Source organism: Tiliqua scincoides, chromosome 1, assembly GCF_035046505.1.
Source record: "Tiliqua scincoides isolate rTilSci1 chromosome 1, rTilSci1.hap2, whole genome shotgun sequence".
Lineage (NCBI taxonomy): Eukaryota > Metazoa > Chordata > Lepidosauria > Squamata > Scincidae > Tiliqua > Tiliqua scincoides.
Genome location: NC_089821.1, coordinates 194686931 through 194900288, shown reverse-complemented (window position 1 = coordinate 194900288; position 213358 = coordinate 194686931). Strand labels below are relative to the sequence as shown.

General features: G+C 43.2%; 1 protein-coding gene across 1 annotated transcript; it reads right to left on the bottom strand.

Annotated features, from left to right (window-relative positions):
* Positions 1-76247: 76247 nt before the first annotated feature.
* On the bottom strand, positions 76248-201731 carry FOXO3 (forkhead box O3). The gene is made up of 4 exons (XM_066613212.1): positions 199797-201731; positions 92707-94142; positions 84087-84119; positions 76248-81588 (listed from the first exon to the last, which is right to left on the bottom strand). Exons 1-2 carry the CDS (start codon positions 200352-200354, stop codon positions 92742-92744), a joined length of 1959 nt encoding a protein of 652 aa, XP_066469309.1. The 5' UTR covers positions 200355-201731; the 3' UTR covers positions 76248-81588; positions 84087-84119; positions 92707-92741.
* Between the last annotated feature and the right edge of the window lie 11627 nt (positions 201732-213358).

The following is a 213358-nucleotide window of genomic DNA, read 5'->3' as shown; positions in this document are numbered from 1 at the left end:
TGTCCTTTCCACTCATACTTGTACATAAAAACATAGAGACACCTTGTATCTCACTTTTCTAAATGAAAAACATTTTAAAAAAACTATAGAAGTGAAATAAATACAGCATGCTCAGGTGGTCCCACTAAAATAATTAGGTCTGCTTTGTATCCTATTTGTGTAAAATAAGACTTGTATAGGTCAAGGATTGGGTTTCATTGGGTGAAACCAGGGCTGGCCAATCCATGAGGCTGACTGAGGTGGTAACTGAGATGTGACCACCTCCATTGCTTACCCCAATTGCTTGCCTTCACACACTTGCCACTACTGCTGCTCCTCTTCTTCCCACTCCAGGATTGGAAGAGGAAGATGGGCATTAAGCAGAAGAGGAAGTGTGGAGGAGAGTGATGGGCTCATCAATACTAGTCCACCACTCTCCCCACCACCACACTTCATTTCCATTCCATCCATTTCCAATCCTAGGAGTGGGAGGAAGACATGGCCAGCATATCACCAGGTTGAGGGGAGAGCATCTGGCGCACTGTCTCAGGTGCCAGAAGGTCTTGGGCTGAAGGTCCTTGGTAAAGGAGCAATGTTTAGGCTGCCAAAGCAGTTCTCACCTTAGCCTTTATTGTGGTTATACCCTTACTGCAATTATGTATTAAAACAGCCATTCTCAATGGGGGATTGTGGCCCCCCTAAAAGCCCTGGCACTTTTGAAAGGTGCCACAGAATGATAACTGTGAGAAAGATTTTATGTTTCTCTGCTTGTGTTGTATCCTTGTTTGACAGGGGGGCCTGGAACCCGAGAGAAAAGAGTTTTTGGTCAGTCACTGAAGGAGCATCGTTGATAACAACGATATCAAAAACATGATATAATAATAAAATAAAACAAAGGTGACAGATAATATAAGAATTCTTTCTTTACAAAGCTAGGACTTCCACCACAAAATCTTCTCTTCTGGTTATCATCAAACTATATTTAAAGAGAGACTATATGGTAACCAGCTAACTGATGAATCCAGTCCACTCATTTATCTCCATGTATTTTCCAAACGCAGTGAAAAATGTGGATACCAACAACTGAAATAGCATGAGAGGTGTTACTTCTAGCAGCCACTTTTGAGTGTAATGGACAAATCCAAGTAAGTAATCTGCCACAACATGTTTTAAGATGAAAATTTTCTTTAAGCATCAAAAGTAGTGACAACAGTCCAAGGACGGGAGGGATGGGTTCTCTGCCTTTCCTACATCACCCTCACTTGTTGAGAGGCAAAAACGATGGGGTAATTCCCAAACCATACTTTAGTGCTTGTTCATGGAAGATCACAAAGTTGATCTTCCCGTCAAATATGGTGCAACACAAATAGACACCGCTATGTGGGAGACCTAAAAATAGCCTAGTCCAAAATCAAATCAAATGTATTCCATTTAGAAAGGAAAGGTGCAGGGTGAAAGAGAATGTTACTTGCAATTTGATAAAACCAATAAAATCAAATGACATTATTTGTTAATGTGTTTTAATATGTTTTTATTTGCGGTTAAATTATGTTTTAATATGTTGTAAGCCGCCCTGGGTCCCTTCGGGGAGAAGGGCGGGATATAAATAAAGTTGTTTATTATTATTATTATTATTATTATTATTATTATTATTATTATTATCTTCCACTTGAATGTTCAAATTCATAACATTATGTTGCTTTCTGCATATTACATTTTTAAAGACATCAGTGGGAAATGTACGGTATAAAGGCGCCCCATTGTATTGGTAGTAACAGTTATCACAGATGGTTAATCACAGTGTTCTTATTTCTTTTTAATAAAACCCAAACTCATTTTCAAAGACAACCACTACTCACTCTGAGATGAAACAAAGATGTTTACAAGACTGATCTAAGGCAGCGTACCAAATGCTGCCTCCTCTGAGGCTGCAATGCTATTACACTTTCCTGGGAGTAAGCCCCACTGAACACAATGGAAGTTACTTCGTAGGATTGGACTATTAGGTACTGACACCAAGTTGCTGGGGCCTCTGGGGTAAAGTCCTGCATTGGGCCCCTCATGGTACCTCTGCCCACTTATCCTCTGCTAATGCACTGGTAGGCCCATGCCAAACTTTCAAGCTTCTGACATCAGGCCTGGAGGGCTGCTTCCAGTATACAAAGCATGCCCTATCCACACACACACCACCACCACCACCCCCGAGTATTTTCCCTTTCTTTTCAAATGGCAGCCCACAGATCAGGAAATGAAAGCAGGGAATTTTCCCTGCTTTATTTTTCCTGACAGGGAACAGTGGCAGCCCCCAAGGAGAGTCTGCTATTCCCCATGTGTCACCCCATCCCCACACACACACATTGGGACTCACTGGTGAGCTGGTCCTGCGCATTGGGCAGTACCCCTACACTGGTACTGAGAGTTCCAGGGTCAGCCTGTGCAACACAGAACCTTCAGTAGGACCCTTTAGTGAACCCTCAACCAGTGCCTGACCTGGCCAACCCTGATGCCAAGCTGTGGGCCTCTAATTTTTTTCTGAAAAAAGTGCCCTTCAGCTATCAGAAGTTTGGGAGATGCTATCCTAGCTAAACTTGGACAACTGAGTAAAAACAGCAGAATAATACCATATGAACAAATAACCTTCTAGCTAATAGTTCCATGGCTTGCTATGAAAAAGGCTTTTATTTCTTTCTTCATCCATTTTCAAGACAAAGAATACAACTCAAATAATAACCTGTGCACCACAGTTTTAACTAAAAGCATCTTCTTTCAGCCCCCTACAGAGATTATTTATTCATGGCATGGCATAATAGGTAAGAGGAAAAAATAGTTGTGGTGCCCTTTTGACTTCAGTCTCTTTTTTCCTTCTTAAATTAAATTGCATTTAAAAATAACTACTCTGACATTTAGTTTAGCTAAATACTTTACCCTTCCCTGGAACCAGTCCTTCAATTTAACTGAAGCATATGCTCATTCCATTTACATTATCTCTCCATCAATACAGTTCACATCTTCTTGTTCAGAAATTATACAAACCACAGAGGCATTTGAAAAGTCTACTTCTGCCACAACTCACAGACTTTAATATTTTTCTACTTCGTTTGCTACCCCTCTCCATCCATCTGTTTGTCTCTGTCTATATTTATTTATTTATTTATTTATTTATTTATTTATTGTGCGTGCGAGTCATTTAGGGCGCAATCCTAACTTGCACTGGAACAGGCAAACCAGGAGGCTTGCGCTGTATCCATCGCAGGATTGTGGGCAGCAGCAGCTTAGCCAGAGGCAAGGGGAAACTTTCCCCCTTACTCCTGGGTAAGGGCTGGGGGCCCCAATGGGTCTCCTCAGACTTGCGCACCTCTGGAGGTGGCACAAGTCTGAGGAGAGCGTAGTGGCTTGAAGCCGCTCTGTCCTCCCTGGGAACGGGGGTTGGAACCCGGCATAACTGTTGGATCCCAGCCCTGCCTCCCGCTCCCCGCCCGCCTGCCCGCCCCCAGGGCCACCCATTGCCCACCCTCTCCCTGCCCAGGAATGCCTCCCTCCCTCCTCCTCCACGCCCTCCCATACCTACCTTTTCCGCTTGTGTCGGTGCAGGCGGGCCAACACAAGCAGCTGAGGGAAACCGGCACAGAGGCTTATGTCAGGCTCCGAGAAGCGCCGGCATGGCTTCCCCTTGAGGAGGCGCAAACGTGCTTTATGGCATGTTTGCGACCCTCCCAGGCCGGCCCAAGTCCCTAAAGGCCACAAATGTATCTACAGGTTTGGATTGCGACTTTAACTACTGTGTCACAGACAAGTACCCATGCTGGTGACAATAATTATGGAAGTATGGTTTGGGTTGTGCCTTTTCAGGTAAAAATGCTTTTCTGTTTCACAGTGTCATGTACTTCTTCTGCCATCAAGCACGGATTCTACTTTGAATAATAAAGGGAAGAATCTATTTCATACAGTGGTAGGTTACAGCATATCAGTGTTACTAAACTTTCATGAGCCAGTAGCATAAAGATGACAGGTGGCCATTCAAAATGTGAGAAGGATATCTCCCAACACCCAGGGCCAGCCCATCCAAGAGGCAGACTGAAGGCCAAATCCTATCCAATTTTCCAGTGCTGGTGCAGCCATGCCAATGGGGCATGCACTGCATCCTGCAGTGGGGAGCAATCATGGAGGCCTCCTCCAGATAAGGGAACGTTTGTTTCCTTTCCTCAAGGCTGCATTGCAGCTGCACCAATACTGGAGAGTTGGATAGGATTGAGCTCTAACACTCCAAAAGGTTTATTTTTAAGAGTATGAAAAGTCCAAGCAACACATCGTGTTAAACGTGTAATTATCCCTGAGAGTTTTTTCTTTTAGCAACAGCAGTCAGAAAGGCCTATGGTGTTGGGGATAGGGTGGGTGGAAGAGGGGCATTAACCCTTTGCCCAGGCAATGACCCTGACATGGATTGGACCACGTGTGACTGCTATTTGCTTCAGATAGAATGCTCCTATCCTCCTGCACATCTGTTGGTGGTGGTTTTTTTTTTTAACAAAGCCAGGTGCAATCTACAAGTTGTGTTCTGTCAAAGCTATCAAAGAACGAACAGGCTCAGCTTTTTCTAACTAAGGTCCTAACAAAGTGAAGCAGGTCTGATAGCAATTACTGCAATTCATTTGTACTGAGTAGCTTTATAAACAAATTGAATGTTCCCTTGATAAAGATTGAAACTGAAATGTATTGGAAACGCCAATCCTAGCAGCTGCCCTGCATGCACTATCTTCCAGACAGCCCCAAAACTACCATGTCAAGTCATACTGACACTGAATAAGTGGAATTTCACAAATAAGAGTGATATACCTGTACTACTAGTCCAATACCAATACCAATACCAATACCAATACCAATACCAATACCAATACCAATACCAATACCAATACCAATACCAATACTGTAGTCCAATACCAATACTGTAGTCCAATACTACAGTCCAATAGGTCTGTCCCAGTGAGCGCAACCTGCAGGTCCTCCGAACTGCTCGCAGCAAAGTCCAACAGACTGCCAGGAGATGTGCTAACGACTACTGGCTCCAGCTCTGTTCCGAGATACAGATAGCAGCTGACACGGGCAACATCAAGGGGATGTATGATGGTATCAAGCAGGCCCTAGGTCCAACACAGAGGAAAATTGCCCCTCTGAAGTCTGCCACAGGCGAGGTCATCCAGGATCGGGCGCAGCAGATGGAACGCTGGGTGCAGCACTACTCTGAGCTATATTCCAGAGAAAATGTAGTCACCGAAGAAGCACTGAACAACATTGAGTGCCTGCCTGTACTGGAAGAGCTTGACAGCGAACCAACCCTAGAAGAACTTCACGTGGCCCTGGACTCCCTTGCCTTTGGCAAGGCACCTGGAAAAGACAGCATCCCTGCTGAAGTCCTAAAATGCTGCAAAGAGATCATTGTCACTGAGCTGCATGAAATCCTCTGTCTCTGCTGGAGAGAAGGTGGAGTACCTCAAGACATGAGGGATGCAAACATCATCACGCTGTACAAGAACAAAGGTGACAGGGGTGACTGCAACAACTACCGCGGCATCTCTCTCCTTAGCGTTGTAGGAAAGCTGTTTGCCCGAGTTGTACTAAAGAGGCTCCAGGTACTTGCAGAGAGCGTCTATCCAGAATCGCAGTGTGGATTCCGAGCCAACAGGTCCACCACTGATATGGTATTCTCCCTTAGACAACTGCAGGAGAAATGCAGGGAACAACGACAGCCACTCTTTATAGCCTTCATAGATCTCACAAAGGCTTTCGACCTGGTCAGCAGAGACGGCCTCTTCAAGATTCTCCCCAAGATTGGATGTCCACCCAGGCTCCTCAGCATCATCAGATCCTTCCACAAGGACATGAAGGGCACTGTTGTCTTCGATGGCTCCACATCAGACCCTTTTGACATCCGAAGCGGAGTGAAGCAGGGCTGTGTTCTTGCACCAACCTTGTTTGGGATTTTCTTCGCTGTCCTGCTGAAGCAGGCCTTTGGAACTGCAACAGAAGGCATCTATCTCCGGACCAGATCAGACGGAAAGCTCTTCAACCTCTCCAGACTGAGAGCAAAATCCAAAGTCCAGCTGAAATGTCTGCGTGACTTCCTCTTTGCCGACGATGCAGCTGTCACTACCCACTCTGCCAAAGATCTCCAGCAGCTCATGGATCGTTTTAGCAAGGCCTGCCAAGATTTTGGACTGACAATCAGCCTGAAGAAAACACAGGTCATGGTTCAGGATGTGGACTCACCTCCCTGCATTACAATCTCTGAGCATGAACTGGAGGTTGTCCATGACTTTGTGTACCTTGGCTCAACGATCTCCGACACTCATTCTCTCGATGCCGAGCTAAACAGGCGCATCGGTAAAGCAGCTACCACGTTTTCCAGACTCACAAAGAGAGTCTGGTCCAACAAGAAGCTGACGGAACATACCAAGATCCAGGTCTACAGAGCTTGCGTCCTGAGTACACTTCTGTACTGCAGCGAGTCATGGACTCTTCGCCCACAACAGGAGAGGAAACTGAGCGCTTTCCACATGCGCTGCCTCCGACGCATCCTCAGCATCACCTGGCAGGACAAAGTTCCAAACAACACAGTCCTGGAACGTGCTGGAATCCCTAGCATGTATTCACTGCTGAAACAGAGACGCCTGCGTTGGCTTGGTCATGTCGTGAGAATGGATGATGGCCGGATCCCAAAGGATCTCCTCTATGGAGAACTCGTGCAAGGAAAGCGCCCTACAGGTAGACCACAGCTGCGATACAAGGACATCTGCAAGAGGGATCTGAAGGCCTTAGGGATGGACCTCAACAAGTGGGAAACCCTGGCCTCTGAGCGGCCCGCTTGGAGGCAGGCTGTGCAGCATGGCCTTTCCCAGTTTGAAGAGACACTTTGCCAACAGTCTGAGGCTAAGAGGCAAAGAAGGAAGGCCCATAGCCAGGGAGACAGACCAGGGACAGACTGCACCTGCTCCCGGTGTGGAAGGGATTGTCACTCCCGGATTGGCCTTTTCAGCCACACTAGACGCTGTGCCAGAACCACCTTTCAGAGCGCGATACCATAGTCTTTCGAGACTGAAGGTTGCCAATACTAGTCCAATACCATTGTCTGCCAAATGCATATAAATATGTGATGAAAATGGAGCTACTTACAGAAAAATAAAGGTTGCAAACTGAAGAGACAGCCATCAGGCTTATTGTGTTTACAGTGTGATTTTAAGTGCTGAAGAAATTGCCTAGTCCTGCCATATAACTGTTATTTATTTTCAAAGCCTGGAACCAAAACCTCATTCTCACTTTTCTTCTAAAATGTTCAGATCCTGCATCTCTCACAAATTAAATATAGCCTATTGCAAAATAAATCTACATTGACATGGGCTAGTTTAGAGCACCCTTTTAGAAACATTGGTGAAGTTCTTGATACATGTTACACTGAGGTGTGTGCAGCAAAATATGTTGCAAGGCAATTCCTTATGCTACACATTGCAAAGATAACATCAGGGCTATTTGCAATCTTGGATTACTGGCACTTCCACAGCAGCAAAGCTCTGCTAAAAAGAAAGCATCAATACAGCACCAAGTCTTAACAATGTAGCAACAAGCATAAGAGAGAGATTAAAAGATACAGCAGTTAGTTACAGCAGAAACAAAGTGAGGGTAAGGCAGTCACTTCCTTGGCATGTCCAGCATGTGGCGACAGGACTGAGTGTGCTGATGATTGCATTGCACTTCAGTTTTTAGATCCAGCTAGAGAGGTTAAACTTCCATTAGTGATTTCAGAAGACAGATGGAGCGGTGTTGAAATTTCTCTGAGAGTTTCATGATAGGAAAGCTTTTGTTGTGGTGTTGTCCACTAAATAAGATGGCATTTAAGGAAGAGTAGACAACTTCCATGTTACTAGTTCTGTCAAAGGTATTACTCGTCATGATAACTAAACTGAACGTCCATCCCCAGTGACAGAATACCAGGTGCTAGGGACACATAACAGGGAAGGGCTGATGTCTTTAGGTTCTGCTTGTCAGCTTCCTTAAAGCATGCAGCTGACTACTGTACTGGTAGACACATAATTCTGTATACTATAGAACTTGGTTCAGTTCAAAAGGGCTTCTGTGTTCATAGGTATGTGGGAAGCTACCTTCTAGAATCAGGGTGTCCAAACCCCAGCCCCGGGGGCCATTTGCAGCTCTCGGGGACCTTCAATTTGGCCTGCAGGGAGATCCTAGTCTCCAATGAATCTCCGATCCTCCAGAGACTTGTTGCAACTGTTGCGACTACTCTCAGCATGAGGGCCAACTGTTTGACCTCTTGCATGAGCTGCGGGCCGAGGGCTTCCTGCACTGCTTACTGTTTCACATCTGTGAAGCAGCAGTAGCAGCAAAGGAAAGGCCAGCCTTGCTTTGTTCAAGGTCTTTTATAGGCCTTAAGCTATCACGAGATCTTCATTCATTTATATAAGTTCCATGTCTAATAAATTCATTTATGTAAATTCACTCAAATCTTAAATATAAATTAATTATTTTTTCCCCAGCCCCTGACACAGCATCAGAGAGATTATGTGGATCTTCTGCCAAAAAGTTTGGACATCCCTGATCTAGATAACTATTACCTAAACAGGCTGTCAGCAGCTCCCACGGTTTCTGACAGAAGCCCCTCCCAGTCCTATCTGGCAACACCAGGAATTGAAAATGTGACCTTTTGCATTGCAAAGTATCTGCTTTATTACTGAGCTACAATCCCTCCCAAACATATTCTATGCTTATATCTTACCTCTGATAACTACAATCAGTTAACTGGTGTGTAACGTTGTGTGAGTAACAAGCAGGGATGGGAACTCTAGTCAGGTGACTTGGACTCAAGTTGTGAAAATGTGCATTTTTTGGTGACTTGTTGACTCCTGAGTTGCATGCATGGAAGACTTGGAAAAACACTCTAGTCTAGGGCCTCCTGACTCAGCACTCATCTCCACGCGTGCTGACTCAAATCTGTCTGTGCCTGGGTATGCTTGCTCCTGTTTTTGTGGTGTGAGAAACCTCATGCAGACATCATTCAGTCTGGACAAGCAGCAGGGAAGTTCTAGCCGGGAGGCAGAGAAAGGGATGTTTTGCAATGAATGGGGGGGGGGGGGTCAGGAGCAGGTTTTTTGCCCATCTATGATAGGAAGGAAGGAAGGAAGGAAGGATCACTGGATGCAGGAGGAGCACAAGAGGGGTTCTTGCCTTATGATTGACTGCAGAACCCTAGGGAGGAAAAGAAAGGAGGCAGGGAAGTTGGGGAAAGGAAGGCAGTTTGTAGTAATCACATTTTCCTCCTCATGGTTGTTACTTGGGCAGAGGAAGCCTCAGTGCAGCTGAGTTGCAAAACCAGCTGCAGTTGGATACTTCTGCATACTGCTGCCAAGGATTAGGTCATCCTGGTAAGCCTCACAGCTGCTGCGTGTGACCCTCCTCCCTCTTGCCACTTCTGTCCTTGCTCTCTCACAGGCCCTCCCACCCCTCCTGCCCTCTTTACATATGGGATGGGGCACCAGGGGAGTCTTTAAAGTGAACTCCCCCCACACACACAGAGCCGGGCAGCAGCCCCAATTTTTGCATGACAGGCTTTTTAAAGGGGGGGGGCAACTCGAGTCCTTTAGAGTCACGAAAGGGTGATTCAAAGACTTGGAAAGTGACACTTGGAAAGTGACTCCATTATGACTCTTTTGGAGTCGAGTCACAGGGGGTGGTGACTCTAGACTTGACTCGAGTCAGGCCCTGCTGGATTTTCCCATCCTGGTAACAAGGATTGGAAAGTCTCTCCTCCCAACAATACTGGATCCCAAAAAGGATTGCCCATTTTTACATTTCTATAAAGACACTCTTATTTGCATTTCAAGCCATTTCTCACTGGCTTTCCAAAATCTTGTCCATCACATGTTTCTCAATGTCCTTTTTATTTAAAGAATAGTACAGTAGTGGATAGCCACCTAGTTCTTAAGCAAGTTAGGGCCCAATCCTATTAAATTTTTCAGTGCCAGTGCAGCCGTGCCAATGGGGCATGCACTACATCCTGTGGTGGGGGGACAGTCACAGAGGCTTTCACAAGGTATGGGAACATTTGTTCCCTTATCTCAGGGCTGCATTGTGGTTGCATCGGTGTTGGAAAGTTGGATAGGATTGGGCCCTTACTGTTTCTTAAAAAGAAGCTTAGCATACTTTTTTTTAATTTTAAAGATGAATGCAAGATATGATTTACTAGTTCAATTTTTGTCATTTATTGACCCATTTCTCTTTTATGGTACACAATTTCTTGTATAGTCACATATCTAGAAATATAAAAATCTTGAGATATTTACATCTAGCATGTCTGAAGTAGTTTCCATTATAAAGCTGTCACTCTGGATAATGGATGGTAGTGCAGGATTATTATAAGTTGATCACTTTACCTGTATATTTAAAAAATGAACTCTAACTTGAGTTTCACCATTTTTCTCCTATGATTTAAGAGTCTAGGATAAATGTATCATGCAATTTCTTTTGCAATGAATGGCAAAAGGGTTCAACATGCTTTTGTACCTCTGAGAATAAACTCTGATACAATTTTTTGCTATTTTTCAAAACAAGCTGCCTCTTGAAGATGCCATAGATTATATATTGGAGGGGGAAAAGTCACAATTAAATATTTGAACATTTTTATTCTGAAACCTTTCTTTCAAAGTTCAAGTCATGGAAGAAAAAAAATTACCAAGTTATGCTTAAATTGAGAAAATGAAATTTTGGGGAAAGGACACAAAACTTAATAAAAGGCCAAAGCAAATAGAAACATCTTGACTGCTTGCTGAAGGAGGGACAGTATTGAAGCTAACTTGATCTCTCAAGGGAGAGAATTCTAGCTGGAGTGCTGCTGCTGAGAAAGTCCTGTCCTGTATCCCAATCCAGTTAACCTCTGTTGGCAATGGGGCACAGAGCCAAACCATCTTCAGGGGCTGCCCCAAGTGGAGTACATCACAGTAGTCTAAACAAGATGTCACAGGCATTGATTACTGTAACCAATCTGTTCAGGAAAGGCTGCAGCTGGCACACCAGCCAAAACAGCAGAGAAGTATTCCTTGCCTGTCTCTACTGGAGGAAAACCAGGTCCAAGAATACTCCAAAACTGCAAATCTGATCCTTCACGGGGAGTGCAGATTGTAAACCTAATCCAGAGTCAGTTTTCCTTCTGACTAACAATACCTCTGTCTTTCCTGGATTACTTCAATTTATTAACACACATCTAGTCTTTACAGCTGTCAAACACCAGCTGAGAACATCCACTGCTAGTTGATGGAAAGAGGGGGTCTAGGAGTCTGTGTTAAAAAGCAGACCCTTTTTCCTGAATAAACCCACTAATCCCTGCTAGATTGCTGCTGAGAATAAAACAGGAGCAGAGGCAGAAAAAAGGTTAAAAAAACCAAAACATTTTAGTCACAGTTCACAAGCATGTACATCTTTGTTGGCCATACAGTTTCTAAACTTTGGAACAGGGAATCCTAGAACTATTCTCTTTGCATGGGTGTGTGAGACCTCAGGGTATGATTGGAGTCCATGTGTCTAATCTGAGCTCCTGGAAAGAGGTTGCATATTTGCAGGATTAGGAGAGAGAAGAAAAAGGTCAGATAGATATACCTCCATAAGTCCAACAGGGACACAGGAAAGGTCTGGAACATGTATTTAGTCCTCTGGACCAGTGTTTCTCAAACTATGGGTCTGGTCCCACTAGGTGGGTCATGAGCCAATTTCAGGTGGGTTCCCATTCATTTCAATATTTTATTTTTAATATATTAGACTTGATGCTGCCATGGTATGTGACTGAATTTGGGGAAATGTTACAGATCTGTACTTTTAACAGGCTACTATGTATATGCTTTTAACAATGCTAATCAATGGGGCTTACCCCTGGGTAAGTGTGGGTAGGATTACAGCCAAGGATTGTTAAAAAATTTTCCTGCTTGATGATGTCACTTCTGGTCATGACATCACTTCCAGTGGGTCATGACAGATTCTCATTCTAAAAAGTGGGTCCTGGTGCTAAAAGTGTGGGAACCACTGTGTTGGACAGTATACTGCCCCCAATGTCCTATAGGTGGCATTGTGCCTATTTTCCAACATTAGTTACCAATACATTTCTAGTTATATTAATCCTATTAGTAGAAAAAACATATTTACTATTTCATTTGTTAAGTTTATGGGAAGTGATTTGTTATAATCCAGCATTTTTATAAATGAAGATGCTTTATAGCACAATATAGCACGTACTAGCCAAACCAATAGTTCCTAAAACTGCGGAACACCTTTTCTGACCTGAAGGGGCAACAATATACATAAAATTGCATTAAAGACACATTAACCTGTGCTTGAAAAAGTCACCTTTTTGATAACATAGGTACAAATGAGTATTATGCAAGAGGGGAAGAAATCTAAATTGCATCACACCAGTTGCATCATGAAACAGACAAGATTGTATACTTGGATTTGTGTGATAATTTGTAATTTTGTGTGCCTGTTTACTAAAGTCAAGATGTTCAGAGACTGAACAAGTAGAAAATTAGGAGTACAGGTGTTTCTGAATGTGTGTACAATTAGAACAGTTTTCTGAAAACCATCCCTCAATTCTCTCTAAGGTAATAAAGGGACATACATAGGGGCAGTGATTTCCAGGAACAGATATTAGAAAATAGGAAATGTCTTTTAAGAATAAGGGGTGCAATCCTGAGTTTCATTTAGGCCGGCTCAAGTCCCTTGCAATGTGCCATAAAGAACGTTTTCACCTCCTCGGGAGTTGGCTGAGCCAGCGCAGGGAAGTGCACTGGCCTGCAGAGGCTGTATCCAGCCCCTGCTCTGACTAGGGGAGGGAGAGTTGTGTTGGCCAAGCTCGGCCGACACAGGGGTCTGGGGTGGGCGGGCAGGAGGTGGGCGGGAAGGAGGTGGGGAGGTGGTGGGATGGAAGCATTCCAGGGTGGGGGGAGGGCAGGGGGAGGGTGTTCTGGAAGCTGGTGGGAGCAGGAGATGAGTCTAGGACCTAGCTGTTATGCTGGATCCCAACCCTGTTCCCCAAGCAGCGCAGAGCAGCTTGAAGCCGCTCCATTCTTCTTGGACTTATGCCACCTCCGGAGGTGGCGCTGGTCCAAGGAGAACCATTGGGGCCCTGGTGGCTTATCCAGGGGTAATCCAGGGGTAATCCAGGGGTAATCCAGGGGTAATCCAGCCTAAGAGAACAGAACTAGGAGGGAAAGGACCTAGGAAGGGCCAATTCCCAACCCATTAAGAGCCCCATTAGGCTAATCCAAGCAGTCCATTCAGGAGCCTGCAGAGTAGGTCATGCCCATCAGCAGCCATTTGCCTTCCTGAGCTTTTGTAAACTCACCTGGGAAGGCCAGCCCCCTTTCAATCAGGAAGGAAGGAGGGGGGAGGAGCCAGCCAGGAGTATAAAGCTAGGCAGGCCATCGCGTGAGGCTCTCTGCAGACGCGTGTGGCCTCTGGGAACCCAGTGCCTCTGGGAACTAAGTGCCGGGTAAGGCACAAGAGTTTAGCATCTGGGCGAGTTCAGCAGCAGGGCGAGGAGGCCAGGGCCCCATACACTGCCCTTCCTCTTACCTTGAGAAAAGGGCTGCTATCCAGTGTACGGTTTTTAAAAGGACCCCTAAATAAAACAACAACAACAACAAAAAAGCTATGCAGTCAGACAGCCAGCAGCAGGGTGGGGGCTATCCAGTGTTCTGCATCGAGTGCCACATGTATGATTATATGCCTCTGGGGCATAAGTCATGGGTGTGTCCTCGGTGCAAGGAGCTCCAGGCTCTCAGGGAACGCGTCCGCTCCCTTGAAGCCTTGGTGGCCGACCTGGAGAAGCGCAGGCAGCCAGAGGAGGACCGTGGGGAGACTTCTGGGGACGATCAGGCTTCGTCCCAACCTCAGGCGTGCAGCTCCTCGGCTGCCCGGGTGGGAAGTCTCGGGACTGGAGGACGTCATCCTGGAGAGGAGGGAAACAATCCCCTAGGGGGGATCCCTTCTCCAGGGGATGGGCCCGTATCCGAGCGCACTCGGGATACTCCTCAGCGGGAGGGGGGTCGGGGGCTTCTTGTAGTGGGGGATTCGATTATTAGAAACATAGAGAGGGGGGTTTGCGACGGATGTGAGGACCGCATGGTGACTTGCCTGCCTGGTGCGAAGGTTGCGGACATCACTTCTCGTCTAGACAGGCTAGTAGACAGTGCTGGGGGAGAGGTAGCGGCTGTGGTGCATGTCGGCACCAACGACGTGGGCAAGTGTAGCTGGGAGGTCCTGGAGGCCAAATTTAGGCTTTTAGGCAGGAAGCTGAAAGCCAGGACCTCAAAGGTAGCGTTCTCTGAAGTGCTACCTGTTCCACGCACAGGGCCAGCTAGGCAGGCGGAGATCAGGGGTCTCAATGCGTGGATGAGACGGTGGTGTAGGGAGGAGGGGTTTAGATTCGTTAGGCGCTGGGGAACGTTTTGGGACAAGCGGGGCCTGTACAAGAGGGACGGGCTCCATTTGAACCAGAACGGAACCAGACTGCTGGCGCATAACATTAAAAAGGTGGCAGAGCAGCTTTTAAACTGATCCCTGGGGGAAGGCCGACAGGAGCCGAGGGGCATCCGGTTCGGGACACCTCATCCCTATGGGATGAGGATGGGGAGGTTAGAGAACAACAAGACAAAGGCAGGGTAGGAGAAGAAATTGGGAAAGGTAGGGAGATGGGATGTGATAGACAGTTTGGCACAATGAGAGGATGCGGGGACAAAGGAGCGAATAAGCAGCCCGTCCTGGGGCATTCCGTGTATAAATGCTTTTATGCGAATGCCCGAAGTCTACGAGCAAAGGTGGGAGAACTGGAATGTCTGGTGACAAGGGAAAATATTGACATAGTGGGCATAACGGAAACCTGGTGGAATGCGGAGAATCAGTGGGATACCGCAATCCCAGGCTATAAACTCTACAGGAGGGACAGGCAGGGGCGTGTTGGAGGTGGGGTGGCCCTTTATGTTAAGGAAGGGATAGAATCCAGCAAAGTAGAGATTGAAGGTGGGTCCGACTCACCGAAAAAAAGGCATGTGGATGCAGGAGAACCCGTGGACATTATATATCTGGACTTTCAGAAGGCGTTTGACATGGTCCCTCACCAAAGGCTACTGAAAAACTCCACAGTCAGGGAATTAGAGGGCAGTTCCTCTACTGGATTGAGACCTGATTGAAGACCTGATTGAAGACCTGATTGAAGACCTGATTGAAGACCAGGAAACAGAGAGTGGGTGTCAATGGGCAATTTTCACAATGGAGAGAAGTGAAAAGCGGTGTGCCCCAAGGATCTGTCCTCGGAACGGTGCTTTTCATCCTCTTCATAAATGACCTGGAGACAGGGTTGAGCAGTGAGGTGGCTAAGTTTGCAGACGACACCAAACTTCACCAAACTGGCAGAATGTGCAGCAAAATGGCAGATGTGTTTCAATGTAAGTAAGTGTAAGGTCATGCACATTGGGGCAAAAAATCAAAACTTTACATATAGGCTGATGGGTTCTGAGCTGTCTGTGACAGATCAGGAGAGAGATCTTGGGGTGGTGGACAGGTTGATGAAAGTGTCGACCCAATGTGCGGCGGCGGTAAAGAAGGCCAATTCTATGCTTGGGATATTGAGAACAAAACGGCTAATATTATAATGCCGTTGTACAAATCAATAGTAAGGCCACACCTGGAGTACTGTGTCCAGTTCTGGTTGCCACATCTCAAAAAGGACATAGTGGAAATGGAAAAGGTGCAAAAGAGAGCGACTAAGATGATTACTGGGCTGGGGTACCTTCCTTATGAGGAAAGGCTACGGCGTTTGGGCCTCTTCAGCCTAGACAAGAGACGCCTGGGGGGGGACACATGATTGAGACATACAAAATTATGCATGGGAAGGATAAAGTGGATAGAGAGATGCTCTTTACACTCTCACATTAGCACCAGAACCAGGGGACATCCATTAAAAGTGAGTGTTGGGAGAGTTAGGGCAGACAAAAGAAAATATTTCTTTACTCCGCATGTGGTTGGTCTGTGGAACTCCTTGCCACAGGATTTGGTGATAGTGTCTGGCCTGGACGCCTTTAAGAGGGGATTGGACAAGTTTCTGGAGGAAAAATCCATTACAGGTTACAAGCCATGACGTGTATGTGCAACCTCCTGATTTTAGAAATGGGCTATGTCAGAATGCCAGATGCAAGGGAGTGCACCAGGATGCAGGTTTCTTGTTATCTGGTGTGCTCCCTGGGGCATTTGGTAGGCTGCTGTGAGATATAGGAAGCTGAACTTGATGGACCTACGGCCTGATCCAGTGGGGCTGTTCTTATGTTCTTATCCTTTTTGTGTGAGCTCTGATGCCACTAATTCTGACTTTAACATTGAAAAAACAAACCAGTTGTGTAGTTTGGAGCTTTGTCTTTGTCCTTCCTCTCTACTGGGTGAGGAGAACCAAAATGACTATCATTTGAATTACCTTCTTTCAATGCATCCAGGATTACCAAATACATTGTGGTGATCCTTAGGACCATTGTAATTAATTCTACAAGAGGCTGATGAAATATGTAAGTCAATACTGATGCCTAAGGTCAGTGCCTTGAGAGGAATTTTATCAGGGGTACAAATTTTCTTTTGGGTCCCTTCTGAAAGGGGGTGGGTGGCAGTGGCAGAATGAAGGCAAAACAGGCAGGGCAAAAGTGGCAACAGTCAGAATAGTCTTTGGAGCCCAGGTCTACCAGTCTTCCCAATGCAGATCAGGCAGGTCTATCTGCCTGCCTGGCATTGGCAGCTAGATACAGAAAACCAAACACACTCCTAAGTCTCTCTGAAATCTTTCAAATATAGAAAGTCATTGCAGGAGATTAGTACCATCGTATTTAGGCTCGTACTGGAATGGAAAGTGTCCTGTGTGCACCAAAATTGACTTCTGCAGCAGCAGCAGTTCCACAACTGGGGTTCCTAAGCTCCATTACACTCCTTCATGGTTAGCAGATCCACAAGCCAAAGAGCTACTGTGGCAGGTCAGTTTCCCTCCCAGAAGTGACACAGTTCAGGAATGTATGCATTCCTGGTCTGGTGTGTATGACTTATGGCAGCAGTCGCAGACATGTGCCCACTGTAATGCCCCCAGTATTCCACATGGGCAGTGAGTTTGGGTGAGATTGGAAAATGTAAGTTCTCAGGAAATTTCTGGGCCCCCCTTCTTTGGCTCCTGGGCCCCCTTTCTGACCCTGGGCCAGGGTACAAATTACCCCCTTTACACCCCTCTCCTAGGCCCTGCCTAAGGTACCTGATAATTATTTTTCTGTGCAAAACACATTTGAAAAATGGAAGTGCTTTCCCCTCCATGCATAGAATATTTTTAAAACTTCTTAAAACAAGAGACTGGAAAGTGTCCTCAGCTTAAAGTTTGAAGCCATAAAAGTAGATCTGAATGGAACGAGGGAGAGAATGAAAGGGGAACAAAGAGATTTTAGAAGACTTGACACCATACCAATATGACCCATCCATGAGGCCAACTGAGGGGATCATCTCAGGCAGCAGATTGGTGAGGAGTGCCCACTTCTGCCCATCTACTCGCCTTCACCATTCCTTGTCTTCCTCCCACCCTAAGGTTTGGAAAAGGGAACAAAACAAACGAGGAAATGTGAAGAAAAGGAAAGTGATGTTAGAAACTGGTATATCACCAGGAAGGGGTGATGGTGGTAGAATTTAGCACATTCTCTTAGGTGCCAGGAGATCTTGGGCTGGTCCTGCCCAATGATAATACCAATGACCACATAGAATGTCAAATGCAGTGTCTGGTTTGCACATGTCGCTTAACTCTGCTTTTCCATTTTCCCTTGGAGTTTGGGGTGTAGTGAAGCAGCTGGGTAATGAGTCACAGCTCAGTCTCACTACCACACTCAACCCATTTTTGGTACCTAAGAGGTAACTGCATAAACCCACTTAATCTAACTGTCAGCATATCAATTTTTTCATTATAATAGAGCAGCAGAGAGCTGCTTTTGCAGAACCACATGAAGATTAAGGGCCCAATCCTATCCAACAGAATGAATGTGAGGCTCCTCCTCTGAGGAGCCGCCAGTGGATGCCCAGCATGCTCAGGATGCAGCAATCACTGCTGCTCTTCTGGGCACTGGGCAGCTCAGCATTGGGCTGTAAATCTCCCAGAACAAGGCTGCTGGAATGGGCCACTAATTTTGAGAAAATTAGTCTTTTTAGGGCACAATCCTAACCCCTTATGTCAGTGCTTTCCAGCACTGACTTGAGGGCAATGCAGCTCTGAGGGAAGGGAACAAACATTCCCTTGTTTTGAGGAGGCCTCCGTGACTGAGACCCAACTGCAGGATGCAGCACACGTCCCATTGGCACTGCTATGCCAGTGCTGAAAGTACTAACATAAGGGGTTAGGATTGCGCCCTTACTCTTAGTAGCTGAGGACCTACTGGCTCTCATGGAAGCTGTGGTGAGGCTGTTTTCAAAGAAGACTTCATTGAATCCTTGTGATTCATCAGACCTACCATTGTTGAGTAACATAATGGTGAATCAAGTACCAGATTTCTTTTGGGACTGAATCTTCCTTAGTAACCCAAGTGGATGACCTGCACAGTGAAAAGGACAGGGAGAGTATAATCCTGTTAATTCTCTTGGACCTCTCAGAATCTTTCAACAACATGAGCCAAGATGTCCTACTGGACCACCCAGCTGAAGTAGGGCATGGTATTGGAGTTGTTCTGGTAGTTCTGGAGCATAGGTCCAAGCAGGTGTTTCCAAATGACTACTGCCCCATCTCAAGGCTTCTGGCATATCGTTACTGCAGGGTTCCATCTGTGACATCAGGGAATCTCCGGAATTGTTTTCTTCCCTATAAACCTGTCAAATAACTTTGCTATACTGTGAGACTTTTCTGTCTGTCATTGGGTTTGACGGGTGGAATGAAAGATTGGTTGTGGTGCCCTTAGGAGCTGCCCAATTCAAAACATTTTTGCACACCCAGCCACTCACCAGGATAAGTGGTAGTGGTGAGGTACCTAGCAGCAGTGCTACCACCAACTGCTTCTGGGTAGGTTGATTTCAAGCCAGTCTGACCCAGGGGCAGGAGGGAGGGATGGAGAGCCATCCAGTGGATGGCTCTCATCCATGGATAGCCATTCCATGCTGGAGCATCAACTACAGAGTGAGGTGCCAGCTGCAGGCACTCCTCTCACCACCCCAGTAAGTGAGAGTAAGTAATTGGCCAGGCACAGGGCCAATTTAGGCTGCAATCCTAACCACACTTTCCTGAGAGTAAGCCCCATTGAACAAAATAGGACTTACTTCTGAGTAGACCTGGTTAGGGTTGTGCCCTTAGTCACATTGTTCTAAGGCTAGCCCTAGAGGTGCCTGTCTTGTGGAATGTCCTTATGTACATCTCATCCCTTCATTGACCATTTTTATAAGAACACCAAAAGCTATGCTTTCTGTGGGCATTCAAGGTAAGATCTCTCACTGTGCTTTTAACACTGCTTTGAAACTGCTGTTTCTAATACTTTTTTCATTTTCCACTTGAAAATCTTTGTTAGTCTGCAATAAGGATCTTTTTTTAAAAAGTATTATTAGCTCAGTGTTTGGGCATCCTTTACTGTGGCCCCAAACACAGACTTCATCTGCTGCGAAACCAGTTCATGGCATAATCTGCCACAAAACCCCAGCACATTGCAGATGATTTGGGGGCATATCTGAGGGTCCACACTCTTTACACAGGGTTCTGGCCATACCTTTTGGGTTTCACTGCTGATCTGCATGTAAATGCAACCTAAAAACACATCCAACATTTTTCTTTGGCTGCATGTTACAAGACAAGATCAGCAGTGGAAGACAAACTTGTTTTTCCACCATCCATCCATCCTTGCTTATCTTCTCACTGAAGAACCTACTAATAGGCTTTCTAAGAATCCCATTTTCACCCAAAACACAGTTTAGAAAAAGCATTCCCCAGCTCAGTAGTGACTCATGTTATAATGTTATTATTTGGGTTCATTAAATGCATGCATGTATTTAGGTATTAAAATATTAATCTCTTACAGAGCACAGGGAACAAATTTACCATGCCTTATTGTTATGAGGTGGGATGAAGAGGACCAAAGGAGGCTCTCTCTCTCTCTCTCTCTCTCTCTCTCTCTCTCTCATTCTGACTCATTCAACGCAGGAAGAGACAGAAATGGGTCAAGTGAGTGAGGTGCTCCAATAGAGCCCCCATGACCTTTAATCCACTGTTCCACAGTGTTGCTCCAGAACAAGACACTTTCCTCTAGTCTAAAGGGATACCCTCAAAATAAAGGATTTCCAGTAACGCTACAAGTAAAATGTAACCCTACAGCAATGGCACAAAACTACATTTTTAAACATCAGTTTTAATGGAGAAGTAGATCATGGATTCCTTATTTTAAAAAAAGTTTTTTTAAAAAGTCATATTGGAAATACATTTGAGAGGACGCCTCCTGAACGCTAATCCTAGTGTTTAATGTTAAAGATTTATGCCAGGAAGAGTCCCTGCACCTCTCCATCACCTTAGCATTCGGGACAGAGGGTGCATATATTGTGCACATTTGTGGAAAATCGTCTACAAAAGCAGGGACATGGAACATTTTGGTACAGTGTGCAGGTGTGGTGGGTCACTTGCATTGGTCTCCAGTTGGATTTGGCTCCTGTACTGTAAATAATTCAGCTAGACAAGATTTTCCTTTCAGTTTGCCTTATTACTAACCTCTTTTTCTATCTGCACTTCCCCCCCACTCCTCCCCCCCTTTTCTTTTTAAAACAACAACCACCCCCTCCCCTCCAGTTACATCACTGTAGTAGGATTTAAATAGCTATACATGCCATGTTTCTCCTGGAAACAAAACACCTGATTGGCCATTCCCGTAGCCAGCCTCTACCTACCAACAGGGATAAGCCTGATCTTTGCAGCCTATAGCAGGACTGCTTCTGCTGTGGCTCGAAACCAATGAAACGCCTGTCACTAAGGGAGGGAAATACATAGAGGTCTGTCATGTGTATTATAATATTTTCATGCCATGCCAGTGCTTTTTATTTTCAGATCTTTTAAAGTGTAGATTAAAGACAGGATTGCCGGATTCTTGTGCATGCATGGGATCTTATTCTGCATCCAGTTAAGGGGACTCAGTAGTAGCCCTTTGAGGTTGTAGTAGTACTATCAGGTTGTAAGGGGTGGAGGGAGGTGGAGATTTGCAGGAGGGTGGTTGTAAGTACAGCTGTCTGCCTTGTTTTGAAAGGATCTTTGGGGCAGTGAAATCTCGCATAAATATCAAGCTGATTGCAACTCCACTGTGCTTTTCTTTTTCCTCCTCTCTGATTTTCTTGGAGGGCTTTTAACAAACCAACCAACCACTAATGATGGCTGGTGGATTAGCAGGCTGCTGAGATTTCATAGTGTCACACAGTGAATTTTATGCCAAGAAGAAGAACAAGGTAAAGAAAGCATTTACATGGATACCTGGATATGTGTGTCTGTGTGTGTTTCTTTGTGTGTTGAGAAAAAACAGGGGGGTGGGAGAAAGGAGGCAGAGGGGGATTAGATGTATATCCTATCAAATCTTTGGATTTATCATAAAATAAGTAAGGGAAGTGGGTACTGATGGCTTATTCAGAGATGTGGAACGAGACCCAGCTGCTACTGCTGCTGCTTGAAAATCTCTGACAGTATTTTGAACATAAGGAGAGCTTATGTACCTGCAGGAAGCCCATGTGAAACAATTCCTTAATCCCCAAAAACGTTATTTTGGATTTTAATTCGGCACAACCCAGATGAATGCACGTTACTCTGAGTCCAAACAGATCTATAAGGTAGCAGCTGCAGCTCAAGCCAATGATATCATAGGCAAAAGCCTCTTTTACAGATGCTTCATCTAAACTGAACATAGTGTGAAAATTATACGGAAAGCACAAACCAGCAGAAAGAAATTGGGGGTGTTGGGGAAAGGACTTAGAGCCCAGAGAGGCAGAATGCATATATAGCATTGCAATCAAATCTAGACTGAGGATGTAATGCAGATTTAATTTCAGAGGGAAGTTTTTGCTTATCTTTGTTTTGGGGTCTAGTGCCCACTTCAGATTCAGGGCCTGACCTGAAAATGAGACAGAACAATTCACCCCATCCCAAAATATGGTGTTGTATTTCTTTAAGAGCTGTACTCTAAATTATGGATAGATACTGTATCCATGAACAGCTAACATAACATTTAGTTGTCCAGTGCAATGCCAAAAATCAAGTGACTGTTTCAGAGCTGTGGTGCTCATTCTGGGAGGTTTTATAGAGTTTGTGCTTGCTGAAATATGGGTTTTACGTTAGGTTCGGTGGAGCAGGTATGCTCTGGACAAAAACAGCCTTTTAGAGTAAGGGATGTCCCTTAAAAAGAGGCAGGTGGCAACTGCTGCGGAGACAATCTAACTCGCTTCAATTGCTGACCAAGATATATTTCCAGATGTGATAAAAAATGGCATTTGGCAGTAAAGGAAAATTATATTGTTTAGAGCCATTTTCATGTCATTATTATTTTCCACCTACATATTTCTTGCTCTTGGATTGCTTTTCTAAATAGACTGTTTTGACAAAAAATGTTTTTCCCCTCTTAATATGACTTTCCCCCCAGGATTTTTGACAGGAGAAAAGGTAGTTGGAGTCTCTCCCATCGACACAATTTTTCTCAAATTATAAATCTGGACACCGTCAATGTTGGATTATCACATAAACTCAAAACCTGATAGAGCAACCAGGTGATTCAGAGGTCCAAAGAGATAATCTGGGTTGCAGTAGTGGTCCTTTAATCTTTCCCCTGACTTCAGGGAGGGCTGGCTCAAGGTCACAGCAACAGTCTCCCTATAAACCCAGATCTAGATTATGCCCTCATTCCCTCATTAAGACATTCTCTCAGTGAAACAAACATTTAAAACAAACAAATCAATGTCAATAATGATGATTCAAGAATTCCTGTGGTACCAGAAATAGAAGGATTTGTGTGCTTTCAGTTTAGGACTTTGTGCAGAGATGGAAAACCGTCCCTCAGAAAGAGAGTTAGGCCACAATTATGAAGAAGTTTCATTAAACTCTGGAGGACTGACTTTTGCACAAGTGTGCTTGGAATCAAATGGACAGGCTTCCTTCCAAGGAATTTTTTTTTTTAATTTTGAAAATACTACAACCACTGGCAGCATTTAAGACCTCCTGGTCAACTGTTAAGCATCCTGGTCATTGGTAGGAAGCTGGTTAGAGAGCCATTATCCTGTTTTCCTTCCCTTCTGTGACTTTATGCCTGGTGTTTTGGGGAGAAGGACAACCCAGCCTGGTGCATGGCGTCAGCTGGGCCCAACTAATTACTTATGGTACTTATTTGCTTACTTACCTAATTTTTTTTTAGTTCACTCTCAAAGACCATGTGAATAACAATACATTAACATTAAGACATGTAGGTCCTCCATTATTGGCCTGGAGTCTCCAGAAATAAACATCGATCTCCAGGAGACTAATGAAAGTAATTGTGGAGATTTTAACAGGCCTCTTTCGCGTAATGACATTGTGTCAGGTGGAAAAAAATCCCCAGGAATTACTTCAGTCAGATTGGCAATCCTCATTGCACAGCCAAATGAAATCAAAGTAATTATAAATAGTAAACCCCTTACCATAACCTCTGCTAAAAAAAAAAAAAAGCCCACTGAAAATTTTAAAAAGTTCTAACAAGCTTCCTAAAGCTGTTATCAAACAAGCAGGATATCCGTGTAAGAGACCTCACTTCAGCTAACTTTGTAAACGATGGCTTTGCAGATGTGACACAATTTGACACAAGGCTAGCCCAAGACTTCCAGTGCCTGAGGCAGTGTGCAAAATGATGATTCTCCCCCTTTACGGCCCAATCCTATCCAACTTTCCAGCACCGGTGCAGCTGCAATGTAGCCCCAAGGTCAGGAAGCACATGTTCCCATATCTTGAGGAGGTCTCAGTGACTGCTGCTCCACCACAAGATGCAGCGTATACCTCCTTAGCACAGCTGCACCAGTTCTGGAAAATTGGATAGGATTGGGCCCTTAGCTGGCAGTACACCAGCAGTAACCTCTACTGCTGCTCTTCTTCCTACACTCTGGATTCAGAAAGGAAGAGGAGAATAGCAGAAGAGGAAGTGTAGAGGAGAAGAGAGTGGTGGGCGACAGCATTGAACCTTCTGCTTCTTTCCCCTCTATTTTTTTGAATCCAGGAAGTAGGAGGAGGAGTGGTGGAGAGGCTGATCACAAGTGGGTGACAATTTGCTGCCTAAGACAATCGCCTCAGTTGATGTTATAGATAGATTGGCCATGACTACACAAGAGACTGATGCACTTGCTTGGCCTCTTTTGATCAGATTAAAACAGGACATGGGAGGAAATGGTTTTTTAATATTTAGGACTCAAGTCATTAAAGTAAGGAGGGGATGGATGGGGATGAGACATACTGTCCAACAGGAGGCAGGTTGACATGAAATGTGCCAGTGTCATGCATTTCTCTGGGTATACTGTAGTGGTATACTCTAGAACAGGGGTGTCCAAAGTTTTTGGCAGGAGGGCCACATCGTCTCTCTGACACTGTGTCAGGGGCCGGGGGGGAAAAAAGAATTAACTTACATTTAAAATTTGAATAAATTTACATAAATGAATATATTAAAGATGAACTTATATGAATGAATGAAGGTCTTGCAATAGCTCAAGGCCTACAAAAGGCCTTGCACAAAGCAAGGCTGGCCTTTCCTTTGCTGCCTCTGCTGCATCACAGACATGAAACAGCAAGCAGTGGAGGGAACCCTCATCCCACAGCTCATGTGAGTGGTCAAACAGTCGCCCTCATGCTGAGAGCAGTTGCGTCGGGCCAGTGTGGGCTCCAACAAATCTCTGGAGGGCCAGAGGCTCATTGGAGACTGGGGGCTCCCTGAGGGCCGCATTGAGAAGCCTCGAGGGCCGCAAGTGGTCCCAGGGCCGGGGTTTGGGCACCCCTGCTCTAGAACAGTGGTTCTCATGCATTTAGCACCGGGACCCACTTTTTAGAATGAGAATCTGTTGGGACCCAATGGAAGTGATGTTATGACTGGAAGTTGACATCATCAAGCAGGAAAATTTTAACAATCATAGGCTGTAATCCTAGCCACACCTACCCAGGAGTAAGTCCCATTGACTATAATTGTTAAAAGATTATACATAGTAGCTTGTTAAAAATCTGTAACATTTCCCCAAATGCAGTCACTTACCACGGTAGCATCAGGTCTAATATATTAAAAATAAAATATTGAAATGAATGGGGACCCACCTGAAATTGGCTCGTGACCCACCTGGAGGGTCCCGACCCACAGTTTGAGAAACATTGCTCTAGAACTGTGTGAACAACTCACTTGCTTTTACTGTTGTTTTGTTGTCTCAGGCAAATTGGCCTATGTTGTGTTTTAACAACCCACAAAGTATGACCAATATTATCCTGTAGTCTAACTTCAGCTTGGATGTCTTCTCAGTGCAAATGAAAGAAAACAGCAATCCTGTTTGTGTTTAGTTAATATTAACTATGTAGAATCTAAAAATCACAAACTGAATCCAGCTGTGGGTAGCACAAATCCCTAATAAATGACAATACAAGTGCATAGGCCTTGAAATGTGGTCTAAATCGAGGAATCGAAGTACTGGGGTTGCCAGAGAAGTATTCTTGCTTTTTTTCCTTCTCTCGCTCCATCATTTGTGGAAAAAACTTTGCCATCCCGCCAGACCAGATTTCTTTACGCTGACCTTCAATGCTATGAAATGACCATTTAAAAACATTCATCAATTTAGTTATAATCTATACAAATAAATAGTAGCAGTAATATTTTCTTTCCTGTGTTCTAGAAAGTGGTTCTTAGATTTTATTCTTGTATAAGGTTTTTTAATTCGTCATTTGGGTTATATCATGAAAGACGTATTGATGTTTTCTTGTTCAGAGGTACTGAAGAGATGTTCACAGTCTTCTTGAAAGTTGCACCATGTACTTACAAGATGAAACACACGTTTCATTCATGTGCTATAAAAATACAAATTAAAAACCTCCTACAAAGAATAAGACAATGAAGAACCATTATTTAATGAGCTGCTATTCCTCCTGTATGCTACAAGTAGACATTGCTCTCAATATATTCTGGGCCCAAACCAAACCAGTGATGCTCCGTTCATGTCAGTTATGGTCCTGTCTACCCATTAATGGGAGGAGGGGGAGAGAAGTGATGTTCTTTTTCAACATAATTTTATTCTGACCCTTTGTTTTTTGTTAGGTTTAAAATGCCCTTGTATGATCCATTCTTCAGTGTTTGAAGGTAATCATATGCGTTTTCTGAAATACATGTCCTTAGAAATGAGTCAGTGACTTGTTGGTCATGCTCCTTTTTTTCTACAAAATCTCTGGCCTACTTGAACTTGGAAAAAAGGCAAGGAATAGATTATAAAGATTAATTAAATTATGATCCCAAATTTGCAGATAACAGTCATTCTCATAACGAAGCAGCTTTTTGTATGTTCTGTTATTCCTCTTCTTTGAGATTATTGAGGCTCTTCTGCTGAATCTGGACAATGGAACAAAATGTAAATGAGAAAAACAAATTCAAGGCAGTGGATATAGCAGAAAAGTCCAGGACAGATAACCGTAATATAGGCAGCAGTCATACAAGCCAGTTAATATGATTCTGTCTGTCAATGTCTGCCTTTTAGGTGCAAAAAAATATATATCATAATGGCTCTGATTTCATGGACCAAGTATACCATTTCAACACTTACCATTTCCATGGTCCAAACATACAGAAGTCTCCAACACAACCTGGTTGATTTGTTGACTTACTTTAAAATGTTGTGTGCCATCTTTCTTTTTTAAAGTATCAAGGTATCAAAGTAATCTTACAAAAATAAGATACGATAAATCACTTATCATCATGACAATCACTAAGCATCATGACAATAAGATAATCAAAAGCAACTAAAAGTAGCAGTAAAATAACAAGCAATATCATAAAATCAAGTAAATGTTGGCCGTAACAGTTAAAAATAAGCAAAGCTAAAAGCTGTCAGAAAAGTAAAAAGTCTACCTTTGATATCTGAAGCTAGAAAGAGTTCCAAGACCAGTGCCACCACTGACAAGACCCTATTCTGAGCATTCCCTGATATAGCAGTCACACACCTAGAGCCTCTCAAGTAGATATTAAAAGACTGAAGACACAATCCTAACCTGGTCTACTCAGAAGTAAGTCCTATTTTGTTCAATGGGGCTTACTCTCAGGAAAGTGTGGTTAGGATTGCAACCTGGGAGTCTTGTATGGAACAAGCTAAGCTTCCCCATTCCAATTCATATAGAGTAGGGATTGGTGCCAAATGAGTAGAACTGTTTGGTATGCCTGCTTGGTTTCCTGAAGTGAGAACAGAGGCATACCAATGGAAAAGACATCACTCTTTCCCTTGAACACAATGTACATACAACACTCCCAGTTGTATGTTGTGGCACACAGATGAGAAAATTGGGAACTGTGGACTGGACATAGGAGAAGCACATTTGCCCCTTTTCAGATCAGCACTGTTTGCACCAATGATAGTACAGAGCAATACTGCACCAAAAATGATTTCCAGATAGCAGAGTAGATGATGTAGATCAGCTGTACATGATAGGCACTGCAAGCCGGCTCTGATGCAAGTGCAAATATTAGTGCAGATGAGCAGTGCCATTGATTCTCTCCATTTGAAGAACTATTTCCATTAATGCTACCAAGTTTAAAAAACTGCTGCCCCCTTCCAAGCAAAGTTCCATTTTCTGTTTATTATAATTTCAACATCAGCTTCCTTCTGTAGCTCTGATGTTAAAAAGGAATTTTTTGAAACGTGTTTCAGGCTTCTGTTATAAGGCATAAAGAGAGAAGGAAAGCAAAGCATATCCTTCTATCTTTTCCCTGTCAGTTTATCTTCATTATAAATGTTTTAGGCTGCTAATATCGGGCATAAACATTTTCTGGGGGAATATGTATGATTATATAATGACGAATGGCGTCCTTTTAGGGCACTGCGTCAACCTTGATACAGCATCTCCTTTCCTCTTTATCCACCTTACATAATTGCTAAAAGACTGACTTGGCTTTGCTAGTGGATCTTCAGTTGAACTTCGTAATCCATAAATTTATCAACTAAACAAGGGCATTTTGTTCTCTGTATTAATAAAATCAGACCTAGTTTTTGTTGGCCAGCATCGATCCGTATATCTCGACCTTATCTTAGATTCACCCATTAGAAAAGCTCATATTAAATGTAATATTTATGGTAATTGTTGAACATACTCTTTATAGGTGTATAACTTACAGAGTCTAGCAATTAAGATCATGCTTAAATGGAAAGCTAACTTATGCTTGTAAGTTAGAGAGCCTAGTACAAGCATAACATAACCTTCCATTTAAGCATTAAGATCTATCTATCTATCTATCTATCTATCTATCTATCTATCTATCTATCTATCTATCTATCTATCTATCTATCTATCTATCTATCTATCTATCTATCTATCTATCTAATGGCATCAAGTTTAGAATTGGGATCCTCTTAAGTGTCTCTGGTCTCCAACTCTGTTGATACACAGTAGACAAGCCATGATTTATATGATGCAACTAACTTCCTTCCTGGCTATCTTTGTCAAATTCTCTGTTAAATTCCCTATAGTTTGCTTTGTATCTGAACAAATAAAACACCAGAGACTTTATTATTTTCAAATGCGTCTGTCACTCCACCCCCATCTTATATAACAGATCCATCAGACCCATCCATGATGTAATTTCCCTTGCAAAAATTTTTTTTAAATGAAATTAAGACTCCTCCTGAACAAGATAAAATAAGTCAAATGTTAAGCTCAAATTGAGCATTTACGAGTTGCTACTTCAATAGGGTGTTTTACTGTGCTGATAGTTCCAATGAACAAGAAGCATAACATAGATGTTTGCCCAAAGAGTTCTATGGGACTTGAAAGCTTTAAAAACTCTTGGCCCAGTAAAAGATGTTACCCTATCTAGTCGATCGCAATCAGACATTAATTTAGAAGTGCAAACGTCACTGTACAAGTATTTCAGGAAAGACTTATGCTTTATCTTAAGATACTTGAATCTCCTTGTATATCATAAAACAGAGTTTATCTTCCTAGGATTTTATCCGCACTCTTGTTCTTCACGTTTCACATTAACAGCCTGATTGTAGACTGTGAGCAGAATTGTGCACAAAAATGCCTTGCAAATGCGATTTCCAAATTTGGTAAAAAGGAGGACATTGTTCTTATCTCCTCATTTAGAAGATGAAATTGACATAAGAAAGGAGAGGCAATTGGAAAAGTTACTTCCTATTTCCTTTAAAAATCTTTCATGCGCAATGAGAATTCATACCACAGATATCTTCCTAGTAACTGCTGCACAAATTTTAAGTGTTCCGCTCCCCTTGTTTTGCCTGATACTTCAACTAGACTCCAGAACTGAGACTCTGAGATTAGATTTTTTAATTATATAACATGGAAACATAATGCCAAATTTTCTGGTCTCTCTCCCACTTTCTCTCTATACTAAATACAAGAGTTTCTTCATTAAAATGCAATATAGCAGAGCATAATGTTGGTGTCATTCTTTCCAGTAGATTTAAGTACCATAATACCTTTTTACTTTTCATTTAAACTAACATTTTGGGGGACTTTGAAAAGAAAAGATTAATTAAAATTGACTCTATTACATTTTACCTGGGATGTGACCTGGCATATGACAAAAGTATGTATTGTTTTCTGTTTTGTGGAAGCATTGTAGAGAGTGGTAGCAACACACCAAGAATGCCATATACTGTACAGACGTAAGAACAAATATAATCCATAATCACTGAGGCTGTTCTTTCATAATATTTGGTTACTTCTTTTTTGAAGTTCACAGAACAGTAAATGGTATTGATTTCTAATGTGAAATCTTCTGTCCAAACAGACAAGGTGGTGGGCCAGAGCCAAACAGAAGTTATGAGCCAAGTGAAATTTGTTTTCAAATTCATGTACTGAATGTGATTTAGTGGAAAATGTTGCTCAAATTATAACTCAAATGCACCTCCCATTAAGAGCAACTATGAAGTTGAGAATGGAATGGTTTTAAACCAGAGGAGAAACCCAGCTAAAATGGAGAGTGTCATAGCAGAGCCCAATACTATCCAATTTTCCAGCACCGGTGCAGTCGCAATGCAGCACCAAGGTAAAGGGACAAATGTTCCCATACCTTAAGGAGGCCTCTGTGACTGCTGCCCCACCACAAGATGCAGTGCATGCCCCATTGGCACAGCTACACCAGCACTGGAAAATTGGATAGGATTGGGCCCACAGCCCTGTACTGTGCCCTTATTTCACACAAGATGTCAAAATTCTGCAGTACACTTTGGATACACACTACAGCACATTATAATACAACACGTACCTTATAATACTGCGATGTAGATCATATATACATTATGCAGGTGAACAGATATATACACACACACGCTGGGAAATTCATCAATATGTCTAGATATGTGCTTCCCTGACAAACTTCAGTATGGAACTGAGAAGGCAGAACAAATAAAGAATCCAGTGGCTGTGGTTATTTGCGATGAGATGTTTTAAATGAACAGCTGAAAATTTATTAAAGCTGAAATTTCTTTCAGTTTTCTGTTCTGAAAAAATACTTCCTCATCAGTATTCCCTAAGTAATGCTTATCCTAAAAAAGATTCAATAATAATGCTTATAATTAATTCTTGCTCAATGCATCAAAATTTATGCTTCCTGGAAATAAAAAACAAGTGCAAATGCCGTGTCATGGCTTTTATAGCCAGTGTTGCTATTTGATTTAATTTTTGGAAACTCTCCAGTGACGTCCATGTTAATGGAGCATATAACATAGATTAGCTCAGTGGCTGTACAGTATTTTTTTGAAAACATTTCTACTAGGTTTTACTGTACCACAATCAATCAATTGTGGTACAATCATTCAATCAATCAGTCATTGAGAACAGAATCCTATATGCTTTTACTCAGGAGTAAGTCTCACTGAGTTCAGTTGGGCTGCCTCCCAGTTATATATAGGATTTCAATTCTTGAAATATTTTGATCTGCAAACTTATACACCTGGAATCATGTCCATTTTCATTTGCAGAGTACAGTACATACTAATTAGGCTAACTGTATGATACTCAAATCTTACATAATCAACTTGCAATATGCACCACTAGTATCTCCACTGACCCTTAGATTCTATTTAAAATAAAAGAAATATAGCCACATCATTCATTCTCTCTCAGTCTCACACACACAATGTGAACATTTGTCAGATTTCATGGAAGCATTACTGCATAACTAAAATTATGGTTATATAAGTGCCAAACTAAGCAATAAAATACTCAGATAGGTTTGCTTTCAAGTAATGTTCCACCCAATGGGAAAAAACTATTAAAATAATAGAGTATGTATTACTGACATCTTCCCTACATACTGAAACTAAAATATTTTGCTTCTGACAGTAAACATATAACAGTTCAGTTAACCTTCCATTTTGCAGAGGAAAATAATTTCTTACAGGATTTAAATTGTAGTGGATGTAAGAGCAAGCTGATATATATGAAATTATAATTATAGATATGTATATATTGAAATCATGTCCTAAGTATAATTATTAGAAGTTGAATTCATCATTATAGTGCAATATAATGGGCCTTATAAAGGCCCATTGCCCAAGACAAGCCAGTTTGCTAAGACTAACTTCCACCTATAGGTGGCAGTCTCACTATAGGGATGGCAGACTTCTTGTTCATAGTGTCTAGAACTTGTGTGTGGGAATTATTATATTGGTTATGTGGGTGCATTTTATGCTTACGAAATTTACAAGGACATTCACGTGGGTTAGTAACGGTTTACAGATCTCCAAATGAGTGAAGATGAAATTTGGCTTAATAAAACTTTTTGTGTGGTTCTTATTGTTCAGTTGCTAATCAGGAACAAATTAGTAAATGGAAGTACTCCAACAGTTTTTCAAAATGACATGTCAATATTTGGAACACTGAGCACGAGTGCCTACAGTTTTATAACTGAACTTATTATAGCTGAAAGGGTATTCTGGGATGCTGTCATCCAAACCTCAGTAATCTGGCACCCTCATCACCTGCATCAGTACTGGGTTCCTGCCATGAAAAGGCCGACGTACTACCAAATTTAATGCTGCTTTGCTGACATGGTATTGGCCCATCCTGTTCTAAACATTTATTTGTCTTAGCAGTAAACTATAGGGCCATGCCCATTTATTATTCCAGTTTCCTGGGGGCATGGGTTTGCTTTGGGTCCCTTTGGGGAGAAAGGTGGGATAAAAATACTGTGAATGAATGAATGATAAACTGAGACTTTACATGGAGGAAAGGTAGTGCAGTAACATGAGGGAGGTCACTGGGAAGCTGCACTGGGAAGGATAGTCTTTTCTTGCCAGGATGATTGTGTTGATACCTCAGATAGTCAACAAATGCTGTTGTGAATTTCCAATTCTACACTCACAGACCAATCCTAATCTCCCCCCCCCCTCATTGCTTGTGTAGCCTCACCAAAAAGGTGTGTGCTGTATCCATTGGGAGACGGATCAGTAGACTTTGGAAGGGAAAGGGGATTTAAGCTTTCCACTTCGCAATGGGTCTCCTCAGACTTATGCCAGTGATTTTGCTGGTGCCAGTCTGAGGAAAGAAAGGGGTGGGGAAGGCTGCTGTTATAGGGGATAGGATTTGGCACATGCCATTGCTGCTGGATACTCTCCCTCCCACCGTCTCCCCACCATTCCTCTCCTGTCCCCACCTGGTTCCACCCCTTCCTGGCCCCTGTTCTGCTCTCCCCCGCACCCTCTCGCCTCCCTTGCTGGCTTACGTGCTCCAGGAAGTGGCCAGCAATTCAGACACACGCGTGGGAAGGCACTGGCCTTTCTACCATATCTCTGGCAGGCCGCTATTCTGTACAGTACTAGAGTGCGCTTGACAGCTGCTTTGCAGCAGTCTGTGCTGGTGGAATGCACAGATTAGTGCTCCCATTTATGTTATGAAAGAGCAGTTCCCTTTGACTATGTTGATGTGGTGGATGCCCCACACAAACACCAGTATGTAAGGGTCAATGATTATGTGATTGGTGTTTTTCTCCTATCTTCCCGCTGAAGGTGAAGAACTATCTGAATCAATTATTCAAGCATAGACCTCTTTTATGTTGAGCGCCTGCTATGTGGAGCGCCTGCTCACACAGGACATTATGTGCATGTTAGAGGGAAGTGTTGCCTCTCTACCACATGAATTGGTGCGCCGTTCTGGTGTGTACATTGCAACATGGTTTACTGAGGTCCATATCAATGTAACCATAAGTTGCAAAATATTCCTATAAATTTAAATCAGTTTATCAAAAATGGTTAACTAAATATTTTGATGGTATCCTAATTGCTGGTGGTGGTGGTAATACTATGGTCTCTACTATTTAACTTTTATTTGGTTTCTTCAGCATGCTAAGTGCCCTGCAAAATATAACAGTCACACTACCCATCAAGAAGACTAAGAGCCAATCCTAAGCTCTTTAGTGCTAGCAATACGGCTTTACCGCCAGCATAGGGTATTGCAAACTTGCTATAATGCACACCCTGACACCCTGCACTGAATCAGCGCTGGTGCTGGCCAGACACTGCCCAGAAATATGCAGTGTCCAGGCGGTGGTGAGGTCTCAGGGGCGAGGAGAGGTGTTCTGGGGTGGGGAGGCTGGGCAGAGAGAGGAACTGGGGCAGGAGGGTGTGGGACCACCAGAACTCTGCTGGATCCTGAACTCCGTGTTGAACTGGAAGGCCTCTCACGTGTTGACACAGTGCCTCTCAAATCTGAGCTGGCAAAATAGCCAGTGTAGACTTGAGAAGCCCCATTGCGGGGCTTGGGGCTTCCCCTGAGGAGACTTCCGGTGGCTGCCATGGGGCCACAGGATCAGCGGACGCCACTTTGGCATTGCTGCACCTGCTGGTGTTGCCGCCTTTAGGATTGGGCTGTAAGAGCCAATCCTAACTCCACCAGCACTGATGCACCCATGCTAATGGAGTGCATGGTGCATTCTGCAGTGTGGGGGGCAGTCATGGGGGCCTCCTCAAGGTAAGGGGGTAAGTTCTGCTTCCCCAATGGATCTCTTCAGGTCGATGCAAGCTATTTTGCTGGCATCAGTCCAAGGAGGGCAAGGGAGAGGGAATGGGAGAAAGGATGGGGATAGGATCCCACCACAAGTTGCTGCGACCAGAATCTAACCCCCTCCCTCTCCCTCTCCACATCCCACCCTCCTACTCTCTCCAGTGGCTTTACTAGGATTCATGTCACCTGGTGTGGGAGGCCTCCATGCAGTGGGTGGGGCAACACCCCAGGTGGTGGGCGTGGTGATGTGCCATCGCCCCACCCCCACTGGTTTTTTGGCTGTACCTTTTGATAGAACGCAGATCTTTCAATGTGGTTTGTTTCATTGAATTCTGCATGAAATTATGCATTGATTGATATATAACAATGATGGTCTTATTCCTCCAGACTCTGATTTTAGTGATTTTGAAAACTTGTAGGGTCACACACACACACACACACACAAACCTGTGTCAACTTACTAACACCTTATTGCAGCAGTTCTCATGATTTTATCACCTGAACCCACTTTTTTAGAATGACAATCTGTTCAGTACCCACTGGAAGTGATGTTATGGCCAGAAGTGACATCATCAAGCAAATTAAAATAAATAATTATAAATAGTTAAATTAAAATAAAAGAAATAATTAAATAAGGAGGAGCCAGCCCTGTTCCACCAAGTGAGTTTTCTCTGTAGTCTGCCTGCAATGAACCCCTCCCCCCAAGAATCAGTGAGATTTCCAACCCTCCCCAGAGCCCAGTGTAAAGTCCTTCTATTTCAAGCACATCAATACAAAGACCCACCTGGCTTTTATAAGTCTGAGAGCCCAATCCTATGCCTGTCTACTCAGAAGTAAGTCCCATTACAGTCAATGGGGCTTACTCCCAGGAAAGTGGGGATAGGAGTCCAGCCTCAGAGCCCAATTCTATGCATGTCTACTCAGAAGTAAGTCCCATTAGAGTCAGTTGGGCTTACTCCAACTGTGGGTAGGATTGGACTGTGAGGGAAACTGCAAGTGCAAAATAGAAAACATTCCCCTGACTAGTTCAAGCCTCTTTGTTGGTCCTTTCTAGTGTGGATGGAGGCTGCCTTCTGGGGCTTTTGTTGTGCTCCAGTTCCATCGGATTGGGACCGTTCTGGTGTCTTCACATTCCCCTTTGCCTGGCCTGGCCACCAGCCTAGGCACATCTGCCTACTCGTAAGTAAACGCTATGTGAGGCTGCTTCGCTTCCCATAGGGCTCCATACACTTGCAGCTGGGGGGAGGGACTTCCTCCTTGGGTGTTTTAGGGGGCTGCATTATTGGATCAGGACCATTCTGAGTTGGAGTCCTCTCAGCCTGCCCTTTTTGACAGAGCAAGGCAAGGTCGCCTACTCATGAGTAAACACGGCCACATGGCTTCCTTTCCCTTCCCATAGAGCTGAACACACTTGCAGCTGGGAGGGGGAACCTCCTTCTCCGGTGTTTTTGGGGGCCTGCACTCATTGGATCAGGACCATTCTGATGTCCTTGGACCCCTCTCAGCCTGTCCTTTCCAATGGACTAAGGCAAGTGCACCTACTTGCGAGCAAACGTGGCCACGTGGTTTCACTTGCTTTCCATAGGGCTGAATAGGAACCTACTTCTTGGGTGTTTTGGGGGGGCTGCATTTACTGGATTGGGACCATTCAGGTGTTGTTGGATTCCTCTCAGCCTGCCCTTTCCGATGCACTAAGGCATGTTTGCCTACCTGCAAGTAAACGTGCAATATGGCTCACTTTCACTTTCCATAGGGCTCCATGCATTTTTTCCTTCTGCACCCCCCGCACCCCCCTAGCGACGCCACTCACTCCTTCTCCAGTCATTTCTTCCTTCTCCCCACCCTGTTCTGCTCACTGCTAGCCCCTGTACTGACTTACCTGTGTTCCTATGGGAAACCACCTGCAGCAGTGAGCCACCCACACCACCACAATTTGTGATAGTGACTGCAAAATGGCTGCCAGCGGTGCACTGCATGCACTGCCATATAGCCATTTATGAGAGTGAAACCTCTGTTCTGCTGTTATAAATATTAGTTAGGGTTGGGCTGTAAGTTAGGACAGTGGTAAATAGGGAATTTAAGAATAGTAGAAAGTATAATTGTTGTATTGGTGATAGAAAGCAGAGAAGAAGTAACAGTCCAGTGGTTCCACGAAGATCTGTAGAAGAGGCAGGTTTTGAGAAGTGTGACTGAGAGAGTTGGAGGAAGAGATGTGACAGGAAGACCATATCAGGTTTCAGAGACAGGGTAGAAGAAGAAGGCATGAAATGAAGGTGGAATGAAATGGAGGTAGTGGAATGAAGGGTTCAGTTATGTATGGAGTGTGCAGAGAGAGAGAGAGTGAGAGAGTTGGTTCGTACTGCTAGAAAAAGGAATGGCATATGATAAAAAAAAAAACAAAGCAGTAGAGCACCTTAAAGCAAAAAATGAACTTGTTACAGAAAGTGACAGGGGTCCCTTAAAGAGGTTTATGTTTATGGGGAAAGGAGATTGACCATCCTGCTAGGAAACATTTTAGCTGTGGCATTCAAAATTAGTCATACTATACGTGACTCCATTACATGTGAATTTCCAGCATAAAATTTAAGGACATGTGTAGAAATCAAAGATTGTGGTGTTAGTCTTAAAAATTTGAATGCAAAATTGCAATTCTGATATTAATGATTATTAAAACTCAGGTTGTCAATTATTATTGTTCTGATGAACTGACGAGCTTTTAGTTTAAATGCCGGAAACTAGCAATGCTGTGTGAAGTGGATCATATTTCTGTTTTAATATTCCTAGCACCCATGAATAACATTAACTGAGCAAATATTGCAGTGAAAATCCTTTGGAGTGGTCCCGTAAGTCCCATTAGAGACATATAGAAAGAGAACGTCTTTGGGGCCAACATTTCCTTGTTACTTATGCAGTGAAAAATAATGTTGTTCGGAGATTCTATAATCCCTGGACTGAATGTCTTTTAGTATCTACGGCAAAGCTGTATACTATGAAAAGAGAGCAGTTGGCAGTAATGGGAAGGGGCATTCAAATTTGCCTTTAGTTTATTCTTGAGTTTCTATAGGTTTCTTTTATTAAATGGGAATTTCTTTTTTGCAACATAAGTAAAGAAGCAGTTGGAAGTGCCACCAAAACTAAATGGAAGGGAAAGAAGTGTTTAGTCAGATGCAGTCAATACACCTGAATCCTTATCCACCTCTTGCTATGGGCACAGAGACTTTAGTGAGAGATAATTAAATCTTGAAGGTAATGTTTAACTGTACTGTATACATCATCTCACTACTCACTACTGCAGATGTGCTGGGTGTATCTGCAGGCAGAGGGGAAAGCTTAAAATCAATGCCCAGAGCCGGGCAGTTGCCTCTGTACAACCATATCATTGATGATACTGAGTCAGTAATATGTGCGATAGGGGTTTTAAAGAGAAATTACAAGATGTACAGTTTGTTCCTTTTCCCCCCCTCCATCAGCATATCTCCCAAAATCTCTGAATACAAGCAGAACAATGAAATATTAAAGCATTAGCATAATTTTTTGCTACAGTTCCCCCTTCCAATCTTTAACTTGTACAGGCGGATACGATTCAGAGCATGCAAATCAAGAGATCTAGATTAATACTATAATCAATGTAATCAATGCAGTAACCTTGGCCTTATACAGTACTGCTTAACACCACTTTTCATTTTTTTCAGAGAAGAATGACATTTTTGACAATTGAAGAGAACTTTTTTTTAACAAACTGTAACTGTACTCTTATCAAGCATAATTGTTTATACAACAGGTTCTCACAGGTGTCATCTGGAGTCAACTGTAGTCGCAGGTGTAGTCATCTACCTCTCTGTTTTGTTCACCTTAGGGTCCAATCCTGAAAACATTTACAGTAGCAGGAATTAAGTCCCACTGAACTAGAGTTTGACATCTGGGTAAATATGCACACTTCTGAATACAATTAATTATATGAATTATATAAATAGACGAATGACAAAATTCCTGCCTGTGGTTTGCAGTCTAATAATTACATCAGTTACATTTATGACCAATATCATATTGGATTTACACCTACTTTGGTAAGTTTCACCTAAATATAATGGAACATGTTCCGGTTAACTGCTGCAGAATTTTGCAGTGTGTATTTGTACAGAACTCTTCCTGTGTTCACACAGTGCCAGTGGACAGTGATTTGGTTGTTGCGTTTTTCTTTCATTTTATGGATGTTTTAGGCCAAAGGTGTGAAAGCTAAATTTTGCTTATTCAAGGAGCTACTCTATCAACTGGATTGGAGAGATCATTCTAAACACTTGCAATGAAGAAGTGATTTAAATAGTTTGTCTTCTACTAACCAAACCTTTTGCTTTGTGCTCCCTGACATTATTTCCCAATTCTTCCAATGTAAAAGAAGCATTTTTGACAGTTGAAGACTGATTTGTTCTTTTGAACGTAGCTGTGGAAAGCAGACAATGTATCCCTGCATAGCCATCACTGAATTTTCGGATGGTTATACAACATCAATAGCCTCACAGTGCAAGATAGCATTACAGAGAAGGGTCTGAAGTAGCTTGATGTAAAATCCCATTGAAATGAAATTATTTCAAGTGTGGCTTCTCTGGTTTTGAAATGAACCCTCCCCCTTTTTTGGTCAAACACTTACCTTGTTTTCATGAATTAACTGGTTTATATACCAGTTAAAATTTAAAAAAGACAGTATCTTTAAAAAGCTTAGGTTTTGAATTTTTAGATATTAGCTTTTTTCACTATACAGGATAATTTATTGCTTGAGAAACCGAACTTGTCAGAATTATGAGATGTTCATAGACTCTCTTAACATGTTCCTGTTGCAACTAGATAAAAATCCAAATCTGTGATTAATGAATGAATCAGTTCCTCATACTGATTCATTCTTTATGCAACTGTTTTGAAGATTCCTTTGAAGGTAAGGTTTTTTTTTGTTTTTTTAAAAAGAAACTATAAGCTATTTTTTAATTACTGGTATGGTATAATCTATGCTTATTACATTACGGCTGCAATCCTAACTGCACTTTCCTGAGAGTAAGCCCCATTGAACAAAATAGGACTTACTTCTGAGTAGACCTGGTTAGGATTGTGCCCTACGTAATTTTGTAAGTATTAAATTGTTGCATGGAAAATACGAAGCTCTTAATAGAATCATTCCATCTATCACTCTGTCTGTCTTGCTAGCTACATAAGCATAACACTGTGCAGATCCTGTTTGAAACACAGTAGAAAGAGATGTCTACAAATACTAATTGCAGGAAAAATGAAGAATCTGATGAAGAAATATCAGGAGCCATACAAATCCATTAAAATCATGGCTGCTTTGTCCCTATTTAAAATGGAATGTGGATTACACTTTTCAGTAATAACTGTTTACAGGGGAAATCATGAAAGCAGGCTAGAAATATGCTTATAGTTAGTATAAAATAGAACAAATTGCAGTATTAGTTTAATTTGTTGTTTTAAGAATGTTTGATTTGTTTCAGAAAAAAAGGACAACAGCAGTGTAAAACAGCTAAAATAAAAGTTTCTGGAGCAGCAAAAGCAGGAAAATGGTGCTTAAAGTATTGATCTTTTTCTTTTGAAGTGCTTTTAAAATATTCTTTTACTGACGTCTCCCCAAGCTGAATCACGTGTCATCGGATATATATAGAAAAACCGCCTTTTTGCCCACTAGAAAGTTGAAGTAAGGACAAGGCTACATAAATATTGTGTAATTTAAAGTTGCCAGATGTCTCTCACTTTAAATGACTTGCCTTATTTTAAAAGATTGATTCCAGTTCACCACAGCTTCATAAACACAATGAGCAAAACCGCCCCCCCCTTTTAGAATATTCCACCTCCATAGAGTTCTTACAGACATTGCTGCTTGGTAGTCTACTATGCTTTTGAAATTGTATATATGAAAACCTAATTGCAACAATACTTTTTAAAAAGACACAGTTGTATCCCATCATGTCTCTGTGCGTGCTTTAATCAGTTCCCTGCCCTCATCTACTACAGTGGCTAGCTAACTCCACACTTATATAATGTTGTTCTAGTTTTTTCCCCTCCACATGTTTAGGTGGTGCTTCCTGTCAGTTTTCTTTAATTAAATCATCTTAAAATAATTTTTTAAATAATATATCTATTTCCTGACGACTCTAGGAATCCATTTTCAGGAGCACTACTTCATATACTAGCAGCATTTAAGTAGTATTCCCTATATAAGCAGTGCATTATAATCCTTGTTCCAATCCTTTTTCCTCTCTGCATTCCCAGCTGTAGTTCTCTCTTAGGCATGTTAACCAAGCTATAGTGCAGGGGTGGCAGAACATTCTTAATCTAAGAGCCACAGTTTGGCCACCCCTGCTATAGTGTATCAAGCAATTGTAGCTACACCAATGGGCAAGCTAGTAATTAGATAAGCAATTTTCAACCTTTTTCTACTCACAGTACACTGACAAAGCACTAAAATTTTCAGGGCTTACCCTCGGTTTTTTGACCATCAGCAAGGCACACCACACTGCCAGTGTGGGGCTCACATCCCCCAAAGCCCTACAAATAAATGACCCTCCCCTAACCTCCCGTGGCACACCTGCAGACCATTCATGCCACACCAATGTGTTACAGCACACTGGTTGAAAACTGTTGAATTAGATCAAGGGTGTCCAAAGTTTTTGGCGGGAGGGCCACATCATCTCTCCGACAGTGTGTCGGGGGCCGGGAAAAAAGAATTAATTTACACTTAAAATTTGAATAAATTTACATAAGTTTACATAAATGAATATATTAAAGATGAAATTATATGAATGAATGAAGGTCTTGCAATAGCTCAAGGCCTATAAAAGGCCTTGCACAAAGCAAGGCTGGCCTTTTCTTTGCTGCCGCTGCTGCATCACAGACATGAAACAACAAGCAGTGGAGGAAGCCCTCATCCCACAACTCACGTGAGAGGTCAAGCAGTCGCCCTCACACTGAGAGCAGTTGCTTTGGGCCAGTGTGGGCTCCAACAAATCTCTGGAGGGCCAGAGGCTCATTGGAGACTGGGGGCTCCCTGAGGGCTGCATTGAGAGGCCTTGAGGGCCGCAAGTGGTCCCAGGGCCGGGGTTTGGGCATTCCTGAATTAGATTATAGAGCAACAGGATAGTGGTAAAGCGCTATCTGAGATGAGCCCATGGTCTTAAATATTTGCCCAGTCACACCTTTGCCTTTGGACACCAGGCGTTCATGTCTTATCATAAACAACCTTTGAAACTTTTGTTATTTTTAAAAGAGATCAGTCATGTGGCAGTGGGAGCTGCTGTTCCCACAAAGAGCACAAGTCCAAAGTCCCCATATGTGAGCAGAACAAGTTTTGCAATATGACATTGCCCCCAAAGAATGTCATCTTTGGATCCCAGCCCGAGTTATTGGCATAGTAATTTCTTAGGTTCTTCACAATATCTTCTGTTGCAGCTTGCCTTAAACTGCAGATTCTTTGGGGGCAATGTCATATTTTATTCGGTCAACTGCAATAGCTATTGGGTGGCAGAAGCAATTTGATCAATTCATTGATCTGTTGTTTTTTTTAAATTGGGGTGCATCTTAGGTGAAGCTCACATTGCTTCTCTATGCAGAATTCTACCAATATTTATCTTCCTGCCATCATACATAAAGCAAATGGAGATCCTTCAAAGAGATTATAATTGGCATACTAGATGCAGTATATTTTTTTTATCTCTTGGAAATATACAGTATTCAATCAGAACACAAAGTCTCATGTTTCTTCTAGTATTTCCAACTTTAAGTGGGTGTGTAATATGTAGAGTGGTGGTTTCTCAGCCATCTTTACTCTTTTTATCCACTTTCAACTTCTCTTCTTTTTTAACACTCTCAGTTCTAACTGATGGACAGTTTGAGATAGCCTGTAAGCTATGGTCACCCAGAGATGTAGAAATTGTCATACTAATGACACATCAAATTGAAGACAAGAGCAGTAATACATTTCTAATGATGACACTGAAATACCATTGTCTCACAATTGTCCATAGAGTTTGAGGAAGTGGCAAAGAAAAGCAGTAGCAAGAATTTTGGCCTCAAATAAACCCTGTAATTCTTTAACATGCAGTTTACAGAAATCTTGAGGTGTGAACAGCAAATTCTAAAATCTGCCTTGGCTAAATGCAAAAACTAATTGAAATACTAGAACCAGCATTGCAACATGCAGGCAACTGATTGGTTAGACAAACGCTCTCTTCTAGGGGCTGCACTTAACAATGTGTGGAGGTTACAAATGACAACTAAGGGTGCAATCCCACTGTGTGCTGGAACAGACAAGCCAAGAGACTTGCACTATATCCAGCGCAGGATAGGTACCCAAAGCAGCTCAGCCAGAAGTAAGGGGAAACTTTTCCCCTTATCTCCAGGTAAGTCACCGTTGCACCTATGGGTGTCCTTGGACATGTGCTACCTCCTGAGGTGATGCAAGTCCTAGGAGAGTGGAGCTTGAAGCCGCTCCAAATTCCCCGGGAACCGGAGTTGGGATCTGGCATAACTGCCAGATCCCAGCCCTGCCTCCTGCTCCCTGCCCACCTGTCCCTGGGGCTGCCCACTGCCTGTCCTCCCCTGCCCCGGAACACCTTCCTCCTCGCCCACCCCAGATTCTTGTGTCAGCTCAGCTCACAAGAATGCAAGACTCGGAGCCTCCATTGGCGTGGAAGCTCATTCCAGCCTCTGCAGGCTGACACACCTTCAAGTGCCGGCCTAACTGACTCATGAGGAGAGACTTGCACCGGCCCAAGTGCAGCTCAGGATTGCGCTGCATGAGATGGCTTATAGTAACAACATCCTAGGGTTCTCAGGGGCTTCCAGACATAATTCACAGCCCAATACTATGTGTGTGTATTCAGAAATAAGTCCCATTACAGTCAATGGTACTTGCTCCCAGGTAAGTGTGGATTGGATTACAGATTCAAAGTGCTGTATTAATGTGTGTGTGTGTGTGTTTGAAATTAATTTCTTAGCATGTTGTGTTCATTCCTTGCCAGCTGCATCACCTTCTCCGTGCTGTTCACAGTCAGAAACCTGCTAAGGTATGATGGGCTACTGCAAGTTGCAAGAGTCTGAGTCAATAAGACATGTCTTGATATCTTTTGGATATTGTATAGGATATGTAATACATATTTGTTCTTTCTCATTATCCATCAGGTTTATTCTCAGGACACCTACTTCAAAAGTGTTTCTCATTGCACATAGCATATTTATTCATTTAACAGAATTTGTTGTGCTCAGAGTATTTGGTTCAGTGAGCTTCGTGGTGCTTTTCTTAAAAGGATGGGGCTAGTCAGATATGAAAAGCTGTAAGAGAAATCATCTGGTATTGGGTAAACACCTTGGCAGGTGATTATGCCTTGTCTATTGTGTTTCTTGTCAAGCATATTGGCACACATATTTTAGCATCTTAACTGATAAGGCAGAGAATAATATTTTTTTCTTCCTTAGCGTGTCAGAGTTCTTTCGGAGGTTCCAGGCAGGACTGAAAGATCCATAGGCTAATTCTTCAGATGTATTTTACTTATTTTAGAAGATTTTGATTCCACCATTCTTAACTATCATGGGAAGCCAAAGGTGATTTCCTGCTATAATGAATCAATACAAAATAAAATACCGTTAAATTAAATCAATCCGACCAAGCAACAAAACAAAGAATTTAGATTAGCAAAAGCACCCATCAACAAATGGTAGCACCATGCCCTGACTACTGTGTTGCTTATTATTCTGTTTTTATAATTTTGATCATGCTTAATCATGTAATTTTTGCTATTTTAAAACACAGAACGAGGCTTCACCCAAAGGTTTGTAATTTAAAAAACAAAACAAAAATAGGAGTAAAAACAAGGGAGGGAGGAATACAGAAATTTTTGATGCAATCCTAAGCACATTTTATTTATTATATTTGAAAAATTTATTTCCTGCCTTTCCCGTGCCACAGCAAATGCCCAAGGTGGCTTACAAAGCTCTGTAATAAAATGTACAGTGTATAACAACCATAAGTAAGAGAACTAAAATCAATTAGAACAAAAAAAAAAAAAAAAAAAAAAGCATACCAAAGAGCCATTAGGAGAGGGTAACAATTTGGTCCAGAAGGAAGCAGTCAAGCCACAGCTCTTTTGCAGAGGCACAGAGGGCAAACAACTACCCATCAATCAAGTGCCAGACAAAGTAGGTATGTTTTGAGCCATCATCGAAAAGCCATGAGGGAGGGAGTAGTTCTTAATTCCCCTTGAAGAGAAGTCTATAACTGTAGTGCCACTGCAGAGAAGGCTTATCCCTGTGCCACCATCCCTCTAACTTGAGAAAGAGGCAGAACTTGAAGAAGTGCCCCTCAGATGATCTAAGTAGGTGGGCTGGAATGTATGGGAGAAGGCAGTTTTTTAGGTAGCCTGGACCCAAATTGTGAAGAGCATTAAAGGTCAATTGGGGCTGGAAATGAATGGGCATGCAGTATAGCTGCTGAAGAAGTGACCCACCAAACAGTCTAGCCCCCATAATCACCTGGGCTGCTGCATTCTGCACTAATTGCAGGGTCTGCACTGTCTTCGCAGATAGCCCCATATAGAGCATGTTATATTAGTCCAGTCTTGGTCTTGATTTTCTGAGAGTAAGACCCACTCAACACAACTTCTGAGTTAGAGTGTACTGCTTGTACCAAACTGTATTTTTAAATGCCTTACAGTCCAATCCTGAGCTACCCAGGGCGTGCGGCTGCAGCGGCGCTGAGAACGGCTGCCGCTGCATCCTACACACCTCAGCCTACCGCAGGTGGCACTTTCGTCCCCTTCTCCCAGGTAAGGGAAGCAGCCCCACAATGGGGCTACTCACTTTACCGCCGACCAAAAGTAAAGGCGTTCATGTAGGGCACCGAGCCCTGCACGAACAGACAGGATCTGGACAACGGAGCTCCACTGGACCGCTTCCTGCCTCCCCACTCCCTCCCCCCGGCACGCCTCCAGGCTGCCCTCTCTCCTGCCCCCGCCTCCCCATCACTCCGCCTGCCCGCCCTCTCTCCACCCTCCCATGCCTCCCCCCTCCCCGGAACGCCTCCTCCCCACCCCCCTCCCCACCTCCGCTTGCTGTGGCACAGCTCGGTGGTCCGTGGCCAGCACTGGGCTAGCATGGGCGCTGGCCCAGTGGTAAGCCTCACAATGTGCCTTACGGCACGTTTGCAACAGTGTGCTCCAGCGGAAAGCCAGAGCACTGAGCTCAGGATTGGGCTCTTAGGGTGGAATCCTAACCCCTTATGTCAGTGCTTTCCAATATTGGCATAGCAGTGCCAATGGGACATGTGCTGCATCCTGCAGTTGGGTGTCACTCACAGAGGCCTCCTCAAAGTCAGGGAATGTTTGTTTCCTTGCCTCAGAGCTGCATTGCCCTTATGTCAGTGCTGGAAAGCACTGACATAAGGGGTTAGGATTGCACCCTTAATAATTTATGTAGAAAGGTCAAACATCAAAAGATTTATGAAAATGACCATCCCTGTAGAATCCCATTTTGGTTTGGAGGATCTTCTTTCTAAACATTCACTGTGTACCACAGTTTTGGCCTTTTGTGCCATTGTCATCCTGGGTTCTCTTTTCCAGTGATGACATGGGGATCAGTGGGGAGTTCCGCTCCAATGTTTGGAATCTCCATTGTGGTTTGGAGTACTTTAAATATCCGCATTAAAGACTAATAAAATTCCAACTGACCAGGATTAGCCAGGAAAACAAAATAAAAGAAAGGATTATTTGCTTTGTGTCCAGAAATATATCTGGACATCTGTGTGTCTTTGAGTCACATACCAAGTATATTTTCCCCCTTTCCAACTGGAAAGAAAGAAGTCTTATATTAATAACTTCATGAATAAGTGTTGCAAGACTTAGGCTAAACAGTAGGAGAGCAATCTTCTTAGAAGTCACCTTTCGAAAGCCATCACTAACGAGTTTTGTTGCTATGACATTGATCGAAAGAGGCAGAATGAATGACAAGAGGGGAAATGGTGATATTGAGGTACTTCATTTGAAACTGCAGTTCATGTGGAAGTCTGCCTCAAATGTTCCGTGCTCTCGTCTGCATATTCGGTTTGACAAATGTTTCAGCTTTCTTTCAGTTCTCTAAAATAAGAAATATCACATTTCCAGTTACTTTGGAAAGCCCACATGGGAAAAATATTATTTATGTGCTTAGGAATGGGTGAAATTTCTGTGATTGGGAAAGCTGTGTAAGGGTGCAGTGACCCCCTTCAGCTACGGAATCTGACCATGCACATCAGTCAAGGGAGGGACTCTGAAAGAAGATTGGAAGGGAACCCAAATAGGAGGTATTAGGCAGTAATGAACAGAAGGATCCTTGAAAGGACATTACTCCCCTTTTAAATCTGGTGCACATGTTAAAGTTTCCCTGAGGCAGCCCGTGCATGACTTCTATTTATTCAGCAGATAACCTAAACTGACAGTAACCTTGGCACCAATACATGGGCAATATTTACAAAAGGATGAACTATTTCTGAACAAATGTCTCTCTAATGTATTGAGTACAGACAGGCTTTTCTTGATCATCAGGCATGCATGTCATCTTGGTCCAGCAATTTTGTTCATGTACAAATGTAGTCATTGTGGGCTGTGCAAAGAAAAATGCCCCTCTCCATTTAGGCTTGCCTTTCCCTTTATCACTCCTCCTGTGTCCCAAGGCAGTGATTCAGAGAACCCTGCTTTGTTTCAGGCTTTTACTTCATCTCTGTGCATATGTGTGTGCATGCGTGCATTCTTCTTGGTTTAATCCTTTCACCAGCACACGAGAGCTAAGAGATTTGCGCACCAGTTTGTGTTTATTCTCCTTTGCTCTTTTCCTTCAGAGTAACGATTCTTGTTTTTGCCTTTTGGCCCATGACTCAAAAGTAAACCATTTTCTTGGCAGCAGAGGATGAAGCAGCAGTAGCTCCTCTGAGCTGGGTAAGTGGATGCACCTGGCACATCGTCTTGAATAGATGGGAATTCTCCCACACTTGATGCATGAAACCAGCCATTTCATAAGCAACCCCCACACTTGACAAAGGCGCCCTCTGTTCTCCAGCTCCTCAGAAACAGGCAAAAGGGGTGAATGGAAGATTCAGAAAGAAGACCTCTGCCACCGTGAAGAATTCAACAACCGCAGAGACGAGAGTGGTAATTTAGTGACATGCAAAGGGGAAAAGATGATCCCACACCAAAGAGATAGTTGATGCCATGTGGATCGTACCTTCCCAAAATGTTCCACAAATACATCCTACCACAGCTCTTTAAGAATTCACATGTCTTTTAGTAAGGTATCATAATTTTGCATTCAGACTATGTGTACTAACTGAAGACTTAATGCAGATTGCACTTCTTTGCCAGGGTACATAGATTCTCGTTAAGTGGGTGCTGCGCTTTGAACACATTGGGAGATTGTGCCTTGGTCAGCTCATGGAAAACTGATTTTCTGGAGTGCATTTACAATATATGACTGACCAATAACTCCCAGTTCTAGATCATGGCAACCAAAGAGGACAACATCTGTTTACAATGAACAAATGACAGATTGCACTGTGAAGAGGCCCCTGCATTGCTAAGGTCCTAACTATTGTCCAAGAGCAGATCTGTACTACAACTATATATTTTTGTTTTTCATTAATTTAGCTGCCATGACTTCTAGGATCAAACCACACACATTTTGAGGAATGCATAATGTGGCCCTAGGTTTTTGGGTTTTTTTAGTATATAGCACGGGAGGGGGGCCACAAAACAGGTGGAAGCTGTGGGTGGAGAAGGCTTTACTATGGGTGCAATCCTGAGGCGCCCTTCAGCCAGTGCAAGACCCTTGTGCTGGCCAAGGAGGGTCACAAATGTGTGTAAGGGACGTTTGCACCTCCTCATGAGTCGGTTAGGCTGGAGCACAGGGCCTCCGCACCGATGGAGGGACTGAGCCCTGCATCAACCGAGCTTGGCTGACGCAAGGCTCTGGGGTGGGCAGGGAGGAGGCAGGAGGGAAGTGTTCCTGGGTGGGGGGAGGGCAGGCAGTGGGCGGCCCTGGCATTGGCTGGGTGGGGAGTGGGAAGTGGGGCTGGGATCCAGCAGTTATGCTTGATCCCAACCCTGTTCTCCAAGCAGCATGGAGCAGCTTCAAGCTGCTCCACTCTCCTTGAACTTGTGCTACCTCAGGAGGTGGTGCAAGTCCAAGGAAATCCATAGGGGCTGCAGTGGCTTACCCAGGGGTCAGGGGAAGAGTTTACCCTTACCTTCAGTTGAGCTACTATGTTGCCTTGTCTCGCGCTGGATACAGCGCAAACCTACTGGCTTGCCTATTTCAGCACAAGATAGGATTGTGCCCTATGTTGCCCCCATGGTTTTAAAAGGATGCCCCCCCATTAGAAATAGCACATAGGAGGGCTGTGATTTGGATCTGAACTGCAGTGGAGACAAAGTATACTCATGGTCTGATCCTATCTTTGGGCTTTACTGCCAGAACTCGTGTTCTGACAGCGCAGCCCAACAAAGGTTGTTGCAAAACATTACACGCTGTTGCACCAGCCTGATCACTGCCAGAAAAGGCAAGTGGCACAGGTCATGCAGCAGTGGCCCTCCCAGATCCACCCCTCCATGCCCGTAAATCAGTGGTGGGGTGAGCTGTGGACAGGGAGGGTGAGGAATGGGTCACTTGGGGGGAGGGACTGGGGTCGGGAGGGGGAGGAAATGGTGAATCCAGAAGCAATGGCACATGCAAGGCCCTTTTTTAAAAACCTCCCCACTTCTCTCTTTGAATATATGCCACCAAAATGGGTGGTGAATGTCCAAGGAGAGTCATTGGCAGCCTTAGGGTCAATATGGAGGAAAGTAAAAATGTTCTTTACTTACGTCCTGTTTGCCTTCAAGTCACCCCTACCTCCACCATGTCATGCAGCACGTGCCTTTTTGGCAAGGCTGCATACTATATCATGACAGAGGGTAGAATTGGGCTTTTAGACTTCTGTTCAGAAGTAAGTCCCATTGTAGTCAATGGGGCTTATTCCCAGGTAAGTGTGGATAGGATTGCAGCCTCAATCTCCTTATTTACACCATGTTTTGTCCTGTTTCCCTCCCCCATGCACCTCAGCCATACTATGTGTTCCTTATAATGTATACTTTGGCCCGTAGGCTCATAAAATCTATTTTGAGGCTGTCTTTATAACCCTGAGAGGAAAAAATCCTAGTGTACAATAAGTTTTTTTTTTTTTAAATTGTGAGCACATTTTGTCAAGTAAACCCATATTTTTCTAACCTCTAATCAAAATACCAGCAAAGAACTTTCAAATATATATCACAAAGCTTATTTGTTTGCTGCACCACCAAAGCTGTGGATGGAAGAATTGCATGGCAATCATTCAAAGGCATTTTCATCTATACAGATTTCCTGTGTACTGGAGCTGAGCCCCATACATTGAAAGTAGGTTTGGGGCTCTAATTTTGTATTGGGTTAAGAAGCTTTGGATGTTGTATGGAAGCTTCTGGTTGTACAGCACTTAAAAGATCCTCTATAGGCAATTCTGGGAGATACTACAGTATTGTCCATATCACAGAATAACAAATTGAAAACTATACTTTGTACAAAAAAATCCCTTAAAATTACCAGAATTGAAGCTTTAATGTGTATCTCCAGGGACAAATCACCTAACATGAAAATAAGTAGCACAATATCACTTAGCAAACCAGAATTTAAAGAGTTTAACTGTTGCCATGTAAGAAAGATAATTTGACATCTACATGGAGAGCCAGAGCCCAATCCTGAGCTTGGCGGAGCAGCTTTGTGCTGCTACGCACTGTCGCAAACTGTCGCAAACTTCTGCGACACCGCCAGGCAAGCCCAGCGCCAGCCGACGCTGGGCTAGTGCCAGGCTAGTGTGGGGCGGGCACCCAGTCTCCATGGCTCGGCGGTCTCATGGACTGCCAAGACGAGGTATGGTAAGTGGGGGCAGGGAGGGGGTGGGGAGGAGGCGTCCCAGGGAGGGTTGGGGAGGGCGAAAGAGGGCAGGCAGGAGGCGTGCCGGGGGAGGGAACGGGAAGGCAGGGGGTGGGTCTGGTGGAGCTCCCCTTCACTGGATCCTGACTGTTTGTGTAGGGCTCAGCGCCCTACACAGGCGTCTTTACCTTGCCACCGACCTTTTGGTTGGCAGTAAAGTGAGTAGCCCCATTGTGGGGCTGCTTCCCTTACCCGGGGGAAGGGGATGAAAGTCCCTTTCTCCAGAGGTGCCGCCTGCGGCAGGCTGAGATGTGTAGGATGCAGTGGCAGCCTTCTCAGCGCTGCTGCAGCCGCACACCCCAGGCGGCTCAGGATTGGGCTGCCAATTAGTAATGTAGAGTGTTTGGACCCCATTGATCATGGCAATTAAAGTTCTTTCCTAATGAAGTCAGGAATCAAAAGTCCCAATGTCCCATTTTCTTTAGAATATAAGATGTCTTTCTGGGTTGGTTTGCTGAATTGGGACTTAGAGGCCTTGCTTTGCAATGGTTCTGGTCCTTTCTGTCTGATAGATCTCAGAAGGTGTTGCTGGTCCTTTTTGACATCGTGACCTTTGGCATGTGGAACTCCACATGTTCCAGTATATCCGCCATACTGTTTAACATCTACATGAAATATTTTGGAGAGATCATCCAGAGTTTTGGGATTGTCACCAATATGCAGGTGAAACCCATCTCTCTCTCTCACACACACACACACACCCCCTTAATACCAGGAAGGGTGTTGAAATCCTGAAGGTGGTTGGGAACTAGATAAGCACCAACCAGTTGAAATTAAATCTGAACAAAAGGGAGGTCCTCCTGGTTTGGAATACTGTGACTCCCATGTTGGATTGTCTACCTGCCCTGAATGGGGTTGCACTCCTTCTACAACAGTAGGTTCATTGCTTGGGGGCCCTCCTGGATTCTCTGATGCTCCTGGATCACCAAATGCTACTGCTCCATTTTATGCTTCTTTAATGTGTGGGGTTTAAAAAAAAATTATATTTGCATTTTTTTTACTCTTTTTCCTTTGTATTTTACTGTATTCTAATTAACATTGTAAGCCACCCTGAGTGTCTCATTATTAGGGGTGAAGGGTGGGTAGAAACCTTTTAAATAAACCAATAAATACTATCTAACTCAGGTGGAAAAAATTATTCAAGCTTGAAAACTGGAAGGTAGAAAGGTTGATACCTGAGCAGGTCAGGTCAAATAGCAAACTCCCATAGTCCCGCTCAGTTGACCCTCAACGTTTATGTGCAAATGTGTACCTGTGTGCTGAACAGACACTTGAGTAGGCTAAGAAATGTGAGGTTGTACATCAGGTTTTGGCTTGGACCATTTCCTAGCATGAGTCACAGCTTAATACATAGTGTTGCAAATAGTACTTATAGCAAATGGGAGTAGGTCAACATTCCTTCCACTTAAATAGGAACAGTACTAAAAGGGCAGATTGGTTCACTTGCTCATTTTCCTCCTGAGTAAATAAATCATTACCACCACCACTCCCAAAACGATAATGTCGACAGAAAGCAGGTTACCACTGCCATCTGAACAGCTTTTGTACCACCTTCTTGCATGCCAGCCTGAACAAACTCAACTAGAAAATGCCAGGGATTTGTGGTGTCCTTTAATGTTCTGTTTGTTGCAGATGTACAACAACTGAGGGGGGTATGGAAATAGAAGCACACACATTCCAGGCTTGCAACCCAAAACTTTTATGGTTAGGAAACCTAGGGTTATGCAGGATATGGGTGGTGGGTGAATCAATGCAAAATTGTCAGAACCCAAATATAGGCGTATAATATATTTACAGCTCTTTAACAGTGCAATTCAATGCATCATTACCCATTTACTCCCAGGTAAAGGTATATAGGACTGCAGTCCATGTGTATTCAATATTACATTAAAAATAGTTGCCTAGGACTTCTCAGTAATCCTAGTCCCTTTGCTCTCATTGGCCAGAACACTGGAGGCGGGAGCAGGTCTGAACTGAGCAGAATCATGCCTCCAGGCTTTCCTTTATATCCCCAAAAGCAAGGAGCAGGAGTCTGAAGTTTTTGATTGATTAAAATTGGAAGAAGGAACCAAGCTTCACACTTGAAATCTCAAAAACTACTTTTGCCATCCAGGAACCTCTTAACAACATTTGTTATCCACAGCTTCAAAGTTATGGAACCAGTCTGGCCATGGCTGACTTCCTTTTATGAGCCAGGAGTGTCTTTGGGACAAGAGTGCATACCTTTCCTGACATGACCTGTAGTCTGCGCAGGGAACTACTCACCCAACATGTTCTGAAGCAATTTGAACCAAGTGAGGCCCCTCCCATTTCCATGTGTGGCTGCCAGTGCAACCACTACTGCTCTCAAGCAAGGCAACAGGGAGGTAGAGATAAGAAATTATCAGGGGAGGCACTTGGCCCTCCCCCACTTCACAACACTGCCTATGTTAGGGCTGTAGCTGCATAGGGATGTGCCTGGTATCAGTATGCAAAACATCCCAGAAATAAGGAGTGCAAAAACTGATAGCGCTATCCAATGCTTTTTTTGTGTAAAAAAAAAAAAAAAAAAAGGTGCAGGAACTCACAACTTGTTAATCTTTTATTTTATTTATTTATTTATTTATTTATTTATTTATATATAAACCATTATTTATAGGCGAAATAAAATATTTTTTATGTGCTTCCCCCCTAAAAATGAACTTACTTCTGAGTATACATGCATAGGATTGGGCTCTCAGGCTGCAAGTTTATACACCCTTTCCCAGGAGCAAGCCCCATTGAGCACAATGAGACTTACTTCTGAGTAGACATGCATAGGCTAGGGCTCTCAGGCTGCAAGGCTATGCACCCTTTCCCAGGACCAAGCCCCATTGAGCACAATGAGACTTACTTCTGAGTAGACATGCCTAGGCTGTCTCAGGTGCAGGGGCTGCACCAGCCAGCTTCCTTCCCCCCCTCCTCTGCCAAGCCAGTACCTGGGTGCTGCAGCCCGTTTCCCTGGCTGGCTGGCTGTCCCTTGTCATCATCGCCCTCCTCCTCCTCCTCCTCCTCAGCACATGTCCCCGCGCCCTCCACCGGCTTAGAAGCTGCGCGGGAAGCAGAGTGCGGGGAGAGGAAAGGCGGGCTGGGCTCAGGCGAGAGCTGTGAGTGCGGTGAGGCAGGGGCAGTGCTTTTTTTGTAAAAAAAAAAAAAAAAGGTGCAGGAGCTCACTTACAAGAACAAGTTTAAGATTAACAAGTGTAATCTTTTATTTATTTATTTACCTCCCCACCTAAAAAAAAGAAGAAAAAGAATTATTCCTTATGGGATTTGAACCCCCAACCTCTGGCTCCACAGACCAGCACTTTAGCAATTGAGCCATAGGAAGTCTTAGGCTCAAAGTGTTTGGAACTAATACTTGAGGCATTGATGGCCACCAGCTGGGCTCAAGACCTTATATATTAGTTCTGAACACTTTAACTATAGGCTTTCCTATAGCCCAATAGAGAGAGTGCTGGGCTGTAGAGCATAAGAACATAAGAACATAAGAACATAAGAACAGCCCCACTGGATCAGGCCATAGGCCCATCTAGTCCAGCTTCCTGTATCTCACAGCGGCCCACCAAATGCCCCAGGGAGCACACCAGATAACAACAGGTAAAGACCTCATCCTGGTGCTCTCCCCTACATCTGGCATTCTGACTTAACCCATTCCTAAAATCAGGAGGTTGCGCATACACATCATGGCTTGTACCCCATAATGGATTTTTCCTCCAGAAACTCGTCCAATCCCCTTTTAAAGGCGTCTAGGCTAGACACCAGCACCACATCCTGTGGCAAGGAGTTCCACAGACCGACCACGCGCTGAGTAAAGAAATATTTTCTTTTGTCTGTCCTAACCCGCCCAACACTCAATTTTAGTGGATGTCCCCTGGTTCTGGTATTATGTGAGAGTGTAAAGAGCATCTCCCTATCCACTCTGTCCATCCCCTGCATAATTTTGTATGTCTCAATCATGTCCCCCCTCAAGCGTCTCTTTTCTAGGCTGAAGAGGCCCAAACGCCGTAGCCTTTCCTCATAAGGAAGGTGCCCCAGCCCCGTAATCATCTTAGTCGCTCTCTTTTGCACCTTTTCCATTTCCACAATGTCTTTTTTGAGATGCGGCGACCAGAACTGGACACAATACTCCAGGTGTGGCCTTACCATCGATTTGTACAACTGCATTATAATACTAACCGTTTTGTTCTCAATACCCTTCCTAATGATCCCAAGCATAGAATTGGCCTTCTTCACTGCCGCCGCACATTGGGTTGACACTTTCATCGACCTGTCCACCACCACCCCAAGATCTCTCTCCTGATCTGTCACAGACAGCTCAGAACCCATCAGCCTATATCTAAAGTTTTGATTTTTTGCCCCAATGTGCATGACTTTACACTTACTGACATTGAAGCGCATCTGCCATTTTGCTGCCCATTCTGCCAGTCTGGAGAGATCCTTCTGGAGCTCCTCACAATCACTTCTGGTCTTTACCACTCGGAAAAGTTTGGTGTCATCTGCAAACTTAGCCACTTCACTGCTCAACCCTGTCTCCAGGTCATTTATGAAGAGGTTGAAAAGCACCGGTCCCAGGACAGATCCTTGGGGCACACCGCTTTTCACCTCTCTCCATTGTGAAAATTGCCCATTGACACCCACTCTCTGCTTCCTGGCCTCCAACCAGTTCTCAATCCACGAGAGGACCTGTCCTCTAATTCCCTGACTGTGGAGTTTTTTCAGTAGCCTTTGGTGAGGGACCGTGTCAAACGCCTTCTGAAAGTCCAGATATATAATGTCCACAGGTTCTCCCGCATCCACATGCCTGTTGACCTTTTCAAAGAATTCTATAAGGTTCGTGAGGCAAGACTTACCCTTACAGAAGCCATGCTGACTCTCCCTCAGCAAGGCCTGTTCGTCTATGTGTTTTGAGCACAACATTGGAGGTTCGAATCCCTCCCTAGCCAGCAGTGCGGGGCGGTGCAGGAAGGGAAAAAAGTTGGGGGCGGGGAGGAGGGATGGAAAAAAGGTGCCAGAATGCCATTCCTGTGCGTTCCATTACAAAAAAAGCCCTGGTGCTATCACATAGAGATGCCAACCCTATTAGCTGATGGAGCAGAAGAACAGTGTGGTGAAGCCATCCATGCACCTGTCTAAGATGAACAACAGTGTTTTAAAATATGATAGGAAGCCTGGAGACAGGAAGCAGAGCAACAACAGCACGGGTGACACTGGCAGTAGTAGGAAGAATTAGTAGAGGAACAAAAGAAAGGGAAGGTGTTCTGGAGGAGTACAGCCCTAAGCTGTTAGGATGGGGAACACAGGGAGTACAAGAGAACAGGGAGAGAACAAGAGTACAGGGAGAACAAGGTGCGTTTCAACGTCAGTAAGTGTAAAGTCATGCACATTGGGGCAAAAAATCAAAACTTCACATATAGGCTGATGGGTTCTGAGCTGTCTGTGACAGATCAGGAGAGAGATCTTGGGGTGGTGGTGGACAGGTCGATGAAAGTGTCGACCCAATGTGCGGCGGCAGTGAAGAAGGCCAATTCTATGCTTGTGATCATTAGAAAAGGGATTGAGAACAAAATGGCTAATATTATAATGCCGTTGTACAAATCAATAGTAAGGCCACACCTGGAGTATTGTGTCCAGTTCTGGTCGCCGCATCTCAAAAAGGATATAGTGGAAATGGGAAAGGTGCAAAAGAGGGCGACTAAGATGATTGCTGGACTGGGGCACCTTCCTTATGAGGAAAGGCTATGGTGTTTGGGCCTCTTCAGCCTAGAAAAGAGACACCTGAGGGGGGGACATGATTGAGACATACAAAATTATGCAGGGGATGGACAGAGAGATGCTCTTTATACTCTCACATAACACCAGAACCAGGGGACATCCACTAAAATTGAGTGTTGGGAGAGTTAGAACAGACAAAAGAAAATATTTCTTTACTCAGCATGTGGTTGGTCTGTGGAACTCCTTGTCACAGGATGTGGTGATGGTGTCTGTCCTGGATGCCTTTAAGAGGGGATTGGACAAGTTTCTGAAGGAAAAATCCATTATGGGTTACAAGCCATGATGTGTATGTGCAACCTCCTGATTTTAGAAATGGGCTATGTCAGAATGCCAGATGCAAGGGAGGGCACCAGGATGCTGGTCTCTTGTTATCAGGTGTGCTCCCTGGGGCATTTGGTGGGGCCGCTGTGAGATACAGGAAGCTGGACTACATGGGCCTATGGCCTGATCCAGTGAGGCTGTTCTTATGTTCTTGTGTTCTTAATATGTGGATGATCTACCAAATCTGAAAGACAAAACTTCCATTTTGCAGTGTTTAAATCCTTGACACAGTTACTATTTTGTACAGGAAACCCCCACAAAATGCCAATTGTGACTTTTTTGGAGGAGAGAGGACATTGATCATGTTGTCAGTCAAGGCAAGATGAGTACAGTAGGAGGATATAAAATGTGAGCTTGTGTCGCAAGGTTAATAAAAAACAGCTCAATTTAAACAATAGATCATTCCTATGGACAATGCATATTATGAGCCTTGGAAAAATGAATTCTGCACTAATATTAATCCTTATTTACATTTACATTTGCTCTAAGTTCTGGGTTTACACTGAAAAAAATTATTTGAAGGTGCTTGCCTACAATATTTTCTTATTAGAGGCTTTAAATGGTGGAATACGTGTGATCTTTCACACAGAGATCTCAAAAGAATGACTGCTAAAAAGAAATATCATTTATTTCTATACTTTAGGGGAATGAGCGTAAGACTTCATGCACCCTTGCTTAGAGAGGGGTCCAGGGAGCCAACCACGGACCAAGTAATCCAATCTCCAGTTTTAATAGCATCCTAACACCCTTCAGGTCTCGGAAGTAAAGTTCAATTTCTCACAGGCTGAAAATAGGCTGGTTCTAAATGGAATTAATTTTCAAGATTCACTAACTAGAAGTATAAAAATGACAGTTTGCTGTCTCACATTTTGTGAGATGCAAACTCGGGTAACACTTTCAATATGAAAAAGGTGCCAGCAAGCAAATTTAAAAATGTGCTCCCTCACCTAATTCATATTGAACAGCTATTGCCCAGATGTAAAATATCTCTGTTCATTTCTGAAGTTCCCACACCTGTACTGATAGGAAAGTATTAAAAATGGGACCACCCAGAAGGCAGTTTTCTGGGTACAAAACTTCATTTTTTAAGGCAACTAGAAGGGCAAAAAAGCCCCCAAATGCTCTGATTCCAGGGTAGCTCAGGGTTGAAGAAAAAGAGAAAATTTGAATTCCTAGAGAGACTTGAAATTGCCTGCCAAGCAGACAGGAAAGGATTTCATTTACAAAGTTATTTCAGCAAAATTTAGCTGCCTTAGGGCACAATCCTAACCAGGTCTGCTCAGAAGTAAGTCCTATTTTGTTCAATGGGGCTTACTCTCAGGCAAGTGTGGTTAGAATTGCAGCCTTAAGCACTCAATAGTCTAAGGGGAAAGGCGGGTTATAAATCTTATGAATTCTACAAACATAAATATTTGGAACTGCATTTCAAGCCTGAAAGAAAGACAGCATAGAGGGCTTAGAGACATATAAAGAGAGAAATAAAAATGGGGAGAAGATTTAAAACATGCAGCTAGGGAGGGAGGGAAGTAAGGCTGCATCTTCAGTACTGAATACTGCAGCCAAGTCCCTTCAACCTACCATGTAATCCAGTGCATGCTTATACTTCAGTAAATCCAGTAGACCATCTTCATAGAAAGATGTGCATCACACAACATTTTGTTATAGGCATTCTCTTGTCTGTGCATATTGTACAGTCTTAAAATGTAAAGATAGTAGCTGAGCAACAAGCGCAAAGCTGATTGATACAACTCAGGCTTTGCCCAAGTGCTGTGGCAGCTCCCTTTGTGACTTGTCCCAGTCCCTACTCAGCAAAACGGCTCCTTCAAACTGGTGGATGTCCCCAAAGGGACTCAAACCCTTGCCATCAAGAGACTTGGGTGCCTATTTGACATGGTTGCCCTCTTCTGATGGAGTTAATTTTCTACACTTGCTGTTCTCTAAAAGGTATTTCCTGGGATGTGTGTGTGGGATATGGGGACTTGAACCCTGGTCACAAGGATTCATTTTAGTTCTTTGGTTTTGACCCTTTGCTGCTGATACTACAATAATCCCTTTAGGGACTAGGAGTAGTTTGGCATCCTTGCATTGCATGTGTGTGTGTGGTGTTTGGCCACTCCCCTTGGTAGGTGGGGGTGACTGTTGCTGTGATGCTGATTCCTAGGGGCAGGTGCAGAGTGGTGGCTGCTTATTTGTCCTGCATTTTCCATCACCCCCTGCTCAGTTCACCTTGATGGCGCTTCTCTGGCTACTGGCATTGGGCCTTGGGTGAGTACAGTGATTGGCTCCTTGGATGTCACACTGATGATGTGTTGACATCAAGATGCTGCTTCATGGATGACAGGATGTGTCAGAGTTTCCATGGACCCTATCAGCATTCATGGAAGGACTGCACCACAGTTACCGGGAGGGCTGTGTCAGTATGACATTTTGTGGATGGACTTTTGATATGGTGGTTGTTGTGCTGGTGTTTGTGCACGTTATTATATGACCCTAATGGCCTGAGAACCAAGAAGACTTATCACCTCCACTTGGAGAAGCACAAATGTAAAAGAAACCATGTTTACTTTCAGTATGAGTATATATACGTATATATACGTATACGCTTATTTGTCCTGCATTTTCCATCACCCCCTGCTCAGTTCACCTTGATGGCGCTTCTCTGGCTACTGGCATTGGGCCTTGGGTGAGTACAGTGATTGGCTCCTTGGATGTCACACTGATGATGTGTTGACATCAAGATGCTGCTTCATGGATGACAGGATGTGTCAGAGTTTCCATGGACCCTATCAGCATTCATGGAAGGACTGCACCACAGTTACCGGGAGGGCTGTGTCAGTATGACATTTTGTGGATGGACTTTTGATATGGTGGTTGTTGTGCTGGTGTTTGTGCACGTTATTATATGACCCTAATGGCCTGAGAACCAAGAAGACTTATCACCTCCACTTGGAGAAGCACAAATGTAAAAGAAACCATGTTTACTTTCAGTATGAGTATATATACGTATGCTCAGAAGGAAAGCCACAAAGTTCAATATAACTTGCTCCCAAGTAAGTATATATAAGATTGCAGCTTTTGCTTCTCTTCAAAAATTTTTCTTCTGTGAAAGAAAAGCACAATATAAATGCTCAAACAAATGAACATTTTAAATTAGGTTGAAATAGAGATGCATAAAGTAGGAAAAACTATGTGGGGAGATTGGGGAAATGGATTTATAAATTGTGGGTACTGCTGAAATGGCCAGAATTAGCAGTCATAGTGCTAAGAGAAGACAGGCCAAAGAGAAACACTTCATATTTAATTATTTATTAAAGACATTTATACCTTGCCTTTTCCCTCAAAATGGGGCGCCCACGGTAAATAACAACATCACAGATAACAATATAAATATCATAAAACAATAAACAAATTAATAACAGTACAAAAGTCACCAAGGGTGAATAAAGTTGGATATTTTTTATATTGATATATTTTAATCAATATATTTTATAAGGAAGAATCAACACATCACATCACAGTTAGCTGAAAAAAAATTCATTCGTAAAATTATTAAAGATCCATTTCGCAACTATAATGAGCAGTATTCAAATTGTTTTTGAAAAATTGGGTGGGTGTCATGGTTCAATAGAACAATTGTTTAAATTGTGATAATGGTACACTTCCTGTGTGTGTGTTTGTGTATGTATGTGTGTTTGTGTTTACTTCTAACTGTGAACAGATAACACAGGCCAACACACATTTTGCTTCCTTAAACGTTACACCAATTCCTGGGTATATTTGCTGATTCAAAAAATGGCATCCGTTTTGCTCTATCACATCTGGTTTTGGAGACATGGCATAGCCTCTTTAGTGAATGGTTCAAGCAGCTTCCTCATGAGGAAGCATACACCATTCACTAATGAGGTTATACTGTATCTCCAAAACTAGACATTAGGCCAAATCAGATGCCATTTTTTGAATCAGCACCCCAAATTTGTATCAAACCACCATAAATTTTGGGAAAAACTTTTCTGACCCTCAATTTTGTAGGCCTGTGTAATTGAAGAATGTGTGAAAGCAAAACACATTGTTTACCTACTTGTCGTATATAAGTATGGCCTCGCTGTACAGATGCTGGATGAACTGTAGAGAATCACTATTAGCAATAAAACATTAAAAACAATTCAATGCCTGGTGTTTTCTTTTCTTAAGAGATTCTCTGTATTTTCACGCCAGCTTGCTTATTATCGTCAACATCCCGCCCTTCTTTCAAGGACCTCAGCCTGGCAAACAGGGTTCTTCCAGCCTTTTTATTCATACAGTACCCTTTGCAATAGGTTAGACTGAGTTAGGGCTGCTAGATCAAATGCATCCAACACCCTAAGATTTGGAGGTGGAGCCCAGTGATGTCACAAGGTGGGGGCCTAGTGATGTCACAAGATGACCAACCCTTGAAAAACAGGCGCTGTGGCATTGCTAAGTAGTCAAGTGATGAAATCCAGCACAGCCTTAAAATTGCCTGAGATTTATCTTTGTCACTTATCCACCTGATACAAAAGCAAATGCTGGACAAAACAGGATCATTGTGGGGTAACTGGCAACCTTAGGCTGTGAGAGTAGCTGGTGGAGCGCCACCTATCGATTGAACTTTGTTAATTGAATTTGAATACAGTACTTATTCTACAGGACTGATTCTGTACTTATTTTAGAGAGCTGTTCTTATCACTAGGCAAACAGAGAACAATCTGGGGCCCAATCCTGAACTTCCTCAGCGCCAGTGCAGGGTGTCACAAATGTGCTGTAAGGCACATCTGCAGCACCCAGAGAGGAGGGGCTACCAGCACTGGGCCAGTGCCAGTTGGCACTAAGTCTCCGCGCTGCATGGAGGGCCAGCTGGCACTCCAGCAGCGCTGGCCAGTGGTAAGTAGTTTTGGATGTGAGAGGCAGGAAGTGGGTGGAACAGGGCAGGGGGAGGGCGGGGGAGGGGGAGGAACTAGGGTGGGAGGGAGGACCCAGAGACTCTCAAGTCTGCGCTGGCAAACTAGTCAGCACACACTTGAGAAACTCCATTGCAGGGCTTGGAGCTTTCCCTGGGTGAAGGGGACAAAAGTTCCCCTCCCCCAAGGAGATCACTAGCGGCCTCGGCAGTGCTACTGGATGCAGCTGTAGCCATTTTGTTGCCACCGTACCCGGCAGAGCCACCTCCTTCAGGACTGGACAGTACTTTGCTAGAACACAACACTTCTGCTGCTCTAAGACACAGATGGAAGGGTCTTTTCTTTTATGTAGCAGTCTAATAGGTGTTCTTATATTGCTCAGGAATAGCAGCGAGTGACAGAGAAGGATTATGGCCCACCACAGTCAAACAGAAGGGTAACTTCCAAGCAAGAAAATCCATCTCCAAACAAATTTCCAGTGGTTTGTCCCTTCAGTGAACTATTTGGTAATCATTGCACCAATTAGGACTAATCAAGTGTTATTGGCATAAAGACTGGTGGCTGTTAAAGATATTACATTTCCTTGCGCACAATTGCGGGCACAGTCAGCCTTGAAAATGGCATGAAATTGTAGGCTTTTTGTGCGCAGAAAGAAGGGGCAAAGATGAGATAAAAGGTTGTTCCATCCTATAAATATAGAAAATATGATTGAATTTCTACTTGTGCACCACCAGAGGTACAGGTTGATAAAGTTTCCTAAGATTAAAGAAAAGTGAGTTTGCCATCTTTATCCCCTCCTTTTCTTATACTGTCTATGTATGTTGTGGTGTGTGCATATCAGAAAATCACTCTTCAAATTGCTTCATTGGACAGACTTGTTAGGAAACACTCTGAACTAGAATTAAAAGGGTTTTTACAGACATAGTGTATCGGCAGTCCATTTGCACAGGAACATGACCTGTTTTTGCTGCCGTGAAAGCCAAGGTATCCAGGTGAGGCTTCATTTTTTCTTCATGAGCACGAAATTCATATTCTAAAATTAATATATCTCAAAGCAAAACAGTGTGAAGTGAATCGTTTCTTAAAACATGGCTTTTTTGGTTTATGTTATGCTAACCAAGGTACTTAGAGCATGGCAAAGGATTCAGGAGCAAACCACATTACATTAAATACATAGCTCAAAGGTTTTTAATTGAGTTTTAAGTTCAATAGCAGTGATAGGAATTCAATCACAATATAGACTGTGGTGTACAGGGAGGATTTAACCTTTTCCCCGTCACTTCTGTTGCCGTACCAAAAATCACAACACTGAGAGCCCAATCCTGAGCTCGGTGCACCCGCTTTCCGCTGGCGCGCACTGTCGCAAATGTGCCATAAGACACTGGTAGCCCAGCACTGGGTGGGCGCCCGAGCTCCACTGCTCAGTGGTTGCACAGACCACCAAGCAGGGGAGAGGTAGGTGGAGGCTGGGGAGGAGGTGGGGAGGAGGCGTTCTGGGGAGGGGGGAGGTGGGCGGAGGGTGGGGAAAGGGCAGGGAGGCAGCGTGATGGGGGAGGGAGTGGGGAGGGAGGGAGGGAGGCAGGACCGGTGCAGCAAAGCTCCACTGGATCCAAAGCCTCCACATCGGGCTTATGGAGGCACTGGATTCACCACCCACCTTTTTGTTAGCAGTCCCATTGCAGGACTACTCCATTTACCCAGGGGGACAAAAGTCCCCTTCTCCCGAGGAGCCCCCGGCAGCTGCCTGGGGTACGAAGGATGCAGCAGCAGCTATTTTTGGCACCGCTGCAGCCCTGCACCCGGGGCAGTTCAGGATTGGGCTGTGAAGCCACTATTAACCCCAGAAGAGAACATTCACTCCAGACAAACAAGGGCCATTTCCCCTTACTTACCAGTACACCACAGCTATCACTCTCCTGAAATCCTCTATGGCTCTGCAAACATCCATTACAGAGAAAAGAAGACACTGGAGACCTGGCCAACAGGCTGAAGGTGCGCTCACTATGAACAAAACTATATTGCAGTCCAAGCTGAAATGAACTGCTAAAAGGATCGTGTGAGCAGGTTAATGGTTATGTGTCTTGCATTAGTTGGCTTCTTCTAGGTCAAAAGCTCCTAACAAAAGCCTTCAACTCTGCAAACTGCAGTCCATTGCAAGTAGCATGAAAAGGTGTCACTTCTGAGATCTCTTACCCAACAGGCTTGAAAATCGTAGACTTTTTACTGGCTGCAGAATGAAGTCTGGAAGCCTGTTGCAGACCATGCCATTTATTCCACATGTATTTGCCTGGTCCCATTTGGGAACATACACTGAAAAATGCTCCAAAGCCATCTGAAATGGGGAATCTGCTTTGCCTGGGATCTTGGTCTTAACAACATCACTGCTGCATTTTGGCACCAGACAAGCTTCTTCTGGCAGACTTGTGATAGACCTGTGGATGGATCTAATGTTGAAAGAAGTACTTAAATATTGCATGTATTGCACTTGTATGTATTGCACTAGCCGTTAATCAAAACATGGGCTGCTTTAAAATCTGGCAGTGCTGTGTTGGAACTGTACCTCTCCATGCTGAACCTTTCCCACATTTTCACAACCTCTTTGGCTCTGTGACCCATCCATTTCTCTAGTCCCTAGTTTCTGTTGAGTGGAAGATGAAAGTTATTGCATAACATGAAATAATCACACCTTATTAATTACAGCCTTTCAACTGCTAAAATAGCTTTGTGCGAAAAATCTTATCTTGACATCTGAATTAAAAGGATTTTTTAGAAATTGCGACACACACGAACAATAATATTGATGATTATTCTTGATGGTATGTAGTCAGAAAATCATATCTTCTCACACACACATGTATTTGTTTAAAAATGTATGCCCAATTAATAAAATTACTAAAAAAAACAACCAATAAAAATGATAGGAGCATATAGCACAAAAGGACGGAAAAGCCCAGCACTAGCAACAAAAGGGAAAATGCTAAATGAGAAAAGGTTTCAGCCTCTGCTGGAAAGTCAACAGGGAAGAGAGAGTTCTTGGCTCAACGGCCACAGAGAAGCCTCACCTCTTTGTGGTTAATGGCAACAACATAGAAGAGTTCCCCAGAGGAATGGGTTGTTTAAACCTTGAGGAATGGGCTGTTTAAAGCTGGGCAAATAGGTTATCCAAGAGCAGCAAGGAATCCAGGAGGAGATCTAAACAGTGAGAGAGAGAGAGAGAGAGAGAGAGAGAGAGCGCCACCCATTCAGAACAGGCTGATAATCAAATATTTATCTGTATCACAGTTCTCCCAATCAAGAAGACCTCTGTTTTGTCTGGACTTGTTCAACTTGTTAATCCTCACCCAGTCCTCCATTGCCTCCAAGCAATGCCCTTGGGAATCTATAACCTCCATGGTATTAGATAACACAGAGAGATAGAGTTGGATGTCATCTGAAAATTGGTGACACCCAACTCCCAAACCCTGGATGATCTTCCCCAGCAGTTTCATGTAGATGTTATATTGGTTTTCTGGACTTTCCTTTGGGTAGCCACCACATATGCATGCATTTGAATCAAACTGTCTTAAGTATTATGCATATTTCAAGAATTTAAAGTATCCAATACAGTGGGGCCTCTTCATCCGCAGACATCCACGGATTTGACTTCCTGTTACGTCCGGGAGACCTTCTGAGACACGGGGAGGTTGCTTACGGCCTCTCCATGTTTCAGAAGACCTCCTGGAAGGTTCCGAAAAGCACTTTCAGTTGCTGGCTCAGCCCCCACCCCATGGATTTCACTATTCACTGTATTCCGTATCTGCAAAGGTCCTGGAACAGATCCCCCATGGATACCATGGGCCTACTGTATTTTGTTCACTGCTCTATTTATGCCTGCTTATTTCAATACAAACAAGCACTTATGGATATTATTATTATTAACAGTATTTATATACTGCTTTTCAATGAAAAGTTCACAAAGCGGTTAACAGAAAAAATCAAATAACTAATGGCAATTAGTTCAAACATAAGTTATGGACAACTTAAATGTGCATTTGCACCAGCTTTCTCAAGTCCTATTTTGCATTCTGCTGAGTTTAGCAATACTCTGATCCTAATTTAACTCAACGGGCAGCCCAATCCTGAGCTGCTCGGGGCGCCCAGCCTCGGCGGCACCGAGAATGGTTGCTGCAGGATCCTATGTGCCCTGGACTACCATGGGTAGCACCTCGGGAGAAGGGGACTTTCATCCCCTTCTCCCGGGTAAGGTAAGCAGACCCGCAGTGGGGCTACTCACTTTACCGCCGACCAAAAGGTCAGAGGGAAAGTAAAGGCGTTTGTGTAGGGCGCCGAGTCCTGCACGAACGCCTTGGATCCAGTGGAGCAGAGCTCCACAGACCTGCCTCCCTCCCTGCCCCGGCATGCCTCCCACCCCCCCTCCCTGCCCCCTGCCTTCCCCGCCCTCTCTCTAGGTTTGGGCTCTAACTTAAAAAAGCCCACAAATGTTAATTTATAAAATATTGGCAATATTACCCATGACTAAAAGTTCAGGCAAATTAGATGCCTTTGGGTGTTCATAAACATGCTATACAGCAATAACCCTGTCCTTTGACTCCAGCATCTGGTAGTCACATATAATGCCAGCTGGAACGTGCACAATATGTTAACAGATGCATCATGTATGTATTTCTTTAATCATTTGGAAGTCTAAGCTGGTAGACCCAGTAGATTCTTGTGGCAATGAATTCTAAATTATGTGTTGCATGACGAAATACCTTTTGCTATTTACTCTATAATCAATATTACTTTTTTGTAAATGTTTCTGTTGAAAAACAGTTTATAAATATTAATCACCATCATTTCATTTGGTAAGGTCCCATTTTGGTATTCAGAGATAATTATTTCTTGACAGCCATTCATGTTTCATCTTTCCAGGGGTGTAGCTGGCCCCTCTGGCAACCGGGGCTTGTGACTTGCAATGTCACCCCCCCCAGGTGCCTAACCCAGAAGTAATTGCAGTGACTTGATGATGCCACCGCCAATTACTTCCGGGGTATGGCAGCACTTGGAGCTGTTGCAGCCTGCTCTGACTGGTCAGTCACTTTTTTCGCCTTTCTTCCCCCACTTCTCAAGGGGAAAAAAAGGTCCAAGAAGTGGCTGACCACTCAGAGTGGCTTGCAAAGTTCCCAATGCATGAGGGGGAGGGTGCATGAGAAGGAACTGCGGTCATAAAGGGGCCTCAGGAACACATGGACAGAGTGGTTGTGAGCTGTTCTGAGTGGCTGATCACTTTTCTGCCATTTTTTTCCTTGACAAGTGGGGGGGGGGGGAAAAGGTAAAAAAAAAAAGAGCTATCAGTCACTGAGAGTAACACAAAACCACTACGAGTGACCCCGGTTTGACACCCCCTCAGGTGTAGTACCTGGGGCCATGTACTGCCTGGCCCTGCCTTAGCTACGCTATTGCACCTTCCCTAATTTTATAAACTTCCCCATCATTAAAAGCCTTTAAAAACATAAAACCTTAACAAGCCTTTTCTCCTATGGAAGGGTTTCATTGCCTTAATCATCGTCTTCTCCTTTTCCTGGACCTCCTCCAGGTTCAATAATACCTTTTCAATACAGAGTGACCAAACAACCCTTTTCACAAAGATACAAGAATGTGGATCTGATCATCTGCCCATGACTTTTATTGTTTGGCAACATCCTCACTTGTTTATTTTTCATTTCTGCCTCACCTTTCAAACTGGCCATTTGCAAATTAGCACCTTGATCAGACCAGCAACTGGCTGCTGCACTGTGTGGTCCATTTGTCACCATCATCCATGGTGATTCCTAGCACTACGTACTTAAACAAAGTATGAAGGCCAGGTATGGCTTCACTGTATGGGTCAATGACTGCAGGAGCACCAAGGATAACCATCAGCAACAGTAAGGATGGCAGATGGAATCACATTTACCCCGTGTAGAAAAATGTCATGTATTATTCAAACAGTGCATAAATAATGCCACTCCCACCACTTCCTATCCCATCATGCCACCCCAACGTTTGGGGGAAAGTGCCCTGTGCATGTGCTGTATTCTGGTTTTGCCTGTTCATTGTTTGTTCTGGGCAATCATCCTACTCCACAAGCATTCCATAGGTTTCTTCTTCCACTTGGCCATACAGTGCTGAGGCCAGGTGTCCATATGGCAGTGGATCCAGAGACCTGGACCATCTTATTGCTAGTGATTTTTTTCCTCATTAGTAGATCATGCTGGGTAGGAGGAAGAAGCTGATAGCATCTGAGGTCATCAGTTTTGAACAGGCTGCAGTTAGGAAGATAGTTGAAGGGAAGTATGTCACATGATATAGCAACCACACCCAGACAAAGGATGGGCTGTATTGTCAGGTAGCACACGTACACCCACACATTTTTCATAGATGTACAGGAATGTGGATCTGATCTAGTCACATAACCATTGGGGGGGGGAAGCAAACAAAAGCACAAGTCAGACCTTTTAAGGGATTTTTCTACTTACTGTGTTGGTTTAATTTCTCTGGGAGCTTTTAATCAATTGCCATGTAAATGAGTCAGAGTTGTCCAGACATAAGTGAATTCTCTTTCTCTCACACACACCAGTTCAAAAGAAGAAAAAAGGCACCTTTCCACCTTTTATTGGATTGGCTGCTGCTGGTAAGTGCCAGCCTTTGAGCGATACAACACTCTTCATCGGGGAGGAATGGATTCGGAAACCCTTCAAAGCCGACACACTCCGACTGCAAAATTTGATCCAAACTTTGGGTTACAGTCTCATGTCTTTTGAGTCTTTCATTGTCTAGAATCAAATAGGAAAGAGAGAAGGAAGGAAGGAAGGAAGGAAGGGAAATTGTTATTCTCCATACAGGATAATTGCTTCCTTAATAGGCTTTTATTGGGGAGAGGAAGAATGATAGGTCACTTCTTGAATTACTGGAAAAACATCATTAGCAGTAAACGATTCTTTCCTAAGGAGGAGCAATGAACAAACAGGCTTATTCAAAACAGGTGTGTCACCAGACAAATCTCGATGAAGCATGTAGCCAGAATGTGCAGTTTTTAATTCTGTACTTTCATCCACTTGGACAAGCCCATTTCATAATCATGAAGAGATAGATAGAGGTGGAAGCAGGTCTTCTCATTAGTGCCATCTCCCAAGGGTACCTAAGGATAGCGACAGGAAAGGGCTGGTGAAACAGCAGGAACACCAATAATTACATTTCAGTGTTTCACAAAGGTATGGGCTGCCTTCAAGGTGACAGGCAGCCAAATTAGGATTAGGGTTTTTTTTAATTTAAGTCATTTCATCTTGGATGGAATCCTGCTCCATTATAATGAATGAGATTGTCGCCATCGGCTTTGCGCAAGCCGAGATGGCTGCACAAAAGAAGTCTTTGCTCTTGCTCTTTACATTACAAACCCAGGCTACATCCTTGCAAGTCTTTTTTTTTTTTTTTTTGAGAATCTGATCTGCTGATTCAGCAGAATTCAAATTATGCTGAATGAGAGAGAGCAACGAGGCTTTAAAAATTGAGAATTTCTAGAGAACTCTGGAATGAATCAAACTATCCAAGCCAGCCAATTTTTGCCTTATTTGCTCTAATATACTACTAATTGTGTAATCTACAACTATTTCAGTATCCTGCCTTTATTTGACTATGTACTGGAATTTGGAATACTGAAACTTGTACTTCTCAAAAGAGGAATTCATCTGACAGTCCCTAGAAAAGTCAGTAGTGCAGTAGTTGAGAGTTTTTGACAAGGACTGGGGAGACTTGGCCATAGAGTTGGCCACGGAGCTGTGTGTGTGTGTGTGTGTGTGTGTGTGTGTGTGTGTGTGTGTGTGTGTGTGTGTGTGCGTGCATAACCCACCTCACAGGGCTGTTGTGAAGATAACAAAGGGGGCAGTAAGCATTGCCCTAAGTACATAAAAATGTAATAGACATTCCTAATTCTTCCCCGTTTTTCAGGATTCTTTTCATTTTTTAAAAAATGCTGAGTGCTCATATCCATTGCTTCACAAACTGTCACTATCAAAGACTTCATTTCACATTTGTGTCCTTTTGTCTGTGTTTTTCTCCCATATACCTGACCATTTTGCAATCTCTTACTTTTCGTTTCTTTTACGGTTATATTCTTTCACACCCACTCTGCCTCTTTTTCAGATTTTGCATATATCAGCAAATTGAGCAGTATGTGAAAGAAACATATGCCTGGTTGTATGCAAACTTGCTATCATGTATGCATTTTCAAAGCCTGCTCTCAAAAGAGAAAAACAAAAATTGAATAATGTCCCATTATTATGGAAGAAGGAAGTTAGTAGGGCTTCAAAACAGAATATAGGGGCAAGGAGAAATCATACCATATAGGCACAATGAGGAATCAAGCATTAAGAAACAAAATGCAAGTGTCTCAACACAGCCTTACAGTAAAACCATGGGGGAGAAAGAGGTGGAGTCATTGGAACCTACCTTATAGTTGGCAGGTCTATCTCGCTCTGTAGTTTCCTAGCTGGTAGCAGCTCTCCAGGGCTTCAAACAGGAATTCTTCTCTATCTAGAGATTGAACCCGGGGCCTTCTCCTGGCACACATGCACTTTAGCAAAAGCCAAGCTACAGTTCCCTCCTATAGGTTGTTGTTGGGGGGATGTGGGCCTCAGGCAGAATCTTGTGCTTTGTCTCTCAGAGAATCATGCTGCCCCTCAAGCTGGTTTTTGTATTCTGTGTTCCAGAAGAAATGTTTATTGCAGTCACTATTTGTTGCAGTCAGATAAGCACATTTCTTTACTGTAGGGCAGACCACAACTAAGCTAGCAACTACAAAACAGAAAAGTCTAAGGGTGGAGTCCAGCTCCATCTCAGAAGTTCTGAGTGTTGTTAATTGCTTAGTGGCCATGCTACTACAGTGGTACTGCAGGTACTGTAATTGAGAGCCCCAGAAAACAAACCTACTCACTTCCTTCCCCTCTACCCCGTCCCCTCCAGTCACAAATGAAAATGGAAATCATATTCACAGCACATCACTGGTGGTATGGAAATTGGGGTATACTGCACATTCTTTAAACAGACTGATAGACTTGGGAAGAGAAGGAAGTGTCCTTTGTTGCCTAGCCCAGTGGTTCTCAAGCGTTTAGCATCGGGACCCACTTTTTAGAATGAAAATCTGTCAGGACCCACCGGAAGTAATGTCATGACTGGAAGTGACATCATCAAGCAGGAAAATTTTTAATAATTCTAGGCTGGAATCCTACCCACACTTACCCAGGAGTGACTATCATTATTAAAAAGCATATACTACAAAGTAGCCTGTTATAAGTACAGATCTGTAACATTTCCCCAAATGCAGTTACATACCAGTCTAATATATTAAAAATAAAATATTGAAATGAATGGGGACCCACCTGAAATTGGCTTACGGCCCACCTAGTGGGTCCAGATCCACAGTTTGAGAAACAATGGCCTAGACAACACAGGGACATGCTTCCTCCCCCTGTCTTCCTCCCAACCCAATGAGCAAACTTTGTCCATCTTTGAAGGCTTCCCAGAAGTAGTTGAAAAAGCCCATAGATGAGGCTTAGGAATTAGGGCTTTGATGAATGCTTTGTGTTAGAGGGCCTGCATCCTGCCCTGAGCCATGCCAATGGAACACAACAAATGGTGATAATTTGAGCCCTGACCGCTTCATCTTCCTGCCTCTCTGTAGTTATTGGTGGCATAACATTAAGCCAAGTATTTGTGTGAGTACGTGCATGGAGCAAGGTCTGCTTGGAGGATATCCAAGTGGCTACTGGCAGTCAACCCAATGAACATGAGGGAGGTGTGACTGGATAGGATGAAGGGCTCTAGGTGAAATTACAGTCAACCTGGGGCATAAACGAAACAAGCAATTAACTGAATAGGGCTATTAACCCACACGCTATTAGGTAACTCCCATTGATTATGGCACTGCAGTGCCATAACACTGCCAAGGCATTGCACTGCAGTGCCCCAAGAATGCCTGTATGATTAACCCTTCCCTGCCTCTTCTACTGGGGGACTGCATCCATTAAATCTGGAACCTCCTATGTATATAGCTCAACTCCTCATTTTCAACTCCATACAGAATTCCCTCAAACGGGAGTGTATGGCTGGATCCATGTGGGGTTGTGGGGGGCAGACCTGGTGGATATGTCATGGTGGGAGTTTCAGAATGGCCTTTTTATGCTTGTTCCTGTGGTTTGTGGGATGTATAAGTTCTAGTATTACTGTCTTTATATTTTTCATCCTAAATTATTTTTTGCTAACACCTACCCCCCCCCCCCCACATATGTCTCAGAAGGACTGGAAGGTCATGGTGGTGACCCAAGATGGTTCTCAAGCTCTGCCCCTGTCTCCCATTCCAAAGGTCCTGGTCACTGACTTACCTTGCATACTTACCAGATACTGCTGTCTGTGAATTGCTGTTGTAGTCTCCTTTCTTCTCCATGTAGCCCTCTCTCTTGTAAAATGCTTGTTTCCCTCACAAAGAGGCTGATACATACCTGACTGACCCTGGCGAAGGAGCAGTTGTGTTATCTGCTACTGCAGGAGATTTAAGCCCCATAAACCTGGAGCTTATGGATGGGTGTCTGTATCACCATGGGGCTAACATAGGGGCAGTGTCATGGTTTCTTCGCAACTGCCTGCTTGTGTGTTACATGTGGGAAGGTTGTGTGTTGGATCCTGTGGTATTATGGAGACATTCTACCTTTGCCCTGTTTCAACTGATTGCGATTCAGGAATTGGCATTACATAAAACAATACACTCTTAATAAACCACAAACATACTAAACCCCCAGCACTTCAGTAAGTTGGCACCAACAAACTCAGTCAGGATTGGCAAGATTGTGCAATTGCACTATGTCTTCACAGAATTAAACGAAGATATTTCTGACCTGGCATGTATGTGCCTCGTCCTTCCCTGATAAAGATGTCACAGCACAGAGATGTCTGCCCCACAAAGGGAGGGAAGGAGTGGGCTAAGCAACTGCCTGTGTAGATCATCATACAAGGTGCAGCTTAATAGCATATGAGAAAGGGATTCAATATCCAAGGAGTTGCACCCACACACTCTTGCCTGCACATCCAGACCGTTGTATCTGCTCAACATAAGATTGGACAGAAGAATGTTACACCACACCAAGGTAAAAGCTCTCTGTTCCCGCAGATTAACCAGAGAATATAAATAACCAGGCCGTTTATCTAAGACTGGCTAAAGCAACAGCTGAAAAGGAGAGCAGGTCGTACACCCAGCTGCATGGGGCTCCTGCCGCTCGATATCTTCTATCCTGGTCTTCAGAATTTTAAAGAAGGGGAAGGGCTCCCAGCAAATCTGCCAAAGACCCATAGCCTGCACCTTCTTTTAAGAACAGTAACAGGTATGGAGAGAAGGTTGAATTGATTAGTATTCCTAGTATTCCCAGAACATACTGCTCAGAAGCATAACAGATTCTCAGCTAAAATTTACGGAAGCTTGACCAAGCCATTGTTTCCAGTTTATGTTGACCCACACCCAGGTACATTACAGCCACGGGCAAATCCAGTGTTTGTGTTTGGCGGGGGGGGGGGGCATGAGCACTATGTTGAGCCCAGGCCAACCAGGCAGGTAGACCTGGGCTCCCGGTTAAACTTAATGGCCTCCATGGCTGTTTGCTGGGCTGGTAGACCTGAGCTCCTGTCTGGACTTGGAGCCCAGATCTACCTGCTGGGTAGACCTGGACTCATGGTAGAACTTACAGCCTCTGTGGCTGAGTTTTGCTGGGCAGGTAGACCTGGGCTTCTGCCCAGACTTGGAGCTCTACCTGTTGGGTAGACCAGTTGAACTTGTGGTCTCCTTGGCCGAGGTTTGCTGGGTAGGTAGACCTGGGCTCCTGCCTGGGCTTGAATCCCAGATCTACCTGCTGGGTAGAGCAGGGCTCCCAGTTGAACTGGCCTCTCTGGCCATTTGCTGGGCAGGTAGACCTGGGCTCCCATCAAGACTGGGAGCCCAGGTCTAGCTGCTGGGTAGACCAGGACTCCCATTCTGACTCAGCTTGTTGGGCATCCCACCCAGTGGGTGTTCCCCTTTCACCCAACTTTGCTCTCCATTCCAGCAGGTGTCCTTCTCCACTAGCGTGACAGTTGGGGTGGGGTCATAGCTTGGATCTGCCCCTGATTACAACATATGAAATGCAACAGGGCAAGGCAAATATTTTATGTAGAAACCCCACGTGAATCCTCTCTACATCTGCACCAAATGCAGACATCCAGATGGGGATTCCATACAGAATTTGGGACTTGACCTTGACATTAAAAATTTTGCAAAGCAGGTGGGATATATGAAGTACCCCATGCATAAAAAGAAAAATGCCCCGTGAGGACAATTTGGCAACGTGAATCCTTGCCTGATGGTGTGGATTCCATGTGAGCCTATAGTGGAATAGGATCGCCAGATAATTAAATTCCTTGAGAGATTACCATTAAAGGATCAAGGTTGGGGCCTCCAAGATCAGGGCCTCTAATTTCTTCCAAATACAATAATTTTGGACTTATCAAAACTTAGTTGGAGTTAGTTCTGACTGTGCTACACTGGTGTATCCCAAACTGCTGGCACAATAGATTAAGGGCACAATCATAACCAGGTCTACTCAGAAGTAAACCATTTTGTTCAATGGGGCTTACTTTCAGGAAAGTGTGGTTAGGATTGCCGCCTTGGGCTATTAATGACATAAACAAGAAGAAAAGGTTCAAAGATGGATGCTTTGCACCTGCAATTCTAGCAATTGAACCATGGCTGCTCTTCAAAAACAAAGGGCCACATGAAGGAACCTTTTCCACAAGCAGAATATCAGAAAGTGTGGTCTGGAGGCTGAGCTGTTGCCTTGCCTGAAATAGCTAAGCAGGATTATTTGCTTGGATGGGAGACCAAGAGGCTGCTGGCATGTCTGTGCAGAGTGTTGTGTGGAGGAGTCAGCTGGCAAAAAAACAAAACAAAAAGATCCTTGAGAAGCCCAGCTGGAGCTTGGTTTGCAGCTGCCAGCGAGACCTTGGAAAGTGCAGGAGCAGGCAGCCAGGAGGATAACTGCACTATGAAGGGGAAAGCCTGGAGAAATGGAGGTTTTTTGAAATGGTCTCATGGGATAATACTTGGAAACATCTCATTGAAAAATGGATTTATGTTCAGCCTGTTTGTATCAACCACTTTGATTCTATGGAGAATGGTGGTTGGCTGGCAAATAAATAAATAAATACATTTACTTTCTAAAGGAGAGTTTCTCTAATCAGAAGTGTTATTCTGGCTGTGACCCCAAGAATTACTTCCATCATTTATTAGTTAGCATGACCTTGAAAACAAAATTTTAAAATGCAGTTGTGTCTTGAATATTGGAGAACTGGAAAATTCTTCATTTTCTACCAGAAGAGGGAGGACTGGCAAGTTTTTTGTTTTGTTTTGTTTTTTAACTTGAGATGTTTGCTTTGTTCAGTTTTAAACCAGCAAACACACAATTTTAGACTTGGACAGGCAAGTTAATAAACTAGTTAAACCGAAATACTTGGATTTAAGCTCTCTTGTCCTACTGACTTCTATTAGCAACAAGCTGACTCATAAACCAATTGCACTGGAATGTCTAGATTTCAATCAAATTAGTTCCATTGACGTAAATGGGTGTTAAATGGGCTTTAATCCAAGTGCACTGGTTTAACTGGTTTGCAAACTGTAACCATGAGAAGCTGAAATAAAAACGTGCTGGTTTAAATTGCTTGTAGATTGAAGCCTGACACATGTGCCGGGTACGTTTCTTTGTAAGTTTTAAAAGCTGTTTAAAAATTCATCTTCTGCTGTGGGTGATCAGTTTTTTTAGAGTTTATTGGCTTTTGAGAAGCGCAAGTCAACTTCTGGGTTGTGGCTTATTTGAAAAATGTTGTCTTAACTTACATGGCAATGAGGAAACACAGTGAGAAAAATGCACAAAAGGTTGGCATTGTTGCTCTCAGACTGAAAAGTCAAAGTCCTTAAGCGAACTCATGAGTCATTGATCGGCAGATTTTGCAACAAGTCTATAGCTGACAGAAGTCTTCTTTATAGAGCAGAAGGGCCAGTTTGTCATGAGTGGCTGACTAGTTAACATAGCAGAACACTATACCATAATTACTGCATTTGACAATTGGTAAATTAGGTCCCAGACATGGAGGCAAAAAGCATGAACTGTTTCTTATCAAATGTCAACTCTGTACCTGCTGTGAAAGGATTTAAGTAAATGGGTCCTTTCATAGAATGGAATGATGCCCAAGTGTTATATGTATGCTGTGCCACCAAGGTTCAGGATTGGTAACATTTCCTTATTTGGTTCATGCATACCACACTGTGGTTCATAGCTGGAGTCCTTATTATTCTCATTTCACAGATAGGAACAGAGACTATGAAATTTCCAATTTCCTCACAACCAAGTGAGTTCACAAACTGGTGACCAAACTTAGGCCCAAACTCAAGACTAAATCCATTGGATTGTATTGGCTAAAGAGGGCAATCCTCTTTATATTTATATTGCAATCCTGAAAAATACATGAGTAGTTTCACATTTGAAAGGAAAAAAAAAATCCCTGCAGACAGAAAACTAACACAGCAATAAGGCTCACCCAGAATCCTTCTAAATGATACACTCGCTTTCTACAGGCAGGAAGTGTTTAATGCAGGGAAGGAACCCAATATTGGACTCTACCATTCTGCTTTCTGAAGCAACATAGCCCCGAAAGGGCTGCTTTTTCTGATAGTGAAGATTGGATTTGTGCCTCCAAAGGGAAAGGAACAACCATGCTTGTCTTTAGCAGCATTGTTCAAATCTCAGAGGAAACACCAAATGCATTAGGAGGAGGCCAGTCTATTTTCTCCTGGAGACATCTAGTTTAAAATAAGCTTCCACAAAGAGCAAATAATGAACGAAAAACAGGCCTGTACCTTCAGCATAGAGAGCCATTATGCTTTATTTACATGCGTCACAATTTCTTTTACAAACTAGATTACAGTTGAGAATGGAGTACACGAGGCAATATCTACTAACATCAAGTGCATTTAAGCTCTGCACTGCTATTTCATTTGCAAGGGGAAGTTTTCCAAATCCAACGGACTCCCAATCATTCTGCAGTAAGGTAGGATATTCACTTATGTCAGCATTTGGTTTCACAAAAGCCTCTGTTGAGTTAGCAGCAGCACCGGCTTTCAAACAAAACTGCAAGGTAGCTGATAGGAAAAGTAAAAATCGTGCACCTCTTAAGAAAGATGGTCATGCGCTAAGGCAGTGGATGGAATAGTCTCCAAAGTACGTGGTCTGAGAGTGAAAGGAATAACCCAAATAAGACAGTTTTACAGATACTGTATACATATTTTGTCCATTCATGCAACTTTTTTTGGTTAAAAAAAAGTTTTACACGTGAAGCCAAAATGTACAATACATTTCCCACCCCCCACCTAGTTCCTCCCCTATAGCAAGAAAACGTATCTGGTCCCCCTTCACATCTGCTGGTATTCTTGATATACACAACGTATAGAAAATAGTGAATGAAGGTTGGTTGCCAAGCAAATGATGTCATGTTCAAGAGATAAGTGTTTTAATATTTAGTTTTTGAAAACAGCGATACGATTGGCAATAGCCCGATAACCCACTAGGAGAGAAAATTATTTCAGCAATAATGCAATCAAAGAAGGAATATGCAGTGAGTGGTCTAAAAACAGAAGACTGTGAATGGTTCCATAGACATTTAAAGAAATTGCCTGCGCATCTGTGCCAAGTTTAATGGACATGATGTCAATTTTTAAATAACTCACAGTTTCAAAAATTGGGGTTACTGGAGCTCCTGACTTAATTTTATTCTACAAATATAAACTTACAAATACTTTAACAAGTGGGGTAAAGTTGCCCATAGACCCATTAGAGCAACGAAGGAGTTCATATGTACTGATGATGACCACGCACCCTTGCAGCACTTTGAGCAGGGAACTCCTTTCAGTGCCATCTTTCATGCTTAAATGCTCTGACGGATTAGGGTACTCTGTGATCTTCAGAATGGAGCCCTTGGGTGCTGGGTGGTGTTTGCAGGGTTGTGAAATTCAAACCACTGGGGTGGAGTTCAGGACTACTTTAGATAAGCAGCTTGAAATTTGTAGCCTAGGAGGGCAGTTTGATTGCCAAAAGATTCAAAAACTGTAGCAGTATTTGAATTTAGAACGATATGTGACTGACACAAGGTCTAAGTGAGGACTGACTTTCATTTAGCACCGGACTTCTTTCGGCCCATGTAAATACAACAGGGAAAGACTTAGGGAGGCAATTTGAAGACATATTGTAGATTCCACAGCCATTCTCTCTTCGTGCTGAAAGATAGCATTGAAAACATGGTGTCTACTTCAGCCTGTAAGCTGAAGTACAGTTGCTGGGAAGTTGACTGAAGACTAGGGTTTCATGACCAGCTTCCCAGCTGAAGGCCAAACCCAAATATCTGTATTGTGAGTGACTCTGGGAACCATGTACAGAGTAGCACTGCTGTGGCAAGACATTCATGGATTTAGTTAGAATCACACTCCCGTAACTAAGAACACAATACAGTATGCCATCAGTGGGATTTTCTTCTGAGTAAACATGCATAGGATCAGGCTGCAAAATACTTTGGGCTCGAATGTGACTACAGTCGAATGTGACAACAGCAAGCCCTTATTTAGAGCTGAATTCTAAGACAAAATATAGGGCATCTCAAAAAAAATGTACACACATTTTAATGAGCTCTAATTCATACATACATCGTTGTAGATCACTTGCAACACTCGAACATCTAAGCAATTGAAGAGATGTGTGGAACCATCCCAGTTGGTGCATGTCTGCAGATACCTTAATACACAACATCAGCGGTGTTCACACACCAATGCGGAACACTTCAAGCACTTGGGCTAATTCATTAATTAATGAATTAATTGGATCAAGCAGTTGATTCTGTGTATGCAGTGTGCTGTATATGTGTGAATTATAGCATTTGACATGATAATGTATTTGACACTATGTGTGTACATTTTTCTTGAGAAACCTTGTGGCTTTTTCGGAAAAAAGCAACCCTACAGCAATCCTTTGAATGGGAAGATTTATAAGCAGAGTGTACTCCACTGAAGTCCCTAATAATTTGTAAGGAGGCTCCATATTTATCCCACAGTTCAAATGTACACCCCCTTTACACAGACCTAGGTTGTTCCCACAGTTTTCATAGGAACAGCCACATGGTTGAGATTGGTACATATTGATGCTTGTTTCTCTGAGAAGTCTATTGCTTGCATATCATGTAAGTGGCCAAGGAAGCCTAATCAGATGGAAGTTTTCATACAAGAGAGATTGAGGGGAAACCATGGAGACAGTGGCAACCAGTTACTAATAAAGAGGGTCTTACTCTCTGGTAAGTGTGCTTCAGACTGCACCCTGTGTTCAGAGGGGTTTAGCTAAGGATACATAGCAATAGAGCTCTGAAGTCTCACTGACACCTGTGGCAAGTGTTTTACTGTCTCCCAAGGAAATCAATGGTATTTAAAAAAAATTCTGAACCTTGGCTGGATTGTAACCATCCTTTCTAGTCACCTGACTAAATTTAGTACTTGCAAAAGGAAGAATCTCATTCTTCCTCTGCATTGGCTCCCTAAAGTATTACACCCTCGGGTGAATAAAGGACATAGAAGTCAAAAAAAGGACACTATCAAATGCTTGCTGTGTACCAGATTGTTTCTGTGCACAGAACTTTTTTCTTGGGTACACAGGCTTCCTGTTGGGAAGATAGAAACACACAAATAAAATAAATTGTCACTCACCAAACACAATGCAATACCAGAGAACCACCACAGAAACAAAACACTGTTGTCAGCTGAATTCACATTTAATGATGTACCAGATACTTATAAGTAGTGAAGGCATGTGAGCAAATTCTTAACTAGCTTTGGTAATAGGTACCTGTAACTGAGTCTCTCTAAGTACACTGACACTTTCCTTAAGCCCCTGAAACTGATGACAATTTTATAGTGTTTTCCTCTCGGGGAAGCCCTTTCCAATGTGAAGAATGCACATACACATTGGTTATTTCTGATTACGGAACTAGGATGAACAAGATCCTGCCATTGACAAATACACCACCTTAATTCTTTAAAAAAATATTCTGTATTTTTTTTTAACGATAAAAATCTTTTCAACAGTTTGCAAAGTTTCTATTCTATGATCTATTTAGAACCACAACAGCACAGAGTTTCATAATTCAGGTATGAACTGCATGATAGAGGTCACGTGTTCATCTACAGACTAGCGCAGCACGATCAGAAGGAGGCTACAGTACAAAACAAAACTTCCATCACACAAGGAGCTGTTATTTCACCAAGGTAACCTCAAGAGGGCTGGAAAAGAAGGAGCAATATGGGGTCCACAGGTAGGTAGGTGTGTGTTCAAGTGTGTGTGTGTATATGGGTACCTGTCTCTGTGTATCTACGTGTGCATACGCACTTATATGTGGTGGCTGAAGGACGTCACACCACACTGCCCATGGTTCATGTGCCAGTGGAAAACCATGCACCAAAACTTTGGGTTAAAATGCTAGTCTGTTCTCCTAACATTCATGCATAATTATCCGGTTCTGTACATAATAAAATATATTTATATATTTATATGCATTATGTCTTTATGCCAAGAAAAAAGTTATTCACAGATCACTTTGGAGAAATATGTATACACTATCCTTGCCAAAGTGTCTTCACGCCATTTTTTAAAATTTATTTAAAAATGTACCACTGGATTTTCTCTCTGTTTCTCTTCTCCATTCTTAGCCTCCTCCCAAAAGATGCCAATAAAAAGTAATCAAACAGAGAGGACCTGCACAGCACCATAACTTTCATTAATTATTACTATTAAAATTTACAAAAGAAACCCATATAAGCAGAAAATATAAAAACTACTTTGTTTTTCAGTGGAATTTATCCAATTACAGTCTACGCTCCTATGAAAAGCTATCGGTATGATTTTTCCTCCCTGGCTCACCTTCCTGTTCTCCCTCAGCTTCGGTTCCTAGTCTCAATGACACACCACTAGAAGGAAAGAATAATCAAGGCGAAGATATTAAAAACACACACACACCAATGTCATAAATCACCCACATTCTGGATGATGCATACACACAACATATTTGCACGCAACATAGCCCATTTTTTTCTTTTAGGATTTGTTTCATCATTATTAATATTATTTTAATTTGAAAGTCAGGTTTTGCCTTCTAGATGGATATGGTCAAATTGTATGGTGAACTGTCAAACAGTACAGCCCAACAGTACAGTACAGCCCAACCACTCCCTTTCAGATCAGCCAGTTGTATGGCAGACCACACACACACAAATCATTGCAGCTATTTGAGTGAACTGCTAGCATAATACACTAGGCCAGGCAACAGCTGATGTGACCGACAGCAAGTCAGCAACAGGCTGACTAAACACTACCAAATGGCCTTCTCCTGACACCTTCTGAACACTGGTTAGGGGTGCAGCATTGGCGGCAGCTACTTTTGTGAGGTAAAACCCACCCTCTTGGAGAAGAGAATAAAAGAAAGGCGTACCCTTAAATATAGGAAAAAAACTTACATGTGGGTTGTAGAACCAACCAATGCCTCAGAACGCAAATGTCTTTTATAAAACACCTCTTGAATTTAATCATTTAGTAAGTAGGTGCTGGAAAGGCAGCGCTATTCAAATGGTGTTGGTATCTCAAGCCAAAATGGATCCAGCTTTTCTTTGTGCATATATTATTCTGCATTTCATATTCATGAGGAATCAGCATGTGAAAAGGAACAATTAAAGCATTTCACAGGAAAAAAAAAATACCCACGCATTTGAGGGGTGGGGGTGGGAACCCTGAAAAAACAAAAGCCAACCCAAAGCCTTCTGCAACCTATTAACATATTGGAACACCACAGACTGATTGACAAAGAAATGATCGAAAGGCTACACAGTGTGTTCTGAAACAGGATGGCGGCTGTACCAATGGAATCGTCGAGTCGGTGCTTGACCATCCCATCATCGGAAGATTTTGCATACTTCAGCATGAGTTCAATTCCAGCAAAGGGGTTTTGTCACTCAGGTTTTGGGGCTCGTTAACAGTCTCGGTTTCATTAGGAAAGTGAATGCAGGGTTCACAAAGGTTATAAGCTGTAAACGGTATCTCTGTCCACTTGCTGACAGCTGATTTGGCAAAGAGTTTTTGTTTTATTTTCCTTTCGGTCTTGTGTCAGTTTAAGGGCCTGGGGGGGAAAAAAAAGACAAGACAAAACAATGTCAGTGAAAGCCCACAGACTATCAAAAGGGGCAGATAATCCAACATTGCTCTCCAGAAACGTTAGCATTTAATTGCTTTGCTACACATACCTTCACTCATGGCCAACCCAGGTCTGCCTGACACCTGCTGCTCCTCCTTAACCAAGGATGTTTCAGATTCTGTTCCTCCAACTCACCAATGTCTTAGCTCAGCACTCCCCTGCCCGCTGCATTTCCTCTTCCTCTCTTCCTTTTCCAATCCAGGAAGTGGAAGGAGAGTGAGGAGCAGTGGAGATAAGAAGGTGAACAGAGCGTCCCACTAATCTGCCTGATGCGACAGCTTCAGTTGGCCTTCTACCTTTATCTTCAAGATGGAACAAGACTATAATGGCACAAAGAATAGCATCTGCCACATCAAGGAAGGCTGGCAAGCCAATCCCGCAAGACTGCTTATTCCATTGCAATGCTTTTTGAAAGGTAAACTGTAAGTGCTACATGTTGTTGGTGTATGAGATACATTGCATAGGTGAGGTGTTCTCAAGCGTCACCCTTCTTTTGCTGCTACATTCTTGGAGTACAGACACACTTCCACATAGTCACCTCCTTCCTGTGGTACTTTTAAAAGATTTCTTTATCTTTCCCTTCTATCTTTTTCTTCCAAGGAGTACAGTGAGCATGGTTCTCCCCATGTCCATTTTATTCTCACAACAACCCTGTGAGATAGGTTAAGTTAGGTTGAACAAGGGAGACTGGTCCAAGGTCACCCAGTGAGATGACATTTGAATAGGGGATCCCCAATCCTAGCCCAACTGGCCTACACAACACTGGCTTGAGGAGTAGCTTCAGAGTAGCTGCAGTGGGTGTGGAAAGCAGACATATACGTGTGCTTTTGCTTAGCACTGAAAAGGAACTTGCACAAGTGACAGCTGTTCCCAATCCCATCGTAAAAGAGGTTCATGCAAGGGCAGCTTGGAGAACCACCAAAATATTGGGTGTCTTATATAAACAAAACTAACTTATTCATCCTGACGCTGTAAGTCTTTTCTGAATAAGGGATGGGGTGGATCAACATGAGGATCAGGCATCACAGTGCTTGGCTGACAGGCAGGAATCCCACCTAGGAAATCTGTCCTGAAGTCAGGATAAGGCCATGAGCTGACAATGAGCCAGCCTTTGGCCCTCCCCTGGTAACCTGAGCAATCAAGTACATGAACACAATGACTACACCTTTCTGCACACATGTGGCTTAGACCAGAACAGCAGTTCAGCCAACTCCTCTCAGGGACTCTTTCATGCTTAATCCCTCACAACTGCCACCTAACTAAAGAGGTGTAAATAAACCCCCAGCACCCGCTTTCCAGAATTCCACAGACGTAATCAGGTTGCCTGGGATCCACCTGCAGTTCTCTCAAATCAAAGAAATGGAAGAAGCAAAACAGAAGAACCAAAGATGGACTGTTTTACTTTCCTAGTTGCCATCAAGAAAGAAGCATAGTGCAACTAGGGAGGCTCGGTGGAAACAACAGACCCACAAAGTGTGGCCTTAAGATGCAAAAGTGGTGGAAAGGAGGACAGCCTGGGATTCTGTCCCATGAAGTATTGACTCAAAGAGGAAATTTCAGCCAGTAGTAGCATTCCCAAAACACTGGCAGAGTTAAAACCTCCCCCCCCCCTGCAATGCAGGCTGGGGCCACAACAAATGCTATTCATATTTAAACAAACAATTATGCAAGAGGCACATAGTCTGACCCTTGGAGATTCCACGGAAAGGAGTAGAAAGTAAGGGCAGAGATTTAAAAAAAGTCTCAGGATAAGGGTCCAGAACCGAGGTCATGCCATTTTCTACTCAATGAGAGATTTTACCATTTGCTCAACTCCCACATTCATCAGTTTCCATCCCTGAGTTACCAAATATGGCCAGACATTGCCCTCTACCCTGTCACATACTGCCCCCTTCTTCTACCAGGAGCCACTAGCTTCTACCCCACTCCACTTGTCCCTCCTCCACCTGCCATCTAGTACCTCTATCTCCAGGTTCCTTCCCTTGAGTCACAAGTTCTGAGGTACTAGAAACCTAGCAATCCTTAGCTTGGGCCCCAAGTACTTTAAGAACTGCCTTCTCCCCAAAGGTTCTATTTGCCCTGTAAGATCTTACAGAGAAGCCTTGATCTACATGAGGCTGACTATGCAGTCTCATTTTGACTGTCAGACAAGACCAGGCCTTCTTGGTAGTGGCACTAGGCTCAAAAATGTGATAGCTTCCTACTGGCCCCTCTTCCAGCTTTCAGGCAATAGCTTGTTTGATGAGACTTTGAAGTCTTGAAAGGCCAGATCTCTGCGATACCATCTAGTTTCTAGTTTCACTGTTCCTATTGTTCTTATTTCATTTTGATGTATTATTTCGATCTGCTTTTGTGATCTCAGTGATAAGGTGGCATAGGAAATTTAAAAGTAAATAAAATAGACCCTATAGGAAGGCATTTACCTTTTCTTTTCCTCCAATGCAAAGGTCTGCAACCTAAAACAGATAGGGATGTTAGTGAATAAGATAAATAACCCTTTGGAAAAAGAAATAATTCTCTTTACCAATCAATGAAGATTAAGGCTAATTGAAATTATCAACCAACAGCATTTGACCAGAAGTCGTAGGAGTTGGCTGTACAGAGTTTTTATTTTCCTCTTTGATAAGTGGCACATTAGCTCACTAAATGACAACTTTGTTAGTTTCCCCCCCCCCCAAAAGCATATAATTATAATCATAAAATCAGTTTTCCATTTTCTGAATTTACAAACATGGCACTGGGCAGAAAATGGTGGGTACTTGCCTCGAGCCCCGTTCACTTTCTCCTTAAAGGATTACCCTGGTTATTCTGTGTTTATATTGTCTGGACTGGAAAATCATTTCATTTGCTGCTCTCTAACCTTATTCCAGTTGAAGTGGCGAGAGAGAAACTCTAAAGTATTACCTAATGCAGATTACTACACCCATTTGGTTCCCACAGGTGTTAATTATGCTGTACTGGAAATCTGTCCAGAATGGAAAGGTGACGCACTGATGTTTCCCCAAGTGCAAGGTACAGTAAATGTGCAGCTGCTGAAACTGGATTTGAGCTCACCTACAGGAAAGCCATAACATTCAATCCAATACAAACATTTAGGCAACACAGAATGGTGGGGGGCATGGAGCTTGTTTATCTGATATGGAGTACAGTACTTTCTATGGTAGGGAACCAACTAAGGTTGCAATTTTATATAATCCTGGGAGTAAGCCCTGTATAATCAACAGGACTTACTTCTGAGTAGATATATGTAGGATTGTGCTGTAACTGTATGATCTGCAAATGACTGATCTCCGCTGGTATACCTGTTTATGGATTATATTGTAAGGCAGCAATATGCATGCCAATTACTGTGCCACAGCAACTCCACTGAAGCAATCCCCCCAAAAGATTTCAGATTTTTTTCTGAACAGGTCATGGATATGTCTGAAGCATAAACTGTACTGAAAGTGTTCATTGCTATCAGGTAACGGGTTACAGCATGGGATGCTTTTAAACAAGCACCTTCGGAAGAAACAATGCTTTAGGACTTTCACAGGGCTCCCTCTTTGCCCATGGCAGGCCTTATCTCTTTGGAAAAACTGGAGGATCCGCTTAGCTTCTTTGGATCCTTTTGTTTAAGCTCCTTACATTTCTGGCCGCCTGCTTTGTATTTACAGTCCGACATGGCAATGCATCACACATGTATATGAATAATACCCAGGTGACAAGTACCCTTTAGACACTGTCTGCTGGGATCTACTGTCAGTTCTTCTGTGCACTCTGATACCAGAGGCCTAACTCATTTACACACACGAGTTCAAGGGACTGTCAACAGCACTGTTTCCTATTCTTCCTGAGATCTCAGTGTTCCTAATGATTATGGCACTTGTCCTTCTCTTTTACTGCCACACCCTGTTGGCTCCTGTGTATAGGAAATACTAGCAGAGTCTAATTTATTTAAAACATTTCTATCCCACTTTTCTTGCCAACAGATAACTCAAGTCTAAATATAGGCCTCAGTAACTCTGAGACTCACAGTTCTTAAGAGAGAATGTCCCACAGAAAGGCAAACATCTGCATCTCAAAGTAAAGTCACTTGGAGTTTCCTGTACAAGTTCTCTCTCTCTCCCTCCCCCCCCCCCCTATAGAGGGTGTGGACTCACAGATCACTGCTCAGAAAAATGTTGCTTGTCTGGCTCCAACAAATCTCACAATATCTGAACACCCCAGATAGATACAAGGCAATAAGTCTGTATAAAACAGTAATAGCAATAACAGCAATAAACATTTGAATAGTACTTTCTAAGTTAGCATTGCCAATTTTAAAGATATTCCTGGGTATTTTTTTCCAATGTGTTCTAATGTTGGAAATTTCCTGAAAAAAATTTCCAGGATTGTTTTTGGTAGTCACCTGGAGATTGATGCTGATTTCTGGAGACTCCAGGACAACTGACTTCTGCGTATATAAAACATTTCACGTTTATTATCTTAACTATACATACACCATACAGCAGAGATTCCTAAAGTGGGCGCTGCGTCCTCTTCTTCCTGGCTCACTGGGCCAAAATAGCACGAGATCTTGCAGAAATTGCATGAGCGAGATCTTGTGCTCTTCTCATGAGATTTCATACTAATAGTGAGAGATTTCACACAATGCCAGCCTGGTGATCCAGGAAGAGGCTGTGCGGTGCCATGCAGTGGCCCTGTGAGTATGCCACAAACCCAGTAAGTTTGGGAACCACTGCCTTTTAGAAAAGCTAGAAAAATAATGGAAATAAAATTACAAGGGCATTAGGAAAAATAAGGATTGAATTTGCCACTCTTTATAACCATGTAATTCATAATTCAGTAAAGATGGATACTAATTAAAGAGACAAAAGAAGCCAAAATCCTAATGGCTCAGTGTAAGGGGCTTGAATACAGGTTTGCAAAGATGCTACTGCTGCGGACTTCAAAAGTAGCACTGCTTAATATCAGATCCAGATTGGAAAAATCCCCTAGCTGCAGTAGAGAGCAGCTCACTTGACATGATCCATACCAAGTGCACAAAAACCAATAACAACAGATGGAACTCCTCATTTTGCTACATGCATTCACAGCTTGTTGATTTTCCTCTGCTAGGCTGTGGGAGGCTACCCCTTTTAAAATACTGCTTCTTGCAATGGCAAGTTCTTATTTGCTAATGTTGTTAAATGAAACCGACAGGTCAAAAGGCCAAAACAAACTATTTAAAAGGAGGCAACAGCATGGCTGTGTGCCACAGGAAAGGCAAGAAACCCAAAATGTTAACAATAATATACAGAGAAAACTCAAAAGAGAAAGCGTAATAGAAGGGGCTCTCATAAATCAAATGTCTTCACTCCTTCTCGAATTAAATCACTTCATCATGAAAACAAGATTTTAAATCAAGACAGAAGAGGGGGGAAAATGGGAGAGGAAAAGAAACAAAATAAGGATAAGAATTAAATTATATATAAAAGACAACTGGTCGGTTTTTTTGTTTTTGTTTTGTGCTTAGAATTCCTTGAAGAAACATTCCCCCCTTTTTAGAACCCAAATTTATACCATTTCAAGACTACAAAGTCAACATCAACTTTTCAGTTAATGGGGTGCATAACTCCCAGTCTAAATCAGATATCAAGAAGTTTAAGGCTGCAGTACAATCGAGGATAGCACGCATTCTCAAATGTCATCATGAACCACCCCAAGTCAAGGCAACCATTATGAACCTTCCCCAAGAGCATCTCAAGACAAAAAGAAAAATAGTTGTTCAATGACAATGTTCAACTGTTCAATGACACTTCTTACTCTGATCTAGGATCCTTCTGGGAACTTCCCCGTTGAAATATGGGGAAAGTAATACTTGCTTTACAGGGCTGTTGGAAGGATAACTTCAAGGTAATAAATGAGAAGCTCCTGGCACATTCAGCAAGTGTTATCCAAATGTTAAATATTATTATTATTACTATTAATAGAACTGGAAGGAAAAAGATCAGAGGTGACTGTGGCCAGTAAGAAGAAGGAAAAATCGCTATAAAAGTAGAGATCCCCAATGATCCTGAGTACTTACATTGAGGTTCAATTAATTTATAGATCTTCAGTAAATGAATCTCAGGTGCTCTTGTGCAAGAGCAATTTGTGACTTACAGCACAATCCTATATATGTTTACTTCTACATAAGTCTCATTCTTTTCAGAGGGGTTTACTCCTAAGTAAGTGAAGCAGCCTTAATTTGTGACATTCACATTTCACTAAAGCTAAGCCAAGGAATGCATATTCAATACATTTGCAGGAAATTTCTCATTATTGCCCTGGATAATGAAATACTATATAGAAATTAGCACTTGTTTCCTATCTGTGTAGTTCTTTTCTCTCTATAGTGTTACACAGACTTCATCCTCAGCCCATTCTCAGCTCATAATCTCTATTGGGATTCACATGGAACATTTAGTTTAACAAAACTAAAGCTTGGTTAGGGTTGCCAGGCCCTCATCCAGATATTAAAAAAGGGTGGAGTTGCTGCTCTCCTACCCTGTTTATCCACCAGAGCAGACCTCTTAACCCACTCTTCCCTCCTGCCTGAGATCTATGTAGTGTTCTGCATGGAGGAACTCAGCAGGAAGCACAGTGACCACATCCTCTTTCATTACCTTGGAAAAATTACAGATACAGGAACCATCACAAGGATCTGGCAACCCAAGTTGTTATCCCTGTTTAGCTGGACTAGGCTGCCTTTACATTCGACAGGCTTCATTTGTCAAGGAAAAGCTGATGGCTGCAAAAAGGCAAACTGTACATTGAAAACTGTGCAGCTCTCAAGTTTATTGAGCAAGACAGGACCACAGAACCTAAAGGCTAAGTGAAAAATATTCACAGCTAATTCACAAAAATGAAAAACCAAACCAAACCCCAAAAACTGAAAATGTAACATTCTATGATACAATCCTATTACAAGAGGTAATGCAGTAGAAGTCCACCTCATGCTGGTATGTTTGTTCTAAAAATACCAAGTTATGTTGTCATCTTGTGAGAGAGCGTGCTATCCCATAATTTTGGCATCCATAAGAACAGCAAGTTTCCAATTATCTTTGCTGAATCATATGAAGAGCATAATGGTCTTTAAAAAGCATAGAGAAAAAATCTCACATAACTGATGGGCTATTATTATATTATCTCATACTGCATTATATCAGGCATTCACAAATCCACTTGCCAGGGGCAAGCGTCCTGGCACTGCCAGTGCCAGGTTGCTCTGGGCCCCTTGACACTTTGCTTTAAGGGGCCCCATTCATGTACACATGAGCGCCAATGCTTCCCCCTCCCCTCCCATATGGCTGGAGGGGCAGGAGGGAGAGGGAGTTGCCTTCCTACTTCCTCCTCCCTCTCCCTGCAGTTTCTCTCCACTGCCTACTTACCTCCAACATCATTTTCAATTTCAGTGGCAGCAGAGATGGTGTTGATGGGCAAGTGGGCTGGTGGGCAACCTGATTATCAGGATGGGGGAGGAAGAACTTCCCATGAAATCATCACAGAGGCAGTTTCTCCATCCTCCCCAAACAGCCAATCAGCTTACTTTTAAGGAAGGAAAGTCCCAAGAGAGCAATATGATTGGTTGGGAAGGTGAGGATGGGGTAAGAACAGTGCAAGAGTAGTACTGTTTCTCTTACCGTCCTCTACTTCCACAGTCAATCATGTTTGCTTTGGAGGGCCTAAGGGCCCAATACTACTGAGTACATGCCAGCTCACTGCCAGCGTGCACTGTTGCAAATGTGCAGTAAGGCATGTTTGTGGGTATTAGCACAGCCCAGCGCTGAAGCTGGCCCAGCACAAGCCCATGCTGGGACAGTGCCAGTCGGAGGCTGGCGGTCCACCACCTAGAGGTCGCTGAGAGAGCCGGGTGGTGAAGAGGTAAGTCAGGAAGGGGGGGCAGGGAGGAGGCATTCCAAGGCAGGCAGAGGGCGGGGAGAAGGTGTGGCAGGGGAGGGAGTGGAGCAGGACCAGCGGAACTCAGCTCTGCCAGATTTGGAGCCCCAAGACGGGCCTTGTGGTCCAAAACAAGGCGTTCTTACTCTGTGCCAGCTAAATAGCTGATGCAGAGTTGAGTAGGCCCATCGCAGGGCTGCTTTCCTTACTTGGGGGAAGGGGGTGAATGTCACCTTCCCACAAGGAGGTGTCAGGAGCTGCTGGCAGCTGCCTGAATGCCAATAAGATGCAGTGGCAGCCATTTTTGCACCGCAGCAGTCCTTCATGTCGGGCAGCTCAGGATTGCTCAGAGAGCTTTGGGACCCATTGGTCAGTGCCTGACCACTGCTGGTGCTCTTGTGCCCAGGTCCCTGGCAAACTATTTGTGTGTACATTCTCTCTTAGCTTAGATTTGCAGAGGGAAAGGGAACCGCAAGCACCTTTTTTCTTTTAATCAATAATGTGCTACAGCTCTATAACATTCTATAGAACAGAAGGCAAAAATGCCCACTTTCCTTAAATTGTGATTTTTCTTCAGGCAGCCTTATAATAAATCCAACAAAAATCAATGAGACCCTGCATGAGAAGCCCTGAGAAGGATACAGAGATGGGAAACATTCCCATAATATGGACGTAAACGCTTCAGAAAGTAACCCTTTCCAGTCCAAATTCATCACTTTGCTGTGTACAATTAATTATTTTAGGAGTAAATTGCTTTATAATGTTAATCAGCCTTTTCATTTGAACATGCAACTAAAATTGAACTATATTTGTTTTGCATCTAAAAGGTTTCCACCTCCAGCTAAGCATGAAGACTAGAAAATTAAGTTTTTAATATTCAACCTGTTTTTATTCGCAACTGCTAATTAAAGTGCAAATCCAGAGAAAATGGCCCACTTGCTAATCTTAGGATCTGAGCAGTACATATGGGCACACTTAATATTGTTGTGCAAAAGACACTTTGAACATACTACTAATAAAGAGAGAGTAAGCAGTGGTCTTTTGTTAAGAAAAGCAAATGCATTTTAAAATATTTAAGAGCAGTCCCTCAACAAAACAAAAAAAATGAAAATACCTGCAAGAGGCTATCAGTTTGAGCAGAGGAATGGTGGTGGGGGAAAGGGTACCAGTTGCAGACCTACCATTAGGTTCGATGGGGCAAAAGCCCCAGGCACGAGCCACTAGGACTCCATGGAAACCTCTCTGAAACTGTGGAAACTGTGCTTCCGGTTTTCCAGTTTCCCGGAAGCACAGTTTATAGTGTTAGGGAATCTCAGAGAGGCTTCCCCGATGCAGTCCTGGGTTGTGCGAGGCTCTGTGAGCCTCAGGTGAGTGGGGGGGGGAGTGGATTTTTGTGCAGGGGGCAGTGTCATCGTGGACCTTTGTTCTGGGCAAGGGGCTGGGGAGGTCTGCTGCTGAGGGGTAGTTTGTAGTTCTTTCACGTCAAGGTGCTTTACTGATCAAGTCACCTCTCCCAAGTGTTTTCTCACTTGCAGACGAAAAGATACTGCACGTGTATCTTTTCCTTGTATGTGAAAAAGTTTGTCTCTCAATTGCAACTGTCATGCTGTGTCCCTGCCTTCCTTTTGTCCTCTGTCACAGAGGATGTGAAAGAACAATATGTAATAGCAGATTTGTGACAACAGTTTCATACAAACAACAATGAGATAGCTACCGTTAATCATACAAAACAACTAAACCTTGCATTAACTTATCATATGAGTTCATCATCAACAAAATGTTACAAAATAAATACACTAAGGGCCAATCCTATCCCTTGTCAGCCCATAGCTTGCTGTGCCACTGATGGAGCATGTGCTGTATGCTATGGGGAGGGGTGACCAGGCAGCCTAGGAGAGGTAAGTAAAACATTTTCTTACTTACCTACCTGTAGGCTGGCCGGCCAACTGATTTCCTTGGACTGACACCAGCTATTTTGTTGGAGTAAGCCTGAGCAGACTCAGGAGAATGTTTGGGGTGGGGAAAAGGGGGACAGCATCTTAGTGTACATTGCTGCCACTGAGATCCTCCCCCTCTCACCCCCTGCCATGAACCCCCCCTGGCACCATTCTACCTGTTCTAGAGGAGCATCTGGGAGCTGCTGACCTCTGGCTGTTTGTGCTGGCAGCCCCAAAGCACACAATCACAACATGGCTTTTGCACTATTTCATTTCCAGAAGCTTTGGATAGGATTGGGCTATATGTCCCCGACATACGTTACTAGTTCCATTCCAGAGGTCTGCTTGGAAGTCTGAACACATGTAGGTCAAAACAGCTATCACGCCTATGCAAAAGCACCACGCTGGATTGACTGCACCTGTGCGGAGCGCAACACAGCCATCTGTAACTTGGATATCCATAACTTGGGAATCCAGCGTATGTAGCATTTCCTGTGGTCTGTTTTGTTGATCATATATTTCCTCCATCTCCATGTGAGTATTTCAGTGCAGATTCACTAGTGTGAGAAGTACGTGACACAAGCAAGTAGCCATGTGTATCAGTTCAAACCTCTGAATGGTGATATATATTTTGCCACCAACAAGTGGGAAAAGTCACACTCAGAAAAGCTTTGTGAAGAGGTTCAATATGTGTTAGACCACCATGAGACAGTCTCATTTTAGCATATTGTGGCTGCATTGTTGCAACAATTTTCCCATTTGGTACAAGAGACATCATAGGTTTGGATATTCAGTGCGTATGCTAGGAGAAGGAGCCAGTACCATCTGTGGGATTGGGCCCGAAGCTTTTACATTCAGAATCCTCTAAACAGGCTGCATGTACTTAAGAACTAATCCTATGTAAGATTCATGAATAAGATCATTCCGCACATCTCTCAGTAAGCACATATTACTTTCCCCCTTGTTGAAGGATAAAATTGGTTTCAGTCAATGCTATAGTGGTCCCATACTGTATAACGGGGACACCTAGCATTGCAACCTCCACTTCCACCCTCCCCTTTCATAGCCAGGATTTTTTTTTTTTGTCAAGACATAACATAACATAAAAACTCTTGTGGTATTGCACATGACCATTATCACAGCCCATATGGTATGTCTAGCTTACTGAAGTAAAACAAAAGCCAAGAGATCAAATGGTGCTAACCTGCTTTGCCCATTTCCCCTCTTTGCACAAATCCTTCAGCCAGGAACCCAACTCTGTGATGAAGCTTGCTTAGCACCAGTGAAGTTTCCCACATTCAGAGTGACAACATTCTGGGCTGAGATGAGGGAATCAAAGTTAAAATCCAACCCATCTGCATCCATCAGTTCACTGCGGATAATGGACTCCATGTCACATTCCAAGCTCCCATTGAAAATATCCAGGTCCAAATCACTGGGGAATTTATCATGCCCCATGACTGGAAGGCTCACGCTGTTGGAATACAAAGAGCCTGAGAGTGAGTCAGAAAGTGATTGCATAGACTGGTTGACAGGGGGCTGTTGCTGGTGTTTGGCCAACCCAATGTTGTTTGTGTCACTTAAGCCGACAGTACCAAGAGAATTCGACAAGGCACGACTGCCACTGAGAGAGGAATTCTGGGATTGATGCTGGTGGTGGAGCAGGTTCTGGTTGACCAAATTGCCCTGGCTTGGCTGAGCAGCAAATGACATCATTGGGTCACTCCGGAGCATGATACTCCTGCGTACATTTTGGGCAGATACAGCTGTGCTAGCTTGTGACATGAGTGGATCAGACTGAGTCATCATGACATCACTGTGGCTGAGCGAATCCGATGCCAGCAGATCCTGCAGCGTTTGGTTATTGTAATGAGAAATGGAAGAAAATGTAGTTTGCTTGTTCTCTTGTATGGTTTGCATGGGAGACTGACGGAGGGAATTCAGAGATGATGGCCCAAACACACCATTGTTGAAACTACTTGATGGAGAGCCAAGACCTGAACCTTTGGAACCATATGGAAAACTTGAGCTTCTTTGCATGAGTCCCCCTGGGGGTGACTGCTGGGAAGAGGGGAGAGTTATATTGTCCAGAAGGTCATCCATTAGGTTATCTGTCAGTCCATCATTCAAGTTCATGGTGCCTGCCATATCAGTCAGCCTAGGTAGCTCAACATTACAGGGTTTATTGACCGATGGGGACATGCTGGGTGGGCTACTATACAGCATGGGGGAAAGTGGAGCATCATCATCTTGAACCTCATCTAGCTCAGTACTTGCCAATATTGGTGACAAGCGGCCGCTTATTGTACTGGCATTTGAATTTGTACGAGACCGGAAATCCGTCCATGCGTCCAATTCATCACTGCTGCGCGAGGTTGGGCTTCCTGGCCATTTGGAAAGCTGGGAAGGGCTGTCTTCACTCGCTTCCTGTGCAGCTTGGAGGGCTGCCTTTTTCTTAGCTGCTCGTCCTCTGCTCTTCGTATACTTATTGCTGTTATCCATTGAAACAGCACGCCTCCGTGGTGCTTTTCCACCTTTCCCACCATCTGGGTTGATCATCCACCATGAACTCTTCCCAGTTCCTTCATTCTGGACCCTGATGAATCGACTGTGGAGGGACAAGTTGTGCCTGATCGAGTTCTACAAGAAACACATACAAAAAGAAATTCAGAATGGGGACAAGTTTTCTTTGCCCACCTCAGGAATCTAAAATCAACATGCAAAAACAACGATGTCATCAACAGCTACAATTTAGTAATGGAGTCCCTGTCCTTAGCGATATCACAAACCCCACAGATCAGAGCTGGCATGGGGAAGAGTGTCTACCACTGATGTCATTGTTGTAAATATCTGATTTAAGCAATGCATTTAATAGGACTTCCTAAACAATGTTAATATGTGTTTCCCAAAAGGATTATCTGCATTCTTTAATTAAGATAAAAAGCCCATTCCCTTCATTAAATAGTATCTTCTCATTTTTTTGCTGAGGTATTGTGATGTTTATTTTTATCAAGTAGATGCATCCGTGTATTGGTAGAAACCAAGTTAGTAAACAGAGATATTGCTGGGATTTGTTTTGCAATAAGTCTTTAAATAAATGCGTTCAAGATAAGGCAGGGTATAAAAACCCTTTGACATATTTTCACCTAATGGTTCTTTTGCAAATAGCAATTGCTATACTTATTTATCCCACAGTAACTCATCATAATTTCCCCTTTCTTCCCTCTCCCTCAGTGAATGAAGTAACTGGTCGATTACTTTGCTACCCAGAGCAATCTCATAATTTTCCGAAGAAGGCTTGCCATTATATACAGCACAGCCAGCTGCTGAGTTACAGACATCTCAAGGACCTGTAAAAAGGCCTAGAGATGCCAAGTTCCAGCCAACTGCCACAAGAAACAGGAAGTGAAATTGCCTTCAATGTGACTATAACTGTTTGCACTAAAAGGGAAAACACATCAGCTGCCCAGAAATCTCCATGCCATATAAGTCACGCTAGGCTGGATAGACCTGATGCAAGATAGTGGGCCAATACATGAAAGGCAGTTTCCATCAACTCCCTTGGGAAGTACCTTAAGTTTAGCTGGAGAGAGAGAAATTGGCTGAAGATCCTAGTCTTAAAATACAGATCAGAGCAGTGTTTTGGGTTTGGTGAATAAACGACAGAATTTTGAAGGTAAATTCTTGGCAAAACTGCTATATGCTTAAGTAGAAATAAATGCAAAGATTATTTTTCTCTGTGTAGAAAAGACAAGTATAAGTGTTTTGGCAGCAAGCTAGGAGGAAGGATGTTAGCTCAGTATAGAAAAAAAGACACTTCACATGCAGAAGTCGCTGGCATGCCCACGTAGGACCCAGTAGTGTACTGTTGAGCTAGATGGACCTGTTTCCTGACTCTGTTCACATAAGGCAGCTTCTTATATAAATGCTGAAAACAAAAAGGTAACAGAATCTCACAAACTGCAGCCACCTGCCCCTTTTGAATTCAGGAGCAAAATTCTAGTGTGAGATCAACATAGTCCTAATGGTCTGAGACATCTGAGGACTTTGTAACTTGGGTCTCAATACCATGCATCTGGTGAGCCCTCCAGCAGACCAGCTCTGTCTCCAACCTGCTACAAGGAGCTACTCTTGAAACAAGGTTGCCTTTTCTCATTAAAACCAATAGAAAAATATATTGTATATTGTAATATAGTTTAATATTGCATTATATTTCAACAGCCCTGTTCATTCACAGATTTTGAAACGATAGAAGATTCATGGAGTATGTTCTCTCAGAGCTGTTAAGCTTATTTGATATGGACTGCTAACCATCCTTCCTATTTCAGCATGCCATTTGAAAGTGTTTCATTTTTCCCCCCCTCTTTTTTGGTCAAGGAAAATTGGCAGATCCTCCCCGGTAGGAATTTCCCCACTCCTCCTAGATCAGGGTCTGTTTCAGCCTCCTCCATACCATGTTTACCTTATGGAGCTTGCCCATTAATTCAGACACCAGCTGCAAGTGCCTCTACTGGAACACAGAGCCTTTTTTGTCTGGAATCAACATGTGGTATCAATTTATCATCTCCAACAATGCAACAAGGAATCCACTCTTTTAAAAATAAAGAGAGTTGTGTGATTTAACTCTTAAAAGCTCCCCTCCCCCTTTTCTGCATTTTAAAAATCAGTCTTCATTTTAGGAAGATAAGGTGCAGCTGGTGGATATGTAGTTCCTGCTACATGAGAGCCTGACTCAGTGCACTTAGTTCAGATTTTTGTACCAGTCCATTTGCTATCCCTGAGAAAAGCTACTTGTCTCGCTACAATTGTGATGTTTTGTAGAATAATACTGTTTATTTTCATAAACAGGGTTATATCAATTAGAATCAAGTTGCATCAATTAGAAATCTGAGAGCATAATCCTAACTAACATCACCCAGTGCTGATATAGCCATGCCAATGTATCAATCTTTACCTTTATTTTCAAGCTCTTAGCAAACTATTACCCAGGGTTTAGTACTGATTTATTATATTAGTATCCCATCCTTCTCCAACATTGCTCAGGGTGATGTACACAAGGTTTAAGCACTTTATCCTAAAAACAATCCTGTGAGGTAGGTTGGACCAGTGACGCGCAGTGAGGTCCAAGGCTGGGAAGGCACAGCACGCAGAGCTCCTGGATGACATCACACTGCAAGGCATGCTGGCGGCTACCCAGAAATCCCAGTACCTGTGCAATCATCAGGGAGACTGAGCTGCCACGGTCACAAACTCTAGTCTCTCGGAAAGACTTGGAGAGACTCGTTCTCAGAGAGACTAGAGCTTGTGGCAACTCAGCCTCCCCTGTGATGGCACAATCACTCAAAAACTGGGGGGCAGCATATGCGCTATCACAGGCAGGCCGCGCTGATAGGATAGGGGAGACTCTGCCTCCCCTGACTGCATGTCTCTGGGTTGGACACAGAAATAGCGACTATAACTAAGGCTGTCTGTAGAGATTTATGGTTGAGTTGAAACTTAAACCTGGGCTTTCTTAGGTCAAGCACAATACCACTGTATTTCTACATTCATACTGCTAGTTTTTCAAAGTAGAAATGGTGGCCTCCAAGTCTGTATGCTCTGTCTTGCAGCTCTTTGCCACAAATTGCAAATTGTAGAGCATGGTTTCAGTGGTGATGGACAGACTCTCTGAACGCGGGCTATGTCAGAATGCCAGATGCAAGGGAAGGCACCAGGATGCAGGTCTCTTGTTGTTTTGCATGCTCCCTGGGGCATTTGGTGGACCACTGTGAGATACAGGAAGCTGGACTAGATTGGCCTATGGCCTGATCCAGCGGGGCTCTTCTTATGTTCTTACATGCTCAAGGGTGCTCCATTGTTATTTTTACTGCCTTTAGGAATGAGTCCTGGCACTGAACAGATTCTTGGGCAATTCTGGCAAAAATTAAACTCTACTGACAAGTTGTTTTCTGTACACCAGTAGTCTGTTCAGCCCTGTCTTCTCTTCTGTCCAAAATTCTATCAGTAACAATCTCAGTCTAATCTGTTTGGGACTGAACTGTTTTTTTCAGTATGTGTTTTACCTAAATCTTACTTTTTGGTCAGAAAAAAATTATCATCTTTAGAATTTGGGAGCATAAAAAACACTCTGTATTAATGTCTGTGCCCATGATCTTAAGCCTGCAAGGACACAATTGCCTGAGGGGGGAAAAGAAAGATCCATGTCTAAACATGGCACTCAACTCTTGCCCTATTCCAGCGGGGGAGAATGAATGCCTCTGGGCTTTCAGCCCTTGGGATCATGGCCAGTAAGTTTCACTTTGCATTCCAGCTTTTGTACAAAGAGATTCCTAAAGGGCTACAATTATGCATTTCAACATTTGCTTTTTCACAGCCCTCCTCAGTGAGATTTATAAACAATTCAAGTTGGGAAATCATCTGATGGAAACTGCCTACGCATGGCAAATGCTCCATGTGGCAGTGATCATCCTTACTGTGAGAAGCATTCCTATGCTCCTGCCAGGAATGGCTGGTGATGGTGTGGAGATTCTCCATGAGACAATTCTCTCGGCATGGTAAATAACAACCATAGCAGGGAAAACATGCCATATGGAGGCTATTGCAAGCCTCCTGTAGTGCAGACAAGGTGCTCTTACTGTGGCTAGTTATTTAAGGAACTAGTCAAAATAGTCCCAAGAGAATCTCTTTTGAACACTGAGTGCCTGGAAAACTGAATGCTTTAAAAGGATGTTTCACTGGCTACTTTAAAAAGGAGCAGTATGGAAAAGAACAGCACATGTATTATATTGAGGCTTAGGCTGCAATTCTATCCACACTTTCTGAGAACAAGCCACATCAAACACAACAGGACTTACTATTGCACAGGATATGCATAGGATTGTGTCCTTAGTTGGCAATTTTTTAATCCAATATATTTGTCTTCTTTAACCATATTTTAAATGGAGTGCAATGTTTAAGTACAACTGAGGGTAGGATATTGCTGAAATTGCAAGGGCTCATTATCTGTTATTCACAATTTTTAAATAAAAGCATTTCCCCCAGTATGCATGCAGTCAGTTCAGATGAGGATCTGCATATATTCCTGATTCATGTACATGGAGATGGCAGGTATACTGGAGGTATACCTCCAGCAAGGGGTCGGAGGAGTAAAGGTCTTCTTGGTGGTGGCATCCCAACTGTGGAACTCCCTGCCCAGGTAACTTGCAGTTTAAAAAAAAAGAAAAAAAAGATGAAGGGTCATTTTCAAGGGTCAAGTGCAAATTTCATTTGGAGCAAGGAGATTGTTAGTTTTAACTGGATCTTATGGGCAAGGTTTTTTGGGGGGAAGGGTATCGTTATATATTTTTAATGGTTATTATAGTATTTTTAAAATGTTAATTAGCTTTGGGAGTTTGCTCTGAGAAGAGTTTGAGATGTTCAGGTACCAAACAGGCCAGCAAAAGATGCACAAGTCCAGACACGCTGCAGTCTGGATTGCAGCCCTCAATGAGGTGGCTACTGGTGGTCTCTTTTGGCACAGACAGATGCGCATCCCCATCCATGACCATGAGTTGTGCATGGAGCTAGGTGTGCACAAGTACAGCTGAATCACAGAGCTCTGCCTTGCTCATTTTTAACAACATTTTAAACTGTTTCAACAAATAAACCCACCCTGGCTGAAAATACAGCATCTGGGAATTGGCTGAACACATCCGACTTTCAGTTAGCAGCACAATTTCCAGTTATCCTATAGACAGCCTTCTGCTGACCACAGGAGACCTCTAATAAGTAACATTTGTTTTGCTTTCAGAGAGCATGCTGCTTGCAGTTTGCTTTTTTCCACTGGGGAGGGAAATACAGGGAGAAATGGAACTGTCAATAATCCAAATGTTGTAATTTTAAGAAGTCTAACCACAAACAGGAGAGGAGGGGGAAAGTCTGAGGATTAAAGGGAGAGAAAAAAAATCAGGCACAGCCTCTCATTCAGAGGAAATATACCAAGTGTGCTCTGTTTATGAGGAACTTCATGAGCAGAGATGGCAACAGTTAAACGGCTGTGCGGCGTTTATTTTTCAAATTTAGAAACTGTCTCAGTAGCTTCTTGCCCAGCTGTTTTTGTTCTTGGAAAACTACAGAGAACATTCCATTCCACTCCACCAAACCTGCACTTCCGGCACTCATTGGACATTGGAAGCAACTCTCACAGAGACATTCCCCCCCCACCCCATACCCTATATTCTGGCCAGGCACGACAGCAACTCTTGTTAGTATAAAACAGTACGCATGCAACTGTGACTCCAGTACAAAGGCCTGCCTATGGGTGCTTTGACACGCACAACAGACCTTCTGATGTGCAGACTTCCCAGTGATAACTCTGCATTACTACAAAGAGACCTGCATGGAACTACCAACCATATGGCAGGGAATGGGAAAGCCTTTTAGCATGTGGGAGCCCACTGCATGCATCAAGCTCCTGAACTCAAAGGAAAGGAACCTTTTCTGGAATTCTGCATTCATCTTCAAATTGACTAGGTAAACCAGACTGTCAGTAACAAAAAAATTTAGAAACCTCATGGGTCGGAAATTTATCCATGGACATCTCACCTCTACTTGCAGATGAACTAAATTAGGATATTTTTAGATATTAGATATTTAGATATTTTTAGATATTTTGCCCCAGTTCAGCTCTAGTTTGCAAACATTCCTGGGTTGCCTGATTAACCCTTCTAGATGGCTGTAAGCAAATGCGGAATCATATACAGGAGTTTACTCCTCTGATTCAAAATGGAAATTAAACAGAGGGGATGAACGACAATTATTGGGTTTGTAGCAGTCAGCTCTGGGACACTTCCCCTATGCTCTAGCAACCTTGGGTTCTCTTAGGTCAGGGATGTTGTCAAACTCATTTTATACAGCAGGCTGAAAAGCACTTACGGCCTCTGCTGAGGACCAGAAGTGACATCATTAAGCAGGATCTGATGCCATTAAGCAGGTGCTGACTAGGAACAAACATTTTGTTCTCACATAGCAACGCATTAGCGGCAAATGACAGAAGGGAACATGACCAAATCTTGATCATATTTTCAAGATATGGAGAAGCCCAATTATCAAGTGGAGAGCCCAGTTTCCACATGGCCTGCCGTTTCAGCAGTGCTATTTCTTCCAAGGCATCGCATTGTAGCTCAGCAGCTGAGAGAGGGCCTATGAAGTGATGCCTCAGCAGAAGCAGTGCTGCTGAAAGGACTGCCTAACCTAATTGGGCTCTCTCAGAGTCTCAGCATCTCCATCTCTTACCCTTCCTTTCCAGAGCCTTGGTCAAAGCAGTGCTGCTGAAAGGGCAGCACTCGGTGAGCCCAATTACCATGGGGCCGGATAAAAAGTAAAGATATAAAGGGGGCTTTATGTTTGATGCCCCATCTTAAGCACTGCTGCTGCTAAATCAATGCTGTGGTGACTAACCTTATTTTTATTATTTTTTATTATTTTTTATTAATAAGGCATGGAGAACTCATTGCTTTGCAAGTTCAACCTAAGCTTGCTCAGGAAACTTTGGTGTGGAACCAGTGGTCCTACAATGGAAGTGCTGAGGACTTGCCCATTAGTTTACCAGCAGATGCTGCAGTGAAAAGAGCAGACTGGCAAATTTCTCAAGACAGGGGACGGAAAAGTGATGTCTGCGCAGGTAAGCTTCCCAGAGCCTACCCCATTTCTCAGTGGCTACACAAATGTGACAATACTTGACTCACCAGAACCAGGGGGCATCAACTAAAATTGAGTGTTGGGAGAGTTAGAACAGACAAAAGAAAATATTTCTTTACTCAGCATGTGGTTGGTCTGTGGAACTCCTTGCCGCAGGATGTGGTGATGGCGTCTGGCCTGGATGCATTTAAAAGGATATTGGACAAGTTTCTGGAGGAAAAATCCATTACAGGTTACAAGCCATGATGTGTATGTGCAACCTCCTGATTTAAGAAATGGGCTATGTCAGAATGTCAGATGCAAGGGAGGGCACCAGGATGAGGTCTCTTGTTATCTGGTGTGCTCCCTGGGGCATTTGGTGGGCTGCTGTGAGATACAGGAAGCTGGACTAGATGGGTCTATGGCCTGATCCAGTGGGGCTGTTCTTATGTTCACAGAATGGCCAGGCTCTGCATAGGTAGGCCCTTCATGTGGAAAATTCAAAATCACAGACGTGGTAAGTGGCCATCTGCTTTAGAGATGACCTTATGAATGAAGGGTAGAGTACATAGTGAGAAGCCACGCTATCAGGAATATCCATTTATGAAAACCAAAACCTTATCTTTTATAGCTTCTATTGTGAAACAGGTTTCCTTTACATGTCACAGCCCCATAATGGGAGCTGCTTTTCTGCAGGTTGATCCTGAGGCAGGCCTGTCATATTTAAACCTGTCAACCAGGTGGGTAAAGTCAATCACATGGGTCTTTGCTTCCAAAACTGGTCCTACTTTTTTGAGTAGCAGCTCTCTAGCACAATTGTTTGTAGTATGTGAAGTAAACACAATCAACAGGGTTGAAAGGAATTACTGGAACAAACAGTAAAGGTAAATTGTGGAATATTCATATGTTGCTTTACTAAACCTGAACATTCTTGGCAAGCAAATGTGGGGGTATGTATTTCTATATTTAACTTTCTATGGAGAGTGCAGAGCAATGATGGTTCAATGGCAGCTGGCCTGAGCCCTCAAACCAATAGTGAGAAGAGAGTGATGATTCTAAAGATTCTATTCCTATTCTAAAATCACTATTCCTTGCATTTTCTTCACAGCTATTACTATAGTTTGCATATCTGGATTGGAATAAGCCTCTTGTGGTATAAAATGAATGTGTTACTACTGCTTCACTATATTCCATCCTAGAAATACTATTTTTATGTGAAAGGTCACAAGGCTGAGTCAATGCTATCCTTCTGTTATGAATCTACCCATTTTACTGAGATCACTAAGTCTGGGAAATTGTGACTCAACTTGCTATTTTATAACAGGAAATGCTGTATATTAGTGACCAGGGAACAAACACTACAACTAATCAAACCAGCATGTTCAACTTCAAAGAGCCTGGTCCTGAATTTTTCACTTGTGCAAAGAGTGGTCTCCATGTGCTGCATCAGACATAGCTGTGTGAAAGATTTTCTTTTTGCATAGCTACGTATGAACTGTTGTGCCTTGTGACAGGGCTACAAACTAGGAACTTGCTTTTCCAAAAAAAATTATACAGTAGCTTATCAGAAAAGTACCTCATTTCTTCATGACAGGATCATGGCTGCTTCTCACCTACAAATACACCAATTTTAGGTTTCTCACACATTGCAAGAAAAAAAGAAGATTTTACGTAAATCCCATGGATTTACAGTAGCAGTACTGGAGCACGTGCTTATCCCTTCCTCAATGAATCCACCATCTTTAAGATTATTTCCTCCAAGAGCTTACCCTGAAATGCTAATTCAGCAAAAGGTTACAATTTGTAGGCTGCATTAATCAGAAACCTGGAGCTAAAACAATTAACTTTCATATCTGGGGACTTGATACAGCTAGCATGTGCCTGATTAGAAAAAATATATATTGTAAAACTACTGTGTTTTAGCAGGTCTGTGCAGGCCCTTTAGCAATTTGCATAACATAATAGCCCTTCTAGCCAGAGGCTTGAGGCCACCTTCTGGATTGCCTTGGATTTTTCTATTATGAATACTAATCTGAAACAGGAACCCCTGTTCCATGCTATTTAAAACATGTAATTAGTTATCAGTGTGCAGGGCAGATAATCTGATTTAAAAAAACATGGAATTTAAAATATGATACATTCCAGTTGCCAACAGAAAAAGAACACTTCAGCTTAACAACTTTCATCCTTTCATAAGGAAAAAAAATAGCTACCATTTGATTTTCTTTCTTAAAATCATGGGTCTTTTGTACAGTCAGAAGTCTGTTTTACATAAGTTACTGACTCCAGAAGAAATAGCCACAAACTAACACACTTGGTGTTAAATTTGGTGTTAAAACAAAGAAACAGAACCAAGTGTCACTACCTTTTGACTTTATCTTCATGATGTTTTGGATTTTTCCATCTCACATTAATCCCTGCTCAAACACAACTATATTTAGAGGAAATGTCTTGAAACAGATAACCCATGATAACATCATTTTTTTTAAACACAACACACTCACATATACATCAAATGGTAAAAATGGAGACTTACAGCCCAATCCCAAGCTCCCATGGTGCGCGGCTGCGGTGGCACTGAAAACGGCTACCGCTGCATTCTGCATGTCGATCGCAGCCACAGGCGGCACCTTGGAAGAAGGGGACTTTTGTCTCCTTTTTCTGGGTAAGGGACATAGCCCTGCAATGGGGCTACTAAATTCACCACTGACTAAACGGTGGGTGGTGAAGAAAGAGCGTTTGTGTCAGGCGAATGCGTAGGATCCAGTGGAGCACCTCCCCCTTGCATGCCTCCTGCCTGCCCTTTCTCTGTCTCCTCCCCACCCCTGCTTTCCTAACTGTGGCTTGGCGGTCTGTGTGACTGCCAAGTGGCAGAGGCTGGGCACCTGCATGGGTGCTGGCCTGGCGTTAGGCCTCACAAACATGCCTTACGGCATGTTTGCAACAGTGTGTGCCTGCGGTAAGCGGGCACGTCAAGCCCAAGATTGGACTCTTACCCAGTTGGGGCCTGGATCCAGTGTGGGGCAGCCAACATGAGTCCTTGTGTTTGCCCAGTCTCCTCCTGAGTAGTCGCAAACAAACAAGCTTTGTGGCACATTCACAACACTCCTAGGCCAGCACAAGGAACTTGCGCCAGCCGAAGACAACATCAAGATTGTGCCCTAAGTCTTCTAACAATGTTGTCTGACATTACTAGGGGTGGCTATTTGGACCTCTATTCCACCCACTCAACTCCCCATCAGAATTTTTTCCTGATCCATTCTATAGATTCTTGTCATAATGTTCTGAATTAGAGCCATAGCCCCTAACAATATCAGAAGAACCTCTTCAAGAAACTATGAAGCATTATTCAGCCATGCTAGTGCCTGAATACATGTTTCATCCAGAATAGACTCCTATTCACCTTAGATCTAAGTAAAACAACCATTGATACAAGGATGCTGGAAAAGAGGCTGTGCCCAGACAGAGAAGAGTTTGATTTATTTTGGTCTATATGACCTATTATAACCCTAAAGGCTCAGAAGAACAGATTAAAACAGGACATCACGGCTTTATTGCCATTTTCAAAGAGACGGAGCCATGTTGGGCCTGTGGAGCAAAGGAGTTCTCAGATGGCTTTCAATATGGACTTTCTAAACGAACTCTCATTTAGAAACAGTAGTGAAAGATTTGTTTCACCACAAAAGACAGAATATGTTTCAAGCAAAAGTTGTCAAATCCTCTATGAATCACCCTTCTTAATTTAAAAAGCAGGACAGTTCTGTGGCGTCCACTGATTGTGTAATGCTGGAAGATACAAGAAAAAAAATGAGAAGTCAAAGAAATCACATTTCCATTGGAAAATTTCCAATTTTCCAAAAGTGAAAGTGGAGCGAATACGCTCCACTTCTGCAAAACAGGAAGTGGAGCATGATCGCTCCACTTTCACTTTTAGAAGGCCGGGGAGCCCTGCAGATGCTCACGCAGGGCTCCCCGCACCCCTGACAGGCTGCTGCAGGGACTGATGAGATATCCCAGTCCCTTTAGTCCCCCTTGGGGATGCCATTCTGGGGATCGCGTTGCTGCCTTGCCCCCAGCCCCCACTGCCTCCATTCCCTCCCCTGCAAGGACTTACTGCGGTTCTCAAACTTCCTGAAAGTTTGAAAACCACAGCATTATTTTGAAGAGCAGCTGGAACAGCTGCACCCTGGTAGCCTCAACAGGTCTACTTGGAACTAGACCAGTTCAATGGCTGGTGCACAACAGAGTAGCCCCATGCAGGGCTTTTAGGTGCAGGAGCGGAGGATAGGATGTGGCCACAGACTCTGCTACCACCGCTGACTCTGTCCCAGGCCTTCCCCTCAGTTTCACCCTCTTCTCACCTTCCTCTGCACCGTGGAATGCTTCTCTGCCACTCGGCAGGGAACTGACTGTGAATGGCTCCTGAGACTCCAAAGACCAGTGCAGAGGCCCTGCATCTACCTGTGCTGGTCTCCCCTCCAGTGCATTCATTGTTTTGGTCACCACGATGTGCCTTATGGGACATTTGCAATGGCAAACTCCCAGTCAGAGCACAGGAGACTGGTGTGTGCCCAGGATAGGTTTGGGCTGTTAGTCTCACTGGATACAACAGGGTTTACTCACAGGAAAGTGTGTAGGAAAGTATAGGACTGCAGCCTCAGAGCTCATATAGATGACCAAACTACCCTGGTATGATTGCTCTGCTCCTGTATCATCCCATCAAGTTATAACAGGGATTTACATCAGGTGCAGATGTGAAGGTACATGATGACCTGTATGTGCTCTTTCTCCTAGAGAAAGTAAGGCTTTCAGGAATAATGCTCAAGCTTTCTATAAACAAAGTTTTTAAAAGTGCACAAACTAATCTCTGGAACATTATAGCTTTTAAATGTTTTAGCTGGGATTATAACATTATTGTTTTATATATATATATATATATATATATATATATATATATAGTAAGGCCAGAATGGAGAGTGGTTTGATGAATAATGTTCAGGACATGTTCCCCTTCTACCCAACTCTGACAACCGTGTAGATAAATAAATCAGATGTTTAGTTTCACAGGGGGATAATCTGACAAAGGCTCTTCAAAAAGATAGACCAATGTTACTTTTCAAATATAAAAAGTTATCTGGCGATTCAAAACACAAAACTTTTTTTAAAATAAATGTGAAATAATAAACTCTCATGTAAAAAAAGTTGAGGATATTATCTGCAAAGAGATGAACTAATTAATGAACAATTTCAGATATAGAACTAGATCTTTATGTTTCAAATGAGGTCTCATAAGCATGAAAATCTGTGCCCTGCTTAACAGTGTGTTATTCCAGATGCACTGGTATTCACAAGATACCTATTGATGGGATTCTTGCTGGGGCATTACAACAGTGCTTGGTCACATGGGTAAGTCTTGCTTGCAGACAATCCTATGAATTGTAGCTCCACAAGTGGCTGGGTCAGGCTGGAACTGAGGGTTTGCAAGCCTAGACTAAGAAAGTATCTTTCCCAAGTCAGGTCTCTGAAGTCAGCTATTAGACTAAGAGGTTGCAACAGCAATTTACGTGCAGAAAGTGCTGTCCTATCAACCAGGCAAGAACAGAAAGCTTGGTTCCTGGTGTTTAAACTACCCTGTCAATCCTGAAGGCCACGTAATGCCTGTCAATTGTATCTCATCCTAAAGCACATACAGCCCCAGGTAGATTTAAGAGTGCAATTCCAAACACTCTTACTGGGGAGTAAACCCCATAGCACTCAGTGGGACTTGCTTCTGTCTAAGCATATACAGGTTGAGACTCATTTGCAAGGGTTCCGTTCCTTAGACCTCCGTGATTAAAAAAATTCGCGAAGATCTAAACCGGAACCAGAAATGACTTTTTTTTAATTTTACGCAAATTGCGTAAATTTACGCAATTTGCATAAGTACATTCGTAAGTTACCCAAATAACGTTAGATTCTACCATTTGGATACACAAATTAACTAAGATACATACGCAAACAGCAATTAACATACTCAAATAGCGCTGCAGCCTAAACCAATGTTCTGGCAGCCTATAGAAATTTACCTATAGAAATAGGAACCACCCAGGACAAAGAAAGAGGACTACAGACAGGTGCAAAATCACCTATAGAAATTTGCCTATAGAAATAGGAACCACCCAGGACAAAGAAAGAGGACTACAGACAGGTGCAAAATCACCTATAGAAATTTGCCTATAGAAATAGGAACCACCCAGGACAATGGGACTTACTTCTGGTAGACATGTATAGGATTGGGTTCACAGTGAGGCAGGTCATTACTGCTCTCATTTTGCACATGGAACACAGAGGCTGAGAAACAGCACTTGCTCAAGAGCTTCCAGCATGTTCATAGGTGAGCTATGCAACACACTTGATGTTACACCACACTGGTTCCTATAACTGGGTCATTCCAAACGGCTGGACATCAATGAGAACTTGTCAAGCTGGCAAATCACTAGCCCCAGAAGCCCTTAAGAGAAAGAGAGACCAATGAATCATAAAATACTTGTTTTGTTCCTTGGGAGGAATAGCTTGAGATTTTTCTCTAAGTACTGTCTCATTTATAAGGTTAACAAGTCAGCTGCTTCAGATTGTGAATTGAAGGCCTTCGTAATAACTGAAACACAATGACCCTAGACAAGCCAACTCGGTTTAGTTGCTTCTCTCCTATGCCAAATAAAGAGAGAGAGAGAAAAACAGACAGAAACATACCGAGGACAAGTTTTCATGTGGTAAAAGTTTGTCTGGGCTGTACCATTTCAGACTGCAGATGGAGGCTCACATGATGATAGAATGGTTTTTCATTTAAAAAATAATGCCTGTACTTATGAAACTAGTTGTCAGACCTAGGCATCTCCAAGACATACTATATGTAAGGATTTTTGGTTTGTTTGGAAGAATATTCAGTCATGAGAGCCCACATCAAATTTGCTACTGAAGTGTGGGCCATGACTACATGATATGGGAGCTCCATGTTTGGAGATCCCAGTGTCTTCCCCCCCCTAAAATGCTGGAAAATGAGGGTGCCCAACGGACTGGAGCTATGTGTGGGTAATGCTGGTTTAATCCCATACCCCAGGTACCTTCCCTGATTTGAAATTACCTTCCCAGCCCTTGACGCTGCATTTTGTGCCTGTACATTTTCCTCTCTGTGGTTAGTTCTGGAAGGATTTCATGTTGGGGCTGGAGCAAGAAGGGTTAAACCCCCTTCTCCCTATCCAACAGCCCAATCCAACGTGGGTTCCCTTTTTGTTTTCAAAAACAGAACAGTTAGAAAAGGTGTCCAAATACAAAGCTTTTGGGTCATTACTACTTTGGCCCTGAGAAGTTGGCCTAGGAGACAACTCCTGGCTTTCATCAGAGCCTTTATGAGGTTATTTGGAGACTGCCACATACAGGACTTAAAGAAACCAATGTACTAACAAAGAAAAATGGGGGGATTGCTCCCTCTGCAGCTTTTAGTTTCTTGCAGCTGGAGCAGCTGCCATCTTTGTCAGCTGTTTTCTCAAGAGGTCTGCCTGTGTTTACGAGCGAGTGAACGAGCTTAACCAACACTGTTAGAAACTATTCTTTCCCTCCCCACAGCAGTGAGTTCACCCTAAGTTGGCTGATTCAAAACAGCTAATCTCCTTTCAGAGACAAGCATAACATTCTTCTGCATACCACTGTTTCTCCCCCCCCCCCCAATGCCAGGTCTCATGTAAAGGGGAGACAGGGGCATTCCCCCTGGGGCACACTATATGCACACTTCCCTCCCATTGTTGCACAAAGAACTGGATGTGTGGAGAGAGAGTTCACACACCACTCATACTTCTGCCCTTGACACTTCTATGGAATGCATAAAGCAGTCAGTGGTCCACACGGTCTCGCATGACTTAATAACCAGTCATTATTTGTGGTCACCACCTGCTCCTTCTCTTCCCTCTGAGTCCTCAGAAATGCCAGAAGTCCTTCAGAGAACCCAGGAAAGGGATCCCAGTTCACGATGGGCTTTGTAGGAAACAGCAGCAAGAAAAATTCCCTATTTCTACAAAAACACTGCACTGAAGTCCATCTTCTGTCCCAAATCTTCTGGCAAGAGCAGTGGACTTACTGCATGTCATGTCTGGAGTGGTGGAAGGCCATTCATTGCTCCCCCAGTGCTTGGAGCTGCAAAGCAAGAGTTTCTCAAAGCTTGTATTTTTTGCAAAACTCTAGCAAGAAGTGAATAATCCCAGCTCTGCCAAGCTCTGGGCATTTAATGGAGCAACTGGGGAAGGGGGCTTGGTGCTGAACAACCTGGGAAAGGGCAGTCACCATGGTGACTGAACATGTGGAGCCCCAAAAGCAATTCTGTATTTGTCATGTCTCTTCATTCCAGAATCTGGTCCAAGCATTACCAGTTTATAATGTGGGAAATCTTTGTTTTGTCTATCATATAACCTCATTTTGTCTGGGTAAACTGAGTTTAAGGCACTATATGGCAGAGACTGAGAATATAACGGTATTACTGCATTAAGCCTAACATGCACTTCCAAAACTTTATTAATTTAAGACAATCTGTGTTGAAGCAAGTTGTCCTCAGTGGCTTCAACATGACTCCTGAAGGAAATCCCTGTTTTGGAGATCACACCCTCTGGTTCATGATGGGATTATCTCTTCACTCTCCCTTCTCTCTAGGCATCTGCATTAACCATACTATGTTCCTTTACTTAATGCAGTCTTAGTCTTGTTGGAAGAAAAACTAGAATACATGAGCCCTTCTAATTCAAAGGTATTCAGCAAAGGATGAGAAGGAAAGAAAAAGGGGCAACAGCTACTCAGACTCTGCCAAGAAGATTCTGCTTAGCAAACTGTGCATGTCAAGAGGCAAGACTTGGTGGCTCCAAATTCAATGGCCTTGCAGGAAAGGTTATCTCTACATTTATTCTACAGCCTAATTTCAACTAGATACATTTTTGGTACTATGCTATTGGTTCTCCACATCCCTTTCATTAAGAGCTTCTATATTTTCTTTACATCCTGCAACTCCTTTCAGTTCACCTCCAGCGTGGATTTGCATGTCAAGTAGATGTAGAGTAAAACAGGTTTGTTGACCACGTGCCAAAATAATCTACATGGTGAGAAGGAATCACTGACAATCAGAATGCCATAAAATGGCTCAGCAGCATACAGCTTCCTTCACCTTGTGTGGCATCTTGGCAGGTGAACAGAAACGTCTTTCTTTAGCTCCCTATCCTCTGAACCAAGTCGTTATTTTAATTTGATATGATGCTAGTTGTGGTAACAGATGACAAGAAACAGAGCTACTGCAGAGCAAGAGGGTCATTTCTCAGAGTCTCACTGATAGAGCTTGCATAGTTGAAACTGCAACTGTATCGAAGAAAGAAAGAAAGAAAGAAAGAAAGAAAGAAAGAAAGAAAGAAAGAAAGAAAGAAAGAAAGAAAGAACCATCCTATGTGTTGTTAGTCAGAAGTAAGTCCTGTCAAATTTAGTGGAACCTACAGGTAAGTGTCTATAGGATTGTAGCCTGTATGCACACAGACTAAGGGCGCAATCCTAACCAATTTTCCAGCACTGACCTAGTTGCAATGCAGGCCCAAGGTAAGGTGACAAACGTGGCCTTATCTTGAGGAGGCCTCCTTGACTGCCTCTCCACTGCAGGATGCAGTGCACACTCCACTGGCACAGCTATGTCAGTGCTGGAAAGTTGGTTACGATTGTGCCCTAAGGGACTTGCCGGAAGATTATAATTATTTTAAAAACGTAAGAAACACTTGCTGAATCAGGACAAAGGCCCATCTATTCCAGCATCTTGTTTCCCCACAGCAGCCCACATTTGGGAAGTCCTCAAGCCACAAAGAATGACATACCTCTCTCCCGCAACTGCTCTCCTGTAACCAGTGGCATCACTAGGGTTTGCATCACCTGGTGCAGGAGGCCAGCACATCACCCCCATGATAGACATTCTCCCATGCAGTGGGCAGGGCAGCGCCCATGGGCAGTGAGCGTGGTGACACATCATCAACCTGGCCCTGCATCATTAAAACTGCACCTTTAAATGACAATACCATACACACACCCTAAATGTACTTATGTATTTAGTTCTGCAAAAATGAATGGAAACAAATACACAAACAGTGCAACACTTACTGAACATCTTAACTTACTTCTTTAAAAATGAGGAAGAACAAATAAAATACACAAACACTGCAACAGTTGGTGAATAGCTTCAGAGGCATCACTAGGGTTTCACCACCCGATGCAACAGCTGATTGCATCACCTCCTCCCAAAGTAGACTATACGGAATACATTGCAATATCATATGCACAGACTAAATGTAGTGGCATCACTAGGGTTGGTGTAACCTCCATTTATTTATACATTTATTTTAATGTAGAATAGGAGAGGTTACTCAACAAATCAGTAAACAAAAAACCACTCACACCACTGAATAAGATTTCTAGTAAGAGCTCTGAGTCATGAAAATGAGAGCTGAAACATACCAACACCTCATTGGTTTCCTGCTGTGTCATATTAACACTTCATTGGCTCTTGGTTTGATTGGTCAGTTTTGAGTTAAAGAAATCCACTTTGTGTCATATAAGGCAGCTGTATTTTCCTTTTTCTGGTTTTTTGGCTATACCTTTAGATAGAATAGAGATATTCCATGCAGTTTGCTTCATTGCATTAAGCATTAAATTCCACATTGAATGATATATAACATGATAGTATTCAAAAATACATAGATTTTACAATTGTGGCCAGTAGTGGTATCACACCGCCCCGTGTGTATTACCCAGCGTGACCCACATCCAACCTAGTGATGCCACTGCTTGCAAATGGTATTCAGATGTATACCACCACTAAACGCGACAGTGGCACATAACCATCAAGAGACCATGAATTTGTCCATCATGGAGCCATGTAAGCTAGCGGCGACCACCACATCTTATCTCAACAAAAACTATGTGAGTGCGTACCCCCTTTTGTCCATCCTAAATCTCCCAACAATCAGTTTCATAGGATGGCCCCTGATTTTAGAATTGTGAGACAGGGTGAAAAACCTCTCTCTCCCTTGCAACCTCTCTCTCTCTACATCATACATAATTTTATAATTCTCAGTTATGTTTCCCTTAGTTGTCCTTTTCCAAGTTAAAAAGCCTGAAACACTGTAGCTTTGCCTCCCTAGGCCGGCATTCCTTTCATCATTTTGCCTGCTCTCTTTTGCTTTGCTCCACCGGATGAAGAGCCTCCATTTCCAGCGGCTTCTCTTGATTCTATGATGACCTTTGGATCACCTTAGAATCGAGTAGCCCCACTGTGGGGCTCCTCGCTTTACCTGGGGGATGGGGACAAAAGTTCTCTTCTCCCAAGAAGCCGGCGGTGGCTGCCTGGAGCATGCAGGATGCGCCAGTAGCCATTTTTGGCACCACTGCAGGCCCATGTGCTGGGCAGTTCAGGATTGGGCTGTCAGTCTCATTCTTCTATATAATTAATAATTCTATTTTTAATTTCCTTCAGTTCTGTTGGAAGTACCAAGATCCAGGTCTGCAGAGCTTGCGTCCCGAGTACACTTCTGTACTGCAGCGAGTCATGGACTCTTCGCTCACAACAGGAGAGGAAACTGAACGCTTTCCACATGCGCTGCTTCTTACGCATCCTCGGCATCGCCTGGCAGGACAACGTTCCAAACAACACAGTCCTGGAACGAGCTGGAATCCTCAGCATGTATGCACTGCTGAAACAGAGACGCCTGCGTTGGCTCAGTCATGTCATGAGAATGGGCGATGGCCGGATCCCAAAGGATCTCCTCTGTGGAAAACTTGTGCAGGGAAAGCGCCCTACAGGTAGACCGCAGCTGCGATACAAGGACATCTGCAAGAGGGATCTGAAGGCCTTAGGAATGGACCTCAACAGGTGGGAAACCGTCGCCTCTGAGCGGCCCGCTTGGAGGCAGGCTGTGCAGCATGGCCTCTTCCAGTTTGAAGAGACACTTGGCCAACAGACTGAGGCAAAGAAGGAAGGCCCATAGCCAGGGAGACAGACCAGGGACACACTACACTTGCTCCCAGTGTGGAAGGGATTGTCACTCCCGAATCGGCCTTTTCAGCCACACTAGATGCTGTGCCAGAATCACCATTCAGAGCGCGATACCATAGTCTTTCGAGACTGAAGGTTGCCAACTAACTGTTGGAAGAGACATTAAGCTGGCCTGTAACTTTCTGCTAATGTTTTATTGTCCCATATAAGTCTATACATCAAGTAGAATGGCCTGAAACCGCCTGCATCTTTTCTTAAATATTGGTTTATGTTGGTTACCTTCTAGTTCTCTGGCAATGAAGCTAATTTAAAAGATGAGTTAAATATTTTTGTTAGTAGATCAGGATTTTCACATTTGAGATCCTTAAGAACTCTTGCATCAATGCCCTCTGGACCCAGTGACATGTTGATTTTTAAATTGTCAGAATGCTCTATAACCCAATTTCTTTCTATTCCATTTCTACTTGACACAGTTCTTTAAACTCCCTCCTTGAGAAGGTCAGTTCAGTCACAGTATCTGAACTATACCCTCTGTCGCCTTTTACTCTAGTTCAGAGTATTTTCACTTGCATACCCCTTGGCAACCCATTTCCATAAATTGTATGCCTCATATTAGCAAAATGTTTGTAATTATTTTTTGCCTGGCCCACAAGTGTACACATTTGGTCCCTGTTGTGTACATGCAACACTGGGCAGGAATGCCTTAATATAGATGCTGTTATTTCAAATTTGTATGTTTTCAACTACTAATCCATATCTGATAATACATGAACTGATGACCAGAAACTAGAAGCTACTGGGGCTTTTGCAGCCAGCTAGCTGCCTTCATTCCTATCTTGCCAGCCCTGCAAGACATTCTAATACAGACATGCATTTTTCTACCATTATTCAATTCTTTTTCAAGTACCCCAAAGGTCCTGGCAAGTACCCCTGGGGTACATGTATCCCAGGTTGGAAACCACCACTCTAGTTGACCAGCTGTCCTGCCCTACCAATTGCTCCTTCTCAAATTGTGCCCTTTCTGTTTCTGCACAATCAAGAACATTTTCACCTTCAATCCTTAGAACCATATGCTGCCCAGCTCCTGTCAGCTTTCTCTGGGAGGTACATTTAAAAGCTTCTCTACAAACTTTATGGATGTTACACACCAGCTGTATGGTTTTGTTTCAGTTCAAGTGGAGCCCCTCCATTTTGTACAGACTTGGCTTGGCTCGACCCAAGGCATTTCCCAATGCCTAACAAACCAAACAACTAAACCTCTCCTCCTGACACCACCCTCTCGTCCACAAGACTCCTCAGCTCTGGCTACCTAGGTGGCCCTGCACATAGAATAGGGAATATTTCTGAAATGCTATGAAGCTCCTGGTCTTCAGCATCCTAAATTTGTTTCCAGGAATGCCTGACTATATTTCTCAATGTCCTTGTTCCTGACATGCTTCATGACTGCTGCCTCCATCCTAACACTGTCTATCAGCCTATCTATACAACATATGATGTCTGCAACTGTTGTATGAGTCAGGCACTAAGGGGTCTACATGCTCATCACAAACCCATTTCTCTATGTTTCTAATGATCAAATCACCCACTGCCAGGAGTTTTCCTCTCACAAAGGATTGTCTTTGGCCCAAGAGGATATGGGTTTATCATCCAAGGAATGGGCAGAAGGAAATATAGCTATGGCACGAAAACAACTGCAGAGAATATCTTTTTGCTCTTTTTTGGCATTAAAAGATTAGAACAGTGTTTCTCAAATTGTGGGTCAGGACCCACTAGGTGGGTCATGAGCCAATTCCAGGTGGGTTTCATATTCATTTAAATATTTTATGTTTAATCTATTAGACGATGCTACCATGGTATGTGACTGCATCTGGGGAAATGTTACAGACCTGTACTTTTAACAAGCTACTATGTATATTCTTTTAACAAGGATAGTAAATGGGACTTACTCCTGGGTAAGTGTGGGTAGGATTGAAGCCTAGGATTGTTAAAAATTTTCCTGCTTGATGATGTCACTTTCGGTCATGACATCACTTCTAGTGGGTCCTGACAGATTCTCATTCTAAAAAGTCGGTCCTGGTGCTAAATGTGTGAGAACCACTGGATGAGAAGATAATATCCCAGCTTTTCACCATGAAAGAGATTGCACTGATTTACACCATGAGTGCCACTAGAGTGCTGTGGCTAGACCAGTGCAGTTCTTCCAGTCACGTATGCAAATCATTACCTGGCATGGTTTGCAAGGAGCAGAGAACTAATTTTCAACTGGCAATAAAACACGAAAGCTTGAAGGGCAATAAATGTTCCAGCTATTTGATGTATGAATGGGGGCTGGGTATTCTCATCCAGAATGGAACCTGCTTCTAAACTAGCCCAGACTGTCAAATATACTTGAAGAAATTAAACATGGCAAAGAGAGAAAAGATTCAAAACTTTTCACTCATTATTAAAGGTCTGATATTCTGAGGTTTTTCCACCCAAAAGAAAGGTGATAACCAATGAGTGCAGTATGTGATGTCACTATCTTTCTTATGGTAAGGATAGCCATGCATGTTTTAAAAGCACTTCCAGTTTTCAGCAAAAACCGGAAGTGTTTTTTAAACACTTCAGGGGACTTTCTGAAACCTGCACAGGCAGCGTGCAGACTCGGATCTCAAGGGGTCTCGGATAGATGCGACTGGAGAACATCCCTGGTCATGTCTGGGAACTGAGGTCTGGGAGCTGAGGTGATGCTCTGCCTCACCTGCCTCCAATGACCACACATCCCTGGTTATCTTCGTTCAAAGTGGAGAAGAGTAAACTAGATCCTTTTGTGTAACAATCTGATGCACAATGTACACACTCCCATGGGCCACAACTGTATCAGACTGCAAAGAACTTCTTAAATAGGATCTACCTATAATTCCATATGCCATCAGCCTGTCAAAGACCAAGTAATTATTTTTAATATATTAGAATGGAAAGGAAAGTAAGGGAGATGCCTGGACTGAATACTGGTATGGCCTTTTTCCAACAGTGCAAGAAGTTAATCCGTAATCCTATGTACAGTTTCTAAGGTTCAAGTCTCATTGACCTTAGTGGGACTTCCTTCTGAGGAAATGTGTACAAGCATGCCTGCAAGGTTTTAACCTTGACCACTGTAAACCCTGCCCATTGCTCACTGGATTCTGACTCACAGTCAACTAAATGTTTTCACTGCAACTATGAAGGTCTAGAAGGTTTAACTAATTGATTTTAATTAATGACTTGTTGGCATCCTTCAGTCTCGGAAGACTATGGTATCGCACTCTGAATGGTGGTTCTGGAACAGAGTGTCCTCTCCAGTGCGCAAAGACTGGGTAAATTAGATATGGAGGATAGACTGTTACCCATGCAGCAAATCCCCCCTCTCCACGATGCTGAAATGGTCCAATGGAAAGGCAGAAGCCAGTACAGTTGGTTCCAGTGGCGTCGCAGGAGTTGCCAGAATTAATTACTAAATATGTAGATTCCACATAATGAAAGAAAAACTGCTATATTCTTACACTATAGTATTAACAACAGAATGGTTAAGCCCAGTCCCAGTGATTGTGCAATCCTGAATCTGAAGAAATGAGGCCAAGATAACATTAAAAAAAAAAATCTCCTTCTATTATAAGGTTTCCTTCTCTAAACTGCAGATTAACACAATGTGAAACTAGTTAGCCGAACTTTATAGTACCTTAAACGAGCTTAACAAATGGGTCAAAAAAAGGATCATAGACTGGCATGCAAAGGGACTGTGCACTCTTCTCCCTCACTTCACCAGAGCTGCTTTAGTTGTGTCGACCTTGCAGATGCCAGGGGGAAACAGTGGAGACAAACTTGAAAACCAATACAAAATGATAAATGGTCCACTTCCCCAATGGTGGAGTTGATATCCTTATCACAGATCTTCTTAGCTTTTGCCAATCATGAGATTGAACTGAAGGAATTTTGAAAATTACTGCATATTGTCTTTTTAAATACCTAATATGCGAGAGTTGTGTGTTTTATAAGGGGGCTGATACACATCTTATATTTCTTGTAAATTTAGATATTAAATGTTAAATTAAAATAGAATAGAAAAAGCCTCAGAGGATGTAGCTTTGGGGACTAAGGCTGAAGTTGTATACACACTTATCTGGGAATAAGTCCCATTGAACTCAGTGGAGCATGCTTCTGAGTAGAGAAGCACAGGCTTGAAGTGTATGTGAATTATTCAAGAACAGCAGCCTGCTTTGGAGTCTCATTGAACTCTTCTTTGGGAAAGTCAGCTGTCAACATTCTTTCCCTCTAGTCAACCGAGAAACAGAAACCAGGGTGAGGTTATAGTGACAGGAACTGGCTTGAATAGCTGGAGTTGCTAGAGAGTGGACTTAGCCCCAATCTCAGACCTACCCCTGTGTGCACTCCTTTATATTTCCTGTAGGAGTGAAGGGCAGCTTCTCCTAAAGTAAAACACTATACTTGGGAATCTGTTTGCAGTACAGACATTCCATTCATGATAGTACAGGTCGGATCTCGTCATCTGCAGATTTTTCATCCACAGATTTGATTCCCTGGGCCTCAGAAGGCCTTCTAAAGCCTCTGGAAGAACTTAAAACATCACTTCCTTTCCCCCCCAAAACTGGAAGTGACATTCTAAGGCCTCCTGGAGGCCTCAGAAAGCATTCTGAGGCCTGTGTGGCCACATGCCGTCTTCCTAGTCTTCCTCCATATACAACTGGAGCACAGCACAGCTCTGGTTGCATTCTGAGGTCTGGTGTGCCCTGACCTGCAGATTTGTTTATCCTTGGGTTTTGACATCCATGAGGGTTCCACTCCCAAAATCCCAGGAGATGCAGAGGCACAACTATAGATGGCATGAGTGCAGGGCATAATGTTTGCCTGTGTATATAGAGCATGGAGAGCTGCACTGTCTTCCCAGAATTCCTTGCAGTAAATAATTAATACATAAGAGTGGGACATTAACTGAACAAACCCTCCTTTCACACGCATGTGCAAATGTCCCCTCCTAATCACAAGCATTTTGCAAATACATGGATAATAATTAGCAAGTCCCTAAGTAAGTGAAGCTCTACAACAGGGCACATCTCTTGTCCTTCACACAGTACCATGATGCAACTCTTTGTCTATGTAATACGGCCAGTCTCTTTGCAGACCTTGCCCTAAATGACAGGACATGTATGCTTGGAGGGAACAAAAGCACAGGATGTAAATTAAGACAATCTGCCAACCCTTCATTATGCACAGGCCTCATTATATGAAGAAAAAAAATAAGCCACCATGGCATTGTAAACAGAACCTGTTATTATGCATATCATTGCAAGGCTAATACCCATCACTCATGTAAGCAACTGAAATTTGACAATTAATTGGCGATCTCCTTTTTCTGGGTGAAGAATTATGGGTAGTGACTAGAAGAACATCTCGTAGTCAGAATCCACTTTAGGGTGAGGGTGTTTTATGTGAGAGTACATGACCTGCCTAGTGAATATTCAATATGAAAAAACAAACACTAAGAGAAAAAGTGGCGCTGATCCACCCAGGCTTCACAGCAAGAAACCTTTCTCATCACTAGCTTGGAAGAACATTGAGCTTGGCCTTCAGAGTCCTTAGTGCTATTTTAAATCCCTAAATAAACAAACAACCCAAGATATAAGAATGAGGGAGTGAGGGCTACAGAGAGATAAAGCTGAACAGAACTGTAGTTATCTCTAGCACTGGCTAATATTCTTCAGTCTATAGCACAATATAAAGTACTATAGGAAACAAAAAGATATAAATGTCTGCACTGGATGAGGAGAATGAGGTCACAGGCAGCAAAGAAAAGCGTTCAAGGGTCATGCTATGGACATGGAATAATTCTGATCCTCTGCTGCTTGAAGAAAAAATTAATAATCTTGCAATAAAATATGTCATGTTGAGAATACAAAAGTAGCGCAATTCATACTGAGACCATTTTATTCTCCAATGAATATTTACTTTCACAATATTTTGTTGACTGGCTGAACTAAGGGACTGGTTCAAAGGGATCCAGTGATCAATACTCCAACACAACAATGCTCTAAATTTAGTGCTCATCAAAAAGGGTGATTGTGGAATACTTTGATATTTAAGCTCCTTTAGACAACAGGGTTAGGGAGAAGCCACAGTTCAGTGGTAGAACACATGCTTTGCATATAGAAGATTTTAGATTCAATCCCTAGCATCCCCACACAGAGATGGGCAAGACCTCCATGAGAAACCCTGAGGAGTTGCTGCCAGTGAGGGCGTAATCCTAACCACTTATGTCAGTGCTTTCCAACACTGGCATAGCAGTGCCAATGGGACGAGTGCTGCATCCTGCAGTTGGGTGTCACTCACAGAGGCCTCCTCAAAGAAAGGGAATGTTTGATCCCTTACCTCAGAGCTGCATTGCCCTTATGTCACTGCTGGAAAGCACTGACATAAAGGGTTAGGATTGCACCCTGAGTGAGCTAAATCGGTGCTTTTCAACCAGTAGTACAAGTACAACTGGTAGTGGTACTTCACAGGATGGCAGGTATTTCTTAGCCAAATAGATTATTCGATGTGTGTGAAGCGCCATAACTGCAATGGGGACAGTACGGCACTGCTCTGCTGGGCCCAACATTCCAGAAATGATTATGGCTGGGGCAGTGAGCCACTTGTAAGGAGAAGCACCCCAGATTCCACCCTTCAAAGGAGATACAGATGGGTAGGTAAGGAAAAATGGAGGGTGAAGAATGGGAGGACAGGCCGGGAGGCAGTAGTAACTGGGAAAAACTTCTACTGTTGGGGGAACAATTGAGTAATGAGCTATCTACTCACACACATAGCAGCTCTCCCTGGAGGTGGTGGTTCTCACACACACACACACACACACACACACACAAGTTAAAAAGGTCTGAGCTAGGTGGATCACTGATTTGACTATTTACAACTTCAAGTGTCCATGAATTCGACCTGATTCCCATTAGTTAATGACTGCAAGGTAACGGTTGTACAGAGTTCTACCTTTAGCATAACAAAATGAGTGTAGATATAATGGGAAATGCTTGTGAATATGAAAAAGGATTTGCACATATGAAAATCTTATTTATGGCATATAAACTTATCAGAACAGCAAGATTATTCCTTATAAATCCTGAGAAAAATGTTGCAACTGCTTATTCTGTCTGTGGCTGACCCCCAATTCCAGGAGTAAGTTGATTCACTTCCTGATCCATTCAATTTCCTACCAGCTTGCTTACCAGCTATACCCTAACATCCTGCAACATCCTAACATCCTGTAAACGAAAGGTTCAGCAACTAAAAAAACCCCTCCTACCGAATAAAGAGTTGTTCTCCATGCCTCCATATCCATTAGAATTATCCTTACTTCAGATGTAATTTTAACCGCTGAAACCTTGCACTAATCCTTGATCCCCAAACCATCCATCTTACTGCTCTATAATTGTCAGCCTTTCAGCAGCTGTGAAACACAGCTAGAATCGGTCCATAACTTCCTCTGCCTTCTCTGAAATCCTTAAACATGTTTGTAATTACTTCCCCTATACAGAACTTCAATTTGTTCTTACAGTTTGCCTAAATCTCTTCGCCAATCTCAACCTCCCCCAAGTTTAAGGGTGGGATACATAAAGTCTGCCCTTCCAATTGCAACATTCTATGCTGAATCCTCTCTCTTTTCCTAGCCATAGTAGTTCTCCATGTGAAATCTCTATGGCTGTGATCGACATTTTGTACTACTAATGCTGTTTAAGCCATTTCTGCCCAACGTTGCATATACACAACGGGGACCAAATGTGTACACCTGCGGGCAGGGCAGAAATGGTTAAAAAGGACTTGCTCTGTGTGCAGGTGCATGCCACTTTCAGATGAATACATTTCAAGACATTTCTGCTTAAATCATTGTAAGATAGTACAATCACTAAGACCAGAAAATACAATTAAAATAAATACCAATAGTCCCTTGCTGCATACTTTAATCTAACCGGTAGAAATTTAGGGCCCAATCCTATTCTCCCAGCACTGGCAATGCACGCAAGAGCCAGTACTGGGTGCTGCGAAAGCACCATAAGGCGCCTTGCTGCTGGTGAGAGACACACAGTGCAGGCCAAGAGGTCCGCATCAGTAGATACTGGGCCTGCCGCCGAATTCTATACCCCTCCCAAGCTGCAGAGCCCAACATGAGTCTCTTCGGTTCTGTGCCAGCTCAGAAGCTGCCGCAGATCCAAGGAGCAAGCAGCATTGGGGCAAGCAGCATTCTACATGGTGTAGGGACTCTCTTACCCTAAGGAGTCTTCTGGCAGTTGCTCTGGCTCCACGGGATACAGCGGTGGCCATTTTGGCGCCACTGTGCTACATGGCGTCAAGGCAGCATAGGATTGGGCTGTTAAAATAGTTCCTTCAGGACCTGTACCAGAGCTTCCCTGAATTTTTCATTTCTATCATGCCTCCATGCATCATAGCCTACCTGTATCTGAGACTTCCTCAGGGCCATTTAATACACTGCCTTTGTTAGGTATATGCCTAGCACACATCTAAAAGTGTAACCAATTTGGGAACCTTTGATATCATGCAGACACACTCACAGTGGCGTAGCTAGGTCATTTGACACCCGGAGCCCATAAATTGTTGTCACTCCACATGACAGAATTAGTTATTTAATTATTATTATTTAATTATTTTAATTAATTATGTTAATGATTAATTCATTCACATTTTTATACCACCCTTCCTCTAAGCAGTTCAGGGTGGTGTACATGGTTCCTCCCCTTATTTTGTCCTCACAACAACCCTGTGAGGTAGGTGAGACTGAGAGATAGTAACAGTCATGACATGAAATGAATAATAATGGCCAGTAAATAAATGCAGTGAATATTTCCCCACAAGCAATGGATGAAATTCTGCATTAAATGGTATATAACATGATGGTATTATTCCTTAAAGCCACGATTTCCAGAATTTTGGTCACTAGGGTGTCATCTCCCCCCCCCACAAGAATGACCTGTTTTGAGTTAAGGCAGTGGTTCTCAAACTTTTAACACTGGGACCCACTTTTTAGATTGACAATCTGTCCAGGACCCACTGGAAGTGATGTCATGGCTGGAAGTGACATGAACTATCAAAATAAAATAAATTATAGATAATTTAATTAAAGAAAAACAAATAAGGGGAAGCCAGCCCTATTTCACCAAGTGAACTTTGTCTGTAACCTGCCTGTAAGAACACCCCCCCCCCACACACAAAAATATCAGTGAGATTTTCAGCTCTCCCAAGTGTCCAGTTCAGTGTAAGTTCTTATGTTTCAAGAAAATCACTATCAGGACCCACCTGGCTTTGCAAGTCTAAAAACAAATAAAAATTGACCTTACCAACTCAAGCTTCCGTTTTATTCTTTGGGGGGGGGGGGGGTACCGCCTTCTGGAGCATTTGTTGAGCTCCACATTCATCAGATTGGGGACCATGCAGCTAGCCTTGCATTCCCCTTTGCCTGACTTGACCAGGCACGTTTGCTTACTCACGAGTAAACACAGCCGTGTGGCTTTCTTTCACTTTCCATAGGGCTCAAGACATTCATCTGCTTCGTCTGCACTCCTAAATGTATGTTATATGTTTGTATGTTTGTGTGTGTTAAAGTACATATATATTAACCCCTGCTAATTGGGTAAGAGGCACTTTTTCAAGTGGGTGCTCCTTTTTTTAGCAGGGGGAGAGTAATTGGCCCACCTCACCCCAGCACTGTCTGTTCTAGTGGCTGTCTGCTGGTATTCATCTGCATCTTTTTAGATTGTGAGCCCTTTTGGGACAGGGAGCTATTTAGTTATTTGATTTTTCTCTGTAAACCACTTTGTGAACTTTTAGTTGAAAAGCAGTATATAAATACTGTTAATGTTAATAATAATTTTTTTTTTTAAAGACATTTGTCTGCTTGGAGGGAGGAACTTCTTTCTTGGGTGTTTTTGGAGGGCTACTTTCATTGGATAAGAACCATTCTGGTGTCATTGGATTCCTCTCAGCCTGCCCTTTCCAACGGACTAAGGCATGTTTGCCTACTCACGAGTAAGTGCATGATATGGTTCAGTTTCACTTTCCACAGGGCTCCATGCATTTTTTTTGTTTCTGGTTTTTTGGCCATAACTTTTGATAGAAAGGAGATATTTCACTCTGGTTTTTTCATTGTATTCCATTGGAAATTCCACATCCAATGGTATACAGCATGGTGGGGTTATTCATAACTTCCACAATGTTAGTGATGTTGGGACATTTGTGGTGTCACCCACCCCAAACTGGTACCTGGGGCAGACCATCCCGCCGCCCCTCACTAGCTACGTCACTGCACACTCAGAATGAAAGCCTTGTGTGCTGTTGGCACCAACCTCAATGGAGATGAGAAGATCTAAGAAAGCAGAGGTGAAAATAGAAACAGAGGAAAATGAGAGCAAAAAGGGGAAGGAAAAGAAATGAGGGTGTAGGGCAGCGAAACAATGTGCCATGACGTGTTGAAAGAAAAATGAGTAACAGGAAAGCAGGGCAGTGTGACATGTGGGGTGGGAAAAAGGGTGAGACACAGAGGTGTGGAGAGAACCCATGAAGGTGCAGGCAGAGAATAGAATGGAATACAGTTTTTTTAAAAGATTAGAGGAAAACATTGGATTCTGCAAATGTGACAAAAATGTCTTTCTGTAGTTAATTCAATGCTGCAGTCTCGAGTTAATACGAGATGGAAAAGAGGCCCTTAGAATAATGTGAGTTCTATGTCCCTAGAATATAAAGACTTGTAACCGTGTTGAACCCAAAGAAAATGAGCCATGCTATAGGTAGGTAGGAGGACAGGTTTTTAGAGGACATATTCAAAGGCTGCAATTCTAAGCATACTTCCTTCGTGTATCAAATAAAATGATTCAAGAATCTGGTGTGCTGGTTGTTGCAGAAGTATACAACCATGGAGGTCCAAGAAATGATATCACTTTTCTAATTCTGTCTGTTCTCTTCTGCTATGACAGTTTCAGAATGTGAGGACAGGACCTGAAAGAAGCAGCCAGTTGAACTTAATCTAATCTTTCTGTGGCAACCTCACCATACACCCACTCAGCTGTCTTGCTTTCTCAGTGTGGTTGGAAACCTTTATGGGAGGTGGAAAATAAAACTATGCTTGTGCTTATTATCATCATCATTTGTTTTAAATACACCTTTTTCACATCACTTACTTGCTCTTTCAGAGTTCCTACCTATCTAATGCACAGAGAAAGATTTAACATTTATCAGGTAACTAGAAATCTACCATACTCTCCTAGCTTGTTTATTTCTACTTCATAACCCTTCAAAAGAGAGGGGAAAATGGAAATTAGATGGAGCACTAATGAAATTTCTGCAAATATTTATAAAATATATAGTATTTCACAAAATACAAAAGGTACAAAATAGTCAGCCAATAAAGGCATTTGCTGTAATGGTCTGTACTGAAAATGAACCCAATCAGAGGTCACCTTAAAGTCTACATTGACAAAACTAGTACAGTTGAGCAGAACCGAATGATGGATGTGAACCGGCATCCCTGTTGTCAAGAGCAGGGCTTTTTTTGTAATAGAACGCACCGGAACGGTGTTCCGGCACCTTATGCTCCACCTTTTTTTTTTTAACTGCGGGCTAGGGAGGGATTCGAACCTCTGACCTCATGCTCCACAGCCCAGCACTCTCTCCATTGGGCTATAGGAAAGCCTATAGTCAAAGTGCTCAGAACTAATATACAAGGTCTTGAGCCCAGCTGGTGGCCATCAGCGCCTCAAGTATTAGTTCCAAACACTTTGAGTCTAAGAGTTCCTATGGCTCAATTGTTAAAGTGCTGGTCTGTTGAGCCAGAGGCTAGGGGTTCAAATCCCTATGAAGAAGAAATTTTTTTTTTTTTAAAGGAGGGGAGGTGCTCCATGGCTGCAAAATACAAAGGTTGGTTGCCAGTTGCCAAAAGGGGGGCCAGTTGAGGCTGCAAAACTCCTCAAAGTTCAGTTTAAAAATAAATAAATAAATAAATAAATAAATATTAACAAGTTGTGAGTTCCTGCACCTTTTTTTTTTTTTTTTACACAAGAAAAGCACTGGTCAAGAGGCACTTGATGTTATGTGAGGCCTCTTAAGGTGAGGGGGAGCCAAGCTCCCCTCACGTCCGGAGGCATTTCTGAGTCTCAGAAAGGCAATGTGCAATTGCGCGCTGCCTCTTTTGAGGCTCAGTATGCCTGTTTTGGGTGAAAAGACGCAACTTCCAATTTCCTGGGAAACCGGAAGTCATGTGTTTTTGCTTGAAATGGGCAGTCTGACACTCAGAGATGCTCAGAAAAGCCTCCCAAGGCAAGGGGAGTGTGGCTCCCCTTGGCTTCAGAGGCTGTGGGGAGGAGGGTTCAACGGGCTAGCAGCAGCTGTAAGATATACAAACTGTCACTGGCTTTAATGCTAAGTGGCGCTCACCTGTATATGCTTCATGCAAAGGAGACACAGAGGTGAGGCTTCAGTGACAGAAAAATGAAAGATGGAATAAGAAAGCAGTTTGTCGCTGTAAAAGCCCAATCCTATTCTTCCCCCCCACCAATGCTGCAGTGCCAAAATGGCTATCGCTGAATACTGCAGGAGAAGGCAGAGCCGCAGGTAAACTTCCACATTGTGGAGAGGTCTACTTGGACCTGTGCTCGCTAAATAGCTTGCACAGGTTTGCGTGAATTCACGCCATGAAACTGGGTCCAGGAAGTGAATTAAGATTCAGCAGCTCCTGCTGCCAGTGAACCTGCATAGTGTACCTATTAAAGCTACAAGAACCGCTCAAGGTCAGGCTTTAGAAACTCTAGCATAATTTTTTTATACTTCAGTCACACCTAGTTTGAACTTATTCACTGCCCCCACATCACAAGAGAGAAGAATGGACACCAAGAACTGACTGATATGTGTCAGAGAAGTCTAACACAGAATGCAGAAGAAATCAGCTGGTCATGTAGAGGTGTTCCTAGACACTCATCCTTCAGCAGGGACGTTAGTTTAGCTCAGTGCTTGGCACACCACACCCCATGAGCAGGATCCAGCGCAGTGCTGCATTTCTGCCCTATGTGAGCAGCATTTACCATTCCGCCTCACTGCTCACACAAATCCTACCTGCTTGCTGCAATGCAACGCTCTAGGCCAGTGGTTCTCACATATTTAGCACCAGGACACACTTTTTAGAATGAGAATCTTGTCAGGACCCACAGGAAGTGATGCCATGACTGGAAGTGACATCATCAAACAGGTAATTTTTTAACAATCCTACCCATACTTTCCCAGGAGTAAGTCCCACTGACTATCATTGTTAAAAGAATATACATAGTAGCTTGTTAAAAGTACCGGTCTGTAACATTTCCCCAAATGCAGTCACATGCCATGCTAACATCAAGTCTAATATATTAAAAATAAAATACTGAAATGAATGGGAATCCACCTGAAATTGGCTCGTGACCCACCTAGTGAGTCCCGACCCACAGTTTGAGAAACACTGCTATAGGCAGTCTGTCTGCCCAGAAATGCAGGCATAAAGCCTGCTGGGGCAGTTGGGTATAGGGAGAAGAGTGGAAAGGGTTAGAATTTGTCATTCAGCTTCCCCTTGTCCGGCAAACATGACGAGCCTTTAGTTAGTAAAAACTATGCAGCAGAAGAAGCAGCAGCAAAAAAAGCAATGGCTGGATTGAAGCATTTATCTATTAAATAGAAAATTTACCAAAGTAAAACAGGAGTGTTGAAATACAGAACTGAAGTTTACTAGACCCAGACTACAATTTAAGGAGCACTTTCATCATTTATCCTGCCACTCAACAAAAATGGTTAAAAAACCTTAAAGCTTTACTTCATGCAAGCTAAGCAGAAATTTTTTTTAACTCCTTAGCAGAGTCATAACTGGCAGTGCTGTCTCCAGATTGCGAGAGTTGAGGGACCTCAGAAGAAGTCACAAAAATGAGAAGGGCAACTTTGAAAAAATTAACAAGATCCACGTAAATACTGCTCAATGTTCATGACTCAGGGTAAACATAAAATAACCTGGAAAAACAAAACTTGAAAAAAATGTTATCAGAGATATGTCTGAGCTTTAAAAAAAAATCCCAGTCAGCAAGATTTCCCAGTAATCTTTTCTGCACAGCTTTTAGCTGACAGTAAAACAAGATGCTGGCCTTGTGCAACTGCAACTGGGTGGAGAGTCTTTTCCAACTTTCCCACCAAATTTGGGGGGTGGGTGGAGGAAAGCCTGGCTGAAATACCCTATAGGTAGAGGTGTTTGAAAATGGCTTTATTTTTCACAGATTTTGTGATTTGAAAAAAAAAACATGAAAAAAGCAGAAAGCAGTGTTATATGTTTTATTCTAAGTTCCCATTCCAAGTCCTCATTTTTATTACTTGAAAATGCTTTAAAGGTGTACTAGGTAGGTGATATAGTGTCAGTAGATACAGCCATGGTATTATTTCTAACTGGAAAAGTAATCTATTTTAATTTCTGTAAAATATCATAAACACCAAAATGCGCAGTTTTGCATTTTTATGTCATTATCAACAAAAACAAACACCTGTATCTATAGGTGATGCCACCAGTACTCCTCAACATGCTTAAATGTTCCCAAGAATAGTAACTTGAGAAATGCAAGAAATTCTGTATCAAGAAGGCAGAGGGGAGAAGATTGGTATAGGACTGACACCCCCATGGGTGAACAGGATCAACCAGGAGGTCACAGCAGTTCCACTGGTGAGTCACTAAGATTGCTGACAGAGGTTGTGAAGGAGAACTGTAGGACAGTACAAGAGGGAAGAACAAAGAGATGGGTCCTGAACAAGGCTGTTATTCCTTTGACCCTTAATTGTTATACAACATGTACACTCGGTGGTTTTCAGACTGGGGAGACGCCCCAGTGTGAGGGCCCTGGCCTCTTTCCCCTTAAGGGGCGGGGGCAGAGGGGAGGCAGCGACGCAATCCCCAGGATTGCACCGCTCAAGGGGCTGCAGTGACTGGGATGCACTTCCGCAAAACCAGAAGTGGAGAGCGATCGCTCCACTTTCCCTTCGAACTAGCTGGGGAGCCCTGCAGACACTCAAGCAAGGCTCCCCACACCTCTGACAGGCTGCTGCAGGGACTGGTGAATGCAACCCAGTCCCTGCAGCCTTCCTGAGCAGCGCGATCCTGGGGATTGCGTCACTGCCACTCCCCCAACCCCTCTGCCTCCCTCGTAAGGACTTACAGCAGTGCAAACTCTCCTAGATAGGTGTACGCAGCGGTTTTCAAACTATCTTGAAGTTGTCTATACAAAGTCTCCAAGATTTCAGTGTCCCTCCCCCTTTGGTTAATTGTGATGAACATATGACATAGTTTTGTAGTATCACACTTACCACCTCATCTGCAAGAATAAGAGTGAAGAATGAGTTTCAGAGTAGTTTGTGGGGACAGACGGCTCTGAAGAGGAAACAAAAACAAAATCCCTAAGAGGGATAATGCTTCTACCTCCTGCTAATCCTTTCTGAGAAAGCAGGATATTTGCTTTCTATCAGCACCATCGTTTAAATTTCCCTTTTTGTAGATACAGTAGTACAGTTTGTACCCTTCAGAACTGCTGAGTCAAAGCAAAAATAGTCCAAGCAATTAAAATGAAGAAGGGAGGGGGAACCTCACACAACTTCCCATTTGCCACATACTAAAACCACACCACAAATTGTGAACTTCACCACAGAGGTTTCTCCTTCAAGAGCTATGGCAAAACCTGAGCCCTTTTCTCCTTTTGCATGCAGACAGACAAGACAAAAATACTTCACTATAGTTTAGTCATCTCGAAAACCCACTGAGTCTTCCATTTGTCGGCTACTTTTGCGCAAAATCAAATCCTGTTTATAAATTGTGGTTTATGAGTGGGAGGGAGCAATGAAGACATTTCTATGTTGAGTGTGTAGTTCTAATATTTACTTCACTCGAGAGTATGATGCTTTCAGACAACTTGCCTTCCATGCATTCTGATCTGGAAAGGAAGCTGATCTTTTCTTTTTTTAAATTGTATTTCCAAGCTTTTCTGAATAATAGAAGTTTTAGGGACGTGATAGCATCGCTCTGCATGTTCTGCAATAAGAACCAAACAGATTAAATTAATCATAGGATGGCATTTTGATCCAATGCCGGTCTCAGTTTCATTCAAGGAGATGGAGACAGGGTATCCCTTCCTGGGAGGGAGAGCTCATTGTATTTGTCTTCCTTGTCCAAAGTAAAATGCAACGGCAAATTTGCTGCTTATGCTATAGGATGGAATGACTCATAGCAGTTGTATCAAAATATTGGAACCAAACTGTGGCAGGGACTTGAAGGGGTTATAATGTGCTAGGCTAGGGTGGTCCAATTTTTAACAGCTGGGGGGGCCACACAGCACTGGCGTCAACCCCCGAGTGCACAGATGTGGAAGTAATTGGCAGTGATGTGATGACATGATAACTTCCTGCTTCCTGTTCGCTCTTAGTTTCCCTTGTAGGCTGCAGGCTGCTTAACTGCTTGTCATGCTGTAAGCTTTCTGCTTATAGCTGGACTCCCCAAACTCCAAAGCCCATGTGAGGTGGGTTGCAGATTAGGCCCTTCCACCTGGCCTTGCTCCTGAATTGGAGCAACTAGGAGCCAATCTGGAAAATGAACAACTTGGCAGGATCCTCGGCGGGGAGGGAGCTCTTCCGGGTTGTGCTAGGCTGCAGACCAACTCTGTCGGCTTCTACGGGTGTCAGAATGGCCTGCAGAAGCCTCCAGAAAACCACTTCCATACAGCAGTACGGGCAGCCCCATTAGGATTGAGCTGTGAAAGCACAATCAGGTAAATGAACCAACAGGAAGAAGTCATGGGCTTGCACAGTACTAACTTTGCAGAACTGCTGAAGTGAGCATATTCACTTCCCAGTATTAGATTCTCAGGACCGAAGACCACCTGCAGTCACACCCTAATCTATTTCAGTTGCTTTATTTAACATACATTCCCCCCTTCCAACTACTGAAAATGCGCAAGTTGTGCTGGAGAGATCATGGTCATAACTGGCAATACATTTGAAGTGTTTTGCCCTTAAAAGCACAAAAAGCTGAATAATCAACTACAAATGACTGCCAGGGCAGGGCAGGAGAGGGAAAGGTCCAAAACCTTGAACTACTGCTGCTGATGTATAGTATTGTTATCTCCTCTGCTCTATTGCTTGTAGTTGCTTGCTACTATCTCAATAGATGAATGACCTGACTGCTGTGAATTATGTCTACTTATCTCTGAGACAGGGCATGCTCGAAGTCATTAAGTCATCTTTGAATATAGCCCTGAGGGACTTACGGCAGCAAATAAAACTCCTCGCTTGTTTTTAGCCAATGTGTCATGAACCTTCTGTATTCTCTTGGAGGAGTATGGATGTGTTCACACTAGTAGTTTAATGCAACTTTACTTTCTACCTACAGTTGCTATTGAGAATGTCTCTACCACTGCAGAGGTCTCCTTTAGTGCCAGAACCTTTTAAATAATAGTTTTTTCTACCTACTTTTCAGTACACAACGAGCACTGCAGTTGCACAATTTGTCTTCAAAACACAATTGTGATACAATCCAAGCTGAGAAACACTGATTTGCCAAAGGTTAACAGTGGTTGAACCTAGACTATTTACTGAAACAAAATGACTTTTAAGAAGAGAAAACTGGGCATAAGTCCTGCTACAGAAATGTCAAAATATCACTGCAAAATATTTATTTACAAGCACTGGAAGTGTTTTCCCACCTCTACAACACACATACACATGCACACCTTGCCAGGATGGTATAATGGTTTGGGAGCTGGACTTAGACCTGGAAGATCCAGGTTCAAAGCCATAAAGCTTCCTGGGTGACAGTCACCATCTCTCAGCCTCATGCTACATATGTCATGCTACCTCAGAGGGCTGTGAGGACAAAAGGAGAGAAGGAATCATGTACACCACCCTGAGCTCTTTGGAGGAAGGGTGGTATAAAAATGTGAAAATAATAATTCTGTGCAGTTAGGCAGTTTAAATCTCAGTTATATCACTCTTCGGTCCTAGACTATTTTCGTCTTTGACATGCTAGTTTTCTATGTTCATGTGGAACCTTACCATCCTTAGCCTCTCTCCAAGAGGTGAGGTCTTCTTCAAAGAGGGCAGGAAGTGACATCTTGCTTCCCAGTTGACTGGAAATAAGGCACTGAGTCCAGGAGTGGTGCTGCTCAGAGGGGAGCTTTATTTATTTGCCCACTGTGGAAGGGTATATAGGAAGAGATTCTTCATAACTGCAACTGAAGGAATCTTCCATAAGAAAAGCACTCTACCATTGAGCTCCACTACAATTCCATAATCTTCTGGTACAGGACCACTGATCTTGATTTGCACACTTTAGACTTCCCTGAACTGTGCATGGTAGAGAACGATTAGCAGAAGCAGCACAAGTGCCTTTCTTTCAGGGAGGTATGTACACCATTTTACTGATCTTCTCATTTTGAAGAGGAATATGATAAACTTCTGAGGCACTCCAAGGTTCCTAAGAAATAGTCAGAAAACCGGTACTGTGTTTGAGTCAAACTGCAAAGCACCACTAATGCCATTTGTGCCATTGGGAGTTTTCCTCCTAGAACAGCTGCCACCAAGAAGAATCTGGATAAGGACTGTGATAGGGATAAAGGGTTAAAGCTCTCTCCCCACCCAATGACACAACTCCAATCCAGATCAGGATTCCTATTACTCCTATTTAGAGAATAAAAGTCAAGCACACTGGAGCCAAGTATGTTATTATCAAAATGTATAGTTTGGCCGCTTGACTTCAGTTGTAAGCCCTTCAAACAGAACAACTGATTAATCACTGTTGTCTGTCCTGGCAATGCTGGATTTAGTGGTGGTGTGGGTTATAAATCTTATTTATCTATAGCTAACTAGACAATGAGATTGCTTTGAATATCATTAGAGAGAAATTAAGAAAACTATGAATTAATCTTTTTCTTACCAATTGCTGGTACTTCAACTGCTGTTGTCATATAATTAAAATGATATAAAATAGGTATCATTCTGCTTCAATAACTTGAAGTGTTTTAAAGCTTTCCTCTTTTCTCCCCTAGTAATCTCGCATCAAGAAAACACACCCTTGGTTGGGTGAATAAGATAGGATTTCCCCATACCTTGTCCTCACAGTCATGGAACTAGGCCAGAACATGTGTATCGATTTGTCACAGACCAAAGCTAGAACACTCTGCTGTTGGCTTGTGCCAAGTGCTGCATTACCAGGCCTTAAGAGCTCTCTTCTTTCTAAGCAAGTATCTGAAACTTTTGCCTGAGAAAAAAAGGTGGCACACAGAAAGCAACAAACACAGGAGACAATTCACTGACCATTTATACTGGTGAACTGCGACTGAACTAGCAAACGTCACTGCACTAATGTAATTCCTGTGGTTATTATTAAGAATTATTACATACCACTTTTCAGCATGAGTAGTTCAAAAAGCAGTTAACACAGTAAAAATCAATAAATGGTTCCCTGTCCCCAAAGGTTCACAATCTAAAAAAAATACACCAGCAATAGCCACTAGAAAATGCACCATGCTGGGGTGAAGAGAGACAGTTGTTATCCCCTTGCTAAATATATTAAAAAAGACGCCATATGATAGCCATTTGCTTTGCATGCAAAAATTCATGTGTGTGTGCATGTGTTAAAAACAGAAAATTTAAGAAACCTGTGAATTCTAAAACAAGTCTTTGCATATCAAGCACATCTGTGTGAAGTCTTGACTAGCATCTCTGCTGTTGGGAGTTCAATCCACAAGTAGAGATTTCCTCCATGATTGGAAGGAGCAGGGATCTCCAAACCCCAGCCTGGGGGCCAGATGCAGCCCTCAGCGAGCCTGTATGTGGTCCATGGCCAGCCTCTGGCCCACTCAACTGAACATGACTGGAGCTATGCTCCAGTCGCATCCAGAGGGTGTTCTGAGGACCAGCGAATGCCGCCCAATGGCCTAAAAAATCACTTCCTGGTTTTCCAAAAAACCCAGAAGTAACTTTCTGTGCCCTCTTAGAAGGCTTTCTGAGGGTCAGGGAGGCAACTCTGGCCCTCAGAACATGCTCCACATGTTTTATGTGATGTGCTGGTTCTGAGGTATTTACTGTTGTATATTTGAGTAAGCTGCTTGGGAAGTGGGGAAATGGGAGACCATTCATGTATGTTCTTTATTTCTGTGGTGTGTGTTGTGCTTGGAGAAATCCTGGAAATTGAGCCCCTTCATTCATTTATTCATTCATCTAAGTTCCATCTCTGATGTATTTATTAAAATTTTATATTTAAAATTTATTTTTTTGCAGCCCTTGACACCATGCCAGATATTTGATGCGGCCCTTTGGCGAGAAGTTTGGAGACCTCTGCACAAGAGAAAGGGATTCTCATTACAAAGATAGCTTCCGTTTGCAGAGAGAACACCCAATAGTTGACGTGCTAGCTGGGATGCCACACTAGATAGTATTAACATTTTGATTTATAGCTTCTCAACTATTTTGGTCTCCAGGAGACACTATTCCATCACAATAACAAACTGAATTTCTTAAAGGAGACTAAGTAGTAGATTATGTAGCTGGAAGAAGCTCATTAATTAAAATCAAACAAAACCCAAATACAAAAGCTATATAGAATCTGAAGGCTTGGGATATGGGGGGAAGGGGAGCAAAAGGGTTCCATTCCTTGTTTCTATTTATGAACTCACAGCAGATGACCTCAATCTCTTCCATATACCACACTCCCCACCTCCTATAGCTTAGATTATTCACTTCTTAGCAAAAACACCACCTGCCATATGGGCAAGAGATTAATTACACTGCATTTAACATTAATAAAGTATATGAGTGCCGGAACTGACCTGCATCCCTTCTTTTTTTTTTTGTCACAGTTGCCCTTTGGATCTGCTTGCACTTGTCATCCAAATGCAGTTATGCATGGAGTACAAGAAAACTATACCAGTCTTTTGACTACCTTAAATATAAAAAAAATTCCATTTTTTGCAGAATTCTGTATTTAAAAAACCTTTGCTTTCATTTAAGAGAAACATAGATCCTAGCGAGTAGAAGCAGAACAACATGTGCAAAATTATAGAAGCAAATCTACGTGTGCACAATTGCTTATTTTGCAGCTTTCACAAAGATTGAGAAACGTAGCACACAAGAGGATCAGGGTTACTTGAAGACGATGAACTTCCCTGGAAGCTTCCCAGACGGTTCAGAGCCTCCCAGGGCTGGCCCAAGATATTCTGCTACCTGATGAGACAGACTCCCCCAACTCTACACTCAAAACCAACACCATAAAATCACAGGTGGTTGATTTGAAGAAAAATCTACTAGGACCTACCTAAGTATCAAACAGTGAACTTTTGCATTCTACGCAACTCTTCATCAGGCACATGGTAAGAAAAAAAGGGAAATTACACCAAATGCAATGGTAGCATATATGCTACCATCAAGTTGATTTCAGCAGAATGACACACAGTAATTTACCCTACTTTACCTCAAGGCAGCTCTGAGAGGTAGGTCAGGCCTAGCAGAAGAGGCCTACCAGAAGAAAGAGCCTTTACTTGGCTGATGCCATACCTAGGTTCATATTAACAGTAAAATATTTCTCAAGTCAAAAGGTATCTCCCTTAGTACTAAAAACTGCTAACAGTAAAAAACCTGGAACCACATGATGTGCGACACAATCCAATGAATATTTATTCAGAGAGAAGTCCTACAGCTCAATTCCCTCACAGTGATGCAGCAGCACCAGCTGTATCATATGGGAGAGTATTGGCCTCTGGAGACCTCCATGTGGCAAGGAAACATTTGCTCCCTTGCCCTGGAGTAAGCCCATGCTGCACCACTCTGTCTACTGAGACCAGCACCAGCTATATGGCTGGCACAAGTCCATATGGACCTGTGAAATTGTATCAATGTCAGGAAGGGGGTTTGGATTTGGTTGATACCACTGCCGCCAAACTCACCCCCCTTCCCGATCCGACCTCCTCCCAGCCCCCACCTCCCTCCCATCTCCTGTGCTCACTAGGGCTGGTGGGCGTCTGTCAGCTGCTGGCTTGCGAAGCTGGCTGCTTGTACTTAAAGCGGCAGCCAGGCTGCGCACTGTGGCATGCCATCTTTTGCAACAGCCTGAAAATGCCTAATGTGGCTGAAACGCTCATTCTGGCTATGCTACACACAAATAGATTTGGGCCACTAGAAGGGCTTACTCTCAGGAATGCAGCCAGCATATTGCACCCACTATCTGGTAAAGGAAAGCACAATAAATTTCTGCTTTAAGGGATCTGAATTAATCAATCCAGTCACATTCCATCCCCCCCAGTCCATTCAGCCAGTTGCAAAGCATATTCCAAGAATGCACTAAGAAAGTTGAACCTATTCAATTCCTCCATCCAGTAACAGAGGCATCTACTTTTCAGAACAAAGGCACACACATACACACAAGACTGCTAATATTATAATGCCTGTACACAAATCTAGGGTGCGACCACATTTGGAATACTGTGTACTGTTCTGGTCATCACATCTGAAAAAAGGTATTGTAGAGATGAGAGCAACCAAAATAATCAGGGCACTTGCAAGGAAGGTGTCTTCCTTACAAGGAAAGGCTACGTTTGCCTTTAGAAAAAAGGCAATTAAATGAGTTATACATATAAAATTTTACATGGCACTGAGAAGATTTCCCCTGTGTAACACAACAAACAAGAGTCACTCAATGATGCCAATGGGCAGAAAGATAAAAGGAAGTACTAAAAGAAATTTGCATGGCTTTTACAGGAAGCTAGAGACAAGACGACAGAGACAAGTTATGATGGATACATGCAACCTCCAGCTGCAGAGGTGGTGTGCCTCTGGGTACCAGCTGCAGGGCGGAAAGGTAAGAGAAGGGTATGCCTTTGTATTCTGCTTGTGGGCTTCCCAGAGGCAGCTGGTGGGCTACTGTGGGAAACAGGATGTGGGAATAGATGTATCCCAGCCTAATTCAGCAGAGCTCTTATGTTCACAATCCATTCACTCCCTCTCAAAGGCACAAACCACTCAATTTCCCCCTGTCGAGGTTTGTTGTTCTTGGACACCAATGCAGCCATCAGATTTTTGATGCACCGCCAGTTTGCTTCACTCACTTGTTGCATGGCTTTTATAGGTGTGGCCACACCTATATGGACACCATATATCTTGTGTGGCTTTACTTGTGACCACTGCTAGCAACCACTGATCCAGGAAATAACACAGAGAATCCTGACTTGAGGCAGCCTGTGGTTAGATGTTATTTTTTCAAGAATGATTTAGGATTCTGTTTTCCAGTGATACGCCTGTTCTTTTTGCAGACTGCTCAGAAATTCTGCCTTATTTTTCAGCCGCATATACAAGCATGTTGGATGAGTTGCTAATTGGTAGGTGTGTTCTGCTGGGATTTTATAAACAGACACATAAGGAAGACCTCACCCAATTGGACAGAAGCCTGTATTCTAAATCGCTCTGCTGGACAGTTGCCTGTACTCTTAATCTGTATCTCAAAATAACCCAATTCATGAGATGCATAAAAAAATTAGAGCTTTGTGTAACATATGTGCCAGTAGGTGAGCTCTTAATAAATTCCTCTCCCTAAGCAATTTGCGATACTTGAGACAGAGCAGGGAATGAACTCCCCTGAATGGAGCAATCCTTATTACACTAGAGCAGGTGATTCACTAAGCACAGGATGTGCCCAATTACAGTGTATTTTCCCAATCCTGTTTCATAAACTCCGAATATACAAGTCAGTGTATGAAGTCAAGTCAGTGTTTTATCCTTTCCCACTCATTCATTAAGGCTGATTTTATGCCAGGTCCTCCAATTTGTGTACTAAAAGAAGCACAAGTTATCTAAGTATGCTTTTGCTTGTGCTGCTGTTATACAGGAATCAAGATAAAATAAGATGTTGACTATGGGCCGAATCCTATCCTATTTTCCAGCTGTGCCAATGGGGCATGCACTGCATCCTGAGGTGGAAAGGCAGTCACAGAGCTCAAGATATGGGAACATTTGTTCCCTTATCTCAGGGCTGCATTGCGGCTGCACTGGTGCTGGAAAGTTGGATAGGATTAGGCCCTATGTTACCGATGAGACATGTGCCACTAGTTTGCTCAGTGTCCTTTCAAGCTAGTTACAACCTTGCCTTTTGTACAAACACAATCTCTCATCCAGAGTGCAAATAATTAAAAGCCATAATACTAAAGACTTGTATGGTGTACATCCCAAACCAAAAGCAGCTGGTTGCTGAACATGACGAACTGCAACGTCTGTGTGCACTTTCCAAAATAAATAATTACACAGAACTCTGCTTGATGGGACTATAAAGTTGCTACACAAATACACAATTCTGTAGAGAGAAATATCAAAATAGGAGAAGTGAAGTCAAATCTCCACTTTTTTCCATACCAAAACAGTCATCGTTCCTCAGTCAATACAGTGTTTCATTTATAGTCAAGTATATGATCAAGCTATTTTGGCTAAAAACATGCAAATTTGTCCTGAGAAGGATGTTAGCACATCTTTCAGCATCTGAAATAATGTAACATTCAGTTTCCCAACCATAATATGCTTAATTTGTAAAACTAACAAGCATGACAATACACCAATCAGAAATGCATCACTGCGCTCCCATCAAACTATCCAGTCTGGTTCTTCAATTCTCAATGTGCTATATGTGTGCAACTTGTGTCATATGAATAGGCTTTAATGTCAGACCACACAGGACCTTGCTAAATGCAACTCTTTTCAGGCTGCAATCCTATGCACACTTATCTGGGAGTAAGTCCCACTGAAGTCAATGACACTTGCTTCTGGGTAGACACATACAGGATTGTGCTATTAGTTACACTTTCATCTGGGTAATTTAAGATGGAATATAAGAAGTTGCTTTATAGAGACTGAGCAATTAAGGCAAGGTGTGGAGGCATGAGTTGTCTGCAGAGCAATTATTGCAAATGCTATTGTGCTTTTGAAAATATTTTACAACACAGTAATTGACTTCTGTACAGGTAGGGCCTTGATATCTGTGGGGAATCTGTTCTCGGACACCCCCGCGGATATCGAAAATCGCAGATAAGCAAATCCGAGATTTTAGGCACCTTAAGCCTTCCGAAGGGGAGTCCCCTTCAGAGGGCTTTCTGAAGCCCACAGAGGCTGCTCATGCCCAACCGTGGCCTCTGTGGGTTTCAGAATGGCTCCTAGAGCAGAAGAAACACAACTTCCAGTATCCCTCAGAAAACCAGAAGTGACATTTTTATGCCTTTTAAGGCATTCTGAGGCCTGGGGAAGTCCCCAGGGGGCCTGCAGCCTCTGTGGGCTTATGAAAGCCCTCTGGAGGGGGCCAGAGCACAATTTGGTCCCTTTTGGAGGGTTCAGGAGGGGCCAAGTCTGGTTCAATGCAGGCCCATGGAACCCGCATTGAGCCAGATCTGCAGATTTAAAAACCATGGATAAACAGGTTTCACCTGTATTATCAGTCAAAAATCTGCCAGTGCAAATACGTACAGTGAAGTTTATTTGGCCCTATGCAGATATAACACTTAACCATGATTTGTTTTCCCTAACCATAGTCAAGCATTATGTTAGAATAACTAACCCATAGTTAAGGACAAGTTGAAAACCATGATGTCAAAACCAGGCTGGCAATTGGTTTACAAATCAAGGTTTGCATTACCGATGGTTAAGTTTTCTGTCTACATCAACCCAACCATGATTAAAATAATTTCTTCAGTATGTCACCTTGCAAGATGACAAGGAGGTATCATTGACATCTTCTAATACCTTCTGGGAAGAGAGCTTAGCTCAAGTTTTCACCAGTATTTTAACCAGGGTTAAGACAACAAACCATGGTTAGTCATGGGATGAACTAAGTCAACCTCAGACCTTTGTAAGAGTTTATTCAAATTTTAAAAGGTAATTCCAATAAGGTTGTTTTAATTTCTAAAAATCCTATTTGCCAAATATTTAAACATACAGTTCACATATGTACCCCTGGGCACCAAAGCACTTTTTCAAGTGTTGCTCATCTTACCAGTATATTCAGCAGGGGAAGTTACTGTGCTGGGGTGAACAGGAATGTACCTTTTCAAGAGCCTGCCTGCTGGTGTTTCTTCTGCAATTAGATTTTTTAGATTGTGAACCCTTTTGGGACAGGGGACCAGTAGTTATTTGATTTTCCCTGTAAACCACTTTGTGAACTTTTTTTGGTTAATAAGCAGTATACAAAGATTCTTATGAATAATACTAACGGAAAAATGCTTGCTTGTTTGAGGTGTGTGACACCTACAGTGAACATATTGCTCTACACTTAGATTTAGGCCTAAACCTAGTCAGCATTGCTGTTTGAGATGAATAGAGGAAAATATTCAGTAAAGGACTCTTCTGGAAATTTGGCTTCCAACTGCAGTGTGGATCGCTTTTGCAGAGTCCAAAGCACAAAAGTGCTTTCCAGTGTGTACTGGAGCATTTCATACAACCACACAAGAGGCTACTGCAAGACCTGGCTCCACTTCTAATCTTCACAAGTGTGTAAAACGTCATTTGTCAAGCTTTGCAACCTCAGGAAAGAGAGCCTTAACGGTTAACCACACCAAATTAAAATTCTTAAAGCCATTAATCACACTCTCATGACTGCAGATAAGGCAACGTGCAGCATATGCTCATGTAGGTCTTTGCCTTTAGCCATAATCAAGAGGTATTAACCTCTCAGTGGAAAAGAGCTGCATGAGGTGCTATAGTAAAATTGTGACAGAATCGAAGTGGGACAGGCAAAGGTCAAATGCATTCACTCTGTATTAAACGATGATTATGTAAGAAATAACTTAATACCTGAACACAAATGGGCTGATTAACATTCATGAAATGAGACTCATCAATCCTCTACATAAAAGTGAAGCCAAAATTTATGTCACAATTGCCTATTCAATGGCACTGCAAGCAGCAGGAGTCCAAATGGGTTGTACCATGTTCTGTAGTCAACCATTTGTCAAAGGACCAAAATCCTCTGATAAATGCTCCTCCACTCAGTTCACAAATAAATGAAGGCTGAGTGAGACGACATTAAACACCACTGTTTTGCGAGTCATGAAAGCAGGACATGGATGTACACAGGTTTGTGGTTAAAAAAGAAGCTGCTTTAAAGAGTTATTGCATTGTAGTTAGGAAAGCAAGTTTCACCTTTTGTAGTTTATCAGAAGTCTTTCCAACCATACCTGGATACCTGGGCAATTGTGCAGTTACATTTCCAGTGCAGGGGAAGGCTGACCTTCCCCTGTAGCTGAGACAATTTACTGGCAGGGTAAGCGTCTTCAGAGCCTCAGGAGTCCCAGGAGAAGGTTCACTCTGAATTCATTCTAAATACAGTGATGCTGTAGTATGGCCAAATCCGATTGGATACTCAACAATGTCACAAGGAAAATAAATGATGTTGCTGCTGCAAGCCAACAAGGGCTGCAAAGTCATTCCAAATGCTTGAAAAGATGTAGGCATGGAGGGAGTGGATGGGAAACATTTCAGGGTCTCCTCCTTCACTCTGAAAATGCGACACAGGGAACATCTGGTTTGGCTCTAGTTAAGGCATGCCCCACTATGCTCAGGACGTTACCCAAGTTTTATTGGACATGAGTGTAACCAGAGGCTGGTAAGTAACACCAGCCTAATTAATCCTAGTGATCCTTTAAATCCTTGAATTCTGTGTCTAAAAACAAGTTAGGAAACTCATACTAGTTTTTTGAAAAGAGTTGTACTTATCTGTTCATGGTTTATTATAAAATGTATTTCATGAGTTGCCCCCAAGTTAAACAACTGGTCATTAGCAGAATGGAGGGGAAGCTTCCCATCTTTTAATTTCTAAGCATGCAAGCATCGCATTGCTAAAATGCCCTTCTATTGCTACTTGTATAAGATTAAATTCAAGCAGTCACAGACTGAAAGCTTTACAGCAGTCAGCACAGCAGCAGAGGCATGCCACCATCACCTGGCCCAGGTAGGATTTGGCTGAAACTCTTATATACCAGTTTGAACTTTGTATATAATATAGTATTAGTATTGGCAACCTTCAGTCTCGAAAGACTATGGTATCGCGCTCTGAAAGGTGGTTCTGGCACAGCGTCTAGTGTGGCTGAAAAGGCCAATCCGGGAGTGACAATCCCTTCCACACCAGGAGCAAGTGCAGTCTGTCCCTGGTCTGTCTCCCTGGCTATGGGCCTTCCTTCTTTGCCTCTTAGCCTCAGACTGTTGGCAAAGTGTCTCTTCAAACTGGGAAAGGCCATGCTGCACAGCCTGCCTCCAAGCGGGCCGCTCAGAGGCCAGGGTTTCCCACTTGTTGAGGTCCATCCCTAAGGCCTTCAGATCCCTCTTGCAGATGTCCTTGTATCGCAGCTGTGGTCTACCTGTAGGGCGCTTTCCTTGCACGAGTTCTCCATAGAGGAGATCCTTTGGGATCCGGCCATCATCCATTCTCACGACATGACCAAGCCAACGCAGGCGTCTCTGTTTCAGCAGTGAATACATGCTAGGGATTCCAGCACGTTCCAGGACTGTGTTGTTTGGAACTTTGTCCTGCCAGGTGATGCCGAGGATGCGTCGGAGGCAGCGCATGTGGAAAGCGCTCAGTTTCCTCTCCTGTTGTGGGCGAAGAGTCCATGACTCGCTGCAGTACAGAAGTGTACTCAGGACGCAAGCTCTGTAGACCTGGATCTTGGTATGTTCCGTCAGCTTCTTGTTGGACCAGACTCTCTTTGTGAGTCTGGAAAACGTGGTAGCTGCTTTACCGATGCGCCTGTTTAGCTCGGCATCGAGAGAATGAGTGTCGGAGATCGTTGAGCCAAGGTACACAAAGTCATGGACAACCTCCAGTTCATGCTCAGAGATTGTAATGCAGGGAGGTGAGTCCACATCCTGAACCATGACCTGTGTTTTCTTCAGGCTGATTGTCAGTCCAAAATCTTGGCAGGCCTTGCTAAAACGATCCATGAGCTGCTGGAGATCTTTGGCAGAGTGGGTAGTGACAGCTGCATCGTCGGCAAAGAGGAAGTCACGCAGACATTTCAGCTGGACTTTGGATTTTGCTCTCAGTCTGGAGAGGTTGAAGAGCTTTCCGTCTGATCTGGTCCGGAGATAGATGCCTTCTGTTGCAGTTCCAAAGGCCTGCTTCAGCAGGACAGCGAAGAAAATCCCAAACAAGGTTGGTGCAAGAACACAGCCCTGCTTCACTCCGCTTCGGATGTCAAAAGGATGTATATAATATATGCCCTGGCCATGTGTGAATGCATGACTTTTATCCCCAATAAACTTTTAGTGCAAGATTGTGCTGACTTTATTATAGAGTCTGTTTGCCCACAAAAGAGTTTAGCTTGGGTAACAAAATATACCTCCAGTTTACAAACCACTGTGTGGAGAACAGAGTGACCCCAGAGAATACAAAGGTTCTGTTACAGGATTCAGTGTGCCCTCATTGCCTAAATATAGAAGCCCAATACAGTAATTACCTAATGCAAATCAGATGTGAGTCAACCACAGTGAGCGCAAAAATGCTGTTTTCTCAAGTTTTCATTGACTTGGGACTAGTTGAAGGAGACACTTGGTGAAATCAAAAGATTTGAATAATCCAAGTTTCATGTAGTGAAGATCCTGCTGCATATTCTTCCATCACAGTCAGTGGTCAGTTATTGTATCCTGCTTCTGAAAGCACTATGTGCTTATGGAAGGTGTTGCTAGCTGGCTTTCTCTCACTAGAAATGCTGCAGAAGACCATGGAAGTTGTGGTGTTTCTAGTGATGAAGTGGTTTATTATTACTACCACTGTTATTATTACAGAGTCATTTTGGAGAGTAGAGTTTTCATAACCACTTTAGAACAAAACATTGTTTCAATCTTTTGATTTCTTGAGTTCACCAAGTGTCTCCTTTAAGTCAATGAAGACTTCGAAAACAGCATTTTTGCACTCACTATGGATGCCCCTAGAATAGTGGTTCCCAAACTGTGGGTTGGAACCCACCAGTGGGTTGCGACCCAATTTTTGGTGGGTTGCGAAACTGACACATTAAAAGCAGAGGTTCTCAAATTTCTTGGGAGTAAAACTCCCAAGGTAAGTTCTTGTGGGGGACGGAGAATGGAGCAACACAATCCCCAGGATCACACCACTGGCAGGGAGCAGGGGGCGCTGTCTTTTACTTACATAATGAAGCAGCAGGTGCCCAGGGGTGTGAAGCCCCATGGAAGTCTCCACAGGGTTCTTCAAGCCTCAGAAAATGTAAAAAGAATTGTGATCCACTTCTAGTTTGCAATTGCAAAACTAGAAGTGGGTCGCAATTGTTATCTTTACATTTTCTGAGGCTTGGGGAGCCCTGTGGAGGCTTCTGCAGGGCTCTCCGCACTCCCAGGTACCTGCTGCTTCATTATGTAAGTAAAAGACAGCCCCTGGGGCCCCCCCCAATAGTGGTGCAATCCTAGAGACCAGGTTGCTCCATTCCCCCCTTCCTGCCCCTTAAAGGTATAAAGGCAGAGGGACTCAGGCTGGGACGTTGTGATGGCCTAGCTTGGGAACCGCTGGTATAAAAGGACAATGTATTGAGCCCTATAGAAAGTGAAACTGAGCCACATGTGTACATTCACTTGCAAGTAAGCAACTCTGCCTTGGCTCTTATTAAAGTCCAGGCGAAGGGGGACGTTAGGTCACCAGAACGGTCCCAATCCTATGAATGCGGAGCTCAAATACTCCAGAAACATTTTCCCCACCACAACAAAAAGAATAAAAACAGAGGCTTGAGCAGCTGGTAAAGTGAACCTTTTTTTCCTATCTTTTAAAGCTAGGTGGGTCCCAACAGAGTGTCATTTTAAAAAGTGGGTCCCTGTGATAAAAAGTTTGGGAACCAATGCCCTAGAATGTTCACATACACACGTTAACACTGCACAGTCCTACAGGAGAACTCTTGCAAATTTTTCATATTGTGTACACTTTATGCTGTTTCTGCAAATGTGATCATTACATTATCAGCAGCATTAATGTTCTCTTGAGAAAAGAGATTACCTTGCCTCAAGAAATCTCACAATATAATGCAAGGGCGTTCTCCTAAATGACCTTCTCCGTGTAACTCCCCCCTCAAGCCAAAAGTACTCAAAACACTAAAAATAGCTAAAGGTAAATCTTTCACTGCACAAAGGTCCTAAAGGAAGATAGTCGAGCCATATGCCTGGAAGGAATCATTTGTCCACAATGTCTCCGAAGTATTCAGACAGATAGACACAGTACACTTGGTTTAATGCTTCTCCTCCCATTTCTTGGAACTGGTATGATGACTGAACATTTTGCCCTGAGTGCCCACAACCATTACGAATTTGGCATGCAGTTTCCTGCAAGAATCATTTCAACAGAAGCCATTCTTTTTAGGCTGCTCATCTCTAATAAGAAAGCAAAAGAGTACCATAGCAAGAAAACACTTCTTTGTTTGCAAGCCATCCATTTTCAAGCCAAGCTATCCATTTTCAGGTCAAGCTTATGACACAACCATTCTTTGTCCTGCATTTATGTTAGTCTCCCATGTGTCTTAGTAAACATGTATAAACAGGGGCATCATAGAGGTTAGTCAGATCAGGTGCTGGCCAAATGCCCATCATAGCTGAGTTGACCACTAAGCTGGGCTGATTCCTGAACCTATAGTAGTGGTAGCAGTGCCAGTGCCCTAATGAGGGGGGTGGACAGAGGACTTTATGACTGGCTCCATGCAAGGCTTTCCCCAAGAGCCTTCAGCAACCTGATACCAACACTGTGACTAACAACAAAATGCTAACTAAACCCTCCCCTGCTGATGCAGTTATGCCGGCTAGCGGAGGGAGGCAGTCCAGAGGTCTCCTCAAGGTACAGGAACTTTCTTTCCCTTACCTTGGGGTAATCCTCCACTATCCCAATGGATCTGCACCAGCTACTTTGCTTTTGCAAGTCTGAGGAGAGTAAGGGAGAAGGATGGGGTTAGGATGGTGCGCATGAGTGTCACTGGTAACTGCTCCTCCCTCCCTCATTCTACTTCCTGCCTGCCTACCTCCATCCCTGCCCAGACACTTCCTTGTTCCTCCCCCCATCTCCTGCTGGCTTATCTGCTTTGCCAAAGGTACCCACCTGCGGGAGTCGGCCACCGCCATTTACAAGTGGTTGGCACTTCCATTCCCAAACTGGTTGGCAGTGATACAGTACTGGTTAGGATTGGGCAGCCCATTGAAAACCACCTCTGGTTGCCCTGTGGTCAGTTCCTTTGTTGCATGTATGCAGAAAAATACAATTCAAGGTGACATTATCACAAACCTGCTCACCTGAGTTGGAATCCCCTGCATCCTCTGATAGGTGATCTTGCCAGTCCTGACTAAAATCCCCTCTAAGATATTCCATAGGGGAGCATCAAGGTGCACCACTGGCAGAAATCCCTCCATGGTTGGAAGGAAAACTGCACACCTGCACATTTCCTTGCATAAATGGAAGAGATCCATATGTATGAGAGAGATCCTTATATGAGAGGAACTCTCCTTTTCACAAAAAGACCATCTCATAATGGTGCATTTCAAGTCTGACTATCACCCATAGAGGTTCCTGCCACCAGATCCTTATCTATCATTTCTACTCCAAAGTAAGAATTGCCTTTGGAGAAAATGCTTAAAAGGATATTATCCTACCTAAATGTAGTCTGTAAACATCCCCTCACTCTCTGTGTGTGGGGCTCTTTCAACTTTTCTTCATCAAACCAATAAGATTAATTACATAGGCCAACACACATTTTGCTTCCTCAAATGTTACACCAATTCCTGGGTATATTTGGGGTGCTGATTCAAAAAATGGCATCCATTTTGCCCTATCACATCTAGTTTTGGAGATATAGTATAGCCTCTTTAACGAATGGTTCAAGCAGCTTCCTCATGAGGAAGCCTACACCATGGCTTCCTCATAAGGAAGCTACTTGAACCATTCACTAAAGAGGCTGTACTATATCTCCAAAACTAGACGTGATAGGGCAAAACGATGCCATTTTTTGAATTGGAACCCCAAATTCATATGAAACCATGATCAAGTTTGGGAAAAACATTTTTGACCCTCAATTTTGTAGGCCTGTGTTATCTAAGCAAGCAGAGTTATGATGGAGCATTGTATTGGAATTGCAAAGATCTGGCGAGTAGGTAGATGTGGTGTCAGCAGTGGCCCCTTTAAGGGTAAGGCCTGGGCATCCAGCAGAGTGTGCTGCACAGCTGCAGTCACTTGAAGGCAATAGGGCCCTCATAAGGAGCACCTGAGGCAGGAAGGGTTTGTGGGTTGTAGAAGGAGTGTAGGTTGGAGGCAGGAGACTGACTTACCTGTAATCTGACCTCAGACTGTGACTTGGCATATTGACATTGCTCTGAATACTCTGACTGACTAACAGACTACTTGAACAGGCTGCTGAGAGCTGAGGTGTGCTGCTATACAGGGAAGGACTGCTGCCTTAAGAACTGGGTCCCTGCAGTTTAAACAGGCAAGCTACCCTGGTGGTGGAGTCTAGCAGTGCTGCGATAGAGAACTGGGGGCATTGTTGGGGGATCGACAGGGGAGCTAATTAGCTTAGAATGCGCATAAGTTCCCTAAGTGAGGCTTGGAGTGGGAATCTGGCAGAACAAGCATATGAAACTCCATTAATTTAGACCACTGAAACAAAAAAAAAATAGGTGGTTATTGGTGAACATGGGGAGAAAAGCATCAATATATGCAAACAAACTACCAAAAGAAACAAATAACACAACATATTTACTTTCACCCTGTACCGATATAGGTTTACTGTTTCAATTACTAGGCTAAAAGGTCAGAACCTGCGTAAGTGTAAACTGGACAGTAATTCCATTGAAATAGCCATTTTTGACACCCACTTCAACTAGAAAAATCTTTTTCAAAAAGACATCTTGAAAAAGCTGAACGTTATTTTGGGATTCATGGCCAATTAGATCTAGGGAAAGGAGATCAAGACTCTATGTAGCTTGCATATTTGGGACTAACCAATGGAAAAATTAGCTTTGATACTAGTCCTTCAAGGTGCTTCATTAATTACTAAGGGAAAATGGGGTAAGAAAGGATTAACTATATGTCAAGACAGAGATGTTCCCTAATTATCACCACTTAGCTGGGCATTTATTTGCCTGCAAGAAAATGTATTGTGATTAAAGGGACAATGGGTGTGAAACAGTTGTTTCCTGGAAAGTAACACATCAGCTTGTTCTCATGGAAATCTTGAGGTCACTTTTGTAATTTATAGATAGCTGAGGTATCAAAATGTAGCTGAAGAAGAGTTTCTCCATTGCACCTGTTAGAACCTACAAAGCCCTAAACAGCTTAGGCACAGCAAACTTGATATGCTTTCTTGCAATCCATTACAATAGCTGAAATCCATGAGCATATGCATCATTGTCTGTTCAAATTCTCTCCCACTGCAGATTCACTAAAGTTCAAACCCTATCTTTTGGTAGCACTGTTAGGTTACATTCCTCTACAGTAGTGGTTCTCGCACATTTAGCTCTACTGCAGTGGAATTGTTGCATTTAAATGAACAGAAAATGTACTTTTGAAAAAGGCTTTAAATATACAGTTTAATTGTTTAAATGCAAAAGGCCACAGCTCAGGGCTGGAAAAGTACAGCACTGTGTTTATAGTCTAGCAACAGAAGCCAGCATATGGACTACTTGCAATACAAGTTACTGAACCAAACACATGTTGGTTTTCTAGCTTTCATTTCCAGAGAAAAATTCATCCACCAATTGCCTGATTTAAAAAATAAAATAAAAGTAATAATTAGTCACAACCAGGCATTTATATTGCTCTTTGAAAAAGACAGGCAATTTTGATTGGACCCTCTCTGCAGATCTGATGATTACACAGAAATAGAGTGCTTGATGATCCTACTCAAGTCCTTTAAAATGATATTGTTTTTAACTGATGACTACTTGTGTGTTATCGTGATTTTCAGTACTTCTCATTCCATACATGCTGCCAACTATGATATGCAAATCCAGGAACTCAATTTCCTATCCCCCACATAATAGGAAGTAACCTCTGTTCCTTTAACCAGAGCAAATTACTTTCATAAATGATACACATCCACTTAAACTGGTTTAAATCTATTGACTTTGGTGAGATTAGGCTAGCTACAAAAGAAGTATACATCTGCAGTATGAACTGCTTACGCAGAAGCTTTCAGAAGTAAGCCCCAAAGTTCAATGGAGCTTACTTCTTGGAGCATATGCTCGGAGGCACAACACTATGTAAGCTTTTGATCACAATTACCTTTCATTTAATTGTTTGCCATCAAGTTTTTAGCCCATTTATCCTCCAAATTTCAGAATTCAACACAAATTTGCTAGTTTTTTTTAAGTGTTCATGTGTATTTTCACATGGTAGAAGAATGCAGCTTTCTATTTACAGTCTTTCAGGGATGGGTAAATCCAGCATGGCTTGACTTGAGTCATGAGTCTCTGCCCCCTGCAACTTGACTCAAACAAGTCATAACAAGAGGCACTTTCCAAGGTCCCCAGAGTGTTTTTGCGACTCAAAGACTTAAGTCACAAGTCACAAATCATTCCTTTTAAAAAACCAGCTGTGGAAAAAAATGGAGCTGCTGCTGGGGTGTGTGTATGTCCAAGTTCTCTAATCACTTTCCTGATGTCCCAATCCCACCTGTAAACAAGGCCGGAGGGGGTGGAACGGATTGCATGAGAGTGGGGACAGAAGCGGCAAGAGGGAGGAGGGTCACATGCAGCAGCTGCAAGGCTTACCAGGATGACCCAATCCTTTGCAGCTCTATTCAAAAGTAGTCCCGTTTCAGCCAATCATTCAATGAGCCTTCCTCCTCCCAAGTAACAATGGAGCCCATCAGGAGTTTAGCTGAATGGGGTGCAAAGCACTAAGTTTTGCAGGAAGTCTCATCTCAGCTTGCAAACCTCTACATGTTCCACAGAGCCTCACGGCTAGCCGACCAGAATGGCTCTGAAGCAGGGACATGCAGTGCTTGGTGGCAGGTAAGGCAGCTGCCCCACCTGCTTACACCTGAGGAGGCTCTCCTTAAACCCAAGAAAGTGAGTGTAAGGAGAGCCTCCTCAGGCATAAGCAGGTGGGGCAGCTGCTGCTCTTTTCCATGGATGATGATAGGGTGGTTCTGTCTCACCTGCTGCCAATCACTGCATTTTCCTGCTTGAAATCAGACTGCCCATCCTTTGTCCAATGATTATTGGTTACTATCAGAGATGGAGTCTGCTTCCCCATTTCTCCCATGCAAAAGCAAAACATTAACCCTTCCCTGCCTCCTGGCTGAAACTTCCCTGCTGCTCACCCAATCTGAATGATGGCTCCATGAGGTCTTTCACACACTGAAAAAGGTAAGCAAGCATACCCAGATACAGATAGATTCCAATGTGCATGTATGGGGAATGAGTACTGAGTCAGGTGGCCTCAGACTCAAGTCAATACCTGAGTCATCAGTGCAGATGGCTCAACTATACACAAGTCAGGAAAAACATATCTTTTGTGACTCAAACTTGCGTCACCTGACAAGTTCCCATCCCTGCAGTGTTTCCTTCTTTCTAGCACTGCATGGATTCCAGCACAGAGTCTTTAAATGCCCATAAACACAATAAATTCTCCCAATGGGAGAATTCTGGGGGCCCAATCCTATCCAACTTTCCAGCTCTGGTGCAATGCAATGCAGCAAGAGAACAAATGCTCCCATTCCTTGAGGAGGCCTATGTGACTGTCCCTCCACCACAGGATACAGCACACACCCCATTGATTTAGTTGCACTGGCCCTGGAAAATTGGATAGGATTGGGCCCTGGGAAACCTTAAAGGGTTAGATTTCCCAGACAAGGTACATGTAAGTTTGGAATTAACTTGAGTGTGTGTTTGGGATGGGGGTGGAAGAAAGGGCCTCAATGTACCTTTCACTATAGCAGGAACATTTGTAACAGCATTTTAGTTGATATTATCTCTTTGTATATTGATTTTTTTAAAGGCATTACATGGGGTGGGACGGTTTCTGAAGGCCCACCTTCACAAATTAGAATATGTTTATGTGGAAGACATTCTTGTCTATATGAAATAGTGTGCACTTCATGAATAGCCCATAATATGTGATAATCACATTTACTGTGTAAGACAGTTTTCACACATGTAACGCCGGGACCCACTTTTTAGAATGAGAATCTCTTGGGATCCACTGAAAGTGGTCATGACTGGAAGTGACATCATCAAGCAGGAAAATTTTTAACCATCCTAGGCTGCAATCCTACCCACACTTACCCAGGAGTAAGTCCCATTGACTATCATTGTTAAAAAGCATACACGTAGTAGCCTGTTCAAAGTACAGGTCTGTAACATTTCTCCAAATGCAGTCACATACTATGGTAGCATCAAGTCTAATATATTAAAAATGAAATATTGAAATGAATAGAGACCCACCTGAAATTGGCTCATGACCCACCTGGGGGTCCCGACCCACCATTTGAGAAACACTGGTGTAAGACCAATGGCAGCTTCCCAAAACATGTATACACAGAGAGTGAGGGTAGAAAGCAGGTGTGATTGTCATACATGGTTTCCTTCTTTGTAGGACTTGTTCATGCATGAAGTGTCCATAAGTGACATAAAAAGCAATATATTTTTCTTTCATGAACTTTCATGAATTTTTTTCTTTCTTTCATGAACTTATACGAGATATCTCGTAGATATCTACACAGTGTCCTTCTCTTTTATTACTGAGATAGTACCACTTGGGCCCAGACAGAGTGTGATTTGATTCAAGCTAATCAAAAGTTCAGTAAAATTGTCATTCTGCCCGCTTTAGTATGATCTTGTTCCAACAAGCAGGGCCCAATCCTGTCCATCTCTCCAGTGCTGATGCAGCTGCAATGCTGCCCCAAGGTAAGCAAACAAATCTTGAGGAGGCCTCTGTGACTGCCCCACCACCTCAGGATGCAGCGCACTCTCCATTGGCACAGCTCTATTGGCACTGGAAAGTTTCAGAGGATTGGGCCCTCAGTCACTAGGCTTATGCTTAAAGCTCACTATGAATAGAATGAACTTGCTGGTGATCTTTCCCTCCTCAGTGTGGTGGGGGGGGAGGAGCTTCTATGAGAAAAGGCCATTTGTAAGTAATAAAGGGGATCACATGACAATAGTATTGCAGTGAATCATGCAAACTCTGCTGGAGTCAATTCAATTTCTTACAAGTATTGCTATTTTGACAACAAAGCAGCCTTATTGAAATAGGCAAGCTTCATCTTAATTCTGGCACCACTGAATGTAGAGTACACACTGACCAGGGAACAATGAATGAAGAAAAGAGTTACAAATCTCTAGTGACAACTGCACACAAAGAAAGAGAAGATTCATTGTGATAGTGCTGGTTATAGTGCTCTTTCCAAAGGACACTTTCAAACAACAACTCGTTTTGCTTTTTTCCTTGCCTAAGACACCAAACAATACTTCTTCCATAACTTTTGCACACATAACTACTTGCCTTCTCTTCACCTGACCTCAAAACCACTACACATCATTTTCAGTCAAAGAAGCCATTTGTGCGTGTGTATGTGTGTGTGTGTGTGTGCGCGCGTGCGCACATGCACACAAACACACAGGTCCAACCTTGTTATACATGGATTTTTTCTACACAGATTTGACTCAACACTAATGGCCCCTGCAAATGAGAAGGAATGTGCTGATCCCTGGAGAAGGGGAAAAATGCATCCCTTTAAAATCACAGTTTAAAAAACTACTTTTTACTGTTGTAGAGAGACAGTCAGGCAAGTGATCATTCCATTCTTCAGCTGAGCCAGGCAAAGAAAGGCAAGGGGTCCTTTGCATTTCTACTTGCTGACTGCCTCTCTACAACAGTAAGAAGAGCTGTTTTAAAACAATTGTAAAAGGACATACTTTTTAATTTTTTTAAACTGCTTTTATTTAACACATTTTATGGTATCAGCAGGGAGTCCCAGAATCAAACCCCTGCTTATTTCATTAGGAGCAATGAAGGGGCAAAAAACCTGGAAGCGGGTCTTTAAATCTATTTTTCCACTGTTTTATCCACTGATTTTTTTTTATCCGCTGGGGTTCTGAACCGGAACCATATTGGACTAGTGGACATGGAGCAAAGGCCCTATTATAAAATATACATTCCAAAGATCCTTCATTAACCTTCCCTTTTGCTTGCCCTTCAAAACAGAAGATAGTTCTGAAGGCTAGAAATGACTAATTCTGCCATTTCTAATTGCTAATTGCTTTTAATATTCATTTTTTTCTGTTTTGATATGTATATTGATTGTTTGATATTTTATTGAGTCTTTATTCTCTATTGGACGCTGCTTTCCAACTAAAAAATCTCCAAAAAGTATATTCAGGTTGGACCCTGGTGTCCGTGGGAGTCTTGTTCCAGAACCCCCTGAGGATACCAGAATCAACTGATTCCATGGTCCAAGCATAAATGAAAATCAGGGCTCCTACCATTTCAGAATGTATCACGATGGATTCTGGGGCAGTCCTGGGAGGAAGGAACCTCCACATGACCCAGAAGTGGGTCTTTCTGTGCTAAAAACAGCTTTAAAGGCTAGGAAGTGGCACAGTTTGGCTGCAAAATGGTAGGAGCCCCAATATTCATGCTTTTTGAAGGGGTTTTAATGACACTTAAACTTGTACCCCATGATCCACTGGCATCCATGGTATGTCAAATCTGCGGATGCCGAATCTGCAGATACTAGGGTCCCACTGTACACATAAATCAGGAAAGATGATGAAGAGAAAATATAACAGTAATTTTCTATTATATAGATATTTATTATGTAGCCAGGGCAAGACTCAGCACGTGGGCCTACTTAGGTATGTGTTGCAGAACCTGTTGACTCCACAGGAACCCACTGCTGGACAACCCCACCTTATTGGTCAATGAGAGGGAACATGAAGAGGGGGAAGAGGATGCACAATCACTTCCTCCTTATCTTCCTCATCACAATTTTTCTTCCAAGGAGTAGCCATGACACCATGCAGGAGAAACTTTCTCACCTGATTGGTTGACAGGAAAAAGAGGGAGCATGTGCACAGTATTCACACTGACACATTCTTCTTCATCTTCACACTGTCCAGTATGGATGTTCTCACCTGTCTAATAAGACCAGTATTCTTATTAGGCTGGTCTTATTAGGCTGGTTCTTATTAGGCAGGTGGCAGATAAGCAAGTTGGGGAGCCGAAGGGACAGAAAATGGGTATGTGTGTCTTGACCATGCCCACACTTTGTGTGCAGGATGCTTTTGTAGAGGCTACCCCAGAATCTGGTGCAACCTGGTGCTGCCCCCATACATTTAAAATATTTCAGAAATACTATACACACTGAGGGCAGGATACAAAACCATGCTGTTAAGTCACAGGATAGTAGATCTGTGCTAAATATTAAGAAGGTCTTCCTTACAATAAAGCACAAAAGCATTTTCAGAACAGCTTTTCCCAAAATAGGTATACTATTCTATATGCTCTCTGGGCCATGTGTGAGTTCAGATAACATGGGAGATAAGAGTGCAGAAGGTTTTACATGCATGGCACAGAAAACTGTAAAAAACAGTGTGAAAATGCCTTGACAATACGAAGTTATACAATTTTCTTCCTTGCAGAAGTCTGAACAAGCAAGAGACATTTTAGCCACAGCATAGCATAGAGCAGGAGTGTCAAATGTAAGGCCTGGAGGCCAGATGTAGCCCATGGAAGCTTTTTATCTGGCCCTCAGGCTCTCATCTGCTGAGTAGTGCTGTGGTGTTACTGCTGAAAGGGCAGCCCATGTGAAAATTGGGCTCTCTCATATCTTGAAATATGATCAAGATTTGTGTATTTTCTCTTCTGTTTGCAGATAAGTTACTAAGTAAGAAAAAAGTGCTTATTTTTGATTATGACCTGTTTAATGACATTAATTCCTGCCTAATGACATCAATTCCAGCCCTCAGCAGGCATCATGAATGCTATTCAGCCCTCAGTATGAAACAAGTTTGACACCCCTATCATAGAGCAAGGGGCTGTAATAGTTAACTCACTGAATTTCATTCAACATTATGACTCTGACACACACATAACTAGGAGACATTATCCCAGTAAACAGAAAATTGTTGTTTTTTTCTTTCTCACTAGGGTGAGTATTTGAGTGTTGGGAGAGTTAGGACAGACAAAAGAAAATATTTCTTTATTCAGCATGTAGTTAGTCTGTGGAACTCTCTGCCACAGGATATGGTGACAGCATCTGGCCTGGATGCCTTTAAAAGGGGATTGGACAGATTTCTGGAGGAAAAGTCCATCACGTGTTACAATCAGGCGGTGTGTGTGCAACCTCCTGATTTTAGAAATGGGCTATGTCAGAATGCCAGATGCAAGGGAGGGCACCAAGATGCAAGTCTCTTGTTTTGTGTGCTCCCTGGGGCATTTGTTGGGCTACTGTGAGATATAGGAAGTTGAACTGGATGGGCCTATGGCCTGATCCAGCAGGGCTGTTCTTATGTTCTTGGGTAAGAAAGGGTACAGTAGCTAGACCACATTTCCTGTATCTCAACATGTTGGAGGTATACAGTATAACACAGGAAGAGAAGGGCACTGCCAAAAGCATGTGTTTCTGTTCTGCATGGGGAGGAGAGGGTTGCGAGGACTATGACCTGAGGTTCTATCTGTGGGATTGGCGGTTATGTTGGGGTCATGTGGAAAACTATGGGGCACAGATTTCATCTGCACACTACCAGATGCTAAATGTTAGTATGTCACCTTATTTGCCTGTTCTGTAAAGTTCGGGAGGGGGGGGAAAAAAAGAGTTGGATGAAAAGTTGCAAGAACTGGAAGGCCAATCATTTGCTGGCCAAGGCAAAACCCAGTTGAACCAACCTATTCGTATCTGAGCCAATTTAGTCCCACTGAAGCAAATGAAATGAGACTTGTCCCAGTCCAAATAAGGAGATGCACATGCAGAAGCTAGCAAGCATGCGTGTTGCTGTATCAGGAGCCAACAGTATAAACTGCATGCACATCCAAATGTGCATCCAACTGTGGATCCTGTCTATCTGACCTTTGTTACTTTTAGCTGCAAGGACACTGGAAAGCCTATTTGAATTTGCCTCCCCCTGCACATTCTCATCATGCATAGATGGCTTTTAAAGTATAGCAAGAACTATACTGGGACTTCAAGATTGCAATCCTACACACTCTTACCTGGGAGTAAGTTCTATTAAACTGAGTGAGACTTACTTCTGAGTAGCCATGCATAGGCATGCACTGTCAGTCAAGCACTCTATGCTTTCAAAAATATATAGCAAACAAATAGATCCACAATCCATGAAAGACAAAGGGCAGCTCCAATGTGCAGAACTATAAAAATGATAGCTGTAAAAAGTAAGCTAGGAAAGTACTAAATGTAACTACCCATTCCTTCTTTCCTTCATGGCTGTATGCAAACTTTGTTCTGTGTGTAAGAAATGGATTAAAAAAACAAAACCAGCCCTTACATATTCTTAAAATAATACACAAATGAGTATCTAAGGGATTTTTGTGTGTTTTTTTGGCTGAACAACTGTATCTTGGCAGTAAATCCCTAGAACAAAAGTTTAATCTTTCAGAACTAATTATTCAAGCCTGGATGATGTGAATGAGATCTTTTATGGGGTTTTTTTCCTGTAAGTAATTGGGATGGGAGGGAATTAAAATAAGTTACAGGGCTAATTAAAAGACTTTCTCAGGCCGATTCTTTTACTGTGCAGTAAACACATGGTTTTCATTTTTTTAATAATAATTACCTGAAAGTTTAGTTGCATCTGAAAGGAGACTACATTGATACTCTGTATATAATGAATATAGTCTAGATTGCAGAACAACATCTCAGTGTATGGCTCCTACTCCCAGTTATGACAGCTCAACCTCCATGACCACATTTTTCCCCCCTCTTCCGCAACCAGGGACTACATAGCCATATGATATTGGATTGTGGTCACTATATTGCATTTTTACAAAAAACAAGTTAAAGAATACTGAAATGAGGAGTTAGTGCTTTTTCCAGTCTTAAAATTCTGCACTGATATAGATGTCTACAGTACAGGTGTTACATGCAATGACCATATGAAGACATATTTTGTGACTTCACACTATTAGAGTACTTTTATGCTTGGCTCAGTAAGATTTTTAGGGCTTGATAACTTCAGAACTAAGGAGACACAGATCATTTAAAAATAATTCAAATCCTATCAAGTTACCTATCTCGAAATTTGTATCATTATATTGGATGAAGTGTTTGTTTTAAGACAATTTTGTGATTCACCATATTTCAACCAATAATTCAGATAATCAATCTAAACTATGGTTTGGATTATTGCCAGGTATGGCACAATTTCTGGAGCATTGTAAGGAAATGAATTATTTACTGCTCACTAAAAAGCGAGCAGGAAGAGGTTCAATGTGGCTTGTGCCCATTGGGGGATGGAAGGAGGCAACAGCAGACTCAGGATGAAGAGCACCCCTAAACCACTGCCCTCTCACCCCCTACCTTCTGCCACTGAAGCAAGCTGCATCAGACCAATCCATGGCAGGCCCCAAGTACTGCAAATCCCCTGTCCCCTCTCCTACTTCTCTGCCTGCCAAAAGAGACGAATCAGTGCTTCCACTTTGAACTAACCAAATTCCCAGAGACATCCAACTTGGGAAGTTGTGCTTTGTAAACTGAGTATTAACCCTTGGCTGGTTCTATCTCAAACACTACAATCCTATACACCCTTTCCTGGGAGTAAGCCCCATTGAACCCAATAGGACTTACTTCTGAGTAGACATGCATAGGATTGTGCTGTCAATCACCTTCACAATGAAAAATCAGACCCTTTTATATAGAAACTATATCCTGTGTCCTTGAAAGGGGTCTATCGGTGCATTTTCTTGACCTTCCAGATGTTCACAATGCTTTAGTTTTCTAATTATTCAAAAGCAGACAATCTGAATACTAGGGTTTTCTGAGTTGGCTCAAAACTGCATCCTGGCTTGTGACTAGAAATATAACTGCTAAAGTGTGAAGGAATGATGGTGCTAAGGCTTTAACAGCAGTTGCAAAACTGTTGTGCAGGTGGGTATGTACTGCCATGCAGGGCTGGCCCAAGATATTCTGCTGCCTGAGGTAAAAGATGAGATGGCATGCGTACACAAGTAACACTATAAAATCACAGGTGGCTGTGGTGATACATTAGAAGAAAAATCCACCAGCCAAGTAGAGAAATGCTTTACTTAGATTGATACTTAGAACCAAACAGTGAACTTTTCAGCCCCACACAACTCTTCATCAGTTGTATGGTAAGCAGAAAGGGAAATCACAATAAAACATAAGTGTCCCATATAAAAGTATACATACTACCACCAAGTTGATTTCAGCAGAATGATGCCCAGCGATTTACCTCAAGAGAGCCGTGACAGGTAGGCAGTAATGGCTTGACAGGAGGGAGAAAGGAAGAACCTTCACTTTGCTGATGCTGTACAGGACCCTAGTGTCATATTAATAATAGAATATTGCTGCAGTAATTGCATACAACAAAATATGTTTAAGATCATTGTTATAACTTTCAGGAAAAATACTCAAGAGAAACAGTTCTGGTGTATGCTAGATTGTGGAAGAACCCTGATACTCCCACTGTAGAGATGTGGATTGAGAAATTATATGAGATGGTTGAAATAGATGTATTGACGGAAAGATTGGGAGATGGCGAAATAGAGAGAATACAGAAATTGTGGAAACCATTGTATGAGTGGTTAGATAAACAATAAGTTATTCAAGGATGATAGGTAGGGAAACATAAGAGTATCGGCTACAGTTCTGCGATTTCCTGGTGTTTTTTTCCCTTGTGTATTACCCTGTACATATATGTTTGTGATTTTTCCTGTACCCATGTCTTAAAGTAAGTAAATAATAATAATAAAAAAAGAATAATAGAATATTGCTCCAACCAAAAGGTATCTCCCCTGGCTTTAAAAAAAAATTGATAAAATTGGCTGAGGGATGCATAACACAATCCTAAGCATTTTTACTCTGAAATAAGTCATTCTCTTCAACGGGGCTTACCCCCAAATACTGGGGCTGTAGGTGCAGGCTGCTTGCATGCAGCATGGATGTGCAGGAGTGCTCCAAACATAGCACAGTGGTTCAGGCAGTGAAGATAGGGTGGTCACTGTGGATGGCAAAAGGTAAGTTGAAATTGCCAGTGGAGGCAACTGGTGGGGTTCCACACAGCAACAACTGTGATTTGAAATGTCTACCACACCCCATCTCATTAGCAGTCCATCATTGCCAAGAATACTTGGGTAAGAGTGGAGCTAGGCTTAATCCAGAGCCGATACTTAGTCACTGCTGGGCCCATCTACGATTATGGGGCTTGTGTTTGTAGAAATATTGTGTTTGTAGAATGCAAAAATTATTATTAATATTATTAATATTAATAGTGACAAAAGTAAAACATTCTTAGTGGGTCAATGGAGAACCCTAAACAGACCCTCCCATCTCCTGTCTCACAGCCCAATTGGTGGATAGAATTGTAACTTAGAAGCCAGTTACAGCACTGCACCAAGAGTAAATAAGGCCCTTTATACATCAGTTCCAAATGTTAGTGCATGCCTTCTTCTCCCATCAGAAAAAAAAGACACTGTATATGGAGTTGCACCTGGAAAGGAAGTTCAGTCCTACTTCTCAGTCTACATTTGACTGTAAAAAATGAAATAAAATGATGTATTATGTAAAATTACTGGTTTGGAAAAAACAAATTTTATTTTATGGGGTCTAGTACTGTAGTGCCTGTACGGTATTGTGATGGTAATCATACAGCAGCCTATGAGTTGATTCTAAAACAATGTGCAAGGGTTAACAAATAAATAATAAAAGCATATTTGCATTCAAGCAATGTCCTTAATTCACCTTATTATTTCTAAGAATAGCAACACAAAAGTAACAAACTACAGTTCTTCAGCACAAATCACATACATTCTATTAAGGTTGCAAAACAGCCGCATGAAAGCAAATTAAATCATAATTGTGGGGACAGGGTGGTGCAACAGAACATAAGAAGATGCTACACTAATGATGAAATGTTCTGTATGCATTTAAATCCTAACAAAATTGGCTATTTAACCACTTTGCCCTAAATTTACTTGCTCAGCTGGGATAACTCCAATGCAGCGTCAAATTTGTATTTGAGAATCACAGTAGCAATTTCTGTGGAAGTGTCCAGGAACTGTACTCCCTAGAACAATCATGGGAACAGTGCTGGGGAAATCTGACCTTCCAGCTGCTGTTGGGAGTGTGGAGCACATATAACATAAGTGAATGGATCTTTTCATTGATATGTCAAATATGTTTTGTAATCAGCTTTTTTATAGCTCAATCCTATCCTGCATTGGAACAGGCAGGCCACCTGGCCTATGCTGTATCCAGCACAGGGTAGGAAGCGGCTGTCGCGCAACTCAGAGTAAGGAGATTTATTTCCCTCACCCCATGTTGCTCAGCAACCACGCCAATGGAGCTACTCAGATCTGCTCAGCCAACTCCTCAGGAGGCGCAGACGTGTCTTATGGCACATTTATGACACTCCCAGGTCAGCTCAAGGAACTTGCGCCAGCCCATCTGACAGCTGGAATTGTACCCTAAGGCCCAAATCCTAACCAACTTTCCAGCACTGGCATACCTGCCAATGGGGCGTGTGCTGCATCCTGCAGTTGGGGGGCACTCATGGAGGCCTTCTCAAAGTAGGGGAATGTTTGTTTCCTTACCTAGGATCCGCATTGCCCTTACGTCTGTTCTGGAAAATGAGTTAGGATTGCACCCTTAATCTCATAAGGATACTAAGTTTCCAAATGTCAAGAAATCTTTGAACAAACAGAAGGGCAAGCAACCATAACATGTTGCTTAAATCTAGGTCCAATCCTTGAATTTCTAGGTAAGATGGGGGGGGGGAACCTTTGTCTGAAAAACCCAGGAAAACTACCACTGCTCAGTGTACCACAGATAATACAGAGCTGAGGGGACAAACCATCTGACTCAGGTTAAGGCAGCTTCATATGTTTGACAGTTTACCTGATTTTGCTGCCCCAAGCAGCACAACAAAACAAATGTATCAAGCTCCTGGTGGACCACCATAATGGGGAGGGGGGACAGGCAGCTGCATCTGAATTGGCGCAAGCCTAAATGCAAATACTTCAAAGGACAGTTTTAAGATTAATATTCTAACCAAATCATATTGATTTCAGGAAGTCAAAAACAAAGAAGTTCTTAACTGTTTCATTATCTTTGTGAATTTACTCCATATTGCTCAATCTCTTCATTTCTTCTGCATCTCATATTCTTCTAAATCACTGGTGGTCAATCTTTTTAGCGAGTGCAATTCATGCCAAGGCTGTAGTACAAGATAGCGCAACTTCAGTGCATACTATAATATATACACCGGAGAGAGAGCACAGCACTGTGGCTAGTGTCAGAATATTTGCATGTAGCTTGCATGGTTTGCCATTTTCTAAACGCATGTGGAAAGACCGTCACTTTATATGCATTGGCAAATGCCAGTAAAAGCAGCTGTTAATATAAAATCCACTGAAATAAGAAGTAGTCCAACCGACCACACTGGAGGTTGTAAGCATAATTTATCAGAGACACTAACAGAATATTTAATTTTACGCTATCCAGAGAGCCAGTTTTGCTTTGTTTGTTGCTTTTTTACTTTGGGGACTTTGCATTAGCGAGGCAATGCAACATTAAAAACAAATTAAATGTATTTATCCTCTTCCCCAACCCCACCTTGAAGGTAGTGGTGTTCAGGGATTGTTCATCTTCAGCCACAGGTCTCTTGGTGTTCAGCTTGGTCACAGAACAGGGTTGGGCAATTTCAAGCAAAACAGGCTGACAATTCACTTCCTCTTTTGGATTACTTCAAAAGGCTATAGCAGGTGTTAAAAAAACAACAAAATAAAAAACCTAGGTCAACCTGTTATTGTAATTAAAGCAGTTAGTACTCATTTCTGTAAAATTCATGTGTCAAAAGGACTTCACATGCCTATGTTGTCAAATCTCAACAAGGTTACTCACTTGGGACCACTGCAAGTTGCCGTTTTAAAAAAAACTGGTTGATCTTAAAGATTCATCTTATACTTGCTTATATCCTATTAAGTGAACATGGGCATGGATTTTAGTGCATGTGCAGTGCACAAGCTGCATAGAGTGAGTGCAGAAACATACAGGGCATGTATGTTTTTGCTGCATTCAGGAAACCCTGAATAGGTGCTTGAAATTGATAATACACTTGATTAAGGCCAATAAACTGAAATTTAGTCCATATGACACAAATATATTGCTGGTTAGTTGTCATGTTACTTTGGTTGTAAATAGAAAACCAGTTCTGGATGGGGTCACTCCAAATGGAAACAAATCACAGTTCAGGAGATTGTTCTTGACCTGCATATGAAATCCATGAATAAGCATGAATTTAAACTCAAGTCGCACCAAGAGTAGATCAAACACTTTGCTTCCTGGATTCTAGTTATTTTCCAACTTGCCCTGTCAATGCTTAAAGCCTGTTTGAAAACAAATTCACCAGAAATGTCTTTTAAAAAGAATCATTTTCAGTGAGGGTTCCATGAAGGGAACCAACAGAAGCTGCCAAAACTTGAGGGGAAAAAATGTAATAATGAGACTCCATATGTCTTTCAGTTGAAGTGACAAGACATCTGTCTGCAATTCGCTTACTTGTGACTCTTCCCTTAAGCATGTGACTCCACATTACTTTAAAGAAACCATACCCTCTCTTCAGAGTAGCTGCACTTCTTTTCATTGGGGAAAAAAGAAACATTACCACATTTAGGAAAAATATGTTCTAAACACATTTGACCCCCGATTATAATTATAGGACCACTGGCAGCCCTGGCCACCTTGTAACCCAAAACTGAATGAAGGCTGTCAGCAAACCAGTTGGTATGGAAATCGTGCACTTTCTGGAACAATTCTTGGCTCTGCTTTCTAGATCAAAAGGTGTTCTTTTGTCCCTGCAGAGTGTTGGGGGAGGCCAAATAGCCTCAGAATCCACAGTTGATTAAACAGCCACTCGCTCCCTCAGGATTAAGGTAAATACATGTGGGAGGGGTGAAAATGCCAGCAAAAGGGGGCTTTTAAAGGCTATGTTTTCAGTAGACTTTTCTCTGTCATTCTTCATCATGGTTAGCACTAACCCAAGTTGGGCTACCAGTGTTAAAGCAAATTCTGCCCTAGGAAAGACAAAAATATGAGGAGACAATCTAGCTATAATGTCAGGTATTTCTCCAACTAGTGGAGGCGCACAGCTGGTTACAGCTAAGGAAAATGTTAAGAAAAAAACCTGATGTGGACAACGTTTTCAATGCAAAAGAGAAAAAACTTGGCCCCCTCCCTATGGAAAAGACAGAAATATCCATGAGTTATGACTTTTGTCCAGGTCAGTTGAGCTGAAGGAAAGACTTTATCAGACACAGCATGAGCCAATTATCTGCTGAGTAAAGTACACTCTCTGTAAATGGGACCAAACAAAAGACGGTGATGACAGAACAGGGACTCTAGAAATGGCCTGAGTTAGATTAGACAGTGCCACCGATGAACAGGGCATTTTAATCACATAATACAGAAAGGCAGCACTGAGGAACAGCCAGCACCAAAAAGCTTACGAACACTCTGTCACTAAATGGAGGTGGGGGGAAGAGAAGAGAGACAGAGAGACCAATTTAGAGGGATGAAATTTAAACCTTTCCCTAATGTGACCTGCTGTGATAATTGTGCTGAGGTGCATTCAATCAGTTGAACACAGCTACAGTTTAGGGTGAGCAAGATCTATCCTGGTATGTGGAGTTGTATGCCCGGAAACCCTTCGTTTACATAGAAGCTAAACACCAACACTGGGGCAACACTTTGAGCAGAAAAGCTCCAACTGCCTTATTTTGTTACAAGACAGATGACAACAATATACAAAGCAGTAGCTTCCCACAGTCTGGGTGGACAGACAACCACTTCACCACAAAATCTCCACTTGAACTGGAATGAAATTCTCCTGACCAGGCAGGTTGATGCAGACAAGGATCAAAGTTCACTTCAGGGAGAGTCTGGCTGCCTGCAGGTACTCTCAGTTCACACTGTCAACACAATCCAGTTTGTGAGAGCATACTATGCACATCAACAAGTAAAAACAAATTATATGGAGACCCTCTAAGATTTCTGATGCTGTTTTGTGCTACCCAGCCCTCATTGCTTCTTCCTCACCTACTCAAGTGGCTATAAGCACTCTTTCTTCTTTCATGATTCTATGGTTCTGTCCCAACTTCCCTTTTTTTTTTTAAATTTTATGACCTATGGTCCACTTCATGTACAAAAAGTGTTAAATGATAAACAGTAAAAAGACTTATCTGATAACCCGACTTCCTATTCTGGACAACGGCAGGGGAGATCAGTCATTCAAAGTTAGGGCCCACTGCAAACTATATATATATCCATTTTACGGAGTTGGTGCTGCAAGGGCCTGTAGTAAAGCACAACCTTTTCAAACGAGGGCCGGGCCTTAAATTGCAAGGCATTTGCTGACAGTAAATAGAACTGTCAGGCCTTGCTGTTTCAGTGCACCAAAATGAACTTTTGAGCTAGTGACCTGATTTTGGGATGGGGGTCACTTGTGTTCCTAAAGTCAACAGAATCTGCCAGTGCCTCAAACGCTCACACACTGAGCTGCCAACTCTTAGAATCTTCTTGGTATTTACTGAGAAAGTATTGTGACATTAATAATTTCCAGAGGGGGGAGCTCTGTTAGTCATACTGCTGCAAAAACAACAGAGCCTTGCTGCACCTTAAAGAGTAACACATTTATTTTAGCAAAAGCTTTTGTCAACTGGAGCCCACTTCATTGGATGCACCTGATATAGTGGACTCTAACCAATGGAAGTTTTTGTTAAACATGTTAGCCATTAAAGTACCATAAGGCTCAGTTCTTACTACTCAGAAGTAAGTTTCATTATGTGCAACAGGGGCTGACTCCCAGGAAAGTGTGCACAGGATTGCAGCCTGTCTATTGCCAATCTCTGTAGCTCTGCCCTGTCCCATCCTGTTGCTGTGTAGGAGCCAAGTGCAGAGACTTTACAGAGCTGGCAAAATGCCAGATTAAACAAAGCTGGATTCGGGAATGAGAACAAGTCAATTCCACATTGCTATACTGACCTATTTCAACTCCCAGTCAGCTGAGCCAAGCTAAAAGCCAATGAGGTGAGGGGGAGGGGACCAGTAAAAGCCTATGGGAAGCCAGCCAGCAAAGTGCCACTCAGGTTTGCCTTCTATGCCGTAAGAGGTGATAGAACAGGTAGAGGTAGCAATTAGAACAAACGCAGCCTGGCTCAAGCCTCCAGGAATACACAAATAAGACATGAATTTTCCATAGCCAAGAAGTTAGTTGGGAGCAAGACATCAAATTCATGCTGGAGAATTTTTATGCAACAGGAACAAACACCAGGACAATATACACAGAAGTCAGAGTAAGAATAAGAGCAAGTGAGCGAGCAGGGCCACGCCTTGCATTATGGGTCAATTTTGCAGGGAATAAATGTAAAAAAAAACAACAACAACACAGTAGGCCATGAGATTTTGTTTAGCTTTTGTTTTCAGAGTGTACTGCAAAGTGCAATCCAATGGCTGTTTAAAAGGTCTGCACCAAAATAAAAGAGACACATTGCTCTAGTTGAGTGCCTGGGGATTAAACACTTTGTTGACATGCAGCAGTTCAGGATGCTTTTTAAAAAAAAATCAGCTCTACAGCCTATTGAACTTGCTGACGTCTGTTGCGTCTATATACTCCTATTCAAGTTACCAGGAGTCACCTAGAAAACATAACTGTACCTTTAAAAAGTTAAACAGTAGAGAAGTTGCTATCACCGCAGCTCTTCTTACATTTCACCATGGGCTCCTTTGTCTTTTGCCTGCTGTCTTTTGCAGGCCTCTTTTGCCTGCTGCATGAAGCAAAACTTTAGATTAACACCAGACCAGTTGGGGCAGATGAGAGCAAGCTGATAAATGGCAAAAAAATAAGTGGAGCCAGGGTGGTGTACAAGACAGCTGCATGCTCTTTAACTGCTTTTTCATAGGTGTTGCCATGATTGTTTGGGTTGACACCTGGACACCTTAATTCTGATGTGTGGGACTAGTTACCCACCTGCTCACTTCTTAACAACAATTCTTCCTGCTATCACTCACATTACAGCTGCCTTTTCATGGCTGCCTTTTCTCTCGGTTCGGAAATGGACTTAAAAAGGTAAAAGAGGAATTTCCAAGTTGCAAATTGGTAACCTAGGAAATTACCAGACCTAACCAGTTTGGAAAAAGGTTTACAATCTGACACATTGAAAAAAGGTCCTGTGCAGCAATAGAAGCACTTGAGTGAAGCATAATTTTAACAAAATATATTTTTCCCCACACTAATCTTATCACATTTCTTCTTGAGCATTAGACACAATTTCATCCCAATGCCTACTTCTCATTACATATCTATTTAAAGGCCTGCTTGCCTGCCTGCCTGCCTGCCTGCCAGCCACAGATACATTTGGAAAAATAACCTCCTCTCAATGTTAAGGATGTCATCATGTCATGCTTAAGTTTAAAGATTGGCCGTCATGCCATTACTGTTGTTAGCCCTCTAGGCCTTTGGGATTACTGTTTTCACTGACCATTATCAGATCTCATGCTGGAACTGGGCTGCTTAAATGGCTTCCCAGACAAGCCTCCCAAATCCACAACAAATGGTGAATTTGGCTCACAGGTCTCAACTGTAGCAAATAAATCCCAGTAGCAGCACATGAGCTCCTTTTCATGGTTAACACGAACAAAATAAAGTATGATAAGCCTCTTTTGTGGAACCAGTTATATCTCTGAAAACCAACAAATGAAAATTGGCCATTAGACACAAACAATAAAGAGGTATTTACACCAATTCTATAATATTCTTCATCTTCTGTAAATATGAACCATGCATTCTCACAAGAATCTGCCCCATTTATGATCCATCTTATTTATATCTTCTTATTTATTAAAAGAATTTATATTCCCTGGTCAAGGGAACTCACGACAGCTCACAAAATCCAATAAACAACCAAGCAATTAAACTATTTAATAAAAAGTATTAAAAAATCAAAAACATAAGTGGAAAGACAACTCTAAGCAAAACAACCAACAATGCAACTCAACAATCTAAATACCTAACATACATATTTTCACACAGCTGTGTGATTTATTTGTTTTGAGAAATTTATATCCCACCATTCCTGTGCCAAAGCAAATGCCCAAGATGGCTTACAAAGCTACTTTAATAAAGTACAAAGTATTGTAACAGGTAAGAAGAAAAAACACCAAACAAAGTATTAAAGATATTAATTTTAACATTAAACCATCAATGCAAGCTGGGTGGGACCTGTACAAATGCAAAGTGTAACATTAACGAACAGGAAGCAGGGACTTCCAAAAGGCAACACAACAGAAACAGCCAACTGTGCACCCACAAAAGATAGCATGCATAGAAGAGCCTCTTCCAATGAACTCAGGTGACAAGAAGCTCCATGCAGGGAGAGATGGCTGAAATATCTCAATCTATATGTCAGTCAGAAGCCATATAGGGCTTTAAAGGTGCTCAACAGCACCAAACAGATTTGCAGCCAGGATAAGTAATACAACAGGGACTAACACAGTCACTTCCCCCAACTGAAGTGTCTCAAGTACCATAGATACATGTCTATAAGTTGATCTCACAGATAAGTTGAGGGCAGATTTTGAGCCAAAAAAATCATGGAATTTTCTATGACCCTTTGATAAAGCAGGGGATTAAATTTAGGGGAGTGTCCGACTATAATTTTGTCCGATTTTACCCAAGACCAGATCCTGAAAAATTACCTTCTAGTAATTGTTACCTAAGAACTGTACAGTCTCTAATCTATTAAAAATATAGTAAAAGATAAGAAGATACATTTTTATTCATTAACTTTTTAAATTGTAGTCTTCACAACCTTTTGGTAAACACTGTCAGAGTAAGTGCACTGTAAACAGTGTACCAGTAGAACAGTGGTTCCCAACCTGGGGTACATGTAGGACCTTTAGGGGTAATTTAAAACAATTGAGAGAGGCAGGTGATGCTCTAGAATGCCTTGCAGAGACAGCAAGGCAGGAAGGGAGGTAGCTTGTTGGCTGTGAAAGCCCCACCAATAGCAAGTTTTGGGTCATCAATTCAATCAGTGATTAAAAACCAGTACAGTAAAAAAGCTGAAACATATGGAAACGGATCAATTATTAAGAATTTCTCAGGACATTTCTGGTGCAAAACAGCGATAAAGTATTGTCTTCAAACAGAAATAAAGATAAAACACTAATGAATACATGAAGTATGGGTTCTCATGTAGAGGAGATGATTGCTTATATTATTAATATTAATTACAAACATTTAGCTAATACAGGAGTACAGTTTATGGAAATAGGCTGCCAAGGAGTATGAAAGTGAAATCTACGGATGATCAGATGCCAACACAGTAAAATCACAAGATTGGTCAATCCTGAAATTTTACTGTGTTAGGCTAGGAATAATCTAGCATAATATAGTTGTGATTTATGCGCTCATAGCACCAAGTCACAAAGCAAAACGTTTCCAGTAGAAACAAGCTCTGTGTTCCTTTGCTGGGTCTTATACAGTATACTCCAAGTACTATGCTGAGTTGTTCAAACACTATCCTCAGATGTGGCTGTGGGTGTGGAGCGGGCAGTTGCCTTGAGTTCCCCCAAAAGCTCCAGTGGCAAAGTTTTTACTTTTTTAAAACTAAGAAAGTTTTTATATTTTTAAACTGGTGAAGCATTATGCTGTAGTGAAGACAGGACAAATGTAAGTAAGCACAGAGTGCTTACATAGATGAGACTTACATACAGTGCTTACATACAGAGTGCTTAAAGCATAGATGAGACTTTACTCCTCCACACCACACTCATACCCTATCCAGAGGTTCCTTTTGGATAGGTGTTACCCCACCAACATAAGGGCTTTCCTAGGGATAGGTTCCACTTGTCATAATGGTGTCACTATGACAGCAGCACAGATTCACTAGGCAAGCATATCTTGGGGTTTTGCCAGCATAGCAGAATTTGAAAGTGATTCTCCACCTAGCAAGAATAAATTGGGGATAGGATTGCACTCTATTAGGTGGTCATTCAGTTCACTATAGAGTAAAGTCAACTTGCTAAGAATTCTAATTTCAGTTGCCTGTTGCACTGCTGTTTACTAGTCTTATGTATTTAAAATTCAACAAGTTGTGCATTAAGAATAAGAGTGAAACAATCAAAGCTTTATTAGAAGAAAACCCTTTGTGTAATGACAAAATAGAGCAGCCAATTCTTCTGATCCTAATTCTGAAGGGGGAAGGGCTGAGTAGAAATGCACAATTCAAAAACCAGATGAATGAGAGGTATCCTGTTACTGGAACAGCAAGTTTTCAGGGTTGCTTGTAAATCACAGTGTTCTATGCTAAGCACTGTAGATAACAGTGTAGAGCCAAAAGATTACAGTTTCAGTGAGTGCAGGAATGTCTATTTTCAACTATATGGCAGTTTCACTGTTAAGTAATTTGTTGCAGGTAATATTCTCAGGCCTAGACTCAAGATATTTTTAGGTCAATTTCTCTAAAAATATAAACTACTACCCCCCCCCACACACACACACCTGCTTTCCTAACACAGCTAATTATAGCAAAAACTAACTTCTATTCTGACTTAACTTGCCCACTTGCTTCTCTAACATGTGTCTCAGGAGATGCTTGCTGTGAATATAAAGACACTAATATAATGCAAAGAATGTTTAAGAGGCTAGCAAAGTTTCCTGTAGAGAAGTTATTTCCAAATGTCTACTTGATATCTTTTTTTAGGTGACACATTGCTGGCAGGGAGTGATGAGAACAATGTGACATCAAGAATAATGGAAAGGGGGCTTTAGCGCTGGCGTAAAAACAAAAAACTGAATCCCAGAGAAGGGCAAAATACATTTGTGATCCTACCTCTCCTCCACTACTGACAAGTTTGGAACAAAGTTTCCTGTAACAACTTTGTTAAAATCTAAACATTTAAGCTCTATCGTTTTTGTACTAAATAATGATGGAAAAAGAAAGTATGAAATGCCCTTTGCCTTTCTTGTATAGCAGATGACTGTGCCTTAGAGCAGCAAGTCATGGAGCCCACCAGAGGACAGGTGACTCTGGATTTAATATTGTGCGGTACTCAGGACCTGATTAGAGATGTCAGTGTTACGGAGCCACTGGGGAACAGTTATCATGATGTGATCAGTTTCGACATGCACGTTGGGGAAAGAATACTGGGCAAATCTCTCACAAAAACTCTTGACTTCCGACAGGTGGACTTCCGTCAAATGAGGAGGCTGGTTAGAAGGAGGTTGAAAGGGAAGGTAAAAAGAGTCCAATCTCTCCAGAGTGCATGGAGGCTGCTTAAAACAGTAATAGAGGCCCAGCAGAAGTGTATACCACAAAAAAAGAAGGGCTCCACTAAATCCAGGAGGGTGCCCGCATGGCTAACCAGCCAAGTTAGAGAGGCCGTAAAGGGCAAGGAAGCTTCCTTCCGTAAATGGAAGTCTTGCCCTAATGAGGAGAATAAAAAGGAACATAAACTGTGGCAAAAGAAATGTAAGAAGGTGATATGGGAGGCCAAGGGAGACTATGAGAAACGCATGGCCAGCAACATTAAGGGGAATAATGAAAGCTTCTTCAAATATGTTAGAAGCAGGAAACCCGCCAGAGAAGCAGTTGGCCCTCTGGATGGTGAGGGAGGGAAAGGGGAGATAAAAGGAGACTTAGAGATGGCAGAAAAATTAAATGAGTTCTTTGCATCTGTCTTCATGACAGAAAACCTCGGGCAGATACCGCTGCCCGAATGGTCCCTCCTGACTGAGGAATTAAGTCAGATAGAGGTTAAAAGAGAAGGTGTTTCAGGCCTCATTGATAAATTAAAGATCAATAAGTCACCAGGCCCTGATGGCATCCACCCAAGAGTTATTAAGGAATTGAAGAAGGAAGTTGCAGACCTCTTGACTAAGGTATGCAACTTGTCCCTCAAAACGGCCACGGTGCCAGAAGATTGGAGGATAGCAAATGTCACACGGATCGTTAAAAAGGGAAAGGGGGGGGACCCGGGAAACTATAGGCCGGTCAGCCTAACATCCATACTGGGTAAGATGGTGGAATGCCTCATCAAAGATAGAATCTCAAAACACACAGATGAATAGGCCTTGCTGAGGGAGAATCAGCATGGCTTCTGTACGGGTAAGTCTTGCCTCACAAACCTTTTAGAATTCTTTGAAAAGGTCAACAGGCATGTGGATGCGGGAGAACCCATAGACATTATATATATCTGGACTTTCAGAAGGCGTTCGACACAGTCCCTCACTAAAGGCTACTGAAAAAACTCCACAGTCAGGGAATTAGAGGACAAGTCCTCTCATGGATTGAAAACTGGTTGAAGAACAGGAAACAGAGAGTGGGTGTCAATGAGCAATTTTCACAATGGAGAGAAGTGAAAAGTGGTGTGTCCCAAGGATCTGTCCTGGGAGGTGCTTTTCAACCTCTTCATAAATGACCTGGAGACAGGGTTGAGCAGTGAAGTGGCTATCTTTGCAGACGACACCAAACTTTTCCGAGTGGTGAAGAACAGAAGTGATTGTGAGGAGCTCCAGAAGGATCTCTCCAGACTGGCAGAATGGGCAGCAAAATGGCAGATGCGCTTCAATGTCAGTAAGTGTAAAGACATGCACATTGGGGCAAAAAATCAAAACTGATGGGCTGATGGGTTCTGAGCTGTCTGTGACAGATCAGGAGAGAGATCTTGGGGTGGTGGTGGACAGCTCAATGAAAGTGTCGACCCAATGTGCGGTGGCAGTGGAGAAGGCCACTTCTATGCTTGGGATCATTAGAAACGGTATTGAGAACAAAACAGCTAATATTATAATGCCGTTGTACAAATCTATGGTAAGGCCACACCTGGAGTATTGTGTCCAGTTCTGGTCGCCACATCTCAAAAAAGACATAGTGGAAATTGAAAAGGTGCAAAAGAGAGCGACTAAGATGATTACTGGGCTGGGGCACCTTCTTTATGAGGAAAGGCTACGGCATTTGGGCCTCTTCAAACCTAGAAAAAAGGCGTCTGAGGGGGGACATGATTGAGACATACAAAATTATGCAGGGGATGGACAGAGTGGATAGGGAGATGCTCTTTACAGTCTCACATAACATCAGAACTAGGGGACATCCACTAAGAGTGTTGGGAGAGTTAGAACAGACAAAAGAAAATATTTCTTTACTCAGCTTGTGGTTGGTCTGTGGAACTCCTTGCCACAGGATGTGGTGATGGCGTCTGGCCTGGACGCCTTTAAAAGGGGATTGGACAAGTTTCTGGAGGAAAAATCCATTACGGGTTACAAGCCGTTATGTGTATGTGCAACCTCCTGATTTTAGAAATGGGCTATGTCAGAATGTCAGATGCAAGGGAGGGCACAAGGATGAGGTCTCTTGTTATCTGGTGTGCTCCCTGGGACATTTGGTGGGCCACTGTGAGATACAGGAAGCTGGACTAGATGGGCTCATGGCCTGATCCAGTGGGGCTGTTCTTATGTTCAGATCATTCTCAAAGCAATTTCTGAACTTTTAAGTCACTCTAGTTTTAACTTCAGTGGAGAGCCACAAGTGATCGATATAATGCTTCAGATAGGTGTCGCTCAGTGGCAGATAAGGTGCTTTGCATGCACCAGGGTCAGTCCTTGGCATCAACTGAAACCCTGAAGAGTTGTTGACAACCAAAATAGGCTATATAAAGCTATATGAACCAATGGTATAATCCAGGCTCAGGCAGCTTCCTATTTCCATACAGCCATCAACAAACAGAACAAGCACAATACATTTCCTGTGTTTCCCGAGAATGATTTCACAAACCTTTGATAGCTGTAAGAATATCTAAGGAATAAGAACAGTATTAAATAGATTGTACTCTTACTAGGAAGAGTATCACTGTTTTTAACAATGAGCTTCCATCTTTTTCTACTTGATAATATGCTAACAATCCAACTTGCCTTTTATAAAAGTAAATCTGGCACTGCATGATATGTGTACTGTACACATATTCAGTTCATCTACAGCTGCATACTTCCATATTCAACTGGGAATGCTCAAAGCCAGCAGTTTTCAAACTCTCTTGGTGAGTTTGAACCACTCTAAGTTCTTGCAGGGGGCGGGGGAGGCAGCAGGGGCAGGGGGAAGGCAGTGGCGCGATCCCAGGATCATGCCACTCAGTGGGGCTGCAGGGACTTGACTGCACATACCTGAGCCTCCTGCAGCCTCCCCGGGGTGCAGGGAGTCCTGCACTACCTCCTGCAAGGCTCCCCGCAGCTTCAGAAGTGAAAGTGGAGCGAATGCAATCCACTTCTGCTTTAGCGGAGGCAGGGCGCGATCACTCCACTTTCATTTTCAAAGCTGTGGGGAGCCCTGCAGAAGGTCGCGCAGGGCTCCCTGCACCCCTGGGAAGCTGGAGGCGGCTCAGGTATGTGCAGCCAAGCCCTGCAGCCCCCTGAGCAGCACGATCCCAGGAGTCGCGCCACTGCCTCCTCCCTGCCTCCAGGCTGCCCCCGCCCCTTAAGGTGAAAGTGGCCAGGGCCCACAGGCTGGGGCGTCACAACGCCCCAGTTTGAAAAGCCCTGCTCAAAGCATACAAAATTGTTAAACGATTATCAGGAGACTGAAAAACATAGAACAATTTATGTTGTGATGCAGGGTGGACACAACTGCATGGGAAAGTGGCAGGCACAGCTGACAACTTTCTGGGCTTGTCTGGTAACAGTTGCCTACCTAAAATAATCACTGTAACAGTAGCCACACTTCATGCCCATTCACAGTTGCTCTTTAAATAAAGATTTTTTGAAAGCATTACCAAGCCTAATAATGCAAGTCATATAACAGTAGTAAGTTCCCTAGCACCAGGAAGGAAAGAGCTTAAGGCACGTCCAATCTCTTCATTCATGCATACATACGATAGACCTCTCCAGTGGAAAAGAGGGCCTGCCTATTGGCCTAGATCGCACAAATTACAGAAGTGGTAAACCCTGATTTGGGGCTGCACCATTTTAAACTGCAGGTGGAGGCTCACATGACTGGATGTTCTTCCATGCACAGAAAACTACAGGTCAGGAGAAATGGTCATGCGCTAGCCTTCTCCCTTGCATGCTAAGTTTCAATGTGTAGGAGGGTATCTATTGTAGAAGAGTGTTTCAGTATGCAACTCCTCACCTGCTATCTCAAGTGATATATTTGAGGCACAGTTTACTACCTTGCCTGTCGCTTGTATTAAGAAAGGGAAACCATATACTGTTGAAGATTATGTTCGGTTAAGTCACTGAACCAGTGACTGAACTCTGAACCACAGTCTTGGCATTGCTTTAGCATAAACAGCCATACCCTCTCTGGTGGACAGGGCATATTAGGAAAGGGAAAGAACATGTCATACTCTGGTAGTTTTCGCATGAGCAAAATTACAGTATGAGGGCAATACTTCACGTATTTGTCTACTTCAAAGAGGAATTTGTACTCTTGTTCCTTCCTCATCTTACCTACTCTCTGCATTCATGTGGAATTGTCCTCACACACAAATGTATCGCCTCACAAAATGTGTAGGGCTGTGTTTCTCAAACTATGAGTCAGGACCCACTAAGTGGGTCGCGAGTCAATTTCAGGTGGGTCCCCATTCATTTCAATATTTTGTTTTTAATATATTAGACTTGATGCTACCCTGGTATGTGACTGCATCTGGGGAAATGTTACAGACCTGTACTTTTAACAAGCTACTATTTATATTCTTTTAACAATGATACTATTATGGGACTTACTCCTGGGTAAGTGTGAGTAGGATTGTAGCCTAGGATTGTTAAAAATTTTCCTGCTTGATGATGTCACTCCCAATCATGAGACCACTTCTGGTGGGTCTTGACAGATTTTCATTCTAAAAAAAGAGGGCTCCAGTGCTAAACATCTGAGAACCATTGGTGTAGGGCAGGGGTGTCCAAACTTTTTGGCAGGAGGGCCACATAATCTCTCTGACAATGTGTCAGGGGCTGGGAAAAAAATAATTTATATTTCAAATTTGAATAAATTTACATAAATGATATATTAGAGATGGAAATTATATGAAAGAATGAAGGTCTTGCAATAGCTCAAGGCCTATAAGAGGCCTTTCCTTTGCTGCCACTACTGCATCACAGATGTGAAACAGCAAGCAGCGGAGGGAGCCCTTGTCCCACAGCTCATGTGAGAGGTCAAACCGTTGGCCATCATGGTGACAGCAGTTGCATCAGGCCAGCGCGGGCTCCAGCAAGTCTCCAGAGGGCTAGAGGCTCATTGGAGACCCAGGGCTCCCTGAGGGCGGGATTGGGAGTCCTCAAGGGCGCAAGTGGTCCCAGGGCCGGGGTTTGGGCACCCCTGGTGTAGGGCATTGCTTGTTTGCTTGAAATTACTCCACCTCAAAATCTGAGATGGAGTTTACACATTAGCATGTATTATACTATCTGACTATTTGCACATAAACACAAATACACTGAACATTAGATCATGGCTTGTTGGTGCAATTTTCTCTTGTGAGAACTGGAGCATTCTGGCATGGGGCATTTGAGGTGAAGATCAAGTGCATCAGGAGCACTTTATACTGGTGCTCAGGAGGCTCCATGGGCATCATCTATCCACCCTCAAATTCTGTGTCAAAGAAAAATTCAAGTTGTGCCATCAGTAGAAATATCAACTGCTGGCATATTTTGCATAATATATACAGCTTCCAAGACAGAAGTTTTCAGAGGATTTGCAATTTTGGAGCAAGGCAGGAAGGAAATCAAAAGATGGAAATGGATGGGGACAGGTGGGCTGCACTAGTAGCAGGGATTTGGGAGCAAAAACCACTGCTAAGGACAAGCATCAGGCATAAAATTGGACTCTAAGCATGGAATTTGAACTTTTACAATGCAAACTTTAAGCAAACTTTGGTTCTGCCCACCTGCTTTGTTCCAAGTGGTACAGAAACATTCTTTCAAGAAAGTACCCGAGTTCAGCAAAACTGGAAGCGATTAGAGAATAATGTAGTGCAATCCAAGAACAAAATGTGTGCTGCAGATTAATCACTTTCCAAGACCAGAAAGGAAAGATAGGAGTGAGAGATAAATCTGGCCCTGGTGTTTATGCAAGCGTATCATACTTCATAGTACTGAATGTCCCAGCACTTACAGAGGAAGTAAACAATGTTCTCTCTGTGTATATGTATGCACACAGCACTAAATATGATAGCTTGTAAAGAATGCCTAACTTTGAGTTATGAAACACATACGTCAGAGATCTCCCAGTTGTGAAGTACAATACTACTGCCCAGGGGTGAGTAGATAGGAAAAATTTCTTTATAGACACTTTACATTTAAGAACCCTGTAATTCATGCTAATGCATGTTTATTCAGAAGCAAATCCCTCCAAGTTTGGTGGTGATTACTACCACGCAGGACTGCAGCCCAAGAACTTCATTCATGCACTTCTCAAAAATGGGGGAGGGGGAACCACAGGCACAGATAAAGAGTTTGATTCACTCCACAACTAAATAGTTTGTCTTAAGGAAGTTACCTTTAGGCCACAATTTCCAGCACTGACATAAGAGCAATGCAACTCTGAGGTAAGGGAACTAACATTGCCTTACCTTGAGGAGGCCCCCACGACTGCCCCCCCCCAACTGCAGGATACAGTACATGCCCCACTAGCACAGCTATGCCAGTGCGGGAAAGTTAGTTAGGATTGGGCCCTCAGTGTTGTAAAATGTAACATTTTCTTCCCAAGATAAAGGCCTTTCCCTTAGAGCTTTTGCAAATGTTATCGTTAATGGCAACTTTGTTTGCCTTTCCATGTATTATTTGCATTAAAAATAAAATTTCTCAAGTACTGTTTCCTGGGATCTCCTTAAAAAGATACATCTTTGTTAAACCTATACTTGCATCCCTTTTATCACTGAACTGTACTGCTGCTGTTTATCATCTCTTTAGGCCAGGGGTTCCCAAACCCCAGCCCAGGGCCATTTGCAGCCCTTGGAGACCCCCAATCTGGCCCACGGGGAGCCCTCAGTCTCCAATGAGCCTCTGGCCCTCCAGAGACTTATTGGAGCCCGTGCTGATCCAACACAATTACTCTCAGCATGAGGACCAACTGACCTTTTGCTCGAGCTGCGGGCCAAGGGCTCCCACAGCTGCATGCTGTTTCAGGTCTGTGAAGCAGTGGCAGCAAAGGAAAGGCCGGCCTTGATTTGCGAAAGGTCTTTTATAGACCTTGATCTATCGTGAGACACTCATTCATTCATATAAGTTCCATCTCTAATTGGCAGCCCAATCCTAATGGGCAGCCCAATCCTGAGCTGCCTGGGGCACCCACCTTGATGGCACCTCGAGGGCTGCTACCAAATCCAGCGCCTCCCGCGCTACCGCAGGCGGCACCATGGGAGAAGGGGACGTCTGTCCCCTTCCGCCAGGTAAGGGAGGCAGCCCTGCAATGGGGCTACTCTCTTTAGTGGTGACCAAAAGGTTACCGATAAAGTAAAGGCACTTGTGTAAGGCATGCAGCCTTCATGAGCGCCTAGGATCCTGCGGAGCAGAGCTCCACAGATCCTCCTCCCACCCGCCCCCCCCAGCACGCCTCCGGCACAACCCCTCCCTGCATCACACCAGCCTCCCCCTCCCCAGAACGGCCCCGTCCCCGCCCCCATTTACTGTTCCGCAGCCCAGCGGTCGCAGGCACCACCAAGCCACAGAAAGCGGGCGCCCACTGCATGCTAGCTCAGCGCTGGCTGGAGCCAAGCCAGCTCCGGCAGGAGCCCGGTGATAAGTCCTGCACGTTTGCAACTGTGGTCCACACTGCGGAGGCGCAGCGCAGACCACAGGATTGGGCTCATAATCATTTGTGTAAATTTATTGAAATTTTAAATGTAAATTAATTCTTTTTTTCCCTGGCTCCCAACACAGTGTCAGAAAGACATGGCCCTCCTGCCAAAAAGTTTGGACACCCCTGCTTTAGGCATTTGCATCCCATTCCTGACTTTCTGCAAATGCCTCAAAGTTGCTAATAACCATCATAACAAAAGCAACTCAAAAACAGTAATACTGTAAGAAACATGATAAACATATGAAGTGACTTTCTCCTGAATCAGGCTGATAGTCTGCCTGGGTCAGTATTGGCCACACTCACTGACACAATCTCTCCAAAGTCTCTACCACAGTCCTAACTGGAATACACCAGGTATTGAACCTGGCACCTTCTGCATGAACGGCCAGTAGTCTACCACTGAGCTGCAGAGTCCTTCTCCAATGCAATTTCATTCTCATTTATCTGGAGGAGCACATTTGCAACATCAGTACTAGTATCCTAAACACATTTTAGATTCATGGAGATCAGCGAAACTAAATTTCACATCACTGTCTTGATCTAGATGTCAGCAAAGATCTAATGACAATACTGTTACCATGATATAGATAAAAGGAACCTCTATATTCACGTATAGTGCATCTTGGAATATTAGATGCTAGACATGAACACATTGATGGCCATCATCCTCACGCCCTGCTTGCAAGCTTCCTAGGGGCATCACACTGCTCACTGTTTTAAAAGAAAAACTGGAAATGATGGAGAAATCAAACTTGACCACAGCCATTCATGACCTAGTTATATTACTGCAATATGCAGTATGTGGGGCTGCCTTTGAAAAGCATTCAGAACCTTCCATTTGTGCAGAACACAGCAGGCAGTTTATTATCTGATGTGGTCTCTGCATTATCACTCCACTGTGATTCAGGAGTGATGGTGGTCCATTTGGCCCAACTCAAAGGGCTGATCTTAACCTTTAAGGTCCTTGATGATTTGGAATCAGAACAGCTTCCTATATGTGCCCCAATTTTTTTTGGGCGGGGGGGGGGGGAGGTAGCAGCAAAAGACAGTTCTCAAGGTAGAGACTAGGTTGTAAAATACCCTCCCAAGAGAAGTTCATACAATTCTCTCACATTTGTCTTCCCAATGGGCAGCCAGGACTTAGCCTGTTAGAAATGTCCTTGGGCCCATTCAGTATATGGATTTATTTTCTGCTGCTGAGATGATGCCTGTTTTGGCGGGTTTAAAAAAAAATTATTTTGTTATCTATGTATTGGCTTTAAATTTGTCACTGACAGCTGCCTTGAGCCTTTTTCCATGCAAGAAGGGGCGGATATACTTTACAAACAAAAAGATGGATCTTTGTTTGATCCAGCAAGATGATTCTTATCTTCAGCCTGACCTTCAACATCAACATTGCTGCTTTGCTTCTTGGATTCTCAAGAGACAACTCTGCAACAGTTTGTTATAATTTCATTGGTAGACTCGAACCACAAATACCACTCGCACCACAAATGAACATGTTTCTCTGACATTTGCCTACATGCAAAACAGTTAACTGTTATTTATGGGACTACAGAAGGCTCTCACAACCACTGAGATATCAAAACCAAAAGACAATGTAAACAACCAATGCTTTATTTTAGAAGACATGTGAAAAAAAAATCTGTAATTTATCCCCACTTTGCAAAAAAGAAGGAAAGAAAATCAAAATGGCATGTCAACTCATTTTTTCACAACTGACTACAGTATATATAAGAGCTAAATATGGTACTTATCAGCTCTGAAGAAGAGCATTCAGCATTTCTTAGGTCACAAGTATAATGTAGCTAAATGATATCTGACAGACAGAATGTATTAAGAAACTGAGGAGTCACATGACAAGCAGTACACTGAGAAGAGATCAGGTCAGATGAAAAGCAATACTGCCCCACCAAACTGAAAGAGTTGGGAGAGGATCTTAGAAGGGCCTGATTGCAATATCATGGTTCACAAATGTTATAAGATGTCTGAAATGTTCTTTTAAGCCAAAAAGACATTATCTCCTTCTATCATCTACTGCTGCTGCCACAAATCACAAAGAATATAAAGTAACCTCAAGATGATTTATTTGTACAACCTTAATACCAATGCACTTAAAAAACCAAAACACTATGCTTTTGAAATATTTTCTCATTTTTGCTCCCCCACCCCGTGCCATCAATATGAACCAACCAAGACTATGGAAATAATTGGCAGCAACCTTAATTTTAGATGCAAGAGTAGACACGGTGGAGTAAATATTCCCTTAAATTAGGGGTGCCTAGGGAAGCCTACAATATATTTACCCAGTTAATTCAAACTTCCACAAAATACCAGTTAGTACAATTAGGGCGCAATCCTTACCTGCGCTGGAGCAGTCAGGCCAACTGGCTTGCACAGTATCCAGCGCAGGTTTTGTACAGGCTAGGGTGCAACTTGAATTAAAGGGATTTCCTTCCCCTTACCCTGAGAAACACCCTAGCCAGCCCTAATGGGCTACTTGAATCTGTACCAGCGATTTTATGGGTGCAAATCCAAGCGGTCCAAGTAAAGCCTCTTGAGCCAGGGGGAGGGGTAAAAATTTGGCCTGAACCACAAGGGCCTGTCCCTCCCCTCTCCTTGGCCCGAATCACCCCTGGTCATCCTTCCCCTGCCCAGAAATTGCCCTCCCCAACTCAATTCTTACCTCCTCCTACCCTCTCCCACCCCCATGACAGAATGCCTGGGGCGACATAAACCTATCGCCTCTCTGCAAAGCCAGTACATGTCTGTGCGTTGGCCTATCCTACTCCCGAATCATCATGAACATGCTTCAGAGTACATTCATGACAGCTGGGAGTCAGCACAAGGATCTTGTACTGGCGGGGGGGGGGGTTGGATTGCGCTGACCTAGCACAATCCTAAGCATGCCTACTCACAAGAAGGCCCCATGAAGTTCAGTGGGGATTACTCCCAGGTAAGTGTGTTTAGGATTGCAGTCTTAATGAGATTTCTAACTTGCCCAATACTCTACAAAATACATCACTATAAACAATACAATTAAAAACAGATAAACCTAAAAAAAACTATAAGAGAGCAAAAGAAATCTAAACCACAGAGCAATGTGGCTGAAAAGCAAAATTAGGCTGAATTTCTGATTAGGCTACTATCTAAATGAAAAGAAAATTATTTATAGCCAACTCCGTTTTATATATAGCTATTAGCCGTTTTACCCATTGTACTTGATGAAGAGCTCAGTGCAACTCAGAAGCCTGTATCCACCTACAAAAACAATCCAACAAAAGATATAACTTCTTATATTTCAAATGTAAGTGACTCATTAAATAACCGTATGGATCTGGCTGAAATAATGCTGTGTGTAGGACAGTTATTATTATTATTTTTAACAGTGTGTGTGTGTGTGTGTGTGTGTGTGTGTGTGTGTGTGTGTGTGTGTGTGTGTGTGTGTGTGGAGAGAGAGAGAGAGAATCAAACAAACTAAAGGCTCCCTGTCTCAAAAGGGTTCACAATCTAAAAAGATGCAAAAGAACACCAAGAGGCAGCCACTAGAAAAGACACTGCTGGGGTGGGGGGGGCAGTTTCTCTCCCCCTGCTAAATAAAAGAAAAGCAGCCACTTAAAAAGTGCTTCTTACCCAGTTAGCAGGGTTTTTTTAGCATTACTTGTTGCTGCTTTGTCCCCCACTTCCCCATTGTCTTGGTTGTCTCCATCATGCAGTGACACACCCGAATTAACCATCCACTAGTAACAAGCCTATGGTACAGCAACTTTCCCCTACAGCAATATTGAGCCAATGTTAGTAATTGATCCAGAGATCTGTACCAGCTCAATAGGGCAGGGTGTCTCCAATTCTTGGAAACATTACATCCAGCCTAATTCCTTTTGAAGGTTACAACCTCAAGGTTATGTTCACTCAGAAAAGTCCATCATGACCCAGTGATATGTAATTACACAGTTGTTAACTGTCCAGGGCAAGAGAGAGCTGCACAGTGTAAGGATTATTTTAAGCTTGTTGAATACCACAGTTGTACTGAAGAGGATGGTAGGAAAGAAACAAGTTTCTCTTCAATAGAGAAGTCCAATTTCAGGACTTGAGTTTTTTGTTTATTACATTTCTAACCAACTTTTCCTACAAGGAGTTCAGAACAGCACTTTCACTTCTATAACCCTTTGAGGGAGATTAACCTGAAAAGCACTGATCTATCCATGGCCACCTGGTTAGCCACACAGCTGAGAGGAAGGCTTTCAGTTTGGATTTCCGACATCCGAATGCAACATTTTAATAATCAGTTCACTTTATGTATGCCTGTGCAAGACCTCAGAGAGTCTCCTGGGAGTACTGGGGATGCACCAGTACTAGGCATCTATGTTGGAGGAGAACACAGAACTCATATTTCATTACAAAAGACTATCCTTTGTGAGTTTCTCTGGAGGAAATGCAGAACGGGAGGTATGAACTGATAGAAAACTTGAGACTGTAAGTATCAAGGAAACAGACCCTAACTGGGATACTGGGTTCCTGAGTTCATACCTTCTAAGAAATCTCAATTTAAGCATCACATATAGCTTCTCCATGTATGCTTCTCCATGTATGCAAAGACAAGCCCCATGTATGCTTCAATGGCACTAGAGGATGAGAAACATTTCTTGGGGGGGGGGGGGAAGACAAATAAAGGTTCATTATGCCATCACCAATTCCAATTCAACAATGAAGAATCTTAAGGGTCAAAGCGAAGCCCAATCCTATACACAAAATTGGCTCACAGTTGTTTTCAAAAGAATAGTTGTGTTTCTTTGTAGCAGTGAAGAGACACAGTGCTCAGCCCACATCCTATTTGGCCAATTACACCAAGTTTTAATGCTCAACTTTGATGTGTGATGCGAGTCAAAGTTATTAGAACCTGGCTGCCATCTGGATTGTCAGAACAGCGGAGGCTGAAACCTTGTGACATCCTTTTCCAGCCAATCTCAATTACTCTGTACCACGAGGCAGGAGTAAGGTGTTATGAAGAAGCAAATACATGGCTGGAGTTTTAAGGATATGCACATTAACCAACACAGCTTTTCAAACCTGATAAGAGAAGATAAGACTGCCATCAAACATGGAGATCATTCCATAGGAAGTGAAGCAACTACTTATGTGATTATTTCTCATCAAATTGCCATAGACATGCATCATGAAAGAAGCTCCATTTATGGAACTGATTCTTGATTCTGTTGAGAATTCTTGACAGTGGGGAAGCATGCAGAATGTTCCTGGTTCAATCCCTGGCATCTCCAGGTAAGACTGGGAAAGATCGCTCTCTGAAATGATTAAAAGTCACTACCGGTCAGGGTAGACAATATGGAGCTGGATGGGCTAGTGGTCTGACTCAGGCTATAAGGCAGCTCCACACAAAAAGCAACAACGTTTAAACCTGGAATAACTTCAGTTGCTCAGTTCTGAACTGTAGCCCATTTTTCTAAAGGAGGAGATGTAGCAACTTCTCATTCACCAGCATAAGAGAATTTCATTCATTCAATACACCTTTCAGACAAGACTAACAGACAAACAGAGTTTGCGGCCTTTCAGCTTTGCCTTGTTTGAGAAAAGCTGTGCAGCAACTGGTTCCTGGATTGTTGCTGCTTCAGGACCACCCCTACCAGAGATCATGAGACCAGAAAGCTTCCAATTATTATCTCAGAATAGATTCTTGACACCATTCACAAACACCACAGACTGACATTGCTGAAGTGCTATATGTGGTATAGTCATCACACTTTAGTAAAAGGGTCTCACAAAACCTTTACCAACTCAGGACTGAATATATATTCATTAAAGTCTCTCATCCACTGGTGCTCAGGGCAGGCTGCATTGTTAAACATGCACTGAAAAAGACAATCGAAGAAAGTAAAACAGAAACACTTCACCTGGTTAGAAGCTTAATTCTTGCCACTGAAAGCCAGCTTGAACAAAAAGAACTTGCAATGTTCTGAAAGAGACCATGCGTTTGGTGTCTCTCCAGGACAAGAAAGCTCCAAAGAATGATATCATCCTCCATCCCTTACCAATGTAATCTCTCCAAGCTTATCCAAAGCAAAAGGGTTACATCACTGAACATCAACAAATGTACATGACTAAGTGCAAGAGTAGCTAAACATCAGATTCATTATATATACCCATTTACTAAACCACAGAAACCATTATGAATACCGGATGTTGCCAAATAGTTACATTGATGAAATATCTAGTGTGCAAACTCAGTTTGTTTCTCTTTGAATGCATTTGTTTCTCTGTGAAAGTACAGGCATACTTCCACATCTGCAAGGGTTCCATTCTGGACCCCAACACCACTTCGGATACCATGAGTCTACAGATATCGAGAACACACTTTAAAAACATCAGGAAAGAAAAAAGCCAAAAAATACCTTTGCCTATCACTACACAGCAAAACCACTGCATTTTGAGGGCTCCAGGCAGTCTTATGAGCTGCCTGTAGCCTCTTCCTGGTCACACCGGGCTCCTTCCTTTGCCCGAAGTCATCCCAGAATGCATCTATACAAAAATAACAGAAGCTTAATCCTGTGGAAACCACTTTTAGTCAATCACAGCCCAATCCTAACTAAATAAGGAGATATTGTTGCTACCATGCTTCTGGGCATTATGGTTTGTTATACTGTTTTATATTATGATGCATGTTGTATAGAATGTGTGGGTGAGTGTGTAGACTGTGATTGTTGGAATTGTAGTACATATTTATGCTTGTATCTCAAAGGTGCATAAATTTCATTGTGCTGTAGCACAATCACAATGAAGTTACTACTACTACTACTACTACTACTACTACTACACCCCTGTATGGCAATGCAGGCTTTGGTGCACACTACATTGCATCCCATGGGGAATTTTTGGCTGTTAGAGATCTCCTCAGGTAAGGGGACATTGTCTTAAGATAAGTTCCAGCAGCCACTATGGGTCACCTCAGACCTGCAACAGCAATATATTGATCCATGCAGGCTTGGGAAGGAAGGGGGTCAGGATTCAAAGTGCACCACAACCAATGAATCTGCCCCCTCCCAGACCTGAGTCACCCATCCTCTGCCCAGTCTCTTCCCTCTCTGTGTGTGTGTGTGTGTGTGTGTGTGTGTGTGTGTGTGTGTGTGTGTGTGTGTGTGTGTGTATGAGTATGTATCACACACATGTGCTTATACACACACAATATTCTTTGCTTCTACAGGTAGTGCCATTTATGAATGGGATCAACGCACATGTTTCCAAGTAGATATGGTTAACAAATGGCACAAAACTGTGAGGTTTCATGCCCATCATTTGACAACATGTATTAGTAAGAATTAAGAATCTGTTCTCTCACCAAAAAACACTGAGGTATGTGGTTATCGTATTCTACTGAGTGGAGAAGTCAAAAGCCTATCACACAGCGTTCTATAAAACAAAATGTGTGACAAGCCCTAGATGCATCCAAACTAAAAAACAACCCTAGTAGGCAATTTTCATGATGCATGTTTCTGCATGTTCCCCAATTCTCTGTTTTGGCAGACTGTTTTCAATTAAACACTCCTGAAAAGAATGGATGAGAAAGAAGGGTAGCTGAAGGATTCTGGCTGCATGATTCTCAAGTGAAAGAACAAAACAAGATAGGACCTCTCCCAGTACCAATTTTCGTCTCTCAGGGGGCAACTGGATCATGAGCGCTATCACCCACAAAATAGGACAAATAAAGCAGCTACTGCTAGTAGGCAAACCTCTTTTGGCCCTCTTACTCTATGAAAGATGCAAGATAAACTGGGTGGGTTTTACTACACATGTAAAAGGTAGGCCATGCTGACTTTATGGAGTAGCGGGTTGGATTACTGGGGTGAAGAGGGTGGGCTGGGGAGTGATAAATAGGATTGTGGTTACCCAATGCAAGGTGGTGGCAGCTGAATGCTGTTCTACGAGGAAAAACAGAAATAAATGGTGGGCTGGGCCTTGAACAGTGGAAGCTACATGCATCGTGGCAGAGAGCAGTTCAACACCTTCGAGACAAATTATGTAAAAAACACAGTGTTTGCAGAACTCTAAATTCAAAGTCTGTTGCTTCCAGCATCTGGGGATGCATGTTTTTTCCACCTTGTTACTATAATGGCTACTGATATTCTTATGCTTTCACAAATTTGTCAAATTCACAAAACATCCATTCAGCAGATTGTTTTTTATGTGTTGATTATATTTTTATTTCATTTTGCTTTTGCACAGTTTTCTGGTCTGCTTGCAGATCATTCCAATTTCCACCTTTGCTTAAATCAAAACAAACTCATATATGCCAAATGATTTCTGAAATTCAAAATTCACCTCTATTTCCTCAAAGCTAAATATAAAGGAAACTCTGTAAACAATCAAAGTTTAACTCTCTGTACTAGTGTGGAAAATACAAAACTTCTACTTTCAACATTAAGCTTTTCTAAACAGTCTAAGGGCGCAATCCTAACCCCTTACGTCAGTGCTTTCCAGTACTGGCATAGCGGTGCCAATGGGATGTGCTGCATCCTGCAGTTGGGTGTCACTCATGGAGGCCTCCTCAAAGTAAGGGAATGTTTGTTCCCTTACCTTAGAGCTGCATTGCCCTTACGTCAGTGCTGGAAAGCACTGATATAAGAGGTTAGGATTGCGCCCTAAATTAATCATGGGACTTTGGAGACTTATGAACTCGCTTCTGCTAATGAACTAACATTTTGAAGTTTGCCCATTTAATTGTCCAGTTGTTACTGGAGTAGTAAGACTAGATTGAAGTATTAAGAGGTTATATTGGGTATATACTCCAAGCAGGTCTGTCAGACTGACAGTGATAAACATGGCCCATTTTAATTATTCTAATGTTTGAATACAGACATCAAACCACAGGCCAAAACTCTAAGCGTAACCAGGAGGCCAGTCAGTCTCAGATAGGATACTCACATTTATAATTGTAGGATGACCTGTCAACATTTTAATTTTAAGTATTCATCTCACTCCTTTGGAGAACAGCCACAGCTTAGTCGTTGCCCACATGCTTTGCATACAGAAGGTTGCAGGTTCAATCCCTGGCCACAGCAATTGGGTCTTGCAACAATATAGGGGTGTCAAACTTAAGACCTATGGGCCAAATTACAGTCCCTGGAAGCAATTTATCTGGCTCCTGTGATAATAGGGCTCTTCCAGCTTTATAATTGGGCTCTCTCATATCTTGAAAATATGAACAAGGTTCGCACATTTTCTTTTCTATCTTTTTAAGCTGATGAATTTCTATGTGGGAAAAGTGCCATTTTCTGGCCATCATCTGCTTAAAGGTGTCACTTTCTGCTTAATGATGTCACTTATGGGCCTTAGCAGGCACCATGAATGCTATGAATGAGTTTGACATCCCTGATATACAGGACACTTTGAAAATACTTATGCTTGACCTCTCACCAAGGTATGACAAGTCCCTAATTCCCAGACTGCCCTGCCCCTCAGTCATGAACTAGGTCTCTCTGTAATGGTGTCCCCTCTGTACTGTTAGAGTTGGATGAAAGAGCCTTGTCACACACATAGCAAGGAGGCTGCACCTTCTGTTTACCCTAGCTACTAAGTGATGTTTGAAAATGTGTCAAGTCAACATGCACTACTTATCGAAATTGCTAATCACACCTCATTTCCCAGTCTAGACAAAAGGTTAGAAAGTATAGCATGTAGTAACAGTCAGGCAAGCATACACAAATAAAACAGCATGAATTCACAAAAGAAATGTATAAGTGGAGAAAGTGAGAAGTGCAAGAGATTATTATGGAACATATATAACACTTTGGGGAGATTGCTATCAAGAGAAAATGATCTGAAGCGCAATGAAATAAAAGCTCTGCATATCAGGGACACAGCTACTTTTACAGTGATTTGTTTTTAGTGCAATTGTTTTACATGGTTTGATTTATGGGCATTGTTTCTCTGAACACTGTTAGCGGCTCTGGAAGCTTTACTTGAAGGGCAGGGGAAATTAAATAAATGAAATACAAAAACAACATTTCTAACAGACAATGATCTAACAAACAAGGGTACATTTGGACCCTCATATTCCAAGGACAGACTAAAGAATACTACAAAATGCTTTACCATTGGCAAAATCCTTTCATACCGAACTGGAAAAAGAACATATTCAGAATATTCTGATAACATGCAGTCTTTGGGCATTTCCAATGTTGCATGATAAAGAGTATTCATTAAACAACGTTTACACTTTCTCTTTATTAATTTGATTAAAATAGTTAAGATGCAATATCTGCTCTCCATCTACATATTTATCACTGTTCATGGACTGGCTTGAAGTACCAGCTCTAATCTCCTTTTTTAAGGTCCTTCCAGGAAGGAGAAAGAACCCTAAGCTAGTGAAAGGAATAGGAACCATTAGCTCTCAAATTAAGGGGCTTTAGCTCATTGTTTAAGTATGTGTCCTGCATGCTGAAAATTCCAGTTTCACTCCTGGCATCTCCAGAAAGGGCTGGGAAAGACCCCCGTCTAAAATTCTGCCAATCAGTGCTGCCAATCAGTAGAGACAATACTGAGCTAGCTGGACCAGTCATCTAACTTAAGACCTAAACCTATGCTTCCCTGCCACCCCATGGTACAGCAGCACTGAAATGGCTACCGCTCTATCCTGTGTGGTTAGGAAAATGCCGGAGGTCTCCTTGGAGTAAGGAAACATAGGTGTAGAGCCACAGTGGCTCTGATGGGTCTACTTGTATCTGCACCAGCTCTTTAGATGGTACAGAACTGAGGAGATCCATGTTGGGCTCCACTGCTCCAGAGGGGGATAGGATTTGGCAGCAGCTTTTGCCACCATCCCTCCTGGGCCAAATCCATCATCTTCTGGCCCTACCTTTCTTCACCCAGTTCCACCCGCCTTGCCTTCCCTCAACCCTCAGAACCCTGCCTGCTGAACAGTGGGGATACTTACCCCTGTTAAGATGTCCTGCTGGTGTGGAGGCCCAGTGCCAACTGGTGCTGGCCTCTCCACTGATACCACACATTCTCCTCCAGTGGCAAAGTGCCTTATGGCACTTTTGTAACAGCAGTTACCGGGCAGCGTGTGGGCAACTGGCACTGCCCCAGCAAAGCATTGGGCTGCCCATCTAAAGCAGCTTTATAAGTTCAGGTCTTCTCTGCTTTTCCATCAACAAACAAAAGATGCTGTATTTTTCAAATAACTCAGCCAGTAGCAAATTTACATTCCCCTTTTCCAGGAAGAAGCTATTTCTGTGATGGGCTTAGAGACCTGTCTCCTTTCCTAGGGTGGGGGAGAGGGAAAAGCAGGAGTTGAGCCAGTGCTTTAAGTTATTCGATTTAGGAAGGGAGACCATTGGGACTATAAGCACATGAACATTGGGACAGCTTCCACATGAACAACTACAACATGTAACCAGGATCCAACTTTGCATCTTTCCATATCTGGTGTGAGAATGAGTGCCATTGCTTAATGACTTCTTCATATTTTTAAGACTAAGCAAGTATACAATACGTGTTGTGTGAGGCATGTGCACGCATGTATTTAAATGTGTGCATGAACTGTGAGGAACCACAATCAGCTCAGCTTCCACTACATGCTTTCCTTGGGGAGAAATGTCCAGTTTTGTGTTTTGGCTTATCATCATAACTTTTGGAAACCACCAATTAAAAGTCCTAACTTTTAAATCAAAAGAGGCCATGAAGAGGGCACAGAGGAGTGTTATTAGTAGTAATGGTTGTTACTTATGTGTTCCAAGACTTAATGTAATTAGACACTAAATCAAATACAAAGCTTTGCACAGGCAGTATATAAAGTTAATGGCCAGTTAGTTCCTCTTTCAGAGACAACACAGCCATTGCTGATTTGCGTGTATATCAGTTAAATATTTTTTTTAAATGTTCCACTTTTTAGTATGAAGAGAATGAACTGAAAAACATGGAGCCAAGCTGGTTTAAAAATCTATCATTGGCTGCCATCCATCGGTTGTTAAAGGAGAATCCCAGTCCTAAGGCCTCTTGGTGTTCAAGTGTTCAATGGCTGCAATCCTATACACACTTTCCTGGGAATAAGCCCCATTGAATATAATGAGTCTTATGTCTAAGTAGACACATATAGGATTGTGCTCAATGGTCCTTAAAGGGTTAATCATATTTGCAATAAGTCATCTTTACACAGTGTGACATATACAGGGCCGTGAAACTAGTGAAACTATATATTTCATCGCAGGAGGCACGCAGTCTCTACTTGATAAGTACTGAACATGTTGAGTGGGTTTGCCCGATAACTAACTGAATGAGGCTGGTGCTTTTGATGTGGTTTTAGTTTTGGTCAATGATCTCTGTCTGTTGAAGTGTCTAGCGGGGGGGGGGATGTGGAGTGATGCGTTTAAAGTAGCAGTTTAGTGAAATGGTGACAGCTTATTTTTTGCTTTAAAACAGTCTTTTTGAAAATGGACATTGCAAAGAAGGAAGGACCCTCATACTAACAGAACTCATCCCTCACCGCCATTAAGTTTACATGATCAAAACAGTCACAACAGAAGCTGTTCAAATTTAACTTTTCAATCCAATGGCAGCCATTTCAATTACTGCAAATGGTTGCCAAATTTTCCTAGAGAAAGTAAGAGCTTATTCTCAGATTCTCTCCCAGATGTTTTATTTAAAAAAAAATTTTCCCTACTTTCCATCCAAGTATCAGATTTGCTATAGTCATATTTTTGTGGTAAGTAATTTTACACTGGTTTTCCCCCATCCCTAACTTTTGGCTACAGACAGTCTGGCAACATTTTATAGATTTCCTAAAAGGATAAAGTGTTTTGTAAGTTACCTCCTTCACATAAAGTTGATCCCCTGCTGCTTCTCTTAGGTGAAGAGTGTACTCCAATATTTTATTTATTTGATATTATAATTAATCCAACATATTTTAACATGTGGTGCAATTCCTCTTTAGATGTAGAAATATGTATTCTGTTATAGTTGAATATTTCACACTTATATTTATTTATTTATTGTATTTATATACTATCTTTCTCCCCCAGAGGGGACCCTAAAATACGAGATGGACTTAAAAAAGGCAATTAGCTGCTGGAAAACGCTTGAGCTCCTCCCTCCCAAACATTTTTCCCCCTTATATGCAGATTGGTCAAAGAAACAGAACACTTACCTCTTTCTGGTGATAGCAACACGGGTAGCTGACCTATACAGCTGCCCTTTGTATCTACTATTTCTACAGTCAACTGGTTAAATGGAGAACCAATATAACTTCCTATTTATTACTATCATGTAGATCTTTCTGAACCAGAGATAATTACCTCCCTTTCTATAGTTACCAATCATTTGCCTTTTCCCAATCCTAGGCAAGAGTGATCATACCCTCCCTTTTTTACCTGCATTATTCTGGGAATAATACATGCAGGATTTTCTTCTCTTCAGGAGTCTCATTATGAATAAGAAAGCTTGAGAATCTCTGGTTAATAAGATAGCTGTGAGAAAGGTGGACAAAGGTAATGTGGAAATAAGTTCAAGAGTTCCCTTAAATAGGACACCTTGGCAAAACTACCAAAAGGAAAACATTGCCAGAACATTCCTTTCCACACAAACCAGAATGCACAGTTCCTCCTTTTCCAAACGCTTTGCTTCAGGAAAACCAGAAGCTAAAACATTCTCTCTTCACCCTCATCAGCTATTCAAAGAAGCATGCAGATACTGAGTCATGTAAATAAATCACTGTGGGGTGACTTGGAAATGTGTAGGTGAGTGTTAAAATAGCTTGCCCATATGTTTATTAGAATGGAGAGGATAGGATGGATCTAGAGAGATTTATTGCATACTATAGGTGTGCTTGGCCATCAAACAAAATTAGATTAGCTAACATTCTACTGGGGTACAGGACAAGGAACAAAACTGGTCGATTAGTGAATAAACTGGACAAAATCTTACCAATATTACAAGAAATAAAACGTTGGTTTTACTACCTACAGCTGAACAGTTAATTCTTCCTTATTACTCTGAGCACACAAAACATCAGTGCGATGTAGGACTTCACCTTACCCTTACAATCATAGAAGAAGGTGTGTTAGATGTTAGAACATTCCAAAGACCAGTATGATAAGAAAGACCCCACCATAACTTGTCACATGTGCAGATTACTTAGAGGAGGGCAATTGGGAATAAATAATAGCTTGCTACTGAACTGCCCCAAAAATTGTGGATTCTTGTCAGCGTAAGGTTATGTTCAGTAGCAAGTAGACCCCCCCTCAATCCTAGGTACTTAACTGAAGATGCAACAGTAACATCCTGCTCTATGATACATAGTTACCAGTCATACAATGTAATATCTGTCTGGGATGCTTGATGCACATAATACAATGTCCTAAAAATGGACTACACGGCTTACAGCACAATCCCATGCATGCCTACTCAGAAGTAAACACCACTGAATTCCATGCTTGCCAAGAGCAATTTTGGATGTGCTGATATGCACAAATACAGCATTCACTGGCACTTCCTATATTCAGACATTAACTTCTGAAGCTGTTCTGACTCTTTTAGAAGAGTGTGATTCTATTATAGAAGATATATATTTTGATTATTGTTGGAGCATGAGGACGCTGAAGTGGTATCCGAGAGACTGGAGGAGACCACTTGGACAACCACTGACACGATGGGTGGACGCATTCACACTCGAGCACAACGAGAGGGACACAAGAGGTCAGGTCACCCGACATTGGTTGACGAAAGCATGATGCTGCAAAGAATGGAAGAAATGTTGGGTCCGATGTGGAGAAAGCTAATGCAGACATCATGAGGAACTGGTCATCTAAGTAAGTAAGTAAATATTTTTCCAAGAAACATATGGGAAACTGGTTTGTTATTATGTACATAATATATGTAAGTGCCAAAAACCAAAATCAACTTCTTATATAGATATTATAATATTGATATAATTTATTATTCAGATAAATTTCTTTCATCTATTAGTTGCAGAATGAAGAGAGGTGCTATCTGTCACAAACAATGCCTGTGTTTGTGCACATGTGTTCCCATGTAAGCTGCTAACAGCCCAATCCTATGCATACCTACTCATAAGGGTAAGTCCTATTATAGTCAATGGGGCTTACTCCCACAGAAGTGTAGATAGGCAAATGGGACCAATGACAACAAATCTCTACAGTTGCTCGCCACCAGTGACACTGGATGTTGACACTCTCCTTCTAAAAGCCCTGCATAGAGGCCACCAAAACCATTTCCATGTTGCAGTAACTGTTCACAAGGATTATAACATTTAGAAGCCAAGTGTGGAGAGCCTTATGACAATGCCAAAAGGGATGTGCACCAAGGCACAAAATATTCACCATGCAATGCGGCTGTAAATGCTTTACTAAGTTGGTTTCTGTATAAGGAAATCATAATAAATTAGCCGTTAGTACAAGATATGTGCCTGCGAGTGTAAATGAACACATATATACAATTCCTGAGTACACTTCTGTACTGCAGCGAATCACGGACTCTTCGCTCACAATAGGAGAGGAAACTGAACGCTTTCCACATGCGCTGCCTCCGACGCATTCTCGGCATCACCTGGCAGGACAAAGTTCCAAACAACACAGTCCTGAAATGAGCTGGAATCCCTAGCATGTATGCACTGCTGAAATAGAGACGCCTGCGTTGGCTCGGTCATGTCGTGAGAATGGATGATGGCCGGATTCCAAAGGATCTCCTCTATGGGGAACTCGTGCATGGAAAGTGCCCTACAGGTAGACCACAGCTGCGATACAAGGACATCTGCAAGAGGGATCTGAAGGCCTTAGGAGTGGACCTCAACAAGTGGGAAACCCTGGCCTCTAAGCGGCCCGCTTGGAGGCAGGCTGTGCAGCATGGCCTTTCTCAGTTTGAAAAGACACTTGGCCAACAATCTGAGGCAAAGAAGGAAGGCCCATAGCCAGGGAGACAGACCAGGGACAGACTGCACTTGCTCCCAGTGTGGAAGGGATTGTCACTCCCGAATTGGCCTTTTCAGCCACACTAGACAATGTTCCAGAACAACCTTTCAGAGCGCGATACCATAGTCTCTCGAGACTGAAGTCTCTCGAGACTGAAGGTTGCCAACAACATTCATACAATTCCAAATCATATAATATACACAAAGTGCTATTTTCCTATTTTGCATTATACAGCTCTCTTTTACGTAAAGAAGTTACAATAACTGCTAGTAACTGCCGTAATGTTTTGTCACATATATATTGTAAGTGGCCAAGAATTATACAACAACATATGTTGTTTAGCAAATAGTCTTGATCACTACAGGTTTAGCCATTCCCTGGACCACAAATATAATAGATATATCATATGACAAAACTTTGAAACATGCTTTTTAACCAAATGTCATTGTTTAACAGTAATATTTTAGACTTTCCATGTAAAATAATATTTCAAATGGAAAAGCAATGTTGTAACTAAAAAACTTTCAAAATACAACTTGAAGTGATGCAGCACATCAGACTCTTCAATCGATACCAAGTCAGTATATGAATTTGCAAAAAAAAGAAGAAGAAGAAGAAGCAGCTTACAGTACAGGATGTGGCAAAAGGACAGTGTGGTAGTCTGCGTTCAGAATTTCAGCCCTGAAGAGTCAATATCCAGATCTAATACTAAGAAACTGGTTGGTATCTGTTTTAAAGACTGCCCAAGTTCCTTAGAAGTAAAGAAGACTTCATATTTCTATAATAGTTTCAGTTTCCAGTAAGGTCATGTTAGAGGATACTGAAAAGTTCCTGAACTAACTTATCGTATTGTCTCCAAGGATCCAAGTTTTTAACGTTTTAATTAGCTCTGAGCACCAATTAAGGTTGCTCAGAAATGAAATCAATATCAAATTAAAAGTGTAAATTGTCAGAAAATTTTCAGCTATGCTAAGCAATCTAATTAATGTCAGCAGTTTGCCATATGGCCTAGATCCTACCTCTACTGAAATCAATGAACATTTTGCCAGTAAATTCAGTTCAGCCCTGTACGTTGATACATGTGTTTCTAACAGATACTATGCAGTCCATTGTACAAAGTTTCCTGAAAACTTCAAGGTATCAACTAAAAGGCTGGTTTTGTCAGTATGTACAAAGAAGGTTCCAAACAGCTACATCTGCAACTGGTACTTCACAAAGTACACTAGACTCAGCATGAAAAGCAGTCATTGTCATCCCAGGTCTAACTCTTACAGCCCTTTTATGTAGCACTTACAGAATCTCATAGACACATGTAACATAAAGCAGCTATCAAGATGCAAAAACACTGATCTATTCTATGACAGAAGTTAACACTCTCTCTAATGCACTGGTACACACAGCTCACAAGGAACACCAGCCATAAGCTTTGAATACTTTAAATCAGTGGTTCTCAGATGCTTAGCACCAGGACTGATTTTTTTAGAATGAGAATCTGTCAAGACCCACTAGAAGTGATCTCATGACCGGAAGCGACATCATTAAGCAGGAATATTTTTAACAATCCTAGGCTGCAATCCTACCCACACTTACCCAGGAGTAAGTCCCATTTACCATAATTGTTAAAGGCATATACATGGTAGCCTGTTAAAAATACAGAGCTGTAATTTCCCCAAATGCAGTCACATACCACGGTAGCATCAAGTCTAATATATTAAAAATAAAATATAGAAATGGAGACCGACCTGAAATTGGCTCACAACCCACCTAGTGGTTCCCAGACCACAGTTTGAGAAACACTGCTTTAAACCGTTGGATGTTACCTTTTAAAAAAAAAAAATTAAAGGGTTTTCTCCAAATCAAAGCAGTGTCCCAAATTATGTGTTCCTTCCATACTCAGTTCAGGATGATGGAAATCCTTCATTTGCACTTAAATTAAATTTCTACTGGTGTGTCTTACTATTTTGAAACACATGAATAGCTTACTAACAGAAACCTTAAGGTGTCCATCAAACTTTCAAATGACTTGTTTCCATTGTGTAAGTACAAATTCTTCCATATTCCCAACAAACGAAGACATTTAAGAGGTGAAAGAATTTCTCTATCATATTCTAAATAGGGTTCTGAATAGATGCTTTGAGGTAGGCCTTTTACAAAAAAAAAAAACTGGACTACTTTCCCACCTTGTATGCTGGACCAGCATCTGACAAGTTAATTGTTTAAATGTATCATTAATTATGTTTGGATTCCACCTTTCTTTCATGATGGAATTCAAGGCAGCATAAATGCAGTTCCCTAATGGTTTTACATCCTGGTATCAGCCAGCCCCGAATCCTGAATAGCTTCAGCTACGCTGCTACCTCACACACCACTACAGTGGCAACAGAACACCCTGACATTTGTTTTTAGGAATCATAAAAAAAATAAGCATGTTGGATGATAACCAACTTTATGCTGCAGTAACACTTTAAAATGTGCATATTTTCTCAAAGGTCTTCCCGTATATATGAAGAAAGGTGTTCTCGTATGTGAGCAATGACTCACACCAATGATGTCACAGGTGAACCATGAAAGAAAATGTTTTTTCTGCTACTCATCTAGAATTGCATTTGAAAGAGTCAGGACCACAAGTTACAACATTCCTATACAGAAGGTAGTTTTATGTAGGAAATAACACACAACCCACTTACACATCTTTGTGTGCAACTGTCCCATGTGGTGTTTTGACTGGGGACAATGGAAGTTTTGCTACATACACAGTTGCTGCAAAATTCCCATCTGTATAGTCACATTCCTACAAGTTAATTTTATGTTTCTGCTTCTGCATACAGACTTGTATAAAGTATGTTGTTACGGACTTCTGCATGGCCACGTTTGCGGTACAGGAATTTTGTAATATGCTAACTGTCCTCATTTTTCTTTATTACAGGACAAGGTCAGTGACTGGAGTTAAGACAATCATGCTTAAGAGGTTGGAAGTTGATGTGACAGAGGCATTATTGCCCATGGTGTAGACACTAATTTCTTTTTGTCCTACTAGTACTTCCATTCAAATAGGTTTCATAGGTTTTGGAAGCTCTACAAAACCCTTCAAAACCTGTGAATACAGATGATGGTGAAATGAGTGTGCACACACCAGGGCAACAATGCATCATTTTTTCCACCTTCAATTCTCTGGAAAAAAACAAAAAACACTATTGTTCACGTCAAGCCTGAATAGGAATTTTCCCTGCTACTGGCTTAGCACTTTGTTCACAAAAAAGATGGATGGGCAGGAACTGAGGCAAGAAGGTACAATGTAATATGGCCTTTCAAGAAGCAATATTGTTCCTTCCCCTGTGTGGCCTGCACCTCCCTTGCATAGCCTACAGGCATGGCAACTGTTTGAACTGTGTGTAGCCATGATGGGGGTTTGGTAGTCACATGCGGTAAATGCCATAAATGAACACAGCTGTTCATGCCGTAAATGAACACAGTTAAGCCTTTAAGAAGGCCTACAGGCAGACATGCTAAGGAAAACCTCATATGTTATGTTCAAATGTGTGTGTACCACTGCCCTGTTTTTTACTTAAGGAAAGCAACTTTGGAAGTTTTTGAGTAGAGAAGCAATGGTGAGAGAGGAGCACTTAAACCCTTTTCCTACCCACAATTTTCTACCTCCAATCTGCTTTTCCTCCCACACAATTTGACTTGGACACATAGGCTTACAAGTAGTTTGAAACCCCTTGGAGCAATTTTGAATGGAGAAGTGACAGGAAGAGAAAGAGTTAAGCAACCCTTTCTCCTGTTGCTTCTCACATCTCAATCCCTCACCCCAAAGCAGCTCTTTTAAAGAGAACAAATGGTGCCATGGCTCTACAATGGGCATAATGTATAATTTGCTCATAGAAAGTAGATTATATAAACTGCAACTGCAGTCTGATCCATTACATACTATCAGCCTGAAGCAAATGTATATTAGTTGAAAGTATGTCCAACCATGTATAATGGAGTTTACACACATGTAAACACAAAGTTACAAGGGAAAAAAAATGTGTATGTTGTTTAGGGAAAAAAAATATACGTATGATCAGAATTCTATGTACTGTATTGCCGTTTGCGGCAAACTGTCACTAAACTTTGTCTGGTACAAAAAATTATCTATAACAAGCAAGTGCCACCTAAGTAGAATACCTTATACTGTATTTGTACTAGTAGCAAATACCAGTGTCCCGTTCATGATGTTCCATTTATGTGTCTTCAACAAGGAAAGACAGCATGAAAACACTGATGGGATTCTGTACAGAATTAAAATCCTAAACCACCTTCCTCTGAAAGAATGTGGGAGCAGATGCCTGTATTTAGTAGCAAAACTAGGGCATGTGATACGGCTAGATAATGAATGAGCATCTCCATCTCTTTGTGCCAATATTACTGTACTTTCCATCAGTTAAATATTTCACTTCTTGAGGTTTTGATTGTTTAATATTGTACTTTGGCATCTCTCATTTGCACTGCTTGCTAATAAAATGTTTCCTAGTTTCATTTCTTGTGCTTATCTGTCTTGACTGGGGAATTAAAAATGTCAAATAAAGGATCAGAACAGAGCTACACAAAGTCACAAATAACCAATGGGAAGTATCAAATGCAGATGAAACCCTATTTATTGTTTAGCATCCTTGTATCACATTGGTTTCGACGTGCGTATAATCCTGTCAAACAAAGGACAGAGACCAGTCTCTTCCTCAGCAGCTACAGATCTAAACAGCTTCCAAAGGGGAGGCAGTGTTAAGTCTGTTGTGGCAAAAACAAAGAGTCCTGAGACACCTCAAAGGCTTACACATTTACTGTAGGATAAACATTAATGAAGTGGAACCCACTTTATCACATTTGGTTCAGCAGGTCATTATCCACCTATCTGTTTATTCCAATCCCCTGTCTGTTGCAGAGGACTGATTCAGGACACTACTCCACAGTATTCCATGAGTTGTGTGCTTTGTCTACTAAAAAACTAATTTCCCCCTACCAAAAAAGAACACCAAACCTGCATCTTCTAGTTTATCTAAGCAGGCAACCCTTACTCATCTTTGGTACTCACTAATACACGGCAAGAGCAGCCACAGGTCTCAGTCAGCCTCTAGACTGTATTAGCCTGGCACAGGCAGCACCAGGTGCAAGAGGGAGTTGCATCAGTGCTTTGAAGAAGGTTACTGGACTCTGATCATTCCTCACCACCAACACCCACACCAGTCACCAATGTTTAATCTTTAACTAGTGAAATCTGCAAGGCAGAAGGTGCCCGATTTGATTTCATTCCAGGGAAGGTGAGGAAAGTCAAGCCTAAGGGGCTTTTAAAAAAACCCTTAGAAAGTACATACTTTCTGGGCTCATCCAGCAGAAGCTATTGGAGTTGGGCAATACAGTACACAATGAGATGTCCTCAGACAAAGCAGTTGCCTTCTCTCTGCACTTCCCAGGGCAACCAAATAGTGAAGAACTGAAGGTGCAGACTACACAGTTTAGACAGGTCCTGCTGCTGCCGCCCCTATCAGTGCAAGTGGACGGCCATGGGATAAATCCAGGCTAAGTCTTCAGAGACTACTAGCTAATCTGCAGAGATCAGATGCACTGCATGAAACCAGTGCTGTGCAGACATGCCCAAAGTCTCACACAGCTAAATGTCATCAGTATAGTCAAACCCCTGCACTGGCATCTTTTTCAGTTCCAAGATGAGGAGCACTCTAAGAATTCTAGACCGCCACAGGAGCTATTTTCAGTCAGTAAGAGACTGTGTGCATGCGTGTGTGTTTTATAACATATTGAAAGGTTTAAGCCACTTCTGCCCAACACTACATACATGTAGCAAGGATCAAATGTGTACACACGTTTGGCTGGGCAGAAACGGGTTAAAGCACATCCTCCAAGAGTTCCCAGAACAAAAATGAGTTGTCACACTTGTGTCAAAAATCAGCATGGTTCAAAAGAGATTTCAATGGTGGTGGATACTTTCCCGCCGATTCACACAGCACTCTGATAGGAGACTCTATAATCAGCTATGGTTACCTTTGAAACAACCAAAGGTTAATAGTGCACCAATTAAGACAGAGATCATGTGCCATGCTATACCACGACCAGGAAAAGTCAAAGGAATGAGTGACTCAGGCTACAATCCTATCCACACTTACATAGGAGTAAGCGCCACTGACTTACTTCTGAGTAGGCATGCATAGGCTAGGGCTCTGAGGCTACAATACTACCCACAGTTTCGTGGGGCTCCAATCCTATCCAGTTTCCTGGGAGTAAACCCCATTGGCTATAATGGGACTTCTGAGTAGACATGCATTGGATTCTGCTCCACCCTGGCAAACCCCAGCCAGGCAGCCCCGCTCCTCCTTCCTTCCCAACTTGTCTACTCAGACATGCCTACTCAGAACTGAGTCCCACTGTAGCGCATGAGACTTACTCCCAGGAAAGTGTGCGTGGGACTGCAGCCTGGGAGACACAGCATGCCCCAGGGAGACTCTGCTGCATGCGCCTGGGCAGACCCCAGCCAGCCCTCGCCAACTTGGCGCCCCGTTCGAGCCTACCTTCCAGCCGGCGGAGCTGTTGCTGTCGCCCTTATCCTTGAAGTAGGGCACGGAGCGCACCATCCACTCGTAGATCTGGGAGAGGGTGAGGCGCTTCTCCGGGGCGCTCTCGATGGCGCGGGTGATCAGGTCCGCGTAGGAGAGGTTCCCCCACGCGTTGCGCCGGGACGAGCACTTCCTCGGGGCCGAGACCGAGGCCGGCTGCTGCTGCCCGCCGCCGGGCGCGCCTGCGCCCTGGCCGGAGCCCTCGCTGGGCAGCTCGGAGAGGGGCGCCAGCAGGCGGGCCGCGTCCTCGGGGGCCAGCGTCTCGCCGCCACCGGGGAGGGCGCCGGTCCTGGCCGAGCCCCCCTGCTCCTCGTCGTCCGCGTCGTCGTCCTCCTCCGGGATCATGGAGGCGGCGTCGGCGGCCACCTCCCCCGAGGGCTTGGCCGGGCTCGCCTGCAGCTCAGGCCTCTGCAGGGGCCACGTACAGGAGCGCGGGCGGCTCTGGGGCTCGAACTCCGGGTCCAGCTCCACGTCCAGGGGGGACAAGGGCGCCGGGGGAGACGCCTCTGCCATGGTGGCCTCTCCCCCGCTCGCTCCGGGTGCTTGGGGGGTGCAGGGGAGAGAAGAGCCCGATCCGCACCCCGCTCCCTTCTCCTCTCCTTACACCTCCTCGGAGTGCTCAGAGAGGCTGAGTAGCCACGCCACTCTCCATCAGAGTCCGGCCGCCTCCCCCTCCAGCAAGCAGACCGACCCCCAGTCCGGCCGCCTTGGAGATGCGCTCCTCGATGACCGCCGAGAGCCGCCGCCGCGTCGTCCTGCACCTCCTGGCCGCGGAGGAGTTGCCAGCGACGGCAGCAACAGCAGCGGTGTGCCTGCTTGCCTAGCGAGCTGCCTGCCGTGTGTTTGTTTATATTTCACCCCGTGCAGGCTTGCTCCAATCGCATCGCGCTGGATCCATTAAGGAGACCCCACCACGCTGAAGGAGACCCACCGACGGATCAGCTCTTCCTCGATGGCTGCTTTTTTGGAGAGTGCCTTCCCCCCTTCTTTTTTGGAAAGAGCCCCCCCCCCGCCTGTGCACAGCACCACACTGGGGAGAGTCCTCTTGCTCGCCTTCCAACACACCTTAACTGGGGCTGAAAGTCTGCAGGCGCATCCGATCACCAGCACAGCTTCAAATTAAAAAGGAAAGAAAAATTTAAAAGGGGGGGGGGAGAAAGATGAACAAATCCTGCAAGAGGAGACTCAGAGTCTGTTTCCCTTTTTAAAAAAAAAAAAAAAAATCCTCTTCTGCGATGTGGTTAGAGACTGCAACCCGATCCACACTTTCCTGAGAGTAAGTCTCATTGAACACAATGGGACTTACTTCCGAGTAGACGCGCACAGGGATTGGGCTGCGAGTGAGTGGTTCGCTCAGCGCCCAAAGCACTCCAATTGCTGGTCTTCCAACAGGTCCACCCGGAGTCCTCCGCAGGGCTGCCTTGCAAGAGAGGATGAGTTTGGTTCCAGCAGCATCAGCACACCGCCACGTTCATAACCTCCTCGCTCCTGCTGCCATCTTGACAGTTTTCTCCCCCTTTCACTCAAGTCATTGGGAAAGCATTGCCCAAAAAGAAGGCAGGGCGAGAGGTCCGTGCAGGCGAAGGCAGGAACCACAAGCGCGCGGCTTCCAGGAGGCAGCAGGAATCAGGCGCTGGAACAGAAAGAGAAGCCCCCGTGGAAAGCCACGGGCGCCAGGAAGCAGCGCTGCTGCATGGCTGGCTCCTGCTCCCTCCACTCCGGGCAGAAAGAGAACTGCTAGCACTCTCTTCGCAGGCAGGCGCCCCGTCCTTTGCACGGAGGATGCACAAGGAGAGGGCTCGGCCAGGGAGCACTGCCCCTGCCGCCTCCTCTGCCTCCGCCACCGCCGCAGCTCGCCCGAGCAGCCGTCACCCTCCTCCCTCTGCTGACTTCCACATTCCTTCTCCTAACAACCAGCAGCGGCAACACAAAGTTATAGACACACGCAGGGAGCCTCAACCTAACCCCGTAGCTGCCTCATCTCCGCCCACAAAGTGGGAAGGGCTACGCAGTCCGCTAAGGGGCCAGCGCTCCGAACTGCGAGTAGTACAGAAAGCCAGCAGTCCCTGGGATCGGGGGATCTGCTTCTGCCCTCGGCCCACAGGCGCAGTGGGCAGCTCCCTCCAAGCAAGGCCGGGCACCGCCACTGAGAGGAGATCTGGGTGTGTGTCTACACACACTGATCTCATCGCTGGGTGTGTGTCTACAAGCTAATCTCATCTCAGTTGTGATGTGTGTGTACACACGCGCGCAGAGAGAGGAAAGAGATGTAAAGAGGCAATGCGTTAATAAATACAAATTCTGTGACCTTACAAAACATGCCCATCGTCACTATTTAGCAAACGAACACTGCAGAACTGTATATACATAAGCACACAGACAGCCCAATCCTAGCCACCCTTTCCTGGGAGTAAGCCCCAATGACTCTGATGGGACTTACTTCTGAGTAAACATGCATAGGATTGGACTGAGACACTCACACAGCCTTTGCCTCTGACTCAGTCATATTTTCACTGCTTCCCCTCTATACCCCTCTTAACTATAACAAATAATTTAGAATACAAAGAAATTGTACATTCTGTCCACCAGAGAACACTGGGACTACCTTTGCTGTAACAGTAACCTTGCTGAGGTTTTTGTTTTGTATCCATTATGTCACTGACATTGCAATCCTATAAAGCAATGTTTCTCAACCAGTGGTACCAATGCCACCAGTGGTATTGAGATGGTGGCACTCAACCAGTGGTACTTGATATGATGTCTGTTGGTATTCACGTGACCTCTGGACATCTGCCACCCAGCAGTGAAACCAGGAACATGACATAACAAACAGTGGTAGGAGTCTCCGAAGCATGCTTTTCCACACTGTTAAAAGCCCTCCTACCCACCCTGAGCCTCTTATTGGTGTTTTTCATGCCTCATCTGGCCTCCCAGCTCAGAAGTAAATGACAATGATGTCATCGACAGTTACTTCCTGTGGTACTTCAAACAGGTGGATCATGTGAAGTGGTATGACAGAGGACAAATGTTGAAAAATACTGCTATGGACACTTACCTGGAAGTAAGACGAATTGAAATAAATAGACTTTATTTCTGAATAGACATGCTTAGATTGTGCTGTGAGTTAAGTTAGGGCGCAATCCTAACCTGCAGTTGCGCTGGCAGAACGACAGAAGCGCTGGCGCAACTGTAGGTATGCCGGCAGAGCGGCAGCATAACCATCAGGCGCACCACGGGCACTGGCACAAACGCCCCCCAGGTGCTGCGCTAGCACAACTCGGGAGAAGCGCTGCGCTGACACAGGAAGCCTGGTGTAAGGGCAGTTCCAAGGGCATGCCGGGGGCTTGCCGCAGAGCAGAGCAGCAGAGCCATATCCAAACCCCCTTCCCCAGGCAGACACGCACCCCAGATGCCGATGGTTGCTGCGCCAACAATGGCGGTGGCACAGATCTGAGGAGACCCATAGGGGTCCATGCAAGGGCCTACAGTGGGGAAAACACTCAGCAGCCACAGACCGGCTCAGCCACTGCCCTGGCCAGACAAGGTTAGGATATGGCCCAACCCTGGCAACCAATCCCAGTGCACCTGCCTCCCCATAAAAGCCCCACCCCAGGGCCTACACTCCCTCAGAGGTGTGTGGCCTGGGGCTATGTGGGGGGGGCTGTGGGGGGGGGCTTAGATGGTGGGGAGCACTCTTTGCACACACAAACACTCCACCCAGGCACTAGGTGTTAACCATACCATGTTTGTCTGTCTGTTCAGTCCTTCTCTCTTTGCAGGTTTGCTCCAACATAGCCACCAGCCAGGTAAGTGGGGGTGATGGGACTTAGGTGAGGGGAGCACTCTTTTGAACACAAACACACACACCACCCAGGCACTGGGAGTGGGCATGCAAACACATCGGATGCTAACTGACCAGGCTACTCACCATGTCTGTCTAGTCCTTCTCTCTTTGCAGGTTCACTCCAACAGACCCTCCAGCCAGGTAAGCGAAGGGGTGGGTGTGTACTGCAACCCTGTGCCACACAGCAGTATTGGGGGGGGGGGGAGGCATCCAGGCCTGGCTGCTGCTGCTCCCCATGGACAGCAGGCAGGTGGGTTTGCAGCTGGCCCTGTTCTCAATCCCCCACCCCCACAGTGTGCCAAAGGCAGCCCAGCAACTGCTAGCTGTGAGCAGGTGCCTTCCATTCCCCATCAGGGCTAGCCAAGGGAGCCTGATGCTGCACACCTACCCCAGAGTAAGTCAGATGGGACCTGCCCTGGAGGGCAGTCTACAGGGGCTGACAGGTGTGTAGAGTGTGGCTGCCCTGGCTGCAGGCTCCTCTGCTGCTGCCTGCTCTCTCTGTCTCTTTCTCCCTGCAGGCTGCTGTCCCACCAGGAAGGATGCTGCCAGGCTGGAGGCCTCCAGGTCTGGAGGGAGCTCCTGTAGCTGCTCAAGCTGCCCCGGCTGCAGGCACCTCTGTTACTGCTGCTACTGCCGCAGCCTGCTGTCTCTGTCTCATTTTCCTTGCAGGCTGCTGTCCCACCAGGGAGGATGCTGCCAGGCTGCCAGAGACCTCAGGGTCCAGGTTCCAATTGAACCCTGTGGCCACAGGTCCAATCTAGTTTGGACAAGCACACCACACACAGTCTCCACAAGCACACAGTCCCACTTGCAATAAAGTGATCAACACAGCCCCATAAGTCCAGTCCCCTGTCTGCCCACCACAACGCCGGTCACAAGGGGGCGCCATAGATGGGAGCTGCAAGGCCTGGCACTACATGGGCCTTAGGCCAAGGGAGGCCAGCTCCACTGGCCAACCAAATGCCCTGGCCGGGGGGGGGGGGTTCTTCTTGGCCCGCCGTTGTGATGGAAGGATGCAGGTCACATGCCCGAGCAAGGGCCATTGCGCCGCCCTGCCATGCTGACGATGCCCCACCAGCATACCAGCAACGATGGATGCCCGTGAAGCGACCGTAGTGCACCCTCCGCCCCTTGGTGTGGTGACATCATCATTGTGCACAGAACGGACACTGGAGGAAGATGGTGGAGTACCTGACCCACCGCAGGTCCTGGACGCCAGAGGCAGCTGGTGTGCCCCTCAGTGGTGTCTCCAGGAGCCCCCGTCTCCCCACCCTGATAGCCAGCACCACAGCACCCAACACGGCAGTGTGGCAGGCAATTGGGCATGCCATGGAATGGGCACAGCTGCCACTGAGCTGCCACGCACCCCTTTGTCTCCATCGGGTATCACCACAGGCTCTGGGGCAGCACTGCATGGGTGCAGAAGGTGGTGCCAGAGCATGCTGGGACTGACTCCTCCTTGCCCATTCCTGGCCTGCAGATGCATCCTCCCCCCAGGAGCATGTGGAGACCCCTCCCTCATGGAGATTGACTGGTCATGGCTGCTGGCCATCCCCATCACCACAGCTGAAGCAGGCACTGTTGCCCAGGTGGAGGGGGGCACCATTGCCCTGGCAGGGGCGGGGGCTGTCACCCAGGATGAGGAGGGGGCTGTTGCCCAGGCGGGGAAGGGTATTGTTGCCCTGGATCCTGCTGACAGGGCAGCAGAGGGCGCAACTGCAGATCCTGCACTCCCCCCTGGGGAGCGTGCCATCCGACCCCGGCCAGCCCAGCCTGTGTCCAGGACAGTGATGGGCATGTGGGGCCAGGTGGCACATGCATACCTGTAGGCCAGACACATGTGGCAGTCAACCATGGATGCAGCCGTGAAGGGCACATCACCCTGCTTGCTTCCCTGGAGAGGCTGGGGCGGACCAATGAGGAGCTGGTCCAGGGGGTGAACACCATGTCCCGGCACATGGTGGACCTGCTAGGAGCTATGCAGGAGGACAATTGCCTCCTCCTCAAGATCCATGAGGCCACACGAGCTGCTGAGGCAGCGTACACATGCCCAGGAGCAGCAGCCTGAGGATGCCCAGGAATGGCAGCCTGCATGTGCCTGCACCAGCACCCCGGTGCTGCATCCCTGCCGGCCCTGTGATGTGAGCATGTGAGGCGCCCTGTCAGCTGCCAGCCCAAACACAGGTTCTGACATGGAGGCGGCAGTGACAGCAGCCTTAGGGAGCTAATGCCATTACCATCTCCTTAGGGTGCCCAGAGGTCCCAGGTGCCCTGCTGGGGTGTGGTGGGAGCGGGAGGTGGGCCCTCTGTCCATGCCACACTCCTGCCCTCCTCCTGGCTGCGATACGACTGGTTGCAAGGGACGCTCGGGCTCGGTTGCCTGGCAGGCGCATCCCAGATGCTGCGCCGGCACCGCCCCATTCCCCATGTGCCTTTTCCCTCCATCTCCTTTGGTGTTTATGCCAGCCAACTGCTCCAGCACCTTTGGATAAAGCACAACTGTAGCCTCTGGATATGGCTTACACTATGCCAGCACACCTAGGCCACTGCCTCTGGGGTAAGTTAGGATTGCGCCCTTAGTAGTATAAGGGCCCAATCCTATCCAACTTTCCAGTACGGGTGCAGCAGCAATTCAGCTCCAAGGCAAAGGAACAAATGTTTCCATACATTGAGGAGGCCTTTGTAACTGCCTCCCCACCACAGGATGCACTGCATGCCCCATTGACACCGTCCTGTGATTGGCAGGAAAGGCAGGGTATAAATATTTTAAATAAATACATAAAATAAATAGAACAACTATTATATAATTTGTCAGGGTCTATAACTGACCTTGGCCTTTCTTTATTGGGATCTTTATCAAGTTGCAACATTATTTATGTATTTTGGCCCAAATTCAAAACTGAGTGACTTCCAAATATTTCACCAATATTGTTTCTAGATAACAAAACTTCAACGAGATAAGACAGTAACTGCAAGAACTTAGCCTACATCTATGCAATGCTTTTTTCCAGGTGGAATAGGTGGTACTAAAGGATTCATGGACAAACATCAGATAGAAACAAACAGTGCAATCCTATGCAAACTTGGCTGACAGTAAGCCCTGTTGAAAATGATTGGACTTGCATTCAAGGTATACACTCAAATGATTGGGCTGCATATTTTCAAAACCTCACACATCATTTTTTAACCTTTGTAAGGATTGTGATGGATTGACTATATTATTCAGAATAAGTTAAAAAGGTAGTTTGCAATGATTTCTGAAATTTCTGAAATTTGCATCTTTGTAACCTTTCTTAGGGCACAATCCTAACCAGATCTACTCAGAAGTAAGTTCTATTTTGTTCAATGGGGCTTACTCTGAGAAAAGTGTGGTTAGGATTGTAGCCTTAGAATAAAAAGCTTAGTCTGAGGGTTTATAAACCTGACAGAGGGTTACACTAGACTTTCTTGCAATGCACAGTATCATTTATCAATTTTAAGTAGACACTTTCTTCTGTTATAAGAAGTTTTGGTGTTTATAGCCAATCCACCTTTTTCATCCCCAAAAATGTTTCTTTTAAAAGAGCTCTGTTTAAACAGTACTTTGTTTAAATAATGGAGAGGCTGTGAAAGAGTCAACATTTCATTCAAATAGATAAAGCGTTCATTTTTTCCACCCTTCTATTATGAGCTACCTTCCCTAAGAATTAACTGCATTACACCATGCTGTTTTGCATTATACCTGTTTTGTATAGTCCTAGAAAACTACTCAGTTCTGGAAAAGTCATGTGAATAGGCCCAAACTTAATTGTTTTTGTTCTGAGTGGCCACAGTGTCATCAAATTTGAATGCAAGTAAACTCCTGATCTCAAAACCCCTGAATTTTTCTATTTTTTAAACCCTCTATACTTCTCTTCTCCAGCCCCTCAATTTCTTAGAGCCTGCCTAATTTCAAGACAGAGGTGAATAAACATAGGAAAGATTTTATAAATGTTTCTATTATTTTTATTTGGTGCATCAGTTGTAGTCCATAGAGACTTAGAAGAATTTTTACACAAAGAAACTAAGGCCCCAGTCCTCTCCCCTACCAACAGAGCCAATGCATGTACACCAAAATAGGCATCCTATGGTAGAGGGGCTCTTGGGCAGCCTATAGGAGGTAATTAGAATATTTTTTTCTTACCTCCTGGTAGGCTGCAAAACCAGCAATCGGTCTCCTTGAACAGATGCCACCCATTTTGGTGGCATATGTCCAATGAGTGGAAAGGGGCAGAGAGGTTTAAAAAGGAGGGGATAGGATCTAGTAGACCACTGATTACACTGGTGGCCTCTTGTGTTTGCAGGTGGTGCCAGAGTGCATGACACAGTCACACAGCATCCTCCAGCAGTGAACCTAATAGAAGTGGCTTGCAACACAATTTGTCTTCTCTTGTATGGTGGCAGGAACTTGCCTTCCAATGAAACTTGCTGTGTAAGGACAGAGTGGATGAGTTTTACTCAAGACTTTGTGGTGTTTGGGGCTGGCAAAAAATGTTCCCCCAGGTCATATTGGCTAAGGACTCTTGAGTTGATGTTTTTCCTTCTGTAGGATATGGCTTCACTCACTTGCTAGAGCCATCTAAAGCAATTTGCTCTGCAAGTACCTTGCGTTGGTGTGCTCAGATCAAGCCTAACCATGATACAGTTACTTCATGGTGATGATACTGAAGTTTGTTTAGCTGCATTACCATCTGAAATTTCTTCCCTGTTCCACCTCAGGAATCCAGCTCAACTCCCCTGGGAGTCATTCCTATGCTAAAATAATTGTGTGCCATTTGTATTGTTTGGAGCTTGGTTTTTTGCTTGTGGCACATTACGGGTTGAGTCATTGCTGAAGTTTAATGTGTGCACAGTTCTGCTCTGCACTTGGAAAAATGGACTGGATGATCTTTTGGTCTCTTGGAGTGCTATGATTTTCTGACTTGCTCAAGTTAGGATGTGATACATTTCACCTCATAATCTCCATTTATCTCTCACAGCATAAACTTAATTGTTAATATTTTTGGAACTAACCTAGCACATAACAAACACAGAATTGTCAATTTGTGTTTTGCGTTTCGTTTAGGGGAACTTGTGATCCACCAACACAAATGATTAGGTACTGTTGTCAGATACCAAGGATGGGTTTTTAAAAAATCCCAACCAGGATCTTTCAAAACTAGTCCAAGATCAATTCAAATTGCAGCTATTGCCATTTGTTGTACGGTTGTCATAAATTGCAAATTCCTTGGGTGAGAAATCACATCATAACTATTCCGCGCTATTGTTGTTTAACTGTTGTTAAAAATTGTTTAATTATTTAACAATTATCTGAGGAGATTCTGCAGAATCAACATGGCTTCAAAGCCTTGAAGAAGACTTGTAGTGATTTAATTCATCATCAGGGCAGACCTGCTAGCACCTAAGAAAGCACAGAGATTGCTCTCCCACCTTATCCCAACAATGTTGCAGTCACTGTGCCACTCTTCCTTCTCTCTGGGTTGAAAAAGGAAGTGGTGGAAAAGAGAAAAGGAAGTAGGGGGTGATAAGAGTGGTGAGCAGGAGTGTCAGCAAGATAGGTGGGCAGGTTGAAATGGGTGCCTTCACCACCACTCTGCTGCTTGAGGGGGGCCACCTCAATCTATCTCATAGGCAAGAAGGCCCTGTCTGTTATAGGGTGCAATCCTAACCAACTTTAACCTAACATAGCTGTGCCAATGTGGCGTGCACTACATCCTACAGTGGGGAGGCAGTAAAGGGGGCATCCTCAAGGTAAGGGCATGTTTGTTACCTTTCCTTGAGGCTGCATTGCGGCTAGGTCAGTGCTGGAAAGTTGGTTAGGATTGTGCCCATAGTCTACCCAAAAGAATGCTGAAAATTATAGTTTGGTAGAGGCTTCTAGCCCCATCCAAATCATAAAACTACAGCCCACAGGACTACTGTGAGAGAGGGAATTATTTCTCACCACTTGAAAACTATTATGTACATGTTCCCTAAATGCATGGAAAATGCATTGAAAAGGTTAGTTCAAGTCAGAGCCTGGAAGCTGTGTTTATTTCCCTCCTTATGTTGCAATTCTATGTACATTTATTTCAGAGTGAGCTCCATTGAACAGAATGGGATTTATTTGTGAGGAATGCACTACACAATTCTTTTATTTTGAGCAATCCTCTAAAAAAAAACCCCACAAATATACAGATCTATATGTAAAGAAGACAAAGTAGAAAAGTCATCAGAGCCACTAAACAAAAAAGACTGTAATAAAACTTTCCACATTGGAAGGGATGAAAAGACTAGGACTATTTTATCTTCAAACAAAGATGAGTAAGAGGATACATGACGTGAGTTTAGAAACAATGAATGGGATCAAAAAGATAGGTCAGGAAACCTCTATTCTCTCTTTAGTACTACAGAAACAATGAGATAGACAATGAACCTGAAAGGCCAGCAACTATGAAAGGAAGTCAAAAAGATATGAGGAAATTTTTTCTTCTTCAAAATATCGAATTGTAGTACACATTGCTCCAATATACTATTGATGATATTTACTGGGAGTCAAGCAACATTTAAAAAATGATATGGACATGTTATCTGTCATTTGCCTATTTCAAATATCTAGAGGTAGCCATCATTAAAAGACAGGTTGCTGGTCAATGTGGTCAGACGACTTCTATATTCCTGTAAGGGTACTGAGTGGAAACTTGCCTCTTGTGCTGCAAGTCTTAGTGGGATGGAGCTGCAGGTCCCCACCATTTTTTCTGATAGGGGCTGAGACTGTAACTTCTGCATGACTTGCTTGCAAAATGTGAGAGTTCCTATCATGGGTTTTCAGCAAGTGGGAAAACTGTACCTGCTAAATTGCTGGCTGTTGTGTAACTGTCAAAAAATATTAGAGTCCCCAAAGTGGCAATTATATGCCTGGGAGTCATTTCTAAATGTGAACCTGGGCTTTGATGTGTCTACTCAGAAGTAAGTCCCAGTGGGGTTTAGTGAGAAAAGTGGGTATTGGATTGCAATCCAAGTGACCAGCTGATATTTCTTCTGAAATTTACCTACTTCAAGGTCCCTTATCAGTTTAACTTACCAAGCTATTTCAGAACAAATATCCTTTATGAAGGTAATAGTGTAGTGGACTGCAGTACATTTCACATTTACCCACAAATTTTCAGTGTGGGAATTACCTCCTTTGTCTAATATCCTCACATTTCTACCAGACTATAAAGAAGGAACAGTATTTTCCTCATTCAGGGCACAATCCTAACCCACTTTCCAGCAGCGACATAAGGACAGTGCAGCTCTGAGATAAGGGATAAGGGAACAAACATTCCCTTACTTTGAGGAGGCCTCCATGCGTACCACCCAACTGCAGGACAAGGCACACGTCCCATTGGGGCAGCTATGTCAGTGCTGTAAAGTTGGTTAGGATTTGGGCCTATTGGGTTTATCCTGTATGCACACAACCTTTTCTCTTCAGGAAAATACCTCTCCTCAAATGCAGGAGAATGAGAGGTGAAATAACCCTTCATTCTGTTGAAAGTGGGGCTTAATCCCATTTTTGGTTATAGTCTGGCTGTCATGGCAAAGCCTCCAACCCCAAATCTGTTTGGTCAAGAAGACAGAATTCCCATGCTGTGTATTCCCTCACGTATGCATTTTGGCTATTAGAAAAGAAACTTTTGGTTGTCTACCTTCACCATGAAATGTAAAATGTCCTGTTTTCAGAATGTTCTAATAAAGCAGAGGTAATGGACTACAGGTACCATCCATTTCCTGTTTCTGGTGGATGTACTCAGTAGCTTCTAGAGGGGGTCAGTCAATCAATGGCTGATGTGTTTGGAAACATTTAACTGTTGAGGTATTGCCTCAGTTCTTATGTCAGGGTATGACAGGCCTGTCTGACGTCAAAGCAAGCCATGATGCGGTTACAGAAAGAACATGGTTTGTTGTTGCAACATAAAAAAGAGATTCTTTAATTGGGGCAGAACAATCACTGGTTATAAACAGCACACTCCGGAATAAATGGCCTGTCCTGATGTGGTCGGCCACTTCAAGTTTTCCAAGGGCCAGGTGAGGAGGACACGCTGTTCCTCACCTTGGTGGTGACAGGCCATGTGTGACCTTGTGGGAGTGCCACAACTGGTGTCGTGCCTCAGTTGGCCCACACATGTAAATAGGGATCATAATGACACTTGAGGAACACCTAATTAGTGCATGATTATAAGTTATTAGCACTCTGTGTCACCCGGGCATCTTAATACAACTATTTACAAGCGTTTGGCCAGCCTGCTCTTGCTCAGCTTAGGACCTGTGCAACAGCAGCTAATTAAAGCGCTGCTTCCAAAGCCCGGCAGCTGAGCAAAGCGCCTGCAAAGGCAAAGGAGTCGCGTGCGCGCCGTATCACCACCATACATCATTGCAGCGGGATGTATACAACCAGCCCCGCGAATAGGTCATCGTATTTCCAAGGGCTGGGGGGAGACGATCATTGGTGGAGCCGTCATTTGAGAGACCAATCTCTGCGCTTCCTGTTACTAGCCTCTAACTTTCTTCTGCTGGTTCAAACACAGCAGCAGCAGAACGGAGGAGAGGAAGGATTTATGTATAGACATGTCAGGAAGCGCCTGCCTGGGTGAACTGGGGAGGCGATGATGGTTGCACTGGTTAAAGGACAACAGTCTTCTGGAGAACCCTCTCCACCTGAAAATTGTTTCCAGAGATGGTTAGGATGACCAGCTGCAAAGGGAGGCACAGACAGAGTGTCTCTAAGCCACTTCGGCCCAACGTTGCATATGTGCAAAAAGGGATCCAATGTGTGCACCTGTGGGCTGGGCAGAAATGGGTTAAAGAACCACTGCTCCTCATATGCACCTGTTTGAACACTTCATTCAACATCAGAGACCCTGCTCCATAGATGCAAAAATGGATCCAATATGTGCACCTGTGGGCTGGGCAAAAATGGGTTAATGGACCATTGTTCCCCATATGAATCTGCTTGAGCATTTCAGAGACCCTGCTCCATAGGTGTAAAAGGGATCTAATGTGTACCCCTGTGGGCTGGGCAGAAATGGGTTAATGAACCACTGCTCCCCATATGCACCTGCTTGAGCACTTCATTCAACCTCAGAGACCCTGCTCCATAGATACAAAAAGGGATCCATTGTGTGCACCTTCGGGCTGGGCAGGAAAGGGTTCACCATTGTCTAGAAAGGAGGAATTTTGGCAGGTGCAGCTTTTTAAACCTTTCCTTGTTGAACTGCACCTGCCTAAATTCCCTTCTGCTAGACAATGGTTAACCCTTTCCTGCCCAGCCCCCAGGTGCACATATTGGATCCCTGTTGCATATATGCAACGCAAGGCAGAAATAGAGGCACTCTGTTTGCTCCCCCCCCCCTTTGCATCTGGTCTCTACATGTGATCATTCATCAACAAGAAGCAAGAGCCCGCTGCAGCCTTTCCTGCACCTCATCTCGCAGCACAGATGAGTTTGCGGGCATCCCCCAGTCTTCTTCTTCACATCATGTCCCAGCCAGCCCTGCCCCACCTGGGCTCTGGGGGTGAGATTTGCTCCGGCCCTTCCAAAGCACGGTGCAAAACGTAGAACAACTCCACTCTCTCTCCCCAGCCTCCCCCTCCCATTCCCTGCCCTTCTCCAGCTCCTCCCTCCACCCGCCTGCTT

Bases quoted from the DNA above. Each gene is read 5' to 3' on its own strand.
- FOXO3 (XM_066613212.1), bottom strand. From the start codon at position 200,354: ATGGCAGAGGCGTCTCCCCCGGCGCCCTTGTCCCCCCTGGACGTGGAG. The intron at 94,143-199,796 runs GTAGGCTCGAAC...TGTTTCTTGTAG, and splicing joins ACAGCTCCGCCGGCTGGAAG to AACTCGATCAGGCACAACTT.